Genomic DNA, 223,416 nt, shown 5'->3' on the forward strand with positions numbered 1-223,416 from the left:
TCCTAGCTGCTCCCAGGGATCGCTGTCCTCTGGAGACTTCGTATCCCAGGTACACCACTTGTGTCTGTACCAGCTGTGCTTTCTGTCGAGAGACTCGATATCCATTTAAACCCAGGAAATTCAGCAAGGAAATGGTCCATTCAATGCATTCTTCCTCTGTCGCTGTTGCTATTAGGAGGTCGTCTACGTACTGCAGAAGGGTGCCATCTCCCAGCGGCCTTTCCCACTGTTCTAGTTCCTTGGCTAACTGATTCCCAAAAATCGTAGGGGAATTGCACCACCCTTGGGGCAACACTGTCCAGGTGAGTTGGGTCTTTCTTCCACTATCTACAGATTCCCACTCAAAGGCAAAAATCTTTTGACTCTCGAGAGCTAAGGGGAGGCAAAAGAACGCGTCTTTTAAATCTAATACGGTGAACCAGGCCAAATTCTCCTTCAGTCTGGTCAAAAGCGTGTATGGGTTAGCAACTACCGGATGCAATGCCTTAGTTATTTCATTTACTGCTCTCAGATCCTGGACTAACCTATAGGTTCCATTAGGTTTCTTGACTGGCAGGATTGGTGTATTAAAATCTGATTCGCATTCTACCAATAACCCCAGTTCCATAAACCTTCTGATTGTGGGCTCAATCCCTTTCCTATCTTCTATCCTCAGAGGGTATTGTTTCTTTCTCACCGGTTTTGTCCCAGCTTTAAGTTCAACGACAATCGGTGCTGCTTGTTTTGATTTTCCAGGTATATCAGTAGCCCACACCAATGGGTACATCTTGCTCAGGATTTGCTCGAAATTGTGGCTTTCAGGTTTAGGCTCCACACAACTGATCGTTAGGCTTAGAGCTGTAATCAGTTGTTCTTCATTTACTTGAAACTCCAATTGGTCTTTGTTAAACTTTATTACGGCCCCCAAGTTCTCCAATAAGTCTCTCCCTAGTAGGGGTTTTGGTGAATTTGGTAAATACAGGAACTGATGAATTCCCATTTGCTTCCCAATTTTGTATTTAATGGGTTTCAAAAGTAAGCCTTTTCTGGTTGGCCTGTTGCTCCCACAACTTGCACAAATTCATCACTTTTAGGTACAAATTCTTGATTTAAAACCGAAAAGGTTGCTCCCGTATCAATCAAAAAGTCTAATTCCTTTTTACCCTCCCCTAGCTCTATACTGCACTAGCCGTTGATAGTGTTCCGCGTTGCCCGGGTCCCACTCTGGTTTACTGCTGGGAAAATTATCTTCTAGTCTCCCCGATAATAGTTGGGCATGTCGCCTCCCCGTTTCCAATACGAGTTCCCTTTCCGTATCTGTCAACTCTGACAACATCACTTCTATATCCTCCCAATCAATATCTAAGTTCTTTGCCATTAGTTCAAACCTCTTTGCTACTCCCTCTGGATTCCTCCTGAAGTTCCTTGCCTCATCCCTCCAATTGTTCAAATCACTCGTCGAGAATGGCACCTTTACTCTAGTCTTTTCCCCTACCATTGGCATAACTTGTCGGAGAGGAGCTATCGTGCGATTCCCTTTCTCCCCTTGCTTTGCTTCCCCCCGTGCCACAGATCTGGTGTAATACGAGTGACTGGTCCCCTCCCCGGGATTTTCTTCCTGTGCCTCAATGCTTTCCCTATTCTTTCTCTTCTCTTTCTTCTTTCCCCCTTCTTGCTCTTCATTTTCCTCTCCTATCTCTATCACACAATCCATCCGATTCTCATCCTGCGTCTGTCGCCTCTTTTGTATCTGCCAGCTCTTATCCTGTCCCGGGCTGCGGTTCCTCTCATCCTCTGCTCCCCCTCCACTTCTCTTATCCTCTATCTGAATTACTATGTTCAGTTTCTGTGAGTTACTCTCTGCCTCCCTTTCGCATGCCTCATTATCATTCTTCTTGCTGTATCTCAATTTAGGGACGTCGCCTCCCGGTGAATTGCTTTTATCCCCAGTCCTTGGTGCACTGGTTTCCATTCTACAGACGCCTCCATTTCTGGAGGTGTTGCTATCTCCATATGGACTGAGCTCGGGTATGCTACGTGCCTCCCTTCGGCTCTCTGCTTCTGACCCACTGCCTTCCTCCCCCTCAACCTCCAGTGTGGGTGGGCTGTCAGCATTCATGTAGCTCCCTGACCCCTGTGGACTATCTAGTCCCTGAGGGTTGTTTTTTCTCCCGTCAATCTCTGATTTTAATGGGCTGCCCTCCTTCCAACCCCGGACTCCCTCCCAGGTCCTTCCAATGCTTTAGGATGCACCCTAAGGGGGTTTTCATATTTACGTCCTTACTCTGTTGACCTCCCATGACTATCCCCTGTATCTGCGTTTTCTGTTAACCGAAACAGTCCCTCTCTCGCAACCACGATATGCTGATATATTTTAACACTTCATGCACACAATCTCAATCGCTTCGTCCGTTTCCGACCTGGCTTCTCGCGAAGAACAGGAAATGCGGAGCAGGACTCCCTCTCGCTTCGCAGCTACGCTGCGTCTCACTCACCCTCACATACAACACACACTTATAAAATAAAATTGTTTTACCAGGTTTTGTCACAAAAAAAGTCGCCCTCAAACTGTGAAGTACCGGCTTCCCAAATTCAAGGCACGTAGACAGCACAATGCGCGTTTCAGTCTATTACATAAAGAGTGACAAGATGTCTCCTATAAAACTTTGCAACAAACACATAAAACGAACACACAAAACACATACAAACACCAATGGTACCAAAACCTATGACACAAAACACATACAAACACCAATGGTACCAAAACCTATGACACAAAACACATACAAACACCAATGGTACCAAAACCTATGACACAAAACACATACAAACACCAATGGTACCAAAACCTATGACACAAAACACATACAAACACCAATGGTACCAAAACCTATGATGTCCGAGATATCGAACACAAATGGTACCAATTAGGGACAAACACCAATAGTACCAAAACCTATGATGTCCGAGATATCGAACACAAATGGTACCAATTAGGGACAAACACCAATAGTACCAAAACCTATGATGTCCGAGATATCGAACACAAATGGTACCAATTAGGGACAAACACCAATAGTACCAAAACCTATGATGTCCGAGATATCGAACACAAATGGTACCAATTAGGGACAAACACCAATAGTACCAAAACCTATGATGTCCGAGATATCGAACACAAATGGTACCAATTAGGGATTTTTACCAGGGCGTCCCCTGGTTTACCCTTCGGTGGTCACGTCTGACCCCCGTGTCCCAATAAAGCGCTTTAAACCAAAACAAATAAACAATTAAAAATACCTCTTAATTGGAGCAGGAGATGCAGGGAATCCTTCCTCTGCCGAAGAGCGCTGGTCCGGGAGGGGAGTCTCTTCTGACAAAAATCCGTCAGGGGCCCCAGAGGATCCCGGCCCCGGACCAGCTCTTCGGAGGGAACCCCTCAAAGTCTGAGTCTCCTGTTTCGTCCCATCTGGGTCGCCAGAACTGATGCCGAATTTTGCCCCAAAAGGCGATGAATAACTGTCTAAGAGACGCAGTTTAAGTCAGATAGACAGGAGGTATTTTATTAGCAACGTGCACGTTGGGGAAATCTCTAAAGGGAGTTTTCCAAAGTCTTACAACAAAAGCATGCCTTTTATACAGTTTAGGTTTGGAATTACATCATATCAATGCATATTCATATGGGGCGTGCCGTAGGCGGGGCGTGGGCGGAAACTTCTATTTTGAGGATCTTTTCGGGGGTCGTTCCGGTCGGCCTTCATCGTGGGCGAGGGTCTCCGAGGAGTCTTCCTCCTTAAACTTTTGAACTTCTTTCCAAATTTGGTCCTTTCCCGGTGTAGTTGGCCGAGTTCCCAACCTCCTAGGGCCAACTTATCATATTGACATTAGGCATGCTTTAGCTTCGGCTTAAATTACGCTTAGTCCGGTGATTTTTTTTATCCTTCTCTTTCCCTCCTGTCGTTGTGTTTATTACTTCCAGATGTTCCCTTCATATTCTATGTTTTAACCCATTATTTCTCGAAGGCTATCTATTTTATGGCTTCAGTATTAACACCAAATTTGTTCCCAGAGTTGTATTCAGTTTCATCTTCTCTTGAGCCACTACCTCTAGGTAAAACGATATGATCCCTTCCAGCCCCTTGCTTTGAAAACCCCTAGTATTCAATGCTCACAATTAGGATGTTCTGCAGGTTTCCTGCTCCTTTTCCTTGTGTGAGAGGCCCTGGTGAGTGATTGAAGGTCTGCATTTTCCCGTATTTTATCCTATGCTCTATCCAAGCAGAAGGGGAGGTGAAAATCTCAACCCACTTCCTTTCCCCAAAGCTGAGGTACAAAACACAAGGTCCTGGGGTGCTGAGGGGAAAGGAAAGTTACCCCAGGCCCCCACACTTAGAGCAACATACACTTTCTGAATCTTAAAACCTTTTCTAAAGAAAGTAAGCCTTCAAGTTTTAGCCTTCAAAGTGATTGTGAGTCACACCCCTTTCAAAGCATTTCCATGGATTTCTTGAAGTTTCTTTCCAGTGTGTATTCCAAACATTTTTGTGGGAGTGATAAATCTTTCCTGTCTCATATTTTATTTTGGTCCATCAATCTGGCCCTCATTTTGGTTTTTCTTCTGGCACTAAGGGCTAATTTATGTTCTTTAATTGAAAGCAGATATTGTGTCCAACATGACAGGCCCTACCACTCAAAAATGGGATATTGTCTTTCCTACTTGCTTTAATTGGCTGCAGAGGGGTGACCTCAGCCCTGAACTCTGGCCTTGCTAGGACTTTCACACATCGCTTCAAGCTAAGGCACAACAGAGCACCTGCAAGTTCCTGGGGGGACTGAAATCCATTTTCAGGCAGGACCTAGGATCTAGTACATATTCTGTGGTCTATTAGATATCCAGTCTGGGTTTCAGGCTTGGAGTTGGATGTTTAAACCTTCAAGGCTTGGGGCTTTCATCTTGTGTCCTTTTACAACTAAATTTAGGACTTTGTGTGCTCAGGTCCCCATCAATTAAGCCAGCACAGGACCTCTGGTGTTCAGGAACCCTTGGGTTTCTGAACTGTGAGGGTTCAGCAATAGCTCCTCTGGACTGGCCACAGTGGAAGTGTAACAAATGAAGCCTCACTCTCCCAAACTGGGATGCAGATGGTGCAAACCAGGAGGCAGCAGTGGCTGAAGGGGTGTGGGACAGGGTGTGTGGAGGTGGGTGGTGAATGCTCCCCTCTGGAGCTGGGCTGTCCTTGTGTGGGCACTGTCTGGGGAAAAGGCACACAGGGTGGCTGTGCTGTTTGTATCAGCTGTAATCATCTCTACAGAGAAGCATTTTGCTGAGTCTCCAGCTCCTGGAAAGGAGAGGCATGGGAGAGCTCAGCTTTCTGTAAACTGCCTTCACTCTCCCACTTCTAAAGTAAAGGTAACCAAGTGATCTGCTTTTATCTGAAATGGTAAAATACAGAAGGCAAATATGACACCTAGCCTCCACAACAATTTTGAAAACCTCAGAACACCACCTGAGGGAGAGGTTATTCTTTCTGTATTTTCCCAGGAGAGCTTGGAGGTGCTCTCTTGGGGTTTGTGGAGGCTGGGGTTGGCCAGGCAGAACACAGGACAAAGCTGCCATCAACAGCCCTGCACAGCTTTGCCAGAGCTGCTCAGTCTCAAGGGCACCCTCCTTTTCTCCGCTGCTCAGCATGGTGATAATGCCTAAAGCAGCCCCTGCCCCACAGAAGATCTTTGTAACCCAGGTGTGTACAGGAAGGCACCTTGCCCAAGATCTAAACTCAAACCAGTCTGACAAAAAAAAATAAAAAAAACCTAACAAACCAAACCCAAGCCAGGGGTAGCCAGACACACACCTGCTTTAAATACAGAGTGTGCAGGTGGTTTTCCTGTATCCCTGGAGTGCAAAAGCTTTTTGATATGTTTCTCTTGAAGTGTTTGGGAAAGTCTGCCTTCTGGATTCTTCTTCTGCACTGTCATATTGGTTTGGAAGAAGACAGAACTCTGTTCTGTACTGTTCTGGTAGTCAGTAGTCTTCCAAATTACAATGCTTTGGACCTGAGAGAGAAAAGCTGCTTTGATTTGTTGTTTTGTCTCATGGCCAGCAGCAGTTATTTCCATGTAAACAGTAAAAATGAGAGAGAAAATTATACCCCTGCCACTGATTCATTCTAGTACCTTCCCCAACTAAAAATATTAATTTCACTAGAGGCACCTACATTGAATACTTAGGCACTGCTGGCAGCACCAAGGACTTCCCTCAGGTGTTGCTTGACAGAAATAGTCCACACTTACCTGCATTTCTGCCACAGACACGGGCAGAGAGCTAAGTCTGAGCAGTGATTTGATCCGTGGTGTCGGCTGTCCTCTTGCCTGGGGAGCAAACAGGACCCACCCAGCTGATGCTTCCCTGCATAGATCATTTCAGCTTGGGGGAGCAGGTAGGATAATACTGGTGGAATTCTCCAAGAGGTGGTATTACATCAGCGGGGCTAAGAACAGCTAGCTGGCATTCAAGAAAATCTAGGTTCAGATCTCTAGGGAAGATATCATAAGCATAATCCAAAGTTTCCATTGCAGTGCTGTGTGAAATTAATATTTAAGGCAGGACCACTGCAGTGGCAGACAGAAAGTTCCATTTTGGGTTTTAGATTTCTAAAAATTATCTCCCTCCAGCGACCAGGGATGAATTTGGCTGATTCCTCCTTCAGCATGGGAAAAATTTGGCTGGGAAACATCTGAGCTTCCCCTAAGAGAAAAAAGCCATGTTTGGCATGGATCTACCAAAAGGACTCTGGGGTGGAAAAACGAGGGGCAGACTAGCTTAAAAGTCAGCATAGAGATAACATCAGTCAGTAAACCTGCAAGCAAGAAATTTTTGGAACCCATCACTTCCATCTCCCCAGGCAGGAAAATGCATCATCTCTGCATTTTGTACGGTGAAAAGTTTTCTACTTTGGCTGCAGCAGGTACCCAGTGGAGCAAGACATGGGACACAGGAGAAACCTTCTCTGAGGGCTGACTAGGAAGGATCACAGTAACTCCAAGCACACAATGTCTCCTAACCCCACCCCACAACCTGCTGTATGGGGATATCATGCAACAGCACCAGAATTCCTGACTCACTGCTGGAATTTGCACCACCCCTGCCAAGAGTACCCCAAGTTCAGATAACAAACAAGCACAGCATCAGCTCTAATGGTTTGTGCCTGGTTCTCACCCTTCACTCACACTGCAGCGCCTCAGCTGTGAACTTTTAACCCTGAACTTGATTGGGAGCCTGTGCAGCAGACAAGTCCCAGGGAGCAAATCCACTTTCAGACAAGCCCCTGAGCACAGGGGAATGGAGCTGTTCCTCTCTGTGCCTCACTGCAATTCACCTCCCACCTGCCTGCTCCCTTTCTGCCCACTCACACGTGTGTGTTGGGTGCAGCATTCTGCTCACCTGTGGGCAGCCTAAGAAGGGGAAGACAGTGTGATGCTGTGAGAGGAGCCAAGGATAACTTCTATGACTCATCAGCCTGGTTTTGGAGAAATACTGGATCATTTCCTGAGAGCTGAAGCAAAGGTAAGCAATAGGCAAGTATAATGTTTGGGTTTGACTGAGGGCTGTTTTCTACTATTTCTGTCTCCTGCTTACCTGCTGGAGCAAGGAACGCTGTGGCTATGAGCTGGGACAGAGCTCCTTTGTGCAACATGTGTGCACATGGACAGTGGGAGCTTCTTACCTGATGCTGTAGCTGCTCCAGGGAATGGCAGGGGCACAGGTCCCACTCTGCTCAGAGCACAGGCTGCCCCAGAGGGCTGGCTCCCTTTAACACAGCCAAAATGAGCTGCAGGACACATCCAGCACCCTCTTAAAATTAATCCCTCCATCACCTGCACAGGGCTAAAAGCTGTTGTTGCAACCCCAATATACAGTGAAATAGCAGGTTTTAAACTTAAACTTGCTGATATAACAAGTACTGATGGTGATCTGGGTGGATATACAAGAAAAATCCCAAGTGGCAGTTCCTGTATTAACAATAAACCTCTCTTCCTCCTGCAGGAACACACCAGAAGGTCCTACAACAGAACACAAAGATTTTTTTAAAAGATTAATGTAAGGTAAAGGCATGGTCAGTCATTCTGGAATATGACTGGCACTTGCCCTTGTTCATCTTCACATGGTTGATGATTGTCCACCTCTCTGTTTTGTCCAGGTCTCTCTCTGGGTTCTCTCTGTCCTCAAGGGAGTCAACAGTTCCTCCCAGTTTTGTATCATCTGCAAACTCACTTGGTCTCCCTTCCAGTCCTGCATCCAAGTCATTAATGAGGATGTTGAAGAGCACAGAGATGAGGATGGAACCCTGCAGAATCCTGCCAGTGACTGGTGCCGGCCTGATGTCACCCCAGTTACTGCCACCCTTTGTGCCCAACCCATGAGCCAGTTCCTCACCCATTCCATGACATGTTTATCCAGCTGGAAGCTGGACAGATTGTCCAGAAGGATCCTGGGGGAGGCAGTTTGGAAAGCTTTGCTGAAGTCCAAAAACATCACATTCCCTTGGTCAAACCGTGTTACCTTGTCATAAAAGGAAATTGAGCCCTAAAGTGACAAGCAGCATCTCTGCTTGTCCTCTCACATGACCTGACCTTGCTTCCACTGGGCATACATCTTTTTTTTTTGCCTTATCTCCAAAAGAAGACCCCTGTTTAACCAAGCTGGCCTGTTGTCTTACCTGCTTACCTTCTGACATTTTGGAATTGCCTGTTCCTGTGCCCACAGGAGGTGATGTTAAACAAGTGACCAGCACTGATGGACCCCAGCACCTGCATAAACACTTTCCATGGGGACTTACTGGTTTGCTGCACAGCCTGAAGTCTGCTCTCCTCATGTCTGGGGCTGAGGTTTTGCTGGCACCTTTTCCTCCTATCAACAGAGATTTTAAACTCGATGGCTCTGTGGTCACTGTGGCCAGGACAGCCCCAATCCCCACTTTGCTCACAAGACCCTCTCTGTTGGTGTGCAGCAGATCAAGGACATCTTTCCAAGTTGGCTCCCTGTTCCATAAAGTTGTCATCCAGGTTTTTTTAGGAATCTTTTTGACCTGCTTATGCCAGCTGTGTAATGCTCCCAGTTTATTTCTGGCAAGTCCAAGTCCCCACAGGGAGAAGGGCAGGTGATACAGAAGTGTCCCTTAGTTCCTCAAAGAATAATTCATTGGGATCAAGAGTCCTATGACACCTATGATACCTATGACAGGGCACACGAGTAAGGCTGGGGCTGAAAAGAGATGCCTTTGTGCCCTCCTTCACCAGCTCCTGGGTCTCTTTGCTAACTCTGTTGTCTACTCCAGGATGGTGGAAGAGGAACACTTCCTTCTCACCCTAACCATGCAAACTGACCCATCCCAGGTCCAGGCCTTTCCCTTCAGCTCTGCTCACACAGGAGCAGATTGGGGTACATGGTAGTGAAGACCCTTCTCATGCCGGAGGAAGAAAAGGCTGGGTTTCCTCTCCCAGCTCTTCCAACTGGATCCTTTCCTTCTGGAGGACCTTGACTCACAGGCAGTTCTCACAGAGAAAAGCAGGACCACCACAGCTCGCCAGGGTTCATTAAGCAGCACATCCTTCCCATAAAACCCAACCAGATAGGTGTTGTCTGTGCAAGAGAATTGAACTGTATGGATGGTGTGGGAAGCTGATTTTGCTCACAAACCCACCCAGCGGGACCCCTCTACATGGTACAGTGGATGCATTGCAATACAGTTGCTAAAAGGGAATACCAGATCTTCCTGCTGACTGTTTTAGGCCAACCTGTTATCTGTTGGATTACCCCCACCATTCGCTTGGTTGGATTAGAGCTCTAAAATCACAGGGCAGTTCCTTCTCTTTTTTGGTACTACAAAATATTTTATACCTGAAAGGACACTATTTTGTATCTAAATTAATGATGATGAATATATAATTTAATCAATATATAACTAATATCCAGAGAATCTTTTGCTGGATTATAGACAAACATTATGCAAAAGAAACTGAGTTTAGACAAAAAAGGTTTTGTCATTACTTTCCATGGCTATTACACCTGGGTGCCTGCTGATTTCCATTCTTTCTTCTCCTCTTCCAGTGGCTAGACTTATCCCGCCAGAGACAGCCTTGCAAGCACAGCACTTCCCTTAAGAACACAGAAGTTCACTTCTTTTATTTCATATTTTCAGTCTTTCATCAAAACGTGTTCATAAGCTTTCACTAAGAAGGGCACTGCACTTGCAATAAAATTCAATGTCTGTTGTGCTTCCTTATGAGAAAAACATTCAAACAAGTCAGTCTGCTTATAGTCGTGGTTTAGGAATGGTACTTCCCAATGCACTGCTTACACTGAGACTCTTCTCTTATAAACAGCCATAAACTAATATATATTTTTTCATATGGCATTACATTTTTTCCCAAAACTCATGTTAATTATTAATTAGGTAAGATCAATAAAATGACATGGTGATGCTCTTTTAGCTTGTGGACTAAAATGATGATTTCGTTACCTGTATAACTAACCCCAAGCACACTTCCATTTTAAGAGGGATTTTCACCACACTGGTGATCCTCCTTTTCCAATAAGCTTGTACATGAAATTGCTAGGACAGGCCTGGTGCATATGAAACAGCTGAATGGGGGAAAATTTGCATTCATCTGTGGCAGAGAAATAGTTTTAGGAGATGCAGAGGGATTTCTGACTGGGAGAACAAAAGCACTTGAGGCTGCACCTTCCTCTGAGGCTGTTGCATGGATAAACTCATCCTGGTGCCTTTCTTTCCAACAGAGGAATTTACTACTATGAACAGAAATGTGGCCAGAGTAAACTTTGGATTTTCCAGGGAATAGCAGCTTGGAGTTCACATACACATGCAGTCTTATAGAAGGCTTTTTGTCCGTGTTCACTGAAGCTTCCTATTTCCTTCCTGCTTTCCTTGGACCAGCTGACCTCAGAGCAAGAATAGCAGATGGAAAGCTTGCATATTAAGGATTATTAATGATCTGTCATGCCTGAGGACTGCAAAAACTTCAATTTTTGTTTTCTTTTCAAACATGCCCCATATCCTGATGCAGAATATATTTGCTCTGATACTAAAAGGAGGGCAGGAGGTGGAGGGAAAGGGAAGTGGTATTTGAGGCCCAGTAAAGGGAAGGGCAGCCTGAAGGGAACAAGAACAAAAGAACTAAACAACTACAGCTTTAAAGGTGAACTTTTGTATTTTATAGAAACACTCAGAAAGAGGGAAGTCTGAGCAAAACCAAACTAATGTCAACTCTGTCCCATTGTATCTACCTTGTTCTAATAGAAATTATTGCCTTGCTGTGTGTCATATCATGACAAAAAAGGGGAAAATTGGCCATTTTCCACTTGGCATTTGTGTTGATCTTATAACCAGAGCTGTATTAATAGCCCTGGGTAACTTTTGAAATATAGTAGCAAAAAAGCCCTTTCATTTGGTTTGATTTTATTTGGTTTGATTTAATTTGATTTGATTGAGGCAGCATCACTACCTATGGAGCAATGTCCTCCTCTGACATACAGCCACTCACCCAGTCCGCTACTTCCATGATCATCTGCCACTTTCCACCTCAGAATACACCCTTGAGAAAGCCATCCTGGGCATAATTTTAAACTGAAAATCAAAACAAAACACCTCGATTCTTTTAAGTCCCTGGTGGTATTTAGGGAATAGTGTGGCAGTACGTGTTTGCAAATTTCCAGCCCTTGGCTGCACACAGGAAAAGCCGTAGCCAGCTTTCTTCCTTGGCTGGAGCTCTGGGTTCCTAAAACCTCTGGGTGGAGGGACCTGACTTGTCCATTATGGAGCAATATAAGAACTTTAGAGTTTAGAGATATATCTAAACATGTTACAGCCAGCCTGGGTGGATGTGGGTGTAAGGGAAAATGTGATCTGACTCCATCTTTCATTTTGGTGGTAGCTTTTTCAAACAAACAGAACTGGAAACTATCCCAGATGGATGTAAAAGGGAAACTCTGATAGAGACAATACAATATAATTTTTTATGTGCTTTAATTATTTTTGCTTCGTTGTGCTTATCTATTTTCACCCCACTGCTTTGTTTCACAAGGAAAATTTATTTCAATAGCCTTTCCTGAAAGAGGATAGAAGAGCAAGCATTCTGAATAATTGCAGTATAATTCCCCACTTTCCAGGATGTTCACATTTGGTTTCTCTTCAGCTTCTCAGTCTCTTAATGAGATTTCTCACATTAAAACTAAAACTAAGTTCTCTATGTTGATTTTTATGATACGTATTGAGCCAAAAATGTAAGAAGATTCCCCTTAAAAATGGGAAGAGACTGTGAGCTCTGCTGAGAGGAAATATTTGTTTCCGGGGGGGGGGGGGGGGAAGTCAATCAAAGAGGGAAAGAACGTATTTTGAGAGATGGAAAGCTTGGGTTAAGGTTTTTCCTCACCAGCAACAACAGTGCCAGGGGCTTCCAAGGGCCTTTCTAAGCTGGGCACAGGCAGGTCAGCGGTGCCTCCGCGCATCCCCTCCCAACAAATGCCAACATCTCTTGCTCTGCAGAGCCGCTCACCATGGGCATTCGGGCTCCTCAGTGACAGCTCACGGCGGGTTTGGAGCAGCGGCCTCGGGGAGCGCCTGCCGGAGCTGCGGGGCTACCCCAACCCTGCCCCGGCCTCAGCTCCTGCCCGGCCCCGGCCGAGCCCCGAGCCAGCCCCAACACAGCACCGGCTCTGCCCTGGCCAGGCCCCGATCCCAATCCCAACCACAACCCGGCCCGGGCCCAGCTCCGCCCCGGCCCCGGCCCGGGCCCAGCTCCGCCCCGGCCCCAGCCCGGCCCCGGCCGGGGAGAAGGCGTCGGGCAGCGACACCCGCTGGGGGGAAGCGGCTGCAGGCCCGGGAGAGCCGCTCTCTCTCGGCAGGGAAGCGGGCACTCGCACCCCGGGACGAGCTGATGGCTCCGCTGGAGAACCACGAGACCGACCCGGCCTGAAGGGCTTTGGCTCTTCTGCCGGGCAAGAGTTCGCCTTCCCGCGCTGGTGTTTGAGTGCGGGAAACACAGACTGAGCTGCAGAGAAGACTGAGGCACCGAAAGGCGGCTGAGAGTCCCGCCTGGCGCTTGTCACCGTGCCGAACCAGAAATGAAATGTGCGAGGGGAGATCACACAAAGATACACTGCGCGTTAAAGCGTGTTTCTGAGCGGTGCTGCTACCTTTGCTTCCTTGGTTAAGATGGTAAATTTTAGATGGAAACTTTTTTCTAAGTTACCAAATAATGGATTTTTTCCGAAGTGTTTTGTCTCATCTCGCAGTGTATTATTGCAGTGGAGTGAGTGGGGTGGCTCAGTGAGGTTGGGGGTCAAGGAGGCACTGCTGTCCTTCTCCTCCTCTTTTAACACTGGCATCCCCCCCTCCTCCCCAGGGTTTGGCACTGATGCTCCAGGCAGCCAGATGTGGTGTGGCGGGATGACACCAGATGGGATGCCAGGGAAGGCCACAGCAGGAGCCTTTACTGGGAAGGAGGCTTTTCCTTGCTGTACTCAGGGGTTACGTCTCTCTCAGGCCCTCATTCTTCGTGCTGCAGCTCTGCCAATCCAGACCGTGACTCCTTCTGAGCCTTGGCTGTGCCTGCTTAGAATCACCAAGCCAACTCTGCACACCTTGCACAGGTACTGAGGGCTGTCCTATGCCCATGAGGATGCTGCTCCGGGCTGCTTGCTCTCACCTCCAGCTCCTGGCTCCCTTTTCCTATGGAGCAGCCTGCTCTGCTGGCACCCAGGCTCTCGGAAACCTCAAGTTGTGCCATGAAGCTGCCAGTAGAAAAGTAATCCTGGACTGCATTTCTTTTGGTACACTGCATGGGGAAAACCTGTGTCCTTTTATTTTTCTTGTTATTTACAGTCACTTGTTGTCTTTCTTCTGACCAGCAGCTCAGCACAGTTCAGGTGGTATAAGGTAAAGACACTGCAGTCTCCCACTACCCTGCTCTTTAACCCATTTGGTTTAGGATACTGTAGGCTGTGATCTGTTGTGAGTGCCAAGGATATTTCCCAAAGCCTGGGAGTCAACAAAACTTTTGAGTATTGTCTTCTTTTCTCCCCGACTTTTCAATAAGAGATTAAGTGGTGTTTCCCTAAAAGCCACTGAGACAAAATCCCTCTAAGCAAGTTTTTCTTAATTCCTTTATTCTATTCTAAACCACAAAATGTGTAAATTTCCAGATTAATAGTGAAATATAAGAGAGGGATTGACTAAAAAATCATATACAGGTGTCTCTGGAAAGTACTTTCACATTTGAGTTGAATTTCCTGACATCATTGAGATGTTTCAGGTTCTTGAATTATCCATAACTGTACATTCTTGTTTGTGAGGGAGGTGGTTGTATCCTGCTACTCCACTCTGGTGAGACCAATCCTGGAGTGATGCATCCAGCCTTCAGCACAGGAAAGACATGGATCTGTCAGAGCAGGTCCAGAGGGGGCCACAAAGATGGGCAGAGGGCTGCAGCACCTCCTGTGTGAAGGTAGGCTGGGAGATCTGGGAATTGTTCAGCCTGGAGAAGGCCCTGAGGAGACCTTATTGTGAATTTTCAGTGTATAGAGGGGGCAAAGACAAATGGAGAGGGGCTTTTTACCAGATGCTACAGTAGAGCACAAGGGACAATGGTTTTAAACTGAAAGAGGGCAGGTTTAGGTTGGACAGAAGGAAGGAATTGTTCCCCATGAGGCTGGTGAGGCCCTGGCACAGGTGGCCCAGAGGAGCTGTGGCTGCCTCATCTGGGAAGTGTCCAGGCTCAGGTTTGACATGGCTTGGAACAATCTGGGATAGTGGAAGGTGTCCCTGCCCATGGTAGGGATTTGGGCTAGAGAATCTTCAGTGTCCCTTCTGGCCCAAAACATTCCATGATTCTTCTGATTCTTTTTGAGGCACATTGAAAGAGTTTCAGTAACTTCCTAAGTATTTTCTTGACACATGTAGATAAAAAGATTTGCCTAGAAGTGAAGCTGACATGGATGTGTAGCTTATACTCTTGCAGGCAGAGTTGAACTCACTGTCCATCACATAACTCAGCCCATGGGAAAGTTTTCGTTCCTCCTGATATTTGGGGTCGTATGAACACATCCTTGTGTAAGTGTGCATGGGGTTGGTTTTTTTCCCTTTTTACAGCAGAAAGCTTTCATGAACTTCAAGCAGAAAATACATACAGTGTTCTTACACAGCTTGACACAGCAAAGCTGATGGTTGTGAATGCAAAAATGGTTTTGAGTGGGAAGCATGGGACTGGAAATCATGGGCTGAATTAAACTGTCTGAATCAAGAGGCTCGGAGGCTGACACAGCTGCAGTCTGTGTTGGTTAGTTTTCTTCACAAGTCAAATGGAATAAATTCTTTAATCAGGTTTTCTCAAAAAATGCAGAATTTTAGCAAGATTTCCAGAGAAAAACACTGTATAAGAATAAAATGCACCCTACAGTGAGCTAAACTGCCATGATTTTCACAGCTACTAGCAAGTGGAAGAAGCCTTGATGGATAACACTGATGGCAGATCTATAAGCCTCAATAATTAAAATATTATGAATTTGTTGTTTTGTGTGAAATTAAGATAATACTTCCCAAAGGAAAATGTGGGATATAATCTTTGACTTCTTCAGAAAGAACCATGGTTTCTGAATTTTGGTATATCCATTTTAAGCAATCCTTCTAGGACTTACTACCTTTTTTTTTAAGTTCAACAATAAAAGCTGCTTTTTTCATTTCAGTTAAAACCAATCATCCTTGTGCATAAGAGCCTTTTCATCTGAGACAGCAATAACTGAGTTTACAATCTTCCTACTTCTCCGGCATTTGTTACTCCATTAGTCATAAGATTTTGCACTCCTGTGGTGCTGTAAATCTCCAAAACTCCCTGCTACCATGAGGGACTTCATTCAGTAAATGAATCTAAGGAATTGGGCCAGTGGGCTTGGTGGAGCCCTATGGAAAAGAGCATTCCTGGGAATGTCAGTGGGTCTGAGGCCTGGGATATGGTCTCTCCTGATAACAGTGTTGTCCTCTACACAATTTTCCAGATGGGAACTCCAAGATGCAGATGATAACAGAGAAGAGTCAGTGTTTGGAACTTCTGGTCGCTGAAGGGGGAGAAGAAATCTTTAGTGAGCATTATGACTTGCTTTATTGTCCTCTGAAACTGTATCTGAGGCTCTCTGTGAGGGTTATTTAATGACACAATTTTCTTACATGGAGACACAGAGCACTTGCAGCACTTTGCTCACCAGGAAAGCTGGTAAGGGGTTTCTTATTGATTCTATTCCAACTTTGGTGAATACTGAAAAAATTCTTCAAGGGGATATGAAATTGAAATGAAATGTCTTTTCCCCCACAGACCAAACTGTGGTATTTTATCTCTTTGGTCTAAGGTATGTTCAGATATGTGTTTTCAATAACACTGAAATCAAATTACATTACAACTACCTTGTCTGGTGTTGCTTTACTTCCTGGGAGTTGTAGTTGAGCCCCCATTTTGTGCCCTGGGTTTGGTTCCCTAAGGAACAACCTCTCCCTTCTGACTGTGCTGGTTACATATATGGGACAATGTCCAGAAATGCAGAAATGGAGCTAGGTAAAACACTTACCTTTGCTTTGACCCAAAATATTTTATTTGAGGAAAATTGTCTACAGCAATTCATCCAAAACTGGGAGAAAACAAGATACTGAAATAACAGAAATTCCCACAACTTTGAAACTGTTTTTCATTTGTCCACATCCCCATTCTGTGCCCAAAAGTGCTGTGCCTTGTTGCTGCTTCTCTTCTGGTACAACTTAAATGAAATGTTATCTTCAGGGTGCAGAGGGGTATGCACTCTGGAGATCAAGATTTGGGGTTTTTTGAGAAATTATGCTGTCTATTTACATTCATAAGGATCCAAGGCACAAAGTCTCACTTTTAGAAACAGCTTGCAGTCAGGAGTGCCCAAAAAACTGAAAACAGAAATTGGGGTTCTAATTAGTTATTAGGAGAAGACTTTTTATTTTATACAATTAGTAGGATATTAGGTGTATGTCAGCTTCTGTGCTGAAGTCTCTTGACAGATGTGGTAAGAACTATCTGAATTTCGAAGTGTCTTTCAAGTTATTTTAACAGAAATCTGTACATCTACATGTAAGAAGATTTTTTGTTGTTGTTGGTATTATGTATCTGACAGCTCCTACGATTTTCAGGTGTCACTGTTTCTGGTAGGGTTGTACAATTTTGGAGGGCTATTGTTTTCATAAGACATGGTAAAGAAAAAGTGATATGCAATAAGTTCTATTGAATAGAGGTGCTGAAAATGTTGAAGAGATTTTCTGAAAGCTGCCTGAGATTAATTTTATAATGGATTCTTTTTATATATATAAAAATAATAAATTCAGATTTTAAATAAACATTGCTTTTCTGTGTCTAGAATGTGTTAGTAAGAACAACACTATTAACCAAGTCAGGCTATTACCAGTTTTCATACCAATAATTTCTATTCAGGTTATGTTTATCATGTGCTGAATGTCATCCACACACATGGGAGGATGCTTGTCCTTTCCTGAAAATCCTACCATCACTGGCAAAGAAAAGAGCATTTTATTTGCTGAAGGCTGAATAGGCCCTTCAAACATCTTCATGCTTTTAAACAATCCAGAAAGTAATAATGGCTATAAAAATAATGACCTGTAGCTTCCTCCATGCCTGGAGCCTTTTGTTTTTAAAGGTCAATCTCTCCATTCTGGAGCTAGGGACAGACTCATTTTTGCACTTGTATCACAGCAGGGAAAAAACAGCATCTTGTTAATAGCTTTTGGTCACTGCAGCCTGAGTAAGATCATCTATTACATTTCTTCATTTCAGGAGGAGGAACACCTCATTTCCCACATCCAAGCTCACTCCCAGTTCTGCTTTCCTCTGTCAACAGAAATTTCCATGCCAGGAAGACTAACAATGATTGTTTTCTAATGACAGCATTGCCCTTGTGCCCTGGAGGTTCTGCCTTGTAAACTTGTTTTCAGTAACAAGATAAATTTGTGACAGAAGGAAGGATGGTATGAAGGACCTTGAGGGGTTCCTGCCAGCCCCAATCACAGCTCAAGGGCTATGTGAAAAATAGCATCTTTAACCACTGTAGGAGATAAAGTGGCCAGCAATTTGACAAGTAAAATTGATTTTCACCTCGCAGACTCCATATATGCACCCTGAACATTCATGAACCATTCCATTTCTCATCCCTTTCTCCTCACAAAGTTCATTGGGAATTTCTCCTTCTCCCCTCCTGAAAAACCAGGTCTAGCACTACCCAAAGATCTCTACCACTGCCAGTGAGGGTGAGGCAGTAAAATTTTAAATGGGACCTAACTTACTTCTTTATTTTGTCCTAGAGCCAGTGCTGTAATCTCCTGAGGGCTGTAAGGGAGTGTGTTGTGATGACTCAAGGCAGGACCAGTCTCAGCTGCCTGTTGTGCCCTCTGCTCAGGAACTGGAGAGAATCTGGGGAAGTGGGCAACACTTTGGATGCTTGTGAGTGTAGAGTGAGTTTTTCCTCCCTCAGGGAATCTCAGGGCAGAGCCAGTCATGAAGCAGAAAGATGCTCAGGAGATCTGGCTGATTCTATAGAGAAGTTCTGGAGAGCTCAGGGATGTATCATCCCATTGTAGAGGACAGGAAATTTTACAAGATGCATTTCATGCTCTGACAAAAGAGAAGTTACAAAAGCGTTGCTTAGGGTCTTGGTCACAAAAGAGCCAAAGCTCAATTTGAGATAAAGCCAGAAATGGCCATTAAGAAATGGGGCTGGAAGATATCCTGAATTCAGTGAAGCTTCTCTATAGCATCTCTTACAGTACTGTGATTTGGAAAGGAGGAAGAAACAAAAGGAATGCTAGGAAAACTGGTTTAATTGCCAGCCTCACAGGACAGTGGTCAGCAGCCCCTCACCTGACTCGTGCTGGCAATGGGGAGCTCAGGAGCCAATATTGGGACTGATACTGATCAATGCCTTCAGCAGTGATTGGGAGGACACAGAGTGCACCCTCAGCATCTCTGCAGGTGAGAAATGTACTATAATACTATAATGGGAAAAGTGGCAAAGACAAATGCCAGAGCCTCCATCCAGAAGGACCTCAAAATCCTCAAGAAAAGAACCAACAAAGACTGCAGTAAGAACTCATGTGAAGCTCCACACTGGAGCAGAACTGCCCTGCATATCAGCAACTGGCTGAACAGCAATTTTGCTAAAAAGGACCTGGGGTTATGGTGGATGCTTGGTTGACTGTGAGCTGGCAGGGTGCTCTCACTGCAAGCAGACCATGATAAGCTCCTTCCACCTCCTGCTCAGTGCAGCTGGGCCCACACCTGGAGCAGAATGTCCACAGAAGGACATGGAGAACCTGAAGAAGGTCCAGCAGAAGGCTCCCAGATGGTTAAGAGCCTAGAGCTCATGTCTTACAAAGGGAGGCTGAGAGAGACAGGCAAGTTTAGTCTAGAGAAGAAGAGGCTGAGCTGTTTTCAGGTCCCCACAAAGTATTGGAAAGGAAGAGCCCAGCTTCTCTCAGGAGTGACTGAGTAGAATAGTGAGGGCTGTAGCTGTACCTATCTGCCATCCTCTTTCCTGGAAAGACCTAGAGCCTGTCCTATAACCTTGCCTCTTGCCCTATCTCCTCTCCAAGCTTTCTGGATGGACCTATTGTACCGCCTGGTTGAGGGCTGTTAATGATCACTGTTCAGGTCCTGTGGACTGTGCCAGGGGGCTGGAGGCATGAGGGCACTTTTTGTGCAGTGCTTGGCCCTCAGCTTCTGGCTTGTCCTTCCTTGGGGAGCAGTTTCTTCCCATTCCCCTTGTTGATCCTTGATGTTTCATAGACCTCTGTTTTCAAGGCCAAAATGGACAAATTATATGATATACTTAGACTTTCCCTTCAGCACAAGGAATAAACCTTTATCTGGTTGAACCTTTGATCCTAACAGCCTTTCACCGACTGGATCTAAATGCTTCTAAATATTTTCGGAGATTTTTTTGCTTAGGGTATTTCCCTTGGTTAAATAGAAGGTGAGGCTCAAATCTTACTGGATTTTTATTTGGAACTTTTAAGACCTTTAGTTAGCCAATATTACAGAATACTTTGTATCTTAAATTATACTTATTATGGGATGATGTCTGCTTGTTTTAAATATTGATATTTCATGCTATAATTTATCTTATGGTTAAAAAATCACACACACAATCTTAATAGCTGTTGCAGAAATTGATTTGAGCATTGTGAACAGCTCTTATTTCTTGAAGAGAGCAAATCTGGATGCCCAGCAATTGTTTAAAAGTAACATTAACCATATGGCTGCTGATCCAAGATGTTTGAAAGCAGAGGAAATCTGTAAATTTTCGAAGTAGAATCAATGTGAGCTGAGCAAATTAACATTTTGGTGTCATGAGGTACTGATGCCTGAGGAAATTCCATCACTTCTCTTTTCTTTCATATGTGTCTCGGAAAGCCAGAAGAGAGCAGCACAGACACAACTGCAGAAACAATTGCTTCTCCAGAAAATGGTAAGATATACTTGTCCTGCAAGAGTATCTTACTGTATATATAAATATACATACATACATACATACATACATACACACATACACATACACATACACATACACATACACATACATATACATATACATATACATATACATATACATATACATATATTTAATTCACATATGGAGCCCAGGACAGCAACTTGATGTTTCTCTCTCTTCATAAATTCTTGCTTTATAAGCTCTATTTCCCTGGTTTTCCGTAGAAACTGGCATTACAATGTGTAGTAAAGGCCAGCTTTGTGCAGATCACAGGGTAATAGATCAATCCATAAATTATTTACATGGGAGTAGCAAATATTCTCTTCATCCTTGGATCTGGAGTGTTTATTTAGGTGCCACCATGGGGAGAAATTAATGCAGTGTTTTCTTCCACTGAAGTCTCACCTGCAGCCTAGAATTCAGCTTAGGAAGCTCCATAACAGGGTACTAATGGTTCCATAGACATACCAAGTTTTAGGCACCAAGCCTTTAAAATCATGTTTTAGGAAATTCTTAGCTGAATAATAATGTGAACAATACTTACTGTTATGAACACAGCTGAACAGGTAGGGCTTGATGGGTGTTCCTTGGGAAGAGATGATCTCACATAGAATGTAATGGTGCAATTTCCACTGTAAGGCTTTGGGATGGGAGGTAAGCCCCTTTCTTTGGGGTTTTCCTCTGTGGATTCGGGGTGTTACCCACCCTCATATGACAGCACTGTGTTTCTTCATACGTCATGCTATTGAGAAAACTCCTGGAAAGACTAAGACCACTTTTAAGTGCTTTAATCCACCACTTGCCAAGGTGACACGGCTGCTTTGACAGCTGGCTGACTGTCAAGAGGACTCAGCAAAAGCCGGCACTCCGGCCAAGGATTTGGTTAACTTTTATTATTTTTTAATTACGTGTCAAATTTTTGTTTTAATTTCGTTTTAATTAATTTTTAAATTTTAATTGACTCGGGAGAGGCCCCCGGCGAGGCCGCCCCTTCCCACGGCGGCGCCAGGTGGCGCCATGGAACCGTGATCGGGACAGCGCCGGGACATCCCGGGATACACCCGGGACATCCCCGGTATTCCGCCTGGATACACCCGGGATAGTGCTGGGATATTCTGGATATAGCCGGGACACCCCCGGTATTCCGCCTGGATACACCCGGGATAGTGCTGGGATATTCTGGATATAGCCGGGACACCCCCGGTATTCCGCTTGGATACACCCGGGATAGTGCTGGGATATTCTGGATATAGCCGGGACACCCCCAGTATTCCGCCTGGATACACCCGGGATAGTGCTGGGATATTCTGGATATAGCCGGGACACCCCCGGTATTCCGCCTGGATACACCCGGGATAGTGCTGGGATATTCTGGATATAGCCGGGACACCCCCGGTATTCCGCTTGGATACACCCGGGATAGTGCTGGGATATTCTGGATATAGCCGGGACACCCCCGGTATTCCGCCTGGATACACCCGGGACACTGCGGGACAGGCGGTGCCTGTAGGGGACAGCCGATGCCGCAGCGCAGTTTTGGGGAACAGGCAGGCTCCGGGGGTGCTGGTCACCCGTGAGTGTGGGCTGGTGCTTTTCACTTCCACACAGGCACATCTGCCCCGGGCTCCATAGGTTCTGCACTCCCCTCCTCAACATCCCTCAAAACCCCTCCTTTCTCCAACACGATCCCGTCCTCTCTGTGGAGAGCACAAACCCGTGGCATTTCCCTCTCACACTGGGTTACATCCGTTCAAAACCTCTGGAGACCCTGTGGGAGAAAATGTATGGTGGGTCTGCTTTAGGGAGACAGATTCCATTTGCTTTTGCGAGGGGGGAGAGAAAGGAGAGAGCAGGTGTTTTTGTTTTTCTACGTTGGAAAGAAAACCTCGCCTTGTTTCATGCGTGTGCCTACCCACAGGCAGCTTTTCCACCCTCCATGCTCCTGCCTCACACACCGTGGTTGTGGCTGCCATTGCCTGCTGTCTGTTCATCTGTTCAGGCCTTGTGCTTTGCTATTTCCTTACCAATTTTAGTTTAAAGCCTCACTCCACAGATTTCCTAGGATCAAAGTCTGCCTCCCTCACACCTCTCACCCCCTGGGGGAGGGGGTGCAGTTTCTACCCAGCAGGAGCAGCTGATCCATCACCAAAATATTGAGGACCTTCTACGTGCGATCGTGCAGCAGAGGAGCTTCAGAGCAGAGCACGCTCAGAGGGGTTTTCACAGTTCCTTCACAGCCCACCCTGTGCATGGTCTTACATCCTCCATGCCAGAGGCTCATGGGGTGCTGCCATGTGAAGTGCCCTCTGTCAGTGCATTTTAAAATAGTTTGATCTTACTCTCAAGTAAGATGTTTATATGATACAGTTTCCTCTGCCATACAGAATCCGATGGGTGTTTGCATAGAGCTGGATGTTCCTCAGCATGAGTGAACAATGAGTGATGGTTTTTCTCCTGCCCTTCGGGGGTGGTTTGTGTGTGCCTTTAGTGTCACTCTAAGTCTACCCTCTGCCACTGCCACCAAGAGGTGCAACCCCTTCCTTGCTTCCTACCCTCTACTTGGTGGCACCACCCTTTGAGTGATTGCACAGTGATATGATCCAGCTGAGAGCCAGAAAAAACAAAAAGTGCAGGAGGGCAGGGATGAGGGGAAGTTAGTTTTCAGTGGGATCAATTCCATGCTCCAAACACTTGCATAAGCGAAACAGAGGACTTGGCCTGGGCACAGGAACAAACAGCGTGGGCACAGAGAGAACACAGTGTCCATATCAGCTAAAACTGGGACTGGTAACTTGTGTGTCAAAAGATACCCTGAGGGCTCTTGACATGAAAGTAGTTGAGACATAATCTTCCACACCTAGACAATCCTGATCTTACCCAGTGAGCTGGAAGTAGAGGAGCTGGCAGTGGTGGTATCAACACGCTTCCACAAGGTGGTATTTTTTTCCCTGGAATACAACACTTTTTGCAGGAAGGAAGGAAGGAAAAAAGAAGACCGCAACCCAAAATCTTCAGTTTTTAAAATATAGTCATTCTATTCCTGGATTGTTTTTCTAGTGCTTCAGCATTTAATAGAGAAGCCTTTTCCATTTCCCTTTCCCCTCTCCTCTTCCTGTGGCAAAATATAGATGGACCTTAAAGAGAGGGATGGGGGAGGGTAAGGTGCCCTGTTGATTCTTGTGAAGATGTTGCTTTTGTTCTCTCTTTGTTACTGCATTATAGGATGAAAACAGATGTTTCTTCTCTTCACAAGACACTGTATGGCCTGTCTAAACACAAAGAAAACAGCACTTCTGCAGATGGTGCTAAGTTCCAAGGGTGGAATCATCTTTATCATGAGGCAGTTGCACTGTGGTGGATACTGTGATGAAATCAGCATCCAGATTCATGCATGCATGCAAAATAAATGCTCATTTGTTTCAGAAAAATTATTTGCTGGAGATCTGTCTACCAGACAGTGGTTTACATTTAGGGAATACCTTTGCAGAAGATTAAGTGCTTTGTCTTATGACCAAAAATATAAAGAGTTTTTACATAGTGAAATCAGACAACAGACTTTGCTTCTTATGGTGATGTTTGCTGCTGTTTTTTTTTTACAATTGTTTGTAAGTTGGAATGCTCTTTTTGCAAGGGAAAAGCTCCTGTTGGGCAGGTAGGAGTACCAGAGTGGTCAGTGGTTTTGTGAGTAGGAATGCTGAGGTCACCTAGATATTGGCAGTTTGGAAGCACTGAGTCTTGCTTGGCCAGGGTCATCAGTTACTGAGTAGGAAAAATTTAAGTCTAAATTAATACACTCACATAAACAGTTATGCAGAAGTGTGTTCAGAAAGTATTCACACTAACAGTCAATGTTGTTTTTCATTCAGCAGTTGGGTTTCTCCACAGGAAGTTCCTGACAGTTTGCAGGGAAGTAGCTTTGGCTTTTATTTGGAGCTAATCTCTGCTAACAAAAATAACCTTTGTGCTTTTACTTGCTCACACATAAATCTGGAAAATCTTGACTCCTAAGCAATTAATGTGAGTCAATGCAATAACATTTCTTGACCAAATAGCTGACAGCAGCCAGGTGCTCCTCTGCGGGTGCTTGGTGCCAGTGACCCTGTTCCCCTCACCTTGGCATTTTTGGATGGAGTCACTTGGCCCCAGAGGCCAGGCCAGAAAGGCTGATTCACTGCCCAAGGCATCTACTCCTTGTCACTTTCCTTGCTCTCACATATACCTGGGGGACACAGCAGGGGACATGCTTTGCTGGGTTTTATATTCTCTTCTGGTTTCCTGGAGCTTCCTGAGTAAACTTAGAGGCGTTTTCTTTATAAGGAATTGTCTGTACATCCCACGTGTCCCTCTATTGTTCAGGCTGAGGGAAACTACACTGCAACAGGATCTTTGTTTCCGGCACCCCCGTCCCTCTCCCTGTATGCAGGCTGAAGTCATAACCCTCTCCAGGAGTCCTTAACACTGGTTACTCTAGAAGTAATTGTGTTTTTGTAGACAGCTGTTTACAATTTCAGGTCTGTGAGGGAATGAGTGACGAATTTAGAGAAGTAAAGCTACTTGAGAGACTTTACCCTATTTGCTGGAAAGAAGTAAGGAAAGTTTGGGGAAAATAAAACAGCTGGAAGGCAGGAAGAGATTACAAGTGGATAGTTGCAAAATGAACCTTATAAGGGAATAGATGCTTGGCCTTACCAAGTTTAGAGCACTGGACCTAGAAAGGCATCCTAGATAATTGCATTTTACAGCAGCTTGAGTGAGGGAGCAGGATTAAACAGTTTTTAATCTCTTGTAATAAGCTGTGAGCTATTGTTGTTTTTAGGAACAGAGAAAAGAAGTTGTCCCTTGTTGTCATTCATCTTTCTTTCTCCTTCCCCAAGCTGATCTTCTGCCAAAGATTTTTCCTCACTGGTCCCAAGGCTCAGCTGCCCGAGTTTCATCACAGGTTACACACAGTCCCTCCCAGTCTTTTCAGTGAGGGGACGGTGGCACACAGCACTGGAGTTGAGTGCTTAATAGCTTCTATCTGCTGCTCTTTGCCTTCCTAGGAAGTGTTCCTCTGGCCTTCCCTGGGTTGCTGCTGTGGGGTGGGGCTTGGGCACTCTCTCCTTGGAGAGTGGGTCTCCAGCCACACCCTCAACATTTTCACCCTCCACGTCCTCCTATTGCTCTTCTACACAAGTCTTCTCCATGTTTTTCCTGCATCTCCTCCTGAACCCAAACATGTCTCCTCACTTCTCTCCTAACAGCTGCCAGTCATGCTTAAATATGTTTGAGTGGAGGTGCCATGTTCTTCTTTGGTTGGACATTTGCTCACTGTGGGCTGATCCCACCAGTTCAAAGCCTCAGGAGGTGGCTGTGCCTGGCCCAAGGCAGTTCATGGGCTCTACAGGTCACCCCCACAGCCCCTGACAGTAAAACCCTCCCAGTTTTGCTCAGTACACCTCCTTTCCCTAAATGACCAGTTTTTCCCAGTTTATTTCTTATTTGTGTCTGCCCATCTCTTGCAGTGCACTGCTGGCTTCTAGAGAACCCATGACAATTCTAGAGAATTCCAGACATCCATGTCTCTAGGTTATCTTGGGATTTACTTGCAAGCAACACTACTTTTGAAGTATTGGTGATTGTCTCATATGAGCTACATACTGGAAAAGTGCAGGGATTTTTTTCCCATTACAGCATTGTTCCTGCAATCACCCAATTAAACTACCACTTCATTTTTAATGTAAATTCATAACTCTTGTGCTTAAAGAGGAAATCTTCAAAATGTAATTTGTAGCAAGTGAACTAAAAAAAAAACATTATGGGAATTGTTTTTGTGTTTTAGCTTTTGGAGCCATTTCCTGATATGTAAGCCCTAAGGGTTTGCAGTATCATGGAAGGAACTGCTTCTCTGTTGTGTCCATATCTACAAAATTATTATAACCTCTGTAACTCTCTAGTGTTATACAGAATCCCGGGATGGGTCAGATTGGAAAGGACTGCAGTGGCTCACCTGGTCCCACCTCCCTCCAGCAGGGCCATCCCAGAGCACACAGCACAGGATTGTGTCCAGATGGTTCTGGAATATCTCCAGTGAGGAGACTCCCCACCCTCTCTGGACAATCTGCTCAGGGCTCGGTCACTGCCCAGGGAAGAAGTTCTGCCTCATGTCCAGGTGGAACCTCCTGGGTACCAGACCCTGCCCGTTCCTCTGGTGCCATTGCTGGGCCCCCCAGAGCAGAGCCTGATCCCTGCTCTGAGCCCTCCCTGCTCACAGGGACACACAGGGCTGAGGGCCCCTCCCAGCTGGGGCTCCTCTCGAGGCTGAATAGCCCCAGCTCAGCCTATATCTCTTAAGAATAGCTATAATATCCCTACCAAATATGATAGTTTATATTTCAGCACATTTTTGTCTGTTTAAATCACAGCCTACAGTGCTCTACAAATTACAGTTGAATCCATGCACAGTGATAAGAATGGATATGCTGCAAAGCATGGTCTGCAGCAATAAAGAAGAATCTAGATTTGAAAGAAAAATTGCCACTAATGTTGCCCTTTATAGAGAGTATCACGGAAAATTAAATTTCTCAGAATCTCTGAAAGTATCAATTCTTAATTTTGAGTCCCTTCTGCAAGACATTTTTCTTAAAAAAACTAGCTCTGTGTTTTCTCCCACAACCCTATCTTCACCTTCCTTTGGTAAATTAAAAACTGTCAAGCATAACTCAGCTGCTCATTCATTTCAGCCCCGTGGTTTAATAACTTCAGGACAGCCAAACCTGTCATCTTCTAATGCTAAAATCTCTATACATCAGAAACTGTTGGCCAAGACACTAATTTATATTTCAGGGGTGACCATGGCTACGCTTTAGACTTCCTGGAAGTCTAGACCACGGAAATGGTCTTTTCATCCATGTTATGCCCTCAAGGTTCTTGTCACGTGTTGAAGCCTTGACCAGCCAAACAGTACAAACCTAAATTTTACACAGAGTAGTAAAAGTAGCATAAGGTATATGGATGTTAACTCTGAAGCAGGGAGCACAGTGCCTGTGGAATAGCAGGCCACATAACTTTCTCAGTCTTGCCTGAGAAAGTGTCCTGGGAAATCATAAAGAGGAATTAAAACAATCCTCAGAGATAGAAAACAGCCTTGCAGGTGCTGTTTGTCAGTTTCTTGTTTTCTTGCAAGAGAAGGTTGAGGGGTGGTGTACCCCACTGACCAATGATGGTGATGTGTTAGTTCACTAACCAATAAGAGTTTTCTTTTCTGTACTTTCACATATTGGTCTATAAAAAAAACCTGAGGTAATAAACTGAGAGAAATTCTTCTGTCAACTCCCAAGAGAGTCTGTGTCGTTCTTCTCGCCATTCCCAATAGAGCGACAAAGATAGAAGACACACACCAGGCTGCTTTCTGCTGCTACTTTTTGCTGGATAAAAAAGCCATCACATCTCAGCTTGGGGCCTTGCAGGAGGACATCAACACAAGTCTTCATGAATAAACATAATGTTAACATTATGAAACATTATGTTAACATTATAAACATTATGAAAACATAAGGTTTTCACTACTTTTGCTGTGGGGATTGTTATGACTATGTATACCTGTGGAAACAACCTCTGGACAAAGCAGGCCTGTGTTCCTTTATTCCCTGTTTAAAGCCAGCTCAAAGGGTTGTTTACTTGTGATAACCCCAGGGGTGTGGCAGTCTCACCTTGTGTTTCTCTTGGGTTTCTTGGCCTCAGCCTACCAACGCCTTCGGATGGCAACACCCCCTCTTCTTGCAGCGGTCAGGTGATATTTGGAAAGACAGATGTGAAGGCATGGAGAAGTGTGGCTGGGTCAGAATTCAGCTAAGCTGCTGCAAGACATCACACATTTGGAACAGAAGCTGCATATTTGCCACTGAAATAGATCTGTGTAGTTCATTTGGATGAGACGAGCGGGAAGCCAGGCTTGAAGCTGAAGCCTGGAGCTGTGTACTGTGTGGAGAGACCACCTTGAAAGGGTGTGTATGAAGATGTAGGTGTTGAGGGCTAAATTTGCCACTTCTGGTTCTTAAAATTGAGACATTTGATTTGATATGATTTAATGAATCTCTGTGTCCTCAGTCTGCCATGAACTGACTTAAAATCAGTACAATTCTGGGGTATAAACCAGACCTAAAATAAAAATAAAATAAAATTCTCAAGAGATTATGCCTCTTCTTAGCCTTTAGTCAGAATTTTTTTCCTCTGTGCAGGAGGTGTGGTCCATTACAGAACTACAGAGGAGTAGAAAAAGCTTTTCAAATACAAAGCATGAAAGGGTGGTCATACTATTCTGAGCATTACATGCTGACAAACAGATTATTACTTCCAGCTTCTGGAGTCAATTAAATATGGAAAATAATCTGTGTACTCATACAAAAAAAAAGAAACAGTAAGCAAGAGAATGCTTTGGAAACTTTGGGAAGTTGAAGTCAGACTTGAAGTTTCTGAAGCCCTGATTCACAGTTCCTGAATGTGTGGGATTGCTGATGTGGTCAGAGATTTGACCCTTGGAGCATAACAGACAAGTCATCTTCTGGCTCTCTGATGAGGCTTGTCTTGCTTGTGCTGCATACTGAAAGCCCACAAACACCATGCTCCCAGTGTATGGGGAGAGGAGAGGTATCTTCATTTTGTGAATTCTTTTTTTAACACCTCAGAAGCTATGCAAGCCCTGGTTTCTACCTTACTTCTTTCTTACCACCCGTCTTCCACATAGACCTTGCAGCAACGGGCCAGTCTGTGCCTTGGCTGCAGATGTCACCTAGCCCTTCTGTGCCCTTGACAATGTCCAGGCTGTTCCCAAGCAGTAGTCATCAAGGAAAGTCTTTATTTCTCGGGGCAGTTAAGTGACTAACCCAAGATCAAACAGTGGGTCAGTAGCAGAAGCAGGAACTGAAATCAGGTCTTCTGACTCAAGTTTCTCTTGGCTACAGCCTCTGGGTTACATAGCAGAATTCATTTGTGTTGTAAGCTTCAGCGGTTGCTGAGACAAAACTAAACTACATTTTCTTTCCCTGATATACTGTATCTGTGTAATCCTATTCTCTGCCCACTAGGAAGCAACTTCTCAGTGTTGGACTTTAAAAAGGGAAGGCAAGCAGGAGATGTTTCTTAGCAGTTGCACTCTTTTGATCGATGAGAGAGGTGAGCCAGAGTGTGTTCCAGTGACCTCCTGCTATATAAAAGCTTGGCCTGCCTGACAAGACTTCTGGCTGCCGAGTCGCTGTGAGTCACAGCCTTCAGTGCTTGGGTTTAACGCAGGTTTTTACACCAGGCACTGCAGAATTGAGGTAGCCTCTTGAATATTTGCATTGCTTGGCAAGCAAGGGTATAACCGGGGGTGGATTCAGGAAGTTCTGGCGAGGGCAAGCACAGCTGGTGTTAAGGTCTTTGCAGGGCTCCTTTGTGTGTGTGTGTGTGTGTGTGTGTGTGTGTGTATGTGTGTGTGTATAGGAAAATAGCAAGGCCCCTGGATTTTTTTTCAGCCAAGGTTCCTGGGAAAGGATGAGTAATCTGGAGATTGATTTCCTGTTACTTTTGGAGTGAGGAATAAAAACACTTCGCCTTTTGGGGGAATCTTCTTGGATCTTCCACTATCCCAGTTTTTCCCTGAGTGGCACAGATGCCTCCTCCCAGGACTCAGCTCTGTTTGTGGCAGCAACATGAGCTGTGCTGTGCAAACACGGCACTCTGCCCTTGTTTGCCTGGACAGTCCAGGATCCAACTGGTACAATTCCTATTGCCTTAAGTCAGCTTCAGGAACTAAACTCCATGTAGGGCACGGGTACCTGTGGTCGAGCTGTGTCTGGCCTGGGATGCTGGGAGTGTTTCCCTTTCATGTCTGAGAGCATCAGCCCTGCCAGGGAAGGACTATGTGGCCACAGTGTTTGCACAGCACCTACCGTGGCTGGAGTCAGGTTCATGACTGAGTCAGCTGGGTGCTGCTGCTGTGCAAATGAGTAAATAGGAATGACAGAAGAAATGTGGGGGTTTCCTGTTGGCAGAGGTAGAAAGGAGAGAGGTACCTCAGCTCTGAAGTTATTACTATTTATTATTTCAATTGCAATACTCCCTGCAGGCTGCCTTCAGGGTCAAGGGCTGTGTCATGCAACAGGCAGCAAAGGCAGAGCCATTCCCCACCCTGAACTCCAACTGAGGCAAGTCGTTTGAGCCCTTTGAGAGCAGGGATTCAGGGGCTGAAGTGTAAAGCAAGGGGTGCTGCTGCAGCCAAGAGCCATACACAGGCAGTTTGAACATCAGGTGTACATCCAAACAGCTGCTGCTATTATTTCTATATTCTTGTCCACCATTATTTGGCCACCACTTTCTCTAACTGGTATTTCTTGATGTGTGCTTAGCTATTTCATGTTCTAAGTGTTTTACAAATATTATGTAATTAGGAAAATAACTCTCTATTTGCACAGGCAATTGCACAACCACATGTTCAAAATTTAGCCTTCAGAAATGCAGCCTCAACTGAAATTTCTTTATCTGCTCCTAGCTCTCCCAGCTGCTCTTCCCAAAATGATTTTTCACCCCTGTAACCCAAAACTGACTGTAATGACAGTAATAAAATGAATCCAGCCTAGGTAGACAAACTGCTCCTCTGCAATGTAAAATGTAAGGCTGGTAAAAGAAAGGAAGGGCTGGTAGCGAGTACATGTTTTAGATTCCAGTGTCAGTCTGTTTGCTAAGTATGATGGCTTTTAGTGGAGGAAAATCAGCACAAAACAGCCACATCCCCCACTGCCTAATTCCCAACTGCTGCGATAGAACCATGGGCTCAGGAACAGCCCAGTTTCTTCCTTTTCTCGCAAGCTTTGGTGTTTGGCTGGGGAAGGATTTATCCCTATGACTGCCTGTATGAAGTGTGAGCCGTTGACACCAAGCTCAAGAATTTTCTCCCCACCAAAATCCAGGGTATTTTTGTTTTGTTTTCCCTTTATGTTTTTTCTCTTCTCTGCTCTCTCAAAGATTAAATGGTTCCCACAGGGTGCAAGAAAGGGTTATTGAAAGCAGCAGGTCCACTTTTGAATATTGCACTTCTGGTAAATCTCTGATCCAGCATCTAGTGGTTAACCACTGATACAGGAAATGACATTTAACGTTTTATCACTCAGCCAGAAATGGAAGAACAAGGCAAGTCTGTATGTGGTGAAGATGGATCATTGCCTACTACCTACCCCTTAAAGGCATATCATGCCATTTAAAAGGAAATGTTTTTCAAGCAGGGACTTTTTTTCCCCCTTTTTGTGTATGTTTCTGCTTAAGGCAGACCAAAAACCTGGAAAACAAATCTCCTTCCTCCCCCCCACCCCCCTAGTTTTGCCTGCTAAAATAGGGGTTATAGCCTTATAAACAACTTAAATCCTCTTTCCTGCTCTTTTGTGTCTTTTGGAAGTGTATCCCAGACCGTGGAGGAAGCTGGGGGGGAAAGCGGGGTGGGCAAGTAACCAGTGATGGAAAATTCGTGTTTCAGTAGATGGCACTCGCTGCCCTGACTCAGGGTTCAGCACTCCCAGGCACGATGTGCTGCTGCCTTTATTCCAGGCAGTCCTGAGCAAACGTGCTAAAGTGGCAAAGGAAGAAAACAGTTTAAAAAAAAAAAAAAAAAAAAAAAAAAAATCAAAGGACGGAGCCGGAACTTCAGCAATGATAAATTGTTGTGGGTTATTGATTTCAGTGTCGCTGCATTGGTTTTTGGTTTACAGCAGTGAGTACCCGCCTGTTGTCACCACGGCAGCCGTGCCTTCTGTGGGAGCTGCTAAACCTTGGTCTGATTGCCGAGTGCATATTCAGGAAGCAAGCAAGCTCAGAAATTCAATGGTTGTGTACAGTTCAACTAAAATTCAAAAGGCTGTCAGATCTGCTTATAAGCTTTTCTCATACATGCTGGAGAGAAAAAAAAAAAAAAACAAAAAAACAAAAAAACAAAAAGATGCAGCATGGCACTTTGCTCCTGCAAATAGGATATGTGGGTAAACACTTTGATTTTTCAGCTGTTCCAGAGGCCATTTTCATGTAATGACAGAGTGTGAGATGTTTTCCAAAGAGCAAACGTCACAGATTGCCAAAACTTTCCTGGAAGTGAGCACAAAAAAACGCATTAGAAAGCAACATATTAAAGGTAGACCTCTCCTGATCTCTGGGGCTGCATAACATGATTTTCATGAGCCCAAGAGCCAGAAGAATCAAATTCTTCAGAGAGCCAGTGAGTGGTGGCAGCAGCAGGGTCCTTCGTGAGGAGTTCAAAGGCCATGGATGAGGGCAGCTCTCCAGAAGTCCTGCTGTTCTCTGGCTTGGCTGGAAGTGAAGCTGGATGATGGGGTGAGCACTTGGATGCTGGAAAGCTGGCTTGCTCAGTCCTGCAGCAAGGATTTTGGATTCAGACAGAACCTACCAGCATAGCTCTCCTGTAGCTGAAACACTGGCTCACTCATAGTGTTTGAAAGCCATTTTTGCAGCACCGCACTAGTAGCTCAGGCAGAGAAAATCAAAATGTGTACGACATAGAGACAAGCTCATATTTGTGTTCAGGTGGGTCTGATGTGGTACTGGAAATGTTAAACTGTCAGTCGGCATAAAAATATTGGGGACGTGTAGCTGTAGTTCTCAGCACACTCACTCTTCACTTAGAGTGTCCATTCTTCAGCATCCTGCTTATTTTTACAGTTGTGGAAATCTGCTTAATACAGAATGCAAAATGAGAAGGCTGTGGAAGCTGCTTGGAACATGTGGGTAAGGGCTCTGCAGAAGCACACATGCACTTTCCACAGGGTGAAGATGCACATGCATGAAACCAGATTCTCAGTCTTTAAAGCTGCATATTTTTGAAACTGTTATGATGTATTTTGTGCAGCTGAAATCCCACCATGCTCAGGCATACTGGTCTCTGTAAAATACTCTCTTCTCTCCAGCCTTGCAAAGCAGTAGGACACTGGTCCTGCCAGAAAGTCTGCAGAGACTTGAGCATGTCTTTGACCCTTCTGAATGTTTGCCAGCAAACAGCGACTGTCAGGATCAGAGCCTTGAGCTACACCTTGGGAAGTTCTAGTGTTTATCTCTGCATTTGATTGCACCCAATTACTTGCTAGGAACATGTTCTTTGAAGAAAGATCTGGAGCTGGATGCTTCTCTCATTGTGACTATGCCAGCTGCTGTCCCCTGAGCTATTTTTAATCAGACAAGCTTATCCATCCCTGCCAAAAAAGCCTCGTAACAATTAATAACAATAAAATGAAGGCAGCCTGGATAAACGAATTTTGCTGGCTCTATAAATCAGCGTCACTAGCAGCTCAGGAAGATCAGTGCTGCATTGTTAACGTGCTGTCTTCCATTTTGGTGTAGCATTGGTCTCTTGGTTCACACTTGGTCGTGGTGCTGGTCTCCACACTGCATGTGGCAGGTAGGCTGGCAGATGGGCACCAGCACCTCTGCACAGCAGGCTGCTTTGATTTGCCTTGTTGTGAATGTGAGGAGGGTGTGAATGATGCCATTTACGTACCAGCAGTCTTGCATGACAGTTCATTAATTCTGATGACACAGAGCTGCACCCAAGGCAGGCCCGGTGCTTGGGTTAACTCCCGGCCCTGTCATGTCCCAGCCTCTGGTGTGATAATTTGCCTGCAGGCACGTGTGTCCTTGTGCTGTGATCCTGTCAGAAGCTGGGCTGTGTTGGGCTGGATCACAGTGTGGACAGGAGGCCTCCAAGGACAGGCTGCCACAGTCAGTGATGCCATTAAGCAGGAGGTGGTACTGTGTGCTCTGCTAGAGAACCCCATGCCATGCTGCACTGCTGCTAGAGGCCTGCTTGCTGTTGTTTCTTTAACCACATGTTAACGAAACATTTCCTGGCAGTTTTCTTTAGGAAAAAAAAAAAAATAGGGGCACAAGTCCAAAGGTACTGTCCTGCCCAAGTCCCAGGCTGAGTGACTGGATTTGGTTTTCTTCTTCCTGCTGGACAATGTATTTCTTCTCAACCCTGTCTCCAAACTGTGTATAATATTGCTCTTCAGGTGTTATTTCCTACTCCAGAGCTGGAGGTCTTGTCTGTTGAAGAGCTGCACAGTTTTAAGGGTTCTGGACAGAAAGATAAATGGGAAATGGAAAAAGAAGAAGGAAAGATAAAGTAAACAACCAACCAACCCCCACCACCTGTAGCATAAAACCTGTCCCCCAGAAGAGTGTGACTGCTTCACAAACAGCAAGGATAGCTTTCCCAGGCCCTGTGGGATGGCACATTCATCTCCTGGGGAGAAAACACTGAAGCTGGTCCATCAGCTCCTCAGCCAGCAAGGGCACTGCAGAGATCACTGAAAAGAAAAGAATTTGAAAGCAGGCACAACAGGACAGCAGCCTGAGGAGGGCCCTGGTAACCTTGGGGGAAGAGAGGGAGAAAGCTGGCTCCTGTTTCTCTTGCCTGTTAATCTCACATCATTAGGATCCATTTCTAAAATGTGCCTACGAAACTGAACTGAAAGTCGTGTCATTTCTGAAACTGCTGCTGGCAGTAGCCATCTCCCTTTAAAAACCTGTTGGGCTCACCATGAAGAAGCACATGGAGAGAGCCTCTTGCAAGCCCAGCTTCCCCAGCTCTGAGACTCGCACAACAGAGGGGAATACACATTTTTCACAGATACTTTCTTTTCCACAAAAAAACCAAAACAACAAAACAAAAACCCCAAAACCCCTCAACACTATTTTGTGCTTCTTTCTGAAGAAAGAAGGGCCAAGGGCCCTGGGAGGTAATAAAGGTGAGGTGAGTGGTCAGGTGCAAGTAACAGTGTTCATCAATTAGGCTACTGCAAGGCAAAGCAGCAAAAATTCCACTGTGCCTGCCAGCTAGGGAAGCTGCATTCTCAGAAAACTCTTACTTTGTTCATCTGTCTAGGGTTTCTTATTGTCATCTATGACACAAGTACAGATCTATTTCCAGCAGTGGTTTTAGCATAAGAAGGTGAATATCTAGATATTTCCCACTGGAAGTGTATTGCTGTGAACACTAAAATTGAGCTGCTTTTCCTGGGCTACTCTGAAACTATCCATGGACCTCTCCCAGCCCCTGCTAGACAGCAGCCACTGAGGTGGGGTTTTAAAGCCAGAGATCTAGCTTCTAGCTAGATGGTCTACAAGTTAAGGGGCTGAGCACAAAGACATGCCAAACTAGCTGACTTCTCAGTTTACATGTGCCAAATGGGTTTGTATTGGTAAGCTGGTGCTCCAGAAAGGCAGAAATGGATATGCAATTTCCTTCCCTGGATATGCAGTCTCCTTCACTGAACACTGATTGCTGGCATCATCCTTTGGCAGAGGTGCAGAGAAGACCTCAAGATACTAATCCCAAAAGAAAGGTGAGATGACTAAGGTTGTCTATGTGTTTTAAGAGATTAAAATGGGTTTTTTTTTCCTGTGAGAATGGTGGAAGGCAAGCTGCTTTCATTTTGCCTCAAGTGTTTTGCACAAATGGTGCTGCAGCAAGCTCTGCATACACACACAGGTGCTGCTGAAGTCACTGTGCAGGCTCTGTGCATCCACACAGCACCTCTCCTTTGGAGAGCCTCAGCTCCTGCCATGAGGTGAAGAATTCACACCACCCCATTCAAATTAGCCCCAGATTGTCATCTCAGCCCTGAAGTCAAGGCTAGCCTGCAACACCGGGAGTGTGGTGGTCTGGAAACAGGCTGGTGTGGAGAGGGTAAGCACAGAGCACAGGGTTCAGGGACAGTCAGGCTGACTTACCATATTCTGCAGAGAACACCCAAGCTTTATTCTTAAACTTGGTATTGTAAATTTTTGGGAACTAGCTCTTCCAATATGAGTGTCCTTATACTGTTGGAACTAGTGATGGTGGTGGCTTTCCACTGTGAAACAGAGTAAGCAGCACTCCAGTGAAATCCATGGGTGATCTTGTGGTTGTGGTGTATTCACTTAAGCACTCCATGAGCCCTTTAGTGGTGGTTTGAATTTTAGAAAACAAGCAGAGCAGTAGAAGAATAGAGATCTTAGAGCTAGGCATTGTGTGTTGTGCAGACATAGTCCTCCACTGCAGATATCTAAGTGTTCTGATGGTTTGTGTAATTACACTTCTAATTTTTTTTTTTTTTTTTTTTATTTTTTTTTTTTTAGAAGTGAAAAACACATCAATGCTGCTCTGGGAAAGACTGTGAACACCCTTATAAACAGGAAAGTGGTATGAAGCAATTCAAGAGAGATTAAAGAATGTCTGGAAAACAACAATACAAGTTCCAACTTGGAAAAATGCAAACTGGAGAAAAACAACTTGAAACTCAAATATGCAGCAGGAATAAATTGAGTTGAGGAGATCTAGGAATGATAGCAGCTAGCTGATTGGAAGTGGTATTTCTTAAGCTGCAGAAGTGGGCAATGCGTGGGAAGCCACTCTCTTACATGTGGGAAGGCAGAGCATGTGGAATATTGCCCTGAGTCCTGTGTATTGCACTTCTAGGAAGCCAGAGGCATGGTGAAGGGGATTCAAGAACAGCAACCAAAAAAACAGAGGGGAGGTTGTGAATATGCTATCCCTAAATTTTTCTCCATGAAGTAGTCAGAAGATGACAAAGAGGGAATGTGGTAACTGTCACCAGTATTAGAAAAAAGTAAATGCTAAAGAGATCTACTTAAGGATGTATGGAGGGGAATAATCAGAGGGAGTGCTCCTATAAAAAGAACATTGAACTGAATCTCAGGAATCTCCTCAATGGAGAGATGTGCAATGGAAGGAAGTGGTGGAAACTTCATTCCTTGGGGACATCTACCACTTGACCACACAAAGCACTAGGAAGTTTATTAGGGGAAATGACTGCATTGGATAGGCGGGGGAAGTATGATACAAAAGATCACTTTCAATTTATCTGAATGTATGATATGAATGGGAAAATATGTACCAGGATGTTTGTGATTTCCACATTCAACAGTCTTAAGCTGCCTTTCATTTATAGTAATGAGAGACCAATTTATTCCCAAAAGGTTCCTTTTTTTTCCACTCTACCAACTGTACCTTCCTAATTTATGCTGTGAAACAATAACCTTAGAGCACAGAGGATTGGAAGGCTTTTTCTCAGAATAAAGAATAGTTTTGTTGGAAAATCTCATTTTCTGGGTGGATAATGCCAAAACACAGGGCGGAAGGTAGTCATGTTGAATTCACGGGTATCACCTCAGTATGATGTTCTTTCACTGGAAGCAGCTCAGTGTTCTCCATGGAGGCACCTGGCTTTTATATCTTCCCACATGGGTTGTAGGAGCCACTTGCATATCCCATTAAAATTGGCCGCCAGAATGAGTTGCCCTGGTTGTTGATTGGAATGCTTAAAAGCCGTGCTATCCCTACAAAAAGACGGAGTTATACATGCAACAAAAAAGAAAAGTTTACGGCTACAGTATTTTGCAAAGCACACCCCTCCCATCTGTGGAAGTGCTTCCCCATCCCGCCGGGCGCACAGCAAGCACCGCATTGCTGTAGGCTGTGAAGGTTTTCAGGGTTTCCTAGTTACTCGGAGATCAGGTGGTCAAGCCGTACCTTCAGAGTAATAGGAGTTAACCAAGGAGAGTGGAAAAAGATAGAAATGTGTATCTGGCTGAGCTGCAAATCCAGCCTCGAGCAGCTCCTCCAGAGGTGTCCCTTTGCTGCAGCACTGGGTTAACCGTGTGCTCATTAGCCTTGACAGTCTCTCTTGACAGCGTGCCCTCCTATAATCTAAAGCTGTGCTTGGGAGATAAGGGCTTTGTGTACTGGCTATAAACAGCGAGGCTGGAGTGGAAATTCACAGGGCTGGGAGTCAGAGAGCAGCTTTGCAGCTACATTGAGAAAGCCTCAGAAAGGGTGAGGGCTCCTTCTCTCTGCACATTCAAAGCAGCTTTTCCTCCAGTCTCTCACAGGGCATTTGTTTGTGCTTTGTGTTCTGCCCCCACCTACACAAATCCTTGTGCTGAAAGGTTTTTCTTGCTTTATTCTGGAGTTACTTTGGATGCATTGTCCTCTCCCAAGTGCTTTGTACTTTTGACAAAGCAAGGTGCTTGTATAACATTGCCGAGGGGGAGGGAAAATAGCAGGATTGGAGGAAAAGCACTTACCTTGGGAAACTTTTAGGAATCTGGTTTTATTTTGTGTCTCGAATCGAAGGCTGATTTTCTCCTAAAATGTTCGCTGTTCCATGGTATTTGTCTTCTTGCACCTCTTTGGCTCTTAATTGGTTTGGAAAATTCCCATGTTTATTCACTATGAGAGTACTGAGAGACCTCCCACCACCATTCTTGCCCTGAATATTATCAGATGTCAGGGAGAAGCTGGACTTGGGAAATTCCTCTTCATTAAAATGAAAAGGAAAAATCTAACACTGCTATGGATGAAATTAATAGAACTGCAAGTAGTTCTCAGTAAAGGATAGTTGTGGGTTTGTTTAGAGAATACTGTTTAATTGCCTTGGAAGTCATCTAAAGACATGAGCTATGAAAGTGTGCACAGCTTTTGAGCTTCCTACCTTCCTGTCCTCCAGTTTTGGTGTTGTCCCAGACTAATACTCCTTTTCACTCACCCACCTGCCTGGTGGTTTTCAGTGGTCTTGCCAAGGCAAACAAGGTGAAGAACATGGGAAGCTAAATAATAGGTTTGTAACCATTATCCTATTTTAGAGCAATATTTTATGACTCTGAAGCAGATGCAGGATCTTACTCTGTTCAGCTCTGTCTTCAGTGATCACATACTAAGTGTTACAAGAGCAGCTGTAGCCCAGGACCTGGTGGGGACATAGGAAATCAAGCAGAGGAAATATCAGAGGTGTACCCAGGTCTGCAGATGGTCTGTGGAGGTCCCCAGAGTGAGGAATTGAAATAGCAAGCTCTGCATCTTCTATTCAGCATTCTTACTGGACTCCAGCATCCAAACTGTTTTCCATTCCTGAGGTTTCTGTCTATCATCTCTCAAACCCAGCATCTCCTTGTCTGTCTGCCAACACAGTGAAAACCTAGACCTTTGGACCTTGGTATGGCCACCCTTCCTTCACTTTTACTGAAGCTTCCTGCGTGCCGGCAACTTTGATCCTCTCAAGTCTCCTAAACAACTCCTCTTTTTTGGCTCCTTGCTCTGGCCACCATATTGCTCATCTCTTTGCTTCCTTTTGCTGCATGACTCCTCTCCACTTTTGCTGGCCCTAACCTTCTTGAAGAAATCTATCCCCCAGGGACATTTTGCAAAGATGACCTGGCTGTCACACCCCAAAACCCCATTCTGGCTGGCTCACATTCCTCCCAGGTCTCTGCAAAAGCATTTTCCTCTCCTTTGGATCTCTGAAAAGCTGCCACTCCCCACACTCCACCAGCACCTCAGGAGCTGAGGTTGCCTGGTCTGTGCCAAATACTGTCCTTGTGTTATTGATAATTTGTCCTTTCCTCTCTCCTTCACATGAACCTAAACAAAAGTGAGGTTTTGTTTGAGTGCAGATGATATTCATGTAACTTCATTAATTTCAGGCTACTAAATCACATGGAGTCAGTTAGTTCCCTACATAGTCAACGAAGGAAGACAACATCTAATAAACCTAAGCTGTCCTACCCTTCTCCACCGATTGCATAAGGAGCTTATTTATCTAACTTAGGTAACAAATATATCCTCCTGAGGATAATAACAAAAATACCATCCTTTCTCTGTATGCTCAGCTTTTTCTCTGAGAAAGAAAGTGTTGGGGAATTATGTGTGCAGTAAAGAAAGGCAGGCACAGGAAGCAAGGAGGAGATAAACTGAGGGGAGATGAGGATGAGAGACTGGGATGATGTGAAAGGAAGAACAGGAGATGAGATGGTTGAAAGGATCTTCAGGAACAAATAAACTTAAGAGGTGGAAGTGGAGGAAAGATAACTGCAGAAGAGAACACTGAAGGAAAAGAGAAAAGAGCAGCAGGAGGCAATATGATGCTTATCAGAGAAGTGTTTGTGAGTAGGCAGGCAGGAGGCAGCCAGCAGGAAGGATACATCCAAAGTGATACCAAATGTGAGTCTGGGGTAGAAGGGCCAGCTGTGATACTAAAAAGCCTGAGAAGGGAAGGAAAGGGAAGAGGAAAGGGAAAGGGGAATAGGAATAGGAAGGGGAAGGGGAATAAAACACAGTGAATTCAGGAAACAAAATCTTACAAACTTTTAAGGAATGACACTGTGCCAGAGGAAGTGTTGGTTGAACCCAATGACAGAAATAGTCAGACAGGAAAAAAAAAAGCAGCCTAAGTGGAGGACAAATGAACAGAGGAAAGGCACTAAAAGGAGAGTAGGCAAAAAAACCAAGGGTCTTGGCTTGCTGTTCTGGAGTCTCTCCAGGGACTTTAGTGGGAGCAGTTTTGGGCCTGGAGCATCTGAAATGACTGTTACTCAGACTTTAGCCAGAACTCATTCTCCTAACTCTTATGTAAAAATTATGTATCTTCAAAGCTTTTGTGGATCTGTATGTATGCAACTCCAACCCTGCCAATCCCCACACTGTAAAATCCTAGATAGATAAGTACTGAATCCTCTTGGGGACTGAATAAGGTTTGACCTCTACAAGTATGTAAACACTTGCTGTTTGGGTTGCACCTTGCCACTGACCTACAAAGTACAGCAGCTTAACTCTCTCTAAAATAGATACAGATCCAAGGTGTCACAGAGGTGGACCCAAGACTGCTTGGTGTCCATGCAAAGCAGCAGTTTCCAGCTGGAATGGTCCCCTACTTTCTTTCTGAATTTCTGATCTGTGATTTTGGAAGGTTGTTCTCTGCCAGACTGTTTTTGCCCTTTCTTTCCTTCATCCCCTTTCCTCCTAAGGAATGACCACGGTGCCTCTGAAAGTAAACAAAGCACAGGACAGGTTTGGCAGGACCTTTCAAAAGGAAAATATTCCCTTTCCATCTGAGTGGTTATGAATAATTATCTCCATAGCACATTTAGTTCATACTTCAGAGCCATTGTCACTGAGGCTGTGTAAAAGTTGATTTGAAACACAGACTAACAAAATGAAAGCATTCACAGGAAATACAATTCTCGCCTAGAACAGATTGTCAGAGTACCTGTGGCCACCTGGGTTAAGCTGCTTTTATAAATTATTAGATTTCTCTGCTCAACATCCTCTACTGGCTTTCTGTCCATCATTGCTCTTCCACAGGGAAGTGCGGCTTTTAATGCTGCCTTCAAGAAAGACAAAGGGTGCATATCTGCTGAGCAACTTCAGAAATGGTCCCTCTGCAGCATCACCTGCACCTGGCACTGCTGCCCCGGGCATCCCAGTGTGATGACTTTTCCCTGGGCTGCAGTAATTTGCCTGCTATCAAGCTGTGTTTGATGAAGATCAGAGCTGAAAACAGGCTAGATGAAATCTGCTTGGCTAATTTGTGTACCTCACCCTCTGTAAGCACTCAGCCTCTTGCTCTTTGCCCTTCTCTGAGAAAGAGAGCACTTGCTGAACCAAGATGTGTCACCCTGCTCTGATGCACCCAGCAGCCCTGTCACAGCTGGATGGAACCCGGTCACTCTTAGACTGTTAGCATGTTACGTCCCCTAGGCATGACATTTCCCTTTCCAAGCTCTGGAAATGTGTGCTCCTTCTCCAAGCCAAATAGGGATGGCTCCATCCGCTTGAAAAAAACTCTCCAAAAGGCAAACCTCCATAGATAGACACTGCAGACAGTTGATGCAGAATGTTCTGGAGTCCATCTTGCTGTCAGAAAAGCAGGAAGTGCTTTTTCCCCCCTTCTTTTGGCCACAGATTGATGGCACATTGTCTGCATTTACCTCCTTTTGCTGTGGCTTTCTAGCAGTGATAACCCTTGGGCTGCAGAGTATGGATGGTCAGTACCTACCCATGGACAAAACAGGTTCTTGTTCAACTCCTGTGCGTATCTGCTCCTGTGTGTATCTTCGACCTCCGGGTGTCTCCTATAAACTAACTGCTTTTGTGTTTGGGTATGAGTATGCACATGTAAGTGGCCTGTAATGTGTGCGGAGTGATTTTAGTACATCTAGGTACTTTAGTACCTTCTAGGCTCTAGAAGAGATGGCCCAAATCAGGACAATTAAAAAAAACAAACCCGAAATAAAGAAAGAGGACAGCAGAATAAATTTTCTCTCCACAGTTCTAAGAGGGGTTTTGTGAGATTTTTGTAGAGGTAAAAATTGGGTTGAATTCTGTCAGGAGCATCTGAGGCTGAAAACTGCTTTTGGCTCAGAGGCCACCTCAGATGAGAGGTGCAGACCCAGATTTTGGAAAAATGCACGTGCCTCTGCTTTTGGATGCCATCAACCTGTTTTTGCAGAGGCACTGAGCTGTTTTTTTGATCTCAGTAGGAGTTCTGCGTGTGTTAATGCTCATGCAAATCAGGCTGCAGGTATCCAAAGTCGGGCAGCCAAAAGTACAGGCGCCCCAAATTTTCAGGCTGCTTATTACATAATCACAGCTCAAAAACCTCTCTGCATTTAATTTTCCCATGTTGATAATAATGCAATTCTAAAATGTTCCTCAGATGGACCCTGGGACAAGAGTTAAGCCTTTATTTAGCTGGAGAAAAAGGATCGCTGTAAGTGGCAACCATATTTACAGTATTACAGGAAAATGTGTATCGAAAGATCTAAAGTCTTCTTCTTATTCTCCCTGTCCATCCTATGTCCCTGGGTATATTGAGTAAATTCTCTGTGGTCCTGGTTGTGTGCACCAAAAGTAATCATAGCAGAAGATGTGCTATGAACTGCTCTTAGTGTTTGCAACACTCAGTAGGGAGGTGGTCATAGTTTTGCTCAGTGGCTAAGGTGAATGTTTTTGGGAGAAATGCTGATTCAAGGCAAAGGAGATCTGGATTTTTTTCCCCTTGAAAAATAAAAAAAAAGAAGGCCAAGCATTTCTTATTATCATGAAATGCTATACATGATCCAGAGTGATACAGTCTACTTCTTATTACTGTTAATTAATATCTTCCTTTCAGAAATTTAGGTCAATCTTTAAATTAAAATTTCTATCCTGAAGTGAAAAAGCAAAAAGTTTCTATTTGACATTTCTGGAACAAATTTTCAGGGATACTAGGCTAAACTTTTTCAATGCTACAGTTTTTTTTTTTCATGCTTTTTTTCAGCTGGAACTCTTTGCTTCACTTAACTTGAACTTGCAGTTCTTGACAGTCCATCTGAAATGGCTTTTTCCCAGAAAAGACACTATTCACAAAAATAGCTCATCCAGCTGAACCCAGGCAGAGGATTTTAGTCTCATCTGGTTGGTTAGTGATTTGCAAACTGGCCATCAGCCTTTATTCTGGTAGCCAAGTTGTCAAATTGTTCTTTATTTCTGCTGAATGAACTTCTAGGAACTCCAGTAAGTAGGGCCCAGTTTCATTAGGCAGCACACATCCATGTAAAGGCAAGCTAACCCACGCTGCAAATAGCATGTTTCTACCAGGTAATGAAACCAGTTGGAACAAAAAGGTATTTGAGGGCTGCAAATAAACTAGAAGCTTCTGCTGAAAAGATAATTGAGAGAGCATGTGCCTTGTCGAAGGGCATTGAAAGCAACAAGAGACTAAGGGTGAGAGACTGGGAGGTATCATGAGCTACATTTGGATGCTGGCTTGGGATTTTGTTCAAGGATAACAGGCAGTAAGTGCTGGGTAGCTCCTCTGCAGCCCTCCAGCGGGAATCTCCTACCTGACTTCAAGGTGGTGTTATTATTCTCCTCAATTTCCTCATTGGAAACCTGGTGCCAGTGATAGAAAAGATTGAATGTCAAAATGTGGCCAGTTAAATGAATTAAACTTTTGTCGTTTCTTTTCTATTGTGTGCCTGATACAGAAAAAAAAAAAGCGTGTATTGGTGGAATTTTTTTTGGACAGGTTCAAGGGATGACAGTTGGAAGGTTAGGGCATTGGACAGCCCAGCCGCTCCCTCAGCCAGCCGCCCTGCACTTGCAGGTAGTGCAAGCAGTAAGGACCCAGGCAGCTCACTGCTGCCTGAGGGGCTGGGGGAAACCCACCTCTCACCCTCTGAGATGCCACCAAGCCGAGGCTCTGCTGCAGTGCAGTCATGTTGTGACAAAAACTGCTTTTTCTGATGAATAGAGATCCATGAGAAGTCTTCCATGGGGGTGCCGTTGGCCCCCAGGCAGGTTGGTGGAGAGAGCCCAGCTCTGAAGTGCACACGGGGAAGGAGGGCGCAGACAGGCCTGTTCTGGCAGGCTGTGAGGGGAGAGCGCTGGAAGCGTCTCTGCTGCACTGCTCTCCTTGCCTGCCCACAGGGGATCCCTGCCTGGCCTCCTCCTCCAACCACAGCTCTGGAGCAAGGAGAGGACCCTGGCATGGCTCCCTGAAAGCACCATGTCCTGGGGAACACCAGGCCCAGCCAAGCCAGGGAGGGGACTGTTCTGCTCTACTCTGCACTGGGGCAGGCTCACCTCGAATATTGTGTGAAGTTTTGGATGCCACAATGTAAGAAAGACATAAAGCCATTAGAAATTGCCCAAAGAATGGCACAAAGGTGCTGAAGGGCCTTGAGGGGAAGCTGTGTGAGGAGCAGCTGGGGACACTTGGTCTGTTCAGCTGGAGACGTGTCTGGGGGGAGACATGGCAGTCACAGCTTCTCCTGAGGGGAAGAGGAGCACTGAGGCACTGAGCTCTGCTCTCTGGGACCAGGGACAGGCCCCGAGGGAACGGCTGGAGCTGTGTCAGGGGAGGGTCAGACTGGACATCAGGGAAAGGTTCTTCCCCCAGAGGGTGTCAGGCACTGAACAGGCTCCCAGGGAATGGTCATGGCCCCGAGGCTGCCAGAGCTCCAGGAGCGTTTGGACAGCGCTCTCAGGGATGCACAGGGTGGGATTGTTGGGGTGTCTGTGCAGGGCCAGGAGTTGGACTCAATGATCCTTGTGGGTCCCTCCTAGCTCAGGCTATTTCATGATTCTATGATTCTGCTAGCCATGAGTAGGGGGACGTTCCCCTTCCTCAGCTCTGCTCAGCTGCTGTTCTGCCCCAAACTCCACAGTGGTTGCTAAAAGCGGGCATTGGAGAGGCAGCCCTGTGCACTGCAGTCCCTCATGGGCACATGGATTGTCTTCCAAAGACAGGGAGCTCCCCCATACAGTGAGGACAAGGCTCCTGGGACAAGGCCTGCCACTGAGGGTGGTTTAAGAGGTTGAAACACGGATCGGGGTTTTGAGGAAGCTGAGATTACCACAGCATGTCCTCCTCTGCCCTGATATGCTGTCAGTTTCCCTCCAGGCACTGTGTGAGAAAGTGAGCATGGATTTAATTGCTGTGGTGGCACAACATCCAAATGTTTTGAATACTTCTGTAGATTCCTCATTGTTTGTGATGTGGTTAAAACTGCTGGCAGCAAGGTGGGGAGTATTTAATTTTGTGTCAGAGAGAAATTGATATACCTGCTGTGATAGACTGGTTCTTGCTGGGGCCCCCGCTGCTGCCAGCAGTGCTGGGTGGGAGGGTGAGGGCTGGAGATGCAGGGGACCCCAGAGAGCCCTTGGTGAGGGGAACACAGCCTGGGACAGGCACAGCAGCTTGGTGGTGAAGGCTGCTGGGCTCAGCCCCTGGCAGGAGGCTGAAGGTACACGAGCAGCCAGCAAGGGCTTCTGCCCTGCTCTGCTCCACCTCATCATAGTCATAGCTCTGGAATACAGCTCTCACACATATTTTATCCTGAACAAAACCTGACTTGAGTCAGCACACCAGATGCAATTTTCCTGGGGTATCCTGAGTAAAGTGCTGGGGCTAAATGTTGCCTCTCTGGCCTCACCCCCAGCTGGATACAGCCAGTGCAGCCATTCCCCATGTGGTCCCTGGCAGCCCACATTCAGCCCATTGCCCCATGCACGGGGGTTACTGACTCCAGCTGGGGCCCTCAAGGATGATGTCCCAGCCCAGCAGTTCAGCTACTGGTAACTGGAACTCCTGTGAAGTCCTGCTGTGTTGTGGACAGGGGTTAGTGGGATCAGGTTTCCAGGACAGGTCTGAGCACTAACCAGCATTAAAACATGACCTCCATGAAACAAAATGAAGCTGCTGTTTGAAATATTTGTTGCAACTGCTTGTGGAGGATTATGCATTGTGCTTTTCTTTGTCTGGACTGGACATCCCAAGACAGAGCTGAGTTTGAAGTACCTCTTCTAGATGAGGATGTTGCTTTGGGCAGGCACTGCCTGCACCTGCCTGAAAGTCTAAATATGAACCATCACTTACTGCTCTCAGTCTGTCTGGTAAGTGCCAAGCACTGATCTTAGCTAGGCTCTCATGCTGATGATGGGTGCTGAGTTGGTGATTCTGCATGCAATGTCGATAGTGGATGTTCCAGTTCCCATATGGGGTCAGGTGTTTAGTGTCCATCTGGTTTCAGTCATGCTGTGCCAGTTTATCACACTGAGTTACAGACCCCTGCTTTCTGGGGAGGTCCTTTGAGGAACAGCACACCATCACTGGCAGAAGCAGAAGTAGTTGCAGATCTAAGCTGTATTTTCTGCAATCCTTCTGTGGTGAGTGTGTGCAGCTGTAACTTTTAGAAAGCTTTTTCATCTTTTATCTTTGTCTCTGTGATGGAATGAACAGTCCCTGAGGATCCTGTGATATCAACTCTGCCTCTGTGGCTGTAGATATCCCACTGAGTTCCTCACCTTATTAGCTGAACTGGCTCCCTGAAAGTGAGTCCATATAGGAGGTGGAATTTTGTTTTGCTTGGTTTTAAAGAAGAAAAATGTTAGTGCATTTTACATAAAGGCTAAGGAAAAGTTTTCTAATAGTTCCTGCTACAATGTGTTTGGCAGTGAGAAAAAAAATGTGGGTGGGGAATACAACACCTTCTGCAATTATCCTTGCCTCCTTGTAGGGGGAGGGAAGAGAGCATAAGCAATTTGTCTTTGGCAGGCATTTGTGCTTTTCTGTAGGGCTCTGAAGTTGTTGACTATCAATGCAAGCAAAGATCTGCACACCTAGTCTCATACTTGTGTAAAGATGTAAAAAAAAAAAATCAAAGCAGCTTGCAGAGTTAAATTAAATTAATTAACAACTTCTCACATGACGCTAAATGACAAAACTGAACCCCCAAAATCCCCTCAGTGTCTTTCTTGGACTTTACCAGGCAGTAAAGGACCAGAAGGGTTCAAGGTGAGGGGAAGTGTCTCAGGGGCAATCAGGGACATTAGGAAAGTACCTGCTGCCTCTGTGAATAGAGCAGCACCCACCTATCTTGCAACACCCATCATCTTTCCCCAGCTCATCTTCACTGAGGCTGCAAAGATCAAAATACTGGTGGGAGCTGGCAAGTGAATATCCTGGGGATTTCAGAGCCTGGGAATTTCAGCAATCTCGTGTGGAGGTGGTTACTCCTGTGGCCAACTCCTCATCAAAGAGGAGAGGGTGCTGGAAGTGTGTGTCACACTGCCAAGGAAGCAGCCAGCAGACTATGCTGTGTTTTGGATAATCAGATAAAACATGTACTGAAGTGAACTTTCTCTCCAGTGGATTTTTATCTTGGAAAGGATGGGGATTCTCTCTAAAGCCCACACACAGGGTGGTCTTGACACAGGAGGCCATCAGTGGCAGACAACAGTATTGTTTGAAGATAAATGGTGCTCCCAGGTGAATAAAGGGGCAGCACCAGTGAAAGACAACAGGGTCTGGCTCTGGGAACTTAGGCATCCTGTATGAACCACAGAAGTGCTACTTGCTTCCGTGTTCCTCTACCCCACTCTCGTTCCTCTGCCCAGCCATGAACGCCCCAACAAAGGAGCTACAGACTCTTTTGAAACAAAACTGTTGGGTCACTCTCAGATGCTGCAGAGAGCAGTTGGGGAGGTCATAATTGAAAGGTAGAAAGCAAGTGGTGAGGGCTGCAGTTTTCCAGCCTGGTTTGCTCAAAAATGAAAATAGTTGTGGGTGTGTTGGGTTGGGTTAGATTTCAGAAAGCAAAAAGGGAACATCAACATGGAGCACCATGGGAAGCAGATGGCCACAGAGAGCTGGCCCAAGTGGGATCCAGCTGGGCTGTGGTTTCCCACTCCTCTCCCCACTTTGGGATACTTTTTCCCACTATCCATCTTACAGCAGCTTGCTGCTTGTGTGGTTGGGTAGTGAGTCAGACTGAGGAGCAGAAAACCAGCTGCTTCTTTCTGTGCAGGTAATTTTCACCAGGTCAGTGTGCATGGCAGCTGCCAAAGGGCTGGTGCTGGCACCAGGAGGGGTGTGGGAGTATATGGGAGGACCTGGGTGTACCAGACTAACATCTGAGACTGCAGAGAGAGACTCCTTATTGTCAATTAGGGTGAGACAGGTTGTGTTGGCTGCTCCCAAGGATGTGTAACAGGAGCAGAAAGAACTGGGGAGCTGGTTATTTACTGTGTTTTTATCCTTTTTCCCTCTTGTTAGTCTCAGGTGGAGCTGTGTTCCTCTGCTTTCTGCAGGTGCTACTGGAAGCAGTGTATTGTCTCCTGCTGCTTTGCAACAACTACTCATGATTGTGCCTGAGCTGACACCTCTTCTTTCCCATACAGGCACATCCATTCCTGTAACTGGACGGATTTACCAATATGTTCTCAATTTGGTAACACATTAAGACACTGTTGGTTTTCACAGAGGCAAAAAGCAGCCAACACACTCAGAGACAGTTCCTGTGTCCATGGCCTGTGATTTTTATTCAATTTTGTTCTGTTTCAGCATCCATAAGATTTAAATTACAAGCAAATTGTTTGCCTGATTGGTCACATTATTACTACAGCTCCTAGTTTGGTGGTGGACAGGAGCAGATGTCAGGTCTGAGATGTCCCCACTCCTGACAAAGCTGGGTTTAGGGAGAGACTCAGTTATAGCACTGAGAATTTTTCACATGGCTTCCTAGGGATGCTGGCAACACTGCAGTGAAACAGGAGATCAAAAGAGCAAAAGACAACAGGACATTTATTTTGTTGATTGGAAATCTCTCACTCATTGCATACAGACCACATGTGGCTGTGTCTTACATAAAAAGAATCAAGGTGGAAGAAGTAGAAGTGAACTAGATACTTGTTTTCTTATTAGGACTGCCTAAATGGCTCTTGAAGAGGTGAATGAATTGATTTTCCCCTTTGCTTTTCTGGCAGTAAGCCTTGAGCTCTAACGAGCTCATTACAAATAGCCTTGTGCCCATTGCTAACAGGTGAAGAAGAGCAGAATTTCTTTTCCTTACCCTCTCCCTCTGCAGCAGCAGCAGCTACAGCTCTTCAGCAACACCTCACAACACTTCTTCCCCCACTGAAAGTGACTTCCCAACCCAAGATACGAGGCTTGGTTGGCATTTTTTGGAGGAAGGATGAAAGAAGAGAGAGCAGAGCTGAAACACTTCCCTCTTTTGTAAACTAAACCTGTGAGAAAAACAGTTGTTTTGAATTTAAAGAAAATATTTTCATTTGAAAAATGAATGATTTCCTGAAAGACTTATGGTTGAATGAGAAATGTTTCCTTCTTTGTGAAATTCTCTTGGATAATCATTTACCCTTTCTCAATTGCCTCTTGCACCCTGTGTTCTGTTGCTGGCTTTTCAGTGGGGAATGAGTGTCTTTCCCTCTGCCCCTCCCCATGAAAAACCCATGGGTTTTGTTAACTTCAATGAAAACTGTAGGTTAATCAGTCCTTTAGGAAATTGGACCATAAGTTCCTAAGTCTTGAGATGGACTTGGCTTGTTTTAATGAAGTGGGTCCTTTGTTTTGTACAACAGCCTTTTGCTGTGCAATTGTTTCTATTGAAACTCTTCCAGTTGGGAAATACATGATTTGACAATCCCGGGTGCCTCAGTCCTTGAGAGGCCTTAGGTCTGAGGCTGATTTTGTGCTGTCAGTTCATCTGTGTTGGGATTTGGTGGATGTCAGCACTGAATACAGGTCTCTGCAAAGTACCATCAAAACAAATTATTGTGTTTTTCACTCTAGCTAGGATGGAAATTGACTTGGTTGAGAAGGTTGCTGCGAGGGTTAAGTTTTACTTTTGCAGTAAAACCTCTATTGGTCCTGGGTAGGAAATTTTTTTGGACACTGCTCAGATCTTTATGTTGCACAGATTTTATATAAGACCTAATTTCCATTGGCTTTAGCAGAGCAAAGGCGTCACTTCATGCATTAAATTGTTACTGTGGGATGGCAGATCTCTCTGGCCCATTTTCTTCCTGTCTGGGAAATGTTGAGGAAATTTCAGTGGTGGGTCAGATTATGTGAATAAACTTGGCCATGTGAAATTTGTCTGCCCATTAATTATTCTTGCTTGCTGATTCTATGGAAATTTTAGGAGTGATCTGGGATGTTAGTTGGAGAGGAAGAATCTGAGAGGCAGCATGTTCCAAAGAGCACCAACACTAAGAATATTTTGAAAAGAAATAAAGACACAGGCAGCCTCTTTTTCTGATATGTTTGCTACTCTATTTGCAATCTCCCCAGGATCATTCCCAAATGGAGAGAGAGCCTCCCACCCTAGCTGGAGGGTCGGAAGAAGCACGATTTTGGGTTATGTGGGCTCTAATGGAACCAGAAAGATGCCTCAATGTGTGTTCCTCCCTTTCCCCATTCTGTTTCACATCAGCCAGTTCCCAAGAGACTCTCAAGGCTCTCTGGAGCCTTTCCTGCGGGAAAGGGCTGGTCAGCACCCCAAGAAACAAGTGTGGATGTGTCCTGTAGCTCTCTGGGCCAGGAGCAGCCCCTCTGGGAAGCCACTAAGGAGCTTCAGTTCCTCTCTTGCTTACTTAACTGGAAAAAAGAGTAAGAGTTGCACTGATTGCAGTCAGTAAGGATCTCCATGTACAAGTGGGAATACTGTGGTTTACAGAAGTTAGAGAAGAGAAGCATAATGAAAGCTAATGTTTGGAAGCAGGATTAAGATGAAGTTAAATGGAAACAAAGGGACACATATTAATGCAGGAGATCACCTTTGGTACAGAGGAGGCTGAGTCCTCATTCTGCAGGGCTTTGAATAGAGACCTGCTCAGATCCTGCAAGCACACATTGGCCAAGTGAAAGTTACTGACTTTGGCAGCCCTTCCCTTGGTGAAAACTCCCATCTTTCCTTGTTGTGATCATCCAAACTGACTCTTTGCTTGCCTCAGCTTTCATGCCACCCCTGCTTCTTTTCCTCACTTTCTTCTGAAGGGTCATGTACTCACATCTTTCCGGAGTCTACTGGAAAAAATACCTGCTTTGTTTGAGCTGCCTTCAGTTCCTTCCCTTCACCTTGTCAAACACCAGGAAGGGCGGACTTGGAAACTTCGTCCATTTAGCAGAACTTGGCTTCAAGTCAACAACCCCAGGCTAACAGTGTTTATCAGGCAGTAGGAGATCAATTCTAATTCCTGAACAGTTATCATTCTTCCTGTTGTGGCTGTTCTCCAGCACTTTGAGATGCTGGGAAACTTTATGTAGAGGTGTTTGCAGGAGGTAGAGAGACTGATGTGTCCCTGCAGGTTTTACAACTGATCATATCGCCCATAACTACCTCTACTGTCTTATGGGAAGGTGCTGTGTTTTCCTTTTTTCCCCCTAAATGTTGGTTGAAGTTTGTGACAGCCAGCTTGGAGCTGTCATACAAAGAGGTCTGCCTGGTTTTAAATTGGTGTCTCAGCCTGGTTCCTGTGCTGGCACTGAGATGGCAGAGATGCACGCACTTGCTTTTGTTGACAAGTGGACAACACTGAAGTAAACAGATGTACTACTCCAATTCTCTGTAGCAATTGCCAGATTATTTCTTTCCTATTTGTACATTTAGCCTGGCCCAGTCTGCCAAGAATCACAAGAAATGGGTGTCCTGAAGAGTGACAACCTAAGCCTTACCCTTCAGTGGACATCTAGCCAGGGGTGGAGAGACAGTAAGTAGACAGGTTGCCCAGGTTATGATGACTAACCCTGGAAGATGGTCATTAAGCACTGTTAGTGCTGTCCTTTTGAGCAAATGAGGGCTGTTACAGCAGGGATACAATAGTACTGCCACAGGGGAGGAGGAAAAAGGCTGTTTCATTCACTGGTAACATTAGCACTATTGGACCCAGCCCAGGCTGAGCTCCTTTTTTCAGGGCAATAAGGTGAGGAAAGAGTGGACTGGAGGGATTCAAGTGGGAAGACAGGCTCTTGCCTCTGCTTTTCTGCCCTGGCTTCAAAATGACATAAAACTTTTCAGCTGACTGGGGACACCTAGAATGAAGAAACTGATGTGATTTTGTTCACCACTGGAATAATCCTGTCTTATATTTTGTGCTGGAGTTCTGGCTGCCCTGGCATTGATTTCTTGGCACCTCATGTCCTTACTTATTTTGGAAGTGGGTCCTGGGAAGTTCATCCTCACCTAGCTCTCTATTGGGCTCTTAGGAGCTGCTTGGTGGGGTGAAAGCTTGAACCAGGCTGCAAACCTCCCCCTCCTCCCTCTGCAGCCTCCCCCTTGCTGGGCATGGCAGGATGGCACTGTGCAGTGGGACATCTCTTCTGAAGCAGCTCATGAAGTTGCACCCTTCTCCCATCAGGTGGATATAATTTAGCTCAGCTTCCAGTTCTGCATGGTGAGAAGGCTGTAGCAGAACTGAGCAAGGTGTGCCTGGGGTGAACCCAGTGTAACCAGCAGATCCCTGGGTGCATGGGCATCCAGTATGGACAGACCTGACATGGTAGATCCACCTGTTCCTGTGTTGTTGGAACACTTACACTGACACACCAGCTCTTTCTTTCAGGTAGTTAATGAAGCACGTTTGGTTTTGGGCTTCTTGCTGCAGCAGTGCATCCTTTCTCTCCTCACATCTTTCCTAAGTGGCTCTTTCTGTGATGCTTGGAAGCTGCTTGGGTTTCAAACTGAGGTCAGCATGTTTTTGTTTGCTTGTGCCACAGAGGTGGCATTGAATCTGGGAGAAGTGAAAAACTTTCTTCCTACATAATTAAAAAATGCTGCTGTCAGCAGCCTCTGTAAGTCCTCAGGGTGTGTGGACAGTCACTGAGGTCTTCATTGACACCCTTGCTAAATCTCTCCTGGTCAGTGTTGGGGAGCCAGATGGAATGCTCCACCTTGCGTGGGGCAGCTGTAGCCTGCAAACCTCTGCATTGTCCATGTTCCTTGTGCTGGTGTTGGCCTGGGAGCTTTCCTGTGCAGTCAGTCAGTTTTGAAAATGGGAAGGAAGATACACTGGACATGCACTGCTGTGTCTCTTCTGTCCCAGAGCCTCCAAAGGACGTTCTCTGGACTCAAGACCGGTTCTTAAGCTGAGCCTAATCCTCACCGGAGCAATAGCCAAAAGCACTGAGAATTTCCTCCACTATGCCTTCAACCTGCAGCATTAGCTATTGTTCAGAGTGAAAAAGAAAGCTGTGCCAAGGTGTAGGATAGATGTATTTCCTCTTCTAAAATTAAAGGAAAATGGCCTTAAGGGACTGAATTATGGAAGAACACACCTTGTTTCCTTCTTGCTTGATGTCTTGGCTCAGAAAGGGGTTTGCTTACCGCTTACTCTTTGCCTTTGTGTTTTAAAAACACCAGTGAAAGGAAACAGAAAATAAACAGATATTGAGCAAGGAGCAGCTGAGTGCTCCTATCTTACACATCAGCCAGATTGTTATGGGTCATCCTGAGCTGTAGATGGGATCCAAACATTTTAACCTGCCATGAAGACATGGATCTGTTGAACGATACCAGAGGAGGGCCACAAAGATGATCAGAGGACTGGAGCATCTCTCCGAGGAGAGGATGAGAGGGTGGGGCTGTTCAGCCTGGAGGAGGCTTCAGGAAGAACTTAAAAAGGCCTGATGTATCTGTATCCGTATTCATGTATCTGCAGGAAGCCTACATGAAAGCTGAAGAGGGACTTCTTACAAGGGCATGGAGGTGATAGGACAAGATGGAATGACTTTAAGTGGAAGGAGCATAGGTTTTTATTAGATATAAGGAAGAAATTCTCCCCTGTGTGTTGCAGTCAGCAACCTCAGGATCTCGTCCGGGGAAGCAGTAGGATTCTGGGGACCAGCATGAAACACCAACGAGACGGGCTCCCGGTTCATGAAACCATTTATTCAGCATAGGAACAAAGAGGCACAGCACGGGTTTTTGAGGGACAGAACCCCCGAGGGTCTCCACCTTTGAGGGTGGAGTTCAGGGTCAGGGACAAGTAGAAGCACACCAAGGGAGAAACCCCCAGGGACTCAAACTCAATCAGAGCACCTGGGCCGCCCTTCACAAGGGGTTTGGGGTGGGGCAATGTTAACTCTTTGTCTCCCCTGAGGCACACTGCCACACCTGTGAGGATGGTGAGGCCCTGGCACAGTATGCCCAGAGAAGATGTGGCTGTCCCATCCCTGGAAGTGTTCAGCACCAGGGTGGACGGAGCTTGTAGTAATCTGGGAAAGTGGAAGATGTTCCTGTCAATGGCAGGGGTGGAATGAGATGAGCTTCAAGGTCCCTTCCAACCCAAACCATTCCATGATTCTTCAAGTTGCTCCCACCAGAGAGCACTAGCTGTGGGCTGTGTGCCACTGACAGGATGCGTTTGTTTGCCGTGGCATTTGGTGGCATCTCTCTTGAGCAGGGATGTGTTTGTTTGGTGTGACTTTTGGTGGCACCTCTGGAGCAGGGATGTTCAGAAACCCTCCAGATGCCTCACACTGTCAAACGCAGCAGGAACCCCACCATACAGGAGACAGGGACGGGGGGACCAGTCTGCTCTCCCCTCACCTCCTGGTTAGGGATGACACTTGAAAATGAAGTCCTGCTATGCTGGAAGAGAGGGGCTAGGTTTCTAGACTGGTTTCCAAACATGAATATTCTTCAAAACCTCTTGCTCTTTCAGTCTTTGATCTGGCCTGTTTAGCAGGCTAAAAAAGATGCATCAGTCAGATGCATCACAGCAATTTATTTTCAATTTTTCTTTGTTCTTCTATGTCCATTCCAAGAGAAGGAAGGAGAACCAGGTACACACATCCAATCATTAGAGGAGTACCTGGCTCATCTCTCAGGACAGACAGCAAAGCAAATATTTCAAGGGGCAGCCTTAACTTTTCTGAACACTTCCCAGGGAAGATCAAGGCACTGCTCATACGTGTTTGGGAAGGGGAAGCCTGCAGGTTTCATTTCCTTACTGAAAACAGCTGCTATGTGCTATACTCTTAGGTACCATGGCTCTTAAAAAGAAATGACCTTGTAGCAATAATTGCACCAACAAATTTGGCATTCCTGCTTTTATATTAAATTTTTTTTATTGAGATGATGTAATTACAAGCATTTTAAAAATTATTTGCAACTCACTGGCCCTGAGAATAGGCTTGTTTGTTTTTGTTTTGTTACATTCATTTGATTCAGTCCCTTAGCCCCACACCTTAAAAAACCAAAAGCCATCATCAATAAAAACACTAGAATTTTATTTAAAAAAAAAAGACCTCAAACTCTGGATTTGCGTACAGTTGCAGTCTGACAAAAAAGATCTGAAGAATGCATACGTGGAGTTTGAAATCTGGGGAGGATGGCAGCAACTTAGTGTTCACAGAAAGGGCCCCAGTAGTGCTCTCTGGATGGAGAAACAGTCAACAGGTTTCAAACTTTAATTAAGAAAATATTCTGTTGTGGAATACCTGATGTCCTACCTGACTGGCCTGTGTTGAGGTTTATAGCAAGCTGATGACAATGAATGTCCCACTTAACCTTTGCTTAAGCACTTAACCACACAGAACCTTTGCTAGGTTCTAAGGTTAAGGATCTCTGCAGGTCATCTGGTCAAACCCCCTCTGGTCAAGCAGGGTCAGCCAGGCCCAGTTGCCCAGGACTGTGTCCAGGTGACTTTTGTGTGTCTCCAAGGATGAAACATTTTCTCCCTTTCCCCACTTGCTCTGGTGGCAAAGGCAGAAAGTTTGGCTGTTTTGCTGCTGGCAAATTTGACACAGGGAAATCAGAAACTGTGAGAGGGGGAGAAGGCAGGTGTCAGTGTTGGTGGAAAGACAGTGTTACCTTTGCTAGCCCTGGCAGGCAGCGATGCATTCCTATGGCTCAGGCTGTTAATGAGGTCATTGCACTCCCATGGATCTGCCAGTGGATGAGGTCAATAGGAATCTCCCTCCTGCAGCTGCTCTAGCCTGCCACTACTTTTTTTATTTTCAGTCATTCCTGATAAACTCACTTCAAGACCCCATGAGTAGCTCAACTCCTGCAGTTCCCACAACAGGCCACAAGGCCCTGCAGTTGTGGCAGCTCCAGTGTGACCCACACCATTCCCTTTGGCACCAGGAGACCTGGCCGGAGACAGGAAGGGTCTCTCTGAGACTGGCCTGTTCCAAGGTCAAAGGCTACCTTCATTCCAACTAGCATCAGCCTTGTGAGAACTCCTCTGTGGTTGATAAAGATGTCCTTTATGTGTGAATCGGGAAGAGTTTCCAACAGCCACAAACATTTTTTTCTACCTTTGACTTAGATTCTGCAAGTGGGAGTGCGTGCATTTTTTTGTAAAAGTGAACAATTCCACTATAATGCTTCCCTATAGGACAACACACGTGATTTCTCTGTCTTACCCAGTGCAGAGGATGGACTTAGTTTGGTAGATAATGGTGAGGAAATGGGTGGATTGTCTCTGGTTCTCTGTATTTTGCAGTGTGCACCTTGACCATGACAAAAAGCTGTGACTCATCAGAGCACTTTATATAGAAAGTCCCTTTTTTTTTTTTTTTTTGTCCTTCACAATCTTGTAACAGCAGCCAAAGGAAAATAATGGAGTTATGCAGTTATCTAGACCACAGCAGTAAAGAGAATGAATCATCCTCTGCAAAAACTTTGTTTCTTTCTACCACTAGACACCCAAGGATCCAGCTAGAGCCTTTCTTTACATTGGTACTTCTGATCACACTCCATCTGACAAGTTCACCACTTTCCTCCAGCTCCTGAGACCTGGCTGCAACTTGGGAACCCTTAAGCAATGTGACAGCGTAACTCCTTGGGCCCTCGGTCTCAAGGGACCTTAAGTTTCAGATCTGTGACTACTTAAGTCCCACAGTGTCTCCCAATCTCACACCTCATGAGCTTCAAGGACTTCAGAGTCATGATAAAGACAGGTGACACATTGCTGAAAAACACTCCCCTGTCCATTATTTATCTGTCCAGGACAGATAAAATATGTGGTGTGCTGGGACTTGTAACTTAACTGTGATTTTATAGAAAAATGTGGCTGGGAAAAGCTCAGGGAGAAATGTACACCTGTCATTCCTCATCAGATACTGACTCAGAAAAATCTCTCCTTGTTGTACGATGCTTATCTACACCCTTAACAAAGCTGTTCCTTCTACGACCTGTGACTCAATATTGAGTCTTTGGTGAGATTGGCCTATCTCTGTTTAAACACAGGGGACATTGAGTGCCATTTTTTCCTGGATAGATTAACCCTCTTGTTAAATACATGGAAAGATCAAATGTCGTGTTGCTTTAATAGCTGATAAAAGCTCTATCATGGGAATGTACCTTGTTTTTTGGTTGAAATGGATTAGATTAGCCTTTTGATTTTTTTCCAGATCTAGTTTCTTTTATGTTTCCATTAAAGAGGCTTTCTGCTCTTAATGCACTGCTGTGGATGTGTTTTCTTTCAGGCACCATGTGATTCTTCCAGTTTCCCTATGTCCCTTCTCCCCCTGCAAGCATCATTTCAGCTGCTAGATCTTCCTTCCATTCAAAGGACCACTGCTGATGGATCACTGGGCACCACACACATTCCTATCATCGTGGCCCAAGCTGTGAAATGAAGCAGGCCAGCAGTTTCTCATTTGGGCATCAAGGACTGCTGAGCTTTCTGTGACCAAACTAGGCATAGCTCTTTGCCTCACGCCAAGCACCCTCAGTGCAGCAAACCAAATGGAGGCACCTTGCAACCAGAACAAAACCCCAAACCACCAAAGCAACATGGCTGTAGGTTGTTTTTTTCTCTTGTCTTAAATGTTAAAAACAGGCAAGCTGGGACAAGCTTCCTTGATGGCAGAGCTGTAGGATGGGGGAGGGCAGTGGGAGGCATTAAAAAAATACAAATCCCAAAACAAAGCCAAAATCAATTATGAGATATAAGTATAGCTATTTGGTCTCTAGTTCTCTAACATCAGCTTTTAGAGTGGTGAATCATCTACCTCTCCAGCAGCACAAAATGATCCTGGAAGTGCTTCTGAGTAATACAAACCATATGATGAGTCCCTTTGCTTTCTATGATGTAAGGAACAGTCCTTCACCTTTCACCCCAAAACTGCTAGCAGGTATGAGAAAGACCCCTTCCTTCTGTAATTACAGATGCTTCAGTCTTCCCTTTTTATAGAAAACTTTGAACTGAAATTCACAACTGTGAATATACCAGGGGGATTACATATATATTTATATATATATGGAACTTTTAGATATATATACACACATATATATGTATTTGTCCCCACCCTCCCTTCCCCCTGCTCCATTCTATCACTTCTTTGCTAGAAGGAGGGAGAATGTTAACTGATAGTCACTTGCAGAGGTTTGTCACATTTATTTTTCTCCTCTCCGGAGCACTTAGGTGATTGGTTTTGGTCCATATTCCAGCCGTTAACAGCCACTCTTTGGGAGCCCAAGCTATGCTGGGATGACAGCCCAGCCTACACGTGAAGGGTGTCTCCTCTTCATTTGACAGGTATGTGTGAGAAATTCTTTTGGTAGCTTCAACACATTTCCCAGTGGCAGCATGTATAAATTCATCCAAGCAAACTGGAAGCCTTGAGCAAATCCCTTCTGTGTTGCTATTGTTTATGTGGTGTTGTGTCATGAGACTTGCACAGAAAGTAAGAGCACTCTATTTCCATAGGAAAGCCTTCCAAAAACAAAAACAAAAAAAAAAAAAGAAGCATAATCTGATGTCTTGTCCTATGTGAGATAAGGAAAGTCAAACTGCATGTTTATTCGGGAAAAAAAAAATTACAAAAACCCCCAAAACTGAAACAAACCAAAAAGAAAGAAAAATTCAAGGGAGACTGTAGGAACAGTGAAGTAGTGCATAAGTCCAGGCTTTTTCCCCTTTGCTTTCCTGCCAGCACCACTTCTGCCTGCTTGTTTTGTTAAGGTGCTTCAGGTCCTGCGTGGTCTTCAAGCTAAGTGGCAACCTCAAGTACTGCTCCTGTCTTGCTGCTTCCCCTCTCAAACCATGCCGACCATCAGATGTTTCTCCCCTGGACCCACAGAGGGGGTGCACCTGTTTCCTTCAGCACTCATCTTCTTGGTATATTTGTTCATCCAGTTCCTGGGATTCAAGGTGCTCGAGGCGGTCTGTCCGGCCACTCATGATCTCATCTGGGGTCTTCATGAACCTGCAAAACAGAGAAACGAGCACATTTCTCAGGGGTCTTCATCAAGTTCATTATCTTCATCAAGTTGTTGAGACCCCTGAGCTCTACAGCTCCCAAGATAATCTTTGCTGTATCTTCCCAAAGCCTTAGTATTTCCCAGCTTCTCCCCAGTTATCTTCCCTCCTCCATACCTTGAAAGGAAACAAAAAATCACTGGCATTTACCCCAGCTTCTTGAAAGTTCAAATCTGAAACACAGACTTTTTCAAAAACCATAGTTTTTTTCAAAGAATGATATTTATTTATTCTCCCTCATATTGTTTGCTGTTGTCATGTCAGATGACATCTTGGCACAGGTACACTCATGTGTGGTGTCTGGTGACAGAGACATGAAAGGTCTTTATGACCAGCATATTTCAAAGCACAAGCCCTTGCAAGGTGTGGGGAGGCTGCTGATCCACCTCATCCACCGGCCCAGGACCTCAGCTCATCCCTGCTGTTCCAGCTGACTGTTCCTCAGAGCCCTGCAGGAGCACCGGGACTGACTGCCCGAGGGGTTTGTGAAGCAAAACCTCTCTTCCATCCCTTCCCGTCTCAGCCGAGAAAGCTGTCATGGGGTCCCTGGTTCTGTTTTGTTGTTGACGCTGTAGTTATTGTTGTTTGTGTGCCTTGTTATACATACTAGGTAAAGAACTGTTATTCCTATCCCCAGATCTCTGCCTGAGAGCCCCTTGACTTCAAAATTACAGTAATTCGGAGGAAGGGGATCTATATTTTCCTTCCAAGGGAGGCTCCTGCCCTCCCTACCAGACACCTGTCTTCCTAACCAAGACAGTGAGTGAGAAGAACATGAAACACCAAAGGAACAGAGGGGGGAAAAGCCAAGGTCCAAGCCAGAACAAGCTCTAGGAAACTGAAAAGGCCCTGAAGGAAAAAGGCTTAGGGCTAGGGAACTGTAAGCAAAGACAGTCTCTTCTGGTGTGCTTGTAGCAACTGTGACTGCAGTGAGGCAGCATCCTCTGTAATCAATGCCATGGCTCCCAGCACCAGTGTCACAAGGCAGTAAGTCTGCAGGGTGCTGGAGACAGAAACGGCATCTGGGGAGGCATGGTAGCAGCAGGAAATGAGAAAGGACATCTACCAGCCTGCAGTTTAATTCTGTGGTCTTGGTTTTTGCCAGGATGCTTTTGTGTATTTCTGCACAGAGGTAGCACAGAAAGGCTCTGCTTTTTCCTTTTTAATTTAATGGTGTAGGAAGAGAGAGTGGCACAGGAAGGATGAAATCCTGATTTCAACACAAATCAGTTTCCCAACTCCCAAGCACTTCTGGAGAAATTAGGATGAAAGATGCTTATGCTGGAAGTGGTACAAAATTTCAGTCTTTCATTAACAACATACTGGTTAAAATGCAGCAGTATGAAATGCGTTAATCATAAGAGCTGATTTTACTTCAGGTTGATGATATGTTCAGTATCCTTTCCCCAGTAAAAACCAAAACAATCAACAAGTAACACTGACTCACATGAGAGAATGCTCACTGCTGAAGCCTCTCAGCAAACACACAGCATAGCCTGGAACTAGCCTTTTGCCATTCCCTCTAATTTTGGAAATCATGTGCATATATGCATTTAGGGAAAGAAAACAAACAAAAAAAAGGACTATGACTCACTGCTGTGTCACTGCTGGAAGAATGCTGCTACTACAAACGGTGTTACAGTGGTGAAAACCTCATATGCAGGAGTGGTGAATCAGTGCCTGGCTACACACTGAAAACACACCAAAGCCCACGGCCAGACTGTACCCTGATTTAAACCCTGTGACTGTCTTGTTGCTCTTGCATGAGGATGAAATCAAAACACAGAGTGGTCCCACTGCCCTTATCCTCTCTATGTGGGGCATGGGCTGATGTGAACTGCAGTGCAGGATTTTGGGCATTCCTGCTGGTCTGTGCTTTAGGTCACATCAAGGAAACCATAGAGTGGGTATTTCAAATAGCATTTGACTACATTAAAAACAAACAAACAAGCAACAACTCAGAACCGCATGAAAATTTAGAAATACTGTCTGTGACCTATTTTGTTGCAGAAGACACCCAGCCAACCTATTAGAAATCTTCTTACTCTATCTTACTTAAAGCTCTAAACAGATATCTGCAGATGACAACTGCCTGCACAATAAAGTCACATTTCCTATTATTTCTGTGCTTGTGAGGAATAGCCAAGAAGGGAACATTATTGACTTGATTTTTTGCAGCTGTTCTTTTTCTCTTCAGATATAAATAGGTCTAAAAAAACAACATCAAAAAGTTTTTATTGGGAATTGTGCAAATAAATCTTTTGTTGTTTTTTTTCTCCTAGTTTCCAAAGGAAATTAAGTTTATATAGCTCAAATTTTATGCTCTCTGGTGACCTTTGAATTTTTTGGTCAATTTAGCCAAGTCTTACAGAGGAACTAAGGTCTCCAAGGGCATTAAGTTACAACCATTTTGAGAAAATAGGCAGCTGGGTTGAGAAGAGATGGACTCCATCTTTTGTGTATGTCCCCACTGAAGGAAAGACTTCAAGAGAAGCACATTCAGTGTTCAGCATCAGGAATTCCCCCAAAGCAATACAGTCTTTACACAAGACCACGGAGACACAGGTACCTTTGGTACTGATGGAACAACCTTGTTTCAACTTTCCACCAGAAAAACAGTTGCTATCAAGCACTTGACTTTGCCCATGCCTGCTACTTTCCTTCACTCTTCTTCCTGCATCTATGTTTCCTTCCAAGAGCTGACATAATCAAGTCATCCCACAGAACCCTTTTCAGCTGAAGATAGTTTGAGTGCTAATGCAGTTCTGTTAGCTATTTAAGAAAACAAGTTCCAAGATTGCCTTCCTATTATTATCATTTCCAAGCACACTGCTAGATCCAGGCCACTGACAGCAAAGCAGTCTTTGGTTTGAGTTCAGTGCTCTGAAGGTCAGGCGTGCACTAGGATTTGCTGGTGTTGTCTGAAGAGAACTGGAGTGCTCTCATTCCGTGCTATCTGCACTCAAGTTTGTACAAATAGCTCCCTGTTTCAATGCTGTTTCAGGCTCTCTTTCCTAAATTCTTGGTTGTATCATCCAATTCGATGCATTGGGTTTTATGAACAGCTCTTGCAGCAACTTCTCTTCCTTCAAGGCAGCACCAAACATGTGGTCAAGTGCTTCTCTTCTGTGATGACCTTGAGGAAATGCCTGATCCCTGCTCAGCTTTCACTGGCAGCTGCGTTTGACAAGTCGATTTGGAGTAGGTTTTCCAGCAGTTTCGCTGAATCATTTATCTAAGGCCTGAAACAATGGCACAGCCTTGCACAAAGCAGTGAAAATACTTCTGTTGTCTCCACTGACACCTGAGACAGACCCGTGCTTTTGTAAATCAGTGTGGTTGCCTTGAAAGCTGGAAAGCACTGCTCTAGATAGCTTTTACAAATGTATGGCCATCTGCACCTGTGTTACAACTATGGCAATGAGGTATCCCACACTCAATTCCATCCTCCATCCTCTAAAACTAATTTCCATAGAAAGAAATGGCAAAGAAAGAAAATTACCTGAACAAAAGCCTTTGTCCTGGCTCCTTCCGGATAATATTTAGTTTGTAGTAGTGGCGTAGGGCTCTGGACATTTTCTCATAAGTCATATTTGTTCTGTTCTGTTTTTTTTTCAAAAGAAAAAAGGGAAAAAAAGTGGTGAGATGATTCATTAAAACCTTTCTAAGCCCCAAAATGAATTGCAGAAGTATCACAGCTACCTAGAGTAACCAAGACAGTTCAAGAAATTACATGTACCATTTTTTGCTGTTTGCAGGCCCGTTCTACCCCCACAGCCCTCATCACCGAAGTTTTGTGTGTCTCTTTCCACTTAGAGCAATTTAAGCAAGGAGTCTAACAAAAATTCCAAGCAAGGCTTTCCTACAGTTTCTTGGAATACAGATAACAAAAGACTTAACTACAAAAGGAGACATTAGATGGAGGGAGATGCTTATGCCAATTGGGATGTGACAGGCCTGTTCCTAACGAAAACACCTTTTGTAAAAGCCTGGGAATAGTGGCTAATAGGCTGAATCTGTCAGCAATCCCTGCTTGGAGCACTGTTCCTCTGGGATTCCCCTGCATTAACTAGTTAATGCTCACAGAGCACTGTTTCTCCTCTTGTTACACAGGTGTAAATCAAGAAGCCAATTGGGTAGTACATCTGCTTCTGACAGATCCTCCCCTATATTCTGGGAGCTGTTGGCCCAAAGGCCATGGCCAGAGCACTGAGGTATACTGAAGTGTGAGATGATTCATTAAAACCTTCCTAAGCCCCCAAACGAGATGGCCCTGTTGAAGCTGAGTGTCACAAGATAGAAGTGATGGGCATTGGAAGAGCTGTACGTGGGCAGCCCCCAAATTAGAGACTTGGAAGAGCAGGATCAGCCCCTTAGGCTATGTCTACATGAAGAGCATTTTTCTGGTCCAAGGAGCAGTGGTTTCTATCTGGCAGAGACTCCCCAGCAGAGAGACAACTCTGCTGGCAAAGCTGTGTATGCACAAGTGTAAAGCAGCTGCCTTGCCATGGGCAAAAAAATGCCAAACCAGTAGAAGCATGTTTTTGTTCTGGGACCTTCCATGTCAGGAGCTTGGATTCATCAAAGGAGAGTGATCCACCTGCCTAAAATGCCCAGTAAGAGCAGGCCCCCTCTGCTTGCCCTGACTGCAATAACTCTGCTAAGGGAGGCCACATCAAGAGCTCCTGTGGCAATGAAATACTAATATGGACAAAGTTTTCCCTGCAAAATCTAGACTCCTCATTGGGAACCTCCCTGAAATACTGTGTGTGCTTCTTCCATTTCTTATATGATGAAAGGTCACTGTGTTGCCCAAGTAGACAATGGTCTGAAGGAGCTTGTTTTAGACACCCAGCATGAGACATGATGGCATGGCCCAATTATTAAATGTGCAAGTTGGTAAGTTTCATAAAATTCCCATTAGCCCATATCTCCAGCATGTTCAGAACCATGTGGATGACAGCACAACGCTCTGGTGTGACAGCCACTCCTCCCAGTTTTGTGTTGTCTGAGAATCTGTCCCATCATCCAGGTCATTAATGGACATACAGTACTGACCCCAGAATCAGTCCCAGGGGTAAAATGACTAGTGACTGGATTTTGTGCCATTGATCACCATCTTTTCAGCCCAGCAAATCAGCCAGTTTTCAATCTACCTCACTGTATTCTTGTCTAGGTCATTCATACTTAATTAGTCTGTCTTTGAAGCTGTTATGAGACAGTCTCAAAAGCCTTTCTAAAATCAAGATAAGCTATATCCACCATTCTCCCTGAATCTACTGTGCCAGTAATTTTGTTGTAGATAGATATCATAGTGACCAAGTATGATTTCCCTTTTATAAATCCATGCTGATTATTCATACATTCATTTGAATATACTTATATACATATACAGAAATATCTATACATAACTCAGCCCCAAACTGAAAATCAGTAATAGCTTTCCAAAGACCAAAGCAGAAACTGCACTCTTAGAAGGAAGTACATAGTACTGAACATTTGGTGTCTGTTACAGGCCAGCGTGTGGACTCCAGGAGTTGCTGCAGACAGGAACACAGAAAGCTCCTGCTCTGTCGTACAGAGCTCCTTGTAAACTACATCTCATCAAAATATCCTCAGTATCAGGTTTCGAGAAGAAATAAGATGCCTTGAGAGAGAAGGACTGTTAATTCTTGCACTCCTTGTAATTTTATAATTACGTGCATTTATAACAAAGGTCTTTAAACTAAACCAACAAGTTCTTTATGTGAAGATTAGGTTTTAGTGCTTCAGGATGGATGCTCTGTATTTCTAATGTATATAGAACAAAAGATTACAGCTTTCCAGCAGTAATTTATATGCCATCCTTTCTTCTCCTGTTTATAACTGAATCCTGTGATGCTACAAGAGGCGAAATGCTGCAGGAAGAAAATTGCATTGCTTCCTTACCTTGTGGTTTCCCCACAGACGGGCCAGCCCGTTGGGATCCACTATCCGAAATATTTTGGATTCCTTATCTTCCCATCGGATGAAATTTTCGTACCGGCTGTCAGAAAGCAGCTGATAAACATAATCCCAAAGCAACCTACAGTCTGTGAAGAGAGAAGCAAGACAATAATTACTTTTCCTTTTTTTTTCCCTTGGGATTAATTCTGGAAACTTTTTGGGTGAATGTGTAGTGAAAGGACAGTTGGGATCAGGGCTGAAACAGCTGCCGTGACCTGAAATGAAAATGGCTTGGCTCGTATCGAGTAATGTTTGCAAAATGGACTACAATATACAGCCTCTTCTGATGCATCCCAGTTCTCCTGACAGTGACAGAGCATCTCCATCTCATCAAAAGCTGTGTGAGGTGACCTGCTGGTCTTTGCTGTGTGTTTATGGTTGTATTGAAGCACATAAAGCTCACACTGTTGGCCCTGATGCTGTTGCTGGCTGTTTAAGTGGAGAAATCATGAATCCTGCAACCTGCTCTCCCTGCTTGAGGCTGCCCTTTTCTGTGCTAACATTCTGTGCTAACATGCTTTTCTGAGTCTAAAGCATGGGCAATATTACAGCTTTCCTTTGTAGATTCCTTGTGATATAAAACTGACAGTTTCTCCCATTTTCAATTTGATTTTTTATTTTACTTTTTAAGGTTCCTGGAAAGAAACAACACTTAAGTATTATAATTACTTGAGTGCTATCAAGAGGTTAAATACTTTCTATTTGGATAATTGAATTCAAATTTCCTCTTGGCAAACACTCCTTAGGTCGCTAATTAAAGGTCTAACAGACACTTAAGTTTTAGTTTAGTGTTTTTCAGTTTCATGGCAGTCTCTTGAGACTGAGGAAGCCAAGAGCTGAGCTGCTCTTACTTCCTGTTTGCAATGTATGTGTGAAGCACAGAATAACTGGGAATATGGAATTTGGAATGTGGATTGTGTAGAGCTGGGGGTACTGCTGCTGTCAGAAACAACAGGGTTTTCACAGCTCAGCTATCCAGATTTCTAAGGTGGCTGTGGGGTTGCATTTTACTTTGAAAGCAATACCAGCCTCTGAGAAATGGCTTGTTAGAGTTGTTCAAGGGCTGGCAACCAAAGAAATCCAGCTTCTAAGTGCTAAAATGGATTCTTGTCAGCCTGTCTTTCTACTCCTGTCTGTCTGTCTGGGGCTGGCACGTGTTACAATGGGGATGATGACATGGGAATATAAAATACTTTTTGAAAAAGGATATGAATAACACGTTTAGTGAGCACACCTGAAATGGATAGAGATTTTATTTTCCCACTTTCAAATTGCAAAGAGTATCTCTGACACCAGTACTGTCTCTAAAACCAGAACTTAGTTTGCCAGTACCCCTGCTTTAGTCTCTCGCTGCCAGTCCTACAAAAAATAATGCAGTATGTTTTGAAGAGATGACATCTGTCAAAAATTCCAAGTTCCCATTCTAGCTGAAACCTACCCTGATGGTCACCTCATCCATAACATCCACAAGAGGAGGAATGTGAGAGGCAAGAGACAAGACTTTTTGTCATTAACATTTTTCACAGAAAAACATTTTCCACAGAAAAATGTCCATACCCATTTGAGTTTTTTCTAGGTTTTAATTTAAAGAATGAAACCTGGGCACAAGTTTCCCTGGACTAAGTGAGAGGTCTGAAAACTAAAGTTGAAGGTTACCAGTTGAATTTCTGTCATCCCCCCTCTCATAAATTCACAAAAACCAATTCTTACACTGCCTTTCTGACAATGTTTTTGCACACACACACACACACACACACACACACACACACACACACACACACACATTAGAAAAGAGCTTATTTTCTAGACTTCCTTTATGATTCAAGACAAGGGAGATTATATTGCTCTTCTGGTTTGTGCCTTTTAATATTGTGGGAGGTTTTTAGACAAAAGGGTAGTAAGGCCATTAAATGGTTCTTTGACACACATGCAATTAATTCTAGAACCCTTTCAATGCAAGAAATTTATAGAAAATGTCTTTTTAATGCAAGAATCCTTGGAGTCAGCTGGAGGGATGGTGCTCCTGGAGAGGCCAGTCAATGTCATGCTTTGTCATATTCTTGAATGTTCAACCCAGAGCAGACAACCTCCAACTGCAGCACCTTTTAGCGCATATTTACAGTTCTGCAGAGATATGATTTATACTCTTTACTTTCACTTCAATTTTTGCAATAGGCAAAGTTATTTTTAATTTCTCTCTCACATTCAGACACACACCCTGGGCCCCTCTTCTGCACAAAACCAAAGAAGCAGACAAAAAAAGCAACCTGAGATTTCTAGGTGGAAACAAAGAGAGCTTCAGATGCTAAGAAGAGGCAGGATTCAAGTGCAGATTTAGTTTTTTATTGTTCACTTAGTTTTTAGGATGAATTCAGGCTAAGCTGGAATATAAATACACCTTTTCATTTGTATAAATACAAATGAGAACTACTCAGATCTGCATCTTGAGAGCTTCACAAGAAAAACTGTAAGTGATCAAGGGCCCCATCCCATATTCTCAACTGATTGAGCTGCTCAGGCTTGCAGAGTTATTTAGTAGGTTGGTGGAATTTGCAAAAAACCCAACTACCCAAGTATCTGAGACTGCTGTTTGCTTCAACAATAAAACCAAAAATCCTTGAAAACTCTGCTTGGTTCCTACAACCACTTAAAAACATGATTTCAAATCATATGGCTGTCTATCAGCAAATTTAGATATATGACCCAGTTGCATTTACATAATCTACTGAGCATCAGGGAAACTGTGGCAACTGTCTAAAGATACTGCAAATAGGAAATAAAAAGCATTAAACACCAGTAGAAAATATTCAGGCTCACTGCATTTCTTCTCCCCAGAGCTGAGAGCTCCATGCACACAGTTATCTTTGAGCAGCTGATGCATTGCAGCACGCTTTACTTACGTATGAGCTCTGCTTGCACAGGACCTAAAGCAGCCTGCCTTCCTTCTAGTTTCACTTGGGACACATTTAGGAATTTGAGCACAGGAACTTAAGGGATTTTTGTTTGTTTTTAACCAGAAATGGTTGCCCTACATATCTTTCTCAAGACTGCACAGTAAAAAAAATATGAGGTCCTGGAGGGTTCTCCCTGACTGACAGAAGATCAGCAATTAAATAATCTACTAGTAGAGACCATCTTTAATAGGACAGTAGAGACAATGAGTCGAGGATACCTGGTAACTCTTAAGATTGAAATTGGATTATAATTGAATGAAATTGGATTATAGTAGAGCCCATTTGCAAGCCTGTGAAATTAGTCAAAACCCAACAAGAGGCAAAGCTAGAAAATGGTTTTAAAAGGAGCTTCTCTGCTAGGAAAAGAGGCACCTCCACAAAAGGCTGCTGGTGATGACGGACAATGTGCCCAGGGCACAGCGTGGGATTCTTGGGGCTGCCATGTGCTGGGCTGGCAGTTGGGACTTTGATGATCCTTGTGGGTGCCTTCCAGCTCAGGATGCTCTATGATTCTATGATACAGAAAGTTGCATTCTCCAGGAAGGCCAAAAGTGTGATGTGTATTTTTAGGAAGGATAGAGGAAATGGAGAGAAGGACTTGTATGTGGATAGTTGTTTTGTAAATGTCAATTACTTGTATGAGGAAAGTCTGGATGGTGGAAATGACTCCATGAAGACTCAATCTCCTCCTTGGCTGTCAAAAGGCCTCCAAAGGAGCCGCTGCATGAGGGGACTCTCCACAGGGTGTGTGTTGGCTAGCGAGTAATAGCGAGAAAGTACATGGATGTTGCTGAGGCCAAGCAAGTTTTAAAGTGTGGGAGATTCAGTTGGGGAGTTGAGGCAGGGCTGGTACCTGTTTGGGTATGATGTGATTTCCTGCCTTTTGGCTAAAGTAAGCTTACTATAAGCTTATTTAAGCAACTATGCCTCCCTAGCACAGGGAAACATAATTTCCCTCTAGCACACACAAACCTTTTTTTAAAAGTGAACTCAGATGGTTGAACTTTGTACAGTCTGCAGCTACAGAGATTCAGCTGCAGATAGAGCTGGGAGTGAGAGGCTTTAAGGTGTTGTAGCTGGAGTAGGAAGGTGGTGAATGGCCCAGCAATGTGGAAAGGACGCCTAAACACTGGGACTTCCATGCCTTCCCATTTTCTCAGCTGTAATACTAAGCAAGTCTGAACTAAGTAATTAGCTGGGAATTAGGGGAAATTGCAGCTTCTAATGGAGAGGTATGGATACAGCTTTCCTCCTGCAGCTAATGCTTCTAGAGGGACTTTTATAGTTATGCACAAGGTAGTGATAAGGTGCAGAGTACTTAGCTGGTTCTCAAATTGTCTGCCATAAGCATTGCCCTACATGTGCAAGAGGCAGCAGTTTCCCACTCCTGCTAATAAAAACTATGTTATTATTAATTGATTAGGCACAGTCTTCTGAATACACACCTAAAGAATACCAGTGTTTAAATACTTCCTAATAGCTATATTATAGTAATAAATATCCCTTAGTATTGAATTGCCATCTCAGAATGATCTGTAAATGAAACATTTTGGATCTTAGGTTCCTAGTATTTTGATATTTGTCCAGCTGTTACAAATGACTCCTCCAGTATCATTTGGCCAATGTCATCTTCATGTTGCAGTAGTGAGATGTCTCACATCTGTACTCCCCAGGACTAAATAATGCTGTTAACAATATAGGCGTTCACATGCTAAAGACCTCTTTTGTTCAGGATATAACATTCCCCTGCACCAAAATATTACTTAAAGCACATGCTGTATCTGAGCCCTCTATTGTTTAAATGAGGCCCATGGTGCAGAGCTGGCCCTCTTCATGTAGCAACTACCAAAAACCTCCCATAACCACAGAAATGTTTTGCAAGACCCACCCACATCTTGCACTGAAGAGCATTATATAAAAAGTGTTTGATCTGGCTGACAACTGCCTTGGAACCCAACATGGCTCCACACAGGAAGAGATGCCAAAGGAACGTTGTCATACTCCCTCTGACATCAGCTGAGGCCTTACCCCTTGCTGTGTAGGATAGCCTAAAATCTCTCCAGCATGATATCATTTGACTTAAATGGTTCTGTGATTTCTACCAGCTGAAGAGTTCTCCCAAGCTCAGCCTCCTTTATTTTTTACAAGGTGTCTTGTGTTTCAGCTGCATTTGTTCAGAGTGAAGCAAACAATGACTGTTCACAACTGAAACTAATGAACAGAACCCTGGAAGTTCTCTGGCCCTCTGGTTTCTCTAAGTACACCTGAAGTGTGTGTGAAGACAACATGGTGATGCTCACAACGTCAAAATCATAATCTGATGTAATTCACAATCACTGCAGCTGGGGAAAGGCCTTCAGTCCCAGAAAGTCTCTGACCTTGGGAATGTCACTGTCAGAGTCCTGGGAATGGTCTGACTGGGGAATTTCCTTAACAGACATGCTGCAGGAGCATTATGCCATGCTGAGATACAATCCAGCTTTAAGATCTATCCATGACATATTCATTTTAGCAGACAAAACCAAAAGAAAAAAGTAACCAAGCCTCATGGTTAAGGGTTCAGATGGCTCTGAGGCCTAGGGAGCACTGACCGATCCTGAGATTGAGCATCCTGGTAACCAATGTCTGTTAATCCACATCCAGGTCACCAAGGGAAAATAGTTTTCTTTCTGTGAATGTTGCACTGGAAGCAGGATAGTAAGACAGTACAGTAAAGCCAATGTTTTTTTGTGGAGAAACCTCTTGACAGACAACTGTTTGTTCAGCTCAGTAAATTCAAGCTGGGGCTGAGTAAAGAGGTTGCCAGATCACCCAATACAACAGTTGTATGTTGCTTCTGTCTTGTACCCAAACACTGAGTGGGAGATCATGCAGAAGGAGAGCAGAAACCTGAGACTGTCAAGCTGCTAACAGTTGTGCTGTGAGGTTGTAAAAATAACACAGCAAGCCAAGCTCTGTCTTTGGCAATAAAAACTTGTACAGGGAAGGAGGATCCAAAATATACCTCATGTGGTTGTAGAAAAGAGCACTGAAATCACAATGAATATGTAATGGATGGGTCACAGACCATTTGCTAGATGAAGACTTTGAAAGCTAAAGACTGTTGTATTAAAAACAGTCTTTTTTCTTCCTGTCCACTTCTGCTCCATGCCTCATCTCCACCAAACAGATGGGCATTTTCAGTATTATCTTCAAGTGCTGTTCTTTTTCTGCTCCACCACAATGGTAGAAAAGACTCCTGCTAAAGAAACCTGTCTCTGATTATCCTGTGGCTTTTCCTCAGCTTTACTGCTCATGAAAGGCAATGACTGGAAAAGAAATTCAACCTTTGCCTATACACATACGCTTTTTACAAACATCTCACAACATCTGACATCAGAAAACTGGCCAAACATATTAATGATGGGAATTAAGAATGGTGTTTTACCTTCAAAATTGTACTTTAGAGAACCTGGCAGGAATGACTTAACTGCATCAAAGGCATTCCCAACAAGACTAATAATTTTTAAACCCCCAGTGTGAGAATCTCTATTATCTTCTGATAGTACAGTCTTGGGTTTAGACTTTTGGTGTTTTCAAGAGCAAAAAAATCATTGTCTGTAATAGACTGCTTCCTATGAAATTCACTTCTGCATTCTCTCAGAAAGCCCAGAGTACTGTGGGAGGTGTGAGCATGGCTGGAAGACACAGCTCCTGGTGTGTTCCCAGGAAGGCCCTACTGAAAGGACTTCATACATAAACTGGTGATTTCTGATGCATCCCTTGCCAAAAACTGAGATGTGACCTCCGCTTCTTGGGGTTAAAACTCCACATTAAAACATGACCTTCCCTTCCCTTCCCTTCCCTTCCCTTCCCTTCCCTTCCCTTCCCTTCCCTTCCCTTCCCTTCCCTTCCCTTCCCTTCCCTTCCCTTCCCTTCCCTTCCCTTCCCTTCCCTTCCCTTCCCTTCCCTTCCCTTCCCTTCCCTTCCCTTCCCTTCCCTTCCCTTCCCTTCCCTTCCCTTCCCTTCCCTTCCCTTCCCTTCCCTTCCCCCATAGCAGTTTAATGGTTTGCATTTGAGTTATCATAAACTGATGTGTGTGCTTGTAAGTGATTGGTATTAAAGCCAGACTTAAATAGGCCTATCTCTGGACACAGTGAAAGTGTAGTGTCAACACTGTAAACAAAGTGTGCTCTCCTGGTATAACTAAGAGCATTCAAAGTGATCCAAGTTTGCTTTGTAGAAGAAAATCTGAATTACTGAAACAACTCTAGCCTGAAGGAAGTGTGCAGTACACAGGGAAAATAAGACACCTATTTTCATTAAAAGGCAAGTTTCTTAAAAGAGAGTGTAACATCCTGCTGACCCCAATGAATGCTTAGGGTACTCTGAACCCACTTATCTGTCTAGCATGGGATGTAAATGGGTGTTTGTGGTGGGTTTAGTGCTGGCTAAAATCACCAGTGCACTTAGTCATTTCTTGCTGTGAGATATGGATTAGAAGGGCAAAGCAGTGATATTTACTCATGGTTCTCACCCAACAATCAGATCTCCCTGAGGTACACATCGTGTTCCATCTTTCTTACGTCTTCCCCAAATGTCACTCAATGCAAAACCAGCACAGTGTTGCAGTACAGTAATCAGAAGAATAAAATCTAAATGACTGAGCTTTTCTCTGGCTTGGTCAGTCCTGGCTTCTGAGTAGACCTGAACAAGACCTGACTGCAATTTCTGCTCCTGTAACTGTGCATTAAGAATGGAGACAGCTGTGAAGCAATACACTTCACAGAAAATCTACAACCACCTATCCAACCTATTGCTATTCAGCCATTGTTTGAGCTCGAGTGCCATTAGTTAAATTGGCAGGGAAGGCCCACTTTCATGCTGAAGTTAATTGTTAATGCCATGTTAAGAAGACCCTCAAGGTTATAATGAAAACTCCTACGAATATGAGCTCTATGTGCATGACTCTCATCCACACTTCAGTCTCTCCAGCAGTCTGGGCTTCCACAGGGGCTCCAAGAGAAATGGCATGCAGTGGAAATATAAAAGCATACATGACTGCAAGAGCAAGTGATGAAACAAGGCCAGTGACATTATCACTGTCATATCCAAAGGGGAGTGACAGGCCAGCATTACACCATGATTTTCATGTTCTTGCAAGGCTCCAAACTGTTTGTATGAGCTGCTGTCCTACAGGAAGGAAGGTCAGTTCCCTGGAAAACAGCTACTGACCCCTACCACTTACAACTTAGAACTGCCAAAGTGAACCACTGTTTTAGCTCTCTCTAGGTTGCCAGCCTGTAATTTGAAATGGCTTAGCTGGTGTGACCATCTTGCCAAAGCTGCTTCCCAAAGTCTGTGTGTCACCAAAGCCCCACCAGCCATTTCTATGCTGTCACATCCTGCTGGGTTCATCACTCATGACAGTGGAGAAGACAGCCTTGGCAATCGTAGGTGGGTACACAGGTGGGTTCCTATGGTATTAGCAATGCTATGTGCTGTCCTGAAGACCAGCAGCGTGTTTATACACCCCAGATGTGGTTTGCCCCCCTGGCTGCCAGGGCACACTGCTGACTCATACTGAGCATGGCATTGACGAGCATCCCCAGATCCCCCTCTACAGGGATGCTCCCCAGAATTTCTCTCCCTGTTTATATTTGTGCTCAGCACTGCTCCACCCAAGGTGCAGAATCTATCAGCTGGACTTGTCAGATTTCATCCCATCAATCACAGCCCAATGCTCCAATCTATACAGACCCCTCTCCAAGGCATCTTGCCCCTCAACAGTCAACAGCATCTCCCCAGTTTGGTACCATCAATAAAATTGCTAAAGGTGCATTCAATTTCTGCATCCAGATTGCTGACAAATACATTGAACAGGACTGTCCCTAGAACTGAGCCCTGTGGAACAGCCCTGTGAAACACTGCCAGCCAGATGTGTCCCCATGTCATACAACCCTCTGAGCCCTGCCCTTAGGCAGTTCCTTACCCAGTGCAATGGGAACCTGCCCATCCCACAGCCACGCAACTTGACACTGCTGTGAGGGGCAGTAAGAAAAGCCTCCCTAGAGTGCAGAATAACCATACCCACCACCCTCCCTCAATCCACTAGGTGGGTGATCTTAGCAACTCAACTTTGCAAATTACTTAAATGGGATTTACCCTTGTAGATGACTGTGCCTAATGTCTGCATTTTTCTTTAAATGCCCTTCAATAGTACCCAGTATTAACTTTTTCATCCTTTTTTCCAGCCTTCTGTGAAAGCTAATGATATCAGTTACAAAACCTGTAACTTCTAAGTTGTGTTTTGATACTGGTTTTACTCTCTTCACTACAGAGGCATAATTGTTTTTTGTCTCCTTTCCCACCCTCCCTCCCTACCATCCAGCATAGGCCATTGCATATTGTAACTGTGACTGTACAGCTGTTTTGTACAGAAAGAAAAATAAACTAATGTAGTGTAATGCATTACAAATAATAAACTAATGTGGTGAATTTGTGCAAAGGATTTTGCTGGTATATGAGTTTAAAAAACCCCAAAAGATCTTCCTACAATGTGACACAGTTGTAAATGTCCCATGGACACATCTGGAGCAGAGGCAGGCACTGGGGCTCTGGTCCTACTAGCTAAGTAGTGAGGAGACTCTGCTGAGGTGAACTGGTTTGAGGTTCGGTGTCTTCTGATGTTTAAGCTCTAAATGTCTATTGTTACAAATCTGACAGCTCAATCAGCTGAGTTTTTCTTATCCTCATTTAAAAGCTTTCCAGCCCAACTCTGGAGTATAAACAGAAAAAAGTACCAGTTGATTTGCAATTTTTTAAAGCACTGTATTTGTGAAAGGGGTATTCCACTGTCCCCTCCTGTCTTTTCCCCTCCCACACAAGTTATTTTTTCAAACAAAGGAGGAGAATCCATGATTCTGTCCCCCCTCCAAACTCTGTCCCCACACAAAACAAACCCCTTTGGAAGACCTCCCCATGCTCAGAGCCTACACCCATCCCAAAATGCTATTTTGTACATTTCAGTAGAATGTGAGTCATTCAGAGCTGATGTACTCTTACCATGGGACTGCATTTTTGCAGTTTCGGTCATCAGACTGTTTTTATTGAGATGTCACATACACACGCCTTGCCACAGATCCATGGGCCCTTGTACTCTCAGGATGTGTGGCACACTGAGAGGCTGAGATAAACAAGGAGGCAGCTCCCTGTCATGACTTTGGCAGGGTAAGAATCTTGTCTATCCTCATTCCAACAGCAATCAATGGCTTTATGGGCCTAACCAACACAGTGGTAGACAATGTGCCTCCCAGCAGTTTAAACATTGCTTGGCTTTTCCTCAGACTCCTGAAGGGGAAGAAACAAATCTGGCAGCTCATAAAGTCAGATACAGCCCAGTTGCTAAGGTAACCCAGCTGATAAGAGCAGCACACCAATAGATAACACCAGGCACAGGACTCACCTGCCTTTAGATTTCAGCATGCTGTGGATTAGTGAACAAGCCTTTCAGTCCCAGAGCTGGTACAGAAAAAGACACTGGGAGCTGGAAATCTCAAGGACCTGCTCAGCAATGTATTTCCCCTCACAAGAAATATCCAGAATTGTATTAGGGAGTTTTAAGTGACTGAATCTAAAGTGAGGTAAATACTACCATGTAATTAGACAACCTCTGTGTGATAAAGGTTAGGATGAAACCAACCCTGTTATAGTTGGATAGTCCCATAACTGCCTCTTGCACCTTGGGGAAGTATCTTTTACAAGATATCAAAGCCCTAAAATGCTTGATAACAAAACCTTCACAGTCAGAGATTCATGGGGAGTAGAATTTCCAGTCTGCAGAAGGGCTAATCTGAGGTGCTCCCCTTGGTTTAAACTGCAACTGTGAAAAAGAAAAAAAATCTATTTTGACCCCCCAGAGAGAGATATCCTTGGAGACAGTTTTTGGAGAGCCAAGATAGACTACTGAAAAAAATTCAGAGCTAAAAGTAAGCCATATATAGAATGCCTGCTTGCTACAGTTCAAGTTAGGACCTGGCTACCAAAAGTGTTGATCCTTTGAATTAGCAGTTCCAGTAGGGAAAATTCTCCATTACACTGCCCTGCTGAGCTCCCCTTTTGAGGTATTTTAAATATTTTTACATGCTGTTAACTAGATGACTACTGATACCTGAGTTACTTTGTTTATCCCTTGCCTTTAGTGTCCTTAGAGGGGATGCAAACCTGTTTCTTGATCATCTCAACATGATGACTTCTAGTTCTGACAAAGTTACACAGAAGACTTGTGCACACTGTGTTGAGAAGATAGCTAACCATAATTTTCAAAATCAACTCTAGCCAATGATGAATAATATATGTGACCTTAATGAGTAATATAAAGATACTTTATGCCTCTGGCTTTGCTAGAAAAGTGTTAAATGGCCTAAGATGAAAAGACAATAAGACCTTCAACTTGAAATCCTTTGCTGTAAAAGGGAAAGTGCTTTACCAGTAAAATTAATATTTTGAAAAATGGTATTACATAAAAAGGTAGGAAAGATTAGTCAGCCAGTGAGTAGAGGTCATTATTTTGTCTGATAGAAAGTCCAGAGCTGTATTGATTGACCTCCTGAAAAGAGAGAATTTGTGTATAGCAGCAAGCAAAAACATTTTCTTTCTCAGCAGCAACTAATTGCATGCTGCATTTAAAAACACACTCTATCTACAAGCGAACAGATTAATGAGGCTGTGAGGTGTCTTAAGTCGAGGGAAAATTCTTTCTACAATATAAAACATCTGAGCTGGGAACAGAAGATGTTCTGAAGCACAGCCTAAGGTTTTAGTCAGCAGCCTACCAGGCTTCCCTAGTAGCTCCTCACCACTATCTCCCCTGAAAAAATCACCTGCATGCAAGTGGTTAAGCCATAGGAAGTCAAGGCTCTTTTCACACTGTAAACAGCGGAGTGCTTAGCTCTGGCACTGGACTATAGGTAACTCTTTTCATTGCCCAACCCATCAGTCATCCTCATCAAGAAAATGGAAACAATGCCAGTGATTTCTAAAAAAACTCCTTAATATATCAGCATTGATGTACATTTGCAGTTTAAGAGCCATCTCTCATGGCTTTCATGGTCTCCCTCACACTGAAGTGGCAAGCATGGTTGGTCAAGCACCTCCATGTCAACTGTGGGAGTAAAGGTAAGGACATAGATAGAAAATACATTTATGATTACATAAAAATAAATGAAAACATTTATTGGCAAGAGCTGTGAGATGAGTGGGAAGCAGGTAGAAAGGTACTTTCTTTCTTGAGTGCCTAAGTATGCTGCCATTGAATTCAACAGCTCCAGTAAAGTTGACTTCAGGCATGAAGCATGGGCTGTCTAAATGCTTGGTAGTAATCCAGTTTTTATCACCTTTAAATTAGCTGTAAGCTCTTTAGAGGGTGTCTCTACAGTTCAGGGGCCATTACAATCCAATCAGAGGAGCAGTAGCTTGCGCCTGTACAGCAAATGAAGCATGTGAGCTTTTACAATTAAAGGACTTGGGCACTGATGGAAGTACGCTGGCCAATTTATCAGCAGAAATCTAATCAATCTAACCATGAGCTCTGTAATTCCCCAACCCTGGGCCATAAAACACTGCCCTCATCTGAACCAAATGCTTGAACAGACTCCAGGTTTTTCTGGCATGAAATAATTCACCAGCTATTTCAGGTATGCCACCCTTGCTTGTGGATCTCAGCAAAGCCATGGGTTTGCAAGTGAAAGCACCTATGTCTGTAGATATAGCCTTTGGATAACATTTTGAATGGCTACACATACTTGCCAAGAAACTACGTTAGGCACAGATTTTCACGGGCTTGGGCTCTGTTGTCCTGCAAACAACATAGGGATATAAAGGACATGGGAATTACTGGGGCTGGTCACTGGACCCACTGCACAGCGTGCAGAAACCAAAGATTCCCAACTATGTAAGAAAACTTCTGAGTTTAATATAAAAAAATTACACCACCACATACCCTCCATATTTTTTCTTACCTTTATTTCAGACTAGGGTTTATTCTTAGAGAATGTTTCTGGAAAATAAAAATTAACTGCCTTGATCTCCCAGCAACACTTTGTGGGAAGGAAATCTCCAGTGATGTGATCACTAGGGTATTTTCTCTGCCATAACTTTATTTATTAACTTGCTGAGAATTTTGTGGGTAATAAAAATCAAAAGGAGAGAGACAAATCTCAGCCAAGCAAAAATGTCAGAAGATTAACTTCTGTAACTCATCTTTCTGTTAGTTAGATCATGGTCCTTGCTTGATCTTGACTAGATGGTAAGATATGTATCTTTGGAATTTAAAGTGGCAAATCTTAAGAAAATAGATTATCTTTCTCATTAAAGCTGAGGCAGCACCACATCTGCAACAAATTTAAGGCATGTAAGGACAAAAAAGAACAAGGTGTTTGTAGCTCTGTGGACATGTGTAATACCCCACAGGAGCTGAGGATCACATTAGGTCACTGCTGACACAATTGCATGGAATCTTTCTGGGTGTGGTGTGCACATCTCTCAAAAGAAATTGGTTACTGGGGCATCCAGTGCATTTCTGAAGTGCTTGGATTCCCCTTCCCCCTCTCCCTATTTACAGTTCCCTTTGGAGTACAAGAAACATTTTCTGTAACCTCAGCTTCCTGATTCAGCTGTTGTGAAGCCAGTTATTTACGATAACAAAAGTGAGACAATGCCTGTGGTTTGTGTGGGACAAAGCCAACCTTGTTTCTGTAAAAAGGGACAGTCCTGATGTGAGAAGCCCAGGAAAGGCTACAAAGTAGGACTCCGAGGTGGTATTTCATTAGTCCTGCCAGCTTCATAATGGGCTTGACACTGCATTATTTCAAAGGCCACTGACACAGGGTTTCTTCCTTTCCATAGGAATGCACACTAATGTGAATGGAACTTTTGGAAAACTCTCTCTTTGCAGAACAAGGCTTCAGAGATAGGTATCTCAGGAAATGAATGGATTGCTAGTGGGTGGAGAGGCAGCAAGTGTCAGTATGCAAATATTTCAATACTAATTACACATTCTGTGGTCACAGGCAAGTCATTTTGCGCCTCTGCTTACCTGTCATGAAACTTGTTTATTAATATTGCACTGCCTAAGCCACAGATGTAGTGAAACTTGTAGAATGCCAGTAAACTCTTGATGTCACAGAGTAGCGAAAGGAAAGAAGAAACTCTTAAAACAAAGCATGGTTAGTGAAGAATGAAGAGAATCAACTTTGGTGTAGCCTAGAGAACATCTCTTACCTGCTATCCTGCCAATTGGCATTGCGTGTTCCTCGGGAGGGGAGACAGACACCATGATGTGGTTCATATAAGCTAACTCTTCTCGGTGGGACAGGTTGATGGGCTTGACCTCCCTGTGCAGCCCATCCTCAGACAACCTCGGTGGCTTGAAATCGGAGTGCCTGGGGTTCAGTATCAAAGGATGCATGATAGGGCTGGGCATCAGTTGGATGACCCTGGTGTTCTCCTGCCGAGGGCTGGAGGGCTTCTGGAGCACCTCGGAAGGAGGCGGGCAGTGGTTGTTTTCTATTGGGGACACTGAGAGAGGGTAGGACTCCTGCTGGTTGTTCTCATGCTGGTACCTTGTCCCTGGCACCCTGTCGGCCGGGGACAGGTGGCGGAGGGTGCTGTCCATAGGGGACTTCAGTGGCCTCTGGTCGGGGTCTGGCGACGGACGGTGGTTGTTGGTGATGGGTGACCGTGAGCGATGCAACAGTTCAATGGTTGGGGGGTTGTGGTGGATTGCTTCTGTGGATGGTCTCGAAGGTCTCTGCACAAAGCTATCTGTGGAGAAAAAAAAAGTCCCCAAAATACAGACTGTCTATATTGTGATCCAGGTATAGGATCTACTGCTGACAGCTTGCAAATGTTTTTTATTCGTGTGACCTACAGATGCCCAGAAAAGTACTGCATAAATGCAGATAGTTATAATTTCCACACAGAATGAAAACAATGAAAACAATCTCCCTCCACCACCATGTAACAACAGTTCCTTGGGAAACACACCAAGAGAAATCCCATTTTGAAGAGCTGACTGAACACATGTGAAGAAAGTAAGATCTGATTTAGCAGTACTGTGTTTCTGTGCAATTTTTTGGAAACTTATCTCCTACCATTCACGTCTCTCTATGTAATTCCTCTTAGTACTATGATGAGTGCTGTAAGGTAGAAGGGGAAGAAAAAAAAGGGAAAATGTCTCCAGGAAAACACCAGATATTAAGTTTTAGATGGTAGAGGCTCGGGTTAAAGTAGAGAGCAACTCAGTCTGAAACATGAACTGGGTTGTTTAAAAAAACCCTACTGGTAGGAAGCTCTTTATGAAATTCTATGTTTTATCCCTGCCAAGATTTTAAGAGCATGTAACATCTTCATAAGATTTTCATCTTCTTTAATTTAGTCTGTGGTATCTACTGATAGATTGTCCCACATAAACACTTACATGTCTTCAGCAGGAGGACTTCTAGCATCACTTTTGCATGAACATACTTTCCCAGCTGCAATGTTTAAAAGTAGCAGAGATAAACCACTAGCAATCCTCTCACAAAATTAATATTTTTGCCAGTGCAAACTTTCAGGTTAGCTAAGGTCACCAAATTTGACTTGGGAAACTACTGAGGAAGAGGAAAGAAGCACCAGAGCTACAGTAACTAAGAGGTTTTTATCAGAAAAACAAAGATCAAATTTCAGTGCTGTTTGTTGAAAGCCTTGAGCGATAGCAAGGAAATTTCTGGGTACGTGTCAACAACTGAAAGAAGTAGCTGCCTATTTGAGGCTGCCTGTTTGTTCACTCCATTTTCTCTGAACATTAAATGATTCTCTTGCTCTCTTGCCAAGGCAGTGATACCTGTTTGAAGACCCTGTTGAGCTGCACTCTGAAGGGCTCCTGCTGCTCAGGAACCCAGGCAGGCATCAGGAGATGGATAAGCACATACCTAGAGAAAGGCCTGAACAGGAAAAGCTCAAGTCCCAAGAAAATGTAGTGCCTGTCAGTGACATTGTGTCTTCACAAGAACACTAAAGTCTACAGGAAAACCTGGAATTTTAGGCAGAACCTACATTGCTCTAGAAAACTTACCTGTGGTTCCAGAAAAGAAACATGCATTTGTAGGGCTGTTCAAGATACTCACAATGGAACAGCAGAAGGACATGAAACTCCAGAGCTATATATTGCTCTTGCTTAAACCCAAACAATTTTAAATACAATTTGGCCAGTGAATGTGGGATAGTTCAAATGAAGATCAAAGAGGAAAAATTTACAGCTGTACCTACCTCTGTGGCTGTCTTTCCTTAAAGTCTCCTTTCTTTGCCACAACAGAAAAAAAATCAACTCCCAAATTTTACTCAGTGTCCTATCTAATACAGACCATTCACCCCCATCACTGTATATTCAAATGCACTGTGTGCATTCTTGGCCCGTAAATAGACCAGAATATTGTGTTGTTTGTCGTATTTATTTAATGCCTTGGCTGAAGTGACCAGCTATCTTTAAAGTAAAATGGAATGCCCTTCTGTGCGTTTCACCAAGCTCTCTGCAAATATTAGCTGGCTCTGACAAACTCCAAACAGAGGTGCTCCTACCTATCTGCTTCCAAACCATGATGATACTGAACCTGGACAGAGGAGACAGAAAGTAGAGACCAAGGAACTCTTGGAAAAGCAGGAAGAGGAAACATCTCAAACAGATACACACCAATGGTTCACTTCCCTTCAAGATCTTTTTCTTAAAGTACTTAACAAAAGAATCCCCTCATGGCCAAAGATGCTGTTTGCCATAAAACAATTCCAGCTCAGCTCCAAGCAGGACGGCCACAAATGACCCTGAACAGAATAAAATCCTCATCACATTCATTCCTTGGCACATCTGGTGATTGTAAGTTGAGCACATATGGTATATAATTTCAGGCAGCATTAGATTCACTCTAGCTCTTCATTCCAAATGAGCAACACTCTTGAAGACAAAGGTGAAAGGAAATTCACCTCCCAGGAAATTTGATGACCTATCCATATAGGGATGGGTGGGGCTGCACTTACTCTGGGAGTGAACAATTGCTGGCATGATAGTCCCAAAGACTGGCACTCTCTGCTTACCCACGAAAGAAGTGCAGGGAATGGCAGTGTAAGCTTCCTGCACAGCATCTCATTAAATGACTCAAAGCTCCATCAGAAGGACCACTGGAGATGAAGGTAATTCACTTTCCATTGCTCATCCCCCTACAGGGACAGAGCCCATTCCAAGCCAGCATCCTGAACTGCAGTCGGTTGATTTCAAACAGCCAAACCCCCTTTGTTTAAGCCTAGTAAGAAACCACTAGATGGAAAGCATTTAAAAACAGGATCATAAGTATAATCCATTAGGAAATAGGCAAAAGAGCCAGAAAGTGGAAAAGATCACTGAAGTAAAAAGAGACTGTAATACAGATACATCATCTGTGAAGTTTAACCATTCAAAATAGTGCCAAAGTAAAACCTGTCCCCTCTGTCACAGTTTGTGAGTTAGCCAGGGTTAAGTTCTGCTCCTCGCTTTCATTCTATGTAAGTTGTATTTTGCTGAGGGAAAATGAAATTTTGCTGGTTTCTCCCAAGTGACTTCATGAAACAGGAGGAAGAAGTAATGTCAAAATAAACAAATTCACCTGCCTGTAAATTTCTGGAATAGAGATTTTTGGATTGCTCAGTCTTGTGGGAGGCAAGCTGTAGTTTCTTTTACTTATTTAGAAGTTCCTCTCACAGCAAACCAAGAACTAATTTTTGTCATTTTAAAGAGGAGTTTTAAGTAATAACACAGAGTGCTCTAAGCAAGAATAGTGTTACTATCAGCAGCCAGAGTATTGTAAGGAAAAAATCTAAGTTGTTTCTTAATCACTAGATTGTAAAAGAAGTATTTTTAAATGACACACATGAAAGGCCAACTGATCATCATAGTGAAATCCTCTCTAGTAGAAGTTGCTCCGTATGTTAATTGTAGGAGGGTCTGAGAGAGCAGCTAGTAATTCTGTTTGAAATTTAGAATGGGGACACTTGTGGATGAAGGCCAAACTTGAGGAAAAGACTGAGATTTTATTAATGGCCTGAATACAGCAGGCAATCATCTCTTGCACAACTCTGCCAACGGAACCTCATCCTGACCTGCAGCAACCTCATCTAACTTGGAATATTTACACAGCTGTGTGGAAACACTTTGGAGCGTCTTTATTCCACCTGCTGCTGTCCTGCTGTTGGCTTAGTCTCAGGGTTTTACTGGTGCCATTTGACTCTGGCTAGCTCAGACTGGCCACAGGCAACTTACAGAGGTCAGACAGCACCCGTGAATCTTCTCTTGCAATCCCATGTTGAATCTTGAAGTAGATTCATATGAAATAGAATTAGCACTCCTTTTCTCCAGTTAGCAGAGACCAGGGTGACATCCTAACTTGTTTATATTCTCTCCTGTTTACTCAAGAAATGAGTAACACTACTTTTTATTAGATTTTTAAATTGAAAATCAAATTCATTTTAATTGAAAAAAAATTAATTATATCTGATGAAACCTCTGAAAAAGCTGAAGTTTTATATTTTATATTTTTCTATATTTCTATTATATACCAAAGAAATCCAAGAAGTACTTCAGTATGTGTATTTTTAAAGAAATTAAAACCCCAATTTTCCAGTGAAAAGCACACTTCCAATTTGTAGTAGAAAAAGCCCAAATATGCAATTCCACAAACTTAACTATTCTTTTTTCATTACCTCTGATAGTCATGGTATGTCTGCACACACGTAGACCTAAGCAAGTAATTCTGAGAGAAAAAGTGAGAGAAAACCTGCAGAAGCCCACTTCTCTCACCAGGAGTTGCTCAACCAGCCCAACAGCTGAGCAATGTGGTGGGCTCAGCGCCAGGAACTCTGGCATGGTGTTCTGACAGACTGTCAGCTGAAGTGACTGGGAGTTGGACATTCCCCTCTAAGGCTGCCCTCCCTTCCTCTGCCAATAACTGCATTTAGCTGCATCTCCAGGATACTAAAACTCCATGAAGCAACTTTGTCTACCTAACTGGGTGTAAGGAAAATGAATCAATAGGGTCAATAAAATGTTCTGCTTTTTAACCTGTATCTGACATAGCTTTTATAGATGCTTTGGAAACAGAACAAAATAATAGAAGATAAATGGAGAAAGGCTTGTTGACTCACTAGACCATTTGACTGTTCCAAAGCTACAGAGACAAAGGAAGGAGAACACCTTTATTTAAGTAACTTTGGAGCAAGAAAATGACATAATTCCTACTAGCCTCTGTAATGGCAGCTCCTGTAAGAACAAAACAGTTACCTTCATCGTGATTCTGGTGCAATATGACCTCTGGCTGAGCATGTATAGAGTTCCCAGGGTGGAAGAAAGGTGTGAAGAGCATACGAGCTTTCCTTTGCTTCAGGATATGCTGAAGGAGTTCATACAAAACATCACCTGGAAGACAAACAGCAGGAAAAAGGAAATGAAAATGTACATAACTGATGAGAAGACTCATTTAGCCATCTGATGCAGGAATTCATGGCTCCTGGGTGCTATTTTCAGACCCAAAAATCCTAGCAGTAAAATCCTGCATTCCACCTGTATGCAAAGTTCTCCTCTGAAAGGAAAAAAAGGCACATCACACCTCTGAATGTGACTGGCAAAACAGAACGACATTCCCTGGCACTATAATTGTTATATCTTTCCTTAATGCAACCTAACACCACAATATCCAGGAGACCAGTGGACAAACTGCTTATTTTGTGCCTTTTATAAATTACATCTTGTATGGATGACCTTATTCCAACACCTACATGAAACATGTAAGGTACTTATGCATTTGGTCTGGTGTAACTGGTTGCACATTTCAAAGTGAAATTGTACATTACAGGATAGGAAGTCTCCTGACTTTTCATTCTGCCTGCTCTTTTGCTTGTCACTGCTCATATTACAGAGGAACAGGTTGCAACAATTACATATTATCTGAAAAGGAAGTTAGTGAAGTTTCACTTAGGAAACCTTAGACTTTCTGGGAGAGTTTTCTCAAACATGGGGTTTTTTTAGTAGTTCTTTCTATGAGACTGTAAGCTTTTGCACCATTTATCCCTCATCTCTATAAACTGCCAGTATTCTAATTTGTGCGCAACTTGCATTTCTCATTGTGAAACAGTTAAAGCCATAATGCTTTCCATAGTTCAGCTTCCTTTATTTTTAACATCTAGGCTGCTTTTACTGTCTCAGCAGTGACTTTAGGGCATTTTTAAAAGATGATTGCAATACCTGAAAAGCTAATTAAAAACGAAGTCTTGAGCACCCAGTTACATGAAAGTCTAAAAAAGTGATTTTACCACATAATTTCCATCACTGAACACAACAGTAGCATAATCATAAATAACTAGTGCTGTAACACTCCGAGCAATAAGGTAGGAAATTTGTACCTCTTTTGATTGGCCAGACAGACTAGTGAAAAGATCCATAAAGCTGTCTGCGTTTTTGTTTTTTTTTACCTAATGAAATAGCTGAGACTTCTGCATCATCCAGATGCAGCAATGTTAAGATGGTGAAAAACATTTTGTACTCCCTCCCTCCTCTGCTGCCTCCCTTCCCTGGGCAGCCCTGAACAGAACAGCTGTGGGGCTGTCAGCTCCTTTCTTGGCAAGACTGTGGGAGTGGATGCCCTTCTCCTGCTTTAACCGTGAGGGGAAATGGTACAGCTTTTGTGTGGCTTCAGTCTGGAAAAACTTAATGCTTCTGTGGCAAACATTATTTCACAGTTCTTAAATTTCATGTACAGTTAATTCTGGGAAATGCTGAGGCAATGTCCCTTTACCTACAGTTATCTAAATTTTTAGGGACTGACTCAGATATCCTCCACAACGTTTATTATCAGTGGGGAATACCTGGAAGGAAGGAAGAGACAAAATGCAAGGGAGGAAGCCTTTAGCTATGTTATTTTGTTCCAAATTCAGCTTAACCTTCTGAATAAAGTGAGTCTTTGCAAGTAAGAGACTCTTCTCTAGGAACACTCTATTTCCAGCCTAGAAACATTTTTAATCCTGCTTATTTCAACTGTCCTCACAGCATACAAGGGGAAAAATAGGTGCATAATTTGCAGGCAGGAAGGGGAGTTGCAGACAACATACATAAAGGTGTCCTTTGCAGTCCTTGCTTTCAATACTCCTTTTGCTTCAAGCAGGGCTAATTTCTACACTCTAAGTGCTGTACCAGTATTTAAAAAAAAAAAGAAAAAAGAAAAAAAAAAAAAAAAAAAAAAAGAAGAAAAAAAAGGAAAGACATTTCCAGGCATTAGTTCTCACTAACGTATTACAGTGATCTTCCATACAAAATTAGTCCTGGATTTAAAGCACATTCTTTAAAAAACTTTATATACACTAAACATAAGCAACAGTTTGTGAGGCAGATGATTCTGCAGGAGGATGGTTGTGGAGAGTGGCCAAGCAGGTTGATGCAGAATTAGACCCACAGCTTGATTATCAGCTGGATCTCAGCAGCACCAGCTGTACTCCTGCACCATGTGAGCCTTGCACTGGAAGCCTCCTCACAGCAATTCTGTCACCACTCGGTCCAAGCTCTTTGATCGCCTACAGTGATTGAAGTGCAAGCCTTTTTATTTAGCAGGAATACCTCATGTGGTCACAAAAAACGAAGCTCACAACTTATATTTAGTTAAACACCCCCTGACAAAGGAGGGCAGAGGCTTACTCTGACTGTAAAACTGGAGCAGACAGACCACAGGGGATACAAATACAGGCAGGCAACACACACATTTCTAAATCTCCTTTGTGAATAAATGAAGACATAATCTGAGCAATAGGCAGACTGATGTACACACCTGTCTGTGCTGAGGACTGGACTCCAGCACATGTGAGAATACGGTAAAGAAAAGCAAATCCCACAGTGGCTGTTAAATAGAGGCAAAGTCCCCAAGGAAGGAGTTTTGCAGTCACTTTTAGCAGCACCTCAGCCAAGACAACTGGGATGCAAAATGCTAATATGGGCTGCTTGGGTCTGTGAACAGATAAGCCTTTACAGGGAAGAGCTGGAAGTCACAAAATGCTGTCAGAGCAGCCTGCTTTCTGGGTGCTCTGCAGGGAGTTTTAACTATAAACAGATTGGATGTTTGAGTTTCAATTTGCATTCAAATATGCCTACAACTCAGGTGCACCAGGATTTCCTTCCCTCTCTGTCCTTTTTGTCCTTGCCTCATACAAGTGTCTCTGTCCTCCCTTTACCCTCCCTCTCCCAGTCCACCCCAGCAAAGGTAACCATTCCTCCTCTGACCCTCTTCAGCTTTTACTGCAGCTTCCTCTCTCTTTCCAATAGCAGCTTCTGTAAATAATCCTCACCTGAATGAGGGGACCTGTATCGAAAGTCCTCTTTGGTCAGGAGCAGCAGAGCTTTGCCGTTCATCTCAAAGGTGTTGCTCTCAATGGGCCTCAAGGAAAACTCCTTCTCTGCCCACCGGAGCCACTGGGCCACATCTTCCCTGCTCCAGTAAACTGGCTGCAAACCTGTGCCAGAAAAAGACCACAATTCTGTTACCAAATTGATACAAGGCATGGGAACACAGGCAGACATCACTGAATCTCCCCCTTCTCCCCACAGTACAACATACAAAGTCTCAGAGGAAACTGTAGGAGAGGAATGTCATGTTGGTGCAGGATTACTCTAAGCACTGGACTACGAAATACTTTGGCACTTTGGTTTATCTGTGACATACTGAGAAATGAGAACTGCCTCAGCATCCTGAAAAAAGCTCACAGGACACTGTTTCATTCCAGGCTTCCACTGTGCAAAAGGATTTTCCTCCATGTGCTCTTTCTGATGCGCAAAACAGGCAGCAGGCAAAGTCCTGGGTTCCATCCATCCTTGGTGTGTATCCTTTCATGGAAGAGAGGTGTGCTCTCTCTTCACACCCCTTGTACATTCATGGATCAAGAATAATGAAAAACTGTCAAATCCAAGAGAGCCATGTGAGAGCCATTCTCTCCAGGTGGCTGAGATGGGGTCTGTAAGGAAGGGTTGCTTAAACACAGCCCCTGTAACAGTGTGATTGCAGAACATGTATTATTGAGAGAGGTATATTCAGACAGGCCCACACCTCCTCCAGGTGCCATTATGTGAGCAGGTGCCATTCTCACACTGGAGAGAAAAACCAGGGCCAAGATTGTGCCACCCTTGGCACTGCTTTAGCCCGTGTTTCCTGTATAGCAATCAAACATTATCAATGTAACCGGGTCCATGTAAAAGGGTATAGCATTTTTAATAAAATAGTAGGGATATTTGGTTTGAGGACAGATTTTTCAAGACGCCAAGGAGAATCTGGCACTCCCTTTCTGCCAGCCAGCTCAAACAGCTTATACAGCCTAGGTTATTGTGTTTACTCACAGAGGCCCAACCACACTACCATCAAAGACATTTTGCCTGCTACCTTCATTGGGCCCAGGCAGAGAAGCTTGGGAGGTATGACAATTCAATATCTGTTCTACACACAAATTCAAAATAGCTTACTTCCCCTGGCGAGAAGGCAGCATGGTGAAGAGATGTTTATACCCAAGTAGAGAGATTATCTCCAATCCAATGGGCAATAAAAGCTTTATTTTCCTTTCCCCCTCGTGAGATGACTCATTGTTTGACTTGCTATAAAGCTTACCCACTGTGCATAGGAAGATAAAATTTGCCATATCTGATCAGATCTCTGCTACACAGCCTCTGGCAGGAGCCAGTACCTTATGCTTTGGAGGAAGATGAACCTCCCTTCCTTGTATTGCACCTGGCTGATTGTACGCTGCACATGGGAAGAAATTTCCTTCCTGGCACACCATTCTCTGAGATCTGATTACCTTCCTCCTACCAAGCACTAAAAGAAGCCTGGGAGAGTTGTATCACTTTGGTTTGGTTTGGTTTTTACTTCTTTAACAGATAGGCAACCCTTTTATTTCTGTTTTAGCAAGAGGTAACATGAAGTGAATTGCATTCTGCTGCTTTGCCAGATTCCCAGACAACAGCTTTGTAAAGTCCCAGAGCCACAGCTACATGCAGAACTGAATCTCTGTCAGAAGAGGAATTGAGATTGTGCCTGAGAAAGGGTCAGAGCTGACCTAAGAAAGGGATTCTGCATGGCCATAACAAGAATTTCCATTGGTTTTCAACTGTAGCATACAATTGCACTATAGAAACAAGTAGTAGCTCTTAATTATTTATGAAGTAATTTTTCTTCCCCCTATGAATTAGAGTCTACTTATTGAGGTCAGAGTTTTCTGTAGGACCTTTCTTTTTGAAGGGACTGGAGTGAGGTGTAGATTTGCTCACAGACATGGAAACTGTCATCTAAAATACCAGTGAGGTTCACCTTTTGCTGAATAAAGGGCTATTCCTGCAGAAAATACACTCCAGACCCCAGGCTGCTGCTGTAGCTAAAAGAAAGGTGAGATATGATGCAAGCAGACCACAACATATGAAAGGGTTTTACAAGACCATCTGAGGAGTGCTTAACATGCTCATGTGTGACTCCCTTTGCCTTCCTCTTAGCCATGCCATGCAAGTAATAAATTGCCCAAAGGAGAACTGTTGTGTAGAAATCTAACTGGCCTTCTGATGTGCACTTCGCCTGATGAGGCATGAAACAAAAGAAAACATCACTGTGAAAATCAGGCTGACAAGGACAGAATTGTACGATAAATTCACATGAGGTGTGTGCTCCCTTAAAAATAATGATGTAATAAATAAATCACTCCCTGTACAAACACAGATCGACATTTCCCACCTGAAAGGAATTTTTGCCTTCTGTTCAACTACTACAAAAGTACCGTGTCCAAAGAGAGCTTTAGATTGATCAGTGCTAGACCCACAACAGATAAGTTACAGAGACTGAGCCAAGCCCCATGAGCTGTGCTGACCGTTCTGAAACAGACCCAACACTTCACACTACAAATGAGGTCTCTGCTGGGTTTCAGCAGCACCTCTGAAACTTGTGAGAAAAGCCCCAAAGTAATATGACCTAGGACCACTTGGCTTGAAATTACTGAGAATCAGCAAGCAGCCACTCTAATTCAGTTTGGCTATGGCTAAACTGAGTGGGTAGATTTGCCACATCACTTCACCCCTGGGGTGATCCCACTATTAAAATACTTACATTGTGTTTGGAAAACATAAGGTACCATAAAATAAGTAAACTGCTTTTCCCTAGATGGATTTCTTATTCTCTCACTTCCCTCCCTCCCTTCCTGCCCTGCTGCTTTCCTGGGAAGTCAGTTTCTCAAAAAAACATGCCCCCACCACATGCCAATTTGTTTTGTGAGTCTGAACCAGTTCAGACACGAGGCTTTTCTAGAGGTGCACAGCAGTGTTGCTGAAAGTGCTTCAGAAACTGTCATTCAAAAAATAATTCTTTGATGAGCAGTACAGCATCTATTAAACTTGAATGCCACCTTCTTTGACCCTTCTTAAGAAGAAGTAGCTGGTTTTGTGAAAACAAGGTCATGAGATGTTTGGTTTGCAGCTGAAGGGATTTTGCAGCACAGTGTACACTGCTATCAGTAGGTCATGAAAATGCTTTCCTGTACTGTCCATGAAAGAAAATCTAATTCCACTTATACTATTTTTCTTCTTTGGGTGCTGTTACTTATTTTCCTCTCTCCATCTTATTTTATTGTCATGCCCACAGTGGAGGAAAATGGGCTCTTTTTATCTCTCTGGTTTTACTCTCTGCAGAAACTAACAGCACTGTCTTCAACTGACAAAGGTATTTACCAAGCAGAATAAAGTGAGGAAAACAAGAGCTGTGTTGCAAAATGAGGGTAGAGTCTTGCCTGCTGAACCAACTGCTGAAATCAGCGTGAAGGTTTTCCTGCTTTCACTAGGTGCAGATCAGACACGGGGGATGCTGCCTTTCTCCCAGCCTACCCTCTTGGTGGCCATGGACTTCCCAGGGTGAATTCTGACCTAAGTCAAACCTGACTCTGCTCCCATCTCTGCCTTTGCTCCTCTGGTTGAAATCTGGCAAGCATTCCCCATCATGGTCTCTCTATCTGTGTGGTGAAAAAATAAAACAACAACAAAAACTACTTGAACTCAATAGCTGAAAGCAGATTAGACAAAGCCATGCAAACCCTCAAAATCTGGCTCTGTGAAATTCCAGTGTATTCTCTATCTTCTGTCAGTTTCCAAGCACAGCTCCAGCAGAGTAAAATACAGTAATTTATTGACATGTTTATAAACTGATAGCTTTATATGCATTAAACAGGGAACAAAATCTGTGCTCATCTTTCTAGCACTGCAGGCTGATGCATTGGTGTCTTAATAGAGTGTCTACTTCTGCAGCATACTCCTCACCTGAGTCCTGTTTCTAACACCTGTTACTCTGGCTACCTTATAAATGATGAGTAGGATCAATTCTCACACTGTAGGGCATAGGCTGGTAACCATCCCGAGTGCAAAAGAAATCCAATCTTGCTCCTTTCTATTCTCAAGCAGCAAAGTACAATGGAGAGGGACTGATGGGGTAATTTACACTTTGAAGTAGCCAGTAAACCTGTTTAAACACCAACAGACATGGGCACAAACAGCAATGTACTGGTCTGCTGAACAGTTTAGGTAGTAGATGGTCTCTGAAGAGTTCACTTCTGACAAAGAGCCCCTCAGCATGGCTTTGAGGTTGGAAAAACAGAGTGCTCTGCTCAGGCAGTATAACCTTTGCACTTAGAACTACACAGCCAGCAATATTTTTACCTGACCACAGACTTCTGGGGGGGTTACAACTTTGTTTTTTGAACAGATGTAGCCAACCCTGAATCTTGCAAAGCACTTGCACTCAGCAACCCTTTCTTTGGTTTGGAAGACAGACCATGCATTTTACAGTATGAGTTGCTATGTTCAGTGTATGCAACAGATATTACCTAAAATGTGAAGTATAAGGTACCACAGGCTGTTTTCACCTTGACTCATTTTGGAGCAATCTGAGGACACAAAGCCAATGCAAAATGTGATGCATGGTACCAACAAGAGCTGCTGTTCTGTTTTAGTTTCAAGATGAGAGCACAGCCACAGGACAGCATGCACATGGAAAACAGCATTCATAGTAAGTTTCGCCTAACTTTTTGTTCCACTTCAGTTAAGCTCTCCGTCCTCCCGCCTGGCTGCCTGGCAGGCAGGATGATGATGTGAGAAGGGGGTAAAGACAGACCTCCCATTTATCCCTGCTTTCTGAAGGGCAGACAGAATTGTTCACACTCCCACGCCAAAAACTACTTAGCATGGTTGGGCAAACAGCAAAGGGGCGAGTGCATGCAAATCAGCAGTTGGTTCCCAAACATCCAGGGACAGATGCATCATCACTGGCAGCATCAGGGAAGCTAGCTCATGTCTGTAGCTACTGTGAGCCTTTAGTGGGAAAATGATGCTGGAGAAGTTCAGAACACTTAAATGTTTCCTACCAAGTAACCCTTTAGGAACTGATGTTTTATTTCTTTGTTATTAACAAAAACTTTTCTTATTAGCTGTAAAGCATAATATGTGCCTCTGCATATTATGGTGTATGTCAAGAAAGAGGTAGATGAGGTTGTGGTTTTGGTCTTGATTTCTGTATAAAGGCAACACAGTCTGGAAGAAAAGCTTATGATTAGATTTAAATCTTTCTCTCAGGCTCTGCTGGAACAACTTTTAAAGTCCCTTCCTGTCTCACATCTTTGTTTGGAATGCTGGACTGCCAAAATGAGAAGAGGTGTCATTAGGCTTTGCAAGTTAACATCCAAAATGCTTGAAAGCTCAAAATGCTGCACAGATGCTTCAAATAATGGCAGTTCAACATTGCCATGGTGCTGTGTGAGCTGCTCTCTGGTTCCCTGTTTGGAATCACTGACTGTTGCTGCAGACCAGGGACCTTGTTCTGGTATCATGCTTGGACTTGACAGAACCACCACCACCCTCCTCCCCAGCAAGGCACTGCTGAGCTCAACAGCAGTGTGGGATCATGCTGAAGAGCTTTCCAAACTGAGGCACTGAGGTCTCCCTGAGGCAGCAATTCTGTGCTCTCTCTGCTGGGACTGCTGCATCCATCTCTTAACCCAAGTGACTTCCCCAAAGTACCCAGCACCCACAGGGTTCTTGGCAGTTCTTCAGAACTATCACTACTGTGGAAGGTCAAGGCAGGAAGGGTAAAGATCTTGTTTTCTCAGGAAGTCTTTCCAGTTCCTCACAGGTGACAGAAATCTGTGGCATGCCTAGCTATTCCCATGCAGATGGAGACTGTAAACAAATGCCCTCAGGTACTGTTCTGGTTAGCATGCACATGGAAGATGTAGCCCTGCCACAGGTAAATCTTGTACTACTGGTGGTCTGTGCACTTGCTGTTACAGGCAGGGGACAGAAGTCTGTGTGCACTGATGTGCCTGACCATTTGCTCTTTCCAGTAGGTGCCCCTTGACCCAGGCAGTGGAGAAGCAGTGGCTATTCACTGCTGTTGGGTTGCAGGTATTGCCTCATCCTAGAGTAGAGAGCTGGCTCTGCACTTTCCAGGCCCAGAGATAAGCAAAGGTAGAGAAAATGAAGAAAAGGTTAATCTTGGCTAATCCTCAGAGAGAATTATTTGGGAGGTGAGTACAAACTGGCATGAAGGAAATGCATGGCAGCGGATAAAAATGCCCTTTTTACAGGTCTTGTTGAGGAAAAAATGATTGGATAAGAACAGAGGAGTTGTGGTAGGAAAAGAAACCACAAGTGAGGCTTGCACATTCTTTAAGAAGGTCTGAAAGTGCCTGTAATCAGAATGACAAGGCTTTAAGGAATCTCCTACACTGCTGGGAAAAGTGGGAAAAACAGCTTTTTCAGTCATAATCTGAAATAAAAGGCACAGGCTTATTTTTCCTGGAGTCCTGTTGGACAGGGTATTAGAGGTAGAGCACAAGTGCAGGTAATGCTACATGCACACTACCTGCTCTGGGGCCTCCATGTGTGCAGACATCTGCAGAAACCAACCCACTGAAGCTCTGCCATGGGTTTCTGCCATGATGACTTTGTTGGTGTGGTGCCCTATGACCCAGCCCTTTTCCTTTCACTGTCTGTACAGAGACCCTGGGAAGCTAACACATCCAAATCCCTCAGGGCCATAAAATAAATAAAATTGCTTTCCTAATGCAGCCTTTGGAAAGTCTGTAAGAAACATATTGATTGGAAAGTTCTCGATTAGAATGAGCTCTCATACAGGGAAATAAATCTTTTCAATTGCCCACACCCTGTGCCAAGCTCAGCTTCCTGGAAGCAACTATGGCCCTTTCTGGAACTGAGGTGAAAATTCTATGTTCCATCACCTTGCTTGACCTGCTGACATTACACATGGTTTGCATTTGCTGATCAAATGCGCAAGCAGGACTCTAAATTAGCTTGCTGGGTTGAGACAGCTCGCTGATTAACGATGGCAGATGAAGTCACTGGTACAAAAGCCCCACAAAATTTGACACCACACTACAGAATTCAAAATGAAGAATATATTCTTTCTCACTTTATGCCCAACCCCTTTTCTATGTAGGGACAAGTTAGTAAACGAAGTAACTCAGACAAAATTACTCAGCTATGGCTAAGACCCCTGGCCGCAGCAAGTCAGAAAAGTCCCTGAACACTGCTGCCCAGTTCCTGAATCCTTGGAGTTGTACCTGATGTCAGATTAAAGCTTCTAGTGCAACCCAGTGGCCAGTTTCTTATAACTGAGATACAAATATTTGACCCAAAGCAGCCACTTGTCTCCCTTCTTTTTCTACTGCATCATCCAGAGCAAACCTATAGAATAAACAGATATTAGGATGTCCTCTGTGAGCTGCCCCACTTTGGAATTAGTCAGAAACAGAAAATACTACAATACTGGAGCAGCCTGCCTGCTGCTGACAGGCAATTTGTGGCCTGAAACAAAATTCGCCCAGGCCAGGACAAACCAGCCTAGATAACGGTGCCAATTTGTGTGCTGAAGTTGGATTTGAGGTTCTGAAAGGGAAAAGTTACCAAAGAAGTGAGCAACCACAGAGGTGATGAAAAGACCAGTGGGTTTTCTAGGCACTCGTTCCACGGGCTACGTCCAAGAGCTTTCAAGAACTCCACAGACGGCTCCAGCTTCCTTTCATGTTGTTTGCAAAACCTTCCTAGAAACCTGACAAGAGCGTTCCTTCCAAGGCAGGGTGAAGGCTGGCTTCTTCCATCTGAGCAGCACCTACAGAGAAGGCCAGAGTGTAGCAGGGGTCAGCAAGCCATGGACAGCACGACACTGCCCGGCAACCAGCAGCCACTCCCACGGCTGCCACACCACGGCACTCCTGCCGCAGCAGCCAGTGCAACACCAGCAGTGGCAGTGGGACAGGGAGCGGGGATATGCTGGCTTGGATCTGCTCCCAGTTACAGTCTTAATCTACTCCTGACTTCTTCTCAACCAATTTTTGGCTGTTGTCCATGGAGCAAACATTGCTTTCCTACTGTTCCCTTCCAAAAGGAGCTGAAAGAAATGTCTTCTCTTGGTTTTTTCCTTGTATGTGCAAAAACTACATCCTAAACAAGAGCAGCTGAGCCCTGACTAAGTCACAGGCTAGCTAGCTCAAGAGATGATGCTGCCAGAAGCAAACAGTTTTGCCAGCAGAAGTCAAGGGATTATAAAAACTTTCACTTTCTTCTCAGCAACTCTTTATTGTTTCAAACCAATTTAATTTTAATCCAGGTCAAAATTCCAGGTCTAAAAAGCATTCTTTACATTTTTCTGCACCAGCTATGGCCATTGCTGATAATTAGTAACACTTGCACATTTACACTACACAGTGCCTTTCAACTGCAGACAAATTAGATTTTATAGATTTTATAGATGTGAAGCACAAAGGCAATGGATGGCTGCCTATACACTGAGGGATCAAATCCAGGAATTTTATTCTGCTCCTCTTTACAACTGGACATATGCAGAGCATCTTTACATCCTTTACACCTACTTTACCTTCCCACTTCTCGTATCAATTACTTGATGCATCCTGGCAACAGTGATTTTAAGGTAAACAACCCAACCCCGTATTAGAATGAACTGTCAATACATGTTTCTTTTTTTTTTAACATAGTATGGCCTTGATCTCTGGCTGAGGGGTTGAAGATTTGTAAGTAATTAGAAATAAATTTATCTTGGTAGTCTTGACCTACATATGGTTTTACTTAAATCTTTTGCCTGCTACCTAATTGCTGTATAGTGGAGCACAGTGCCCAGATTATTACCATGCTTACAGTATGTAGCAGTAATGGTGGTAACTGAACTGGAATCTCCAGGTTTAGGTACCTGACCAACAATGCTCAAAGATATGAAAAACTGAAGAAATAGTTGCTGGCTGCAATAAATACAACTGCCTAAAATTAAGAGGGTTCTTTTCAGCAATTTATCACTTTAACCTACCATCAGCTATGCCAACTTGATCTTCTGGTGGATGCAAATTTAGAGAGATCCTACAGTTTTGTAAGAGAGGGGTCAGAAATTTCTTTTTGTACAGCTGAATCAAGTGGAAAGTTTTGAAATATCAGTTTCACATATCAACAAAACACCAACAACAACATTACAATCCTTCGTATCAAGAAGCTGCCTTTTTCTCCCAGGGAGATTTTGTTCTCAGAGGCTCACATCCTGAAGAAGTTGGGTCCCTTTCCCTTGAGGAATTTTGGCTGGGACTTTGCTTCTTAACTCAACTGTGACTGTGAGAGCTGGGGAGGGGGGAAGTGTGTACACAAAGAGCATGTTTTCCAGGCTGTTTCCAGGGAACGTGAGGCCAGCTCCACTACAGAACAGTCTATGCCGTAACACCAAGATGTCATCTGTTGGCTTCCTCTGCACTGGGGCTACAAGGCTCGTGAGCTGCAGCTGCACTTACACTGCTACTGTAAAAGCAGATTTTGGCTTTACTTACAGAACCATGGCTTACTTTGCCTGTAACCATTAAGCAAATCACCACAGAAAAAAAATTACCACCAGCATGTAGCAAAAGTATGTCATACTTTTACTGTTACTGATTTTACTTTTGGATGTCTTGCTCATGTAGGCATTCTCTGCCTGCATTCTCAGTCCTAATGCAGGAGGGCTATGACAGCCTGCTTCAATACACCAGTACGTGAGTTCTTCTGTGCCTTATGCAAAGACCTGCCTTCAGGTGACATTAAATATTAAATTACTGGTGGAAACAGTACAAATTACAATTTTGGACACTGCACAGTATACTTAGTTCTGAACCACATTTTTGGAGGTAAAAGCCCACTCTTAGCATGCTGCAGGCATCTCTTGCTCCCAAGATGCTGCAAACTGGAGTTCTGACACGATTAAAAACTCCAGATTTAGCTTCATTTCTTGATGGTTCCTTAATGAACCAAATCCCTACAGCTCTTACAAACTGTCAGTCATTTCTCCAAGAAGAAATTGCTGTCTTAGAGAAAGGTGAAGTGATTCAACGAACAGCTCTAGATGCCTTTGAAAAGGGGTCCTTTTCAATATTCAGGGGACAAGGAGGCCACTGAGATGGACTCCAAACTTCACTACAACACATCACACATTCACGAAAAGTAACTGCATTCCATTTCCATGGGGCCCTTTAACCTTCCAGTGCAAATTGTGTTCAGAACGGCCTCTTGTACTGAGGTACTTGTGCTTGAAATACATTGATAATGAGAACGAATTAAGTGTGTGCTCTCTGATTATCAGATGATAAATTATCATGATTATCTTTGCTGCAGCTTGAGAATTGCTTCCTCTCCAGCACTTAACTCCTTCTTGCTCTGAAGCTAGTCAGCATACCCACTAACTTCTCATATTAGGGCCTCCAAAAAACTGGCTTGCATTTATTATTTCTATGGAAATCATACAAAGTTGATGCATTAGTACCTCTACTCAGGACCACTTGAAAATACTGTTACAAGGAGTAAGAAATGAACTTTATCAATTGGGACAACATGCAACATCCTGTTTGGGATAATTTCTGTCTCAGTGCTGGGGTGTCTGCAATAATGACAGCATCCTTCAAACAAGCTCATCCTAGGCGGCAGCTTGGACAATATGTAGTGTTGACTTAGTCATGTTTCCTGGCCACCACGTTGATGTGCCAGTGCATTTGATGGAGGAGCTACACTGTGTTCTTGATAAGAGATAATCTGTATTCATGTATATATGTACATTGGTTTCTGCCAGATCAGCTTTCTGAACGGATTAAGAGCACAATTGCACTAACAGTTAGGTCAGCACAACTGCCAGGGAGGTGGCAAATTGCAAAAAAAATAACAGCTGGATGTGGTAACAGAAAACAGAGAAAATGCTTCAGCCAGTATTATTACGGAACATATCATGCCACAGAAAAATAATGCATGGGTTTGTTGTATCACTTGAGTTTAATCTGGATGATGTCACTGAGAAAGGCTTGTTTCAAGAGTGGAAAAATTATTGCAATGTCAATAGAGGCAAATGATTTACCTATGCAGTTCCAGTAAAGGATCAAGTTTTGAATGAAAAGGAAAACAAATGGATGAGCTAAATCACAGAAAGGTTGTGTCTCATCCTTTTTGAGTTTGAGAGAGGCTACAGATACCTAGTAGTGATGGGTAACTGGTATCATCCCAGATTCACAATTCCTAGTGCCACATAACCCTATTGTGCTGGTACAAACAGTGACCTCGACATCAGTGAACCTATCTCCAGGACTTCTGTCTTTTCCACCCTTCCTTTCCCACAGAAAGGATGACAATTCCTGTGCTTGCTATGATCAATGAAAACATGCCAGGGGAAAGGGGACCCATGTCCTTGGAGAGGGGCACTGTGTGTTGTGAGCCCCCAGAGCTGAGCTGGGATGGGCTGTGGAGCTGTGACAGCAGGGAGGAGTGAGGAACTCACCCCTCAGTATCACTAACAGCACCACCTCTTTTGAAGGGCTGAGGCTAAATAACAGTAGATAAGTTTAAATACTGGGAAAGAGAATCAAATTACAGCACCTGACACAAATATTTAACAACATCTAATGGCTTCTTTACATGGCTGACAGTTGTGCCAGGTAGCATAAAACACTGAAGCAGGAGGACCTCCTGCTAAAGGACATTACAATAAGGGCAGACAGGAGAGGGAAGGTATACTGTGCACAAGCAAAGTGACAGCATGATACTGTGCATACGATGCTCATGTCCCCAGGAGCCAACTGAAACTATTGGAGTCCTCATGTACTTCATTATGTGGATCTTGAGAAAATGAAGTTGAAATGCTTTTTCACCAACCTGTCTAATTAAAATTGTCTTAGCTGCGCTTCCCCCGTACATTTGCAAAACTTAGTCAGCTCTGTGAAGGACATTTGTCTCGTTATTTTATCTTATCTGTTGCAGAAATCCAGATTTGTAAGTCTGTCTGTTCACACACCACTCATACTCACAAAAACTTGATCACAATGACATTGAAATCAGGAGAGCTACAGAGGTGTCCCCACTAAGTAATTTCTCTTCTATTTTTCCAATGCTTCAGGACTCAGTTTACAAAGTCCAAACCAGTTTTGCTTCATTCTTTTATATTGTAACTTACAAATCATCTCAAGTTTTTGCTCTCCTGGAAAGACTGATTCACAACCAACTTGCAAAGCTTGGAACATAATTTTTTTAAAAGTCAGACTGGAGAATTAAGCAGGTAGAAAGCAAACATGAACATTAGGAAAGGATGATGAATTACATTTTGAAGAAAGGACACCTTCTACCCTAACTTTTCAGGTTAGCTTACCTTTTTCCCTTCATGCCTGCTTTTATAATTGCTACATTACAGAAATTAAGAAATTAATTAAGCTTATTGATACCCATAAGTGCAAAGCAAGTTGACATTCCCAGGTATTTTATTTCTTCTTAACAAGTTTCAAGTGGAAAACTACTTTTCTAAAATACTTTGCTTGCTAATGTGATTTCCTCCTCCCCCACCCCCCATGACTGAGGGCAATCAGTTTGGCACTGACAGCATGGGGCAGAAATGCAGACATGGGCACATTGTCAATTTGAGGAGTGGGAGAAGCCTTCTTTAGCAATTTCACACAAAATTACATTAGGGAATGTAAAGTGTCAAAAATTTCCCGTGAAGCCCTGAGAAAATCTGCAAACTAGATGTCTCACACCTCTCTGGCAGATAATAAACACAGAGCATATGGACCCAAGTACTGAATGTTCATGAAAATGGAGTCCTCCGTGTTTGAGACCATGCAGAGTTCCTGAGGACATGAATGCAGTTTCAGTAAAGATTTACACCATTGTAATTCAGGTGTTTGGATAATCAACAATAGAAATTCAAAAAAGGTTTATTTGTGAGCTGGCTTATTCCTTAATAAATTACAGGATTACTTTCTTGTATCTTTTTCCAGAGCTGCCGGAATGGCCATTGGTCCTGTTCAATATTGTGTCTTCCCTGCTGTGAACAAATTTGTTGATTTAGGTCCTGAAATACGACTTCCCTCTAAGATTAATTCTCAAAAGAAAGCACTGTGACTGATTTTTAGCGAAATCTTTTGTGATGCCTCATTTTGGATTTTTTCTATACTTCCTCTTCCCCTCGCTACCCCTGAGGTGTGCACATCATGTGAAGAGGAGATTTCTGTTGTCAAACCAAGCTCAGCCTCATTCATTTAGCAATGTCACAGTCATGCTTTTGCAACTCTGCTGACGGAATCAAGTAGGAGGAGGAGGCTGACTCGGCAAGAGGAACCTTTTGTTTGCACATAAATACCTTGGTGTTATCAGAATGGAAACAAAGAGTGTGCAGCATGCATTTTACAAAAAAAAATATCATGGCACTGTTACTGTTTGCCCCCGGTTTTGTTTCAGTCTTTACCCTCTTGCTTAAGTAATGCTACACACATGGTTTATCCTTTAGGCCTCGGAAGCAGCAACTTGAATAAAGCAGCATTTACACACTAGATGCACCCTCAGCATGCACACCCAACCCAGAGATAACACTTCAGCTGACCCCTTTATCTGACTGAACTCTCTGGTTGCTTCCTGACAACTGAGTCCAACCCTAGCTATGAAAAATCCTCACCAATATTGACCATATATTGACCATAAATTCAATCCACCCAGCTGAATGATAAACAACAGACCAGTTAGTGCCCACTCAAGGTTTTGAAAACACTGGCTTTCCAACTTGAAAAGCATGTCTTCATCTTGTGTGAAAATCAGTGGTAAGGTTTCATCTTGCCTTCTCCCTTCAAATTGGAAGTCAGCAAAGATGGATACCAGTGCCTCAAGAGAAATCTGGGACTAATTCTGTACCCCTGTCAAAGCCTGGTGGTTTCTTTGCTCCTTTCATTTGCTAGAACACATATGAAATTGAAAAAATGGTATTGGGATATCATCAGGGTGCTTGCCCTCTCCAGGATTCATTTAGCATCTCTGCCAACCTCTTAAAAAGACATAAAAGAGGAGGCAATTTTTAATCTCCTTTCATGGTGTGGTTGCCAACTTCAGAGGCTAAAGCTGCATCTCCTCAGGAAGAGGGAGCTGAGTGTGTCCATAGCTGCTATTTCTGAATTGGCAGGAATGGTGGAGAGACCTTTTGCTTGCCCTGATAAGGTCATTTGCATAACTCTACCCAAATGGTAGCTTTGCATATATTTTTTTCCTCTTCTTTCTCTTTCCCTCCCCACTCTGTAAGTTCTCCATGTGCCAGAGAAGCACTAGGAAAACCTTATATTAGATATTCTCAATATTCATTCTATTAAACATTTACTGATTTATTTTGATTTCCTGTAAAAAGCTGGTGTACATTTTGTTTGGTGTACATAACTCTATTCTTACACAATGTGAAACAAAGAAAATTGTGCTGTTAGTGCAAAAAGAATTCTGCTTTCTCTGTATAGGTTCCTTTCACATTCAGTCAAAATGGCTGCATGTTTTCTGTTTTTAAATGAAAGCCTACTAATTACTTTTATTTTAAAATAAACATTTGACATTTGTTCAAACTAAAAGTAATTCTAAACAAGAGTGCAAGTGATATCCATACTTGCATTGTAAAAATTGAGATAAATGCAAAATTGCAAAGCAACCCTTATAAATAGTGGAAAGGAAGATGAATACCAAGCAGCATCAATTTAAGTCTTGTTTAAGCAATAAACAAAACACTGAGAGCTGCATGGTTTAACTCATATTCCTGTGAGCAGTTCCAGTGATCTTAGTGGGGTGTCTCACTTGGACAACTGCCATCCAGGAAAAGAAAGGGCTGAAAAACTTCTCCTTATCTTAGTAAAATTCTTAAAATTACACATTTTTATCTTGGTGTTTCTGTGTCACCTTAATTCCAAATTTTTTACTCTGGAAAGGACCATGCTGAAATTTGAACACATTTTGAAATTCTTCCTAACAAAACAAACCCTTGACTTATTTTTTCATGGCAGCTTAAAAATATCAAGTATCTTTAAACCAGTGGGCCTTGTGCCCTGCTTTCACAGAAAGAACACATTTCTCTACATACAGCAGCTCCATATGAAGGGCCAGGAGATGCTAATCCTAATTGAAATCAAATTACCTTCATCATTTAATTCAACAGGCCTACATTGTTACTCTGCATAATTGTAGTGTCTCAGTTGCAATAATAAACCAGGACCCCAGAGTGCTTGGCAATGCACAAACAGGAGAGAAATACTATTTTTGTCTAGAGAGTTTCCTTGGATTGTTATCTCCATGCAGAACCATTAAGAGGATGTCATTTATTGGTATTTTCCCGAAATCTCCAGTTCATGAAAGCTGAACAAAACAGAAATGATGGGGTAACACTATAGATTTTGAGAAGGCAGCATTTTGATCTCCATGGGCAGTAATTGAGGGGAAAAGGAAAACCGAGATTACAATACTCAGGAAAATGGTGAGACCCCAACGAAGTTTGTTTGAATCTACAAAATCAGACCCACTGAAAAAACAAAATGGAAGAAATCTGCCACATTTCAAGGTTGGCATTAATCCAACCACTTGCATTCCAATTGCAGTCAAGATGCAAGTTCTCTTCTGTGTTTGGATTTCATAACACTTACTGTGCGGTCTACTTTGAGTTTTAGAGTAAGAAAGATTTTGGGGTAAGCAAAATTTTCTGTAATTATTACAAAAACCAGTTTGATAGCCAGTTCTAAAAGCTCTTTATTTCAATTTAGAATATTTTTGAAAAACAGTAAAAATGTTGTATGGTTTACCTCTTCTAGGAAGAATTCGTTCTAAAGACACTACTTTTATGGTATTAAAAATTAATGTCAAGGAAGTTTATTGACAGATAATGACTATTAATGACTTCACTTCTGAACTTTACTATTTATATTTACAAATTAAGGGTGTGAATTCTCAGTTTATTAATCTGCTGGTTGGATCACTTCTTTGCAGCCTTGAGCAGTTCCACTTTACTTCACTGAAAATATTTAATAGCCAATCTGTAGTGAACTTGAATTTTCCCAATACTTTACTTTGTTTACACACTATATCACAGATTTCCTAGTGGATTATTAGCATTACAAATTATTAAAACAAAAGGACATTTTTTAAAATTAACAATACAGTGCTTTCTCCTACCATTATCCCCTCTGCTGACTAAGGTTCACCCCCGTTCCTCTTTATCAGTATTTAGTGAAGTTATCCATGCAACCCCAAAGCCCACACTTTGCAAGACCTTGCAAGTGTTGATGCATACGCAAGGCTCATGTAATTGGAGGATCAAGGTACTTACAGGCAATATTAATTCTGACATTTCTTCGCCTTTAAAAGCTTAGGAGCTATAATGCAGAATAAATATATTGAGTGTAATTTTTTCCTTTGTTTTTAAAGTATGAGTAGTGGTGAAAAAAAAAAACCCAAACCCTCAGAAATTCCATAGTGGCATCATAATGAAACTTGCATGGGTCAGCAGCAGGAGGGTTGGCCCTTTTACAGCCAACCTACAGACCTTTGTCACTTTTTGTTAAATGAATAACTGATAGCAGCAGGAATATACTGTCATTTGTTATAGGAACCAACACTCGAGGAGGGCATCATACACCATGCCATAACTCTGGCTCATTTCTTCCAGCAAGTTGTACAGCAGCAGGTGTATATGACAGCATTAGAAAGGCAAGATTAAGGAATCTATCCTCCTAGCTCAACTTCACATCCCTCTCTCTTGAATTATAGCTGTGCTATATAAGTGGGTAATGCTGATCTCCCTGACCAGCCTCCTTGTTGCAGGCTCTTCCTTCTGCCCCACCCCAAGTTTGAGCTCTTCTCACTGTTGCCTGTGCACAGGCATACTTCTCTCCTGTCCATATGGCCCAGTAGAGGGGTATTGAGGGTACAGGAGAGACTTCCTCTCTTTCTTGAGGTCTGTTCCAGGTCTTGGGGCACTGGACATTTTGAGAGTTCAACATCAATGTATTGGTCTCTGTCCTGGCAAGGAAATTATCAGCCACAACAGGTAAAAAGTAGAAAGTCTATCAAACCCAAGTTCTTATACTGGCTACTGTCTGGAAACCCGAAAAACAAAGGGATCAACCACTCACCCCAGAAAATGAGCCTGCAATTTCTCCCAGATACCTTCAATCCATAGCAGGTTACAAAACATAGGGACAGATGACTACACATAACTCTGAAGCTGTTTCTTTGCTTCTTTCCCAGGAGACCTGAGAAACAGCAGTGTCTCACTCCTGTCTATCCCATAGCTGAGAAGCAGCACTTGCAATCTGGGGTCCCGTTTTAGCCAAGAAATGACAGCCAGCTGGCCAGTGTCACCAAGCCAACGGCTGGACCAGCTGGCCAGACTGCACACGTTTCTGAGTCAAGTTTGTTAATCAAACCACAACAGTCACTGGTGGCTGAATGAAAGCTGTACTGAAATTATATCATATCAAAAACTAAGAGCTCAAAACACCTGCTTTTCCTAGTCTAGGGGGAGCGGATCTAAAGAAGCTCCTTCAGGACTTCATAGTCCCATTTTTAACCTCAATATTTAAAAAAAGACATATAGAAAAGCAAAGAAGAAAATAACATGCCTTCACCATATTCAAGAGGCTGAGCTCTGAAGAAAAACAGAAACATTAAGGTAAAAATGTCAGAAAGATTTTGCATCTTTTGACAAAATAACATCTTTTGTCATATGTGCCTGGGATAAATCAACCTACAGAAGAATTACATGCAGATAACAAAACCCATTGTGTAGGCAGTATTTAAGCAACAGATCACAAGGAGGCTTAAAGAATGTTACCAGGATCCAGTAATTTTGTGTGAGGAATTGTAAAAATCATTGTGTGATATAGATGAATTCAGCATGGAATGCTGAGGCATGGAAGGGATTGGGGGAAAATATTTGAGGAGTTGAAAGGGACATTGCAGAGAGTAGAAGAGCAGAGAGTGAGAGGGAAGCTCAAAGTATGGTTCTTGGGGCTGGCACATCTCTGGGCTGACAGATTGCCAACTCTGATGTCCTACACTGAGCTAGACAGAGATGTCAATAGGGGCAGAAAGAAGCACTACCATCCCAACATTAGCAGGAACAATCTGAGACATGGCAAGGCAAAAAGGCAAGAGCTGTGGAAGAGTGAAGGTAATTTTCAGGTACTTTAGTTGTCTTAGTGTTGCCTAAGGTCCCACCCAACTCCAGAGGCAACATCATGACCATTAAGATTGCATGCCTGTGGAGAGTTCTCTGGCATCAGGGTGCTTCCCTCAGATTAATTTTGCACTGTCAGCCTTGGAGTGATTAAACACTGTAGCAGTTGCAGGCCAGAGTTCCTAAGAGCTCACCAAGCTCCAGTGTTGCCCTGCACAAAATGGCAAGAGGTCTCTGATGGAGCCTGGAGTACCATTCACAGTAAGTTATTTGACAGCCAGACTATCCTTTTTGCACCAATGTAAGACAAAACTCCAGCAAGTGATACAAAGTGGTTCTCTAGGGTCAACCATGGGCTCAAAAATTATTATGGTACCTAAAGAGGGGACTCTCCCTCTTTAGGTAAACAACTGGTAGGAGATAGGCAACATTATCAAAACGTGCTGTTCTCCCATCAGGCAATGACTCTTTTCCTCAGCTGGTTGTGAGCTTCAGAGCCACGCCTAGTACCCAGCTCACAGTGGGACATGTAACTACAGGCTTTCTTTAGAGCCCGAGAAGTGCTGACCTAACTGCACCCCATGACAAAAAGACATCCATAGCTTCCAGAGACATGGGCTCAACACCAGCAAATTAGAGCACCCAGCCTCAGTGAAGGCTTCAGCAGTCAAAAGCAGCTGTGGGTTTTCCAGTGAGTAGTTCCCCTGTCATCTGATCAGCCCAGATCACTCAAGACAGTGGTTGGCTCTTCCTGCCGCCCAACCTGCCTCTGCAGAAAGCGCCAGGTGACGGTGCTTCCTCAGCTGCTGCGGTTTGTGGCCTCCAATGTCTCCGTTATCTGCCCCCTGCAGCCTCTCCTCTGACAGGAAGCTTCCCCAGAGTTTTCCGTCACAGGAAGTTTCCTGTGGGGAAGTGCTCAGTAAGCAAACAAAGAGTTCCTTGGTACTATAAAAGAAGAGTGAACATGCACACAGCTGTGAGGAAAAAAAACAAATGCTGAAGCAGCAGAGGCAAGGGCACCAGGTCACAGTCCAAACTGTGAGGAGAATCAAGCTACCTGAGAGGTTCAGAAATCCCCAGGTAAGACCACTGTGGTCAAGTTTGGCTCACAAGAATGAAGTTTAAATGTCACAGTGAGGTTCTGTTTGACTTCTCTGAAAAGAGGCAACAGCCTTAATGTCACACTGAACACAGACCACAACTCAGGCACCATTTCTGTGGAACCTTCCCAGTGAGGTACAGGCAGAGGGCACACAACTGTCCCCACAGATGAAGTCACAACTCTAGTCTAGGATGAAGTGCCAAGTGTCCATATCAAGCTCACTCTGCCATCACCCAATAATGGGTTTGACACCCCCTGCATCACAAATTCCCTCTTGTGTAGGATCTAATCATGCTGTGTACACACTCTTACAAAAAATACATTTGTCTCCAGACCGGCCAGTTTCCTTTATAATAAAAAATGTGCTCCTTTTCTTTTTCTTTATGTCCCCTACTCTTTCTGCCCTTTGAACTACACTCATTTCCTTATCTGATTTCATATCCAGTCATCTCTTCTCTTCTTTTTTACTACTGCATTTTGTGTTAGCATCCTGCACCCTTCCTTTTTTGTCTCCTCACTCCTCTTTCCAGAAACAGATCCCCTGCTCCCCACAAGTGCTGTTTCAGAGAGCCGGGGAAAGACTTGTACATCTGCTATAAGCAAAAATAAAGATCTCTCAAAAAGAAAGGTCTTCCATGCTGAAATTCAGGCAATGAGCACAAGTTTCTGGCATCACACAGATTTAATACAACGTGTGGAACATGGCTTGTTTAGCGATTTGAACTTGCCTGGAAGTACCCACTGGGAAGCCTCATGCAGGGATACAGGAAAACCCTGCTGGAGGGTACAGGCTGGCTAGCAATGTCTCGTAAATCCTGCAAGGTACAGTGGGGTACAAAGTACAGGCACCATGGTCACATTTCACTGAAGAGGACTCCTAGCAGCTTTGGGATAGTACCATGTACACCAGGTTAGTCAGTAAGACGGACAAGAAGCATGGGAGTATGAGCAGAGGTGACCTGAAATTCTGCACCATTCTTATTTTCTTTGGTTTTGGTTTTGAGAGTAACAAACCCACTCTGATTTACCATTTGCTTACACTGTGGATTTTTAAGTATCTAGTTCAGGCTCTTCTGAGGTATGTGACTGCAAAAGGCAGTGCCAACTATTTTCCACCCTCTTCTGGTTAATTGCAGCTGTGGTAAAGGGACTTCTGCCAACAGACCCACAATGCTCTGTTCCACAGGAAGTCCTAAGATCTCTTCCTGCACAGGAAATTTCCTGTGGTCCAACAGACATTCCTCTTGGCTTTTATCACTCACATACATTTGTTTTGGCAAATATCTGTTCTTAGGAACAAGAAACAGACAGAGAAAAAGCAAACACTGCCACAAAAAAGAAAAAAAAAAGCAGCTATGGTTAGAGTAAGAAGCATGACCAAATTAACCTCTGTCACACATGAAAAAATATGCTACTGGAGCTAACTTGGAAGGTTTGCTACCTTAGACATTATTCAGAAATAAAGTCTGTTTGATATACACCGATACAATGTTTTTTAAGATTCCACACACGTTTTCTCTGCCTTTTAGAACAGTTTAATGATGGTTTTTCCTAGAAATGCGCTAAGCAGTGTGAAAGGAATTTTGGAGCTTTCCTCTCTTTGCAAACTTCATGTAATTATGGGCCAAGCTCTGATCTCCAGCACGTCATTATCAGCAAAGTTAACAGAAGGAAATGCTTAAAAAGAAATGCTTTGGTTATATTTCACCAGACACACCCTCCTGCAAATCAAGGACCTTCCCAATCCTAAATCATTCCTCATAAGCACAAGAAAGTTATTTTAGAAAGGGATGAGAATTCAGTTTCAATCGTGCAAACCCTTAAAGGCATGAACCCCAGGAGACATCAGATAAGCTTTTCAGACACCCTTCAATGCTTCAAAATAAAGGTAATGGCATAGGGGAACTCCTAGAAGTGCACAAGAGAGTAAGAGATCTAGATTGCATATACCCCCCTAAAAACCCCAAAAGGCACCTGTTTGTTACCTTCATTCACCTAAGGAAAAGTCTAAAAGCAAAAGGTTCAGACTGGAAAATCTTTTTCACTGAGAGGACAGCCAAGTGATGGGACAGGTTGGCTAGAGATGTGCAGTCTCCATGTTTGGAGGCTTAAAAGGCCTCAGAGCTAGCCCTGCTTTTAGCAGGAGGTTGGAGTAGAGACCTCCTAAGGTCCCTTTTGACATGAATTATTCAGCGATCCTAAATCTCTAAACGCACCTCATGACCATTTAAGTTCTCATTTGACACTACTGGAGAGCAGAGTTAGAGTTTACTATCCCAAATAAAAGACAGAATTTTTGAATGAACTTCAGTGAAAATAAAGGGGAATAGATGATATCCTGTAAACAAGTTTTATCAGATAATTTAGAAAACGCTTATAATTCCAAACTGTTCTGAAAATCCCTTAGCAACAACAGCTCCTTCTCTTCTCCCTACATCATCTCCTTTTGCTAGGCTTATTTTATCCTGACAGCAGACTAAGGAGAACAGTCAACAGTAGCCCGACATTCCTTCCTATAGGCTTTTCCTGGGGTTTCTCAGCCTGCACACAGCACAGAATCACAGAAAAAAATAGGTTGGAAGGCATCTTAAGGCATCCCCCAAATCCAACTCCTGATCAAAACAGGGTCATCCTGCTGCTCTGGGCCACATCCGCTGAGGTTTTGAGTATCTAGAGACTCTAGAACCATTCTGGGTAGCCTGTTGCAGTGTTTGATCATGCTCCCACTAGAGGAGTTTTTCTTCAGTGTAAATGGATTATTTTGCATTTCAGTTTGTGCCCATTTTCTATGTCTTCTTCACTTTTTTCCACCAAATATACATACTGACAAGACACACCTAAGCATTCTCTTCTTGATGGTAAATAGCTGCAGCTCTCACAGTCTCTCATGTTAGATGCTTCTGTCCCTTAATAAGCTTCTGGTCCTTCACTGGAGTTCCTCCAGTATGTCCATTTCTTACCTGCACTGGGAAAACAAGGACTGGACAAATCACTGCAGGTACAGACTCACAGGGCTAAGTAGACAGAAGGAATCCCCTCTCTCTACTTGCTGGCAAGGCTCTGCCTAATGCACTGCAGGATTGGCCTATCTGGGAGACCAAGGCAGAAAAAATTATATATTTCTATGCCACCATCAGAAACATTATATTCTACTATCAAACATCAGATCAGGTCAATCAAGAATTCAAACATGCAGGTTCAGAGGCAAAGCTTTTCCTTTGGTTTTTAAGGAAAACAGATCTCTAAGAATTCAACTATTTTTTCAGAGGTGATTTACTTCAGGAGTCTTTTGCAAAAGAAAAAAAAACAAAAAATTCCCCAAGGCAATGAAAAGACTTCAGAGCTAACCTTGCTGTGAGACAAAACTTCATTAGGAAGTCACCAGGAATGGAGTGATGGACTATGCAGGTAAGAGCACAGCACCCAGACTTCAGCAACCTTCCCACACACCAGGGAGATGGCTGAAGCTTCCTCCTCAAACACTTAGACAATCCAAGGCAGCAAGGAGAAGTGCTAGAGTTAATCCAGCAGGTACTACAGTAGATGTTTCCCACTTTCAAGGAAGGCAGTGTGACAGAGAACTGTCCTACAGTATAGATTAGGCCATGACACCAAGGACTACCAGTTGGACACTTACAGTGAGTTTAGTACTTACTTTTCTTCTGAACATCTAATAATGCCACAAAAGCTTTAGCGATATATTTATTATACTTTGCAATTATACAATTGCACCATTTCCTGGAATGTTTTGCTCTCTGGAGCAGATAATTTTTTATGTTGAAAGTGCCAATGTTACACCCTGTCCAGTAGAAGTCTTTACCCTCATGCACTTTGAAAGATCTGCTGTGGGCATTGTACAATCCATAGAGAACTTGGGATTTTATACACAAATTGTTCGTTCATATGCAAGTACCCTGGGTTAGTTTCCACACAGGATTCCAAGACTTTTAAGGACATTTAGATTTGTATTGGGATTTTATTTTCCCCATTACACCTCCCTAAAAATGTGCCTGACTTCTCACTATTTCCATTCTTCTAGCTTTCAGACACTATTTCCTCATTGGCAGTTCCCCATCTTCCTCTCCCATTCTCAGACAGTGAGACATAAAAGCACTGAAATTTAAACACATGCTTAAACACACCCATCTGCAAGTAAATACAAAGAAAGAGAAATCTAGTGCAAAGTAGTACAAGATGACTGCAGTTTTTTAAAGTAGGCATAGTATAAAGAAAAAATACATCAAGTAGCCAGGGTGATAACTGGTTATTTGATCAAGATCCATCTTTTAAAGCAGCAACAAATTTCTGCAGATCACCAAGAGCTGACGAAGCAGATGTAGACACACACACACTGAATGACCTCATGAATTCCATCAGCAGGTGTGAACCAAGAACATGGAGGCACTAGGTGCATATCTGATCTCACAGTCTAAAATGGGCTGACTGACTCTGAGACCTGCTGTGATCTATATCACAACAATATCCTTCTCATCTTTATCAGCTGCTGATAAATGCACATGACAGATTATCAATAAGCAAGAATTATTGATGTGGTGACCTCATTCAGCACCTCATTCCTGTTTCAGAAAAACAAACCTCCTCATGCTTAGAATGAAGATTATCAACCCAAAGTATTTCTCAGCATAGCCCCTGAATTGAAAGACAGAACAGAAACTGAGACATACTTAAGCGTGCTTAGAGCTGTGAGCAGCAGCCATGTTTCAAGAAGCTTTCTGAGAGGGGAACACAGTAAATCCTAGGAGATTTCAGCCTGCAAGCACCAAAATCTGCCTCCTAAGGCAGAGCTGACAGGAGGAAAATACTACAGCTTTTTCTTCTTTGTTCCTAACAGCATTTTGCTAAGCTAAAAATCATAACACCCATCATTTATGTGGCAGAAACTTGGATGAAGTTTAAAAAGATGACCAGCACCAGGGATATGGACTCCTGAATTTTGGATGAGCCTCTTCTGAGAAGCTGCAGAGGACATCCCCAGTGCTATCCAGTTGTGTAGGTACCTGCCTCTGCATCCACCCCACAGGGATGTGACATTATTCACATGACATCATCAGCAAAAGTCAAAACATTGTGTCTCCATGTTCAAAGTTAAATATGCCCTTGCACATGCAAAGACTGCTCATACACGCACCAACCAATACCTTTATAATGCAATGAAACAAGGACCTTGCCTGAATAAAGCAATGTAGCAGTGGTTTTCCTGCAATACACTAAAAAAATAAAATAAAATAAAATAAAATAAAATAAAATAAAATAAAAACCAGATACTGGACTATTAAATCATAAAGCAAATCACTGACACAGAGTTTATTACCACTTGACTTTTTTTGATCCCTATCAGGCTTCTAAAAATGTGAAGTCTCATTCTTCTGAGTGATACCCTTTCAGCTGCAGAGATAAGGTGGAAGACTTTTGCAGGAGCACAGCAGCAGGTGATTGAAACACTCCTTAATGGACCTCATCCAGTTGTGTTTATTATAATTTTCCTTGGGATGACCACAGCTTTCATTATTTTCAGATTAAAAGTATTTCAGAAACCAGGGAGAGGAAATAATGAAGACTCAGAGTTTTTGTAAGAGATATGATACAGCCTCACTTGTTTTCTCTTTATCTTGTGTGTATATCGAATTCACAATTTAATACCAAGTTCCTATGAGAGCACAATGAACCACGGTCAGTGTGTCCTGGGAGGCATTCAGACAAAAGCTAAAGGAACCTTGGCACATGTGAACATGTTTACATGACTTCTCTCTGCCTCATACATCCTTTTAAAGCTGAAAACCTTACCTTGCCAAGAAATAAACTTCAGGAAAAATTGCTTCCTTGTCCTTTTTTTTCCCCAGCTGCTATTACATTTGAGGAGTAGAGGCGTCACACCTATAAATCAGCCATTATAAAAACAGAAGGAAAAAACCCATCAAAACCAATTAAGTACTACTATCACGCAGTGGGGAATGTCTTTTCACTGCTTCAGAGAACACAGATGAGGATTACTGGATTCTGCATCTTTCACTGTCGATGCCATCTCTGCACTTTCTGCTCATCTGTGGCCTCTGTGTGCTGGGCAGGCTGGCTGAAATTCAGATGCAGCGCCACAAGACTGTGTTTGACTGGGACCCTGTACATATTAGCTTAATCAGAGTAAAGCTGACTTGGGGAAGCCCCCAAAAGTGATGTGAACAAGCACTTCAAAAGGCTATTTTATGTGTATCTCAGGGCAGAGTTTTATGAGCACTTTAGGTTGATTTAAGGTGGCACTGTCACAATAAGTAAGTCCTATCTACTCCCATCTCATATTCCAGTTTTCACATAGCTCCCTGAAACTTGTTAGTGTTCAAGTAGCTATACAAACACTCCAGTCAAAGAAATTAGCAAGGTAAAAGAACCAAACCCCAACTATTTTCTTCCAACATTAGTTTTAACCCAGAGGAATTTCTCAGTCTGAATATTTGAGCAACAGAAAAAGAAATTTTGCCAGCAGCCAGCATGCAGGTGAGAATAACAGCCAAAGCAGCAGAAGGGCCGACATTTTCAGCAGGGGCATTATATGACCCTGGTACACTGTATTTGTATTTGGTGAAATTGGAGCCTCCGTTTTCCCTTCTCCAAAATGAGCAAAGGTAATAACATTAATACCCCCTTTTGTGGGGGAACTCTAAAAGTTTTGCAAGTCCCTCAGCAAAAATGGTATTCCAGAATCTTGGTGTGAAAGCATCATCATAATGTACACTCACATTTATCAGCAGTCAAAGCAAGGGCTGCTACATTAGCAAGCCATCCCCAGTGAATGCTACTTTGGTCAAAAGCAAAGAATACTACCAAGGCTTTCATATTGCCTCTATGCCAGGTATAGACAATTAGCATGTTGCCAAGGTTTTCCACTCCTTAAGCCTGTGAAAATATGTCCAATACATTGCCTTCAGCATACCAAACAATCTATTCATAAAAGAGACTTAATCTCTTAATGGTTATTTGCTGAAGAGCGTCTTGCTGTGTTGAAGAGAATTATAATAGCTGATGGTTGGAATCCTTGTACATGTTTTGTTATTATTGTTTTACTGATGATTAAAGTCCTAACTGTGAAGGAAATGCCAGGGGGTGAAGTGACTGACAAAATGCTGAGTTCTCTAATTTTTTAATTTGTTCGGTTGACAATGGATTTTTCTTGGCTTCTCTCCCCCTTCTGATGCTGTACCATCCAGTTAAACTTTCTCTATCACTTTCCATGACAATTTTGTATCAGTTGGGAAGTCAGTACTTGGGAAAGCAGGAAGCACCAGCCACCAACAAAGTCTCTACTATGTAGATTAGAGAAGAGCCACTTTACATTACTTTGCCTCAGCCTTGGAATAACCCTGAGACACAAAGGTCATTTTGAGCTTTGAGAACCTGCATTGCTGTCTGATACCTCCAGGCCTGGAAGATACACCTGAGCTCACAGATACACCTGTAGTTTGTTTAATGTTAGGGGATGGATGTGCATGGACAGTTCTTCAAAGACAGGACAGATACTGTCCATTCACTTAGCAGAATCCACTGAATCACCACCAAGTGTTTATTTACAATCATTGCCGGCATGATTTGGACACAAACCAAGTCTCTTCGTGTTCCCTTGATCGAGCCTGTCCTCCCTTTTCACTGGCCTGTTTCCCTCATTTTTCCCTTTAGTCTATTCTGCAACTGAAATAAAAATTGATGTTTAGTGGGTCTTTAATGTATGCTAGATGGTTTTCATACTTATGGGTTCTGGAGATGGTGTTGTGCTGTGTGAAGAAAGACTATACCAATTAGGATAGAATTTAAAAAGTTTTAAAAAACCTGAAACACAACAGACAGCAGATATAAGCCATAATGAGCCCCATGGTCAAAACATTTGCATTCTGGTGTGTTTAAGGATATGGGAAGAGAGGAAAGAAAGTTGTTAGATCAGATTTCTCTATCGCAACCAGACCTTACATAGCTGAAGTAGTTCAATGTCTCAGTCTGTGGCAGCAAGAGAGGCTGAGTCAGAGGACATGGATCATCTCACTGGAACAACTTCTCTAGTGCAGCCTGAGATTGCCTCATCTGTATTCTTTAGTATCTCTGCAAAGATTCCTGTTTCAGTACCTTGTTTCTCTCACAACAAGCATGGAATGTGATAAAGCAGAACCTAGTCCAGAACAATCACAGCAACACAAGTAATAGACTGAGACTGAACTTCCTAATTTCCTTTAACGTTAAGAACACCAGAGAGCCTCATGTGAAAGGACTGGAAATGCTGGCTCTGAACCAACCCCAGCAACATTGTTTCTTTGTTTTCTAAAGCTCTCCAAAATACCTGGACTATGAGGACCTTATGTCCTCCACTTAAAATTGCTTACTTAAGGTGGAAATGTTAATGCATTACTGCACTAATTTTGTTGAGTCTCATTTTAAATAATCAGACAGCTCTCAACTAGCAACAACTCTGTCTTTCCTAACTCACCTCTCAATAGTTGCTGACAGCTCTGTGGCACTGCCAAGGAGCATGTTTTTTCATGGACAGCTACTGTCTTTTAATAGCCACCTCTTTGTATTTACATAGTTAGTAGTCATCTTTATATTTACCTGGAAAGTAAATAGTTGTAAACCTATGACTGACAGAAACCACCCAGGTCAGCAAAACACCACTAATGTGAAGTACTTCCCTCTTGTTACATAAATGTAACATATGCCAAGGCCTTTAACACAAAGGTAAATATCAGTACTGGTCTCAAATATTGAAGCTTAATTCTCTTTTCCTTTTACACAAGTTTTGCACTGCTGCAGATCATTTTCGCTGATATCCTTCTGAAATGGCATCAGGAAGATCAAACCCTCCTTTTCATCAAACAGTCAAATCAGTGTCTTTTAAAATGAATTAAGATTACATTGCCTTTCATACTATAGGAAACATGGTAGAAAATCTGCAGTTGTTTCTATGCCCTCGAAGAGGAACATGCAGCAAAATGCCACAGAGGAAACAATGTCAGAGCTACTCTTTCTGAAGTTCCCAGCATGTGCATTCAACCACTGGAAGGGAAAAATCACACCAACTAGTTTTGCTTAGGCTAGTAGCACCAGAAACCTTTTCCAAAATGCAGCCATTGTCTGTCAGTGTTTGCAGACTCATGTAACCATTTGGAGGATGGACTACAGAGCAGAATTAAGGTGTCAGCCACATATTCAAAGTCCTGATAACTACAAATGAGGAAACATGTCCCAGCTCATGTTTTTGCACTCTCTGTGCTCTTCCAAGTTACTGTTGTGTGCGCTACAGACTTTCCACCCATCCAGTGCTGACTCTGGAAACACAGATGTGCTGGGACAAGGCATTATGGGGCTCCAGCTTCTCTCAGCATTGCTCAGGGCAAAGGTACATTGCTGCATTCAGTTACCCTTCCTCAAATGGTTTTTCAAGGCAAGCCTGTTAGATAAACCTCTGTCAGTGCCTTTTGACCCACATCCCCTATTTTTCCATCCTCTTCAGACAGAATTATTCCTAAACCCTGGAATAATAGAAATAAGCACCTTTCATTGGCAGATTTAAGCATATTTTCTAGAAATTAATGTGTTTATCCTTACAAAGGTCCTTCTTCTAGGTAGGAAAAGCAAGGAGCATCATGCAATAAATTGTCACAGCCAGTAAAAGATTGCAGAAGGCTTGATAACCTGTAGATCATTAAATACAGCAAATGGGACAGTTTTTACCAATAATGCAAGCCTTGGGCAAATTCATGTAATTGAAGAATGACACATAAACACTCTGTTTGACAGTCAAATAAAGAAACCACATCCATCATTCTCCTGAGGAGTTTCACCAGTTGATAATCACCCAATAAAATATAAGAGTACATTGATTCATTTATATTCATTGACTAAGCCTTCAGAAAAATCAACTGTTTCTGCTGGAATAATGTGTTTTACACACAATTGCAAGTCACATGATGCCAAATATGCCCGTTTTCTATCCCAGTGCAGGTAGCGTATGTCTGGATCACTGTTTTTCTTTTTTTCACAGAGCAGACCAAAGGTCTCTTGTTTCACTCCACTTCTGGTTTCACAGAAAGCACCTCTGTAATTCCCTAATTCCTCACACAATCCTTTTGCTCATATCAACTCTCTCTCTCATCATTTCAGTCTGAATTCTAATCCCTTCCACAAATATACACACCTTCATTCTGCATGGGACACAGGTTTTTGCAGCAAGATATAACCATAGGAAGGTCAATAAATCTCAGGCTCTGCACACATCTCAGGCATTCTCAAAACCTTGACTTGGAAAACTCCATCAAGAACTCCAGATTCACATGAGCAGCACACAGCGCTTTAAGGCCACCAGGTTTAGAAGAGACCCCTAAGTGGATCTGGAGGAGAACTGGAGGAACAGCTGACTGGCTCAAGACTCGATAAGTTAAAGTTTGCTGAGTTGAAGTGCCTTACTCTGTCTGGATGTTTTAAAATTTACTGAGTACCTTGAATATTTTAAAGTTCACAAGAAAAACTTGTTACTAAGCCTCCTGAGAATTTGGCTGTTTCTCCCGTGCAACGCCCAGGGTAAATCCAAGTATCTTCCCCTAAAACCATCAAGCAGGCTGGGGCACTAGAGGATCGCCCTTCAGAAAGCATCCCCAAATTGAATCCTCTTTACACTAATCCTATTTAAAATAGTACCAGCTCCATCAGCTCCTCAGACTGCTCCACTCATTAATCCCACTGGATGATTCTTCTAGAATCCCCCTCCTCCAACAGCTACACATCTGACATATCCCAAATCAACGTGCTCACGGCCATTACTGGTTTTGGTTTTCACTCATGTAAAGGTAGATGTTGGTACTGGATTTTTACTTACCTTAATCACTTAATTATCTTAATTTCTGTTAAGACTCATCCCTACAATAGCCAAGCACCCTTGTAATAATGGAAACTATAGCACTGAAAGACAAAAAAGGCATTCTGCCCTTACAGGCATGACAGGGCCTGAGGTGAATTTATAGAGTGGAAACACCAGTAAAACAATACAGCCTAGTAGCTCACTTATGGTAGAGTACCTAGGATGTACTCTGGTGGGCTTAAGGTTTCCAAGTAAGACTATAATGTTATTTAAGTACAGCATGTTGCTGAAAGCTGAAATGTATATCATTGCTGGTTTGGTACCTGCATTGCACCTTTCACAGAAATATTTGTGGTGGAGTTGGAAATTCTTACTATATCCCAGAGTAGCTGCTGTCACAGGCCATGAAGGATCCTATGAAAGTACAAAGGAAAATCTTTAAAACATTAGGAAACACTTTAGACTTTCACTGCACAGCACTAACACCTACAGTAGTGTTGTGTCTTCCTTTAGTACTACCTCTTTGACTGAATGGTAAATCTCAGGCAGCAGCCCTCCAAACAACCCCTGTGGTTTGCCACTGCACACGTACTTAGCCAGGTACTGTTCATACTGTGTTAAGTAAATGAACAGGTAAGAAGAAAGGTGTATTTATTCTCTCTGTTCCAACAGCTACAGAGTATGCACAGCCCTTCAATGCTAATGCATCAGTGCTCATATTTATTTAATAACTCAGATTGTTTCTTGAAATTGTGCAATTCAGCCCATGGAAATTTCCTTGTTTGCATAATTCTGTCATGTTAATGTTGCTGGGGTTAAACTCAAAACAAAATGTTGCAAGATTACAATTTTAAAACTAAAAAATCTCTTATGGTATTAGTAGGAGAGGGCATATTTTTATGCTTCTCTGGTTGGGGGGGGGGGGGGGGGTGGTTTAAGCTGACTTCCAGTAAGGCTTGGAGGTCATTTTGAGTTGAACAAATTGCAGTCACAAGTCACAAGTCATGCTCTTCTAAGCATAAGCAACACAATTCCCAGAGCCTTAGACATAACAGCTAAAATGGTATTTAAAAGTTCTGGCTCATCTGCTCCCAGAGTTCCTGGACACTAGTTTAACACATACTAGAAAAACCTGAATTAGTAGCAATGAAATGGAGAAGTTCTATCCTACAGCTTTTCCCTTTTCTGACCAGAATTTCTCATATATGTGCAAAACTCCATCCTTAACCCCTGGACAGAGCTCTTTGCAGGCTTCTGCTCACCAGCAGATAAAGCATTATCCTGATTTTCATGGCAAATCCAACTCATTTACTGTCATGCTTGTTGTGCCTCCTTTGTGCTTCTCTTTTTCCTCTCTGAATTTTAGGTTGTGGCATTAAGCTGCATACCCTCATTAATGGCAAATAACAGCAATCAGCCTATGGCTTTACTTATTTTGTTATATCAGAATAGTTTAGTGTTTTCCAACCAGGGCCATGAATCTATAGCTGCTAATGATGTAAACAGGCCCACTGATGGTGGGTTAAAAAAGAAAGAACAAGGAAACGTCAATGGCATGTGCTTTTAAAACACTCTTTCCTTTCAAAATAGTTAATAGAAAAGAGCTGCTTCTAACTGGCGATTTTCATTAGTCAGTGGTACGTCACCAACGGCGTCTTCCAGGAAATGTGTAATCAGGGCACTCCCTCAACTCATACTGGATTTAAAAATAATAATAGTTATTTCATATGACTAACTTCCTTAGAAAGGAAATTTCCCTAAGAAAAATAATATTTTGTCTCTCTTAAGTTTTTCACAGGTATAAGCAATCTTAGTGTCAGTGTGAATAGAGAGATCCCATCCCTTCACCTGCTTTAAAAAAGCTGACTGCCTATCCCCAAAAACATTTAAACCAGACAGGTCACATTAGTCTAACTAGGCAGAGCTGAATCTCCGAGTCAAGGGAAATGCAAGTGATTATGGTTTTGAGACTGCTGAACTGAAAAGACATTCTGTAAAACGGACAAATATTTTCCTTTTCAAATTCTACTTTGTGGATTTCAGAAAGACTTTTAAGCTATTATCAAGAAAGCTTTGAAAGATAATTGAAAAAGTAAACCTACTGTCAATACCTGTTGCTTAGTTAGACATGCTTAAAACCTGTCCTGGAAAAAAATTAAGAGAAGCATTGGGGAAAAAAAATAAAATTACTAAAGACTATGAGGTGTTTGACTGTCTTATCTGTACCTTATGCTGAATTTTAATACAGGTCTTCACTGCCATGTTATTCATCTTTTAGTAAAGTAAGTTACATGGGGAGCCACAACTTTTTTCACCCTTTCCCTTCAAGTAACATTTGTTCAAATACTAAGAGGCAAATTTCCTGGAGAAAGTTATTACATCTTTCAGCAATTAAGAAGTTAAACATTTTCATACACAGTCAGACGTAGTGATTGAAAATAGGGATTGTGCAAGAGAGGAAACTCCTGTCCCTAATTTTCTCTTTCAACCTCAGTGTTCTCCATGCCAATCCACTTTCTCGTGGGAAGTAAATGCAGCTGGTATAGGACAGCCTCTGTTACCATGTTGAAATTCCAACACAGTGACTGCCTGGGCAACATACCAACCAGCACTGTTGCACACCTCATTCTTTCTCCCTCCAGATCCTCAGGAGATGAATCTATCTCAGCTCCCAGGGCTGCCTGGAAAGCTTTATTCTTAATTCAATAACTCTCTCAACACAAACATATAGATATTTAGAGGAAGTAAAACACAGTTGGAGTGTTTACATTTCTTTCCTGTTAACATTTCTTGCTGCAATAGATTTGTGATTGCAAATTACTCTGAGGTGAAAAAGGAAGCATTTCAAATGATCAGGACAAAATCCAGCTGGATAAAACACCAGTTACTGTCCTGACAACCCACGACTCAGAACAGTAGAATAATCTAAAGAACAGCTACCTGGAAGTGATCTTTGGCTTTCCTATTCCTTCCCAATTTTTCCAACACCAAACCTGCTGAGCTTTCACAAACATTGCACCTATTTCATGCTGCACTGTAAGAGAAGCAAACAGTTTCACAAGAAAAATGCCCACAAATATTTGGTAGCAGACAAACATATAACAAAATGAACTGTTCTGGAGCAGCAACATATACCATAGCTCAGCCTTCTAATTTCAAGCAGAAATACAGGCTACATGGAGGGACAGAGCTCAAGATAATGCCCTAAAACATCCTCTGCAACAGTAATAGCAGTAAGATACATCCTACCTCACCTCTCCAGTCTTTCCTTTGTCCTCAAAGACCTTGTACTGGTCTTCCACAGCTATTCCTGTGACAGGAGTAATTGCCTACAATTTATTTAAACTTCATCACGGCTAGGTTTTAGCTGATTAGAGAAATCCCTATTGACCCACTATCTCCAGTGTAAGATTTCCCCCTTCTGCCATCCCAGCAAGAATGTCTACCAGTAATCTCTGAGCTTTCCACATGGAAGCAGAAAAAATACCCCTACAGATCAGCTGTGTGGTCATTTTTCATGTCCCTTTTCTACTTCATTTTCTTCCAGCACTCTTTTGATATCATGCCAAGAACAAGCAATGTGTGCATTTAAAGCAATAAAAAAACCAGCACAAATTAAGTGTCCTCCCACCCACATTTTACTGGAACTCACTATCATGAAGCTGAACAATGATTGGAGCGGCACCTGATTAACAACACAAACCTCTGTTACACACAAAACCTTGGTAAAACTGTTCTGTTTTATAAGCAGTTCACCATTGTGCTCTCACTCAGATTTCCTCCTGGTACGGCTATAGCTGTCACCATCACATAATGCCACCTGGATTTTATTTCTGAGTTGATCAGAAGTAATTCTGTGTAGTTTTTGCTCAGAACAGAAAGGTGACAGAAATGAGTCTGGGGGGGAAGACAATGGGAGATTACAGTTCAGAAAGGAGGGATAACAAACCCCACAGCTGTTTGAGGCTGTGTCAAGCACACAAAGAGAAGTGCACATTATCCTAGCCTAAGAAGAAGGCAATATAGAAAGTACATTGACATTTCTGTATGTGGAGATTAGCTGATACATTAGCATGGACAAAGGCAAAAAAAAAGTATGTAGTACATTGATTTTAATAATTTAATGCTATCGAGAGGTGGTGACAGCATGAAAATTATGAGCTCAGTGTTTATCCACTTTGGGGTCCTTTGCATCTGACTTCTGAGTCATGTGAACCACTTTTTCCAATTTTCCTTTACATGGGTCAAAGACTTGTTTTAAAAAATACAAACAGAACCTCAAATACTTTCACTGTCACGGACCTAATTCCATCATATGCATTTTTAAGAATCTTCCCCAAAACCACAGCACTAATAAAATCAAGCAGTGTTCTGCCAGTGATTTTAGTATTTCCTAACTCCAAAGAAACTCACTAAGCAATAGAGAGGGATAAGACCTCCTTGGAACAACAAGGCACATAATACACACCAATTCTGGAGTCCTGCAAAGAATTAAAACAGTGTTAATAGCCAACCAAATAGCAGGCAGGGAATAAAGGCTTTCTCTCCAGGGAGAAAAGAAAATGCTGATGCCACACTTTTATCAGTGTGTGGCAGATCACTTTGTGGAACTAGGTGCTGCGAGCAGAATCACCCATCAGTTAAGAGACACTACAGTTGAGACAAAGAAAGGTAAAATGAAACTCTCACTTGTTTGTTCCCCCTAACCCTGTGCCATCTGAAATTATATCCTCCATCTGCAGGTACTATGTATTTGGCAACCCCAGCAGTCTGATCAAAGCTCATCACCCAGCCCAGCTGAGCTCACATCTATAGGCATCCCCTGGGGCACAGACAAGCATAAGCACTTGCCTTCCCTTTTCCACAGATCATGATGCAGCAGAGCAGGGAAATAGTGCTCAGTGCCTATTGAAAACAGCTTGAGCTCTCTGGCGATGCCTTCCCTCCATTGTGTCTTGACTGGGATGGAGCAAAGGTCCTTTTTTTCCTCTTATTTAACAGGAAACAGTTATCTGCAGCACTTCCTCCCAGATATTTTCACAACCGCACCGAGACATTCCTTACAGGCACTGACTTAAGCTTTGAGGATATCCCGAATTTCTCCTTGCCCCAACCACATCAGCAGCAATGGCACCCAGTTTTGAGAGCAGCCCTATGCCATTTCTGTGACTTCAACCCAGGGCACTCATCCTGCCAGTCAGCACAGCAGGGCTTAAACCAGAGCTGACTGTTCCATGGAGGAAGGAACACATTTAGCAAACATTCCCCGACCTCATGCCCCTGTGCCTGCTGGTTAGAGGGGTCTGCAAAAGATAGACGACAGTAAGCAAATAGCAGGGGATGAAGAAAGGAGGAGGAGGAAAGTGAGACCTACAAGGAGGAAGGCTGGGGGAAGGATATGGTCTACTATGGAGAATCCTGTCAGGATGTAATTTATTTTCATTCTGCGCAGGAGTATAATGGTGCACCGCCTGAGCTCTCTCAATAGCTGTTTTGAAGCAAACCAGGGCTGGTATGTCTTTAATTTATCATTTCATTATGAAACCGTTTCCCTTCCAAGAAGCCTTCAAGTCAGGAAGCTCTGTCTGCCCACACAGGAAATTCCTTTGCAGCAACTTCCCCAAAAAGGAAATTTCCCTCAGAAGTGAGCCCAGCTCATGCCTTTGAGCAGAGCTGTTTGAAGAGGCTCTGGCATGCAAGCCCTGCAAACACCCCTGCCTGCTTACAGCAGCCAGCACTGGGATCTGCAGCTCTGCCCTCACAGAGAGGACGCCACTGCACCCAGCTCCCCTCTCCTCAGGGACAGCCAGGAGTGTTCTGAGGACACAAGGCACTGGGTTTTTTACTCGAAAAAGAGAGGCACAAGACACATAGAGCTCCAAAAGAGCAGAGGAAGAGGAGGGGGAGCTGCAGAAAAGCTTTGCAAACCATTCTAATCTCCCACTTGAAAAATCAGGGGGAAAATTCTACACCCTTAGATCTCTTCCGATGGTATGTCAGAGATTGCACTCTGTCCCTTACATGTACCATAGGTTTTATTTAATGAGCTCAAAAACAAAGGAGAAGGGAGGGGAGGATATACAGCAGGAAGGGGGAGAACCACATTTACAAAAATGAATCTCACAGACATCTTGTGAATCACTAAGTGGGAGAGAGCCAAGAACATCCAGGCCAGAGTGAATAATGACATACGGTATTTTATGAAGCACCTTAGGAAAGGGGATACAGATCAGAAGCACTACCAGTCTTCCAGCTAGTTTTTAATTTACCATTTTAAATCACAAATAATACTGAATAACTTTTTTTAATGACTACATCCAGAAACCCAAACTGTTGTTTTGAGCAAAAGAGGAAGCAGAACTGAAATTCGTGTTACTTATTTACATGGATGTGAGACAAGCCCATAAAAGGGGCATAGGTCAAACTGGATCTTGGACTGAACAACAGCAGAAAAATGAAAGCAACCCTTTGAGGGTGTATGGGAGAAACAAATGCCAGGGATAACAGAATTGCATATGGGGGTGACTACAATCTACTGGAGGCTTATATGCTGTGGTGAGAGGCTCTCCACAGTTTGAACTTCAAAATTTTTCAAGCACTTGGAGCAAATCTGGTCCCTAAAGCTGAAGCTCCAGGAGGCAGCTGCCTGCCCTTCTCTCCCATTCCCCCCCTTACCAGATAGCTTTGCCCTGTTCCCTCGCCAGCTAATTTACATTACTTTTTTTTTCCCTCTCTATTGCTGCCCTTGGCATTACATTCAGCGATCCAGTCAGCTGTTGTGTAAAGAGACTTTTGTCAGAATTGCTTAAAGGCAAATCTCCCTACTTAACTTTTTTCCTATGGCCTCTAGCTGATGAGTTAGTTATCACCTAAAAGAGCCCTCTGGCGTAGCATATGCGTACTGAATATATATCTGCTTGGATGGCATCCACACTACTGTCAAATCACTGGAGATGGTTATGACATGGGGGAAAATACAAAAACTACCATACTAGAAAAGATCCCCAACCCATCTACCCAAAAATCTACAGCAGTTGACATATAAGCAAAAAGTTTAAGGAAACATGAAGCAATCTCTACTATAATATCTATTACTTATCTTAGCCTCTGGTAATCTGTGGTTTAAGGACGTCATGAGCTGTGGTTGTACTCAGGCCACTGTTTCCATACTGACCACACAGCCTATCCCTCTCTCCACAGGTTTATCTGGTTCCTTTTAGAGATCCATTCACACTTTCAGCCCTGCAAACATCTTCCTGCAATGATTTCTTTCATGTATTGATGCATTTTCGTTCTTGTTTCTTTTAGACATGCTGCCCGATGACTTATCTTGGATCTCTGGATTCGCTGCTCTGTTAGGAACTGTGAATAATAATTTCCTGGTCACCTTCGCCATACAAAGTATGATTTCATAGTCACATTGTAACTTTCTCTCTGCAAACTCATTCACTTACAAAACTATCTTTTCTTTAAACTGCAGGGTCCTATTTCCCCATCTTGTTTCCTAGGAATGGGAGGACTGGGGAAGCAGTCTTTTCTAACTAGGTTCCCTAGCACACTAAAAATGACCACGTGAATGAGACCACCACACCCTGAGTGGGACAGAATTTGAACAAATACTAAGCATTAAGACAGCTTCCTGGAAATTAATGAGCTTTAACAAGCCTGTGTCAGAACTTCAATTGCCTAACAATTTTGGTGCAAAATTGTGGAATCTCTGCACAGTTGCTAAACAAAGTTGAGTCTGGTGACTGACTTTTGACAACTATCTTTGCTTAACTCTACAGTCAAGGGACATTCACAGGTCTTACTATAAAACCACATGAAAAAGTCATGAGCTACTCACATCAATAATTGTTTTCTGCTGAACAACCACAGCATCCTTCTGAATGAGATTTCCTTGTACTGTGGTCCCAATATGAAAAACTGAGAAAATTATCAAAATAAGATTAATTTACTTTCATCCCAATTCTGAATGACACTGGGAACAGTTAATTTAGTGGATGACCATAACTTCAAGTTGTAATGACATGCAGGGCATTTTACTCATACTGAAAATGTCCCTGCTCTTCCAGTTGTCAGAATCTATTGAAGTGCGACTGTCATGATGCTCAAATTATTAAAAGCTTATGCGTAATTTATAGCTGGCCAAGAGATATGTTTTGTAAAACAAATTATAATCTTACAGACTTTCTGTTGTTGATGTTATATGGACTTATAAAACTTCACAGTGAAAATGCTTCAGAGTGGGGCCAAGTCATTTCAGGATAAAATTATCAGTGTGAGCTACCTTTATCCACAATAGGTTAGAATACTCTAATTATTTCAGCTTCCAAACTGGTGCCAAAACTGTTTGTGGATTAGACTTCATATTAGTACTCTTCAGGAAGTGGCTTACGGAGTGCATGCAGTAAGAGAGCATTAAAAACAGCTGACTGAGCCCCATCTATAATTTTAAGCCAACTTGGAGATTTCACAAGTATATTGCTGACTCTGTACACTTGAAGCAGTAAAAATGGACTGAAAGACCCCTTCAAACCTAGGCCTCTAGACTCATACACAGCCCTTGTGTGTCTGCTTGTTGTGGGGAGGACAGCAATTCTGAGCCTGCTTAGCAACTCCTGTGACACAAAAGGCACCTTCCACCATCTTCTGCACCCATTTTTTTGTTTCATCATAGGCAGCAATTTTACAACTCTGCCTAAAAGAAATGGTTGTAACACATTCTAAGTGCTAATTAGCTTCAAAAGAAAAAATTACAGTCTCTCTGCATAAAACCTAAGTACTAGAGCAAGCCTTCTCTCCGCACGATCTAGATATGTACATGCACATGGAGATACATGTATCAGATTAAAAAACCAAAAATTTCTCAGCTTTAAAATAAATTTTAATTGTTGACTCTTGTCTGAGTTCCAGTGGAGCTTTTGTGCACACATGTTCTCACTGCAAATGATGAAGCACCAGAAAGGCCATGCATGAGAAGCTGTGCTCTGAGGGTTATTCGGGACTAGCTAGATTCTCCCAGAACTCTCACAAGAAAATAATAATTATGGAGAACTCATCATAGCACTACAGATCCAACTGATTTAAAAGACATCTGGATTTACTTCTGGGTGTTCTGTTGAACTGAACCAACACCAGATCCTCTGAGATTCAGTCACTGCTATTGCACACACTGATAATGGTGTGGCAGGAGGCCAGCAACAAATACTGACTCCTTTAACAGCTCAGCTGCTTCAGAGGTCTGCCCACCACAAACACAGCTCAGCTCACTATCACTGTTACCTTTGCTGTTATTCCCAGTTCTTCTGCCTTTATTTCATTCTGCATGATTTTAAATCTGAGAGGGGGTGTAAAAATTGAAGATCTATAAATGTTCCAGCTCTTACAGACATTAAGTACTACCCCTTGTTTCTTCTTTGCTGAGCTCCAAGGCTTCAAATCCTCCACTAAAATCTACTGCAAGTGACCAGTTCACCACCACTCCACACCACACACTGCATCCCTGAGAACATGAAGTGGAAGTAGAGAATGACTCCCGTGAGTTGGTTATGCTCACTTTCAACAAGCAAAAAACCTCCAAGCGAACTGTAGAGTTGTGATGAGACAAGCCCCATGTACTTAATAACAATATTTGTCACCACCGCCGATTAGTATTTAAAGAGCAGTAAAAAAACCCCAAACCTCTAATAAAAAGATCAAGGTGCTTTGAACAATTACACACCTGGCAACACAGTAATGACTACCCAGAGTAATGAAGCTAAAAGCCCAGAGGTAGTAAGACTACTAAGGAAGTTTCCAGGGAAGTGAGATACAAAGAAGTATAACACAGAAAAAGAAAAAAAAAAAAGGGAACAAAGAAGTATTTTGTACAGAGGGTTTTTCTGACAAAACGCCTTCACTGAATCATGGAGAGGAAGCGAAAGCCAACAAAAGAAGTTAAAAATTAAAGGAGACAGATTGCTTGGAAGAAATCAGAACAAAAGAGAGAGCAGGAAGGAGGAACTTGCACACAAAAAGGGAGATTTCCCCTACTAGGAAATACACAAGGACCCACTCAAGTGGCAGAACTGAAATGAGTAACTGGTTTGTGGACCAGCAAGGACTGGGGCTACTTCCTTCTGCACTACCGAGAAGGAGGAAGTAGAAAGAGAGAAATTCTCAGTATTGCACAAACCAAACCAGCACAGTCATTCTTTCATCTCTCTTCTCCAAACATTGGCCAAGTAAGTAGAAGCAAAGCACAAGCCTACAAATTTACTCTCACACACACACGTTTCAGATAAAACTGTGGGAATCACTGGAGACAGTAAGACAACTGTTCATTTCAACAAGTCCAGTAGGTCACTTTTCGCACCTATTGAGCTGGCTCAACAAATCATTTCTGGCTCTGCCTCGGTGTCTTCACCCAGGACTTGTGCAATTTTGTTTCTGAGGATCAAGCCCTGGTTATGTTTTCTGAACCCTCTTCCTTTACCACCACCACATCTGTTGCTGGTGCCCAGGGTGGCCAAACCTTGTGCTCTGGAGTCTGTATGGAAGGAGGGTATAAATATCACAGAATCTCTCTGCTGGCTTGAGTTGATGGAAACGTTCTTTAAAGCTCAGCATCAAAGGATTCACTTTATAAGCTGCAAGCCTTGGTTCTTGTGCCAGCAGCGAGTTTTCCCCATAATTAATTAATGCCGTATTAATTGTGCATGTTCCACGGGCCTGTTGAGGAGGTGTGGCAAGGGCTGCACGCACAGATCAACCTTTCTGGTGCAGCCAAGAGAGGAGCACAGGAAACTGGAGGTAAAACTCCTCTGGGTACCTACAAAGGAATACTGAATAAAGCAATGTGCTCAGGGGCTATGGAGGGGCACATGCTGAGCCCTGCCAAGTCATTCCAGCAAACCAGAAGCAAGAGGGGCACGAGGGGATCTGCCACCAGCTGCACCCTTGTGCAATCTGCTTGGCTCCAGGCCAGCCATGAGTGTTGTCAGCAGCCAAGCAGCCCATGGCAGCTGAGTGCCCTCACAGGCAGGATTTGGCCATAAGTCACAAGATCCTGTGAAATTTCTGGAAGGAGAAAGAGGGAGGAGGAAAAAGGGGATTATTTCACCTCCTCTCTGCTGCGTTGGGCCCCAACTCTCTGCTGGCTGCCAGCACTGAGGAAGTGGCACCGTCACCTTGCCGGGGCTTTGGCCATGGTTCAATCAGTGCTGCACATCCAGCCGAGCACATCCACCTCACCCACACCCCAAGAAAACCAGGGAGAGCTCAGGACAGGAGCAAGTGGGAAAAGAGGATTACCAGCCACCAACACCCACAGGGATGATGCCCATCCCCAGCTATGCCTCAGGATTTTGCTGGAGACCCCCATCCATCACAGCTATGCAGGACATGCCAGCCTGCACAGACCCTTCCCTGCAGCAGCACAGAAACCTGGGACTAACTAAGGTCCAAGTGGTGTTCAAGATGATTTACGAAGCACTCACCCTCTGTAAAACTCTCAATGCAGAGGACATGTATATATCTTCAGCTGTAATCTGAATGACTTGTACAGCCAGCTTGAAATCTAACTTGCAAAGACATTTTCACATTAGCTCTTGCAGCAAATTTATTCATCTCTATAAATTTTTATGGGGATAAACAATTATTTGTTTCTCTGAAGGTACCGTATGTTTGGTGTTCGCTTTTTAAAGAATTAAAAAAGCAGGACTTGGAAGGGAAAATTTTAACAGAAGTCCAAAGTGAAAGGCATGAAATTAAAAATACATGAAACAGAACTGTAAAAACGGGAAAGATAATGCAGAAAATTCAGAAGGTTTATAAACTAACTGCACAGAATTGTCTTAGCAAGTTACTTTTAGAAAAAAGGAATTTATGTCTAACCATGCATTTGCTACAGCATATCCACAGCAAATGTGAAAAAAAATGCAGTTGAAGATCACACTACTTATTCTGAGATAACAAAGCACCTAAACGAACCATACATAGAGAGCACTGAAATATAGGCACAAGCAAAAGCATTAAGAATTCTGCATAAAGCAGGCAATACTTTCTCTTCATGAGGGAGACAAAATGCAATTTATGTTTACCATATAAAAAGGTGGGATTCTTTCTTTTACAGTGTTGTGAGAAAGATGAGCAGAAATAAAGAGATATCTAAGCTTTAGAAAATTAAACGTATAAATGCAGATGAAAAACTTTACTTCTTTGGAAAGACTTTTATTGTACACTGTCCCTTTCTTTCAGTAATCTGAAATAAAAGCTAAACAGATCTCCCTATATTTTTAAAAAATAAAAAGGTAGCTATTTACAGCTGCATTTATTGGAGCCATTTCCTTATCAGGAAGTATGTAGCTGGGAACTACTATCCGCCTGCATCGGAAATTCTTTCAGGAATACAAAAACCCAAAAAGGAAATTTCCCTTCAAAAATATTCTGTGTTGTTTTTGTTGCTGGTGGGCATTTTAAAATAAAATGTCAGTGCTCTGACGAGTTCACAACCCCTTTGGGATGTTTATTCTGCAAACAAGAAGCTTTAAGACACTTGAGGGAAATATTAAAAAAAAAGCTCCTAGAGGACTTGAAGAGGGAGAATGCTGAGAACATAGTAAGAAAATAACCTTTTTTTTTTCAGGATGCTGAGACAGTGCAAATTCATTATCAATGCTACAGTATCTACCTCTGAAATACCTGTGTTTCTACAGTTCCCAGCCCCTCCCAACTGAACTTCTGAGGCTCAGTTCACATGTTCCCCCTTCACCCTCAGGGTAGGAGTGGTGCGTAGTCCAAAAGACACTGAAACTACCACTCTTCCTTAGAGAGGGGATAGAAAAAGCCCATATGGGGGTACCAGACCCTCACAGCACCAGGTCAGGGCAGAGTCCATGCAGGACATGGGCAGATAAATGCTTTACTGCAGGAGTGGTCCAGGTTCTCACAGCCCATGGGATCCAGTGCTACAAACACTGCACTTGGGATAGTGAATTTCCAGCTACAAAGAACCCCTCAGTAAGCTCTCAGATCGAAAAGCTTCCACTGTCTCCAAAGCAACCCCCATAATGGAGAATTTTGCCTTTACCCTTCCTCTCCATTGACTGAAGAACACCCCATACTGTGCCTGTGGACTCTAAAGGCAGGAAGAACATGTTGGTTAATCATTGGAGACATTCATTTAATTTCTACTTGATATAATTTAACATTTTCATTCTCTGGTCTGTATAATTGCCAGAAAGCTACCTGACCATGCTACCAGTACAGAGCAGACACTTTTTTTTTTTTTTCAGTGGGATACAAAAGCACAGGGAGATCAAAACCAGACAGGCAGATGGAGTAAATACAGCAGGGTGCTTCAGGCTATTCCTGGGGTATGACTTCTATGCATAAAAACTCACAAGGAAAGATTTGAAATTAAGCAAGTTTCCTAAAGCTTTGACTCTCAAAAGCCAATCAGTGGTGATTGTTTATTAACTCACAACATCATCAACCATATGCCTATTAAATATATAACTAACTCATAACTTCTTGAACAAGGATCACTGCTACAATAATAGCACCATGCTAGTCCTGCACAAAACATTTTACATGAGAAGTGAGCATATTCAAATTCATTCATCCCATAAAAGTGCACAAGCATTCCACAAGGCTGGAATGCCTGATGCATTAAGCGCTCCACCCTCCCAAGAACCTCTGGAGAACAATACTGAAAAAAGGCTTTTGGCTGAGGTGTTGGACTGGGCCTCCAAATCTGGATAGAATCATTTTACCAAAATTGTCTTCAACAAACTCAAGAATCCTGCTCCACCAGTAAAATGGGGAGTTCTAAAAATGGCATAAAACCCCATTTAATGGGTATTTTACCAGGCTGTATTTGTTAAGCACCAGAAAGAGTGGCAGCACTGGAGAGGAAAGACATAAAAGTACAGCAGAAGGAAATACAGCCTCTTATAAAAAGGGCACCAAATAATTGTTTTCTTTCTGTGTGTGTATACACATGACCTACCACATTAATTCCTGGGACCTCAAAGCTACAGCAGTGTTCTCCTCCGACACTATATGCCCTTCTCAGTGCTGGACAGAGCTGCTCTCTTCCAAGAGGCAGCAGCTCAGCTCTGTCAAAAATCATGATGCTGTGCTGTTTCTGCAGGGTTTTCTACCACACTAGTTTTGTGGCAAGGCTCTCACCACACAATGGTTTCTTATTGTGGAGTTGTTAGTCATGGCTTATATGCAGTTTCTCTTCTGTGTTTTCTTTAGCTGTACGGCTGTTTATGAATGCTGCATTCCTTGCATTCAGTTTATTTCTTACAAAAAATAATTTTAAAAAGAGAGCATGGAAGCATTTATAATGTAATACAAATGAAAAATTAAACAGACATTTGGGATGGAAAGAGAAAAGCAAGCTAATTTTAGGTCCGCTGATCTTGAGTGTCCCTTTAAGACAAAGCTAAAAATGCTTCAAACCCAGCACTACCATAAATGTCCCGCTGCTTTTGCTTCTTATTCCTCTACACACTTTCCAGGGGAATTCCACAAGGGATCAAGTTTGTATCCCATATTGAAGTGGCATGACTTCCTTTCCCCTCTGAATAGAGGAGAATGCGTATTTTGGAGATTTAAAACCCTACAGTGGAGCTTTCCAAAAGGGTAAAAGACTGCTTAGCACCACTAGGACTCCCACACTGCAAGCTTTCCAGATCCTGAAGCACAGGTCTCTTTGACCTCTCGCGTCAGGACTGCTTTGCAAGTTCCCGCTGAGGCAGGAAGGATCTTACCCCTCCACACGCTTCCATCGGGAACTGTCAGTGCAGGAAACTGCTGTTAACTCTGGGCAACAACCAGGCACATTGGGAAGAATAAAAACCACTTGATTCTATAAACCCTCAAGGAGCAGAAATCAGCTCACAGTAAGTGAGCTCCCTTTACAAGTTTTTTCACACTTAACCTGGATGCTTCTGCAACAATCACCAGGCAGCAGTAAGGAGTTAAGAGATTTAGGGTTAAACTCACCAGCTGTTTGCAAAAGTGGCAAGTGAAGGGGCCCTGTGTCACCCCAGTGCAAACCCAGTGAAAAGGGGGCTAGGTTCCTACAGGTGAAGAATGAAGACCATCCCAGAAAAATGCAAAGCAGGATCTTCATGACCCAAAGGCCACAGTCTTCCCAGTGGAATTAGTAATAGGGTTTCATTCTTCCCAGTGCAACACAGTCCATATAAAACATTATCATCTATATTGTGCCCAGCCATGGCACAAGAGTGCCTCAGACTGGGCTTCCCACCCATCCAAGTTCCCTGTTTGGATGATTTCTGTGAGGCTGGCCTGAGATTCACTGTAAGAAACCCCTGGGAAGCAGGGTGGAGCAGATGAGTTCAATCCAGGTGAGGACCAGAGGGGTGCCTGTGGAGCAGCCTACCTTACAAGTAGGTATGATCAGTGTTTCCCCAGCTCCGGATTTGCATCCTGTTTGCCCAACAACTCGACACAGCTCAGAGTCCTGAAGGAGCTTTGCTGGGGTTAACCAAAGTAATGGGCACTGAGGCTGACAGGATGGCTGGCTGGGATTTCCACACTCCAGTCAGCCTGTCAGTAGCTTATTAACAGTTACAAACTGAAAGATCAGGAGGCACTGCTGGATGGACCCTCTCTGCATAGCTCACAATAAAAATGTGCAAGAATAGCCTGTGGTAGAAGACAAAGATGTAACATCAAGATTAAATACTGCAATAAGCAGTGCCATTGCCATGCTTAATTTTTTTTCTCTTTTTTTGTAGTGGGTTGATATTGGTTACAGGTAAGGTGAAAAGCAGAATAGGAGAAAAGGGAAGGGCAGTAAGAGGGAAAAACAAGGCTTAAGCGGCCATAACATCAGAAAAGAGCAAAGATAGGTCTAGGAGAAGCCAATCATTTGAGAAAGAGGCCAGCCCAGGTCCCACAAAAATCAGTGGGAATTTAACCACTCATTTCAGCAGAACCAGGATTAGTCTCAGCCACTAATTTGACATTCTGGCCACCTCTCCCAGTCCCTTTGTCATATGAAGCTTTTATTTTATTTTCCCTGTATGTGCGTCAGTCAGTTTTGTTCCACGAAGATCCGTCCAAAGCAAATATTTTTACTGATTGCTGCTCTAAATGTGGCTTAGGGTAAAGGGCTTTTTTTCCCATCTCACTGCATACTTTCAGTTCAATGCATTGAATATTCTAGTAACTAAACAACAATATGCTTAATGCTTCAAAGTGGCTTTCCAGCTGCTAGCCAAAATTGTAGAATAATTAACAGGTGCCAAAGGATTAATAAAAGGAGTAGCATAATTAATAGACACTATACAGAAAAGAAATGAATCCTTGGCAATCCTGAGTGTTGTTGTTTCTTCCTCTTTCTCTTAATTGTTTCCTGCATTCCTTTAATAAGAAAAAAAAAAAAGAAAACTAGTGCCCTCAAAACACAAATGATACATATAAGCAACAATGCATGATCAGAAGAAAGAAACTGGCAACAAACTGCCTTCAGGTCTAATAAATGTCTTAGTTTAAAGAAACTGCCCAACAACCTGTCCTACCCTACTACTCATGTCCACACAGAACTTTATTGCCATATGTGGTACAGCTAAGGTCACAAAGATGCCAAGCCAATACAGAACCACTGGACCAGTTCCCACCAAATCAGAGTATTCAAACAGCCATGCAGAAAGACTCGTATGAAACACTCGCTAAAAACTTAAAGGCCTTTAATATAATCATTGCAGAAAACGAAACAAATTTCCTTTCTGAACTTAATGAGGGAAGTAGAACAGGCAATAACAACAAAGGACACAAAAATACTGAAATAAAAAAATGTGATCTCACTAGCTGTATGTGACCAGGTCTGTATTCTGTGAAGTTTATCCAAATCAGCTGTGACCTGGAACTTATCACATACTGGAAAACCAAAGACCAGAACCCAAGCCTACACTGGAAACAAAAAGCACTCAAAAGTTTTTACAAATAGGTCTTTAGCTTTCCCCACCACCACAACGCCCCAAAAGTGAGTGAATCAAGACAACACTGCAGTCTCAAAGAAAAGGTTCTCCCCTAGGAGGTGATGCCTGTACTGTGACATTTCGAGTGCATCACTGCACTCTGAACATCAGTGCAGACTGTTATGGGCTCAGAAAAAAAGGCAACAGCAAGAAAAATTAGTTGTTGCCAAGAATAATTGCTTTATGTGCACAGAAAAGTATGTGGGAAAAGTATGTGCAGCGTGTCTTACTATGACAAGGGGCTGCAGACATGTGAAGGATGACAACATTAAGGAGAGAAAAGTAATTAGTTCAGAGGAAAAATGAACTTGCTTTCATTTTTGTATTAATAGAAAACTCTGAAATCTTTGCCCATGAGATTGCTCTTCCTAAACAAACACACACATGTTCCCAAGAGAAGATGCCCTTCAGAGATAAAAATCAAACTGTACAAATCAACATAAGTGTGCAAGGGGGAATGATGCTGCACAGGATCAGAGCAAGCAACAAGTCCTTTCTCAGCACTGAGATTTCTTCTGTCTCTCTAGCTGAAGTTTTATATTGAAGGAGACAAAAGAAAACCATGAAGCCTGTAGCACATATTTACAGCTGCTGTTTTAGCAGGTGAACCACCTTATTTTAATCTTGTGTATTAAAGAAAAGGAAAAATCTGTTTTCTCTGTAATTCAAGCATATTAATAGACACAGGGAAGGGTTCTCATATCCATCTCTTACATGCTGTATCCTCTATCCAATTCCAAGAACTTTTTACAAGTTCTTTTTATTAGCCATAGCATGAAATAAGTAGCTAATGACATTTTACCAGATGAGACAAAGAGATGGACTTTTATTAAAGTGGAATAAAAAAAATACAGACCCCCACCACAAAACTGCACTAACTTTCTCTGTGGCAAAATGGAGTGTTTCCCCAGAGATAAGGAGTATGTAAATAGTTCCAGAGGACTTCCACCTACCTCTACACTTTTCATTATCATGATACCTGGGCAGTTTCTGTATTATTTTTCAAAACATTTAAGAATTTTTGCACTCATGGGCCTATTTCATCTAACTGTGGGGGAGCTAAAACAAGGTATCCAGGGTCCCAGAAGACACCTAGGGCAGTACCTTGTGTGCAAGCTGAACTTGCTTCTCTTCAATCCTCAGTAAAACTGTCCATTTTCCAAACTTCTATCTGACATTAGTGTAGTCTAGTGGAGATCACACATGCCGCAAAGCTACCATGGCAGACATACCAGGGACAAAAGAACAACTGTTTTCTGACTACATCCTTGAAATGCAGGAAAGGATATTCCCCAGCTCCCCACTGATATTTTGTTGACAATGCCCCCAGTACTCTGTTCCTAGTGGATGTTAGGCAGACAAGTATGTTTGAAACTATGGGTCAAAAGTCCCTTACAGAGAAATGCAGCACCAAAGAAAGGTATGTTTTATGCAGAAATTAACCTTACTATCCCAGAGATTTAAAGTTAAGACTGATCACACTGCATTTCTATACAATAGGCTGGGGAAAAAGCAGCTACTTAAAACATGAAAGGCTGTGTGAGAAGGGGAAAGTACCTTCACATCACCCCTAGAAAAAGGTGCTTGTCTATATAATTTTAGCTCTGTTGACCAAAGAGAAAGAAGCTTGTAGCAAAGAGAGGTCTGCATTCCACCCTTCCAAACTGCACTTTTTTTTCCCAGCCTCTGGATAAAATCAGCTCAGCCTCCCTGAGGCTCATTTGCTCACTAAGCAGTGAGAAATAATTATCACACCAAAGGAAATTTCTCTACTTATTGTTCTGATACTGTTGCTGTTGGTGTTTTCAGAGTGCTCTAGAATATAAGAAACAGTGAAATTTCTTATCAGAAGACATAAAAATGCCTGAATGCAGAGAATGCTCTACATGTTCAATCTGTCTCTAGATCTCTCTTTGGGTCAACTGTTCTTTTCAGCAGCACCTACAGCACAGGTACATAAAAGATGTGTGAGTTGGGACTGAACCCTGCCTTGACTTTGTTGAACGCCATCAGAATGTCATAGAAACAGGAGTGCAGGCCTGACAACCTATCAGCTTTGTGTGTGTGAGTGGAAGAATTTACCACATCTCCCTGTTGTACTGGAATGAGTGAGGGCTGAAAGAAGTTATTACACTCCACATAAACAACAAAAACAAGTGTAGAGATGGAACCAAACAAAATCTCAGACCTAGAAAAACCTCGGACTTTGCAGACCTAAACCAAACCTTCACACACAGCTGAACCAGAAATTAGTTATTTTACCTGACTTCTGAGGCAGTTTGGATTTAAGATCAAAGCTGTACCTCAGACACATCTCTAAAAATAAACAAAAAATAAGTGAGAGGAGTCCATGCAGGAACCGAAAAAACCCTGTATTAATACCTCTTAAAACCTCATCACATGAAATCCAAAAGGAACCAAGTTATTTCTATACATGGTATTAGCAAGACTACTGGAGTGTCATCTTCATTTCTGTTGTCTTCACTTTAAGAAGGATGTCTGAAGTGGGAGACAGTTCACAGTGGTGATATAAACAGAATTTGAAATCTGAAAGCTTAACAGGAAGACTGACAGCCTTAGGAACCTCTCTTCCTATCCAGGTTAGTCAAGAAAAGGTTAAGAAGTGACTATTTAAAAGCACCCATATCAGGAGGAGTCTTTCAACAATATTTAGCAGGAAAGGCGATAATGAGATCTAATAGTTGGAAACTGAAGCTTGACTAATTCAAACTATAAATAGGGCACTTAAAAAAAAAAAGCAAATAAGGAGATAATTAAGCATTAAAAGAACATCTAGAGACCTTATATCCTCCTCATCACTTAAGTTTTTTACATGAACAGCAGAAATCTTTCTGCACATGTCATAGCTCAGTTACTGGACCTAAACACAGCAATTACTGCATGAAGTTTTGTAACAAAAGTTATAGCAGAGATAATTTTAGAAATTCAGAATGGCTGCTCCTGGCCTAGCTATGAAGCTATGTACCTGAAGAGTGGTTTAAACAGTGTTTGGGTAGTATGTTGGTTGACAAGTGTTTTATGTCAATACTGACTGGATACTGAGCTACAAAATACTACACTCCCATTGACTACAATTAGTAAGGCTATGTAAATGTGTTCCATGTTGTTTATGACCTCAGACACTAACTTTATGGAAGGCTATTTCACAGATATTTCATTATTAATCATCTGTGCTTTTACACTGCAACAAGTCAGACTGGTGTAGAAATACTAAAGGGAAAGAAGCCTTGCAAGTTTAAAAATATGCCAACCAAAAGAACAGAAAACCAAAACAAGAGTCAAGGTGAAAGGTTGGATCACATTCTAAAAATACTGTGAAAGAAGTCTTCACTGAGAGGAAGCTTTATAAATTCAACACTATCCAGCATGCTGGCTAGCTGATGGGAAGGAAGCAGGTACAGTATGTACCACCACTTTCAGTATCAAGAGTCTCTGTCTCCCTGCCTTATTTATCTGCCAGACACAGTGGGAAGAGCAATAAGTAACTGGAAACCCAGCTGTGATCCTGGCTGTGGAGTGGCCTGGACAGACAGGCTCCCACAGCAGAAACAAACTACCAACTACAGCAATGAGGAAAAACCCAAAAAGATCTGGGGATAAACAGCACCAGTAGGGAGAAGAACTGCTGGAGAAAAACTGCTTCTGTGTTGGGGTATTTTGTGCCTACTTTGGGCAAAGCATAGAAATGCCCTGTAAGTGTGGCAGCCAGTGGAACAGCTGAGCAGCTTCACACATGTGCAAGCCAGGCCTGGGAACTCATGGATGCTGAGGCAGGGACCAGGCATGGTCAGAAACACTACAGCAGCAGCTCCCATTCTCACCAGGAAGCACAGAAAACTGAGCCACACAGGACATGTGAGACACGTGAGACATAAGCATGGGAGCGAGTGACCGTGGGGCAGAGTAACTCAATGGCCAGCAAGAGAGTGAGCACAGGACTACAGAAATTCTTTAAACACAGTTTGCATTCAGAAAGGAATGTATGTGGAAGACAGCTGAGGATGAGACTGTCTTGTGATAAACACAGACTTCCCCCTCTTACCCCCAGAAATCCCAAACTCATTTGTCAGAGGGCAAAGCAGTTTTGTTTGCTCCTGGCCCTCTTGTTCATTGTTGCTTAAGCACCCCACCTGACTAAAGTTTACTTAAAACATCTTTATTTCCATCAATACTGCTTCCCCTCCAAAAAGGAAAATTCCACTCTTCTTGTCCCCATCCTAATTCACCTCTCACTGGCCAGCAGACCTTGGCCTTTCCTATCTGTCAAACACTGAATCATGTCAGCAAGGAAGTACCTGGCTCTCACCTTTCCCTCAGCTCCAGTTGTTGTTCCAATGTCAGTGATATCCAAGATCCTTGGCAGCATCCTTTTGTGCTCAGCTAAGCTCACTCCTCCTCCTTCCCACTGCCTAAGGCAGTACTCATGCTCTACACTAGAGAGCCTGGGCATCTCAAGTATTTGAGACCCCTCAGAACTTGAAAATAGCCTCAGCACAAATGTGTTCCACTTGCCACAGCTGGTGAAACTCTGACCTTGTGTCGCAGAATGTAACTAAGCAATTCCAATGAAGTGGAAGGAAACAAAGCACTTCCCATCAAAACAAACCCTCCATATTTGTGCCTGTCATGAGAGACAGGCCAAATGCTTGACAAAGGGTGCAGGAGATGGGAGGGGACATTCAGCATACTGTATTTAAGCATAATTTTCTTCAGTTAAAAACAACAGCTAGGAAAACCAAACAAGCAAGAGCTTATTAGAAATTTTAAAAAAATTAAAAAACAAACATAAACCCAAAACACACACAAAAAAAAAAAGCAAAACAAAAAAAAAAACAAAAAAAAACAAAAAAACCACCCCAAAAATAATGTATAAATCCAGGGACTTCCCTGCTCTCTTCCATAAAACCAGAAATAACTCCTCGCCCTGCCCCGCCCCCTCCTCAGTCCAAGAACTTAAGCAGCCTCGTGCTGACACTCACGCAGGTGTGCTGGCAGTCTGATGGTGTCTTCCTCCATCCTGATCGCTTGAGGCACTGGGACATGTAGTGGTGACGAAGTGTAATTTGGTACCGGGCTTGCTGGAGGTGTGTATGAAATTCTTTCCTGCTGTTAAAAGAAAGTGGGGGGGGAGGGAGAGAAAGAGAGAGGACAACGTGAACTTTGGAACAGAGGTATGAAACCATGGCAGAGGAGGTGGATGTGGGTGGAAGGAAGGAAGTGTGTGCCTGGTGATGTGAGCAGCAGTAGTGATGCACCAGCTGCCCAGGGAGCCCCAGAGCCCACAAAGAACACTGGTGGCCAGCACTGCCCAGCACTGCAGGAGATCCAAGCACTTTTTAGGATTTTAGAATTAATGCTTTCAGCATTAGTTTTCAAAAGAGCCATGAAGTTTCCAACAGTCCACTCTGAAATTTGCCATGGGAGGAAAGGGGAAGTGACACGCAAGTGGAGACACTCCAAGGGTTTTATGTCAGTGAAAATCTGACAGCAACTCCTTGATACATGCATAAGCACCACTGAAGTGCCAAAACCACTTAATCTTACACTAACAAATCAGTCATGATCTGAACAAGCTAAGTGTTTAGCACTATACTCCTTCCTACCTTTTTAAACACATTAATCAATAACTTTTGTCATTACTGCAGAAAAACACATCACTAAAGACTACTCTATTTCCCATCAAGTAACATAGTACTCTTGTTTTTGCTAAACGAGCTACTATTACCTTCTTTGAAGTAGTTTAACTTGCAACCAAATACAGTCAAATAGAGTTAAAGGGCAACTTGTGAATGTTGTATTAGTTTCAGAATTGTCACAGTTAGGTTTTTACTTATGAAAACGCCTGATGAGAAATCTAAGTCTGAAACTTCATGTTATCTGATGGGAAAATTCTTCCATATTCTAAGCCTCCAATCACGTACTCCAATCATAGTACAAAATATACCCTTTGTAAATAAACATAGCCACAATTTTACAGGAACCCAGTATCATATGCTTCCTGGAAGGCAATGCATGTTATTCTCCAGAAGCACGCTACTGACATTCAATGATACCAATGCAAACAGTATGGATTTACATCCCTGCACATACAGAAGCAGAAGGAGCTACTGTAATTTCTGAGCATTTGCAGGACAGTGCAAGTGCAGCCTCTCACCCTGACCTTGATCTCCAGCAAATGGAAAAGACAAATTTAGTGCTGGACCAAGAGAAGGTAATTGCTTCCATGACAAACCACAGCATTATCATAGCCATGAGACAGGAAAATAGACTGAGGCTGATAGAGGCACCTGCAGAGTGTAATGTAAGTACTCTTGCCACCAAAGGGAAGGGGAGGTTTGCAAAAAACTCTGCAGGCAGATTAGGTGACGTCCAAAAATAAAGGGAACACCTAGAATGTCTTTCAGCCACCCCTTCAAAGCAAGCCCAGTTCATTCTCTTGCAAGGTGCTGACTGCTGCTCAGGAGCTCAGGCAGAAGCAGAAGTTTAGCCTCAATATCAGGAGTCCCACCACAACACCCTATAACCACATGGCAGGAAAGACTGACAGAATGTAGAGAACAAACTATTATAGGTTTAGACATTGAGAAGACAGGCCTGTTTCACTCCACCAGCACTTTGTTATTTCTGCAAGTATGGCCTCTGTGGCTGTCAGCTCAGTACTTTTTAAAGAGAAATTGTTCAATCTTATGTTCCTGTCTCCCACAAACTCAGTTTCTTTCTACTCATCACTGTCCAGGCAACAGCAACCCATTAGCTGGCATGAATTCAATTTTTCGAAGTTGACAAATGGGGATGTTCATTGTGGTGCAATGAAGGACGCACCTGTGGAGCTACAAGGCATTATCTGGTTTTCAACTTCCCCACCTCAAACTGGCTGACTCTGGGCTTCCCATTCCAGAGGTGTGGCTCTCCGTGCTCATCTGCACCTCTCACCCTGGTGCACAGCACCCCTGGAGGGGAGGGACACCAGGCGCTTCCCAGCATTTCCCTGCTGCGATTCACAGCACAGCTAATCAAACCACACTTCAGCTGCTTGCTTTGTCCATGGAGATACTTACAAAAAGAGGAACACTTCTGAAACATAGCCGCACAGATGCCTGTCTCTGTTAATGGGCACTAGAGGATAGGTGGGAGATGTGAAGTCCTTTTCCTCCCTTTTGAAGAATGCAAGATACAGTCCAAGCTCAGGTCACATTTCATGCCCAATGAATCACCACTGCAAAGACAAAGTGGCATCAAAGGGTCTCCTCACTGCCCAAGAGCAGATGGAAAATGAAATTAAATCCAGAACCTGTCCATTTCCCTCAAGATCCAGGAGGTGCTGTATCAAACCAAGGCATTATGCTTCCAGTATGTGCTGCCTTTACTGTTCAATCTCCTAAAGGCATACCGTAACTTCATTTATACCATGACAGTTTCATTGAGGTTTACTGTTTTAAACAAATGCATTTGATTCCTTGTTTCCTAGTATTCATAAGGACAGGACAGGCCTTACAAACCAAACAAGATATGGAACCGCAGTTACTTTTCCCATACATCTTGGACGTCTACAGTACTGTGTGAATTACTATTTGCAGAAGGCATTTTACAAGGCACGAAGGGGAGTTAGTTATCCAATTCCTATTAGTGCCTTTGAAATGCCCTCTCTTGCTAATCCTGCATTTTTCTGTCAGCACCTTTAGCCCAAATATCAAAGCAATTTACAGACATTAGGTAAGTCTTTTTCTTTTTATTAGACACACAGACAACCTGAGTTACAGCAAGAGCACAGCTCAAATGAGCTAAGCAATTTCAGAGTTAAGCTGTCTTGAAAAAGGACAGCATGTGCCTCTCAAGGGTAATACATTTAACAGTTGCATGCTGAAAGAGCTGCCCTTTAACTGCCCTGGACAGATTTCCAAAAGGCGTGGAATGGTAATGGCACAGAGAGGACAAGACACTGGGCTTGTGTAAAAAATTAGCTTAATCCCTGTTTGCAGCATGGGGCAGTAATGTGGCTGGCAGCAGAACTGCAAATACCAGTCTAGTTCTACAACCTGCCCCTGCTCTGTGCTCAGCCACACACAGTGCCCAGCCTGCAGAGCCAATGCACAAGGTCACATGTGCTCATCCAGGCTTTCTGAGGCTTTTTAGAGTCACATTTCCAGGAGATACCTATTGTGCTCACACCACTGAGAACAGATTGCCTTAATCTTCACAACTCCAGAACTTCCAAGCGCTTCTCTCTGTGGAATCCAAACAAAAACATAGTTGGTGTCTCATGCTTCTAAGGTTAATGCAACCAGATACTCTGCTACTAGCAATTTTTCTGAAAGCGCTTCCTAGCTAGTCAAGTTTAATATTTCCCTTTGTATTAAGGCCAAGAATGGTAGGCTTGTCCAAGCCACAGCTTGGGAGCAAGGATAGGTAGCGCTGGTAGAACCTGCATGAACCTTGCATGTTCTTGAGCAAATAGCCTTGCTGCAGCTTAATCTACTGGTAAAAGAAACTAAATCAATACACATTTGATGTGGTCCTGTGAGATTTTTGGTGATGAGTGCTAAGGAAGAGTTTGGTACTACCACATTCCATATTCACCACCTGCCAGGGGACTCTATAAACATCTAAACCTACAAGTGACCAAATGCTCAGCCCCAAACAATTACCAGCCAAGAAATTTCAAAATAGCAACTCCTGAGCATTTTGCCGGTAGCCACAAAGAGGTGACTAAAACATATTGCTTGCTGTCATCATTTCTGATCGGTTTCTTCAGCTCACAGGGAGTCAAGAAAGTTTCACCATGAAATTTCATGTTGCTTACAGTAACTGAAGAGCTACATGAAATCAATTTTTGTGAAAGGCGCTCCCTGAGGTTTTCTTTGGTGGCTGGTACTCCACGAGTGCCACCATGACAACCAGCCAGGTCTACTGAGAGTAGAACATGCTTGTACCTGCCCAGTTGAGCAGAGACAGGCTGAAACACATGACTAAAAATCGAGAGAATCTATGGGTTCTCTTTCTTAAATATTCAGCTGCTGAGAATGCCATAGATCAAACCATCTTGTCTAAATCAAAAGTTATACTGACCATGACTATGTAGTAGGTGTGTATCAAACAGCTGACTAGATCCCCAAAACCATCAAAGCACACACTGATCTCAGTTTGAAGAACTGGGGTATATCCTTTACTGAAAAAGTCTACCTTAACAGAATTTTCTGTCAGGAATACAAATAATTCATATTTCTAAAATAAAAATATTAATTAAAAAATTGAAGTATCAAAATTAAATTTAAAATAAGTCTAACAGTTGAGGATGAGGGAGGCTGCAAATAAAAATAGCTTCAGGCTTTTCATATAATTGCACCCTTCTGAACTCCAAAGCAACAGCCTTGCAATCTGATAGTCTTTTTGTCCCTTTACTAAGTTCATTCAGATGGCAGGCACAAAAAATATACATGTTTTTGTAGAAATGAAAATAAAACACATAAGAAAGTCTGCTAAGCAAGCTCTTATGTTGTCCCAATGACATGATTATTTCAGTAGCTGGATAGGTGGTATAGTGAAACTACCTTTTTTAATAGATAAAGCAAAGAAATTCAATAACTATGCAGCAGTTTTCAGGAAATCAAAACAGCCAATGTGACCTGCAAATACCTTATGCTGGATAGAAAAGGCAGCTGACCCTAATCACTGTAAAAAACTTTCTTCTATACTGCACATAATGATACCACATAGGGAGAAAGGAACTGAGAGTGAAAGCTGACACACATCTGCCTCCCAGGATGCTCATGTATCTGTGCCATGAAATGGAAAGTCAGGCTAAGGGACTAGGAGCCAGGGGTAACCTGTGAGGGTCCAATTTTCCCTACTGTGGATTGTCATAGGAATAGGTGGCTGGAGTATAGCAGAAGGAGAAAAAGCACGCTAGAGACAAGGGTGGCTGGAGGGAAATGATGTGGTTGCAGGAAAAATTCAGAAGGCCCTGAACATCTGGGCACCCAGCAGGGCAATGACAGCACACCAGCCACAGAGCAGCACAGGGGAAAACAGCAATTCAAGTAAGTTAATCCTTAGGGAAGCAAGTGAGGAGAAGAGAAAAGGGAAGGCAGACAGATGCACTCTTCACCAGTGGTTTGTATGCAATACCACAGCTGCATATGAAAGTCTAGAAGACGGCTATGAGATGAGTTACATGGTCTAATATAGGGAGCAAGAAGGAAATCAGAGCCCCTAATGGAATGTATAGCACATTTGGGGACTTTGGTCAATGTTACAGTTTGCATACTCCAACTTCTGCCAGGGACAAAGGCTCAGGCTCAAAAAAAATCCAACAAAGGCTCTGCAGTAACAGGGTATGAATTCAACTCTCCACTTCCTTCCTTTACCCCAGCTGCTGTCGTCTCCTTAATTTCCATAGCAGACAACTCCTAATTTTTGATCCCATTAATATAGCAATTCACATCAAATCTATAGCAGCATAATCAGCACACTATCAGTAATTACAGAAATTAAAACAAGCACAGCTCTCTGGAATGGACCTTATGCAAAGCAGCACTGGGAGAAGATTAACATCTCCTTTCCTGGGCAGAGAGAAGAGATTTTGTCAGTAACCTGTACAATTTTGTGAAGTTCAGTCCCTCCCTGACTCCTCCCTCCAGCCTGTCCTCCCTGCTCAGGGGCAGGTGATGGCTCTCATGTCGCAATCCTTACTCATGCAAATAAATAAACATAGTGGTGTAATGGGAAGGGGAAAGGAGACACTGGGGAAGTTCATGCTTCTCCCATAGTGATTACAGCCACTGTCCTAATTAAATTACAATTGTACAGCAGCAATACCAATGCACTTAAGTGCTATGAAAAGGCAGCTTGAGGAGGTCAATGCTATCATTGGAAATGCCTTGATACAGTTGCATTATTGTATAAGCACTCCAAAATATTTCAAATTAGCAAGTATCAAAGGAGCAAAAAACTAGTTGAGCCACATGCTCAAAAAGTGTTTCTTCACTGCTAATATGGGGGAATAGAGAATAGAACAGGCTATGTGAAGACAGTATCAGGTAAAACTAGAAGATAAAGCTAAGGCAAAAATCCCAGTACAGTTCATCAAAGGATCAGTCATTTATATGTATAATAAAGAATTTTATCTGTAGTTATCCCAGCTAGGCAGCAGAAAATACATGAGAGGCACGTTCTGGTTCAGAATTTGGAAGTGGAATCATTATACTCCACATGGGAGTAAAGCCTTATCTATCCACCCACCCTTCTGCAGCAAGGCTCCAAGAAGAAGCAGTAAAGCTGGGACTTGCCCCCCTGACGTACTACTTCAAGGCAGAAGTCAACCATGGATTCAATTGCCTGACATTGAGAAACTATCTGCCCCCAGTCCTTTTCAACATGCAACTCCAAAATTTGCATCCTGGGGTTGTCACTGCAATACTCCTCTGAAGAACTTGCTACTGACCGCTGTTTAAGGAGGGCATGGAAAAAACTGGGCCACTACTGTGAACCACAGGGTCCTTTTAGCATCTATACCATGATGTTTTGGTACACTCACTGCACACAAAGCACCACAGAAAGCTCAAGAGAGACAGTTAATTGTACAGCTAGGGAAAAAAAGAATCCCACATGAGGCTTTGAAATACTGTGGCCAGTGAGTAAGCAGCACAGAAGCAAGGAAGGCAACAGCAAAGAACTTTCCAGGCTTAGCTGCACATCAGAGATATTTCACTGCACTTTTTGTGTTCTTTTTCCTAAAACAGGCAGGGATGAGGAGCCTCATCTCTGTAACATACGGTGGTTGTTACAACTCTGCCTTTATGCGTGGGAATTAACACCCTGAACACCCTAACTGCAGTCATGTGCTGATTTCAGGGCAAGATTCCTGGAGGCCATGAAACTGAGATGGGAAGACTAAGGGGAAACATGGTGTACAGGGAGCTGCCCCCTCATGTGTTATGGGAAAGCTCCTCTTCACCTCAGGGCTGGCATGGCACAAGTATTTTTACTTGGTTGCATTACTGAGCTGTCAAAGTCACAATGTTACTATGCATTCAAACACATATCCAAGGACAATCATAATTTCTGACATTCCTACCATGGATGTGCATTGCTTTCTGAACATTTCTACTGAAGCTAGTTACTATGAAGAGTCCTTCACAAAAGAGGATATCAAATATTTACAAAGCGCAAATCACAGGTCAGAAATGTCACACAGACAAGGTCAACTGATTCACTGTCCTGGGATATCTAATTGTCCATCAATTAAGTAGTGGAAAAAACATGGGAGAGCAATTCACATAAAAGTCATAGCTTCTTTTAATCCTCAGTCACTAATGGAAACAGAATTCCTGTGGAGCTGCAACATCCTGAAATATACATTTTAAAAATACCGCTTACAAATATAAGAAATTACCCTTCTTGGTCCCATTGCACACCTGAATCCTGCTCCCACCTGTACCTGCAAAATTTATTTATTTTCAAACAGTGTTTCTGGTACAGATTTACACTGGTGGAAGTAAAATCCATATCTGGGCCTTAGGCTTTCTCTTCTCCAGTAACTTAAAACTTACTGTCTCTCCTTATCTGTTACCTCCTTACTATTGGCATACACAGCATCCCTGCACTTCCACCACAGCATTTCTCCAGACTTCAGACTTCTGGAAGGCTATCCATGAAAGAGGACGTGCCAAATGCCCAGATAAATGTGTGAGTGCCATGCTGAGGTCTAACGCTACACTTTACAGTTTGCTGCTCCTAAAGATTCATGTAGTGCCACAGCAACCCAGCACACACAGCATGGCAGGGAAGTGTGCCACATCCCTTTGCTCTAAAGCACCTCTAAGTAGGTAAAAACAATTTTCCAGAGAGAATCTAGGCCAGTCTGGGAATAGGACAGCTATAATAAGGGCTGCTGGTGAGAAAATGGGCAGATCTACTTGAGTAAAACTAAACAGAATCCTCAGTGAGAAAGACAGCCAAATAAAATACTCATTCTCAAAGACTGTCTTAATAAGCTAGTCCAGAAACAAGAGATCATGGATGTTTGCCACTACAAAATATCATGAAGATTCAGATTATTCATCTCCCAACACATAAAATGCAGAGGGAGTTCCTAGAAAGGGCCATACTTGCACTGACCTTGACTACTGTACAGAGACTGAATATGGAAAAAACATCAAATTACCATCTTCCTGTCCCCTTATTCTTTCACCTATTCCAGCTATTTACTTCAGCGTGAACAGCATTAAGATCAGTGTGACTAGAAAAGGAAATTCTAGCTGACAAAGGAGAGTATATAAAAAACAGCTGGTAGGATTTCACTTAGAATATTGCCTGTACGTTTGCAGGCAGTTCATTCTGCATCATATACACACATACACATCCCTAAGTATGCAAGACAGGCAAGTTTTACAAGAGTCAAATTATCTAGCTTGTAAGGAAGGAGTAAAGAAACTACTGAGATGGACAGAAGAAAGGACATATACACCCCAACATTTAAAAGGAAATAAAAACAGAGTGAAGAGAAGATAATCTGTATGGCATATTGCAGAAGGATAAGCTAGTAAGAAACTGTGTTTAAAACATAAAGATGCATTGGGAGAACACTGAAAAGAGCCAAGTTACATAAAAAGAAACAAAACCTGCAGCAGGTCAGCCTGTACAAAAATTGGTTTCTTAAATTATTTTTTCTTAAACAAGCTATTTAGCAGCTTTTATAAGGTCTCTTCAGTCAGCAGTATAATGGTATGAGAATGCAAATCAGAAGAAACTGAACTTTTTGCTGATCATCAGACACCAAAATACTACTTAGAAAAAGAACACTAACCACGTGGGGGATAGCTTAAGGCACAGTAAAATCTTTTATTTCCTATAAAACATGGTCCTCAGCATGGACCATCAGGATTGGCAGAACTTTAAGGGGAGCTTTTAAATATATTTGTACGGAAACAGCTGGTCATGGCACTGCATATGTGGTCCAAAAGAAGAATAGATGTGCTTTCATATGTGTTTGAAGAGAAGCTGAAGCTCCTGAGCAAGACATACTTTTAAGAAGTGGTAGATGACAGGAAAAGAGCAAAGCCTGAATTCAACAATATGGTCTATATTCCATGGACAATGACAGGGTCAAGCTCTTTATTAAATGCTTTCTCCTCCATTAATGCTGCACACTCTAATGATTTGACCATTGCTATTAACAAATCTGCCATGTCCCTGCCTGGAGCTAATAAGTAATGAACTAAGCGGGTGAATATTCTGTTGCGTAAGGAGAGCTATTAGCAATCCTTTCCCAACTGCTCTGAAAACAAGAGATGCCTTCCAGGTATGACCTGTCCATGTGACAGGGTACACCCCACACAGGCCTTATTCCTTCACTCTGGAAATTCCAGGGACACTCCCAGCACTCAGAAGAGGAATAAGGAGTGGATCACCTCCTGTATAGGGGTGCTGTACAGGGCTGGGCAGCAGATGCAGACAGCAAAGCCCAGCATAAAACAAGCTCTACGGAAAAGGTTTGAAGGGAAACAGTGAGGACACAAGTCTGCCTGTTCCCAGACCTGCTGTGACTCTCTAAAACAACCTGTGGCGCTACCACTGCCCTCACTGCCTCGGTTGTGCCAACAGGACGATGGGATAAATGCTGAGGCCCACAGGTGTGTCAAGCCCTGTGACAAATTTCAGTTTAGCTGCTTTCCTTCTGCCATAGCTTTTCCTGTTCGTTAAGTTCCCCAATTGTTTTAATTGTTCCTTTCAACCTCTGCATCACTTTTTGTTCTTCCTTAAATTATTATTTTGTTTTAGCTCATAATCCTGAAGCATTGGTTATGCTGTTGTTCCTGGCAGAACAAAAGTGCTGAAGTTTCGCTCTGGTTATCTTTGGCTTGTTTTCACAACTAAGCATTGCTGGTTCACATCTGAATGGACACTGCAGTGAGAACCACTCCACCCTTACCATAAGACTGCCTCTGACCTGCAAATATTGCCTCACTACAGAAGTGCGAAGCTTGGGAACTGAGCCAGTTGAAACAGAGTAAACTTCAGACATATCTGAAAACAGAGTAAAGTGCTAGTCTTAAGCCCTTTTTAACTCAATCTGAAGGCTTCTTCACGGTCCTTATTACTACACTATTTATTTAAATAATAATACCTTTAGCACTTTCTTGCAATGAAGGGAAATGTTATTACACTCACAAGAGGAGGGACCAAAACATAAGCAGATTAGGTACCCATTCAGGGTACAGAGGCTGAGGTGAAACCTACTTTGATACCTTAGAAAACAATATAGTCTCCCAAGAACTCTATTTTGCTGTAAACCCCACTGCTAGGACTTGACATTTATATACTGGTATCACTCAGAAGCCAACAAACACCGGCCCATTGCCCAAAAGTGTTCCAGAAATAGTGAGCAGAGGACAGTCCTGATGAGCTCAAAGCCAAAATAGTCAAGATAGTGAAGCACCAGGGAAAGGGCCTGTTTGAATCCTAGTTTACAGTTAGGAACAGAGGTGCAGGAAGAAGTAGCAAGTTACCTAAATCACATTTCAACCCTCTACCCACAAGGCTACATTCTAGGGTTGTGCTGCTGCTCTAGAAACAGAACAATGAACTACAAGAGAAGTAAAATTACATGGACAACTTGTAAAAGCTCTCAGAATGCATAATTTCGTTTTGCATTTTAGCATTGATTTCAAACGTCCTCCTCACAGGAACTTCTGATTTCTAACGCTCCTCCTTGTCAACGCATTGACTGAAATCTCTCAGCTCACAAGTGGCAGCAGAGCCTAAATCAGAAGAGAGCTTCAAACCCATTCCAGAAACATATCCCTCCTTTGCCACAAGAATCAGGACAGAGGCACTCCAACCCTTCCCACGGTTATGCAACGGCACAGATCCATTTGGGAAGGCAGGTTTCCTCACCCATCCCAACTCACAGCTACACAATCTTAAATACCAGCACAGCTCACTCCTGGTACAAGCAAAGCAAAACAGGGGGACGTCAATCACCCCGAGTTAATCAAGCAGGGTGTGTTTAACACCAGAGCTGAGCCCCATCTGAGAAGACTGGGGAAGGAAAAAAAAAAAACAAGTCTGCTTACAAGAACCATGATAAAACACTTCTTCTGTTCCTACAGCCAACAAAGTGACTGAGACAATATTCCCAGCATTTGGGAGAATGTTCCTTCCAGCAAGCACCCCAAGCCCCTTCCATCACATGCCCATCCCCACACAGAGCAACGGCTGAAGTTTTCATTAGGAGAAAATTAACCCGCTTTTTTTAAGCTGGCAACAAAGATGTAAGACTTTTCCTGGCATTTCTCCTGTTTATACAGGACCTGCCAAACCGGTTGTGTGATTTTTATACTGCTTTCTTTTCCACAAAGTCCTTCGAAAGGCAGAATAACAGAAAACAGCTAAGCAAAGTTTGGTTATATAGGTCCAAAGATCAACCCTTGGTAACACAGTTGAAAAATCAAAAATTAACCAGCATCTTCCTGAACATATTTTGACTATCCAAAGACCATAGTTGTTTACATTTATTATTAAGACTGTGTTGGAGTAGAACAGCTGTTTTGAATGGAAGGCAGTCCCATTTAAAATTGTTTAACAGCTAAAGAGATAAGTTATCTGGCAGATAAGATGGGAATCTGAGGCACAGAGTAGTCAAATGAACTGCTCAAGGTAAGCTGAGGCAGAGATCAGATCTTCTGAGCAACCAGCTGATTTCCTGCATATTCGGTCCTGTCACTTCTACATTACCCACGTCTACTTCCCAAGCCGTGGTGATTTATGGATGCCTGAACTCCAACAGCAAACAGTTCTGAATCCCAGAAACTGATGCCACTTTATCCTCCTATAAGGCGCTAGACATAAAATTATTCATCATTGCCTGGCTCTAAGACTGCTGCCAGGGGTCTGAAGACCAGAAGTAGTAACAAATGGTAGTAAACATTTCCCTCAATACATGCAATCTGGCTAAAATGTTACACCAAAAATAGCCTTTTCAATTGCTACATAGGAGATTTTTTAATGTTCAGGACTGTTGTTTTGGTTTGCTTTTTTCAAAATAACAACCTTGTGCACAGCAGCACACTGTGCTGCTACACTTTCCACTTGGTTTTTGGTTCAGAAGACATTTCTTTTTTGATACTAATTTTGCTGTGCACTTGCACAATCCCAAAGCAAAATTAAAATTAAAATGCAAGTTTAGCTTTCTGTCTGGAGGGCTTGTGCCTTGCTCTAATGACAAAATTTACCCCCAGAACAACGACAACAAAAAGCTATAGACCAAATACCAGAAAATAAAAACAACAACAAAAAAAATCAGTGGAGTGTACCAAACCAGTCACCCTACCCCAGAGCCCAGGGTGCCCCACTGTTTGCTCAGGTGTCCCTATCTCCGTCAACGACACAGGATGCATGGCCTTCTCCCGACACCAGCGATGGCTCCGCTCTCTCACCCGCGAGGCCACCGAGCACACATGGAGCTGCCACTCCATGGCCCCGGTTTAACTGACATGGCAAATACTCATTTTCACTGGGCTGTATAATAAAGGATGAGATAAAACCTTGAGCAAATAAACGGGCAAAGTTCGAGCCTACAGCTGCTCCTCATGGGTAACTTTGAGCTGACACACCTGCTGCTTTGGCAGCCGGTTTAGCTCCCTAAGGCTTCGGCTTTGCAGAGCTGGGTGATGCGCTTACACAGGATCTGCCTGTCAGCCAGAAAGATCCCAAAGTGATTTACAAACAATTTATGAGGGATTTACAATCTCACTGCACAACAAGTGAATGGGCACCACTCCTTACACACCTGCAACCAAAAAAAAAAAAAAAAAAAAAACATTCACCAGATTTCAGTTACACCAGAAAGCTGCTGAGAGTCCTCAAGATCACCTTAAATGAGAATAGCCAGCCCTCCTAATCTAACCCTCCTAAGACCCACAGAAACACCACCCCCAAAGTCTGTAAACTGCCTGTCCAGCTCCCTCAGTGGCCATCATGGGAGAATTCAATAGCAGTATCTACATTCATAAGCACGCAGCAGCAAGAAAGCATCCCAGCAAGCAAGCAGCGCAAGAAAGGATCCCTCCAAACAGACTGGATGCTTGTAACTCATGCGCATCAGACTTCATAAGGCATAGTGAAGCCATCCCACAGACTCCTCTACAGCCTGCATCCTGGAGCTGCTTTCAGGCTCAGACAGATGGACATCCCACTGATGGCAAGTGTGATTCTTCACACCAGGAGAATCCAATCAGAATTATACACTGGGCGTGTGACGGGATGATATCCACGCAACAAACTGCAGTTGTCATGCAGTCAACTACAGACCACTCTACTTGCCTCCTGCCTTCAATCCACTGCTAAAATTATGTAACTTTGTGAGCCGCAACAAAAAATAACACGTACTTTTAAATTTATTTAGTTTCTCCTCTTCCTACCCCATCCAGACTGGAATCATAGTACAATGATCCAAGGCCCCAGAATGGAAATATTAAAGCTCCTAATACATTTAAAAGCAGAGAACGCCTGAATCAGATGGAAACCTAAAACTCTTTTATTGGCTTAAATGATGTAGATGAAAGAGTGGACAGGCTGTCAAGCAAAGGTATACTACCTTTCAACACATGCATGCATGTATGCACATACACTTATGCTATAGATGCATATTACTACATATCTCCATTTCAACTTAATCTTAACACCAAAAATTATAGTATTAATCAGCAACCTCTGCTGCAACTCACTTCAACCTGCAAGTATTTGGAAATAAATGTGAAATCTTAATATTTGATGTTGCATGAACTAAGCTCAAAAAAACCCTGTGAGCAAGCATGTGCATTCCTATTGACAAGAAATAGAGGTTTTGCTGAACACTGAGAATTGCGAACATGGAAAACAGAGATACTGGTATCTTCAGGGAGCAGAACTACCTGCTCCTATTACTTGCAATACGTGGCTGGTGACAGTCTGTGATACCCTGCAGCATGGTAATACGCCTGGCCATAGCTAAGTCTGTAATTACAGAAGAGATGACAAAAAAAACCAAAAACAAACATCTGTACTGTTGGGAGATGCATATACCACCTTTGGCACATCAGAAATTTTTATCAGATGTACACAGAGTTCCTAGTTTGGAGACAGTATGAGGAATCCTGTTACTAAGAGACAGGTGAAAATTTAGGGGCACGAATTCTCTATTGCATGGGAGAAAAAAATGTGGAACAGTGCTATCTCACAGATATAGCAGAGAACAAGAAAAAGAATCAGATGTCACTGTTGAGGATGGGAAGGAAACAAAAGACATCCATGAGAGCAAGTGAGAGGAAAACAGCACAAGGCCCCTTGTCTGTAGAAGCAGCAAAGACACTTACCTTCAAGAGCTGTGAATGTCAGAAGCATAAACATCTCTTTTTTGTTGAAGGTGGTGGGCTACTTCCACCCCCACCATGGAAATACAAATTCTAAGGGCACTAGCTATGCAGACTTCAGAAAAAACTGCAAATCAAAATATTTCAGCAAGCCCTAGAGAATAGTCCTAGAGATGAGAGGGAGAGATGGAGTTTTCACTATTCAGAATACAGGTGCTATTAATCAATGAAGGCAGAGGTTTTTTTCTAAAAGAAAACCATTTTATTCCACCTTCACACCCTAGCAACATTAGTCCTTTATTAAACCAAAATTGGAATATTTCTTTTGGTCAGCCAACACCAGCTGCATCTGAAACATTACTGAGATAAAGCCATCTCCATTCCTTATAGAGATGCAACTCAACATTAATCTAGTTATACAACTCATTGCTATGCAAGGGGTCATCTAGAAGCTCCTTTGTCCTGTATTAACTTGAACTAATTTATCTCGATACTCATGAGAACAGACACTGCGCCCAACATACAGCAATGGCATTGATCTCTGAAGTGGTGTATCAGCCCAGGACAGCCACCCAGAAAGGTCATCCTCAAGTCAGTGTTGGCTAGTAAATATTACACCTGTATTAGTAAATGGGAATCAGTTGTAATCACTTCCTTTGAATTTACACTGGACCACAAATTCCCATCTAGCCAAAGCCCTGGGTTTAATGAACAGTTGCAGGGATTTAACTCCTGTTCCTTACTGCCCTGTCACCAGGAGTCACGATCCCAAAGCATTTTAGGCAAAAGGGAATGCATGAGTGCTCTTTACCTGCCACAGAGCAAAGTCCAGGAGCCACCTGAAGCCACTGGGGGTCAAACCTAGGCAAAAGTGACCCTCAGGCTGAGCAGAGGCATTTGACTAGCTACACACACAGCTGCCAAGTTAATGGAACTGGGATGGCTTACTCTACTATTTTCCTAACTGGAGTTTTGGCAACAAGGAGTTTCAACCACTTCAGCTCAAGAAGAAAGCAGCACTCTAGTGGAGGTAAGGATGGGTATGCAAACAGGAAAGGGAGTAGTGGGGAAACTGGAGTTACCAGGTGTATTGACAGAGCATTGAGGACACATCTTTAGTTCCCAGTCTCCCAAGGTGCTTGGGTTTTTCGTACTGAATGATGCTATTTAAGGCATGCAATCTAGACCACTATTCAAAAACAACCAAAAAAACCCCCACATCACATTTTCCTACTCCAAAATATCTAGCACAAGTGATACAATCTGTTTTTTCATATATTATGTACACATTTAACATATCTATGTTCCCCATATGCACAAAATATTCAACTACTGCCAGCCAATTTGTACAGTAATGAGTCTAATCCCAGGTGCAAGTGCTTTGTTCCCTGATACCCTGATACAGATTTACAGGGAAAACTGTATCATTAAAGAGTACTATTATCCACACATCTTCCTTTTTTTTTTTTCACCTATAAATTTTGGACATTTGTTTCAGAGTACAAGAGAAGGACAAACAGAAAAGGCTTTGCTCACTTGCACACACAGACACTAAATCTAGGCCAAGAGTAAATCCTCAGCATCCATAAAGACAGGACAAATTTCTAAACATAAGGCAGTAGTTGCCCATGCTAACTATCATTGAGCCATCCCAGTATAGGTAGCAAAAGCCTAAATAAGCTTTGATGGCTGAGGAGCAGGACCTGACTGAGCCTTGAGAGCAGAGTGGGAAAGGCCACATGGATACCCTCTGCACTGGAGGTTATGATTCTCTGATGCATCCATACAATCTCTGGCCAAAATGCCACTCTGTCCTCAGAAAACTTCAGGTCTATATAAAAAAAAATCCACACCTTATTATTTCATGTGATATATGAGCATATTAAGTATGATTATACAAACTGTTGATGTCACATGCTGTTTCATTGCTTTTGTTCAGCCAGACTACAGCAATATAATTCTTTATTCAAAGACCTTTGAAGCCAAGAGGGGAAATCTTACAGGGAAAAAAAAACCAACCAAACAAACCAGAAGTTATTTCTTCAGTTAAATTTTAATTGCACTGAGGCAAGATTTCCTTCACCACTGTAAATCCCCAAAGCATACCTGAACCTTGACCTCATTTTCTTCAAGTTTCATGCAAAAACCAGGCCTTCAGACAAGCTGGACTCTTCTTAATATCCTTGCCATGGGAATGGCTGTTCACACTTCATGGCTGCTGAAGTGTGTTTCCTGTCACCCATGCGAAGCTAAGATTTCAGGTGGGGAATTAGCAGCAGGGACAGACAAATTCTCAAGAAGCAAAAGATGCTGCTGTCATGATGACATTATAATGAAAAGTCACAGAAGAAATTTCCTGCCTCTCTCAACTATGTCAAAACAGAATTTTATCAAGTACAAATCCTGGAAAAAGTTTTTCCTCCATGGCTCTCTGGAGGTAATATTACAACATATTTTCTTTTAAACCAGTGTCAGCTGCTTCTGTCAAACCGCAAACATTTGATCATGGAGTCCTTAATAAATGTTCAGCATCAGGCAATTTGGGAGGCAACTAAACCATGGCACAAGAGAATGATTCCAGCACTGAAGGAAAAGCCTGTTGTTACATGACAGGTCACAGCTACCTCCCTCAGGACAGAGCTGAGAGAGAACCAGCCTGTCTCTCCCTAGGGTCATTCCACTAATGCCCGTGGCTCCTTGCTTAATCCTGCCTCATGTTCTGCGCCACATCCTTTCCAGCAAAATATGAAATCAGCAGGAAACAGAGGTGGTTTAGGGACTACACTGTGCTGCTGCTGAGCACAAGCCTGCTCACAACAGCTAAATTTAGTACAAAAGAGAGGGCCTGGAAGAAGAGATGCTCTGCACCAACCCATTTGCTCTTTTCCTTCCTGCCTTCCCCTGCCCTTTCAGGAAGCAGAGTCACTTCCACGCCAGGCAGCAAGGGGCTGAGCACCAAGCTGAGCACATGTTGCAAGTGCCTGATAGAGGGTAATGAACTTAACACACGGAGAACGTGCGGGAGCAGCAGAGGAGCCATCGTTTGAAGGGAGCTGTACGGTGACTGCCCAGCCGAGCTGGGATCACAAAATGCACCATGGCAATGAACTTCCTGATGATTAAACCTGCTGGGGGCTAATTTCAATTACCTGAACCTGGAACCCAACCTGGCAGATGGGAATGGCCCCCCAGTCCTACAGCACTCAGCCCAAGCCACGTGCCAGGGATAAGTAAGTTCATAGTACAATTTAGGCTATGAAGGGGATGAGTCTCTTTGTCCCCATCCACTTACAGAACAAAGGGACCCTCCAAAACAAGCCCTTTTCTACCAACAAAAAAAACTAAGTCCTACTGTCAAAAATTCCTACCATCTGCCTCCCATTTTTTCCCTATAATGGAAAAGTACATTCTCTGGTATTTTTAAATAAAAATTGTTTGCAGTCCTAACTTCTTTGCTTTCTAATAGAGATTTTTAGCCCAATATGTAGAGACCACTAAGAAAGTAGGCTTCAGACACCAGGAAAATCTGGCTCAGGAAAACACAACAGACCTCAAATTCACTGAGAGCTAAATCTCACTGAGATGGGAATCTCTACTTCCCAGTTTCACCATTTAAAGAAAATGACAACATTCTAACTTGCAATAAATCTGCTATCCAGAATATATTAAGGAAAAAATCCCAAACTGATTATTTTGATTGGACTGGATTAGGAAGCAACAACATAGGCAAAGCTGAACAAATAAACCTTCTGCAGGCAGGTGGGGTGGAGGTGGAAGGAAGATATAGTGATACGTACTTGAGGCAGCACCTCTTCAGTTTGGATTAACTGGAGGCAAAACATCATGTCTGACCAGGTTTTCAACCAAATTTCTCCAAGTCCAATAATGATACGCTTCTGTATTTGCTTTAATTGACATGAGCTTTTAGGACAGATTAATAGCAGAGATCTGAAGATAGGAAGTGAAACAGAGAATTATGGATTTTCTGTTTGTGAGTAACAAAATATGTCCTTACGCTTATGGAAAAAAAAGTGTTTCTCCTGAAATAGGATACAAAAGCTTCTTCTTTCCATTATGAAGGAAAGATCTATTAAAAAAATATAACTGTTTTTACATTTTTCATGGGAAATGCCATGTTCTATTTCTATGTAACAAACATGCTACAGAGAGGTAACAGCACATGTGGGTATAAAAAAAATGGCAAGGAAACACATTAACTCATCCTGCTATTTCTGTATTTGTACATGAATTTATGTATTGCAAAGAAAGGGACTGAATAAGTCTCATTATAACCTTTTTTTTTTTTTTTGCTTAACTCCTTTATTTCTGAAGTACATGCTTTAAAGTTAACACATCATCATGTGGGTGAATGTCTAAAAACTGTCTTGTGAAATGTCTGGAATTAATATTGTTGCTGTGTAGTGAATTTGCCAGTACTCACATTAATAGAAAAGTTAGGATGTTAAAGGAGTAGGTGAAAAGACAAGAGTAATATGACAGTTTGGAAAATGACCTTAAAATGCTTAGACCTGCAGGTCTTGTTAGATCCATAAAAAAAATAGAAACTATAATATCTCAGCTTTAAAGTCTGCTCCAAGTCCACTCACAGGATCTGCACACACATTATAAAAAGAGTTAATTTACTGTTTTGATTCATCTGTAGTAGTGGGAAAAGGCAATGACACATGGTTTTCCTTCAGGTTACTCCAGCATCTCCACATATATAGGGCTCCCATTAAAATGTGAAAGTGGATAGGTTTGATCCCTAAAAAAAGGACAACACCTGTGCTCCCTTACTCCTGTGGGGCCACAATCCTGTCATCAGATCTGCAGATACAGAGTGTCCCACTGAAGTCACAGGCACAGAACTGCACCCACAGAGACCTGAATGTAGGCTCAGAGTGTGGCCAGAGCACAGTAAGGACTTCTGCACACCTGGGACTGGGAGGATGGATGTTTTAGTTCCATTTTATAAATCAGAATAACTAAATTCAGGAAAGTTTAGCAAAAGACAGGCTGTGCTGATGTAAAAAGGGATTCACTTTACTGCCTTTCAACTATGTTTAAAACACTTTGCCTACAAAAAGCAAACAAGGAGCATAGCTATTGCAGATGAAGCCATTGCCTGATTTTTATTCCTGAGTAGCTCCCCACATGGAGACAATTCTGGAATTGAAGTATTTTTGATTCAGAATAATTATGTTGTTAGTAATGTGGGCAATCTATTCCATGGTAACTGAAGTACATCAGGACAGTCCTTCTAGAAGAACTAAGATGGTTACACATCCCTACAGACACTTTCAGTAGCCTAGGCCGTAAGGACCACAAGACAGATCTCAATGCCAGCTATAAACAGTGGGAGTCTTCCCAGTGACCTCAGTGGGCTTTGGCTGAGGTACCATGTAAAGGAAATTGCTTAATTCCTGTGTATTTTTAAAAAGGATTCTAAAAAAAAAACCCCAAATCATATAAAACTGAACCGCAAGCCTGGAGTCATTCAGACATATGTCATCCCCCAAACCCAGCAGGGCTGAGTGCATTTGTACAACTGCTCCCGGTGTGTGAACACCACATCTCTGCACCAAGAGCTGACAGAATGAATCATTAACCCTTGGCTTTCCCACTGACAGGCAGTCCAAAAGTCCCAAAGCTTGTTTAACCATGAGCTGGCACCTTGCTTTAAGCTACCATCCTCTTTCAACTTCAGCAATATGAATTAACAGTGTGAATTGAGAACATCAAGGTGAGAAGCACTGCAATCAATTCCCTAAAAAAACCCAAAAAAACCCTCCATACCATGTTTTGTATTTCCTGAGAGATTTATTTTGTATTTCTTTAAGTTTCAGCATCAGTGATCTATTGTTTTTTTAAGGATAAAATCTTTCCATCTAAAAATTCTAACCAGATGTGAATTTCAGACTTCCAAATTTGGGAATGTTCAAATCAAGAGCTGTTGTTCTAGTCTTTTAGTCATACTCATCCCTGTAAACACTGAAATTTTCAATTATTTCACCCTCAAGTCAAATATGCTCAACCTGTATTTGGCCAAAATTAAGTGCAGGTCCAGAAAATCTCAGTAGACATTTACAGGACCCAAGTCTAAATCACAGAACCTTAGATCACAGAACTTTTGTACAATTCTGGTAATCTGGTTATAGAAGTTTAACAAAATTTTTGATGCAAATCTCAGGTATGGCAATTACCTGGGTGAGCTAAGAGTAAGTCTCAAAATTGGTACATGTGCCTCCCTTTGATTTGCATCACAAATTGTAGGTTTCTAAGGAGGAGAGGTATCTTCCTTTTTTCCTTTAGCTCGGCTCTATTACTCTACCTTCTGAGATGTTGCAGAGATGAGCATTCCCTTTCTGAACCACCAGTTCTGTCTGACCTGTGCATCTCCCAAAACAAAAGAGAAAACTGAGAAAATATTCCTTGTGTTGTGCTCTAGCTTTCTACTAAACATTTAATAAATTTAATTCAACCTTTTATTAAATCATTTAGCCATTTATAAAATCATTATGCAGATGTTATTTAAGAAAATCTTAAGCCTTCTGGCTAAGGGATTAGATGTTAACCCAATGCTTAATAATTTGGTAGCACCTTTGTGGCAATGACCAATTTCTTTTTCTCATTCCATACAGCTGCCCCTTTTACCCGTCTTTAGACGTCAATTCACCCCCTTCAATCCTTTACAGAATTCGCTTCTCTGTGAAAACAAAATTATCTGCATGCTCCAAGCATCGAAGACAACATCAGTCTATTGTTGCTACTGGCTTGTGCCTATGATCTGTGGAACAAGATGTCTGAGGATTGCTGAATGCTGTACAAGACAACAGAGGAATATTTTTTAAATTTTATTTTTTTCTTAAATGCAGGGATTACTGAGGCACAGGCAAGGAGCATGCAGAGTGCTAAAGGAGTCATCCATTAAAAAAAAACCAAACAGCTGTCTCCAGGATTGGACAAAAAAAGAATCCACTTGAGACTAACTCTTAAAACAGCTTACAGCAGGCCTCTAATTTTAGAAAGTAACATTACTTAAAAGTAAATGTAGCAAGCAACAACATATATTGCACATAAAATTATGATATATATATATAAAAAAATCTTCATTGCATTTAATGTAGCATATAATAATAGCATAATACATTTTTATCCCTAATTTATGAGCTGGAATTTACATCAGTGGCAATTAGTTATGGAAACTCCCATTGGTTCTAATCAGAGTGGATTAAGTCCTGATGCTAAGATTGCAACACTCACAAAAATCCTGGATCTATAGATGGAAAGAAACAAAAGTATATAAAATCCTGGGATATGATCCTGAAATTTGTTCTCTCATAAACAATCTCACCGAGAAAATCCAACTCAGATGAAAGTTCTGAATCATATCCTTCCAAAATCAGTGGCAAAGGCCCCAGAATGATCAACACGCCCAGAGGGATGTAGTGAACTGAGGTTGGTCTTCAGAGGAGAAAAATGAATGGTATCTCATGTGATATATGAAGAAACACAGCAGCAAATGGAGTTGTAATGCCTTCTAGGCGCTGTAATCCCACAACCTTGCAAACAGCTACTGAGTTGAGATCCTGAAAAAGGTAATTTTCTTGAGATTGACAAATTGCTGCTCTTAAAAGAGTGAGGCTGGCTGTCAGACCTTCGGGTTCATTAAAGCAGCTTCCAGGGCTGACACAAGTCTGCCTCTTAGCACAACCATGAAACATTTTATACCAGGATAATTGCAAAGACTGAAAGTCTCTTTGAAGACAGACAAGCAGATGTATTGCAACAGTCATTGCTCATTTGGTTTGGGGTTTGATGCTGGTTTAGGTTGGTGTTTGTTTTTAAACAGAGGTACTATACTGCTTAAACACTCAATGCATGACTAACAGTTGTCATTACACCGCTGCATGAAAGTGTTTGCTTGGTGACCCTGTCCTGTCTCTGTGTGGCTGTTCTGAGCTCATCTGGAGGTTCAGGAGTTTCTTTTCAAGTCAACTGCATCCAAGAGCCACTTGTCAAACAAGCTTGTTTCCATCTCCTGCGACCCAACTACTACCACTTCCTCACTGCCCAGATGACTCTTTGCTCCACCTTCTGCATCCCTCATGATAAGACAGGTTCTACAGGGCAGATGTTGACACCAGCTGTGTCCTGGCTGACAGCTTGGATGATTCCAGTGGGTTGGCATGAGTGGGCACGGCCCTGCAGTCTGGGTTCAGAGAAAAGTACTGTTTATGACACTCTGAAAAGAGGAAATGGTAATGGAGCTATTGCCATATCATTGTATCATTAAGCATATGCTTAAATATCTTGTTGAACAGGTGCCCAAAGCATCAGGCTAAAGCAAAACAGGTTGCTATTCCCATTTTAGGATTGTAGGTGCAAGATAAGCTGCTCCCTTCTCACCCCTGCTCCTCTCTGCCTCAGTTTTCCCATTAGAAGAACAGGAAATTACACTGATTTGCTTTGTAAAGCCTTTGGAAACAGCAGCTAAAACATGAAACAAAATGTTTCCTTGCTCCACCAAGGACCCAAGTCCTGGTTACCACTCACTACTATCTTTCAGGTGAAGAGTTGAATTGTTTTCAGGAGGGACATTCTACAAGCTGGAGGAAGGACACAAGCATCACTGTACCAGTAATGAACCACACACATTACAGACCCGGAGCAGAACACCCAGCCATCTCCTCCCAGGGACAGAGCATGTCACAAGACATTATCTGAGCTGCTCCTCATACCTCATCCATAATTTTTATAAGGGTTGCACATACACTACAGACACAAGCAGACTTATTAGCATTCACCTGGTCTGACTAACACTATCACAGCTGTGTGAGCAGAATCCATGCTGCGACCCAACCATACCAGTAAAACTGCACTCACACTGGAAGAATTTGTTTCACAAGTGGACAGCAGTGATTTTTACAGCAGTAACACTTTGATATGCAGCAACACTTATCCTCACACCACTCTGTCAATACACTCTGCCTGCTATTCTTGTACATGTAAAGCACAGATATAGCTTCAAAAATATTTCTCTTCCTTTCTCTGGCCTTCACTCCCACACTTTCAGGAAGCTCTTTGAGCCTACCAACCTCTCATTTTCTAATCTGCTATTCCTACACACACACACACACAGAGTCCTCAGCAACTCTGCTTCAAACCACAAGAGGCAAAAAATCCACAACCACTGCAGGACCACAGGAATCAGGAGTACACAACACACAGCACTACTACTAGAGATGTAAGTGGTGAGCAAGACCCAGTTCCAAGAAATGCAGAGCAAGGTGCATTTGTTCTCACCACTAAGTGTATACAACTACAAGCAAAATTCCTCCAGGGTCCTCGAGGGAATGAAAACTCTTCCAGGTACTGATCCCCTTGCCCCTTCTCAATGCATTTAAGAACCCGCAGCTCTTCATAGGGATACCCTGAAGGCAGGCAAGATGCTCAAAGGGCACTCTCTCTCTCAGCACTTCAACAACCTTTTTGTAAAGCTTCTAAGTGAAGCTCAAATTGGCACCTAACTTCCAAAGGAAACCTTATATCACCAGTAAAACACACAGGAACACTTTTTGGGAGTAAAGGGATAGGAAAGAAGTGACCAGTGAAGAGTTGGAGATTATTATTATTATTTACAGGACCAAAAACAACTTCCCACACACATACACACACACCTTTCTTGTCTGCTGTACCTGAGCAAAAACTGCACAATAACATTGCTTGAGCTGATTCTAATTCAAGGATGGATACAGCAAAAACAACTCTCAGAAATTTAAGTAAGCCCAGCAGAGGCAGCTCCAAAATCCTCTGTGCATCAGCTCAAATAAACTAAGAGGAATATACAAACAGCTGCTGCAGTTTGGAAAACTGCCTGATCTCAGACAAGGTGGCAAATATGGTTGTTTCAGCCTAGGAAACCAAAAGGAAGGGAATAATGCCTGGGAGCTGCCTGTCAGGTCAGAGCTGCTGTCCCTTAACAGACTTGAAAGCCCACACCAGTGACACAGGAACAGTGACAGAGAAGCAGGGAGGGCAATGCATAGACATTCAGCAGGGCAAGTGTGGAATATACATTTCTAAATCAAGGATTTTTAATATTTCATAATTTATTTTCACCATTTCCCCCTCTTTTCCCCCTACAAAAATGAAAATCTCACTTTCATAAATTTAGGAGTTCTATCTGGTAATTACAATGTCCAATATCTACCTATTTACAGGGAAGGGTAAAGCTATGGGTTCTTTCCTTTATGAAATTAAACTCAACAAAAACATTCAACATCCAACCTCTTCACATGATATCCACTGGGTCCATGCTGAACAAGTCTACAGTACTACTTGTCTGCACTCCTACCTTGGCACCTCAGTATCTGTTTGTACTGCGTGAAGTGTTCAGCAAAGAGTAGTAGAACAAAGAGGAAATCACACCTCTGAGATAGGACAAGACACAAAACCAAGAGAGAGAACCATTTTAAACAAACCTGAAAGAGATTTAACAACTGGAGATTTCTTCCAACCACAGTACCCACACGGAGATAATGAAATAATAGCCAGATTAATTGAAGACATATGTCTTCTACAGCAGTCAACAAAACTAATGAAGTAGGTTCTGCACCCATTTCTTATTTGTCAGAGACATTCTGAATGTATTTTGCTGCAAGAGAGGGATAAAAACCTTCCCCCATTATGTGAGATTATTTACGTTTTCCACTTTGCAGGCATTGCAGCGGGTCAGGAAAAAAAAAAAAAAAAAAGCACCACCAATTCCTATTTCTGCTGCTGCTCCAATCATCTGCTATTCAGAAATTATCATTATTAGACAAGGTATTGCCCGTCTATATTTGGAGGGAAAGGTGTTCTTTCAGTCAGCTTCTTCAAGCTGAGTCAGGAAAAAACAAATTAATGACTGGAGTTCTGAAATGCTGAATCAATCCTGCTTTGTAAGAGAATACCTCAAAATAAAAGCAATAGTAATTAAACAGACAAATGGACTTTGCTGTTAATAAATTCCTAAGAATCTACACAACTTCTAAGGGTTTGTTTTTGTTGAAAAAATTAAGGCATTCTTTTTTCCTTATGTTCAAGCTTTCAGAAAATTAATTAAAACTACTGATGTTACCCATGTGACAATATCTGTCTCTTGTCCCAGCTTTCTTTATGACCAGTGCCACTGACTAATAAGGAGTTTCTTTTCATCAGTCATCACTACAGACTTCAGCCAAATCCTTTTGAATTCAGTGAAAGCTAGAGATTAGGTCCAATAAAACATGATTGTCTTACCATCTCCACGTTATGAAGAATGACATCATTTCTCCTTTAGCTGCAGAATTTTCTTTAGCTTTTCAAGTAACTTTGGAGGAAAATTCCTCAAGTCTTCACAACAACATCTAAACTGCTATCAGCTGGAAGAAACTATTTCATTAAAATTTACACAAATCAAAAACCTAGGGGTAATACTGAATTGATAACTTAGTCAGTTCCACATTGAGCAGATTTCAATACTGATTTTCATTAAATTTTAAGTTAATTATCCTAGCCAGGATTCAGGCCTTCTTTTGTGCATCAACCAACACAGCACCACAGTGGTACCTACAGAGTTTTTCAGGTAAGAATTCATAACAAAAGTTTTATTGAGGGGGAAAAAAAGAAAGGGTGAACAATCCAAAATCCAGTGCTATTAAACCCTGAGTCTTACTACCAATAATTCTGCAGCATTAATCATCCACCAAGGGATTAAGGCAAGATCCTATCTGTATAACAGAATTACAAGCAGTTTCCACCACTCATCTGACTTCATTTTGCTAGGTGTTAACACTTCATGAAATGGCAATCACATTAAACAACTTCAAGGTCACAGATAATACAGAGACAGAGCAGGAGCTGGACTGAAACTTCCTGTACCTCCATAGAGTAACCTTAACCTGAACCTACCCTCCCTGTCCAGGATAATGAGTAGATTCATCAGGCTGATATATTTTATAACCATGTTGCAAAGCCAGCACAGAAGATCCAAGAAATGTAAAACAAGATCTGTGAGCTGGCCTAGTTTTCTATTGAAAGGATGTCACAGATATTTTGCACACCAAACTCCCAGGAAAGCAGCGGTAAGCATGGCTCGAGGACTGAACATATCATTGCAATGTTTGCATGCTTTGAGGACATAATTTTAAGAGGTAATTGAAACTCTGAAATGCCCTCTAGATTAGGCACGTGGGACAAACTTCCTTCCCCGACCCAGAGAGGCTTCACGCTTTGCTGCAGGTCCAGACTGTCAGCACCAGTGGTACAGAACACACAAATCCATAAAAAGCGGGGAAAGAAAGAAAAGGGGGGTTTGGCTTTCAGTGCTCTCAGTCTATTTCAGAAAACTCAAGACGTGTGAGTGCCTATTTTTATTAAAGCAATTAAACCTAAACAGCTTAGCCATGGTGTGCTCAAATACAGAGCAAGCTACAATATGATTCGGAGGCTGCAGGTGACTGTGGCAGGGCCTCACACTGATACAAGGCTCATTCACACCTCCAGGCAACAGCTCTACCCTTCACACTACAACAAGCAGCAAACCATGCTGCTTCAGCTGCCTGGTGTATTTTTTTAAAAAAAGCAGTTTTCCTGAACCCTTGACCACTTTTCCTGTAATTAATCTATCTAGCCTGAAGGGATTTGTAAAGTTCTTGTAAAGAAAGCAGGCGTGAATCCTTAAAAACTTCGGTTCTGATGTCATGTAACACTGATCTGGCGAAAAGTTTATTCTGAGTTTCATCAATGCTTTAATCACAAATCTGTGGACACCACCACCAAAAAAACTACACCCTGCCCTCCCCATGCTCCCAGCTGCCTGTTCCCACTAGGTTGTGCCTTGCACTAGCACAAGCTGTCCATTTTCACCCGGACCTGCAGCCTTGTCGTGCACACATCCACCCCAACATTTGTGCCAGCCCATGGGAGAAGAAAGAGGAAGGGTGGAACGAGATCTTTCAGGGTAATACCACCTTACATTAAGAGCTTCATCAAACCTCTTCCTCAGTGAAGTAACAGTGGTGCATTTTTGTAGTGCCTTTAAAGAATGGTTAAAAACTTGTGGAGAAGTAACCAACTCAAAGCTGTGTATGTGCAAATACCCCTTCAGGGACACTGCTGAGGCAGGGAAGGATAGTGTGACAGTGTTGTACAGCCACATTGTATAATTCAGGAACTGGCAGAGTTATAACCTAGAACAAAGACCCAGAACCACTACTAAAGTCACAATTGTCACATGCTTCACCATATTTTGAGCAGGACTCTTCTTTACATCATAGTCAAAGATCCTCACCTCTTATGAGTACGAGGCAAAACAAGAGGAGGTCAGTCACTAGTTAAACAAACATTCCAACACAGATGACTTGTGCTTGGAAAAATACTTAGGTTTCAGAGTTTCTTAACAAGGCCACAACCAGAATAATTAACAACAAACACCAATGAGACCTGAGACTGAGAAATGGAGGGAAGGCAGGCAATGGACTTGGCCACATGAGCCTGCTACGCTTGTGCACTGGTATCTGCATACTGCTTTTTCACTTCAGGCAGATGCTGCGCAATCCAGCAGCAATGGGAAATCAGAGAGGCTAAGATTATCCCTTCATCTGACACACAGTTTAAAAATCCAAGTTAAAGTATTTTCCATTAGCAGTCTAAATCACTCCAAGTTTACAACTGTTTTGCCATATAAATTATCAATGCCTCACTTTTTTTTTTTTTTCTACTGGAAGGACAAGATCAGATAGAATACTTCTGCTTTCTAAAACAAGGCATATCATTTAGCTCCCATTTCAAATGACTTGAAGAACAAACACTTCACAGTCTCCTAGGGTGGTGTTTTCCCAGTATCCTTGCCATCACCACCACCACCACTTTTAAGGACTGTGGCTTCAAATGTATGAAGGGTGAGGTAAAACTTGAGGTATAAACCTGAAGGAAAATTCAGTACAACTGTGAAGGGCTATCCATTTGGAATGGTGAGAAGGGTGTGGGCTGAGCACTAGAAAAGGCAGATATGATAAAATTTAGCCCTGCCTCACCAGCCTAAAGTGTGTGCTGCATTAAAGTACCATTAACTGCTCATCTGTCCACCCATGGCATTCCAGCCCCCATTCCCAAAGCACCATGATGTGGAGGCTAGCTTTAGAGCAAGCTGCAGGCCCCATGGCCTGCCAGACCTGCCTGAGAAGCTAGCCTGGGAATTTCATGGGAGGATTCAAAACAATCCTCAAAGACAGAAAACAGCCTGCAGGTGCTGTTTGTCTGTTCCCGTGTTTTCCTTGCAGGAGAGGGTCAGGGGGGTGATGAACCCCACTGACCAATGATGGTAATGTAGCACTTTACTAACCAATAAGAGTTTCCTTTCTGTACTTTCCACGAACTAGTCTATATAACATAGCTGTAGCAATAAACTAGAGATTCTCTCCTGTTCTAACTCCCTTGAGAGTCTGTGTCGTTCTTCCTGCCGTTCCCAATTAGAACGACACCATGAGCCACACCAATGCCCAAAGCCTGGGTGGGAAATTCAAGAACTAAGCAAGGTGCAAACAGCTAAGACATCAGTGAGTTAGAAATGAAAGATTTACCTATGCAACCTGGCAAATAGCACAGCCTTTGGTGACAGGATCATGTTACTGTTGTGCTTACACAGTGAGTTAGGAAAGTCCATGTCCAGACTTTGCATGTGGTACACAGACATACTTCCATTCACTTTTGTATGGAATGATGAAATGAACTTCCTTGTGTTTAACACTGGGAAAACAGAATTTCTTCAGCTATCAGCATCCTTTGGGACCTTCTGCTTCTGTTTTAATGTGTTGGTAGCAGGTGTAATGTCTTTGGACATTGAGGCTCTGTAGCCAACACCTGGGAGCAGCAAAGGAAGGTCCCCAGAGGTACCCTCCAGGAGGCTGCAGAGGGACAGGACCTCTGGAGAATTAGAGGTGAGCAAGTTGTGCTTCACAGGCATCACAACTCAGTCCTACCTAAAGCCAGGCAATGATTACTGTGTGAAAGTAGGCTGTTACAGTGGATATGTCTGCCTGCTGTAGGACACCATTCCAGATGGGGGGTCTTTGTAAAGGACACACAAGCGTCTGCACGTTGAGCTTTCTCTTTTTTAGCCAGCTCCTTTCTCTAGTTCTAACTGCCCACTAACTGCACTAGCACGGGACAAGTATCACTTGAGAAATGGCTCGAAATGCACTGAAGGAAAACATTTGGTGTACACATGGTCCCACGAGAAGCTCCTGTCTGCTGGTTTGCTCTTTTCTTAACTGTTATGCGTAGTGAAGTCCAGGCACTCAGTAAACAACACTTCCTTCTCAATTTTCCCAGCTATTAGGAACTTGAAAAGTCAGGGATTGAAAGGCAAAAAGATTGAATTATGAAATCAAGATAGTCCATGCAGGTTTCAGGCATGTCAATGATATAAATTATGGAAGTGCTGGAATTGTCCCTGTATTGTATAACACCTGCTCATCAGCCAGTCATGTGATTACATGTTTGTGCCATCTAAAGAAAGTTCCTTGCAAGAAACTGTGTTCACTTATCAGACATCAGAAGAGGTGTGCCTGACACAGCACACAACATTTGAATTATCTAATAATCTAACTATTTTTTCCACTCTCTGTCAGCCAAATCTTGGGAAAAACCTTGAGAAATAAAATAGGTCAAGGCAATTTACGCCAATAAATAGCATCACAGACCAAGAGGAGAGTCAAGGATAGGAAAATCCCCAGGAATTTTCCCAGAGAATATTAATTTCATAGTCTGAAGACAATTCCTCTCATGAATTTCAGATGGTCAGATTACCTCTGCTAAGGAAATATCACAATGAGTTCAAGAAACAGAGCAGAAGGTCTGATTCACAAGAGAGGTTTTCCTGTTATTTTTCCACTTGTCAGAGGCATCTGTACAGAGTCAAGCACTAAATATTAAAGTCCTAAATTGAAATGGAAAAACACAGTAGTCCTGGTCAGCTCAAAGGTCTGTCTAAGCTAATACCATATTTCCAGCAACACCCAACAGGAAATGCTCAAGGTAAGAGCACAAGGAATAAACTATCCCTTGCACACACCCACAGAAATCTACAGGTTAGGGGCTTTCTGAGCCAAGGACCACAGCTGTTCTCTTTGCAGTGAATGGTCCTGGATAGAAGCATGTAGTATAAACTGTCTTCTGAAAACAACTGCCCTACATTACACCTGCTGGCAGCAAGTTTGGGAACCTCACTGCATGCTTCATGAAAACAGACTTCCCACTCTTCAAAACTGCCAGGTGCTACCATCTGATCCTCCCATATAATGAGAGATAACCCTTTCCTATTCAGCTTCTCCCTGCCTCTCATGACTAAAGCAATTTGTATGATTTCCACAGGAGTCTGCAATGGGCTTTGCTGCTCATCATAGCCAACTCTCCATCCTCACTTCCTAATATCTTCACTTTCAAACCCACCCTATTTCTTTGGTTGTTTTCCTTCCTACAACCACCTCCAATCCCACAGCTTAGAGTAGGTGTACAGGAATACAGATACCAGATCTTTGTCTGGTTCAAACAGCTCCTTATCTGTACATGTGTGGAAAGCCTCCCAACGTTTCACCTTGCAGCAGTTGCAAAGAATACATTTAAATTTCTGTGTGTCTGGCTGTGAGAGTGGGTGGGCTGAGAGCAGCACAGCCTAGGAACTTTGCTGGAAAATCAAGACAGAAGCTTCAACCCTGAAGTGCAGGACTGCCCACCTGGGCTCTTATCACCAATATGTGGCTACAAAAACATGCAGGTCAGCAGTGTGTTGGAACTTTGAAGACTATGGTTTTCTCAGAAAATCCACAGGGACAAATTCTGAACAAAAAAAAAATGTCTGTTTTTCAAGTATATGTATTTATTTCCAGAAGCACAGATACCAACTAAACCACTTTTTATTTTTTGAGCAAGTAATTTGATAAAAAGTATTTTGAGGACCAGTCAGTCAAAAGTGGCTCTGTTTCTCAGGTGTTATGTAGAAAGAAATCCAAAAATAGTACTTTCTCCATCCCCAAAATCATTCTAGCCAGCTTTACAAATTAAATCCCTTAATACATTTTGGGGTTTGCTGTTTTTTTCCTCTTTAGAAGATGGAAATTTAAATACACACAGGCTCACTGTAATGCTTAAATTTAAATATGCTCTAAACCTCACTCCAGCATTCAGTGTCCTTTGTAGGCAAATAATGGAAGGGGCTACCTCCGTGTCTACAATCCAAGACTTTCACACCTTCCCCACTGCTGTGCCAGCCATCTGCCAACAACCTGCGTCTACCTATGCTCATCTTTTAACTGAGGCTAAGAAAATGACAGAATCTCAGTTGTTACTTGAGGAAAGGCTTTCTCCTCTTCTTCAACAAAAAGGATGCTGAGGCCTACAGAGTTGAACAAGTACTTTTCATATGACAGGGTGCTCTGTGGACCAGTGATGGGAAACACAGAATTATGAAACCCCAGTCCAGACTGAAGGAAAACAGACCTCTCTTTCATCAGTATTTAGGTTCACCTTGTAACTGGATTTGTTGAAGCAATGCTGACATCAGCCTTCACCTCCCAGGGACATGCAGTAGGGCCCTGAGGCTCTCGCCCCAAGCAGGAAGAGCCAGCACGAGTGATGGGACGAGCACAGCATCAGCTGCCAAACCAGCAGTGAGGGGGGACCCAGGCAGGCTGCAGGCAAAGGGCATGAGGACACCACTTTGGTGAAGCACAGGGTTATTGTGCTGCAGCCCACGGGGACCAAGAGACTCCATGAAGCCACATTGCTCCCTATCTGCACAGCAGGGCAATCCTGGTTCCCTCCCTGGGGGGAGCAGGTAGTGACAATGCGCACGCTAAAACATGGAGCTGAGACGTTTGAGCATCTGAGAAAGCGCACACGCCTCTACTACATGAGCTAAAACCTGTTTCTTCTGAGTCTTTTCTTTCCAAGAACACTACTGCCATAAGGGGTTTGGGTTCATTTGGAACCAACAGCCTGTCCTGCAGCTACCAATGGCTCCCCTTCTTGCTTGCAAAGCCAAACCTTAACACCAAATGGGAGGAATCTCTCTCACATCAGCTGACTTTCCATTGCTGCAGCACTCTGCGACTGAAGAAGAAGGGTCTCACCACTAAAGCATTAAAGAAAACACAGTATAAAGAGTAACATGCAGAGGAGAGAAAGAAATCCTGACTAGCACTGTATTCAAGGCATTATGTCTCAACATGTGCAATTTTTCTAGGCCACTTCTTTTAAAAACTGAAATTTTAAGGGGCTTGGGGTTTTTTCCTCATTTAATACAAACTAAGAAAAATGAAACTAGAGTGTACTGACATCCAGGTATAACTACAATAGCAGAAAATAATTTTAAAGCTAAATCCCAAGCACAATACTTAGTGCCAAAAGCACATTCAGATGAGTGGGACCCACTATTCTACCTCTAGAGCCTGAGCCTATCAAAGAGGCAAGCCAGCTTCTGGTAACAGATATGAAAAGATGATTTGCTTCTTTCAGTTCAGTCAATTAGTTCATTACAATGACTAATCACCCAAAGCTGATAAATGCTTTAGGGCTGCAGAAATATAAAGCTTGTTTCCTTCATCCAGTCAACAAAAATTCAAGGTGAGGGTACAAAATCTACTAATACTAAATCAACATGGCAGAAAACAATCAGTACAATTAAAAAAAAATGAAAATTCATATGCTTAAGAAAAAAGTTTGTTCTTTATTATGTAATATTACCTAAAAAAGTACCAGATACTTACATTTAATGTACAATTTTAAACCTTTCTTTCTTCTTAAGAACTACCTTTAATGTTCAGGTTTTGATGCTGGACACTGCACTTGCAATTACATTTCACTGCAAAGCCAATCATAACAACACACAAAATAAATAAAAAAAAAATCAATCATCCAGCAAATAAAGTAATTTGTTATTTGCCAAAATAAAAACCTAACTAGATCTTTATGAGACTATCCAATTACTTAAACAGATATTTGTTGACATTGTATATATTAGCAGAGATGAAAACTAAAATTAGGTTAAAAACCATTTTTAACTGCATATCAATACATTTTAATGGCCATCCAATACTGTGAATTCACTCTCTCTTTAGGAAAATACCTAAAAACTACATATGCAAAATAATACTAGAATTGATTTTGTACAGACATTCTGTTTGAAATTAAAAAAAAATAAAATAAATCACAGTCAAAGCATGATGCAAGGTCTGTACAAATGACAACATTCCTTAGTAAGTGACACAGTTGAGTGAATGCTTGCAACATTTGGCCAGGCAGTGAAAGCAGCAACTCTGATGCCCATTGCTACAAGCTCCAATTGGGACCCCATTTGTCACACCCCTGAAAAGAGTTAATGCTTCAAGAACACATTTCACATGGGTGATAATGGGAATAGGGAGACCTTTGGAAAAGCATGGTAACACACATTTGGCTCTTAGAAGCAATCAATTGTGTCTTCCCCAAAACCAGAAAACTCCTTCTTCAAATCCTGACCTGTAATTCCAATTTTATGTATTCCCCGAAAGTTTTCCCTTCTGTCATTTGAATCCGGATTAATACAGAAACAAAGCCAACCTCTTGCTAGTCCAAGCAACCTTGACTTCACAAGTCTCTGAGTCACAGACACCAACTCTTCCTTAGCTCTCTTCTCACTAACAATTAACTAGTCTTCTTTACTTAAATCAATACTGCTGGGACTTAGAAAAAAATCCAAAGGAGAAGAGCACTTAAGACCATCCTTCCAGGGTACAAAATTTTGCATGGAAGCATCTGAATGCATATACAACATCAGAGCAAGCCTGTGACCTTGTCCCCAAAAGAAGTCTCTGTTTTGGGAAACAGAAAAAACTAACTTTCCCCAGTGTAAATATAGGGAGGTTCCCCCTCCCTCTCCTTCCCCCCCCAGGTTGTTAGTCTTAATATCTTCCTCATATTCATCTACCCTCTTTTTTTAAATCCATTTGCACTTTTAGCCTCCACACAACCCTACAGCAGCGAGCTCCGTAACTCCACAGATGGAAGAAGTACTTTTAATCTTCCTGTCTAGTAATGTCATTGCCTGCTCCAGCTTTGAACTATCAGGAGTTGCTCTCCTTACTATACTGCTGTGCAATTTTACAGTTTTCTATTATATCTCCCTCAGCAGTCTCCTTTCCAAGCCAAAAAGTCCTAGGCACTGTAGCCTGTCTTCCTATAAGAGCTTCCCCAGATAACTCCACTGCACATTTCTGTATCTTTTTCAGCAGTCAGAAAGGTATGCTGTAATCAGAAGTGATAAACAGCACAGATTCAAACTGCAATATACAGATAATTTCTATTTTACTCCCTGTTGCTTTCCCACTATGGTTTGATTTTCCTGTTTTACCCCAAATCGAAAACTGAGCTCAGCTTTCTCTGTCATTCACTAAACCAAACCATTTCCTAAAATATGATCCCAGGTGCCAGACCAGTTCTGGAAGGTCTATCAGCAAACAGTACTGAACATCTCAAAGAGACCTCACTGTTTCTGTTAAGCAGAAAAATTTTGAAAGTGCCCCATTCAAAATTACCAAGAAAAAAAAAACCTACTCCTGAACTTTCTGCCCATTTCTCCAAGCCTGCAGCCACTGCCGGTCAACATGGTTCACTTGTTGTGCTAATTGGCTCTGCATACACTATTAATTCACCCTCTTCTTACTCTGAGGTTCTAATTTGTCCCCATTGGGAGGTAATAGACGCCAGCACACAGTCAGTCACGGATGGCTCTGATGAGTCAGCTGCTGTGAGGTAGCTGGACACAATCTCCAGTGTATTTGAGCCCAGTGTTTACTGTGAAATGGGTGATACGTATCTCAAGCCACAAGCCATGAAACATTTTACATCCCATAACCTTCTCCTGGAAGCTGCTTCTACAGTCTTCCCCAAATCCTCTTTCAGAGACCACATTTGCTCAAGCCATAGGACAGTGACACAACCACTTAGTCTGCCAACTGAGAGGTGAATTTATACCCATCAACACTCCTGTTCCTGAAACTTGGTGCCCTTTCTGGAACCCCTGGCAGCACTGAGTGCATCCTCATATCCCTCTGTAAAAGCAGTCCAGCCTTTCATTTCCTCACCTCCAGGGAGATGGTGGGTCTGCCACTCAGGTATGCATCCTGAATGACATGGGCATCCATGCCAGTTGGACACCCAACCCAGCAGTGGTGACCTGAACTGCAGGGAGCTCCCAGGGAGCTGGAGTGACACTGCTGGGACCAGAGCCACTACAGAAGAAGGGCAGTGGCACAGGTGACAATGGCCTATCAGCACTACCTCCTTTGCCCCGAAGGCTTTAAGTTGTGGCCAGTCTTTTACAGTGGTGCCCTCTGGAAACATCCAAGCACCTTCTCACAGATGTGGCAGGGAGGATCCATCTACGGAAGAATGTTGTTTCCCAGTAGCCTCCAGTGACAAATGGAACCAAAAGCCTCAGCCCAGAATGTGAAGTTCCTCACACTCTACCAGCTCAAAGCTCAACTTCAGCCAGGCCAGAAAATGCTTGGTTTTGCCTGTGTTTTAAAGCACAAGGCGGGTAGGAAGATAAGAACAAGCCATTCAAGAGGGAACGTGGTAAAACAACTATCTCCAGTACTAATCCAAAAGGAGAAAAAAAAGGATTAGTTCTGTCATGGAGAGGGGAAATCACAATACAGACCTTACAGAAAGTCAGGAAAGGGCTCCCCAGTATTGCTGGAAATGCTGGAATCACTTAATTTAACCTCCAAGAGCATCAAGAAAGCTTCATGGGGCTCCATCAACGATGGAAACTACTTTTATGTGAAATCCTAAAAAGGATTTCACATAAAAGTAGTTTCCATCGTTGATGGAAAAAGAAGAAAAGGAGGAAGATAAATGGGAAATGTGGTTTGCAGCTACAGAATGCCTTGTTGTGGCCCTACTATCTGGATAAATCCATCTCCGAATTTTAGTACTGCTATCTCTGGCATTGTTATTAGACATTTTATTTACCTAGTAGAGCTCCAAGCTCATAGATGTCCACAGAATCCCAGACCATGTAGAAAATGTTCCTTGTTTCTGTTAATAGATGTTTTGGAGGATCCCACTGAAGACATAATGAAAAAAAATCACTTCTTCAGCTATATTCAGTTGAAATTCAAACCATATAAATAATCTCACTCTCTGCTTTATTTCATCAGTTTTAAGGATACTCCTTAGTGGTTGCCAGTTGTTTCTCCAGAATAAACTGCCAAAACAAATAATTTACGATTTCTTGATCAGACCCTACTTAATCAGGCTAGAAAAACCCCAAAACAAAACCTGCAACGAAAGCAAACACACAAGCAAAAAAAAAAAAACCCCAAGAAATCATTCATTGTTCCTATTCAAAATCATATTCAATTTTACTTTAAAATTAAACATCCAGACTCTGGATTTAATATTGGGCAGCTGTTAATAGTTAAATAAGTGAAATCCAGCTGTCACGTCCAAAGTACTTTTGTGGAGTTGTATTAACACGGCTCTTGCAGTTACACCCAATGCTATTCTTGGCAATATACACATCTTTAAAATTATTTACAATACTATATATTTCTATGTGCATACATTCCACAGAACACCAACATACACTGCAGTAAGAACCTCCTTCATACCTTTTTTCTCTCTGGATTGTCTTAACCAAGACAGTCTTTGCAAACTATACAAGAACAACATAGAAGCAAAGACACTGCATGTGACTTTAGAAGGAATAACCTTTGGAAGTTCATTTAGATGAAGCATCATTTATAGCCGTCCTTAACTGTTATACCCTGTTCACTTTGGAGCTCTGTAGCATTACAGCAGATGATACCATCTATCAGTGAAAAGCTTAACCTTTTTCAAAATCTTTCATTTACCAGTGCTCCAGGATGTTCCATAAACATGTTTAACTTTGGCTGGAGTCTTCTGCATTTATTTTCCTGCCAACAGTGGTATTTTTGAAAAGGGAAAAAAAAAAAAAAAAAAAAAAAAAAAAAAGAAAGAAAGAAAACAAAAGCAATCACTATAATCGAGGCTTGAGTCCCACATGTTACTAAAGTAGATGAAGAGTGTAGTTCTCCTCTGTGCTTCAACAAAACACTGCCTGAAGACAACTCAGCAACATCAGAACCAGTATGGTCTAAATTTGGCATGGGTTGTAGACCTGAAAAATAACCCACATGAGCAGGAATCAATAGCCACAACTCCACTGTTAAAAGTACAGAAGCTTTGGTGGCCTGTCTGGTCTCTTTGCTCAGGCTGAACCTGAGCACATACCTGGGTTTTATTTGGCTGCTTCACAATTGCCTTAAAGGAACATCCCACCCATGGGCTGCTCCAGACAGCCTCCTTCCCATGGGAGGCACAGGGACATACTGCAACTTAAAAATCAATTGTTGTGGCAATGCAGCAGTTCATCATCATCTAGTCCTCACCAGGGAGTCCTCCCTTGCCAGGGAAAGAGTAACACCTGGAACAACTGTGTATGCAGCCTGCTCTGCACACAGCTTCAGGGAGCCCTGGGAAGGGTGGTGGTCAGGGGAAGGTGGTAGGGATAGCATCTAGCAGCCACATCTGGCATCCCTCCCAGGTGCTCCTGCCCTGGGCCAGGAACAGGATTGTGGCAGCAACACGTGCCAGCCTTTCCCAAAGCCACCTTCCATGTAGGCTGTGGGCACAGAAACACCACCCTGCCCACGTGTGGCTGATCTAGACATCAGGACTCACTGAAGCTGCAAGATCTTGGTCTGACGGCTCAGCAGAGGTAGGTGGCCTACACCAAAAAAGCCAACAGCCAAACAAACCACACTCCTGCCCCCAAAACACTGTGTAAACTAAAAAGCCAGGTAAAAATCAGATCATTGTCCGAAATTTCTGTAATAAACACAGTTTGTTTCCATGCTATGTTACAAGTACTAAGCCCTGCTACTGCCCTGCGTAGGTACATTTATTATTATTTTATGCTTGTTTCACAGATAAAGAAAGCAAAAGCCAAGGTGATCATTTTCAGAAGCACTGGCCTTTGAGTTGTTGGTACTCTGGGGATGCCCAGCTGAAGGCAATGAACTACAAAGTACTCCAAAACAAATATAAGCAAAAAAACCCAAAGACAAATTAGCCAATTTTGGGACCGTAGATCAAAACTGTATCACTGGCCAAAAGTACCAGTTACCTTAGCTCTCTCCCTTTCCTGCAGTAAGCAGGTTATTAAGAGAGCTTTTGTCAGAAGAATTCAGAACACAAGCAATCAAGGACCCAGAAAACTTCTCTAAAGGCAGAAAGATTGCTTCTGTGTCACTGTACAAGGCTTCATTTCCCTCTTATCATTTCTATCAGCAGAGCACCTTTTAGTCTCCTCCCTCCAAAAGGCACTTTGGGATGCATGCTGCAATATGCATATAAATTATCATTAAAGTATACTCTGTTGCACTGGGGCATTTCAGATTCAAGATGCTATTTTAATGGGTTGCCTCCCAGGAAACTGACTTCACCTGTAATGACACTGTGAATGCTAATGACCAGTGTTTAATTGGGGCAGTGCTAGTAAAATTTTGCTTCAGAGGGATTCAATTTACTTGGTGCCAAGGAGTTAAGTGATTAATCAGGCGTTAAATAGTATGTACTTCCAAACACTGGCCTTCTACCATTCAATCCTACACCACTGAATTTAATGACAGCTTTGTCATTGACACTAACAGAAGGATCCTCCTCCTTGTACACAAGTAAACATTAAGGAACATGCTCTGCACTAACAGATGCTCAGCCTTGGCTGAGGGCAACAGGATTCTGGCCATGTGGTGTTGAACAGTCCCTCAGCATGGGAAGCCTTCAGTGAGAGACAGCTCTTTGCAGAAACAGCATGAAGGAGGTATCAGGAAACATAACCCGCCATCCAAAAATTAAGTCAGTCAGGGAAAGCCAGTTAAGATTGAAAACTCAAACATTACACTGATTTCCTTGCCCTTCAGCTTTTTTTTTCCTCTGCCTTTTTTTTTGAACAACTACAAAGTACATACTCCAATCCAAAATGAGCACTGAAGTTCTTCAGCTACAGGATCCCATGCTGAAGGACTCCTGCAGTCACCCCATTGTGCTCAACACAAGAGAGAGCACCTATATCCACCAGCATGCACCTACATAAAATCTACACTGAAACCAGTTGTGAAACTTGACTTGCAGTGAGGGTCTGTGCTTTCAGTGGTGCCCACAGAAAGAACTCTCAGCTCAAGCATCAGCCAGGTTCACAAAAGAGACCCTGGGCTCAGAGAAGTCCTGGTCAGCTAGACCTGAAGCAGCTGATCTGTCCCCGGATCCCCAGTTTTAGTTCCCACACAACTCCACTCAATTGAATGGCTGCATTGTAAGCCAGACTAAGCAACTGAAAGTATCAAATTTATAAAAAATAAAATAAACACATTAAACTGTGCCCTTCAGGAGCCTTCCTCTTGCTTGCTGTATTTTGAAACTCCATATGACGCCACAGTGATATTCTCAAAGTATATTTATTTCAGGCAAGATAAAACAAGGAGATCCTGACAATCAGAAAACTCCAGGCAAGGTTTTAAACAGAATTTATCACCACATAGATCTCAGTCAATCAAAAAATCATCATCTGTGTCTAAACTGCTAGTCCTGTCTTCCTTTGAGCTTTTGCTCCCATATATGTCTTTACCAAGATGTTTACACTCCCCTGGTGCCTCAATTCTCCCATCTGTGGGAGGAGAGGTGAGGCCTTAGGGATCACTTGCCAATACAGTAATGAGTGCCAATGTCGTGGCAGTATTTGCAATAATAATCAGCTAACTACTGTGGCTCAGGATGAGAGGAACAGGTTTACTACCAACACAGATATTACATCTATGAAAAAAGAGTCCGTGACAACCACACCAGCTATCCCTTCCCAGCTGACCAGTCAAAGCCCTCAAGCCCTCTCAGACTGGAGTTCACCACAACCCTAAAGCCTCCCAGTACATGAAGAGAGTATCCTCATGCCCTAAGCTGCAGCAAACACTGAGGGCCCGAACTTCACGCTCATCTCTCACCCCAAGGTTTTCTTTTCTAAACTCCAGGATGAGTTCTCTCTGCAGCTTCAGATGCTACACACACGCTTAACCTCCCTGCCACAACTGCACAGTGGATCTGCTTGCCATGAGCCAGGCCAGCACACAGCCAAGTACTGGCAAGGTCTAGCTATCAGCAGGGTATTTTTCGTCTTTCAGAGGAGTCAGCCAGTGCATACTTGCTGCAAAGCAAGCGCATATCAATATACAATCACTCACACATACTGATAACTACTTAACACAAACCAAGATATTACTGCAAGCTTATACTGATCACCAGTAATAAAATACAGACCAAAACTTTACCTCCTCAAAGTCTTCCCAAATCTGATCAGAACACTTCTCTTAACATGATGAGATAGGAAGACTGTGCACTGAGCAGCTAAGGCATAAACAAAGCACCAGTCTTCACCTTCTCTGCTGAAGCTTTCCACGTTCATCACCTCAGGTGCTGCGGCATTCACTGCCTGTAGCCTTGTCCCAAATTGGAGGAGGAAGGGGAAGAAAGAACACCAACAACAAACCCACAAAAGAACAAGAAAACACACCCACCAGCACCACTGCTTACCATTCACAGTCTCCTAGTGAAACTTTGTGATACCAATGCAGCACAACACTTGCCTACTTTTCAGAACAAGGCAGCAAAGTTGGGGTACTCTGTGCAGCTTTTTCCTCTGCCTCAGCATAACACGCCATGTCAAGAGACTGGAATACTGAAGAAATTATCAGTTGCACTCACACAATCAACGACCATTTAAACAGCTCCTCTTAAATCCAGCTGCTGAACGCAATCACCTTTCTCACCTGGTTTAAAAAGCGTCCAAAAACCAATGATAGTTAGAAAACCTGAAGGGACAGCTACTCAGAACCATTAGACTGGTGAGGAAATGCTTTCATTTGAAGTTCACATTTCTGTCTGAAAAGTTATACTTGTAAATTTGAAACTAGTAAAATAGCCAGTAACAGCAGCTTCTACACATAAACAAATAGTACATTAAAAAATAATATTCCGATTGTGATGTTTAGAATCAGTCACTTCTTAAAAAAAAAAGTTTTCCATTTACTCTTGAAAGGTAATGAAAATGTGGCATGTATTAATTTCGAGACTGAAGGAGAAGTTTGTGTCTCTCCAGCTAGGAAGCTGATTACTTAGAGTATGATTCTATAACATACCTTAGTGACGCTGGGTAAGGACCAGTTTATAGTTCCTGAAATCAACAGGGTGGTTGTTGATTTCAATAAGAGCAGAAGTAAGCCTCCTATTTTCAAAATGACACATATCGAAAACAAGAAAATACAGCTCATATGACACCAATTTTTCCTGACATTCAATTGTGTTCTTTGGTCCAGAGAACTCATCCTACCTTTCCACAGGGTTTACCAGAAAAAACCAGCAGGTATATCTTATTTAATATAGCTTTAGGGACCCAATGAGTTAATAGAACACATTTTGCCTGCATTAGCATTTCACCATACAGTAACACGCATACAATACCCCGTTATCCAGTTTGCTTGTCTGTGTTAGGAAAAGTCAAACTAGACTCTAAGCCACGAGACTTCACGGGACACAGGCCTGACTGCATTTAACTCAGCAAGAGAAAATACACCCAGAAGTTTTCAAATTGTGTTCCCACCATATAGAATGCAAGACGCCCCCGTACACATACGGGACAAGCAAACAAAAGAGCATCATGCTGAACTGGTGTTTATTCCAAGCTCTTCCCCTTAGAGAGAGAGTCTGGAAGTCAACTCTTTCTTCCAGGCAGGGAGGGACAACCACTAAAGATCTCTTACTCGGGCACAGTTAGTCACAAGCAGAAGGGAGATTCCTGGCTTGCAACAAGACAAAGTGACTCCTAAATAAAACGCAAAACCGGGGAGTGAGCGAAGGAGGAAAGCAGTGGGCTGCTAGATAGGAAGGGTCTGGACAAAAAAGGAAACTCAATTTTGTTTCCATTGTCTCAGCTTCGTACCGCCTCCACTTAGAACGATAAACCTCCCAGGGTAAACCCTTCTTCAGCAGGCCAAGGCACGGGGAAACACAACCCCCAGCCCCTGCTGGAGCGGGGCCGGGCTGGAAGCCCCGATTCTCCTACCTGCCACCGGCAAGCAATGCCAGAAACTGCAAACACTAAAATAAACAGTAGTAATACGGCTAATAAGGGGTGGGGGGGAAAATATTTTTTTTTTTAAAAAATAAAGAAATAATAAAGAAAGAAAGCCCCACAATCCACTGCTGGTGGAAGCAGCAGCGGCTGCATCTCCTCGACGGCAGGAAACTTTCTACGAAGTTGCTGGCGGGGACGGCGGGCAGCCAACAGCGCTGGAGGCCGGGCCGGGCTCCGGGGCCCCCTCAGAGCTCCGCGCCGTGGAGAGCCACGCCGGCAGAGCCGGGCCCGCCGCCGTGCCCCCGGGCAGCGCAGGGCGCTGACAGCCCGCCGCACCGCGTCCCCGCCCGCGGCCGGAGTGGCGCGGGGAGCACCCGCAAACGAGGGACACCGACCCCCGCGGCCGCCCTTCGCCCGCCCGAACAAAAAACAGAAGAGGGAAAAACAGTTACTTCCATCAAAATAACCTGGGCAAAACACGGCGAAGCCCAGCGCCCCAAGGCGCCGGCGGGCGCGACCCGCGCTGACAGGGGCCGGGCGGACAGAGGGACGGGGTTTTACCTTGATGCAACACTGAGCAGGAGCCTCGGACATCTCTCTGGAGGGACGCGGCGGAGCCCGGCAGGGCAGGCGCGGGCGGGCAGACGGGAAGTTCTCGGGCTTTCCCCACTTTCCGCTCCTCTCCCGGCGCGGCGGCGCGGCCCGGCCCGGCCCGTCCCCTCAAGGGGAAGTGGCGGCCCGGGGGCGGGCGCGGCGCGGCCGGAGTGGCGCGGGGGGGTCCGGCCGCGGGGCCGGGGCCGCTCCTCGCTGCTGCTGCTGCTGCCGCCGCTCCCCGCGGGAACGCGCGCCCGCCCGCGCCCCCCCCCCCCCGCGCGTATGCCCTGCGCGTGCTCGCGGCTCCGCGTGAGAAGCGACGCGAGCGCGCGGGAAGAGGGAAGGGGCGCGGGAGTGCGCGGGAAGGGAAGTGGGGGGGTGGGGGGCGCGGCCCCGGTCCCCGCCGGTGTTTTCCTTCCTGGAAAAGAGAGAAACCGAAAGGCGGCAGCGGGGGCCGGGCCGGGCCGGGCGCTGCGCCCCGCCCCGCGCCGCCGCTCATTGATCCGGAGTTTCGGGGCCGAAACTGACGTGGGTTCCCGGCACCGGCGCCGCCCCTTAAAGGGACCGCGGCGGCCACCGCTGGCCCAGCGCCTCTGCCCCGCGGGCGGAGCGAGAGTGCGTTTCGCTCCGGCCGACGCCCTGGGTACCGCAGCGGGCTGGCCGGGGTAGGGGGAGGCTGGAAGGGCACGGCCGGGCCACGTCGCTGTAGCCAAGCCGGTGCCGTCTGACCCCGCGCGGGCCCTTTAAGCGCCGAGCGGCGGTCCCGGGGCGGGCCCCGGCAGTACAGTGAGCTTTGTTCCGCCGCCGCTCGGGCAGCCCCGGCCGGGGAGCGCAGCGCGGGCACCGCGGGAAACGGAGCGTCCGCGGAGGCGCCGCCGGTCCGTCCCCGTCCCCGTGTTCAGAGCTCGGCCTGGCCCTGCGTTCGGAGCCTGCTCCAGCGCAGGGTTTCAGGGATGTGTCCATATCACCCGCAGCGGGCGGATACAAACCCCTGCCTTGTGTGGGGTTTCCATCCGCGATGGACTCAGCGCCGGTTTCTGTCTGCCGCCTGGAACAGTACCAGCCCCAGCCCTCCTGATGGGAGTGAAAAGAGCAGGAGGAAAGTGAAAAAACACCCCGGCCTTCTCTTATTTCAAATCTCTCCGTAATTTTACGGGCATTTTTGGGTGTCCTGACTAGTTTTTAAGATTCACCCACTTTATTGCAAGGCCTGAAGGTGCGTGGGAGCAGAGCACTGCCTTATACCCCTGGGACTGCAAGGCAGAGCTGCCTCTGGAGTCTGCTGGAAGGATTCTGTGCACTGGGATAGGGTAGGCTCCTGTAAGTGATTTGGTGCTACCAAAAAGGGCAAAAGAGAGGGAATCCAAGCACGATGCTTTCAAAGCAAGGCTTAGCTCATATTTCCTGGTGGCTGCCTTAAGCATGGTGTGCTGTCATCAAATGCAGAGCTGGTTCCACCTACATGGCCAAGAGGCACAGGCACCCCTTGGTCCATTTTGCAAACCAGAACCCATTCTTTGCAGCCTCTTACAGCTTCATTTTGACCTTAAACTAAATGAGGAACAGGGAGGGAAGGTACTATCCCCTCCCAGCCTAACAACCAATGACCCTTTTTAAATATAGGACAAACTCAACAATGAAGGATTCGTGTTTACTGTCTTCCTTCAGCACAGCTGAACTGCTGAAGTAGAGTTGTTGCTCTTCAGAGTCATGGAATCTTCAAGGTTGGAAGAGTCTTTCAAGATCATCCAGTACAAGATACTACTACAGATACTACTGTATCCTCTAAATCACTATATCACTTGATGTCAAATCCAGATGGCTTTTAAGCACACCCAGAGATGGTGATTTCAGCCCCTTCCAATGCCTGACGCCCCCATACAGTGAAAATTTTTTTCTCATACCCAATTTAAGAATCCTGTGTCTCAGCTTAAGGCCATTTCCCTTCGTTTTCTCACTGCAGGCATGGCAGAAGAGTCTGACCCCCTCCTTCCTCCACCGTCCTGTTGGGGTGTTGCAGAGAGCAATGAGGTGTCCCCAGAGCCTCCTCAAGACTAAACAACCCCAGCTTCCTCAGGCATTCTCCATAAGACATGTTTTCTAGACCCTTCACAAGCCTTGTTGCCCTTCTCTGGACATGCCGCAGCACCTCAATGTTCTTTTTAAAGTTAGGGGTCCAAAACTGAATGCCAAATACAGGGCATTGCCTCTCTCTCCCCTCTTTCCCTCTCTGTTTCATCACTATGACATTTTGCCTTTTTACCTACATGATTATCATTGGCTTTCCCCAAGAGCTGGGTTATTATTCTCTGTCTTATGGCAAGTTGGAGGTCTTTGAGATTCTTCGTATCAAATATAGGAATCTGAGGTGGAAAAGATTTGTTAGGTCATCTACTCTGCTTCCCTGATGGTAGAGGATTTACAGCGCTTGTATGATTTTTCTTTTAAATGCCTCAGTTAATGGGGCTTGCACCTCTTTCTTTTCAAGTCTGTTTCACAGTCCAGAAAGTCCCATGGAAAGGAAAATATTTGGCCTGTATTTTCATTTGTCCAGTTTCACCCAATTACTTCTGATTACACCCATATTGTGTACTCCCCTAAGCAGTTTTTCTCCTCGACATCTGTTTGTGTTTTACACACAGGTATCACTTATTTGCATAGTTATTACCATCCTTTCTTCTTACCTCCTTTCATTAATCAGTCCCTGCAGCCACTTTATCACTTATGTCATTGGTCTTTGATACCCATTCAATTGGTCATCATTTTCTCAGCCCATGGATACACACATGGTGTCCCATCACAGTTTCATTTGTCTCCAAGTTGCCTCAAAGGCTTGTACAGAATCTGTCACCTGACATGGCTCTGAATCAGATCTGGTCCCATGTGTCCTCAGTGTTACCTCTTGCAATGCCATTGCAATCTGGTTTTCCCCAAAGACATTCTGGTGAAGATGTGTGTCCCAAGTTTCATTTTTCTGCCTGGAGTTTCAACACCTATTTCTTCTGGGATCACTGATAGCTGCTTTTCCTCACACTTTGATTAATGGCCCTTACAAATGCAGGCCTTGATCCATCCCCCTCAAACCTCTCAAGGTTCTGGAAGCTTGGAGCTTTCTCCTTCAGAAGCTTCTTCCATCCAGTCTGGATGGCTGCAAGTATCTTCCCAAGACCACAACCTGTTTTAGAGCTATTCTCTTCCAGATCATCCTGTTTTTTCCAATACTACACTAAATGTGAGTGAAATGGATGGAAACTAGAAAAAATAAGGAAAGAAATGGTGAATGTGTAGAGAAGGCCAGAGACATGATTCCAGCACCTCTTCAACCACAGTCAATCCCACTGAAGCTGCGGTAAGAAAGCTGGGGAGGAAATGTGGCTGGAAAAAACATACTCCACCCCATCCTGTGGTGTGCCCTTGCCAACAGAAGAAGGTATGCCTCAACCATGCTGGCTAGGTGCTACACACCGTGAGTGGAGAACACCTTTGAACCCTTTGAACAAGGAGGGCCAAACCCTGTGTTATGTGTTTGCTTTTCTGCTTGGTTCTGCCCTCATTTCTCTGCCCTGATTTCTTGCAGTTCCTCTCATTAGCTCTGTCTCTTGACACCTCAGACTTTAAGGTCCTGCCTGCTGCTCTGGGCGGGAGAAGAAAAACGCTACCAAATCTCCTGGTGCGCAGGGCGGTCCATGGTTGCAGAACAGTTGTTCTGGGAATGTAAGGAGGAAGCTGCTCTGGCTGTCAGCTCCCCTTTACATCTGTGCCACGTGGAGATTGCACAGAGCTGAAAGGAAGTCCATTAGCTCATATTTAACCATCAACAGGCTCCCAGTGAGTTTTTTCCCCTCTCACCTAGAGGCTACTGCTTAGCTTATCTCCAGAGAGGACCCATTAGTTAAAAGCAGGATTTATGATCCGGCAGAGCCACCTGTCATCAACACTCCAGCCAGAATTCCCCTAACTTTTTGTTCAGATAGATGTCAGCAACACTAATACAGGCAAAAGATACCATGGCCTATGAAGTGAGGCCAAGCTCCTACCTTGCTTAGGGCTCTCCCAGAAAGGGAAGATGGGTGGTATGTTGGGGGACAGCAGCAGGATGAGAAAACCAACAGACAGAAGTATGTTTTTCTTATAGTAGTCTGAAAAATCTAGCTCCAGGTTGGATTTGTATTGTATTTTCTGGCCTAAAGTTTGTCCCTGAAAACAGAACAAACCTGAAGTAATGGAGACAAATCACCCTTCCCTTTGGGAATTAAAATTTTCTGTCCACAGCAGTACATCTGCCCAGCAGCTCCCACTGATTCTCTGCCACCTGGGCCTCTTTCACAGCCATAGGACCCCCAGTGTCTTCCTACTCTCTCAGCAGCTAGGCTAGGGGCTTTTTCATATGTCCCAGAAGGATGTTGAAGCCCTTTTCCCAAAGGAGTCAGACACTTGGCTACCTACATCCAGCTGAAAGCCAAGGTTTTCATTCCTTTTTTTGTGTACTGTTTTTCTGGTTTCAGCAGTGTACAGAAATGCCTCAGATGTTTGCAATAATCATTGACTTTTATTAAGGAGACTTTGCTCATAGCAGTATTTTTCCTTTCCTCTTTTTTGTTTTAAACCAGTCATTACTTCCCAGTGCCCAGTTATCATTAACTCATTCTACTGCTTCTCCTCTGATACCTTTTTCTTCCCTTTATCTTTCCCCAGCACAACATAACTGACTCATTTAGTGCTCACTTGTTTGCCTCACTTGTATTACTAGTTTTATTTTTGTCTTTCAGTGTTTGAGCAGATTCAAATGTGACTTGATGGGTCTGCTGACATTACTGGGCCTCAACAGAGGCCCAGTAATGTCAAACTGAGGGACAGAATCAAGCTCTCAAGTAACAAAGCACAGGAGCAAAGTAGGAGACACTAAATTCACAGAACATGCAAGGACATGTTCATGTTAGAATGCAACTGATTTTTTAGTCTTAAAGGGCTAACGGGAAATCCATGAGGTGTGCTCTGCTGGTACACAGAGGTGCTGTGGAAGTGATTCCCATTGCACATTTAGCACTGTGATTCCTTTCCCTCTTACCAAATTGGTTTCTGAAATCAAATTGTGTTTTATGGCCCTAGTGTGCATCAGTCATGCTGCTTCTCATCATTAGCATTAAGACTAGCTTTCACTTCATGTTATCAGGCAAGTCCTTTTTCCAAGACTCAGACATGTTTCTTGTGGTAAAAGTCCCAAATCCTTGACTTTTTAGGAATAGTTACAAAATACAGTCTGCAGTGTTAGTGTGAGAAATGCTATATTCATTTTAATTGCACTCTTGTAAATTGGTTCATCTAAGATTCTAGTCTTATTTGAGATTACATAGTCTGGCTCTATGAATATGGTTTTCACCAGTATAATGATTTTGATTAGAAGTTTGTTTTGTTTTCATTTGATTTGGTTTTAAGTCAAAATAGCAGTATTTGTGCATTCTCCAAAGCTGCAGGCATTTTGATGTAAAGATATTTGAATAGTTTTCTTAGGCACTCACATAGCTTTCCCATTTCAGAAACCCACAACAGCCAAACTAGAAATTCAAACATCCTGGTATGACACCTATTCATCCAGCAGCAAATATATGTAAAAGAAAATCATGCTGAACATCATTCTTGATGGTAAAAGCCATGTCATCCTCACACATTGTCACATATTGTATTTCTTTGAGTCGTCTAGTGTATTGCTTCTGTAAATAGGAGGAAAAGTTTTCTACTGATCCAAGTGTCTGTTGTGCTTGAGAAAGGGAAATTGAGAATGTTACTGTTGTTCAAAGCAGGTCGGGATTTTCTGAGAGACAAATTTATAGTCATGTTTGAGAAGAGGACACCATTGCACAAATCACAAATAAAGACACGTGCTGACAATGCTACTCCTGGCACATATGCTCAAGTTGTAGCACATAAAAATGAAGCAGTGAGTGGCCCTGACAGAACTCCAGAGAGCATTGACTCCAGTTACACCAACCTGGCAAAAGCTAAACGTGACTGTCAGGTTAGTCCAAACTGCTTGGGACCACAGGCCCCCTCTCATGCCACTGTGGAACAGTCCCATGGCACCACGAGGTGGTTACAGCCAAGTCCTTTTCCACCTCTCCTAGTGTTTTGGTTGCAATGTGGTGCCACAAAACAAAACTTGGAGGGCTAAGAGTGCAAAAGATGTAAAAGTACCCCATCCCACACTGCTGTGCTGTGCAGGTCATGGCACACCCTCATTTGACTGTGCTAGCAGCTGCCTTTAGTCCTGTAAAAAGGCACAGGAATACATAATCTGTATGTTTGTGCATGTGTGTCTCTGTGTTTAAAGACAGCACAGTTCCTCTGACTATGGTGTTAGCAGATGGAAACTGACAGAGATACCTTAAACTGGAATCTTTTGGTCCCTCAAGAGCACAGATGCAGCTTGTCCCCTCAGCTCATACTGGCAGTTCCTCTTTCTCACCTCCAAAGAGTTAAGAGGCTTGGGCAGGTGCTGCTCCTTGCCCTGCCACTACAGAATCTTGCCCCAGCAAAATATGTGGAAGTGCCATGAGGCATGCAAGGACCAAGGAGTAAAAGCAGGGTACTTCTCCTTTGGCTGTAGATGGACAAAGCTGGACAGGCTGTTTCAGAGGCTGTTTCAGAGGCTCTTGGGAAGAGGGAGAGCAGCCCCTGAGCCTGGGCTGAAAAGGGAAGGGAAGGTCAGTAGGATGGAGCTGTAGAGAAGCTGGGGTAAGAGGCTGGGCTGCACCGGGCGAAATCTCCCCACTCAACCTACTTTAGCAGGGCTGGTTGTTTAAATGGAATTTAAATCTCTGCAGATATGTGAGGAACTTCCTGGCATCACCAGAGGACATGCAGCACTAGGGGCAGGGCTGTGCTGTCCAGGGTCATGCACAGGCGCAGCCAGAGCAGGAACCAAGGTCCTTGATGCCACAGAGAAATTGCTGTGGAAATGGGCTCATCATTTCTGAAAAGCACTAAGTAAGGGAAAGCAGAAAAGGTTACCAAAAATAGGATTTTTGGAGGACAATTCTGCAAAGCACTAGATGCCCAGCTCCCAATTTCAGGCATAAGCTATTACTTTTGTGTTTGGTTTTTTCACAGTCCAGAACAGTGATGTGTATGTCAGTATTTACAACCTCTTTAATTCAAAAGAATGAGTCAGTTGTGTCTCACCTCAAAATCACAAGATTTTGAGGGAAAAAATTACTTTGGAAAATTCCTTGAATTGTATGTGTGTGTATTTTGTTATCTGCCTCCAGATTTTGTCTTGTAAAGTACGTTTTCAAACTTTCCCCACAAATTCTGAATGCTGAAAAATTTCGTTTTTCTCTTTCATTCCATCTTCTTTCTTCTCTGCTATTTTTCTCTATTCTTTTTTGCCTTTCCACCTGACTTTTTATTTCATATGTAATTAAATTATGTGAACCAGGAAAATTAAGAAACATTAAGTTATATAATGTAACTCAAGGTAAAAGTAGAAAAACCATCAAGCTATATTCTGTTACTGTAAAACATTTTCAACAAAAATAAAGAAAAAATAGAAACTGAAGGGACAGAGTTCAAAAGTCATGTAAGTCCAAATTGATTTATGGTTGATTTTTACTTCTCCAGTTTAGTCACCTCAGCTGTAGAGGTGAAGCAAACTTTTCTAAAAACCCAATCCTCTCTATTAGTAATATTTTCCCAGTCTCACCACTCCTTCCCTCCTTTTTCAGCATTATTTTCTCCACAGGGTGGCAGGATTACAGCTGCCATGTGAGTTCCAAATTGTGGTGTGCACTCTGTCATCTGTGTCATTGTAACTCTGTATCTTGCTGGCAGTCAAGAGTGACACAAATTGTTTTCCTGCCAGATAAAAATTGTCTAGTAGATTTAATGCTCATAACCTAATGTGAGGAATAATATTATATGAGCAACAGCAGTCAATCTGCTCACAATGGCGTTGTGTCCCCTGGTATTGAGGGGAAAAATTGAGCCTGTGGAAGCTCAGCACCTTTCTGAGCAGTTCTGCAGCCTCTGGGGCCAGGGCTTCCAGCAGTGTGACCACACAGCTGCCAAGCCAGTGAGCTATGTGAAAACTCAAGCTTGGAAATAGAGGAGGAAATGGAAACTCAAAGCTGAGAGTTGTGTATGCTCAGCAAATGGTACAATGAAACTCTGGTAGATGAAAAAAATAGCAATGCGAGTACAGCTTGTTGCACAGAACTGTGATTTATCTGCTTTTATTTTCAATAGTTCCAGTGGCATCATGATGTAGGATTTTATAGCCTATTAAATCATGCCTGACATTTATGGATGTAGTTTAGAGTGCATGCATTATGGAGAGTTAGTAGCCTCTCCCTGGCTGAGCAGCAGTTTCCACTTACAGGTCTTACTCCATCCTCACGTCCTTTTATAACTTGAGCTCAGATACAGCCATGCACTTCAAAGAAAAAAAAATATTTTGGTTAAGAATACAAAAGATAAACAACTTTTCTGTTCCTTTTGGGTTTGGACTATCCTGGTTTGAAGCAGCCAAAGTGACCCAAAGGCAGGTTTGACTTGCAGCTTCTGCAGGCACTGCACATTCTGCCACCTCCATCCCAGCAAACAGATTGCCCTCTCCCAGGAAAGAGGCCATAATCAGCCCAGGCTGCTGATGGTTTTCTTTGGTGCATGTAGGGAGTGGCATAATTAAGACCGGAAATTTGAGCTGACCCCTACATTAAGACCGGGAGGAGGCGCTGAGAGGGGTGGACCTGTGTGCCAAGGCCTAACCTGGGCTGTTACTTAGAAGTGGTGGGATCACCACTGCTGCCTGCCCAGCATGTGGTTCACTGCCCCTTCCCACCTCACCAGAGCTGTCCCCACAGCTGCTGCCCAGGGAGGCAAAGGCAGGCTGAGAGGGCACCCAAGAAGGAAGAGCAGGGAGGGAAGCTTGAACAAGTCCTGTCAGCTGTAGAGAAAGTGAAGAGCAAAACAGCTGGTGAGGTTGGAAAAGGCAGTTGTGATGAGGACCAGGATTTTTGTTCAGAAGAGGCCTCACCAGCAATTTCAGGGGAGCAGAGAGAGAGAGGGTGATCAGATAATGGCTGGATAGCTGGACCTTGACTGGAGGGAAATTCAGCCTCCTTGCCTATTATCCTCACAGCCAGGGAGACTCCTGTGTCAGAGGACTATGGCACGGGGACCTTTGTGACCAGGAGAAAGGAAGGCTTTAGTTGCCTGTGGAAGATACTTCCATATGGTGGGGTCTGAACTACCTGCAGATTGCAGTGGTCACAACTACCACAGCAAGAGATAAAGACATGTTTCACTCTTAGATACTATCTTACAAGTGGTAATTAAGTTTTTACAACATCCATGTGAGGTAAGCACACAAGTATGGCTTCTATTTTAAAGCTAGGAGCAGAGAGAGTGTGAGTGCCATGCCAAAGGCCGGGTGGTGACTCAGTGACACTGCCACCATCACCAGCCAGGAGCTTCTGGTTCCCAGCCTGGCCCATGAACCACTGCAGCCTCCCTGCCAAGAGAAGGAAGTGAGCTGATTTTTCAAGTGCTTTGATGAGAGAAGGAAGGTTAGAAATAGCCTGAGGCTGTTTCTAGAGAAAGTGTCAGGGCTGAAGGAGAATTTCGGAGGAGGGGAGCAGAAAACAGGATGGTGGTGAAGGAACTGTCAATACAAACAGTTATGAAAGGAAAGGTGGTGATAAATCAGAACCCAACAACAGGAAGAAAATGGGCCAATAGACAAAGTAGATTTTCTTGAGAGAGGCCTGTGGGACAGAGGAGAGGTAGCAGCAAGTGGGGAAAGAGCAGCAGTGGGGAGGGAGAAAAAAACAGTGAGAGTGTGCATGGTAGTGTTCAAAAGTGTCAAGAGACAGACAAAAAAAAATTCACCAAACATGGGGTCTTACAATGCCTGGGCAACTATAATCACACTGTTGTCTCTTCCACAGCAGTTGGAGATCTCAGAGCCCTCCACTGAGCATCATTATTTTTGTTACACCTATAGGAGAACTGAGGCTCAGAGCAGAGAAGCCACCTGCCTATGGTCACACAGCAAGGCCAACACATTACTCTGGTTTAAACTATTACAGTAAATGCAAGTGGAAATGGGAGTAAACAGACAGGGGCACACAGTTCTCAGTGGCATAGGAGAGAAAAAGATGACTGATGTCAACAGCCCAGGTTTATTTTTTATAGCTCTCAAATACATAATCTCACATAAAATGACATTTGGAAGCTATGAGCTTTGGACCCTCTACGCTTTAAACTACAAGCTAAGTAATACTAACAGTGAAACACCACTATATGCACAAGTATGTGCAGAACAATAGTTCTGATGTTAGCATTAGTGTGGTTTGTGCCCTTCAAAAATTAATTTTCTAAGACTTACAATTTTCAGAAAAATTAAGGTAACCTAACAACTACAAAAATGGAGAGACATGTATACTAGAAGACTTCCACAACACCAAATACTATTGCATTCCCAAAGTCCTTAGACACAGAAGAGAATAGAATGGAATAGAATATCTCAGTTGGAAAGGACCTGCAATTGCCTAGAAGCTGCCTATGACCACTATAATGGTGGGGTAATTTTTTATGGTAGTTATGTGCCATGGCAGAGAAACTATAAGCCTGACAGCCTGTGGCTGTCGTATCAGAAGGAGAATTCTCTGAAAAAGTAGAAGCTCAGAAAATTGCCACCAGCACTAGTCTGAGCTAGCATAATGTTTTTAGGGCCTAGGAAAATGACAAGTTTTTGTAACAGTTCCTCTTCATTTAAAAATCCCCACCTTTCCTCACCTCTTCTTTCTTCTTTTCCTAACAGGAAATGAAGAAATGCAGCTATTTTTTACCGTGGTTTGAGGAGGATAGAGTAGTAGGAGCTGTGCAGTGCTACCACCCTCTGGCCACTGTCAATAGCACCATCCTCCATCTCCAGGAGTGCTCTGAGCTTCATCATCTGCCTTGCACACCTGTGGGAGATAAATGCTGCTTTTCAGTGCACCTAGTAAAGAGAGACAGTGATTTACACCTTCTGATGCAGCTTCACACAATGCCTGTTTGGGCTGCTTGCTTTTGTAAAGAGATCTCATCTGAGTGAAGGATGCATAGGTGAAACACTTCCAGATGTGTTGGTCCTCCATGGGTCCAGCTCATGCGGCCAGCTCACATGGGTTCATCTCCTACCTCGTCAAATGCAGATTCCAGGCAATTGCAGGTCACTTCCCACTGAAATATTCTATTCTATTCTATTCTATTCTATTCTATTCTATTCTATTCTATTCTATTCTATTCTATTCTATTCTATTCTATTCTATTCTATTCTATTCTATTCTATTCTATTCTATTCTATTCTATTCTATTCTATTCTATTCTATTCTATTCTATTCTATTCTATTCTGTTCTGTTCTGTTCTGTTCTGTTCTGTTCTGTTCTGTTCTGTTCTGTTCTGTTCTGTTCTGTTCCGTTCCGTTCCGTTCCGTTCCGTTCCGTTCCGTTCCGTTCCGTTCCGATGCGTTGCGTTATGTTGCGTTTCATTGCGTTCCATTTCATTCCATTGCATTCTATTCTACTCCATTCTATTCATCTCTAAGAACTTTGGGAACATAAGTTCAGAAAAGAAAAGTCCAGTAGAATCTCTAAAACTTCTCAAAAACAAGCTGCCCCTTCTTTTCCTCTCATCTACCCTTCTGTGGTGGTCATTTGGTCATGACCAAATGGTCATTTATTTAAAGAACAAAAAAACTAACAGGAAAAAACACATCTGCTATGCCCACCAATTTACTATTAAAAATATGCTTCCCAAAATTAAAACCAGCAGTTCTTGACATATAAAAACCTATTTTTTCCTTTCTTTACTTCCATCTACAAGAGAGATCCTGGCTATCTGCCCAGATGAAGAGGAAGCCACAGCAAACTGTGGCATCTTGCATCACACTCTTCAATGGCCAAAACTGGCATGTCATAGGCTGTGAAGGGGAACGAATTAAAATGTCAAAGGAACTTCATACCAAGGCTGTACTTTACATTTGGTTCCTCTCTGGACAGTAAATGTGTGTCTTCAGGTGACAATATTTGTGCAAGTAAATCTACTGCCTCTTGATGCCAAGGTTGGACTTTGGGGGTACTGCTGCTTAAGCCATTTTCTCATGCTGATGACATGATGCATTCAATAATAATGATAATTAATAATAATAAACAAAAAAAACCCACAAAAAATCCCACACAATTCTGCCCCCACCACTTGATCATCCAGTATTGAAAATGAAGTTCATTAGTAAAAGATCTCCCATGCTCAGCTTATTTTCTTAGATGATGTGTAATACTTTTGAGAGATGGACACTCCATTTATTTTATTTGATGAAAACTCTACCACCTCTTTGTAACAGATAAGGGATTGGATTATCTTACTTTGTGATTCCAAATCTCTCACTAACAGAGTGGGTAAAAACATGCATGCTACTAAATCCTTGTGCTTCACAGATAGATGTGTCTGCCATCAAAACCTGCAGAGAGAGCAGAGGTGAAGAGAGCATGTTCTAGATGTCCCTTCTTGGTACATTGTCCCACAGATTAATCTCCCAAGACACAGAGTCCTTTCTCAAACCTTTTTACAAGTTGGAAAATCTCAAAATATCTTAGCAACAGAAATAGCATAGTTGTGGCTTTTTTTTTCCACTGGTCTAATCTCTACAATACTTCTGTCTCCAGCGATCCCAATTGAACAGTCTGGCCTACACACTGTTTATTAAGCCTCAAACCCTTCTAGCTGACCCTTCTAGCTGCAAGTCCAACCAACACAAGATAGAGGAAAGGATGGGGGAAAAAAATCAAAAAGTGTTATGGTTTAAAGATACCAAATCTGTAATGAGGGAAAGTGAGGAAAATCACAAGTTCAGGGTTTCTCCCTGAAAACACTTGCCACCAGCTGTCTCTATTTAAAATGCCTTTCTTGATGCCAAATGGCACATTATTTTACAAAGAAAAATGAGAAGCTGATTGAAAAGTTGCTTCCTAATTTGTGTAAGAGAACTCAAATCACTTAAAACTCTAGAGGTCAGTGCCATGAATGCTTGATGAGTGACAAGATTTTCTTCAGTTTGCTTAAGAAAATATATTTTTCTGGATATGTATGTGTGCAAAGCAGAAAAGCTTCACTCCAAATAAAAATCAGAAACTGTTTTTGATGAGAGTTTTCACCTCTTTTCCCAATCAGAATCAATCACAGAATCACAAAAGTCTGCTGATGTGGCATGATGAAGAAAGACACATCCACATGTCTGACAATTCTATAAAAATACCACTATTACTGGGATGCAGTGAGCCACCATGGGTGAAGTACCCAGCTGGGCAATTGTCCTTCAAATGGCAACGGGCAGCTGATAAAAGAGACAGGAACAACTCCTCAGTCCTTTTAAACAGGCTCATGATTTTAAATCAAAGCTGCCACTTTGACCACTGCTGATCATAAATTTATTTGCTCAGTGTGCCTGAAGGATTGGCCAACCCCAGAGTGCCAGACCTACAACTGTCACAGTGGCATCAGCCATGGTACAACAGTGCCATCCCTACCTCCAGAGACCAGAGAACACAGAAACCTGGGGTTTAGTGCCTTCAGGAGGGAATTTGCATCTGAGTTCCCTTCTCTGTTACAGCTTTCTCACCAAACAGAATTAGAGTAGTGGTAAAGCAGCTGAGAATGAACAGATGAAAAATACAGCATGGGAAGTAGATATTATCATAAAGAGGGAGAAGAGGTTTATTTTTTCACTCTATTTACCATCCTCAGAGACACAAATTCAGAATGCACATAAGCTATAATAAAACCAGCTCACATGATTTGAAAGGTGAACATGTTTCTATGACAGGTGTTAATGGTGATTTTCAACTGGAAAAGGAATCCTGGGAGACAAATTGCTTGTTAAACAAGTTTAACAGCATTAATGTTTTCTAACAACATTACTTTCTGGAGCTAAGTGTTGCAATATATAAAGTGTCATGCTACTCTTATTTAGGAGAACATCCTTATGAATGTGATAATCTTTTAAGGTCCAAATTTCTCATGTAATGTGTGGCAACCCACGTTTGCTATGTATGGTTCATAACGAGATTAGTACACTATAAATCTTCCTGCAATTGAAATAAATAGTTTCTCAAGTGTCTCGCATTAGAAATACATTGTTCTGTATTTGCCTATGGGCACTGATGTTGCATCTCATAACTGTTAAGTATTTATCTATGTCATATTACAAGGCATTTGATTTAACTTTAAATGGGAGAGCTTAATCTTTTCTTTGTTTTGTCCATGATATAATTTGGTTAATTACCATTTGTTGGATTCTTCTTCCATTTGCTACAAGGCCTTTCAGTTAGTATTTCAAAAGTAGCCCATACAGAGTTGCCTTTGGCATAGTATATGGAGCAATCACTGACTCAGTTGAGGGATCACTGCTGTAATGTCAAATTTATCCAGTTAATCTTGTCTTTCCAGAGTTCAATTTATATAATTTTCCACTCACACAATCTGAATGATTAATTTCCACATTAATATTCTTGCTTTTTGTTCTGATTCCTTGATTCTTCCTAAGCTTCCTAACTCCACGGATTCATGGAGTAGTGGCCCATACTTAATATGGCCAGGGAGAATTCCAAGTAGAAAAAAAAATACCAAATTCAGATACCTTATCCTTCTTCAAACAGGGTTTAATTCTGCTCTCACCTTTACTGATGGACACGAAGAAAAAACCTTAATTGCAATCAATAAAGCTGGGGTTCCAAATCAGTTGTTCCCTTGTCACTCTGTGGCATTGAAAGGAAAAGATCTCTCTTTAGTGACTGTTTTGGGTGTCTGCAATGGGTCAGAGGAAGGAGCGAATTATCTCTTTGTCATGCAAACACATATTCCAGGCTTCCCATTTGTGCTTGCAGTGTATTTGCCTCTGCTTCATGTCGTTGTGGCAGGTCCATCAAAGCTCCAAAGCAGTGGAGGACACAGTGTTGCCTGGCTCTCACTGGTGCAAACAGGATCATTGCATCTATTATAATAAGCTCAGCACTGAAGAATTTGTAGCAGCATAAAGCCAAAGTAAGCTCCAATAACTTCATCAAACCCTACCTTCATTGTGATTATCCTGTCAGTATACATTTCACAGGACCTACAGAGTTTCCTTGACAACTCCTGCACCAAGCTCCAACATTTTGAGGCTCTGTAACACCAAGGTCAGAAAACTGATATCCTTCTTGGTTCAGAGCCCCTCCCATGTGAGTTAACCCTCTCACATTCCAGGTAAGAATCTCCTATCCTCACCACTCCACTATTAGACAGTCAGTATCATCTTGATTCCAGCAATATTCTGTTGATGAAAGAAAGAGGCATAATGTTTTTTATTGATGTCATTGCTAATACTGAATTTACTAGAAATAAGTAAGAACTGCAAAGGCATCATCTCACATTACAGAGCATACTTTTGCTAAGCACTGCCGTGATGGGTTTAACAGTGCTACAAGTCCACCAAACATGATAATGGTTAATCAAGGAAAGGTTTGCTCCCCTGTCACCCTGAAAACTCAGCTTCTGAGCTTGCTGACATAGTTTTGTAAGACTTTCCCATGACAGTAACTGTAAACATAGAGATAGGTATACATTCCTTCTGTTACATGTCTTGCGATGGGCATCTCTCATGGCCAGTGCAGTGGGAAAGTGTTATCCTGACCATCCAATCCCTGGCCATGGTCAGAAACCTATAAATCCTGGGAGGAAAAATAAACTTTCTCTTCCTTTCACCACACCACGAGCTGTGTCCGTGTGATCTATTCATCTTCAGCGGCAACATCTGGTGACCCCCGACGTGTGTTGCAGGTGACGGTTACAGGGTACTATCTAGCCTATAGCTATGGCTGTTTTTGGGTTCCCTCCTACAGAGGCCCTGGTTGATTGTCAGGTTTGCTGACAGGCCCCCCGAGTGACCCTTGGACCCGATGCTGACACATTCAACACCAAGAAGAACTTGAGACGGACTCTTTGTTCAGCAGATTCTGTTGTCCTCTCTCTCATAATAGACTAGTCACCCTCTGTGACTTGATGCAGGAACAGTTGGATCACGGTAATCTGGAGCCTTTGACCAGTCCTGGGACATTCCTGTTTTCTGTATCAAGAAGAAGTCTGGGAAATGGAGGCTACTACAAGATCTCCAGAAAGTTAATGTTGTGATGGAAAGCATGGGGATGTTGCAGGCTAGTGTGCCTTCACCTGCCATGCTTCCTGCTGATTGTCTAGTCCTCATCATGGATCTCAGGGATTGTTTCTTTACAATTCCTTTACATCCCAATGACAGACCGAAATTTGCCTTTCTGGTGCCAGCTATCATTAATGCTGGGCCCACACAGAGATATCAATGCAGATTTTGCCGTAAGGCATGTGAAAATTTGCTGGCATTTGCCGATGATATGGGCTGCAAGTGACTCCAGAAACAACCTCCCTGAAATTATTTGAGGGTCAAAATAATTTTGGGATGAACAGTCTCGCATCAGGAGGTGCAATTTTTGCATTCAGTGCAGACACCGAATGAATGCTATCCAGATACTGATGGATTTTTACATGGTTGCATCCCTATATGGGACTGACCACGACATAACTGTCTCCCTTGTTTGGTCTGTTGAAGGGGGACTCTGATTTACAGTCACCTCTGACACTGACCCTAGAGGCACAGTAGGTGCTGGAAGATGTTCTACGAGCAGTTTCTGCTCATCAAGTTTATTACATTAATCTTTCCATTGATGTTGCTGGTTTTTTTCATTGCCACTCCAGATTTGCATTCCACAGGTATCATTGGCCAGTGAAAAGACTGGAAATGCCATTGCCACCTGGAAAGACGGATCTGAGTGGCAGGTTTTAGAGAGTCATGGGGCAGGATCAGCCCAATTGATGGAATTACAGGCTGCTGTCATAGCATTTCAGAAGTTTTCCCAGGCACCTTTCAATTTGGCCATGGATTCTGCCTCCGTGACCAAACTGGGAGTCATCCACGAGCAGGTGTTGATGTTTTCACTTTTATTTTTTTGGGGTTTTTTTTTTTTTGTAATAATGAAGGGGTGAGATATCACCCTGAAATTATAGCCTTCTGATTGTATGGAGTATTGTATTTTCTTATTATTTTTCCTTTTGATTGTTTGTAATGTTGCTAGTTTCTTTGTTCATTTTTCTTTTTCTTTTTGTTAAAACCAAAAAGGGTGAGATGTTGCTCTGAAAACTCAGCTTCTGAGCTTGCTAACATAGCTTTCTAAGACTTTCCCATGACAGTAACTGTAAACATAGAGATAGGTATACATTCCTTCTGTTACATGTCTTGTGATGGACATCTCTCATGGCCAGTGCAGTGGGAAAGTGTTATCCTGACCATCCAATCCCTGGCCGTGGTCAGAAACCTATAAATCCTGGGAAGAAAAATAAACTTTCTCTTCCTTTCACCACATCTCGAGCTGTGTCCGTGTGATCTATTCAGCACCAGTGGCAACACTCCCCATGCAGGCACTTCAAACCAGCAAGCTCTAAAACATCACCAGCAAAATTTCATTTGTGATGTTACTTTGCCAAAGGAGAGACCTGTGATTAAGCTGCCCTTCTCTGCCTCCAGCTGCCTGCTCTTAGTGCATGCAACTCTCCAGCTCAAACCACAGCATTACCACTCTGCCTGTGCTGGAGTCAGACAAGGTGACGCAGCCAAGGGAGAGGAGGAGGAAGAAGAGACCTTCCTCTTTGTGTGACTGGGTCATCTGACCTTTGGTGCAAGGCCTGGAAGAAGGGATGGTGTTTCTTTTGCTCCTGGTATGACTGGGTCTGAGATGGGCCCTTGTCACATGAATTGATGCTAAAGTTGCTCATCAGATGACCTGGTGTGGGGACATGCCACCCAGGACATGGCCCATTTGGCTCTCATCCCTCCTCACTGCACATCCATGCATCTGCCTCTGTTGGGGTTTTTAGCCTTTCTTGTTTTGTCTGTTAGAATCAGTAATTCCATGCCTTTATCTGCAACTTTTATTATAATTTATATTAAAGCAAGAACCAAGTTTCTCATGCAATTACTGGGATGTAGAACCTGAGGTTTAAAGAAAAGTAAATAACCATGGCAACTGATTGACAGAACCATCAGCCCACAGTGCTCTGGGGGCCAGGAAGGCCACTGGAACCCTGGGCTGCATCAGGAAGAGCAGTGCCAGCAGGTCAGGAAGTGATGCTGCCCCTCTGCTCAGCCCTGTGAGGCACATTTGGAGCGGGGCCAGCAAAGGCTGCAGAGAAGAAGGACCTGGAACATCTCCCTGACAGGGAAAGGCTGAGAGAGCTGGGGCTGTCCAGCCTTGAGAGGAGCCCCAGCTGGGAGGGGCTGTGTGTCCCTGTGAGCAGGGAGGGCTCAGAGCAGGGATCAGGCTCTGCTCTGTGGGGCCCAGCAATGGCACCAGAGGAACGGGCAGGGTCTGATACCCAGGAGGTTCCACCTGGACATGAGGCAGAACTTCTTCCCTGGGCAGTGCCCGGGCACCGAACAAATTGTCCAGAGAGGGTGGAGAGTCTCCCTCGCTGGAGATACTCCAGAACTATCTGGACACAATCCTGCGCTGTGTGTGTTCTGACCCTGCTGGAGGAGGGAGGTGGGACCAGATGACAACTGTGGTGCCTTCCAGCCTGACCCATCCTGGGATTCTGTGAAGACCTTAGAGGGTTGGAGCTTTTTTAAATTTTCTGACTCCTCATCTAAACCAATTGCAGATTCTCTGGAATAACACTTCTTGAGCACAGCCAGTTCATTTTGCCCTAGAGAGAAAAGGCAGGGCCAGCTGGGGCCACCACAGTGGCAAAGGAGTGGGACAGTTTAGGTGGTGAACTTAGAGGGATCTGTGCCCACATAAGATCAGATAGCTCCTCTGCATGTGGCTCCTCCTCAGGTGGAAAAGGCAGATGCTAAAGAGACTGCTAATTTCCCCTGCCTGTAAACCTGTAATGAACTCGGAGCAGAACATCTGTTAGTTTCTCCTAAGCTGGAAAGGGCTGAAAGCCAAGAGACATGTCTCAGGGCCAATTTGCTGGCCTGTCTACAGTGTAGGGGAAAGTCTAAGCCCTGGAGAAAGCCTGGTGCACTCTGTGTGTGAGCAGACAAAGCTGGCAAGTGTCACTGGGGGCCCAGGAGTGACACAGCTTATGGGACAGGAGAAAGGTTTCTGTTATTCATGCAAATGTTCATGAAGAACTCCAGTCGATCATATCACGCACACATACAGTACTGCAAAAGTCTGTGTTTGTCCAAGGATGAGGTGCTAAAAAATATGCTGCCTTAGCATGTGGCACAGGTCATGAGGGAGACTGCTGGATGCAAAGCCTTCCTGCCCACTGACAGGCAGAAACAACCTGCATCTGGACAGTGCCTTTCATGATGGGACATTTAGAGATGCCCAGGGCACTACAGGTAATGGAGGTGCTGCAACCTTGTTACTGTAGTAATTTAACTGGGATTAAATCTTCCCTTTCCCAGCAAGGTTAATCATCCAGTGCTGTAGAATCCCAGAACATAAGGGGCTAATGTGTGTATCTCAAACACTGATAGCCAGATGGCTGTGGAAGCAACTAAAGATTGTTGGAAATAGCAAACAATAACATGCTGTGGGAAGGAACAAAGTGTGGCTGGAAAAGGGGGCCATGTGGAGGTAGGGCAGCACTTTCTGGGACAAAGCACCCTTGTTCTAGTTCCTGGAGATAAGCACAACACAGCACAGAGCAAGCACAGGGATGAGAAGTAGGTATGGAGTGTAGGGGGGAATCAACACCACCCCAGACTCCCTTAGCCCTCCCACCAATTTCAGGAAAGGTCTGAATGAAGGGACTGTGCCTAAGAACTAATTAGCACAGAAAATAAAAGCCCCATCTTTAGGGTAGGGAAAACTTACCTGTAAAAAGAAAAGTACCCCCACCAAGCCCAGGAAGCATGCCCCAGGACCCTGGACCTCCGATGGGCTGGATCAATGCCAGAACAAGGACTGGTGTTCTCATTTTCTCTCTTTCATCCTTTCTTCCTTTTAATCTTACCCCTTTATCCAAACTCTGCTGACATGTGCTTATATAATAGGTCAGGGACTAACCTACCAATCTCCATGCTAAGGGTGTAATTTACTAACGTGAGTTTTTTCAGATCTCTGACTCTTGTTGTTCCTTTTGACCACGAGCAACTATGAATCTTGGGTGCTCCCTTCCCCTTAAGGGTGGGATGTCACAGGTGCATGCAAACTGTATCTCTTACAAGTAACATCAGTAAAATCAGGTAAACACAGTGTCCCCAAGACACTGCTGGCATGTGACAGCCAACAACATCATTGTTAAGGTCACCCCTCCGAGCCAGCCTAATGGCACCCAAACCTCCTTTGAGGTTTAATATCCCACATCAACTCCCAAACCACGCTCAGACTTTGCTCAGGTGTGTGCTGTACAAGGGAAAAGGTGCTGCCAACGACCACTCCAGTCCGTGGCTGAATGGGGCAGGTAGCTGTGTTCCTGTAGCTGGGGATGTTCTCTGGCACTGTTTAAATGGCCAGCCATGGTGGCTGGCCCTTGGAGTGCTAAGAGGTGCTGGACTGACTTTACTGCTGAACCACCCTGCACTACACACAACAAACAGGCAAGGATATCTTTCCACTTAGTCACGGGATGTTCACAGCTGCAGGAAAGTGCCAAAAATATACAAGCACTTGTGATATTAAGATATATAAACATATATAAAAACCTTCCCAATCAATGATAAAATCTAAAGGCAAATTGCTGGAAAAGTAAAATCTTCAAATGTTGACTCCAGTTCTGTGCTGTAGGTTTAACCTGGCCTACATTACACTGGCTTGGTGATTGCCTACATGCCTGAAAAACTTCACTGCTTGGTCCCAAGTTAAATGCTGGCAGCATGTTCCCTATCACCTCAGCTTTCCAAGAAGAGAATGCTGTTAACATTTTTCAGGTAAAATGCTGATTACTGCTACATCACCCTCAGATTGAGTTTCTGCATCTTGGAACACTCAAGATGTTTCCAGGAAAGGCTTGCAAACAATTATCACACTCTTGTTCTCCATCTGTCACCACAGCATAGCAAAACTTGTGGGCCACCTTTTATTTTTCATGATATCAAATTCAGATCGAAGCTTCCAGTTTTACCTTTTTTAGTCAACCATACTTCAGATTTCATATTTGCCCTTTCCTGGAGGCAGAATTATCCAGAATAGATGGAACAGGATTAAACTAAATGTAGAACATTTATGAGTTCTGCATGTTGCACATCAGTAACTTGTGCCCTCCAATAAACAAATGCCTGCATATCACAGGAGATAATCAAGCCCAAAGTTTAGGAACACTGTCTCCAGCCAAGACCACAGGGATTTTATAATAAAGCACAAATTGTGAATGCATGTCAGTAGTATCTGGAAGACACTATTCCTGCATGGTCAGTGCAAATAGTTTTATGGAAGTGAAAAAACAGCTGAATGGGCATTTATTATTTACTCTTAGGAGGATCAGCAGTAAGCTGCTAAGTGTTGATTACTGTTTTAAAGTTTTGCTACTTTATATCATATTAATAAAATTTATCATTACAAACACAGTCTCTTATACGCCAAGAGGGCTACAACTCTGCTACCCCCCATTTTCAAGTCAGTTGCTTCTTCATTTCATTTATGTCCTTATTTCCAAGAACATTACAAAGTCTCTGAGGCAAACTGCTCCTTTCCAAGAGCAAGAGGATGGATTTGTTCAGTCGTTAGCATTTGTGAAACAGAAGAAGTGCACTGACCAAAGCCAGGAAATTCAGATTCACATGCAAGGCAAGGCTCCAATTCAAAACTCTTCATCTGCCTATCCTACAGTCTAAGTACTTCATTTGACTGACCTTCCTCTATTTAGAAAAGGTTTGTATCTTGCTTGAGTAACACCACACAGACAGGAAGAAATGCCAAAAGTGGGAACTGCAATGTTCTTGGGTCTGTGAATCCAGAGGAGCTTTCCATACAGATAGTGCTCATCCTCCTTCTTTTTCTGTACCTTTTTTGGGTGACCCTGCCTGGTAATGATTTCTCTGGAGCTTTACTCTCCCAGTTAAACCCCTCCAAAGCAGGGGCTCCAAAGTTCACTGGCTTCAGATTAGGTTCTATAAACTGCTCCTGTTAAGCCTCCAAGCTGAATTGGGAAGACTAAGAGCTTAAACATGGTACAAACCTTTGAATTACATATTTGGATTGTTCTACTATCAATTCATGTATTTCATATCATCTATCAATTAATTTATACATTAGTTTAGGAACTTCCCTACCCCTTTACTTGCATGCTTTGGAAAATCAGCAAATGTACTTGTAAGAAATCTGTTTTTATTTCTCTGAAGGACTGTATATCAGAAAGCCCATTAATCTCCTACTACCAGAGCAGGTTTTCCTGCTCCATTTTCAATATTCTGATGACTTTCACTAGTTTCTTGGTGTTTATACATATATATTGATAAAGAAGAGTCTTTTTCTCAGAATGGTCACCATTATTACTGGTTTGTAAATTTTATTTGAATGGTAAAAAAAGCTATTGAGAAATATTTTGGAGCCTCCCATGTGTCTTGAGAAATCAAATATCTCTGCATGGCTCTGAAATGTATTTCTACTATTAATATAGTCACAGTATCACCTCAGTGCAGGTAAGGAAAAATAATCTCTACTGAGTTTGAAGATGGCTAATGCATTTGGAACAATATATACAATATATATAATTATATATATTATAATTCAGTATATTCAATTAACACACAACCTACTTATCTGATAACAGCTAAAGGTACTGTGTTTGGTGAGAAAAGACAATACCTAATCATTAAGCATCATTTAGAATATGAACTATTTTTAAAATTTGTTTGGTAATAGCAAGAATTCTACTCTCCTTCCAGCTGGTACTCCTTTAAAACAATTAATTGCAATTTTTCAGTCTCTTCTGTTTCATATCTGAACTAGTCTTTCTCCACATCACTCTGTGCCCATGTAAAATCCTAGCTGGGTTCCTACAAGCTGTGTGCAGTGATGTTTCAGCTGAGTCCTTGAGCAGCACAATCTGAGACAAGCAAGTCACCCTTCCAGGGGCTGGCCGGTGGGGAAGCAAGTGCATGAAAACAAAGCCTTGTGATTAGGATTCAGAAGATCTGGTTCAACTCTAAGCTAGACTTTGAACCCAACATTAAGAAGACACTTCCCCTACCTGAGGCGTATCCTCAGCTAGTATAAATTGCTGTAAACTCACAGCATCAGTGGTGCTATGCCAGCTTTACACCAGATGCTGAGCTACTATTTTACTTCTGAATTCCCTCATGGCTTTTTTGCATTTACTAGAGCACTGCTTGCTTTCTTTGTCCCCAGGTACATTTTTTCCTGTGAAGACTATAAACTGCTTAAGGGAAAGAATTCCTTTTACTCTGTTTGTACAAGACACTGCATAACACAGAGCTGATCTTGCCTGGCACCTCTAGGCTTTATAATACTGGTTATTCTTTAATTATAATTAAATATTCTAAGCCTTTAAGAAATGAATGGTAGCTGTCCTTTAGTTTGTTTTATTTAGTGGGCTGTAAGAAAACAAGTCTGGAGTCTCAAAAACTGGAGGACAGCAGAATGTAGGATTTCTGTTGTAGATGACTGCATTTTTGTATTCTGTATTTTTGTATCACTGTATTCTGGCAAGATGTACCACACCAAGGAGTATTAAAAAGCTTCAAGAATAACATACTGGATGCTCAAGCACACTTTAAGACAGACATTTTTAAAACTCACTTCTGCAAAGGGGGAACCAAGCCACAGCCATGTTAAATGACTTACCCAAAATCATCTGCTGGTGGTCTGTCTAATGAATTATGCATCCCAGTGCTCTCCATCAAGTCATCAGAGGTTTTTGTGCCACTCAGTAGGAACCAATAACATTACCATGGTTTGGACATAAAATATTCAGTATCCCCGCTCACTAAAATGCATGAATTATTCGCCCATATTTTAGGAGCTCTAGCTGTATTTCCATAAAAGGCCTTTGCTACTGAGCACAGTTGTTGAGGTGTTGACATTCAGCTACCAGACCCAGAGCCTTACCTAAAATCAGGATGAACTCTCTGCGGATGATCAGTGAATTAATGCAAAGTGTTTGAGTTCCATCTAGTGGTTACACACTCACTAGCACAATGTTCAGCCTGAAGGAGACTGAGGGGAGAGCTCATCGCAGTCTTCAACATCCTCCTAAGGAGCAGCAAGGGTGCGGGTACCGATCTCTCCACTCCCGTGAGTGGCTGGAGCTGTGTCGGAGGAGGGTCAGACTGGATATCAGGAAAAGGTTCTTCACCCAAAGCATGAATGGACACTGGGAAAGGCTCCCCAGGGAATGGACACAGCCTAAAGTCTGCCAGAGCTCCAGGAGTGTTTGGACAATGCTCTCTGACACAGGGTGGGATTGTTGGAGTGACCTGTGCAGGACCAGGAATTAGAATCCATGATCCTGATAAGTCCCTTCCAATTCAACATCTTCTGTGTCTCTCACATGGGTTGTTTCTATCCCAGGGCCCCAGAAGCAGCTGGGCAGCCAGGACATAATATGGTTTTTACTATGTCATCGTCACCTATTTGGTCCTTTGATTTCTGACCAGTCTTTTAGCCTTTGCCTTTCTGAGGCATTGACACCCACTGGTCTTCTGACTTTCTAAGTCAGAAAGCTTTCTAAGCTTTCCTTAGTTTTGTTCCTACTCTAGGGGCTCCTGGGCCCAGAAACATCACAAGAGGATAAAATCTCCAGCCTGGTACCACAGCTGTGTGAGACACTTGGCCCTGAGGGTAGGAAAAGAAAATAAGAAGATCCAAGTGCTTTGCACTGACAGCATATGTGGTGGATCTGATTTTAAACAGAGAACAACACAGCCTTCCCTATTGCTCCTGACAGTTTATTTCTTCATTCAGCTTCCATCCTTTATGTCTGGAAATTTTGTGGATTTTTTTTTTTTTTTTAATAATCTAAACATTTACTTTGTGTTGGAGTTTTGCTTCATTTTCATTACCTTCTCATTTATCCTTCTCTTTAAACTCTTATCATTTCACTATGTAATTAGCTTTCCCCACAGGCTCTAAATCACAGTAATCTTTCCCAAAGAGCTGCAAGCAACTCCTGCTGATTTTCAGCATCCCACTACCTCATAGCAAGGAAGATTACTGTAAAGCCTGAGGGGCTCAAGAGACTCACCATGTTGTCTTCACTGTACTATTAACTCTTGTGAATTCAGGTTTATGCTAAGAACAGGTAAATTTTAGGTAATGCTTGTAAAGTCTGCCTGCGAGAACAAGCCACTGGTAAAAATGATTGCTGGATCTCCGTCCTCAGTGGGAAGAATTTTTACCCCTTATTTAATTGGAAGATCTTTTGCTAGTGTCTGTTGCCTTTTGTCCTTTCCTTGTACATCTTGAGAGCCTGGATCCTTCTTCTGTGTAACCATTTTCTTCCTCCATGCTTTCCATAGTAGAACACACAGTAAGGTCTCACCTTCACTTTGTCTCTTGCAGGCTGGTCACACTGAGCTCTTTTGGCCCCTCCTCACACACATGCCAGGGCTTCAAACAGCTCCCATCATTCTTCTGCCAGTATGTTGTTATCTTTCTTATCCTTGGGAGCCCAAAACTGGGCACAGAACTCCAAACACGGTCTCACCTGTGCCAAACAGAGAGGAAGGATCACTTCCCTGGGTCTGCTAGCTGCATCTTACTAAACATTGCAGGAAGCCAATGGGCTTTTTTGCCACAAGGCCACACCACTGGTTCATGGACAACTGGTTGTTCACTAGGAACCCCCTGGGTTTTTTTCTGAAAAAAAAGGCCAAGACAGTCAGCCCTAGCCTGGACGTTTGCAAGGGATTACTCCCTTCCAGGTGCAGGACTTACATTCACTCTTTCAAACTTCACAGGATTACTGTCAGCCCATTTATCCACCCTGTCAAGATCCCTGTGAGTGGAAAGCCTAATTCCCTGTAGCAACTGCTCCTCCCAGCTTCACAGAGCTTGATAAAGGTGCACTCCTCATTTAACAAGATGTTAAACATGATGGTAAATTAATTTCCAGGAGAGTTTGTTCCATAACCTTCTAAAAGACTGCAGTTAGAACTGATGTTATATCCACATGCAGAGTGTTTCAACATTACTTCACTTGAAGTTTTGCATTAAGTTTTCCCCCAGTAACTCTGCTCAGAAGGGTTGAGAAAAACATGACTCAGAGCTGAATATTTCCCTTTTCTCTTCCTACTACCACCAACCATGAGAATGCCAGTTGCAGTGAAAAAAATTGCTTTTTAGTTTAATTCTCTCAGAACAAGGTCTTCTCTAGCTTACCTGATTTGCACTCCTAACTATGACAGTGAGTTCCTTTTTTGTGTGCTTGTGTCCAGCCTTGACAAATGACCTGAAGCATGACCTGTGACCTGCTAGAACAAAAATATGAGTGCACACAAGGAGTGTTTGGATCAAATATATAAATTATATGGGAGGCAGATGCCACAGATTGGTTATGTTAAAGGAGATTGTGACCACTTGTATCAAAACAGATTTCAGGGAATTTCAAGGAGCTTTTTGAAACAAAGCAGTGCCATGAAAGGAAGGAAAAAAAAAAGGAGCATGAACATTTGTAATAACCTATTATTGTAACAGCTGTAAAAGTTTTCTGTAAAGACATGTTCCCCCACACCTTTCTCAATAAATTTGAGAGAGATGGATTTGATGAGTGGACTGTTAGATTGGATAAGAAAGTGGTTGGATGGTCAAATCTGGAGGGTTGTGGTCGAAGGCTCAGTGTCCCAATGGATATTAGTGGTGACTGGCATCGTTCAGGGCAGGAAGTGTCCTTCCTTCCTATGCACTACTGATTATGTCATTTTTACCTCAAAATATCCATTCTCTATCCTGGAGATTATCTTAATTTTACCCCCAAATTTTCCTTAACTGTCCTCTACTGATTACCTCAGTTTACCTCAATATTTTCATTCTCTACCAAAAGATTGACTCAACTTCATTCCTAAAATATTTATTTTATTCCCCTCTGCAGATTATGTAGGGCTTTTGCATTCTCTCCCCTACACGTTACCTCAGTTTTTCACTAAAAAATGTTCCATACTTGTCTCCTGTAGATTATCAGATTCTAACCTCAAAAACCCTTCCATAAATCACATAAATCACCTCAATTTTCCCTGCAAAATTCTCATTCTGTCTCTTACAGATTACCTCAAATTTCTTCTCCAAAATATTCAGTCCCCTACTTTCTCTCAGAAAAGCTCTATTTTCTTTCTAAAGTGCCCCAGATTCTCTACCCAAAAAAGGCTGATTTTGTTTCATCTATATTAATTGAGCACTCATCTCAAAAAGATCACCTCTGCTCCACCTCACAATCTGCCTTTGCTTTTCCCTCAAAAATGTTCATTCTGTCCCTAAGAAAATTACCTCAGATTTTAGCCCCAAAACATCCCCTGATTGCCTCAGGTTTTTCTCCCAAGATGTTCCCTACTGATTACCCCAATTTTATCTCTGTCCCCTACTGACTACCTCAGATATTAAACCCAAGATGTTCATTCTGTCCCCAATAGGTTATCTCACATTCACCGAAAAAACATTCATTCTGTGCCTTACAGATTTCCTCAGGTTCTACCCCTAGGTTCTCCTTACCTGTCCCCTACAAATAACCTCAATTTTACCCCCAAAATGTCACCTACTAATTGCCTCAATCTTCCTTCAAAATGTCCCCTATAGGTTAGATCAGACTATACTTCCAAAATACTCATTATGTGCCCTGCAGTTTAGCTAGATTTTACAACCCCAGATTACCTCTTTTATCCCCAAAATGTTTATTATGTCCCTTACAGATTAGCTCGTGTTTTCTGTCCAAAATATCCACAGTCCCTTACAAATTACCTCAACTTTTACCACCAAAACTTTCCCTACCTGTCTCAATTTTAACCCCAAAATGTCCTCTACTGAGGACTTCACTTTTACCTTCATTCTTTCCCCTAGAGAGTACATCAAATTTTACTACCCAAATCTTATCCACTTCTCCACTACTGATTAGCTTGTTTTCTTCTCAAAATGTTCGTTCTCTACAATACTACCTTTATCTCCCAAATTTCCCCTACCTGCCTCCTACAGATTATCTCAATTTTACCCTGATGACACTCAGCAACTGCTCTGCTCCTCCCCTGGCTCACCACAGAGCTCTTTCTATTTCCTTCTTATAGATGATAATTTCTCACATTTTCAAGCCCTTAATTCTAATTTCACTTATATATATTAAAAGTTTTATTCGCATTTTCAAGCCCTATAGATCTATTAAGGAGTTCTTATGTTCTTAAACCCTGTATATAATATGGCAGGTTATTTTGAAATAAATTTTTATATGAATTATTACCTATATATATATATATATATATATACACACATATAAATGAGGACCTTGACAGGATTTATTATGTTACACACACCCTGGCTATGAATTTTCAGGTATTTTTGGACTGTAACCACCTGGCCGACCACACTGTCGTAAAGCGCTCTACGACCTCACGGCGCCACACTGCCGTAAAGCACAGCCATCGTCCCGCCGTGCCCGCCACACTGCCGTAAAGCACAGCCGCCGTGTCGCTGCTCCCGTCCCGACACGGGCGCTCTCCCTCCTCCCGTTATTCCAAAGCCCCTGGAATGGGCTCCTGGGTGCACCTGGAGAGAGCACTCAAGAGAAGCCTCAAACCGAGGAACCCCTTCAAAATGACGCGCATCAGCCCCAAAATTATGGGAACCCCCCAAAATAACGGAGACCTCACCGAACTATTAGAACCGCCCCCCCCAAAATTAGGAGGGACTCCCCCAAAATGATGAAGAATCCCCCCAAAATGACAGGGCAACTTCCCAAAATTACGGGAACCCTCCCCCAAAATGATCGAGACACCCCAAAAATTATTTAAAGCCCGCCAAATATTGAGGGAGCCTCCAAAATTATGGAAACCACCGCCCGAAATGCCGGGGCACCCCCCAAACCCCAGCTCACTGACCAGCCCGCTGCTGCTTCCCATGGATCGTCCGCATGTTCTGGATTCTGCCGGGGGGATTTCAGGGGTGACATAGGGGAGGCGTTGGGGTGCCCCCCTAGTCTGTAATAATTAAGGGGGTGGGGGATCTCTGACTGAACCCAGCCGCGGCGGGACGGGGCAGGAGCAGTACCGAGTTCCGTCAGCAGGTGGCAGCAGGGACACAGAGCCCATCCATGTGCCAGAGTCGTCCCTGAGAGGGAGCGGAGAGAAAAATCGGGATTGGCACAGGGCGGAATGTGTGACCGGACACAGAAAGCCACTGGGAACAGAGAGAGATGGCGGTGGCAGGGACTAGTGGTGGGTGCAGGAGTGTTACGATCCGGTTTGAATCCAGAAGAGCAAAGAAAATTAAGTCTATGTGCATAAACTAGAAAGAACTTTGAAGGTTCAAAATATACCCCAAAACGACATTAAAACCAAACTACGTTAGATGTTGGTGTCAAAAAATTAATATGCTTTATTTAATAGTACGGGAAGGAAGGAAGGAAGTGGCAGAAGGAAGGAAGTGGCGGAAGGAAGTGGCGGAAGGAAGGAAGGAAGGAAGTGGCGGAAGGAAGGAAGTGGCGGAAGGAAGGAAGGAAGTGGCGGAAGGAAGGAAGGAAGGAAGGAAGGAAGGGAGGAAGGGAGGAAGGGAGGAAGGGAGGAAGGGAGGAAGGGAGGAAGGGAGGAAGGGAGGAAGGAAGGAAGGAAGGAAGGAAGGAAGGAAGGAAGGAAGGAAGGAAGGAAGGAAGGAAGGAAGGAAGGAAGGAAGGAAGGAAGGAAGGAAGGAAGGAAGGAAGGAAGGAAGGAAGGAAGGAAGTGGCGGAAGGAAGGAAGGAAGTGGCGGAAGGAAGGAAGTGGCGGAAGGAAGGAAGTGGCGGAAGGAAGTGGCGGAAGGAAGTGGCGGAAGGAAGGAAGGAAGGAAGTGGCGGAAGGAAGTGGCGGAAGGAAGGAAGTGGCGGAAGGAAGTGGCGGAAGGAAGTGGCGGAAGGAAGGAAGTGGCGGAAGGAAGGAAGGAAGGAAGGAAGGAAGGAAGGAAGGAAGGAAGGAAGGAAGGAAGGAAGGAAGGAAGGAAGGAAGGAAGGAAGGAAGGAAGGAAGGAAGGAAGGAAGGAAGGAAGGAAGGAAGGAAGGAAGGAAGGAAGGAAGGAAGGAAGGAAGGAAGGAAGGAAGGAAGGAAGGAAGGAAGGAAGGAAGGAAGGAAGTGGCGGAAGGAAGGGAGGGAGGAAGGGAGGGAGGGAGGGAGGGAGGGAGGGAGGGAGGGAGGGAGGGAGGGAGGGAGGGAGGGAGGGAGGGAGGGAGGGAGGGAGGGAGTGGAGGGAGGGAGGGAGGGAGGGAGGGAGGGAGGGAGGGAGGGAGGGAGGGAGGGAGGGAGGGAGGGAGGGAGGGAGGGAGGGAGGGAGGGAGGGAGGGAGGGAGGGAGGGAGGGAGGGAGGGAGGGAGGGAGGGACAGAAGTTAGGTGGAAGCATATCACCCATCCGAGGGTCGCAACAATGTCTCATTGCTCCCCTCCATCTGGTCTTCTTGGTGGTGTGGGTTCCCGCTGCTGCAGCCGTGCCACACCACACTGAGGAGTACAGAATGCAGTGGATCAGTACAGCCTGGGGCAGGTGGCAATGCCCCCGTGCCTCCCTTGCAGGGGCCAGGGGACACCGTCCCTTGCCACACTGAGGGTCTGTCACATCGTGCTGCAGTGCTCTGGGGCAGGGGCTGGGGACCCCTGTGATGGGCCGTGTCCCCACATTCTGCTGTGGATAATCTCTTCCCAGGGTGAAGGGCCCCTCAGCTGGGCTCCTCTGCACAGTGCAGGATGGGCAGCCACTGTGCCTCTGACCAGGGCCTTTCCAACACACACCCAAAGCCTTTTTCCCCTGCCCTTGGGTGCCGGGGCCTGTGTGAGCCTGGCAGCTGATAGCCCTGGGGCTGTGGTCTCTGCCATCAAGGTGTTGAGCTTGTGCTTTGCGAATGTCCCCAAGCCATCAGTTGTTCCTTTATCTTATCTTCATCAACGAGCAGTGTAAGGCCTCTCAGTGTGGTGGTCTTCTCTGCACCTTTTGTAATATAGCTTTGCTATAATAGGCAAAAGTCTTTCATAAAAATGCTTAACTCATAAACTATAATATTTCAGTCTCTGACAATGAGGAAGAGGGCAGAAAGAACCAGTAGGGACAGGCAGCTGGACAAACAGATGGAAAAGGCCAAAAAATAGCAGAGTACAGAGCAGAGAGGAAGGAATAAAAAGTGGGCACAGCAAGATGGATGGAGAGAGATGAAAAAATGAAAAAGCAACAGACTATTGTAATACTATGCAGCAGGAAGGGAGGAAATAAAACACAGGGGTGGGAAGCAATAAGATGCAGGGGGTTGTGGGATTCAAAGCAATGGACAGGAAAATGGAAGAGAAGAGGCAGTGGAGGAGATAGAATCATGCCATCCACAGTACTGAGAAGGAAGAAACTGAATCACAGGGAGCAGGACAAAGAGAGTCAGAGAAATTAAAAGTACTGATGGCCTACAAGACAGAGAGGAAGGAATGAAAAAACAGGGAGCTGGAGACAGGCAGAGACGAAGAAACTGAAAACAGCCAGGAGCAACAGGGCACAGAGAGTGGAGAAGGAAAAAAACAGGGATATGGAGCCAAACACAGAGATGGCAAAATAATGTGATAGCAATGGGCTAACGGAGGGAGAGTAAGGAATGAAAAGATAGGTGTTATAAATGAAATTAGAATTTTGACAACTAGGTGTATTGAGTTAACTGCAGTTTAATTAAAAATTAATACAATTTAGTAAATTGTATAGTAATTTGGTATAAAAGAATACAGTTTAGTAAAAGAATACAATTTAGCAAAATAATACAATTTATATATGTAATTTTCCAGTAATTAAGTATGATTAAAGCATAAGTAAAACTGACCGGGGTACGGGGAGGGCTTCTCACCCCACCTCAGGTATGAAACCAACCGGGGTGTGGAGAGGGCTTCCCACCCTGCCTCACGTAAAGAACAAAACAATTCAAACTAAACTTATATACGGTACACTTATACATATTCATTAATGTTTCCTGTAAGTCTCCTCCTATTTCCGTTTCTTTAATTTTACATCACTATTCTTCACAGCACATGCCTCACTTGTTGCTAGGGGGTCTTAAATCTTCTTTTGGTGGTCTTTAGATGAAGGCTTACGCTCATCCTTGTCCTCTGGATAACCTTACAGGTCACACGTGTGTACTAAGTGTTGTGTTATGTAAGTAAGCATTATGTTCCACTAATTAGTCTTACATTTTATCATTTTCAGGCCCTATGCCTAAAGTCATTCCAACTTTGTCCATCTCAAGGTCAATTTTGTCTTAGGACATCACTTATCTCAAAACTACATCCCGTACCTTAATTTTGACATGTAACATCTGTAAAGGGGTATATCTGCCTTATAACACTGATTCCCTTAATTGCTGCTAATAGTAACTTTCTAAATAGTTACAATTTAGTTAGCAGAAATCATTTCCATTTATTACAATAAAGACCTGACACAGCACCCCCTGCACAGGAAGAACAGCACCAGCTAGGGAATGAGGAATTAGAACAGGGACAGGGAGCCCGAGGTAGGCCTCAGGGAAGGAAAGGAAGAATTAAAGATTGTGATTCAGCACCAGACTGAGAGATGAAGAAAAAAGTAATTGATAAACAGGGAGCAGGAGCTGGAAAAAAGAGAGAGAAAGAACACATGCCAGTACAGGACAGAGAGCAAGGATTTCAAAATGAGTTGCAGAGAGCAGAGCAAAGAGAGATGGAGAAAGAAACAGATTCACTCCATGCTATGGAGCCAAGCAGGAAAACCTTGAACATGGACAAGTTGCTGGACAGAGAGACACAGAGATTGGAGGTACACTGACAAGCTCCAGCACAGAGAGGGAAGAACTCCAAAATACTGCCTGGGAGCCAGAAACAGACAGCAAAGGAGGAAGAAACCAGTGACTATAGGGCAAATACAGGGACAGGGAACTGCTCAGAGCAAGATGGAAAAAGTAGATACGAGTGTAATAAATTATGTGTAAATAAAAATTCGTAAGAGATATAAATAAGATGTATATGTTGAAATAATAAAAAACCAAAGATGTGTATGTAACAAAAGACAGAAACCTTTCTCCCAAGCCTGGCTGGGAGCTCTTCTCTGAAAGAAAAAGGATTGTAGCCAACACCCAGATAACAAACACTAACTCGGAAAATAGACAGGATGGGAGCCATCAAGGAGAACAAAAGGACTAGCTCGGAGGAGGAACCCAACTCCGGACCTGACCATCGTCTCTGCAGACCTCGGTTGTGAAACAATCAAAGTCGACAAAGATGGGACTCAGAAAAGTATCCGCCGCTAGTCCTGAATCACCCACCTGTCAGACCAGTGTTGGAGATACAATCACTGGAAACAAAGGGGGAGACTCCGCTGAGATTCCCATCGGCACCAACCCCGGATCACACCACTTCAGCCTTGATAACCCAAAATTAAAATACATACAGAGTCTCTTTGCATATGAGGAGACTCTGTCCGGACACTGGTTAGGTCTATTCTTCCAAGCCAGGAAATCCATTCACCGAACAATCAAGAACACTTGGTGAATAGAGCCTGCTTGGAATTTTTAGCCTGAGGACTTAAAAATCCTATAAAACTCCAATCCTGAGAGCGCTCAGACGTGGATTTGGGAACCCTACACCTCGGGTGTAGACCCTGTCCACCCAGCGCTGCGCTGACCATTTTTATTGTGGTTTTTTCTCTCTGTTTTTCTTTGTTGTTTATTAATAAATTTCTCTTTTGATTTTATCCCAAATTTGCCTTTGCATTTATAACACGAGGGAGCCAAAGTAAAAAAAAATTGCAACGCTGAGGGAAAGAGGGAGGAGGGGGGCAGTGGAGGGGCAGGGAGGGTCCTGAGACACACAAGGGAGGAGGACTCACCACAGCTCTCCTTGGCACTGCTGGGAGAAGTTGCCATTCCAGCTGCATCTTTCTCCTTCTCTCCTCCCTTCCTCTCCTGTAATTCCAGCTGCTGTGCTGTCCTCCACCTAAGAGAGCAGGTGAGTGTCTCAGATCTCTTATAAGACGAGGCTTCCCAGGCACATGGCTCCACTCCCATACTGCAGCTGTCCCACAGTGGTCACACAGGGACCCACAAGGCACAGCCATACTCCAGTTGCCAGGACAGACTGTCACACAGCGCTAGCCAGGACATTCCAGGTCCCATAGCTGAGCTCCCTGTGGTTTTTCCCCTAGAGACGAACAAGTCTCATCCTGAGCTGGTCCCTGGAGATGCACTTGCCCTCAGCTTCCAGCTTCACCTTCACACCAGCTGGTCCATCACATACTCACACATCTGCACTCACTCCAGTCGCTGACTACCCCCTTATTTTCCCACCCTTGTTCCTCCCCTAAATTTCTTACAATAATTTCATCCTTTCTTGTACATCCAAATTGTCTTTTTCCCATTTTGGCTTGTGCTCCTTTTCCTCCTCTCTGGACAGGTGCCTGGGAGGCATGTCCCTGCCCAGCCTGCTCCGCAGCCCAAGCCGCACCAGCAAGGGACCTGAGCAGAGTCACAATTACAATTTACAATGAAGATTGTGTCTTCTTCCAGTGCCTGTGCAGGGGATGAAACAGTCTGAACTGACTGCAGTTTGTAATAAATGGAATTGATTCATGCTAATTAAATTGTAACTGTTGTTAAAGTTATTAATAGAAACTATCAAGAATCAGTGTTACAAAGCAGATGTACCCCTTTACAGATGCTACATGTCAAAATTAAGGTACAGGATGTAGTCTGGAAGGTAAGTGGTGTCTCAAGACCAAAACGACCTTGAGATGGACAAAATTAGAACGATTTTAGGCATTGGGCCTAAAAATCAGTAAATATAAGACTAATTAGTAGAGTAACATAACGCAGCGCTTAGTACGCATGCACAAACCTGTAAGGTTATCCAAAGGACAATGAGGAAGAGGAGAAGCCTTCACCAAAAGACCCCCGAAAGAAGACTGAAGACCTCCTAACAACAAGCGAGGCATGCGCCGTGAAGAATAGTGACATAAAGTCAGAAAAATCAGAAATAGGAGGAAACTTACGTGAAACATTAATGAATATGTATAAGTGTACAGTATATAAGTTTATCTTGAAGTGCTTTGTTTTGTACATGAAATGGGGTGAGAAGCCCTCCCCGTACCCCTGTCAGTTTTGCTTATGCCTTAACCATCCTTAACCACTGGCCAACTGTATTCACACATATATAGAGAGATATATATCTGAATATATTTACTAACTTGTACTTTTTTTTACTAAATTGTATTATTTTACTAAATTGTATTCCTTTTATGTTATACTGCTATTTACTATTTTTTTGTATCCAATTTATCAAAGTATACTATCAATTAATTAGACTTGGTTGTCTGAAATTTGAAAGTCATTTATAACAAGTTATTGGGTGTGTTCAGGGCAGGCATGTCAGGTGAGAAGAGAGCTCCCACCTCTCACCAGCTGAACTTTTATCACATAGCTCAACAGTTTACACAGAACAAAGAGGCCTCAAAATTATCTGGAAAGCCTCAGGCAAGTTGTAAATGCAGCCATTAGCTAAGTAAGCAAACAGTACTGAACTGGTGGAGGGCTGTGTAAGAAATGGAAGGGGCGAAACAAGAAAACAATGGTGCCAGGATGTTCTGCAAAATGCTATTTGAAACAGTCTGGGGAATCTAAGGCAAGAAAAAGAGTTGGGTGTGGGGCAGAGAATAACTCGTAAAGTGAGCCAAAGCTGAAACCTGAAAAAATTGTCTCAGGAAGTAGAATGGGGATGATAATAAGAGAAAATGAACAAGTCATGCCAGAAAAAAAAGAGGGGAAGTCGGTTTGACAGCATCATTTCCAGGGTGTTTCTGCACACTTTAGCCATCCCCATGTTATAAACGGGATAGCAAAATAAGGTTAATATAAAAAGCAATTTATTATAAAACAATTTCAATCACAAGCAACGAGAGAAAAAAACACAATAAAATAAATCAGCACAGCGCCGGGTGGACAGGGGTCTATACCCAGAGGTACAGATTTCCCAAATCCACGAAGGAGGAACCGCAGTCCGGGGTTTTTATAGGGATTTTCGTATCCTGAGGCAAAACCCGGAGTAAGCACTGTCCAACAAAGAGTCTAGATGTGCGGTTGAATAGATTTCCCGGATCCATCGGAGCTGAGTCAATAGTCAACCGGGCAGAGTCTTTTCTCATGCGAATAGTCCTGGGTGCCTTCTGATTGCATCTTCTGGGTGGACTCCCGGAGTGGAGTGTCCAGGTCCGGTGCGAAGCAGATGGATATCTCAGTTGGGCTATTCTCATTGTCTGACTTGATTGCTCGTGTCTTGCTCTTTATCTCGGGCTGCTAAGTGTCGCTGTTACTGCCTGAGTGGATCGTTACCGCTTGCCTCGCGAAGGACTCTTTAGATCATACTACACTTTACATTATTATAAATATAACATGTATTTCTTTATTTTCCTTCACGAATTTTTATCCAACGCCATATTTCTCACACCCACAAGGAAGAACTGCTGATGTAGTCAGAGGCACCAGAAAAGCTGGGTTGTACCAACTATTTAGAGCAGGAATAGCCTCTACTTCACATAGAGCAGGGCAGCTTCACAGAATCCAGTGTAACCATGTCCAGTGCTTATACACCAGACAAGGCACATTTCAAAACCCATTTGCACCCAGTCAAGCTGCAGAAGTTGCATTTAGGTATGCATTCATTTAACTCAGTTCTCCAGCTTTCATTCACATTCATTCAATTTATCCAACTCTGTTCGCACTGTCCAAACCCCATACTCACAGCCCATGAGGGGTGCTGGTTTCTCCAGGATCCATGTCGCACGTAACAAAAGGGAAGATGGGCACCAACCATCACACCCTTTTGGTATCTCTTGTGTTGTTGGCCACTGGCAGGGGAAAACTGCCTTGGAAACCTTGTGGAACCCAGCACTGACTGTGGTGGCATCCTTGTGCTTCACAGTCTGGCTACTGCTGCCTCCCCCCCACATCTTGGAACTTCTTTGCTCATTTTCTGTGTTTCCACATTTTATGGTCTGCTCCCAGCTGAACCAACAGGAAATAGATGTTATCTGTGATGTGCTGTATCTTCCTGCCACGTCCAGCATGTCAGATGGTAGAACTTTCTGCTGACAGAATGCAGAACTTCTGGTTTGAGAAAAACAATTTATTTCTCAATTTGACTGCCTTAAGCTGTGGGTTAGGTTATTTAACACAGACCATTCTTTTAACCTTTGTTCTGCTGTTTCTTCTGGTGCTTGCACACAGCCACTTCCATTCATACTTTGCTCATACCAGTCCGTATTTCAGTTTCAACTCTTTGAAAGCTGGTTTTGCTTACTACAGAGTCAGCTGAATACCAGAGTCAGGGCAAACAAGGTGTCCTGGGGTGACTTTATGATGTTTGTATCCCAAATCACCTTGTTATGTTACATAATAAGTTCTGCACCTTTAAGACTGGCTCTGAGAGTGAAGGGGGAAAGAAGAAGCAGCGCACAGTTTGTGTTCAGAAAGAGCCCTCACTGTCCCCCATCCTGCTCCTGGACTGTGCTGTCTGTAGCATGGACAGACAATGGGACAGAGCTCTCCTTTGCTTTTAGTTAGTTTTTAGCTCACTGAGGCAGAGAAGTTCCCCAGACTGTTTTTTTCCCTTTTTCTTGGATCTGTTCAAACCTGCTCTGGACTGAAAACCCAGCCAAACCCCAGGAGCTCAGGCCTGTGGCCCACCAGGGCCTGGGCCTCAACACTTTCCAGCACCAGAGGGACTGATAAGAGACTGAGCGAGCTGAGCTACACCTATGGAAAGGACTTTTCTGGATTTGCCATCTCTTCAAACAGCGAAAGGTTTTATTGTTTAATATTATTCAATTTCTGTTAAATAAACAGGGTTTTTTCCACTTTTCTCCAAGGAAATCTTTTCCCAGACCAGCTGGGGGAGGGGCTGCTTGAATTTCTTTTCTGGAGGGACCCCATTCAGAAGTTCTCTCCCAAATTTGCTCTAAACCAGGACACAAGCAAATACTAGAGCTGCAAGTGGAGGACATCAGACAGAAAGATTTAAAGGGTAGCAAGAAGTTACAGCAATCCAGCCACACTGGTTTCTAACTTTAAACAAAGGGCTTTATACTTAATGCTGGAATCACTATGAAAAAAACACCATTTTGGGATTCCTTCATACAGTGATCCCTTTTGCCTTACCCAGTTGTGCTGTTTCATATGGTTCTGTTTAAAGTTGCTAAGGAAGTCAAGTATTTGGGCATTTGTATTTGCAAAACACAGTAACAAACAGGATAAATCCAGCAATGTTTCTTTGTTTGCTTTTACTCAGTTCTGAGCATAAACCCTTCTTGAATGTATTTAAGTGGAGAATAGAACATGCTTGCCAAGACTGCATTTGTAGCTTCTTTCTGCTTGCAGTGCTTCACTTTACTGCTCCATTCTGTTAATACTGTTCCACAAAGTATGCAGCAAAGCTCCTCAGGCCAGTAGTTCAGATTTCTGAGCAGATTAATGCAGAAATGTATGTTTACACTGGAATTGGCTGAAAAAACAAAATATAAATAAATATAAGCAAATTACTGTACAATTTGCCTGATTATTATTATTATTATTACTATTACTATTATTACTATTATTATTGTTATTATTATCTACTGTATAAAGCTGGTAATATATTGCTGACTCACTATTTGAATAATTTTCTACCTTATCAGTCAGTCCTGAAACTACCTCAAGCATGGATCTGAGTTTTATTATGCTTGATGATCAGTTGAAACCTGAGAATGCCAATATCCACAGCTGGAGCATAAACTAACCCAGAACTATCAATATACTTCTCCAAAGCTATGATGTGGCAAACTCCTCACTCTTCTATTTCTTTTTAGAAATCATTTCATTGCTTCAATTACCATAGGAGGGGAACAGATATGAGGAAGTATGTCCAAAGAAAAGGTTCTTACGTAGCCTTCAACAACAAAGAAAGAGCATACCACAGGCTCAAGTACCACCTTGGCCTTATCCCTGGAGGTGGTTCTCTCTTTATGACCTGAACAGTGACTGTGACTTTGTAGTTTCACATGCTTTTCAAATCAGCCATCAGCAACAGGTAACACAGGCCACTCACTTTATTTTCAAGGTTAACTTCCTGATCCAGAGGGAGCAGTTGATACTATCCCTGAAACTTGCAGTGACAAAGGGTTTCAGTATAAAAGCTCATCTCAAATGGATTTAATCCTCAACCCTCTTTCGATTCAGTATTTGCTGTGCTTCTTCCCCATCCTACAGACCCTCCCCAGCCCTACTTCAACATTAAGAGGAGCCTGGCACTTCTGCTTTTGTCGTGGTTTAACCGCAGCCAGCAGCCTGGCCCAGGCAGCCACTCACTCGCTCCCCACCAGTGGGACTGGGGAGAGAATCAGAAGGGTAAAAGCTGGAAAACTAGATTGAGATAAAGACAGTGTAATAGAGAAAGCAAAGGCTGCACACACAAGCAAAGCCAATCAAGGAATTAATTCCCTGCTTCCCAAGGGCAGGCAGGTGTTCAGCCATCTCCAGGAGAGCAGGACCCCATCACACACCACCGTGTCTTAGGAAGACAAAAGCTGTAACTCCAAATGTCCCAGCCTTCCTTCTCCCACCCCCCCCCCCCCGCCCCCCCAGCTTCCCATG

General features: G+C 43.2%; 1 protein-coding gene across 4 annotated transcripts; it reads right to left on the reverse strand.

Annotated features, from left to right (window-relative positions):
* Positions 1-59,415: 59,415 nt before the first annotated feature.
* On the reverse strand, positions 59,416-184,034 carry LOC131592848 (transcription factor ETV6). 4 transcript variants are annotated; one of them, XM_058864665.1, is made up of 9 exons: positions 183,536-183,711; positions 140,392-140,515; positions 113,339-113,428; positions 88,223-88,387; positions 85,176-85,310; positions 80,114-80,656; positions 65,844-65,986; positions 63,418-63,518; positions 59,416-59,862 (listed from the first exon to the last, which is right to left on the reverse strand). In XM_058864665.1, the coding sequence occupies exons 1-9, from the start codon at positions 183,566-183,568 to the stop codon at positions 59,757-59,759; spliced, it is 1,440 nt and encodes a 479-aa protein (XP_058720648.1). In that variant the 5' UTR covers positions 183,569-183,711; the 3' UTR covers positions 59,416-59,756. The 4 variants fall into 4 exon arrangements, with proteins under 4 accessions (XP_058720648.1, XP_058720647.1, XP_058720649.1 ...); XM_058864664.1 differs by having other exon boundaries at positions 140,392-140,518; XM_058864666.1 differs by lacking the exon at positions 113,339-113,428 and having other exon boundaries at positions 140,392-140,518.
* Positions 184,035-223,416: the final 39,382 nt, after the last annotated feature.

Source organism: Poecile atricapillus, chromosome Z, assembly GCF_030490865.1.
Source record: "Poecile atricapillus isolate bPoeAtr1 chromosome Z, bPoeAtr1.hap1, whole genome shotgun sequence".
Taxonomy (NCBI): domain Eukaryota; kingdom Metazoa; phylum Chordata; class Aves; order Passeriformes; family Paridae; genus Poecile; species Poecile atricapillus.

Coding starts and splice junctions, on each gene's coding strand:
- LOC131592848 (XM_058864664.1), bottom strand. CDS start 183,568: ATGTCCGAGGCTCCTGCTCAGTGTTGCATCAAG. Junction 85,311..88,222: donor ATACAGGTCCCCTCATTCAG/GTGAGGATTATT, acceptor TTTGTCTTCCAG/GTGATGTTTTGTATGAACTC. Junction 65,987..80,113: donor GCCAATTGGCAGGATAGCAG/GTAAGAGATGTT, acceptor CTCTCTTCACAG/ACTGTAGGTTGCTTTGGGAT.